We start from the raw sequence: 264,662 nt of genomic DNA on the forward strand, positions 1-264,662 counted from the left end.
TCACATGCTGTTGTGCAAATGGAATAGACAACAGGTGGAAATTATAGGCAATTAGCAAGACACCCCCAATAAAGGAGTGGTTCAGCAGGCAGGGACCACAGACCACTTCTCAGTTCCTATGCTTCCTGGCTGATGTTTTGGTCACTTTTCAATGCTGGCGGTGCTTTCACTCTAGTGGTAGCATGAGACGGAGTCTACAACCCACACAAGTGGCTCAGGTAGTGCAGCTCATCCAGGATGGCACATCAATGCGAGCTATGGCAAGAAGCTTTGCTGTGTCTGTCAGCGTAGTGTCCAGAGCATGGAGGCGCTACCAGGAGACAGGCCAGTACATCAGGAGACGTGGAGGAGGCCGTAGGAGGGCAACAACCCAGCAGCCGGACCGCTACCTCCGCCTTTGTGCAAGGAGGAGCAGGAGAAGCACTGCCAGAGCCCTGCAAAATGACCTCCAGCAGGCCACAAATGTGCATGTGTCTGCTCAAACGGTCAGAAACAGACTCCATGAGGGTGGTATGAGGGCCCGACGTCCACAGGTGGGGGTTGTGCTTACAGCCCAACACCGTGCAGGACGTTTGGCATTTGCCAGAGAACACCAAGATTGGCAAATTCGCCACTGGCGCCCTGTGCTCTTCACAGATGAAAGCAGGTTGACACTGAGCATGTGACAGACGTGACAGAGTCTGGAGATGCCGTGGAGAACGTTCTGCTGCCTGCAACATCCTCCAGCATGACCGGTTTGGCGGTGGGTCAGTCATGGTGTGGGGTGGCATTTCTTTGGGGGGCCGCACAGCCCTCCATGTGCTCGCCAGAGGTAGCCTGACTGCCATTAGGTACCGAGATGAGATCCTCAGACCCCTTGTGAGACCATATGCTGGTGCGGTTGGCCCTGGGTTCCTCCTAATGCAAGACAATGCTAGACCTCATGTGGCTGGAGTGTGTCAGCAGTTCCTGCAAGAGCAAGGCATTGATGCTATGGACTGGCCCGCCCGTTCCCCAGACCTGAATCCAATTGAGCACATCTGGGACATCATGCCTCGCTCCATCCACCAACGTCACGTTGCACCACAGACTGTCCAGGAGTTGGCGGATGCTTTAGTCCAGGTCTGGGAGGAGATCCCTCAGGAGACCATCCGCCACCTCATCAGGAGCATGCCCAGGCGTTGTAGGGAGGTCATACAGGCACGTGGAGGCCACACACACTACTGAGCCTCATTTTGACTTGTTTTAAGGACATTACATCAAAGTTGGATCAGCCTGTAGTGTGGTTTTCCACTTTAATTTTGAGTGTGACTCCAAATCCAGACCTCCATGGGTTGATAAATTGGATTTCCATTGATTATTTTTGTGTGATTTTGTTGTCAGCACATTCAACTATGTAAAGAAAAAAGTATTTCATAAGATTATTTCTTTCATTCAGATCTAGGATGTGTTGTTTAAGTGTTCCCTTTATTTTTTTTAGCAGTATATATTTTGGGGGGGATGGATCAACTTTAATATTCTAGCTTCCATTAATGTAATTGTCTGCCTCATTTCCAATCCCCCATATATATATTTTATTTATCAATATATACAGTACCAGTCAAAAGTTTGGACACACCTACTCATTCTAGGGTTTCCTTTATAAATACAATTATGAAATAACACGTATGGAATCACCTAGTAAACAAAAAAGTGTTAAACAAATCATTTTTTTTCTTAGATTTCAGATTCTTTGAAGTAGCCACGCTTTGCATTGATGACAGCTTTGCACACTCTTAAGAAATCTCACAACCAGCTTCATGAGGTACTCACCTGGAATGCATTTCAATTTGCCTTGTTAAAAGTTAATTTGTGGAATTTCTTTCATCTTAATGCATTTGAGCCAATCCGTTGTGTTGTGACAAGGTATGGGTGGTATACAGAAGATAGCCATATTCAGTAAAAGACCAAGTCCATATTATGAACAGCTCAAAATAATCAAAGAGAAATTAAAGTCCATCATTATTTAAGACATGAAGCTCAGTCAATCTGGATAATTTCGATTGAAAGTTTCTTCAAGTGCAGTTGCAAAAACCATCAAGCGCTATGATGAAACTGGCTCTTATGGGGACAGCCACAGGAAAGGATGACTGCAGAGGAAAAGGTCATTACGGTTAACTGCACCTCAGATTGCAGCCCAAATAAATGCTTCACAGAGTTCAAGTAACAGACACATCTCAACATCAACTGTTCAGAGGATACTGCGTGAATCAGGCCTTCATGGTCGAATTGCTGCAAAGAAACCTCTACTAAAGGAGACCAATAAGAATAAGAGACTTGATTGGGCCAAGACTCACGAGCAATGGATATTTGAGATTTTTGGTTCCAACCGCCGTGTCTTTGTGAGACGCAGAGTAGGTGAACGGATGCTCTCCACATGTATAGTTCCCATCGTGAAGCATGGAGGAGGAGGTGTGATGGTGTGGGGGTGCTTTGCTGATGACACTGTCTGTGATTTATTTAGAATTCAAAGCATACTTAACCAGCATGGCCACAACAGCATTATGCAGCGATACGACATCCCATCTGGTTTGTGCTTTTCAACAGGACAATAACCCAACACACCTCAAACTGTGAGAAAGACAGAGTGCTGCATCAGATGACATGGTCTACACAATCACCCGACCTCAACCCAATTGAGATGGTTTGGGTTGAGTTGAACCGCAGCCAACAAGCGCTCACCATTTTATGTGTGAACTCCTTCAAGACTGTTGGCAAAGCATTCCAGGTGAAGCTGGTGGAGAGAATGCCAAGACTGTGCAAAGATGTCATCAAGGCAAAGGGTGGCAACTTTGAAGAATCTACAATCTAAATATGTTTTGTTTTGGTTACTACATGACTCCATGTGTTATTTCATAGTTTCGATGTCTTCACTATTATTCTACAAAGTAGAAAATAGTAAAAATAAAGGTGTGTCCAAACTTTTGACTGGTACTGTATACAGTTGAAGTTGGAAGTTCACATACGCTTAGGTGAATGATTAAAACTTGTTTTTCAACCACTCCACAAATGTATTGTTAACAAACTATAGTTTTGGCAAGTCGGTTAGGATATCTACTGTGTGCATGACACAAGTGATTTTTCCAATAATTGTTTACAGACAGATTATTTCACTTATAATTCAATGTACCACAATTCCAGTGGGTCAGAAGTTTACATACACTACATTGACTGTGCCTTGAAACAGCTTGGAACATTCCAGAAAATGATGTCATCGCTTTAGAAACGTCTGATAGGCTAATTGACATAATTTGAGTCAATTGGAGGTGTACCTGTGGATGTATTTCAAGACCTATCTTCAAACTCAGTGCCTCTTTCCTTGACATCATGGGAAAATCAAAAGAAATCAGCCAAGACTTCAGAAAGAAATTGTAGACCTCCACAAGTCTGGTTCATCCTTGGGAGCAATTTCCAAACGCCTGAAGGTACCACGTTCATCCGTACAAACAATAGTATGCAACAATAAACACCATGTGACCACGCAGCCGTCATACCGCTCAGGAAGGAGACGCGTTCTGTCTCCTAGAGATGAACGTACTTTGGTGCAAAAAGTGACAATCAATCCCAGAACAACAGCAAAGGACCTTGTGAAGATGCTGGAGGAAACGGGTACAAAAGCATCTATTTCCACAGTAAAACGAGTCCTATATCAACATAACCTGAAAGGCCGCTCAGCAAGGAAGAAGCCACTGCTCCAAAACCGCCATAAAAAACCTATGGGGAAAAATATCTTACTTTTTGGAGAAATGTCCTCTGGTCTGATGAAACAGAAATAGAACTGTTTGGCCATAATGAACATCGTTATGTTTGGAGGAAAAAGGGGGAGGCTTGCAAGCCAAAGAACACCATCCCAACCGTGAAGCACGGGGGTGGCAGCATCATTTTGTGGGGGTGCTTTGCTGCAGGAGCGACTGGTGTGCTTCGCAAAATAGATAGCATCATGAGGTAGGAAAATGATGTCGCTATATTGAAGCAACATTTCAAGACATCAGTCAGGAAGTTAAAGCTTAGTCGCAAATGGGGCTTCCAAACAGACAATGACCCCAAGCATACTTCCAAAGTTGTGGCAAAATGCTTAAGGACAACAAAATCAAGGTATTGGAGTGGCCATCACAAAGCCCTGACCTCAATCCCATAGAACATTTGTGGACAGAACTGAAAAAGCGTGTGTGAGCAAGGAGGCCTACAAACCTGATTCAGTTACACCAGCTCTGCCATGAGGAATGGGCCAAAATTCACCCAACTTATTGTGGGAAGCTTGTGAAAGGAAGCTTGTGAAAGGTTCAACAAGTTAAACAATTTAAAGGCAATACTAAGTGACTGTATGTAAACTTCTGACCCACTGGGAATGTGATGAAAGAAATAAAAGATGAAATAAATTATTCTCTCTACTATTATTCTGACATTTCACATTCTTAAAATAAAGTGGTGATCCTAACTGACCTAAGACAGGGAATCTTTCCTTGGATTAAATGTCAGGAATAGTGAAAAACTAAGTTTAAATGTATTTGGCTAAGGTGTATGTAAACTTACAACTTCAACTGTATGTATATATATATATATATATATATATATATATATATATATATATATATATATCATATATATATATATACACACAGTGCATTCGGGAAGTATTCAGACCTCTTGACTTTTTCCACATTTTGATATGTTAGTCTTAATCTAAAATTGATGAAATAGTTTTTCCCCCTCATAGATCTTCACAATGCCCCATGATGACAAAGCAAAAACATATATATTTTTTGCAAATTAATAACAAGAAGATTTTAAGAAAATATCATGTTTACATATGTATTCAGACCCTTTACTCAGGACTTTGTTGAAGCACCTTTGGCAGCGATATCAGCCTCAAGTCTTCTTGGGTATGACACTGCAAGCTTGGCACACCCGTATTTGGGGAGTTTCTCCCACTCTTCTCTGTATATCCTCTCAAGCTCTATCATGTTGGAAAGTGAACCTTCACCCCAGTCTGAGGTCCTGAGGTCTCTGGAGCAAGTTTTCATGAAGGATCTCTCTGTGCTTTGTCCTGTTCATCTTTCCCTCGATCCTGACTAGTCTCCCTGTCCCTGCCGTTGAAAAACATCCCATCAGCATGATGCTGCCACCACCATGCTTCACTGTAGGGATAATGCCAGGTTCAGTCTTCGTTTGATCAGATCAGAGAATCTTGTTTCTCATGGTCTGAGAGTCTTGAGGTGCCTTTTGGCATACTCCAAGCGGGCTGTCATGTGCCTTTTACTGAGGAGAGGCTTCCACCTGGCCACTCTACCATAAAAGCCTGATTGGTGGAGTGATGCAGAGATAGTTGTCCTTCTGGATGTTTCTCCCATCTCCACAAAAGGAACTTTGTAGATCGTTTGACCATCGGGTTCTTGTTCACCTCCCTGACCAAGGCCCTTCTCCCCCAATTGCCCAGTTTGGTGCTGCGGCCAGCTCTAGGAAGAATCTTGGTGGTTCCAAACTTCTTCCATTTAAGAATGATGGAGGCCATTGTGTTCTTTTGGACCTTCAATGCTGCAGACATTTTTTCTTAACCTTCCCCAGATCTGTGCCTCGACACAATCCTGTCTCTGAGCTCTATGGACAATTCCTTCGACCTCATGGCTTGGTTTTTTCTCTGACATGCACTGTCAACTGTGGGACCTGATATAGACCGGCGTGTGCCTTTTCAAATCATGTCCAATCAATTGACTTTACCACATGTGGACTTCACTCAAGTTGTAGAAACATCTGAAGGGTGATCAATGGAAAGAGGATGCACCTGAGCTCAATTTTGATTCTCATAGCAAAGGGTCTGTAAAGTTATGTAATTAAGGTATTTTTGTTTATTTTTAATACATTTGCAAAAATGGCTAAAAACCTGTTTTCACTGTGTCATTATGGAGTATTGTGTAGATAGATTTTGTAATTTTTTTTAATCCATTTTAGAAAAAGGCTGTAACATAAGAAAATGTGGAAAAAGTCAAGTGGTCTGAATACTTTCCGAATGCACTGTATACTTATGTCTCATCTTTCATCTTTGCCTGGTGTTAGTTAGTTACTGGCTAGCTAGGTCTTCAGCCAGCATTGAACAAAGGGAGGGGGAAGGGTCTTTCAAAATTCTGATGCAGTTGTCATGTCAACACATCAATCAGTGCTGCTGTGAACTGCAGCACAGAGACATGCCAAATGGGAGCTGTATATAACATTTTTTATATATAATTGATGCATTTTCAAGTTGCTTTGTGTTTCACCAAATTTACTTAAAATGATTTCCCTGCAACATTGTTCACTGCATCCAAGTTGCTTGACAAAGGGATTTCAAAGATTGTCAGTCAAGGCGAGCTCATAAATATAAGCTCCCCGCCCACTTCCCCTGTCTTTTCCAACATCCTGGTAGTTAGCTATGAGAGAAAGTACTTTTCAGAATGACTGTCCAGGACCTTTAACCCCACTCAAATCAACACAGATATAGGACACACTTTTTACCTCAACTGCCATTTTAACATCTGCATATTTGCTGTGTGGGTAGCCATGCATGGGTAGCAGTCGCCCCAAACAGCAGATCAGAAGTCAGTTTTATCACCGCCTATGATTAGAAATGCCAGCAAAACTTAACCCCAGGTCTGTGGTTAAGGACAGGTTGGTGGGTAGGATCTGTAAATGTGGAAAGGTGTAGTAGGTTAAAGAGTGCTTTATTAGTAGTTCCTGTCAGTCATAGATAGACCTTGTTGCTTCCCAAATGGCACCCTATTTCCTATTAAGAGGGCTCTATGTATTTTGAGAGATGAGACGTTGAGGATTATAATAAATACCGCTTTGATGTCATACAAGCAAGCCAAACACCAGTCCAAATGTGCACTTCACAATTCCATTACAATGCCTAAGTTTATGATCATGATGTTTTATGTATAGTTTCAAGATGTCACAACGTCATACCTTGGATTGTATTGAACAGAATGAGCCTATGTTTGTCTATTGTGAAGAAAATTTGCTGCGGCACACGCATTGCGTAAACAACAACAGTAATTGCGTTATGGCGGGGATGCAGGGTTTTGTTCCAAACAAAACAACGTACAATGTGTGATTGCTCCAGTTACTCAACGACACACATAGGAGAGCTAAAAAAAAGCCCCTTATAGTTGAATACTCTTCTTTGAGTCATAAAAGTACATTGCAATTACTTTGGAACTGTGCTCACTTTGGAGACGTGTATTTTTATTTGCTTTTATTAAGGATGCCCGTTAGCTGCTGTCAAGGCAGCAGCTATTCTTCCTGGGGTCCAAACAAATGAAGGCAAAACATTTAATTAAATAAAACAGTACATATAATATTATTACACCACAACATATCTAAAATACAACATTTATAATACCACCATACATACGTGTGTGTGTGTGTAGAGTGCATGTGCTGGTGTGTGTCAACATATGCATGTCCTGCTATAGATTACATGTCCTGTCGTACATACGTACGCTACGGTCACAAGACGCAGGCCTCATTATGTCCCTAGAACTTCTAAATAAACAGCTGGTTTCAGGGCTTTCTCCTATAGAGCTACATTTTTATGGAATGGTCTGCCTATCCATGTGAGAGACAGACTTGGTATCGACCTTTAAGTCATTACTGAAGACTCATCTATTCAACCCGTCCTGGCTTGATGCCCAACCTCCCCCGGCAGATGTTAGGAGCTGGGATGTAGCGCACCGGGCTCTCCACGCGTACTGGGGACACCGTGCGCTTTATCGCATAACACGGTGTCTGACCAGTACTGCGCTGCCTCCTGTAAGCATGGGGAGCTGGCTCAGGTCTCCAACCTGACTCTGCCACACTCCCCGTGTGCCCCCCCCAAAACATTTTTGGGGGCTGCCTCTCGGGCTTCCTACCCAGCCGTGTTCCCTCATACCGTTGCCGTTGGTCCTTCCTTCCTGCTGCCTCCACTCTTCTGAGTGCCTCTACCTGTTCCCATGGGAGGCGATCCCTTCCGACCAGGATCTCTTCCCAAGTGTAGGATCCCTTGCCGTCCAGGATGTCCTCCCATGTCCAGTCCTTTCTCTCCCTGGTCCAGGATCCTTGCTCCTTCTGGCGCTGCTCCTTCCTCCGCTGCTTGGTCCTTGTTTGGTGGGTAATTCTGTAATGACTGCCGTGAGAGAGAGTGGACCAAAACGCAGCGGAGTTAGTGTTCATCATATTTAATTCTTAAACGGAACACTATACAATTACAAAACAAGAAACTGAAAGCCAAACAGTCCTGTCAGGTGAAACAAAATAACAGAAACAATTACCCACATAACCCCAACGGAAAAACATGCACTTATGTCACAGGATCCAACGAAAATGGCGCCCCTCCTCGGTCGGGCGGCGGTCGTCGTCGCCGGCCTATTAGCTGCCACCGATCGTTGTTTCTGTGTCGTTTAGTTTTGTCTGTCTGTTCCGCACCTGTTTTGTGTATGTCATTAGTGGGGACTTATTTAATGTGTGTTTTCAGTTGGGATTTTGTGCGGGATTGTTTATTGTCCACATTGTGTGATCGACAGTTTTTTTGTAGAAGGATTTACCGGGCTGCGCTCCTTGCCTTAGGAATAATATTTTGTGCTGTACGGGCGCAGTTAACAAATACTGGAACTTTGTATAGCGCCCTGTGCTTTTCGGCGTGTGTGTGAATAAGGATTATTAAAAGACACTCACCTCCAGCACCTCTGTCTCCTGCACTTGATTCCACCTATCAGCCAGTCCAAGTCCGACGTGACAGAATCCCGCACCAAAACTGATGGAGTCAGCAGGAGCAGAAGCGCCATCCATGGCTGAGCAGGTCTCCCAGCATGCCGGCCTCCTCCACCGCCTAGGCTCGGCCATGGATCAGGTGTTGGCCCGGTTGGAGAGATGGGAGAGAAGGGCCTCCCCAGCAGGACCAGCTCCGGTCCCTCACCCTGCGCCCCTACCCACATCCACTGAAGCGGGTGCCAGCGGGATCCGGATTTCACCTCCCAGGGAGTTCGATGGGACGGCCGCTGGGTGCAAGGGGTTTCTCCACCAACTGGAACTGTACCTGGCGACCGTCCGCCCCCCTCCCTCCGACGAAGAGAGGGTGAGCGTCCTCGTCTCTTGTCTCACGGGTCGAGCCCTGGAATGGGCCAATGCAGTCTGGGATGGTCCAGACTCGGCCCGGGGTGACTACCCTGAGTTCACCCGCCGCTTCCGGGCGGTTTTCGATCATCCCCCGGAGGGCAGGGCGGCGGGTGAGCTACTATTCCATTTGAGACAGGAGACGAGGACCGCTCAGGATTTCGCGTTGGAATTCCGGACTCTCGCCGCTGGATCGGGGTGGAACGAGCGGGCCCTGATAGACCACTATAGGTGCAGCCTTCGCGAGGACGTCCGCCGGGAGCTGGCATGTAGGGACAACACCTCCACTCTGGACCAACTGGTGGATTTGTCCATTAGATTGGACAACCTGCTGGCTGCCCGGGGATGTTCCAGTCGGGGCCTGTTTGTTCCGCCTACCAGTCCTCCCGCTCCACAGCCCATGGAGATAGGGGGGGCTGCACCGAGGAGGACCGGAGGGGGGGGTCTCTCCTGCACCCGATGTGGACGCAGTGGACACACTGTGGACCGGTGCTGGAGAGGTCCCTCCGGGAGTTCGGAGGGCAGGGAGAGCAATGCTTCGGCCCCCCAGGTGAGTCCGCACCAGCCACACCCAGAGCCCCCTGTCGACCACTTGTACACCTCTGTTTGTTTTCCTAATTTTTCCCCTCACTTCCAGTATAAGGCGCTAGTCGATTCAGGTGCAGCTGGGAGTTTTTTGGACCATGGGTTAGCTAAGAGGTTAGGGATTCCCCGGGTTCAGCTGGACCACCCCTTCCCTGTGCACGCCCTAGATAGTCGACCGCTAGGGTCAGGCCAAGTAGAGGAGGTCACCGTGCCACTGGTTATGCAGACGTGGGGGGGTCATGTGGAGCGTATCAGCCTGTTCATCATTGACTCCCCAGCGTTCCCAGTGGTACTGGGAATCCCCTGGCTAGCCACACACAACCCCCAGATTTTGTGGGGGCAGAGGGCCATAACGGGGTGGACGAGGGAGTGCTCAGGTAGGTGCATAGGAGTTTCCATCGGTGCGACTACGGTGGAGAGTCCAGACCAAGTCTCCACCGTGCACATTCCCTCAGAGTATGCCGATTTGGCTATCGCTTTCAGTAAGACGAAGGCGACTCTATTACCACCCCATCGACGAGGGGATTGTGCGATAAACCTCCACGTGACTCCTAGGTTCTTCCTAGGAGTCACGTGTATCCTCTGTCTCAGGAGGAGACAGTGGCTATGGATACATACGTCGCTGAGTCCTTGAGACAGGGATACATTCGGCCCTCTAAATCCCCCGTCTCCTCGAGCTTCTTTTTCGTGAAGAAGAAGGAGGGAGGTCTGACTGTGTGTGCGTGTGTGTGCATGCATGCGTAATTGAATTAGTGAATAAGTAAATGAGAGAGGGAAAGGGTGAGTGAGGGGATGTCGAGGGTTATGACTAAGCTGTTACAGTAACACTAATCTTTTCCTTTTTAAGCCCTCAATTCCGCTTTCATTGAACATCACTGTCCTTCAAAGGATTTAGGACTAAAGAATTAGCTAATATGCATGGCTGGATTTGAACTCCAATATCTCTGTGAGGACAAAAACATAACTTCCCGCAAGCTTTGAGTTTCTGAGGGCATAATTCATGTGTCAAGCCTCAAATAATCTGGGTGTAGTGACCTTTGATGAGGCTTCAATGCATATTTAATTTTTTTATTTAACCTTTATTTAACTAGGCAAGTCAGTTAAAAATAGATCAGATCTTGCTACCATAGAAAGGAAAACACCTGTCTATTTGTGGAAAAATCACCCTGATTAACTCTTTAGTCATATCACAATTTACCTATTTGCTTATGGTTTTGCTACACCTAGTGACCTGCTTTTTAAATTACATGAACAATAATTATTACATTTTTATTTGGAATGGCAAGCCAGACAAAATTAAATGGGCCTATTTATATAACAAATATGAATTCGGAGGGCAGAAATATTAATATTAAAGCATTAGACCTCGCACTAAAGACATCAGTCATTCAAAAGTTATACTTAAATCCGAAATGGTTCTCTAGTAAATTAGTAAGAATGTCTCACCCCATGTTGAAGAATGGCCTTTTTTCCTTTATTCAGATTACAACTGCTCACTTTCAGATTTTTTTAAACAAAATAATCTCCAAATATTGTTATTTTTTAAACAAGCCTTAGAAAGTTGTTTCAATTTCAGTTTAATCCACCTGAAAAGACAGAACAAATAATACAACCAATACTTTGATTAAACTCAAATATACTAATTGATTAAAAAAAGAAATACTTTTCGAAAAGAATTATAATAAAGGTATAATTTTTGTAAATTATATCATAAATAGGACTGGTGGAGTTTTGTCACAATTGCAATTAACACAGACATATGGAAATGTCTGCTCTACCCCAAATTACAACCAACTAATTGCAGCATTACCACAAAAATGGAAGAGGCAAGTGGAAGGGAGAAAAAGTAAGAAACTTGTCTGTCAACCCTGCATTACAGACCAAAAATGGTTAAAGAAAATTGTGATAAATAAAATATATACCAATTTCATTTAAGGACCAAAAAAATGCCAGCAGCTGTGCCATATAAATTGCAAAATAGTTGGGAAGAGATTTTTGATGTACCGATTCCGTGGCACATGATTTATGATTTGACATGTATAACAACATCAGATTCAAAACGTCAAATTATTAAATTTCAATTATTACACAAAATGCCTGCAACCAATAGAATGTTATATATTTGGGGATACAATCTTCCCAGCTCTGCAGATTCTGCTGCGAGGAGGCAGAGTCATTAGATCAATTATTTTGGTACTGTCCATATGTAGCTCATTTTGGTCACAGATCCAGGAATGGCTGAAGAATTGCAACATTTGCCTAGAACTAACGCTGCAGATAGCAATACTGGGTGATTTGAAAAGTCATAGTCAATCGATCAATAATATAATAATTATTTTAGCAAAAATGTTTATCTTTAATTTACAATCTGTAGAAGCTATGAGAATAGAAAGGTTCAGTACTTTTGTGAAGCATCACAGCACAGTTGAAGAATATATGGCAAATAGAAATCCAAAATGGATGGTGTTAAGAGATAGATGGGAGGGGTTGAATGGAGCTGAAGGGTGGGACTAATAACAACAAGATAACCAATGTAAAACATACAGGGTCTGTAAAATGTATATAGGTTCAGACATTTTGTGAAATAGCACAGTTAACAGGATGGACATCAGAAATAGAGGAAGGACTAATAACAAACTAAATATAACTATTGTAAAATAGATTGTGTCTGTAAAATGTGAATAGTATGTATAAACTGAAGGTAGAAGCTTAAGTGTTGTTTTTTATTAGTTTACTCCAATTGGGGGAGGACTGGTAAGGCATGCGGGAAATAATAAAGGTATATTCTAAAAAAAGTGTTTATATGTATGTAGTATATACAGTTGAAGTCAGAAGTTTACATACACTTAGGTTGGAGTCATTAAAACGTGTTTTTCAACCACTCCACACATTTCTTGTCAAGAAACTATAGTTTTCGCAAGTCGGTTAGCACAATAACTTGCATGACACAAGTCATTTTTCCAACAATTGTTTACAGACAGATTATTTCACTTATAATTCATTGTATCACTATTCCAGAAAAATTATGGAAAATTCCAGAAAATTATGTCATGGCTTTAGAAGCTTCTGATAGGCTAATTGACATCATTTGAGTCAAGTGGAGGTGTACCTGTTGATGTATTTCAAGACCTACCTTCAAACTCAGTGCCTCTTTGCTTGACATCATGGGAAAATCAAAAGAAATCAGCCAAGACCTCAGAAAGAAATTTGTAGACCTCCACAAGTCTGATTCATCCTTGGGAGCAATTTCCAAATGCCTGAGGGTACCACGTTCATCTGTACAAACAATAATACGCAAGTATAAACACGATAGGACCACACAGCCGTCATACCACTCAGGAAGGAGACACGTTCTGTCTCCTAGAGATGAACTTACTTTGGTGCGAGAAGTACAAATCAGTCCCAGAACAACAGCAAAGGACCTTGTGAAGATGCTGGAGGAAACAGGCACAAAAATATCTATATCCACAGTAAAACCAGTCCAATATCGACATAACCTGAAAGGCCGCTCAGCAACGAAGAAGCCGCTGCTCCAAAACCGCCATAAAAAAAGACAGACTACGGTTTGCAACTGCACAGGGGACAAAGATCGTACTTTTTGGAGAAATGTCCTCTGGTCGGATGAAACAAAAATAGAACTGTTTGGCCATAATGACCATCGTTATGTTTGGAGGAAAAAGGGGGAGGCTTGCAAGCCGAAGAACACCATCCCAGCCTTGAAGCACGGGGGTGGCAGCATCATGTTGTGAGGGTACTTTGCTGCAGGAGGGACTGATGCACTTCACAAAATAGATGGCATCACGAGGAAGGACATTTATGTGGATATATTGAAGCAACATCTCAAGACATTAGTCAAGAAGTTAAAGCTTGGTCGCAAATGGGTCTTCCAAATGGACAATGACCCCAAGCATACTTCCAATGTTGTGGCAAAATGGCTTAAGGACAACAAAGTCAAGGTGTTGGAGTGGCCATCACAAAGCCCTGACCTTAATCCGATAGAAAATTTGTGGGCAGAACTGAAAAAGCGTGTGCGAGTAAGAAGGCCTACAAACCTGACTCAGTTACACCAGCTCTGTCAGGAGAAATGGGCCAAAATTCACCCAACTTATTGTGGGAAGCTTGTGGAAGGCTACCCAAAACTTTTGACTCAAGTTAAACAATTTTAATGCAATGCTACCAAATACTTATTGAGTTTATGTAAACTTCTGACCCACTGGGAATGTGTTGAATGAAATAAAAGCTGAAATAAATCATTCTCTCTTCTATTATTCTGACATTTCGCTTTCTTAAAATAAAGTGGTGATACTAACTGACCTAAGACAGGGACTTTTTACTAGGATTAAATGTCAGGAATTGTGAAAAACTGAGTTCAAATGTACATAAGGTGTATGTAAACCTTCAACTTCAACTGTATATGGGTATGTGTATGTATGTATGTATGTATGTATGTATGTATGTATGTATGTATGTATGTATGTATGTATGTATGTATGTATGTATGTATGTATGTATGTATGTATGTATGTATGTATGTATGTATGTATGTATGTATGTATGTATGTATGTATGTATGTATGTATGTATGTATGTATGTATGTATGTATGTATGTATGTATATATGAGAATTCTCACTTCCTGGTTAGATTTTTCTCTGGTGTTTGCCTGCCATATGAGTTATGTTATACTCGCAGACATCATTCAAACAGTTTTAGAAACTTCAGACTGTTTTCTATCCGAATCTACTAATAATATGCATATTCTAGTTCCTGGGCCCGAGTTGTAGGCCGTTTAATTTGGGTACGTTTTTCATCCAGCCATGAAAATACTGCCCCCTACCCTAGAGAGGTTAAAGGTCATTTACCACCTTCACAAGTGCAGTCTCAGTGATATGATGGGGTCTAAAACCAGACTGAAGCGTTTTGTATAGATTGTTTGTCTTCAGGAGGGCAGTGAGTTGCTGCGCAACAGCTTTTTCAAAATGTTTTGAGAGGAATGGGAGATTCGATTTAGGCCGATAGTTTTTTATATTTTCTGGGTCAAGGTTTGGCTATTGCAAGAGAGGCTTTATTACTGCCACTTTTAGTGAGTTTGGTACACATCCGGTGGATAGAGAGCCATTTATTATGTTCAGCATATTTATTTAATTTTTTTATTTTACCGTTATTTTACCAGGTAAGTTGACTGAGAACATATTCTCAGTTACAGCAATGACCTGGGGAATAGTTTCAGGGGAGAGGAGGGGGATGCATAGGAGGTCCAAGCACAGGAAGCAGCTCTTTCAGTAGTTTAGTTGGAATAGGGTCCAGTATGCAGCTTGAAGATTTAGAAGCCATGATTATTATTATGTGTCAAGAAATATAATATTGAAAAACTTGAGTGTCTCCCTTGATCCTAGCAGTGTTGTGCAGACTCAGGACAACAGAGCTTTGGAGGAATACACAGATTTAAAGAGGGGTCTGTAATTGGCTTTCTAATTTTATTTAACTAGGCACATCAGTTAAGAACAAATTCTTATTTTCAATGATGGCCTAGGAACAGTGGGTTAACTGTCTTGTTCAAGGGCAGAATGACAGATTTTTACCTTGTCAGCTCTAGTGATTCCATCTTGCAACCTTTCGGTTACTAGTCCAACGCTCTAACCACTAGGCTACCTGCAGCCCCTAATGATCATGATCTTTTCATCAAAGAAGTTCATGAATTTATCACTGCTGAAGTGAAAGCCATCCTCTCATGGGGAATGCTGCTTTTTAGTTAGCTTTATGACAGTATCAAAAATACATTTTGGACTGTTCTTATTTTTCTCAATGAAGTTGGAAAAATAGGATGATCGAGTAGCAGTGAGGGCTCTTCGATACTGCACGGTACTGTCTTTCCAAGCTAGTCGGAAGACTTCCAGTTTGGTGTAGCGCCATTTCCATTCCAATTTTCTGGAAGCTTGCTTCGGAGCTCTGTTTTTTTCTGTATACCAGGGAGCTAGTTTCTTATGACAAATGTTTTTTGTTTTTAGAGGTGCGACTGCAATTAGGGTATTACCCACGGTTAAATTGAGTTCCTTAGGTGGTTAACTGATTTTTGTAGGGTAGGTGGAGGAAGTCTGGAAGGGCATCTAGGAATCTTTGGGTTGTCTGAGAATTTATAGCACGGCTTTTGATGATCCTTGGTTGGGGTCTGAGCAGATTATTTGTTGCGATTGCAAATGTAATAAAATGGTGGTCCGATAGTCCAGGATTATGAGGAAAAACATTAAGATCCACAACATTTCTTCCACAGGACAAAACTAGGTCCAGAATATGACTGTGGCAGTGAGTAGGTCCGGAGACATGTTGGACAAAACCCCAAAGCTTCCTTCAGTACTTCCCACTTGGTAAACAGTTCGACCACATCATTAAAAAACACTGGTACATCTTGAGCACTGATCCACAACTGGAAAAGCTGTTTAAAGAACCCCCGCGGGTAGTCTTCAGACGTGCCCCCAACATCAGTCAAACGGTGATGAGGTTTGATCTTCCACCATTGCCACGCAGTACTTTTCTAGACAATGTGCCGGACAGTAACTATAGACGTGGCGGATGCACCCAGTGTAACTTCACAAACAAATGCACAATGTTCAATCACCCTGTTATGGGCAAGGCCATTAAGATTAAGGGCATCATTACATGTTCCACAAAAAATGTGATATACCTAATCAAATGTATTTGTGTTCTATGCTATGTAGGAAAATCAAAACAAGCTCTGAAAACAAGGATAGCAGAACACATGAGTAATATCAGGACCCTTGACCAGAGAAACCCTGTGGCTGCGCATTTCATGGAGACTCATCACAACATTAGCTCTTTGAGATACATTGGCATGGAACATGTTAAGACTCATAGGAGGGGTGGAGATACTGATAATCTATTATTAAGAGAATTGTATTGGATTCCCCGTTTGTGTACCATGTCTCCTAGAGGTCTAAATCAAGAATTTGATATCAGTCCATTTCTTACCGGAATATGTTACTTTACTTTGAATTGTCTTGCCTTCCAGGTTACCCACTTATTCATTTTTTAAATATATATTATGTTTTGGAACCATTACATGCACTCATCTCATTGTTATTTAATTATTAGAGATATACAAAAGTTTTTTTACCCACCATGCGTCATGTCGGTGTCATGACGTTGGCCTGTGGGTAAGGTTTATGACCCCCCCCCATAAATACCTTTCTCCCTTCCCCTCTCTCTCTGACTCTACTGAAGGCCCCTTGAATAACCTTTGTTAAACATAGCGAGTCTGGGAACATCAAACAAGTGGGGGGAAAGGAACCATATTTCGGTAATAAAACCAGTTGAAAATATGCGTTGGTACTTAATGAATATGGATGTCAGTTCGGTTGTCATCTGAGACATTATGACTGATGACAGGACGACATAAACTGTGTCCGGGAAAGTCTACACATTCTAGTTATCAGATTCACATGGAATTGTTGTGTAATTTAAATGTTTGATATTGAAAATATTTGTGAGAAGTTTAAATTTAATTTTAGCTTCCAAAGGAGAGAATTGGGTTTTCATAAGAAAGAGCCCTGCTCAATCAGTGGCCCGCCCCTGTGAAGAGACATGGGTTATAAACTATGAAACACACTCTTCTCCCCCTCCACTACATAAGCCCTTGACGAAAATGTAACCTTCTGTTCCGGGTACGTGAGGTCTGCAGCCTCTGCGTTAAAAAGGACTAACATGTCAAGTACAGAACTAAGCCAACATCAGCGTGAGCTTTGGTTGTGAATGGTATGAACTTTGAACTCTTATTCACTACAGAAGTGATACCTCCTAGCCGTTGAGTTAGCAGCGGCTGCTGTAAACGTGGGCTAGGAAAGGACGGACGATGTATCCAGTCTAACACACAACGGAGATACTACAACGTATTCAATTTACCACCAGAGACATTCTTCCGAGACACGGCCAGCATCTACGACCAACCTACCGAAGCGCAGCTCAGAGTAAATATTTATTGCATTTTCCTTTTCTAAATGGGCGGTAATTTAGAATGCATAAGATACTGTATTTACGATAGCATAGCTGCTTCCTTTGTTCCTCAGTCTTCCCGCTCTTTCATTCAAGCCCAACCCCCTCTCTTTGTGTAACAAGCCTCATACAGGTTCCGTCCACCAGGGACGTTTTCTGTATGACATAATTTGTATTCTGTGTATATGTAATTCTGTGTGATTAGTTAGGTATTTGGTAAATAAATAATTAAACCCAATTTTTGTATTGCTGTTTCAACATGTTAGCCAGGGTTCGTGAAGATAACCAAGAATTTACAACTTTCAGATGATACTGAATAAGGTGATGATTAATATTGACTGCTATTGATGTCAAATATTACTAGGTCTTTAAGAGTTTATTCAGAAGATAACAGCTCTATAAACACTCTTCCGTGGTGCCCCGACTTTCTAGTTAATTACATTTACATGATTAGCTCAATCAGGTAATATTAAGTACAGAGAAAGGATTTTATAGAATAGCATGTCATATCACTTAATCCGGCATAGCCAAAGACACGACATCGGCAATGGTCATGTGAGGTGAAATGTGTATATTTCGGGATGTGAACACTCAGTGTGTTTGACCTGAGGAAGATCCTTTTCGGATCGAAACATTGTCAATAAAGTGGTGAATTGGGAGCTTTAACAGTGTGCGGGCCTTCTTGTTTTATACTAGCTTTACCATCTATGCCAAAAGCCTGGGCATCTGATGGAGACTGTAGAACTGTCATCAAAGCGTGCTTCAGTATTCCCTCTTCTCTATGAGCATTTGTGTGCCCAAGCCTCATAGGCGTATCGAAAGGGTCCCACCCTGGTCACCAATGTAGCTGACCGATGTAGAGAGAGACAATTGCCTTTGCAGAATGTTTGTGTGGTCTAAAGCTTATGTGGTCCAGAGATGAGAACCCTACCATTTAGGGGGAAAGCCTAGACTACTGACAGGGACAATGGATTTCTCATCACTGAATGTTACAATAATCTTTTTTTTTTACCTGTTAAACAGATTCTGCATTCATTTTAGTCTTTAAGATTTCTCAAACAAGCATGTGAATCTGTAGTTGGTGTTTTTCAACTCTAAAATGCACTAAACGGTGCAAGACAAAACCCATGAAGAAAAGACAACAGGCAAATGCGTACAGTATATGGTCTCATTGTCTAATAGTAACAGCAGGGCTAGTTCAAACTGCAGGACTTGGTGAATAGATCATGGGAGACAAAAGTGAGAGACAATAATGAAGATGTTAAACAAGCATGTGTATCTAAAATGGGTGTTTTTCAACTCTAAAATGCACTTACTGTGTAAGACAAAATCCACAAAGAGACAACACGCAAATGCCTATGTGGTCCCACTGTCTAAATAGAGGCGGCAGGGCTAGTTCACAATGCAGTAGGATGGTTCTCCTCATAGGTGATTGAATCAGCTCATGCTTGATGAGTAGCACTTGGTTGATCGCTGGGAGCAGGATACAGGGGAGCTGAAAAGATCATGCGATACGAAGGTGAGAGACAACAATTAATAAAATAAATCACAGCAAAGGAATGTAGTTTGTGAGCTAGAAAATGAACATCCCAACCGTCTGAGGCAGGGTGCTCTGCAATCATCCTACTCCAACTATTGACAGGAATGTTGAGCATCTCCCAAAACACATACCTCCAGCATTTTCTGCCTGTGCGTACAACATTGTAATTGCTCCTTAAATTGGTCAAGATGGTCAACCATGCCCATTTTCTTGTTGTGATCCATTACAAGCTCTGGAACAGATATAAGTTCCTACCACTTTTAAAAACAACTCTAAAACCTCTGTGGTAAACCGTGGGGTGTTGGGTTGAGCGTGCAGAGATTGACACAGAGACAGCTGGTTGTCTGTATGGCTAGCTGGTGAAAGTGATAGATCAGGTTTACGCTTTGTGAGCGCAGCCCAAATTCACAGGTACACACAACTTTCCTTGCCTGACAGACTAACTAGTTAGCAAGCAGCTTGGGACGTTTCCATATGAATTACATCGGTAAAAACAAGACAAAACAACCAACTAGTTAGCTGACTATATACAAATAAACACTACAACTATTTCCATAATACAGAGAGCAATCATTTGAGCTCAACAGCTGATGTGCTCGACTGTACCAACCAAGTCATCATGACATGACAGGACTTGATAATCTATAAACTATTCCCCAAGTTTCACAGCATCAAACATCGACAACATTAAACATATATGTTTATTTTTTATTTAACCTTTATTTAACTAGGCAATTCAGTTAAGAACAAATTCTTATTTACAATGACGGCCTACCGGGGAACAGTGGGTTAACTGCCTTATCTGCTGTTTACGTATTTCACTCACCTCGACATCATCGCTTTTCAAAGTACAAGGATGTGTGCGAATCCGTATCACCAACTAACATAGATAAAGCCTCTTTCACAGTGAAAAGTTGTTTACTTCGGCGCTGTCATTTTGAGTAATGAAGTAAAAAAAATGTTGAAAAGTCAAATGACAACATACTCTGTTTCTGGTTTCTGGTTGATGACAACAGCCATGTAAATACTACAACAGGTTGTTAGCAAGTAAATGTTGCGATATTGACACAGATAATAATGTTAGAAAAACAGGGATGTTCGCTGTCGCTATTGTAATTTAAAGAAAGGCTGTCGATGGCTGCTATGGGTTCTAAAGGGTTAAATTATTACTTGGAATAAACTGATACCTAAAACACTGCTTGTCCCGGAATTACATGTTAGGTAGTGATTAAAGCTATCTGCTCCTGCTAGCTAGCAACAGATCTACTTGTTGTAACTAGCTAGCTAACTAGCAAGCTAGAGAGATAGAGATCTCAGCAAGCTAGAGAGATAGAGATCTCTCTCAAGCTGTCACCAGCTGTGTTTAGTACCTTAGATCCGGAGAACTTGATTGGCTGACATGATCATCAGAGATGGTACCTGGATAGTACACAAGTTTTGAATGGTTTACAGTTTAGTTCTCAGCGCCGTTTGCCTGTCCAGCTAGCGAACATAAAAATAAGTATTTGGAAAAAAATGGCAAGAATTAACATTGCCAATAAACGGAAAGGTCTTCAGAAGAAATACATATACACAATATGTAAAAAAAAATGCTTCTCCTCAACAGAGATAAATCATCTCGAAAACTAAAGCAGATAGCTTTCTATGGCCCACCACCTATCTGACTTGTTTGGATTCAAAGTCTGAGTTGTTGACCCGTACTGTAAAGTTAACCTCCAATCAGATATCAGACCTTCAGGATGTAAAGAGAACTGCAACTCTGCTTCACAGAGGTGTGACAGAATGAGGAATGTGGAACACAACACAGAGAAGGTTGAATTCATGAGAAGACAATAAAACCGTTCGCATTGAGTGTTGATAAAAGAGAGGCCGGGGTGCGGGCTGACCTGTGATTGGGCCATAGATGTGGTGTTGAAATGTGTGTGTGTCTCTCTCAGTGAAGGCCTGGGTCTAGACTAAATGTGTGTGCCTCGCTCAGTGCAGACCTGGTTCTAGACTGAATGTCTGTGTGTCTCCCTCAGTGCAGACCTGGCTCTAGACCACTTTGCCATGAGAAGGTTTTTCCAACGACAAAGTGTCTTCGTTAATGACTCCCTCGCAGAAACAGTAGGAATCTGGTTGGTTGACCTCGATCTGCAAAAGGTCCTCTGCACAACAGGTCAATATATTTCAAAGGTCAACTCTCAGGTCAACAGTGAGATTCAGATGTTTTCAGGTTGAGGGGTTTCTTATTCTGAAGTTTTACCTGAGATTACACGGTCAGGGGTCAGACTTGGGAGGTCAATCACTTGACATACTTCTTGTCACACGGAGCGGGACAGGTGACCCAAGAGCAGACTCAGACGAGGAGACTGGGATGAGGTAACCAAGGTATTTATTGAAACACAGGGGGAAGATTGATTTCAGGCCAGGGGAAGGTCGGGCGGGTTGCCGGAAACCAAATGCGGAGGCTGAGGCTGGAGCGAGTGGTGTTAGGACAGGGTAAGCAGGTCGGGAGGGGAATCCAAGGGAGCGTAGAGTGGGGAATCCAGGACAGAGTAGCAGGACTGACGAGAAGTCGGACTGGAGACAGGGACCAGAGTCAGAGCGGGCAGATCTGTAGCGGAGAGGAAAACAGCGTCAGGCAAGGGAAAACAGGACAACAGGAACAAACGGCTAGAAACATGGACTGACAGAGCAGAGATTACGATCTGGCAGTGTGGAAGTGGCAGGACTGAGTATTTATAGAGGTCTTGATTATGGAACAGGTTGCAGCTGGTGGGGATCTGCTCTGACTCCAGCACACCTGTCTCTCGTCCACACACACACACACACACACACACACACACACACACACACACACACACACACACACACACACACACACACACACACACACACACACACACACACACACACATACACACACACACACACACACACACACTGGGGGAGCGGCGGCAGGTCAAGTAGACACAGGATGAGCACTAGAGGGCGTGGCAGGAGCAGATGTGACACTTCTTCCCTCTCTCTCTCTCTCTCTGTCCCACTCTCTCTTTCGCTCTTTATCCCCTCCCTCTCTATCCCCTCTTTCTCTCTCTTTCTCCTCTCCCCCTCTCTCTCCCCACATCAAATATGTGTGGATGTTCAGCAGTCCACTAAAAGGAGTGATGAAGAGGAATCCCTCTCTTCCTCATCTGTGTTGTTCTTCAAGGCATGCTCAACATCAAGCCTGAGGGAGGTTAGAAATACTGACAGAAACACCCTACTACACATCTCACATCAAAATTATACACATTGTTCTCAGATATACAATTTATGATGCACTGCTGAATTTGCACTGTATATTTAATTTTTGTGTTGTGTGCAGGATGTCATCTGTTCCTGAGAGTGTACCGGAGCCTGCAGGCTGTCTGCACCTCAGCAGTATAGTGAGATATAATACTTCAGCTATTATACATTTATATTATATACACTGAGTGTACAAAGCACTAGGAACAACCTTCCTAATATTAAGTTGCACCCCCTTTGCCCTAAGAACAGGCTCAATTCGTCGGGACATGGACTCTACAAGGTGTCGAAAGCATTCCATAGAGATGCTGGCCCATGTTGACTCCAATGCTTCCCACAGTTGTGTCAAGTTGGCTGGATGTCTTCTGGGTGGTGGACCGTTCTTGTGGTGGACCGTTCACGCAAAACTGTTGAGTGTGAAAAACCCAGCAGTGCTGCAGTTCTTGACACACTCAAACCGGTGCCCCTGGCACCTAATACCATATCCAGTTCAAAGGCACTTAAATATTTAGTTTTGCCCATTCACCCTCTGAATGGCACACGTACGCAATCCATGTCTCAATTGTCTCAAGGCTTAAAAATCCTTCTTTAACCTGTCTCCTCCCCTTCATCTACACTGATCGAAGTGGATTTAACAGGTGACATCAATTAGGGATCATCAACTTTCACCTGGATTCACAAGGTCAGTGTATGTCATGGAAAGAGCAAGTGTTCCTAATGTTTTGTCCACTAGCATAATGATGTAAAACCAGCAATGGTAATACAATTATATGTGTGTTTACTTTCTCTGTTTATATCTGTCACAGTCACGTGCAACCAGTAAAGACAGACAGGGTTTACTTTGTACTGCAACCAGCTCAACTGCTGAAGGGGGACACAATGGTAAGGTTTTTCCAATTGCATTCATCTCTCTACTCCGCCTGTCTGCCTCGCTCTCTCTGTCTTGAGCTTTCGCGAGTGAACTTGCAACATTGCATCGACTGTGTCCAGCCCAAATGGCGGGTGCATAGTGCACTCTTTGGATGAGTGCAAAGGTTGCAGGTAGCTGTCACGATCGTGTGTAGAGACGGACCAAGGCGCAACGTTCTCTGAGTTCCACATATTTATTATAGTGAAACTTTGAACAAAACAAATAAAGAAACAACGAAACGTGACTAACTGGTGCACATGCACTAACTCAAAGCGCAAAATAATATCCCACAAACACAGGTGGGAAAAATGATACCTAAATATGATCCCCAATTAGAGACAACGATTCCCAGCTGCCTCTAATTGGGAATCATACAAATCACCAACATAGAAATAATAAAGTAGAACCCCACATATTAATAATAAACTAGAATACCCCCCCAGTCACACCCTGACCTACTACACCATAGAGAAACAAGGGCTCTCTATGGTCAGGGCGTGACAGTAGCCTACTTTTTGAAATGATTTGTTTGGCATTTAAATGAAAACTTAATGACTGGTTGTGTTCATGCCACATTAAAAGGAAATACATTTGTACCGTTAAAATACATATTTTACTATTAGGCCTATGAAAATGTTGAAAGAAATGTGCAAATAGGAATTTTTGTGAAAAAAATGTATCCTCCCCAAATGTCACAATACAATTCACATTCTCCCAAAACTTTTGAACTCTGAAATCCTGAAACCCACATGGGACATGTAATGTTGTACAAACATTAGTGGACTGGGATGACTCTATGAACCTGTATAGACAGCTAGGTGAGGTAACTGTCTGTCTCTACTGTCTGTGGTTCAGGTGGAACGCGATGATAAAAATCCTCAGCCAGCCAGCCGAGAGGTCATCTTCAGGCTCCAATTTCACACTGGCATTATCCACAGACAGCCCCTCCTTTTCCCCAAGGTAGACCTTGAAACAGTCAATACAGGTACAGCAGTATGCCTAATGTGAAGCCTAATTAAATTACCTACTCTCCCTCCCGCTCTCACACACACCCACCTCTCTCTCTTTCTTTCTCGGTCTCTCACTTTCTCACACACATACACACCCTCCCTACTCTCTCGCTCTCTCTCTGTAAATATTGTCATGGGCTAACCTTGGTCCAATCACCAGGTGATGAGTACAGGTGTGAAATACACACGGAAGCAAAGACACACACACACACACACACCACACACACACACACACACACACACACACACACACACACACACACACACACACACACACACACACAGATAGAGATAGATTTTCAACTTCCCTCCCTTTTCCAGATCCCAGATTTCCAGACGATGGGAAGGTTGTGTTGATGTTCTCTGAGAGTCCTGAGAAGATGCCGGGTAATTCCCAGCCATCATCGTATTTAGACATAATCCTAAACTCTCAAACCCCCTCAAACCACCATGGTCCAACGAACACGGCTACAGCTGGTGTGGCTGACTAACAGCCCCTACCAACCCCGGTCACCACGCAGTCACACATCCTGTCAGTCGCCGTCTCAGACTGTCAAGATTGTCGTATGAACGAGACCAAGGCGCAGCGTGCGTATCGTTCCACATCTTTATTTATATGTGAAACTATGCAATACATAGAATAAACTATAAAAACAACAAACCGTGACGAAGAGGTACAACATGCACTAACTCAAAATAATCTCCCACAAACACTAGTGGGAAAAACAACAACTTAAATATGATCCCCAATTAGAGACAATGATGACTAGCTGCCTCTAATTGGAAATCATACGAAAACCCCAACGTAAAAAAAAGAACCTAGAACACAACTTAGAAAATGTTAACTAGACAAAAAACCCAACATAGAAAAAATAAACTAGAACCAAACATAGAACTAAATACACTAGACAAAACCCACCCCAGTCACGCACTGACCTACTCTACCATAGACAAATACGAGCTCTCTATGGTCAGGACGTGACAGTACCTCCCCCAAAGGTGCGGACTCCGGCCGCAAAACCTGAAACCAAAAGGAAGGGTTAGGGGGGGTGTCTAGTGTTGGTGACGGCTTCGGTGCAGCACGAAGAATCTTCTCATCCCGCGGATCCTCCCGCATTGGAGGCAGTTCTGGTGCGGGACGAAGAACCCTCTCATCCTGCGAACCCGCCAGCATAGGAGGCGGCTCTGGTGCAGGATGAAGAACCCTCTCATCCTGCGAACCCGCCAGCATCGGTGGAGGCTCCGGGCTGCGGACCGTCGCTGGAGACTCCGGACTGCGGACCATCGCTGGAGGCTCCGGACTGCGGACCGTTGCTGGAGGCTCCGGATTGGGGACCGTCGCTGGAGGCTCCGGGCTGTGGGCCGTCTCAGGAGGCTCCGGGCTGTGGGCCGTCTCAGGAGGCTCCGGGCTGGCCAAGCAGAGCAGAGCAGAGGTAACACACATCATGACTCGGTCACAAATCAAATAATTCCTTCTGGGACCAGTGCATCAGAATTGTTCACCTGTTCAGTCAGAGTCTGAACAGATACACAGGCACGTCTGTTTTCACAATACGTGTGTTTGAGCAGAAATTGTGCATAAAGGTTTGATTTATTCTGGGCCTGCTTGACCAAAGTGAAGAGTCCAGCCTACCTGTGCCTCCTTGCTCTGGCCAGAAGGGGACAGTATTCAGCAGAATGCAGAGCCTGAAACTTTTATTGGTCACATACATGTGTTTAGCAGATGTTATTGCGGGTGTAGCGAAATGCTTGTGCTTCTACCTCTGACAGTGCAGTAATATCTAACAAGTAATATCTAACAGTTTCACAACATACACCCAAAATACACGTAAATCTAAGTATGGAATGGATTAAGAATATATATACATATATGTCAGAGCGGCATTGGACTAAGATACAGTGGCATAGTTTAGAGTACAGTATGTACATATGAGATGGGTGATGCAATATTTACAAACAATTAAAGTGACTAAGATACCATAGAATAGTATAGAGCACAGTTTACACATATGAGATGAGTAATGAAAGATACGGAGACATTATTAAAGTGGCTAGTGTTTCATTTCCTTAAAGTGGCCAGTGATTCCTAATCTATGTCTATAGGCAGCAGCATCTGATGTGCTGGGAGCTAGTATACAGTGCATTTGGAAAGTATTCAGACCCCTTGACTTTGTTACATTACAGCCTTATTCTACAATTGAATATTTTTTTTTTGGGCCAACATCAATCTATACACAATAACCCATAATGACAAAGCAAAAACAAGTTTTAAGAAATTTGTGCAAATGTATAAAAAAAAAAAAATGATATCACATTTACATAAGTATTCAGACCCTTTACTCAGTAAAGGTCAGGTATTCTGCCACTGTGTACTCTCTGTTAAGGGCCAAATAGCATTCTATTATGCTCAGATTTTTTGTAAATTCCTTCCAATGTGTCAAGTAATTATCTTTTTGTTTTCTCATGATTTGGTTAGGTCTAATTGGGTTGCTGTCCTGGGGCTCTGCGGGGTCTGTTTGTGTTTGTGAACAGAGCCCCAGGAACAGCTTGCTTAGGGGGCTCTTCTCCAGGTTAATTTCTCTGTAGGTAATGGCTTTCTTTTGGAAGGTTTGGGAATCACTTCCTTCTAGGTGGTTGTAGAATTTAGCAGCTCTTTTCTGGATGTTGATAATTTGCGGGTATCGGCCTAATTCTGCTCTGCATGCATTATTTGGTGTTTTACATTGTACACAGAGGATATTTCTGGAGAATTCTGCATGCAGAGTCTCAATTTGGTGTTTGTCCCATTTTGTGAATTCTTGATTGGTGAGCAGACCCCGACCTCACAACCGTTAAGGGCAATGGGTTCTATAACGGATTGAAGTATTTTTAGCCAGATCCTAATTGGTATATCGAATTTTATGTTCCTTTTGAAGGCATAGAAGGCCCTTCTTGCCTTGTCTCTCAGATTTCTCACAGCTTTGTGGACATTACCTGTGGTGCTGATGTTTAGGCTGAGGTATGTATAGTTTTTTGTGTGCTCTAAGATTAGTGTCTAGATGGAATTTGTATTCGTGGTCCTGGCAACTGAACCTTTTTTTGGAACACCATTATTTTTGTCTTACTGAGATTAACCTCTCTGGGGTATGTGGGACACTAGCGCCAACAGCCAGTGAAATAGCAGAGCGCCAAATTCAAAACAACAAAAATCTCGTAATTCAAATTTCTCAAACATACAAGTACACCATTTTAAAGATAAACTTCTCGTTAATCCAACCACAGTGTCCGATTTCAAAAAGGCTTTACGGCGAAAGCATACCATTAGATTATGTTAGGACAGCACCTAGACAAGAAAAACCACACAGCCATTTTCCAAGCAAGGAGAGGCGTCACAAAAAACAGAAATACAGCTAAAATGAATCACTAACCATTGACGATCTTCTTCAGATGACACTCCCAGGACTCAGGGTTACACAATACATGTATGTTTTGCTCGAAAAAGTTTATATTTATATCCAAAAACCCCATTTTACATTGGCATGTAATTTTCAGAAATGTTTTGCCTCCAAAACTGCCGGTGAATGAGCCCATCAATTTACAGAAATACTCATCATAAACGTTGATAAAATATACAACTGTTATGCATAGAATTATAGATACACTTCTCCTTAATGCAACCGCTGTGTCAGATTTCAAAAAGATTTACAGCGAAAGCACATTTTGCAATAATCTGAGTACAGCGCTCAGTCACCAAAACAAGCCATACAGATACCCGCCATGTTGTGGAGTCAACAAAAGTCAGAAATAGCATTATAAATATTCACTTACCTTTGATGATCTTCATCGGAATTCACTCCCAGGAATCCCACTTCTACAATAAATGTTCGTTTTGTTTCGATAAAGTACATATTTATGTCCAAATACCTCCTTTTTGTTCACACGTTCAGTTCACTATTCCAAATGAAAAATGCGCGAGCACTAAGTTCAGACAAAAAGTCAAGTTCTATTACAGTTCATAGAAACATGTCAAACGATGTATATAATCAATCTTTAGGATGTTTTTATCATAAATCTTCAATAATATTCCAACCGGACAATTCCTTTGTCTTCAGAAATGAAAGGAACTCAGCTCGCTCTCACGGCTGCGCACGTGACTGAGCTCATGCCATTCTGCTAGACACCTGGTTCAAATAGCTCTTATTCTCTCCCCATTCACAGTAGAAGCCTGAAACAACATTCTAAAGACTGTTGACATCTAGTGGAAGCCTTAGGAAGTGCAATATGACCCCACAGACACTGTATATTGGATAGGCAATCACTTGAAAAACTACAAACCTCATATTTCCCACTTCCTGGTTGGTTTTTCTCAGGTTTTTGCCTGCCATATGAGTTCTGTTATACTCACAGACATCATTTAAACAGTTTTAGAAACTTCAGATTGTTTTCTATCCAAATCTACTAATAATGTGCATATCCTAGCTTCTGGGCCTGAGTAGCATGCAGTTTACTCTGGGCACGCTTTTCATCCGGACATGAAAATACTGCCCCCTACCATAGTGAGGTTAACTATCAGGGCCCAGGTCTGACAGAATCTGTGCAGAAGATATAGCTGCTGCTGTAGGCCCTCCTTGGTTGGGGACAGAAGCACCAGATCATCAGCAAACAGTGGACATTTGACTTCAGATTCTAATAGGGCGAGGCCGGGTGCCGCAGACTGTTCAAGTATATATGATATATATGTTGAAGAGGGTGGGGCTTAAGCTGTATCCCTGTCTCACCCCCCGGCCCTGTGTAAAGCAATGTGTGTGTTTTTAGCCAATTTTAAACGCACACTTGTTGTTTGTGTACATGGATTTCATAATGTCGTATGTTTTCCCCCCAACACCACTTTCCATCACTTTGTATAGCAGTCCCTCATGCCAAATTAAGTCGAAAGCTTTTTTGAAATCAACAAAGCATGAGAAGACTTTGCCTTTGTTTTGCTTTGTTTGTTTGTCAATGAGGGTGTGCAGAGTGAATATGTAGTCGGTCATACAGTAATTTGGTAAAAAGCCAATTTGACATTTGCTCAGTACATTGTTTTCACTGAGGAGTCTGCTGTTAATAATAATGCAGAGGATTTCCCTGATGTTTCTCTACTTTTGTGGATTGGGGTGATCAGTCCTTGGTTCTAAATATTGGGGAATATGCCAGAGCTGAGGATGATGTTAAAGAGTTTAAGTATAGCCAGTTGGAATTTGTGTTCTGTATATTTTATCATTTAACTTAGGATTCCATCAACCCCACAGGCCTTTTTGGGATGAAGGGTTTGTATTTTGTCCTGTAGCTCATTCAAGGTAATTGGAGAATCCAGTGGGTTCTGGTTGTCTTTAATAGTTGATTCTAAGATTTGTATTTGATCATGTATATGTTTTACTCTTTATTCTTTGTTATAGAGACAAAAAGATTGGAGAAGTGGTTTATTCATACATCTCCGTTTTGGATAGATAACTTCGTGTTGTTGTTTGTTTAGAGTTTTCCAATGTACCCAGAAGTGGTTCGATTCTGTGGATTCTTCAATTACAATGAGCTGATTTCTGACGTGCTGTTACTACTTTTTCCGTAGTGTATTTCTGTATTGTTTTAGTGATTCACCATAGGCTCAGGTTCTCTGGGTCTCTATGTTTTTGCTTAGATAGGTTTCTTTCTTCGGTTTTTGCATTTTTAGTCAAACCATTTGTCAATGTTCTTCATTTTCTTAGGTTGTCTGCTTGAAATGTTTAGATTTGATAGGGAAGCTGTGAGGTCAAATATACTGTAGGTTTTCAACTGCCAAGTTTTCACCTTCACTATTACAGTGACACATTTTGTTCAGGAAATTGTCTAGAAGGGATTTAATTTGTTGTTGCCTAATAGTTTTTTTTGTAGATTTCCACACTGCTTTCCTTCTATCTATGGCATTTCTTAATATTATTCACTTCCTGTTGAGATAATTTTCTTCATAATTTCTAGCCAGATGTACAATGTTCCTGTTTTGACCAATTTAATAGAGTGGGTTTGGTCTGCTCTATACCAAATTAGCATAACCCCCTCTCTCTCTCTCACTCACTCCTTCTCTCTCCTCTTGCTCATCCTATTCTTTCCTCTGCTATTCCTAGTCTCTTACTGATTATTGCACTGTACTCCCCGCCTGCTCTGTTGCTCCAAAAGTTTCTGTTTTGCTCCTTTTCTCTCTTCTCTCCTCTCTCCTCTTTCCTCTCTCCTCTCTCCTCTCTCCCTCCATCTCCTGCTCTCTCAGTACCTCCAGACCCAGGTAACAGTGTTGCGTAACTTCATGTGTATCTGTGGTGAAAGGGTGAAGGAGGATCATTCTACTGCTAGCATCCATAAACACACACAAGATTAAGATGTGTATTCTTTACACACACACACTCACTCACACTCATACCAACACACACATGCGCACACACAGAAAACCTTGAGCTGCCCATATATGGAGAGGGGAATGTAAACATGGGGGTGGGGTCTCAAGGGAGTTGTGTGTGTTGGAGAGGGGGGTGGGGGGCAGTGGGTAGATCAACGGATGGAAACCTGCAACCTGAACCTGACAAAGTAGAGAGGGGGGAGAGGAGAGAGAGGGAGAGAAGGGAGAGGTAGAAGGGAAAGGTAGAGAAAAAGAGAGGTGATACGTAGAGAGAAGAAGAGAGGTGAAATGTAGATAGAGAGAGAGAGAGAGAGAGAGAGAGAGAGGATAAGATATAGAGGGAGAAAGAAGAGGGGTTAAAACAGAACCATCTGCGTTTTTTCTTCTCACAGGCTGGCACCCTCATGTCTTTGCGTGAGCGCGTGTTTACCTGTTAATGTACGGTGTGTGTGTGCGTGTGCAAGTGTATGTGTGTGTTTGATTATGTTTGTATAACTGTTTGCATGGTGCTTGGCCACATTGCTTTCCCAACGCGTGGTCTGTCTAAATTACATGGCTGCCCGGCTGTGCCAATTTAGACCTGGTATAAAACAGCTGGAATTCAAACATCAATCACCAGCTATAGTGATTGTTACAGCTGTCTGGGGTTGTGTGTGTGTGTGTGTGTGTGTGTGTGTGTGTGTGTGTGTGTGTGTGTGTGTGTGTGTGTGTGTGTGTGTGTGTGTGTGTGTGTGTGTGTGTGTGTGTGTGTGTGTGTGTGTGTGTGTGTGTGTGTGTGTGTGTGTGTGTGGTGTGTGTGTGTGTGTGTGTGTGTGTGCGTGTGTGCGTGCGTGCGTGCGTTTTGATCCATTCTAAATGAAAAACCTCTCGAAAAAGAAGCAGCTTTAAATACCTTGCTGTGGAATGTCTGACCTCTCTACTACGCCCATCCATTCCCTGGAAACACTAAAGTGCTCATATAACAACAGAACTCCAGCCATTCTTCATATACATCATCATCTCAGTATCGTCAGAAAACAAGAAGTGTATCAACCAAAACAACAAGCAGTCATAGATCAGCCAAAGACAGTAGTGGTCATAGAGTGGTCATAAAGTGGTTATTAGAAGGTCATTGGGTAGATATTGGGGTCAAGGTTAAGGGTTAGATCCAGAGAATTACCAGGGTCTCCCAGAACCCCCTTTCAAACCTAACCTGTGACATCATGTCTAATAATTAAGTGCTATGCAAACAGAGACAAAGAGAGAGGGAGCAGTTACCCAAAAACAATTACATTTCCTTAATATGACTGGCGAGAAGCTGCATACATGCTCTTGCAGTGAGCTGCTTCCTCAAATGCTAACTTTCTCTCTGAATAAGTCTGAATGGGTCATGTTACAATACCTAGTCTATCTGGAGAGATGTCCTCATAGGAGTCCCATCAAACTAGGGGGTCCAAGGTATCATTGTCCAGATGACAGAGGGTCCACTTTGCCAACCAGGACTCAGGGGTAGACATAACATAGTAAGTGAAAATTATTATATGTTAGAGTTTGGTATGTATTAATCTGAGGCTGTCCATAATATATCTGGGATGATATGTTACGAATTCCATTTTTGTGGTTAACGTTTGCAAGGTGGCTAGGTGGCTAATGCTAACATTAGCTAGTTGGCTAACGTTAGCTAGGCTAGGGCTAGGCTAGGTTAGGGGTTAAGTTCAGGGTTAGGGAGGTTGGGTTAAAGGGTTAAGGTTAGGGTTAGGGGAAAGGTTAGCTAACATGCTAAGTACTCATATCATATTAATTTTAGTGTCCTGGATTTTCATTTACTATGTTACGTCTAGCCTATGAGACCAGCCTGGTTTTGCAAGTGGCTGCTGCCTTCACATGACAAGAATCATATAGAGCACATGAGAAAGAGAGACTGAGTAAGACAGAGGCAGTGTCGGTCATGGGTTTGTTTCACAACAGCCCAGCATTGTCAAGGAACACACACATACAGTGCCATGCAAAAGTTTTCATCCCCCTTTGCGTTTTTCCTATTTTGTTGCATTACAATCTGTAATTTAAATTGATTTTTATTTGGATTTCATGCAATGGACATACACGAAATAGTCCAAATTGGTGAAGTGAAATAAAAAAAATTACTTATTACAACAACAACAAAAAAAACGGAAAAGTGGTGCGTGCATATGTAGTCACCCCCTTTGCTATGAAGCCCCTAAAAAAGATCTGGTGCAACCAATTACCTTCAGAAGTCACATAATTAGTTAAATAAAGTCCACCAGTGTGCAATCTAAGTGTCACATGATCTGTCACATGATCTCAGTATATATACACCTGTTCTGAAAAGGCCCCAGAGTCTGCAACACCACTAAGCAAGGGGCACCACCAAGCAAGTGGCACCATGAAGACCAAGGAGCTCTCCAAACAGGTCAGGGACAAAGTTGTGGAGAAGTACGGATCAGGTTTGGGTTATAAAAAAATATCCGAAACTTTGAACATCCCACGGAGCACCATTAAATCCATTATTAAAAAATTGAAAGAATATGGCATCGCAACAAACCTGCCAAGAGAGGGCCGCCCACAAAAACTCACGGACCAGGCAAGGAACCACATTGTCCGATTTCAAAAAGGCTTTATGGCGAAAGCATAACATTAGATTATGTTAGGACAGTGCCTAAACAAGAAAAACCACACAGCCATTTTCCAAGCAAGGAGAGGCGTCACAAAAAACAGAAATACAGCTAAAATGAATCACTAACCTTTGATGATCTTCATCAGATGACACTCCCAGGACTCAATGTTACACAATACATGTATGTTTTGTTCGATAAAGTTATTATTTATATCCATAAACCCCATTTTACATTGGCACGTGATGTTCAGAAAATGTATTGCCTCCAAAACTTCCGGTGAATGAGCACATCAATTTACAAAAATACTCATCATAAACGTTGATAAAATTTACAACAGTTATTGAAAGAATTATAGATACACTTCTCCTTAATGCAACCGCTGTGTCAGATTTCAAAATAGCTTCACGGCGAAAGCACATTGTTCAATATTCTGTGTACAGAGCTCAGCCATCAAAGCAAGCTATACAGTTACCCGCCAAGTTCTGGAGTCAACTAATCTCAGAAATAGTATTATAAATCTTCACTTACTTTTGCTGATCTTCGTCGGAATGCACTCCCAGGACTCCCACTTCCACAAGAAATGTTTGTTTTGTTCGATAAAGTCCATATTTATGTCCAAATACCTCTGTTTTGTTTGCGCGTTCAGATCACTAATCCAAAGGCATAAGCGTGAGCGCAAAACCCAAGACGAAAAGTCAAATAATTCCATTACCGTTCGTAGAAACATGTCAAACATTGTTTACAATCAATCCTTAGGGTCTTTTTAACATAAATCTTCGATAAAATTCCAACCGGACAATAGCGTATTCATTACAGAGGAAAAAGAAGGAACACGCGCCTGCGTGCCCGCGCAGAAAACAACTTGTTGGTCCCAGGCTTGAGACAGCTCTTATTCTCTTCCCAGTATCAATAGAAGCATGAAACAATGTTCTAAAGACTATTGACATCTAGTGGAAGCCTTAGGAAGTGCAAAATGACCCCACAGACACTGTAGTTTGGAAAGGCAATCAGTTGAAAAACTACAAACCACTTCCTGGTTGGATTTTTTCTCAGGTTTTTGCCTGCCATATGAGTTCTGTTATACTCACAGACATCATTCAAACAATCTACTAATAATATGCATATCCTACCTTCTGGGCCCGGGTAGCAGGCAGTTTAATTTGGGCACGTTATTCATCTGAATTTCCGAATAACTAATCTTTGGTGAAATACCAGTGTGCAATCACAGCAGCAAGATTTGTGACCTGTTGCCAGAAGAAAAGGGCAACCAGTGAAGAACAAAACACCATTGTAAATACAACCTATATTTATATTAATTTATTTTCCCTTTCGTACTTTAACTATTTGAACATCATTACAACACTGTATATAGAAATAATATGACATTTGAAATGTCTTTATTCTTTTGGAACTTTTGTGAGTCTGTTAACTGTTAATTTCTTATTGTTTATTTCAGTTTTCTTTATTAACTATTTCACTTGTTTTGGTAATGTAAACATATGTTTCCCATGCCAATAAAGCCCCTTAAATTGACATTGAATTGAGAAGGGAGAGTGAGAGAGAGCAGAGACGGAGAGAGAGAGGGCGTGGGGGGACCCAGGGGGGCAGTTAGCACCTATAGAGTAAGAGAGAAAGAATGTTACTCTCTGCTAGTCATCCTTTAGCTGCCTGGGAGAAAGAGAGACGACAGGAGAGGTGAGGAACTCTGCGCAAAACCTGGTCTGAATGGTTACCACTCTTTTCCTTCTCTTTCCCCTCTCTTTCTCTTCTCTTCTTCCCCTCTCCTTTTAATTTAGTATTTTATTTATCTTTCTTGTTTCACTCATGTGTTTGTCATCTGGGTTCTCTCCTACTCTTGAAGGGACTTGTGGAATAAGGCGTTTCTTGCATGTTGTTTCCAGATGTAGTGATGATGTAAGCTTGTTACAGTGTTACGTTGTTGCTGTAAGTTGTTGTAGTACTGTTTGTATTCGTGAATGCATGTGGCGTTAGTGATGGTAGTGAGTGTTTTTGGTGGGAGAGGAGTTGGTGTAAGTTACAAGGGTATAGTTTTTGTCTGTGTTGCAGCTTTTTCAATATGTGTGCGACATTGATGAGTGGGAAGGGATGTTTGCGTGCTGGTGTGTGTGCTCTGTGGGAGTGGAGTGGAGTGGAGTGGAGTGGAGTGGAGTGGAGTGGAGTGGAGTGGAGTGGAGTGGAGTGGAGTGGAGTGGAGTGGGAGTGGAGTGTAGAGTGTGTGTGTGTGTGTGTGTGTGTGTGTGTGTGTGTGTGTGTGTGTGACATGAGGTTGAGAGAGGCTTTACTATGCCAGTCTGGTTTTGAGTTTCATAGTCTCGCTGGACTGAGGAGGCTACACTGGGTATTTATCATTCCGTGTGTATGCGTGCGTGTTTGTGTGCGCGCATGTATGTGTGTGTTTTTGCATTTGTGCGTGTGTATGTAGCTTTGTTATGATGGATTTTTGTCCATCTGGATAACATATTGGGTTCGAAATCAGCATTACGGAAAAACACATGAATTTCATAGGAATCTGATCTTGCATGATCTCATGTGACCACGTGTGATTTTGTGTAAAGTTCATGTGATAGCATGCGACAACATGTGAGTACATGTGAAAACATGATCTCATGTGAAATAAATGTGACAACATTGGGATTCAAAATGTCAACGTGATAACTTGGAACTACACGTGATAACATGATCTGCTACACCACCAGAATACATTCCTGCACTTTGCTAAAAGCTGCCTAGATTCAAGTCAATAATGGTCCAATTATCACCACTAACGTTACAGCAACATAAAACTAGCAGTGCTCAAGGGTACTTGACATAGAGTATACATGAGTGCTTCGAGGATTTGAACTTGCAACCTCTTGAGTGCATCAATGTTTCTGCAGTGCCACCAGGTTCATACTTTTTCAGAATGGTGTAAGTGCAGACCACAATTAAAGGTGTTTTCTGGTAGAGGCGTTTCTTGATATGAAGTTACACCCATTGATGCTTGCCATTGGTCCGTGGCAGGTTCATTCGCGTCTGGAACAACAGTTGTTGACAACTGTTGCAATGTAGCTAAGCCTAACCCTAATCCTTTTCCTAAACTTAACCTCAGTCTATTATCCTGCCATGCTAATTCACCAAACCTGACAAGGCAGCAGCTACTCTTCCTGGGGTCCAGAAAAACTAAGGCAGTTATATATAATTAAAAACACTACATTACATTCCACAACAGATTTCACAACACATTAAGTGTGTGCCCTCCCTTATATGACCTAGATAGTTTGTGTGTATGCATTGGTATGTAGGCTACATGTGCCTTTTTAAAAATGTATGTAGTTCTGTCCTTGAGCTGTTGTCTAATTATGTTCTGTATTATGTCATTCTGTATTATGTTTCATGTTTTGTGTGGACCACAGGAAGAATAGCTGCTGCTTTTGCAACAGCTAATGGTGTTACGTTCGTCAATGGAAGGATCGGACCAAGGTGCAGCGTGGTAAGCGTACATCTTTCTTTTATTAGATGAACACCGACAAAGAAAATACAAAACGAATGTAAAGTTCTGCAGGCTTCACAACAGCTATACAAAAGCAGGATCCCATAAACAAAGGTGGGAAAAGGGCTGCCTAAGTATGATCCCCAATCAGAGACAACAATAAACAGCTGCCTCTGATTGGGAACCATACTAGGCCAACAAAGAAATAGAAACATAGATATGCCCACCCAAGTCACACCCTGACCCAACCAAATAGAGAATAAAAAAGGCTCTCTAAGGTCAAGGCGTGACAGTACCCCCCCCCCCCCCCCCCCCCAAAAGGTGCGGACCCCGGCCGCAAACCTGAACCTATAGGGGAGGATCCGGGTGGGCATCTTCTCTCGGTGGAGGCTCTGGTGCGGGACGCAGACCCCGCTCCGCTTGAGGCTCCCCCCACTTCCGTGGAACCGGACCGTGGATCGTCGCCGGAGGCTCCGGACCGCGCATCGTCGCCGAAGGCTCCGGACCGCAGACCCTCGCCGGAGGCTCTGGACCGCAGACCCTCGCTGGAGGCTGTGGACTGCAGACCGCCGCTGGACGCTCTGGACTGCAGACCGTCGCTGGAGGCTCTGGACTGCAGACCGTTGCTGAAGGCTCTGAACTGCAGACCGTTGCTGGAAGCTCTGGACTGCAGACCGTCTCTATAGGCTTCGGGCCATGGATCCTCACAGGAGACTTCGTGCCATGGATCATCACTGGAGGCTTCGTGCCATGGATCATCACTGCAGGCATCGTGCCATGGATCATCAATGCAGGCTTCGGGCCATGGATCATCACTGGAGGCTTCGTGCCATGGATCATCACTGGAGGCTTCGTGCCATGGATCATCACTGGAGGCTTCGGGCCTTGGACCGTCTCAGGAGGTTCCGGACCATGGGCCATCATAGGAAGTTCCAGACTGTGGGCCGTCTCAGGAGGTTCCGGACCGTGGGCCGTCTCAGGAGGTTCCGGACCGTGGGCCGTCTCTGGAGGTTCCGGACCGTGGACCGTCTCTGGAGGTTCCGGACCGTGGACCGTCTCTGGAGGTTCCGGACCGTGGAGCGTCTCTGGAGGTTCCGGACCGTGGACCGTCTCTGGAGGTTCCGGACCGCGGACCCTCGCCAGAGGCTCTGGACCGCAGACCCTCGCCGGAGGCTCTGGACTGCAGACCCTCGCTGGAGGCTCTGGACTGCAGACCGCCGCTGCAGGCTCTGAACTGCAGACCGTCGCTGGAGGCTCTGGACTGCAGACCGTTGCTGAAGGCTCTGAACTGCAGACCGTTGCTGGAAGCTCTGGACTGCAGACTGTCTCTATAGGCTTCGGGCCATGGATCCTCACAGGAGACTTCGTGCCATGGATCATCACTGGAGGCTTCGTGCCATGGATCATCACTGCAGGCATCGTGCCATGGATCATCAATGCAGGCTTCGGGCCATGGATCATCAATGCAGGCTTCGGGCCATGGATCATCACTGGAGGCTTCGTGCCATGGATCATCACTGGAGGCTTCGTGCCTTGGACCGTCTCAGGAGGTTCCGGACCATGGGCCATCATAGGAAGTTCCGGACCGTGGGCCATCTCAGGAGGTTCCGGACCGTGGGCCGTCTCAGGAGGTTCCGGACCGTGGGCCGTCTCAGGAGGTTCCGGACCGTGGGCCGTCTCTGGAGGTTCCGGACCGTGGGCCGTCTCTGGAGGTTCCGGACCGTGGGCCGTCTCTGGAGGTTCCGGACCGTGGGCCGTCTCTGGAGGTTCCGGACCGTGGGCCGTCTCTGGAGGTTCCGGACCGTGGACCGTGTCTGGAGGTTCCGGACCGTGGACCGTGTCTGGAGGTTCCGGACCGTGGACCGTCTCTGGAGGTTCCGGACCGTGAAACGTCTCTGGAGGTTCCGGACCGTGAAACGTCTCAGGAGGTTCCGGACCGTGAAACGTCGCTGGAAGCTCTGGACTGGGAACTGTCGCCGGAAGTTCTGGACTGGGAACTGTCGCCGGAAGCTCTGGACTGGGAACTGTCGCCGGAAGCTCTGGACTGGGAACTGTCGCCGGAAGCTCTGGACTGGGAAGGCGCACTGGAGGCCTGGTGCGTGGAGCCGGGACAGGTGGCACCAGACTGGTGACACACATCTCAGGGCGAGTGTGGGGAGCAGGCACAGGACGTACCTGACTGGGGACACGCACTTCAGGAAGAGGGCGAGGAGCAGGCACAGGATGTACTGGGCTGTGGAGGCGCACTGGAGACCTGGTGCGTAGAACCAGTGCAGGATATACTGGACCATGGAGGCACACTGGAGGTCTGGAGCGTAAAGCTGGCACAACCCGTCCTGGCTGGATACTCACTTTAGCCCGGCAAGTGCGGGGCGCTGGCATAGGACGCACTGGGCTGTGAAGGCGCACTGGCGACACAGTGCGTAGAGCTGGCGCAGGATATCCTGGACTGAGGAGGCGTAATGGAGACCAGGAGCGCTGAGCCGGCACAACCCGACCTGTCTGAATGCTCACTTTCGCACGGCAAGTGCGAGGAGCACCGGGCTGTGGATGCGCACTGGAGACACATTGGTATCTCCGCAACGGTCACATGCTCCTTAAAGCGAGTGCGGGGAGTTGGCTCTGGTCTGAAACCTGGCTCTGCCAACCACACCGTGTGCCCCCGCCAAAATGTTTTTTGGGGCTGCCTCTTGGGCTTCCGTCGTGGTCGTGAACTTCGGAGTCGCTGTTGATCCTCCCTCGCTGCCTCCGTCTGCTCCCATGGAAGGCGATCCATTCCTGCTTGGATCTCTTCCCACGTCCAGGAACCCTTTCCGTCCAATATATCCTCCCATGTCCAGGATGTCTGCTCCTCCTGGCCACGCTGCTTGGTCCGTTTGTGGTGGGATCTTCTGTTACGTTTTTTGATGGAAGGATCGAACCAAGGTGCAGCGTGGTAAGCATACATCTTTCTTTTATTAGATGAACACCGACAAAACAAAGAAAATACAAAACGAACGTAAAGTTCTGCAGGCTTCACAGCAGCTATACAAAAACAAGATCCCACAAACAAAGGTGGGAAGAATGCTGCCTAAGTATGATCCCCAATCAGAGACAACGATAAACAGCTGCCTCTGATTGGGAACCATACTAGGCCAACAAAGAAATAGAAACATAGATATGCCCACCCAAGTCACACCCTGACCCAACCAAATAGAGAATAAAAAAGGCACTCTAAGGTCAGGGCGTGACAAATGGGGATCCTAATAAAATACCAAATTCCAAATACACTCAGGCTACTTGTCATGACTTCCGCCGAAGTCGGTCCCTCTCCTTGTTCGGGCGACGTTCGGAGGTTGACGTCACCAGCCTTCTAGCCATCGCCGATCCACTTTTCATTTTCCATTTGTTTTGTCCTTGTCTTACACACCTGGTTTCACTCCCCAAATTACTTGTTCATTATTTAACCCTCTGTTCCCCCATGTTTGTTTGTGAGTGATTGTTTGTTTGTAATACGGTCCGTTATTGTGGGCTAGATTATTGCGTTATATTATTGATTCTTTGAGTAAATTACGTTTATTACTCATATCTGCTGTCCTGCACCTGACTCCTCTACACCAGCTACACACAGGCTTATTACACTACTGCTCTACTCCCACATATCTACAACACAACATTCATGTGTATGTGTTTGTATAGTGCATATGTTATCATGTGTGTGTATGTGTGTGTCTTTACTTGTGTGTGTGTGTCTCATCACAGTCCCCGCTGTTCCATAAGGTGTATTTTTAAGTCCAATTTCACTGATTGCATGATGGTGCAATGTTTCTGCTGGTATGATGGTGCATTGATCAGGCATACAGTTTAAAGACATTATTTTAGCAGTGCACAAATGTATTCTTGCCAATAAATTCATAGCCGATCTCTATCATGGTCACAGACCTGGTGGTGTAGCAGGAAATTCAGATTGCTGGCATCACCCTTACGGAAAAAAAGTACATTATATCACGGGACATTTCACATGTGAAAACATGATCACGTGATTTTCATGTGTTTTTTCTGTAAAGGTGAGAACCATGTTAGGATGTTTGTAAGAGTTTGTCACGCTCTGACCTAGGAGAGCTGTGTTTTCTCTGTTTAGCTAGGCCAGGGTGTGATAGGTGGGTGGGCATTCTATGTTTTTGTTTCTATGTTTTGGCCGGGTATGGTTTCCAATCAGAGGCAGCTGTCTATCGTTGTCTCTGATTGGAAGCCATACTTAGGCAGCCTGTTTTTCCCTGTGTTTTCGTGGGATCTTGTTTTTGTGCAGCTGTGTTTGTGCAGCCCCAGAACGTCACGTTTGTTTCAGTTTCACCTGTTTATTGTTTTGTTCGGGTTCACTAATAAAATATGTGGAACTACGCTGTTCCTTGGCTAATTTATGACAGGGAATTCGAAGACAGCACTCGTGACAGAGTTTCTCAAGACATTTGTTTTACCAGTCATCAGGACATCACATGATGGTCCAATATGGTTTTAAACCATCCCAAACCCTTATAAATTACTGTAATGAAATGGTAGTTTTAAAGTCAGTGGTACGCTGTTCAGCCTAAGTATGACTCCACCTGGGATTTGAACTCACCACTTTTGGGGTGCACCAATTTTTTGTGCTGTGCCACAAAGTCTGTAGCATTCCCATACACATTCATTACCTATAATACATCTCTGCACTTAGCAAAAGACTGCCATCTGCATTGCTTTTTGAGTTATCAATTATTGTGACTATTCTCTCATTATTATTTCATTGACTTATTTTAGCAATTTGAGGGTTTTCTGTATAGTTCAATGTTACTCCTGAATCACTACGATAAATATAATAGTTTTTCATGAGTTTACTTTTAACAAAGATGAGATTAACACCTAAGAAAGAGCACAGGTGAAATCAGTTATTAACACAGGCGTAGGGGCGTAGAAGAAAGATCAGAATGCCATGAACCAAGAGGTTGTGTGTTTAAATCCCTGGTGACAACATGTTGAAAAGTAATTACTGAAAAAAGAAACATACACAATGTAGTCATGTATGTGAAAGTGTGTCAAATATGTAAGTTGAAAACATTATGTTAAAAGCACTGTGTGTATCATAACAACACATTCTTGTTTTCACATGTGCAGTGTTCCAGAACCACATGTTTCCACATGTGAAATGTTAAGTGAAGTGTTCCAAAACCACATGTTTTCACATGTGAAATTTCATGTGAAATCATGTGATTTTCCACGTGAAATCAAGTGGTTTTTCTATAAGGGGCACCCACACAATGTTTCAGGTTAGTGTGTCATACTGGTAGCTATATGAATCTATAATATGTTTATTTTACTGCTCTGTGGGTTCAGCAGTCTGTCTGCTGAGACTGTTTTATGAATGAGACAAGATGTGCGCAATATAGTGTCCCATATGGCTCTGGTCAAAAGTAATGCATTATATACGGAATAGGGTGTCATTTGGAATGCACACACTGTTTCATTTATGAAAAGTCTGGATGGAAGGAGAACCCAGATGTTCTACATTTACATTTACATTTACGTCATTTAGCAGACGCTCTTATCCAGAGCGACTTACAAATTGGCGCATTCACCTTATGATATCCAGTGGAACAACCACTTTGCAATAGTACATCTATATCTTTATTTGGGGGGGGGGGGGGGGGTAGGGGTGGGGGGGGGGGGGGGTTAGAAGGATTACTTTATCCTATCCCAGGTATTCCTTAAAGAGGTGGGGTTTCAGGTGTCTCCGGAAGGTGGTGATTGACTCTGCTGTCCTGGCGTCGTGAGGGAGCTTGTTCCACCATTGGGGTGCCAGAGCAGCGAACAGTTTTGACTGGGCTGAGTGGGAACTGTGCTTCCGCAGAGGTAGGGAGGCGAGCAGGCCAGAGGTGGATGAACGCGGTGCCCTTCTTTGGGTGTAGAGACTGATCAGAGCCTGAAGGTATGGAGGTGCCGTTCCCCTCACAGCTCCGTAGGCAATCACCATGGTCTTGTAGCAGATGCGAGCTTCAACTGGAAGCCAGTGGAGTGTGCGGAGGAATGGGGTGACGTGAGAAAAGTTGGGAAGGTTGAACACCAGACGGGCTGCGGCGTTCTGGATGAGTTGTAAGGGTTTAATGGCACAGGCAGGGAGCCCCGCCAGCAGCGAGTTGCAGTAATCCAGACGGGAGATGGCAAGTGCCTGGATTAGGACCTGCGCCGCTTCCTGTGTAAGGCAGGGTTGTACTCTGCTAATGTTGTAGAGCATGAACCTACAGGATCGGGTCACCGCCTTGATGTTAGCGGAGAACGACAGGGTGTTGTCCAGGGTCACGCCAAGGCTCTTAGCACTCTGGGAGGAGGACACAATGGAGTTGTCAACCGTGATGGCGAGATCATGGAACGGGCAGTCCTTCCCCGGGAGGAAGAGCAGCTTCGTCTTGCCGAGGTTCAGCTTGAGGTGGTGATCCGTCATCCACATTGATATGTCTGCCAGACATGCAGAGATGTGATTAGCCACCTGGTTATCAGAAGGGGGAAAGGAGAAGATTAATTGTGTGTCGTCTGCGTAGCAATGATAGGAGAGACCATGTGAGGATATGACAGAGCCAGGTTATTTGGTGTATAGTGAGAATTGGAGAGGGCCTAGAACTGAGCCCTGGGGGACAGCAGTGGTGAGAGCACGTGGTGCGTAGACGGATTCTCGCCACGCCACCTGGTAGGAGCGACCTGTCAGGTAGGACGCAATCCAAGAGTGAGCCGCGCCGGAGATGCCCAACTCGGAGAGGGTGGAGAGGAGGATCTGATGGTTCACAGTATCAAAGGCAGCAGATAGGTCTAGAAGGATGAGAGCAGAGGAGAGAGAGTTTGCTTTTGCAGTCCGGAGAGCCTCCGTGACACAGAGAAGAGCAGTCTCAGTTGAATGACCAGTCTTTAAACCTGACTGATCTGGATCAAGAAGGTCATTCTGAGAGAGATAGCAAGAGAGCTGGCCAAGGACGGCACGCTCAAGAGTTTTGGAGAGAAAAGAAAGAAAAGATACTGGTCTGTAGTTGTTGACATCGGAGGGATCGAGTGTAGGTTTTTTGAGAAGGGGTGCAACTCTCGCTCTCTTGAAGACGGAAGGGACGTAGCCAGCGGTCAAGGATGAGTTGATGAGCGAGGTGAGGTAGGGGAGAAGGTCTCCGGAAATGTTCTGGAGAAGAGAGGAGGGGATAGGGTCAAGCGGGCAGGTTGTTGGGCGGCCGGCCGTCACAAGTCGCAAGATTTCATCTGGAGAGAGAGGGGAGAAAGAGGTCAAAGCAATGTGAGCAGGACCAGCGGTGTCGTTTGACTTAACAAACGAGGATCGGATGTCGTCAAGCTTCTTTTCAAAATGGTTGACGAAGTCATCCGCAGAGAGGGATGTCTTTAGCTAAGATGTCTTTAGGGAATGTGATACCTAATATCAACATCTAGTGCAATTTTGTGGCACAAACTTTATGGTTACGGTAGCTATATACTGTGTATGTTATGCATGCATTGTTACAGTGAGTATGTTATTATTGCTCTTCAAGATGAAAATGTCTGTCTAAACCGCTTCCATCAGATAGAGGAATTTGTGTGTTATCTAATATCAACATCTGGTGCAATTATTGTAGTTTTGTAGAACAGAGTGGCTAGTCAGCTGGAACCACTCTCTAGTTCATTCTACAATCCTTTTTGTCTTTCCTGGTTTAATCTGATATTAGAGGTCACTTTGTGTGTGGTGTGCATGTGTGTGTGTGTGAGAGAGAACAAATCAGTTGGAGGGGCCTTTGATTTCCATAAGTGGGCACGTTTTTTCATGGGACCTTCAATTTTTTTAACGGGTGTAATAGTAAAAACATAGGAAGCTTGTGAGTTTCAAGTTTGGGGAAGCTTACGATTTATCCTACCATTTATACTGATCTGCATGCCAATTATGATTATTTTTAAATGTGCATTTTCATGGAACAGCTCCATTTCAATAATAATCATTGTCAGATGGTTAATCATAAAAATCTGAAGTAAAATTATAAAAATCTTAAAGTAAAAATTCAACTATGGCAAGAGGACCAGCCTCTGCCATATGGACACATTGGTAAACTGTGATCCATTGGCGGCTAAAGAAATGAGAGCATAGAACTCTGAGATAGCCTTTAGGCCAATTCAGAAGTAGGCCTTTAACTTCCATCGTCAACTAAGTAAAATACATATGTCTAAAGCCAACAAATAAAACAGTAGAAAACATTCCGGTTCTCTCTACTCTGCCTCCCTTTCTATCTGTCTTGACTTGATCTGTTGCTAGTGAAGTGCAACATTGTATCAAATCATCACTGGTTCCGGCCTGAAGCAGTAGCTAGCGAACTTACAACATTGTATCAACTGGCCTATTCCGGGCCCTCAGAGTTTCCTGCTCCAGTGATGTTTCTACAAGATATATGGGATCACCAGATCATGACATTTGGCTCTTTCACACCGAAGCGTTGGTGATTATCGAGGATGGGAGTGTTGAAAATATTTTTTAAGTACTGAGGAACTATTATTTGCAATGGATGTTAAAAAACAGACTTTGTTGACTTGTGTGAGATGAACAAAAAATAACTGAGAAGCTCAGCTTATTAGTTGTGTACGCGGTTAAGAAATCAGACAGATGGGCACTTTCATACAGTTGAGGTCGGAAGTTTACATACACCTTAGACAAATACATTTAAATTCAGTTTTTCACAATTTCTGACATTTAATCCATGTAAAAATTCCCTGTCTTAGGTCAGTTAGGATAACCACTTTATTTTAAGAATGTGAAATGTCAGAATAATAGTAGAGAGAATGATTTATTTCAGCTTTTATTTCTTTCATCACATTCCCAGTGGGTCAGAAGTTTACATACACTCAATTAGTATTTGGTAGCATTGCATTTAAATTGTTTAACTTGGGTTAAACGTTTTGGGTAGCCTTCCACAAGCTTCCCACAATAAGTTGGGTGAATTTTGTCCCATTCCTCCTGACAGAGCTGGTGTAACTGAGTCAGGTTTGTAGGCCTTCTTACTCGCACACACTTTTTCAGTTCTGCCCACAAATGTTCTATAGGGTTGAGGTCAGGGCATTATGATGGCCACTCCAATACCTTGACTTTGTTGTCCTTAGTCCATTTTGCCACAACTTTGGAAGTATGCTTGGGGTCATTTTCCATTTGGAAGACCCATTTGCGACCAAGCTGAATATAATTGAATATATCCACATAATTTTCTATCCTCATGATGCCATCTATTTTGTGAAGTGCACCAGTCCCTCCTGCAGCAAAGCACCCCCACAAAATGAGGCTGCCACCCCCGTGCTTCACGGTTGGGATGGTGTTCTTCAGCTTGCAAGCATCCCCCTTTTTCCTCCAAACATAACGATGGTCATTATGGCCAAACAGTTCTATTTTTGTTTCATCATACCATAGGACATTTCTCCAAAAAGTACGATCTTTGTCCCCATGTGCAGTTGCAAACCACATTCAGGCTTTTTTTATGGCGGTTTTGGAGCAGTGGCTTCTTCCTTGCTGAGCGGCCTTTCAGATTATGTCGATATAGGACTCGTTTTACCTTAGATATAGATACTTTTGTACCTGTTTCCTCCAGCATCTTCACAAGGTCCTTTGCTGTTGTTCTGGGATTGATTTGCACTTTTCACACCAAAGTACGTTAATCTCTAGGAGAAAGAACGTGACTCCTTCCTGAGCGGTATGAAGGCTGCGTGGTCCCATGGTGTTTATACTTGCGTACTATTGTTTGGACTGATGAACGTGGTACCTTCAGGCATTTGGAAATTGCTCCCAAGGATGAACCAGACTTGTGGAGGTCTACAATTCTTTTCTGTTGTCTTGGCTGATTTCTTTTGATTTTCCCATGATGTCAAGCAAAGAGGCACTGAGTTTGAAGGTAGGCCTTGAAATACATCCACAGGTACACCTCCAATTGACTCAAATTATGTCAATTAGCCTATAAAAAAAAGCCATGACATCATTTTCTGGAATTCTCCAAGCTGTTTAAAAGCACAGTCAACTTAGTGTATGTAAACTTCTGACCCACTGGAATAGTGATACAGTGGGTTATAAGTGAAATAATCTGTCTGTAAACAATTGTTGGAAAAATGACTTGTGTCATGCACGAAGTAGATGTCCTAACCGACTTGCCAAAACTATAGTTTGTTAACAAGAAATAAGTGGATTGGTTGAAAAACGAGATTTAATGACTCCAACCTAAGTGTATGTAAACTTCCGACTTCAACTGTACATATGCATGCATTCTGGAGAGAGACGCACCATGTGTTCGCCACACACCCCTCCCCTTCTTCATGACGCAACATTTTAAGTGATACTTAAGACACATTCTCTTCACAAATATTTTTGATGCTTTTCACTGACAGACACAACTCAATCAGCTAGAACTATTCTGCACTTCCAAGTAAAAAGGCAGTAACTGCTCATTTGGTCAAAAATGAGTTAATATCATTTTTTTGCTACATTAAATACATGCTTAATCATGTGTACAAGTATCCTGCCTCTATTGTATTGTGTTTTGGAGAAAATGGGGGTCATGTTAGCAGTAACTGCATAAAGTTACTGTGAAACCAAGGTAAATATAAGAAATTTCTCCCAGTTTCACGCTATGAGCAGTTACTACCTTTATGCTTGGTAGGGCAGTATTGCTAGGTGCACTACCCAAATTGCAGGCTTCCCAAATAGGTATAGGCCTACACACTTGTGTGTCACGGCTGTCAAAAGGATCGGACCAAAATGCAGCGTGTTCGTAGTTCCACATATTTTATTTAACGTGAAACTGAAATGCAATACACTAATACTTGAAACACAAAAACAACAAACCGTGACACAGAGAGAAAACACACTACTCAAAATATAATCACCCACAACCACAGGTGGGACAAACATCAACATAAATATGACCTCCAATTAGAGGTAACGAGGATCAGCTGCCTCCAATTGGAGATCAACCCAAACAACACCAACATAGAAATACAAAACTAGAAACTGAACATAGAAATACAAAAACAGACAAACACCCCCTGTCATGCCCTGACCTACTCTACCATAGAAAATAACTTCTTACTATGGTCAGGACGTGACATTGTGATTAAGTGATAATGCCCGAAAAGCTGGTGACTGGAGCATATATTGCACGGGTGATGTTAGGGCCGAGACTATGTTGAGGGCCGGCAAACTGTGCCAATATATCCTCAAAACACTGGCTTTGAGGGAATTATCACTTTTATACAACGGGTTACCAACATATTCAAATAATTATTGACATATTTTAATTCAAAACATTATTTTTATGAATTTATTCATACTATGTAATCCTTCCACGAGATATAGTCCTGACACAAATCGATGATTTGCTACCCAAGCTGGCTGGTCGTTAGTTCTATCGGTTCGGTTGCCGGAGACGTGACCCAGTCATTAAGTCTTTTTGTTCTAAATCTATGGATATTCAAATAGAACAGTCGTTCATTCTAAATGGCCATTAGCATGATGGCTGTGAATGTTCTTATCCCTTGCTTGCTAGTCTTAAGGATCGGTGTCCCGCTAACGGGACAACTTCCTGTGAAACTGGAGGGCGCACAATTCAACTAAATAATCATAAATATTATGGATTTTAAACATTTAGGTACATATAAATGTCTTATATCGTCTGAAAGCTTACATTCTTTTTAATCTAACTGCACTGTCTGATTTACAGTAGCTATTACAGTGAAAACATGCCATGAGATTGTTTGAGGATGGCGCCCCACATCAAAATATTTTTCCACCGGCACAGGTTTCATACTTTCACATATAACGATTAAATATTCACTTACTTTTAAAAAATGTTCCTCTGATTTGTCATCCAAAGGGTCCCAGCTATAACATGTAGTGTCGTTTTGTTAGATAAAATCCTTCTTTATATAACAAAAAGTCTGTTTACTTGGTGCCATCGATTTGAGTAATCCACTCGTTCAGCTTGCAGAGAAAGGAATCCGAAAATCTACCCCTTAACTTTGTTTCAACACGTCAAAATACATTTCTATTTACTCCTCAGATACCCTAAAATGTAATCAACCTATAATATGAAATATACGGAGCTGTGAAGGGAACGGCACCTCCATACCTTCAGGCTCTGATCAGGCCCTACACCCAAACAAGGGCACTGTGTTCATCCACCTCTGGCCTGCTGGCCCCCCTACCTCTGAGGAAGCACAGTTCCCGCTCAGCCCAGTCAAAACTGTTCGCTGCTCTGGCACCCCAATGGTGGAACAAGCTCCCTCACGACGCCAGGACAGCGGAGTCAATCATCACCTTCCGGAGACACCTGAAACCCCACCTCTTTAAGGAATACCTAGGATAGGATAAAGTAATCCTTCTAACCCCCCCCCCCCCCTTAAAAGATTTAGATTAACTATTGTAAAGTGGTTGTTCCACTGGATATCATAAGGTGAATGCACCAATTTGTAAGTCGCTCTGGATAAGAGCGTCTGCTAAATGACTTAAATGTAAATGTAAATGTAAATATTTATTTCAGAAAGAAGTATGTTCAATAGGAAACCTATTTTAGCAGTAATTTCTTCATGGCGCACGCAAACACAAATTTCCAAGACTGTCTTTCTACTAAAACTGTTATTTCTTATTCTTTTTTTAAAAGTTAAAAGCCTGAAACCTTGAACATAGACTGCTGCCACCCTGTGGAGGCCATAGGAATTGCATCCAGCGAGCTAATTTCAATATGACATTTCTCTTGCATTTAAGTGTTTTCTTTACAATGGTACCTGTCAAGGGGCACTCAAGGAAGCAGGAGGGGTGAAGTCAGGCGCAGGAGACAAATGTCCGTGAACACACGTTTAATTGACACAAACCTCAAACAGCCAAAAAACAGGCAAGGCATGGCAACAATACAAAATAGACAGAATGAACCCTAAAACAAAGTAGGGGCGCAGCTCAAAACTCGCAGCCTTACTAATACACAGGCAGAGGGAAAACACCTAACCCCAGCCTAACAAACCTGACGAAAACAATCACGTACAAACAAAACCCTACACAGAAAGACTAAATAACCCCCCCACTAATGAACTAACACAACACAGGTGCAACCTAAACTAGACCTAACAAAAAGAAAATTAACAGAGAATCGGTGGCAGCTAGTAGGCCGGCGACGACGACCGCCGAGCACCGCCCGAACGGGGAGAGGCGCCACCTTCAGTCGACGTTGTGACAGTACCCCCCCCCCCGACGCGCGTCTCCCGCAGTGCGCCGACGCCGGCCTCGAGGACGACACGGAGGGCGAGGCGCAGGGCGATCTGGATGGAGGCTGTGGAACTCCCGCATCAGTGATGGGTCCAAGATGTCCTCCACCGGTACCCAGCACCTCTCCTCCGGACCGTAGCCCTCCCAGTCCACGAGGTACTGCAGGCCCCTTACCCGGCGCCTGGAGTCCAAGATGGACCGGACTGTGTACGCCGGGGCCCCCCCTATGTCCAGGGGGGGCGGAGGGACCTCCTGTACCTCAGCGTCCTGCAGTGGACCAGCTACCACCGGCCTGAGGAGAGACACATGAAACGAGGGGTTAATACGATAATAAGAGGGAAGCTGTAACCTGTAACACACCTCGTTTATTCTCCTCAGGATTTTAAATGGCCTCACAAACCGAGGACCCAGTTTCTGGCAGGGCAGGCGTAGAGGCAGGTTCCGGGTTGAGAGCCAGACTCTCTCCCCCGGGGTAAACACGGGGGCCTCACTGGGGCAGCGGTCAGCGCTCTCCTTTTGTTGTCCCCTGGCCCATTCCAGGGATTCCTGAACGGCACTCCAGGTCTCCTTATAGCGCTGGCCCCAGTCCTCCACCGCAGGGGCCTCCGTCTGGCTCTGATGCCAGGGCACCAGGACCGGCTAGTAACCCAAAACACACTGGAAAGGCGACAGGTTGGTAGAGGAGTGGTGGAGAGAGTTCTGCACCATCTCGGCCTATGGCACGAACCTCGCCCACTCCCCTGGCCGGTCCCGGCAATACAACCACAGAAACCTGCCCACCTCCTGATTAATCCTCTCTACCTGCCCATTACTCTCGGGGTGAAAACCTGAGGTCAAACTGACCGAAACCCCCAGCTGCTCCATAAATGCCCGCCACACCCGGGACGTGAACTGGGGGCCTCGATCAGAGACTATGTCCTCAGGCACCCCGTAGTGCCGAAAGACGTGGGTGAACAGGGCCTCCGCGGTCTGCAGGGCCGTAGGAAGATCAGGTAAAGAGAGCAGACGTCAGGACTTAGACAACCGATCCACAACGACCAGGATCGTGGTGTTCCCCTGAGACGGCGGGAGGTCTGTGAAATCCACCGACAGGTGGGACCATGGTCGCTGTGGAACGGGGAGGGGCTGTAATTTCCCTCTAGGCAGGTGCCTAGGAGCCTTACACTGGGTGCACACCGAACAGGAGGAGACATAGCACCTCACGTCCTTCACCAAGGTGGGCCACCAGTATTTCCCACTAAGACCCTGCACCGTCCGCTCAATCCCTGGATGACCCGAGGAGGGTCTAATTTCAATATGACATTTCTCTTGCATTTAAGTGTTTTCTTTACAATGGTACCTGTCAAGGGGCACTCAAGGAAGCAGGAGGGGTGAAGTCAGGCGCAGGAGACAAATGACCGTGAACACACGTTTAATTAGCACAATCCTCAAACAGCCAAAAAACAGGCAAGGCAGGGCAACAATACAAAATAGACAGAATGAGCCCGAAAACAAAGTAGGGGTGCAGCCCAGAACTCACAGCCTTACTAATACACAGGCAGAGGGAAAACACCTAACCCCAGCCTAACCAACCTGACAAAAACAATCATGTACAAACAAAACCCTACACAGAAAGACTAAATAACCCCCCCCCCACTAATGAACTAACACAACACAGGTGCAACCTAAACTAGACCTAACAAAAAGAAAATTAACAGAGGATCGGTGGCAGCTAGCAGGCCGGCGACAACGACCGCCGAGGGCCGCCCGAACGGGGAGAGGCGCCACCTTCAGTCGACGTTGTGACAGTGCCAATTATATGCATATCCTGGCTTCAGGGCCAGAGCTACATGCAGTTTACTTTGGGCACGTCATTCAGACAGGAAATGTTGCAAATCTCGGAGAGACAGCAAGGTTATTACAAATCTCCGCTGTGGAAAACCAAATGCTAGTCTAAAAGAAATGGGGGATAATGTCTAAATGCTTTTTACAGTGTAGATCTAGTATATAAATGACCTGGCTGTGCTGATGAGACAATGGATTGAGGAGTCAGATGGAACAGAGTAAATAGGCATTTGAACGTCATAGATTTGGTGGTAACTTGTGGAATAGACACCGGCTCAAATGCAGTTTTAACCAATCAACATCCACGATTAGAACTAATGATCCTCTGTGGCTAAGTCATGCTCCCTGGTGAAGTATTTTAATTATTTTATTTAGACAGGAGTAATTATATAATTTTGCCAAAATATCAATTTACTTTAGGGCATCCTAACAGTGCACTGTGCACCCGCCAACTTTCCTTTCCTATTTGCAACATGCTGAACCCAGAGATCTGATATAATGATGAGATGCTCATGTCTCCGCCCTAACAATGGGAGTCTTTGTCCCAAAGATGGGAAGGCAGGTGACAAGCTTAGGTCTGCATATTATTCCCATAGAAACACATTGGGCTTATAATGGACAGATTTTGGCGAGTGAACCCTCTCGCTTAGCCTCTTCCTCTCTGCTGAAACTACACTGACTGCACAAAACATTAAGGACACTCTTTCCATGATATAGACTGACTAGGTGAATCCATATGAAAGCTATGATCCCTTATTGACATCACTTGCTAAATCCACTTCAATTCATGTAGATGAGACATGAGACAATTGAGACATGGATTGTATATGAGTGCCATTCAGACGGTGAAGGGCAAGACAAAATATGTAAGTGCCTTTGACCAGGGTATGGTAGTAGGTGCCAGGCACACCGGTTTGTGTCAAGAACTGCACCACTGATGGGTTTTTCAAGCTCAACAGTTTCCCGTGGGTATCAAGAATGGTCCACCACCCAAAGGACATTCAGGCAACTTGACACAACTGTGGGAAGCATTTGGAGTCAACATGGGCCAGTATCCCTGTGGAACTTTTTCCACACCTTGTAGAGTCCATGCCTTGACGAATTGAGGCTGTTCTGAGGGCAAAGGGGAGGGGAGGTTCAACTGAGATTGAAATGTAATAACAATAACGAGGCTATACACAGGGGGTACAAGTACTGAGTCAATAGGCAGAGGTTAATTGAGGTAATTCAGGTAATATGTACATGTAGGTAGGGGTAAAGTAGCTATGCATAGATAATAAACAGCGAGTAAGAGCAGCATAAAAAAAAGGTGGGGTCAATGCAAGGCCTGGGGGTAGAAGCTGTTAAGAAGCCTTTTGGACCTACACTTGGCACTGTGCGTGTGTGTGTGTCCAGTGCACCAGGCCTCTGTGTGTGTGTCGAAGGATGATTAAAAGAGATTGAGGGTTCTAAGTTGTTAAGCGTGTCATACTTTTTGTCTCTGTGTGTCTAAGTGTTATCGCTGTCTGTTTTACACATCTTCTCTGCCTCTTCCTCAGCTCTGCCTCATAGCCCTGGCCCTGCCGATGGCAGCCTCTACGCCAGAGTGAGGAAGAGAGTAGTGACAAAGGAGGTGATGTTTCCCCTGACAAGCAGCGGCCCTATCCCCAGTGACCTCGCCCTGTCAGCCAACAGCGATTCAGGCCTCTCTATTGCCTCCCATTGGACAGGGGTTATTACTGCAGTGAGCCCCGGGAGAGGGCCCAGTGAGGACGAAGGTAACCAGCAAAGGAGGCTTCTATCTGGGGTTGGGCTGGAGAAGGCTCAGCCTCCTCTGGAAAACATGACAAAGCTCCCAGACTCCAGTAATGGAGAGGGGAAGTTGGACGGGGACAAGGAAGGCTTAGGGCAGCCTGTCAATGGGGAGGCCTTGCCCAGCGAGAGGGAGATAGACATCCTGGATGATGACGAGGTTATCCCTGAGGCTAGCCCCACCTTGGACAGGCATAGCTCGGCTAGCATTGGCTCATTGTCCTCTGAGAGCCTGCCTGAAGCCCAGCAACTGGTCCAGAGTGGAAGTGGATACTCCACACCATCCACCCACAACACCCAATCATGGGTGCAGCAGCAGCAGATGGTCGACGCCCCAGAGGGGGAGGAACAAACAGACAGGGGGTGGGACAGCCCTGTGGATACACCTCATCTGATTGGTCCAGACACCCTGTCAGTTCCAGACATGCCCAATACGGGGACCAGCAGAAGAGAGGCGGTGCAGAGACGAGTGGAGGAAGGGGTAGGGGTTGAGAGGTTGCCTGTGCAGATGGACAGTGACAAACATTCCACACACACCACATATGCCACACACACCACACATGTCCAACACACTACACATGCCACACACCACACACACACACCCTCACCCTCAGGGGAACCCTGTGGGCAGGAGGAGCTTGCCTCGTTAGCAACAGACATGGATGAGTCCATCGATCAGCTCAACCAGTTGATCCTAGACCTGGACCCCACCTTCATACCAGTCCCCACACGACATCCCGCCCTCCCCCTGTCCCGCTCCGCCTCCCTCCACACCAATGGGATAAGTCAAACGACAACCGAAGCCAACACCAGCCAATCAGGTGAGAACATGTTAACCAGAGCGGGGTACCATCCTTCTCATTCAAATAACATCATACTGACGAGCTAGCAATGACTTCAAATTGAACATCTGTTTGTCTAATTTGAGATACAGTAGAATCACAATAGAATCACAAGGAAAGGCGCTGTCCCTCTGTTACGTTATAATATTTCAATATTCATCTTAAAAATGTATATTAAAAAGTGATTTTATTCATTTTACTTTCAAAATTCTTACAAGTAAAACATTCAATCAGTTACAATGAGAATCAATCACTCAATCGATCGTCAATAAAAAAATTCAAAAGAATAAACAATTCAAACAATAACCAAATGGTCATCCAATCAAAAAATAAATAAAATAAAAGCGATCAAAAAAGAATCAGAAGAATTAGTCTGTCAATCTGTCAGTTAATCCACAAAGTGTCTGTGTGTTGGGGGAGGGGTGGGGTCTGGGCTGGCAATTGCTGGATGGAGGCGACAGTTGTGGTTATATCCTCTGCCGTCTATGGATGAATTCCCTAGTGGGGAGGCAACCATGAACAGCCATCTGGAGTGTGTATTTCTGTTCTGATGGTAATGTCAGGGTCATGGTTTCTGGGATGACTTGGGTGGTGGTGGGGGCTGTTTCTGGGACGTTTTGGGTGGTGGGTTGGGCGTTGCATGTGGAAAGTTCTGGGTTCTGGGACTGGTTCTGGCTTCTTCATTGTTGTTGTCTGGTGGATGGGGTAGGGGTTAGTGGGGTTGGGTTTTTTGGCTCTTACCCTGCCTGTGTGGGAACTGGGGCAGGTTCTGAAGAAGTGGCTGCCGTTCCTGCACAGGTTACAGGGTGCAGTCCAAAGTGGGAAGGTTGTCTTTACAGCTCTGGCTGTGCAGGCTGCGGCCAGATGGCCTAGTTGGCTACAGTTCATGCACAGTTTGGGCATTTATACACAGTACCAGTCAAAAGATTGGACACTCATTCAAGGGTTTTTCTTCATTTGTACTATTTTCTACATTGCATAATAGTGAAGACATCGAAACTATGAAATAACACATATGGAATTAAGAAGTAACCAAAAAAGTTTGAAACAAATCAAAATAAATTGTATATTTGTGATTCTTCAAAGTAGCCACACTTTGCCTTGATGACAGCTTTGCATACACTTGGCATTCTCTCAACCAACTTCATCAGCTAGTCACCTGGAATGCATTTCAATTAACAGGTGTGCCTTGTTAAAAGTTAATTTGTGGAATTTCTTTCCTTCATAATCCATTTTAGCCAATCAGTTGTGTTGTGACAAGGTAGGGGTGGTTTACAGAAGATAGCCCTATTTGGTAAAAGACCAAGTCCATATTATGTCAAGAACAGCTCAAATAAGCAAAGAGAATTTCAAGAACTTTTAAAGTTTCTTCAAGTGCAGTCGCAAAAATCGTCTCTCATGAGGACTGCCACAGGAAAGAAGACCCAGAGTTACCTCTTCTGCAGAGGATAAGTTCATTAGAGTTACCAGTCTCAGAAATTGCATCCCAAATAAATGCTTCACAGAGTTCAAGTAACAGACATTTCTCAACATCAATTGTTGAGAGCAGACTATGTGAATCAAATTCTAATCAAATCTAATTTTATTTGTCACATGTGCCGAATACAACAGGTGTAGACCTTACCGTGAAATGTTTACTTAAAGCCCTTAACTAACAACGCAGTTCAAGAAATAGAGTTAAGAAAATATTTACAAAATAAATAAAATCAAAAAGTAACACAAGAAAAATACATAACAATAACGAGGCTACTGTATATACAGGGGTTACCAGTCCAAAGTCAATGTGCGGGGGTACAGGTTAGTTGAGGTAATTTGTAAAGTGACTATGCATGGATAATAAACAGTGAGTAGCAGCAGTGTAAAAACAAAGGGGGTGTCAATGTAAATAGTCCGGATCAATTAATTGTTCATCAGTCTTATGGCTTGGGGCCAGAAGCTATTAAGGGGTCTTCTGGTCCTAGACTGGGCGCTCTGGTACAGCTTGCCATGCGGTAGCAGATAGAACAGTCTATGACTTGGGTGACTGGATGTAGTCTTTGACCTATTTTTGGGCCTTCCTCTGACCCCTCCTAGTACATAGGTCCTGGATGTCAGGAAGCTTGGCCCCAGTGATGTACTGGGCCGCACGCACTACCCACTGTAGCGCCTTATGGTCAGATGCCGAGCAGTTTCCATACCAGGCTGTCATGCATCCGGGCAGGATGCTCTTGATGGTGCAGCTGTAGAACTTTTTGAGGATTTCAGGACCCATGCCAAATCCTTTCAGTCTCATGAGGGGGAAAAGGTTTTGTTGTGCACTCTTCACAACTGTCTTGGTGTGTTTAGACCATGATAGTTCATATGTGATGTGGACACCAAGGAACTTGAAACCCTCGAACCACTCCACTTCAGCCCCGTCGATGTTAATTGGGGCTTGTTCGGCCCGCCTTTTCCTATAGTCCACAATCAGCTCCTTTGTCTTGATCACATTGAGGGAGATGTTGTTGTCCTGGCACCACACTGCCAGGTTTCTGACCTCTTCCCTATAGTCTCATCATTGTCGGTGATCAGGCCTACCACTGTTGTGTCGTCAGCAAACTTAATGATGGTGTTGGAGTCATGCTTTGCCACACAGTCATTAGTGAACAGGGGACTAAACACACACCCCTGAGGGGCCCCAGTGTTGAGGATCAGCGTGGCAGATGTGTTGTTGCCTACCCTCACCACCTGGGGACAGCCCACCAGGCAGTCCAGGATCCAGTTTCAGAGGGAGGTGTGTAGACTCAGGGTCCTTAGCTTAGTGATGAGCACTGTGGGCACTATGGTGTTGAATGCTGAGCTGTAGTCAATGAACAACAGTCTCATGTAGGAATTCCTTTTGTCCAGGTGGGAAAGGGCAGTGTGGAGTGCGACTGAGATTGCATCACCTGTGGATCTGTTGGGGTGGTATGCGAATTGGAGTGGGTCTAGGGTTTCCTGCATTATGGTGTTGATGTGAGCCATGACCAGCCTTTCAAAGCACTTCATGGCTACCGATGTGAGTGCTTCGGGGCGGTAATCATTTAGGCAGGTTACCTTCACTTTCTTGGGCACAGGGACTATGGTTGTCTGTTTGAAACATGTAGGAATTACAGATTCGGTCAGGGAGAGGTTGAAAATGTCAGTGAAGACACTTGCCAGTTGGTCCACGCATGCTTTGAGTACACGTCCTGGTAATTCGTCTGGCTCCGCGGCTTTGTAAATGTTGACCTGTTTAAAAGTCTTGCTCACATCGGCTATGGAGAGCGTAAGCACACAGTCGTCCGGAACATCTGGTGCTCTCGTGCATGCCTCAGTGTTGCTTGCCTCGAAGCGAGGATAAAAGGCATTTAGCTCATCTGGTAGGCCTTCATGGTCCAATTGCTGAAAATAAACCACCACTAACGGACACCAATAATAAGAAGAGACTTGCTTGGGCCAAGAAATACGAGCAATGGACATTAGATCGGTGGAAATCTGTCCTTTGGTGTTGATGAGTCCAAATTTGATATTTTTGGTTTCAACCGCCGTGTCTTTCTGAGATGCAGAGTAGGTGAACGGATGATCTCTGCATGTGTGGTTCCCACCGTGAAGCATGTATGAGGAGGGTGCTTATCTGGTGACACTATCTATGATTTATTTAGTATTCAAGGTGCACTTAACCAGCATGGCTACCTCAGCATTCTACAATGACACTCCATCCCATCTGGTTTGCGCTTAGTGGGTCTATCATTTGTTTTTCAACAGGACAATGACCCAACACACCTCCAGGCTGTGTAAACGCTTTTTGACCAAGGAGAGTGATGGAGTGCTTTATTAGACAATCTGGCCTCTTCAATCACCAGACCTCTGCCCAATTGAGATGGTTTGGGATGAGTTAGACCGTAGAATGAAGGAAAAGCAGCCAACAAGTGCTCAGCATATGTGGGAACTCCTTCTTGACTGTTGTAAAATCATTCCTCATGAAGCTGGTTGAGAAAAGGCCAAGAGTGTGCAAAGCTGTCATCAACTCAAAGAGTGGCTATCTTCAGTATACCACCCCTACCTTATCACAATTGATTGGCTCAATCTGATTAAGAAGGAAAGAGATTCCACAAATGTACTTTTAAGGCACACCTGTTAATTGAAATGCATTCTAGGTGACTACCTCATGAAGCTGGTTGAGAGAATGCCAAGAGTGTGCAAAGGGTGGCTAATTTGAAGAATTTCAAATATAAAATACATTTTGGTTTGTTTAACACTTTATTGGTTACTACATGATTCCATATGTGTTATTTCATTGTTTTGATGTCTTCACTATTATTCTTCAATGTATAAAAAAGTACAAATTAAGAAAAACCCTGGAATGAGTAGGTGTGTCCAAACTTTTGACTGGTATTGTATATGGCACATCTGTCAATTTTTTGGTCCTTAAATGAAACTGGTATATTTTTTATTCATCACAAATTTCTTTAACGTATTTTGGTCTTTAACGCAAGGCCGACAGACAAGTTCCTTACTTTTCCCCCCTTACACTTGCCTCTTCCATTTTTATGTTAATGCTGCAATAAATTGTTTGTAATTTTGGGTAGAGCAGTCATTTCCATATATTTTTGTTAGCTGCATGTGTGACATAACTCCACCAGTCCTATTTATGATATAATTTACAAAGATTATACCTTTTTTAAACAAAATGCTTCCTTATGGGCCCTTCCCATCAATAAAGAGAGAAATAGAAAACATTTTCACATAAATGAGCTATATAGATATTAATATTAAGTGATATCCGTATCGCCCTTAGACAACACCACTGCTGTTGTCCTTGCGTCCAAGTGTTTATTCAAATTGGATATATAATCTTTGGATGCCGATAACAGTCACACCGTTGGAAGACATAGCTTGGACTGTTGCCTACAAAAACCTATTCCTGCTCGTTTCCCACGATCCAGCCAACGCATTTGGTGTGTCATCGTAGTGGTCTCTGACTTGTGTTCAGACACGCTCAGGCGGAACAAACTTAAATTTAAACTGTTTTCAATGCTGATTTGAATGTCATTGAGAAAACAGAATTGTGTCCCCAAATTTTTTTCTCAAACATCCTTTTTTAATTTATAAGTAATCCTAGATGTGTTCATCTAGTTTTTCAATAGTATCTGTAATCAAATTACTATATTTTTTCTGGTAACGTAACGGATTACAGTTACAGTTTTATGTAACAGATTACATGTAATCCGTTACTCCCCAACCCTGACAGTACAGCTCCTCAGTTACAGTACATATTTACATTGGAATCCCTCAGAAACATACTGTACAACAGTCCTCTGTCTGTCTGTCTGGCATGAGGACTCAGTGACATGATGCCAGAGGCCAGTCTAAAGAAAATAAAGCTGTGCCAGCTTTCAGCTTTTTAGACAGAGAGCTGAACCGCAGGTAGTTGAGTTAATCATAGTTTGGTTTGGTTTGGGTATGTTCTCCTAGCAGAGTTCTTTGCTTCCAACACAGACACGCTTTATTCACCTTTGTCCGCTATGTTTGCTGAGTGGGTGCAAAAGTTTGGAACTTTTATATAAGCACTGTAAAATCAGGTCCTCATAGGTACAGTACAGTAACTGACTTAAACGTATCTTTTGAAGTGACTGGAAGAAATGTCTTCACAGCTAGGATTATATGTAGCAGTGCCTAAGCAAACATAGCTGTATTCGTTGCAGTTGGAACTGTACTTTATATATCCGGACAGGGGGATAATGTGACAAACAAACTGGTGTAATGACAATTAACTAGATGTGAACGTAGTGTGTGTGTGTGTGTGTGTGTGTGTGTGTGTGTGTGTGTTTACTGTATGTGTGTTTGTGCGTGCGTGCATGTGTGTGTATATGAAGATACCAGAATTTTGCAACCCTACTTTGCAGGCCTTTTTCTGGCCACTGTATTAGGGTAAAGCTAGGCATCAAAATAAGGCCTTATGAGACATGTAATGTATTGTCATAAATAGTTTGTCATTTGTTTTTTCCAAAAATCTTTACAGGTAAAATGTAAAATAAGTTAATATTCAGTCATCATTCATTTCAAATTCTAAATAATAAATCCAAACAATAAGCAATCAATTCAAATTAGGCAAACCAAATGGTCATCCAATCAAACAAAAGCAAAAACAAAAGCAGTCAATCAAACACAAAATAATCGGGAGAATCAGTCCATCAGTCAATCAGCACATCACTCAGTCCACAATGTTTATTTGTGTTGGAGGAGGGGAAGGGGTGGAGTCTGAGCTGGCAGTTGCTGGATGAAGGGGACATTTGTGGTTGGCCGGTGCTGTGTCCAGGGTTGGTGCTGGTGTTGGGGCTGGGACTGGAAGTTGTGTTGGTGCTGATGGAGTTAAATGAGTGAAAAAGGAAAATGGTTGCAAAAGCCAGAGCCAATTTGTGTCTGCAGGAAGGAGTTGTGACAGAGAGTTTTACATTTTGTATAGATATGTGATATACATTTAAAAATAAATTCCAAATATAGTTTACATATTTCTTGTCCTCATGATAGAATAATCCCCAACCCTATATCCTAGACACCCACACACTAAGAAGGAGTCCTTATCTGTTTTATAGGCCTACTGCAAGTAGCCTATATGCAGGCAAGACAGAAAGATAAACACGATCAGAGACCCACTAAAGCAGCACTGCCCACTCAAGTGTCTGAGCCTGCCTGGCAGGGTTTGTCCTATAAAGCCAAAGCCCCCAGATGGGTGAGCATAATATCGCTCAAAGCTACTAATGAGAACCTTGATCACCTCGTACCTAGCCGGTGGGGATTCTGGTGGAGTACCCCCACCCAGGTAGTGGCAGTGCTGGCAACACTACAGTAGCTGCAGTAACCCTTGGGGATGAGGTCACACTCGAACAACTAGAGAGGGGGCAAATTATTGCGGCCCTGGTGTCACAAAATCATAGAATGGTCTGACTGCACTGAGGTGCTTGGAAAAATGGTCACAACGGGGGACCAGTGTGAGTGTTTGTCGGGGGAAAGGGGTGTGTCCGAGTTCCATAAGCTAGGACTAGACATTGGTTAACCAAATCTCCCATTTCTTGCTCAATTTGGCATGCCTTCTCAAACAGCTACAATGGTATACGCATTCACACATCAAGTCTCCTCTTGAGTTGGGCTTGGGGTTGGAACAACTGTTGAACATCTGAGCTTGTGGTTGTTTGTGGGGGAGGGGTGGAGAGAGTGCGTATGTATCCCACATATGTTGCTATGGGGTAATGATCTTAGGGACAGGGTAGGATGAATCACAATAATTGTTTTTGCAAAATAATAATTGCTTGCCGAAAATGTAATTTTTTGTAATGTCAGTCCTTGTAATGTCAGTCCTGGTAACAATCCTTCATAGGAAGGGCCTACATTATTACACATACTATTCGTTAATTGTGGAAACAAATTAAGATATGCAATCATTTTTTACATAATATATATATCATTTTTATAAGTACATACAGCATAATAGAGGTGTGGGCATTGGAAATGCTTTTGGCTGTTGATCTGCTTCTTTTCTCTACGTTGCATAGTGTGCTCTTTTCAAAGGATGGGTCCCAGTCTCTGGGGGCCCCTGGTATCCAGGTGGGCAGGGGTGGTCTGCCAGTCAATGGGACAACAACCCAACTTGGGATGGGGGGAGGTTTTAGCGGGTAGTGGAGAAGAATTGGAGGTTTACTCAGTCGCAGTGAAAATATAGCTATAGGGACACTCAATCATCATGGTACTTTTTAATGATAAGTTTACAGACATATGTTATGATAAATGGAATTGAAACTTGTATTTCATTATGGCAAATGGTGAAATTAGTATAATCAGTTATAATTGTAATGGCTTAGCAGATAATAAGAAAACACAATCAGTATTTACCTGGCTAAAAGAGAAGGAATATAGTATCTACTCCAACGGGCAAAGAAACTCAAAAGGGGTGATGATATTAGTTAACGATAATTTTATCCGAATGTGTAAGTGTACTACATCACTTATTGGATGACAAGAAAAGACAACTTTTACATTACCATGTAGTTTACCAATAAAATGGTCTGACTGTCACAATTGTCGTAGTGATGAGACCAAAACGCGGCAGGGAAATGTATACTCATCTTCTTTATTATAAGGAAAGAAGGCAAACCCAAAATAAACACGTATACAAAAAAGAAACACACCGACAATAAACAGTTCTGTAAGGCTTGACACTATACACGGAACAATCTCCCACAAATGACAAACACAAACACACCCTAATATATGGGACTCTCAATCAAAGGCAAATAGACAACACCTGCCTTCAACTGAGAGTCCCAACCCCAATTAACCAAACATAGAAACAGACACACTAGACTAACCATAGAATACATGAAAATCAAACAGTGCCCAAAAACCCCGGAATACTTAAATCAAATGCCCCTTCAACAAACACACCACCCCGAACCACATAAAACGAATACCCTCTGCCACGTCCTAACCAAACTACAATGACAATTAACCCTTATACTGGCCAGGACGTGACACTGACGGTGAAGTGGACTTAATTTATTTCTTTAGGATATAAATACCTATTATCTCACTACAATACATTTGAATAGAAAGTTACCAAAAATAGATAACATCTTGACCATGGAAAGGAAAATACCTGTATGTTTGTGGAAAAATCACCCTGATTAACTCTTTAGCCATATACTAGTTTACCTAGTTGCTTATGGCCCTGCCTACACCTAACAACTTGTTTTTTAAATTATATGACAGCTGTGCATTGCAGGTTGCAAAATAGTTGGGAAGAGATTTTCATTGTACCAATTCTATGACACATGGTTTATGAACTGAAAAATAAAATGACGCTGGATTGAAAGCTTGGAGTTTTTCAATTTAAATTATTATACAAAATTATTCAAACAAATATAATGTCAAATATATCCATATATATATACATGCGACCAAAAATAAACTACATATGGGCAGTACCAAAACAAGTGATCTAATGATTCCGTCCCTTCGAATAAAAAATCTGCAGAGCTGGGATGGTTGTATCCTGTGATTTTTTATTCGAAGGGACGGAATCATTAGATCACTTGTTTTGGTACTGCCCATATGTAGTTTATTTTTGGTCGCATGTTCAGGAATGGTTGAAGAATTGTAACATTTACTTGGAGCTAAGTCTGCAAATAGCACTGCTGGGTGATTTGGAAAGTCATAGTCAATCGAGAAATAATATAATAATACTCTTAGCAAAAAAAATATTTTATTTACAATCTATAGATACTATGAGAATATACATTTTTTGAACTTTTGTGAAACATCACAACAGAATTGAACAATATATGGGGGAAAAAAATCGAACAAAAAACAAGATAATTGATGTAAATATTACTGTAAATAAAATGTATACAGTATGTATAAGCCTGAAGCAGAAGCCTAAGTAGTGTTGTCAATTAATTCACTCCAATCAGAGAGGGATGATAGGGTTGGGAAAAAAATAAAGAAGGAAATACATAAAAAATATATGCAATACCAGTCAAAAGTTGGGACACACCTATTCATTCATATTTTTATTATACATTGTAGAATAATAGTGAAGACATCAAAACTATGAAATAAAAAATATGGAATCATGTAGTAACAAAAAGTGTTAAACAAATCCAAATATATTTTTGATTTTAGAATTTTCAAAGTAGCCACCCTTTGCCTTGATGACAGCTTTGCATACTCTTGTCATTCTCTCAACCAGCTTCACCTGGAATGCTTTTCCAAAAGTCTTGAAGGAGTTCCCACATATGCTGAGCACTTATTGGCTGCTTTTCCTTCACTCTGCAGTCCAACTCATCTCAAACCATCTCAATTGGGTTGAGATCGGGTGATTGTGGAGGCCAGGTCATCTAATGCAGAAATCCATCACTCTCCTTCTTGGTCAAATAGCCCTTACACAGCCTGGAGGTGTGTTGGGTCATTGTCCTGTTGAAAAAAAATTATAGTCCCACTAAGCGCAAACCATATAGGACCAAACCATATCGCTGCAGAATGCTGTAGTAGCCATGCCGGTTAAGTGTGCCTTGAATTCTAAATAAATCACTGACAGTGTCACCAGCAAAGCACCCCCAGACCATCGTACTTCCTCCTCCATGCTTCACGGTGGGAACCACACATGCGGAGATCATCTGTTCACTTACATGGCGGTTGGAACCATAAATCTCAAATTTGGACTCATCAGACCAAAGGACCCATTTCCACCGGTCTAATGTCCATTGCTCGTGTTTCTTGGCCCAAGCAAGTCTATTTTTCTGATTGGTGTCCTTTAGTAGTGTTTTTTTTGCAGCAATTCGACCATGAAGGCCTGATTCATGCAGTCTCCTCTGAACAGTTGATGTTGAGATGTGTCTGTTACTTGAACTCTGTGAAGCATTTACTTGGGATGCAATTTCTGAGGCTGGTGACTCTAATGAACTTGTCCTCTGCAGCAGAGATAACTCTGGGTTTTCCTTTCCTGTGGCGGTCCTCATGAGAGCCAGTTTCATCATAGCGCTTGATGGTTTTTGCGACTGCACTTGAAGAAACTTTAAAAGTTCTAGAAATGTTCGATATTGACTGACCTTCATGTCTTAAAGTAATGATGGACTGTCGTTTCTCTTTGCTTATTTGAGCTGTTCTTGCCATAATATGGACTTGGTCTTTTACCAAATAGGTCTATTTTCTGTAAACCACCCCTACCTTGTCACAACACAACTGATTGGCTCAAACGCGTTAAGAAGAAAATAAATTCCACAAATTAACTTTTAGCAAGGCACACCTGTTAATTGAAAAGCATTTTAGGTGACTACCTCATGAAGCTGGTTGAGAGAATGCCAAGAGTGTGCAAAGCTGTCAACAAGGCCAAGGGTGGCTATAAAGAATCTCAAATCTAAAATATATTTTGATTTGTTTAACACATTTTTGGTTACTACATGATTCCATATGTGTTATTTCATAGTTTTGATGTCTTCACTATTATTCTACAATGTAGAAAATTGTACAAATTAAGAAAAACCCTGGAATGTTAGGTGTTTCCAAACTTTTTATTGGTACTGTATGTGACAATATGCTTCGCATATTCTACAGTGGTGTCATGGCGAGTGTAGTGAGCTATGCCATTGTGTGCTTTAAAGGGAATTTATCCAAGGAGGACTTAAACAAGCTTGACAAAATCATCAAGAAAGCCTGTGCTACAATTGTCTGCAGCCTGGAGTTAATGCAGGACATGTTCATAAAAGGCTGCAAGCAAACACACATGATCTGTTCTCTCTGTCTCTCTCTCTCTCTCTGTGTCTCTGTCTCTATCTTTTCTGTCTTGTCTTTCTGTCTTCAGGCTGGAAGCACAGACAGGCCAGTGATGTCACAGATTCCCCATGGTTCCATAGTCCAGGTTGGAGCGGAGCCCAGACGTTCCAAAACTCTCTGATCTTCAGGCCCAACCTCTTTCCCTCCCAGGTACACACACACACAACACCTCAACTTACCGACCTCCCAGTTAAACACACCACCCCCTACTGGTTACACACCTGTTATACACCATTATACACCTTGGTCATGATTATGCGGTTAGTAAAAACACCTGTCTATGTCCATGGTTAATCTATGTTGAATTCCATTTAAACATCAGTAGTTCATGTTTGTGTTGGTGTGAAGCAGAAGAACTGTGGTGGTCAGGCTGTTTTGTCTGAATTGCTGAGATTCCTGGTCTGTGTCCCAAATGGCACCCTATTCCACATAAAGTGCGCTATTTTAACCAGCAGGCCCTGGGAAAAGTAGTGCACTATAATGGGAATAAGGTGCCATTTGGGATGCAACTCTCACACCTATTCTCATGGCAGGACAGCATGAATAGCAAGAACAGCCACACACACATATCACAGTCTGCCCGGCATGTGTGTGTGTTCACAGCGTGGCCGTCTCTACAGGATGGACAGTGTGGACTATAAAGGACAGACTCCAGTGACGGGGAGCTGTGACATAGTCCCACCCACACCAGCATTTCCTGTTTCTCCTCCAACGCCCTATGGTAAGAGACAGTGAATAAAAAAATAAGATGTGTGTGTGTTCTTCTATCATATCTGATCAGACATCTTCTCTCTTCCCCAGTGAAAAGTTTTCCAGCCATCTCTTACCTGAGGCATAGCAAGGGACAGTGGGAGATGAGCAGAACATCACAAGGTACATTTATACTCTGTTACTATGTGTGTGTATTTGAATGCTTTTTGTGTGTGTCTATGTGAGAGAGAGAGAGAGAGAGAGAGAGAGAGAGAGAGAGAGAGAGAGAGAGAGAGAGAGAGAGAGAGAGAGAGAGAGAGGAGAGAGAGAGAGAGAGAGAGAGAGAGAGAGAGAGAGAGAGAGAGAGAGAGAGAGAGAGAGAGAGAGAGAGAGAGAGAGAGAGAGAGAGAGAGAGAGAGAGAGAGAGAGAGAGGAGAGAGAGAGAGAGAGAGAGAGAGAGAGAGAGAGAGAGAGAGAGAGAGAGAGAGAGAGAGAGAGAGAGAGAGATGTTCCTGCTTGGTTGGAAAGAACACCCAGCGTGAACCCAAACCTTTGAGCTGTGATTAGTGCTGGACAAGGTTCAGAGGCAGGGTGGAATCCTTAAGTGGTACGCATAAGCCATTATACTTTCACTATTATGCCCCCACTTTGCCCTCTGAACCTGGCCTCTCCACTGCTGATGTGCACATGGTTGCATTTTGTAATACCGAATGATGGGCATGAGGGATTTGTCTAGGGTCACTAACCTGTGGGGCGGCAGGTAGCCTAGCGGTTAAGAGCGTTGGGTCAGTACACAAAAGGTTGCTGGTTTGACTCCCCTGTTTAGGATATTTTAGTCTGGGACAAACCGGAGGTAACGGGGAAATAAAGACATCATTCTCATTCTATCCCATTGACAGAAGCCAGTTCAGCTGATACTGTAAATAATGATATAATTAGCCCACTGTACAGAGATGAAGTGACTTCTGTTGGCAGGATGCCCACATACAAAAAAACTACAGTTGAGTGGCCACACAACTACAACATCATTAAGTTTGCCGACGGCACAACGGTGGTGGGCCTGATCACTGACAACAATTAGACATCCTGTAGGGAGGAGGTCAGAGACCTGGCATTGTGGTACCAGGACAACAACCTCTCCCTCAATGTTGGTAAGACTAAGGAGCTGATCTTGCACCACAGGAAACAGAGGGCCGAGCACGGCTGTAGTGGAGCGGTTCGACATTTTGAAGGTCCTTCACTAAGGATCAATCACATCCAAACACATCAACACAATTGTGAAGATGGCACAACAAAGCCTCTTCCCCCTCAGCAGGCTGAAAAGACAAAAAAAGTTAAACAGCTGCACCATCGAGTGCATCTTGACTGGCTACATAACTGCTTGGTATGACAACTGCTTGGTATGACAACTGCTTGGCATCTGACCGCAAGGCGCTACAGAGTATAGTACGTACAGCCCAGTACATCACTGGGACCGAGCTCCCTGCCATCCAGGACCTCTATACCAGGCGGTGTCAGAGGATGGACCAAAAAATTGTCAAAGACTCCAGCCACCCAATCCACAGACTGTTCTCTCTGCCACACACACACACACACACACACACACACACACACACACACACACACACACACACACACACACACACACACACACACACACACACACACACACACACCACATATGCTGCTGCTAGTCAGTTTAACCCTACCTATATGTACAGTACAGTACGTAGCTACCTCAATGACCTCGTACCCCTGCACATCGACTCGATACTTGTACTCCCTGTCTATAGCCATGTTATTTTCTGCTCCCTATATACAGCCTTGTTATTTTACTCTTCATTTGTATTCATTATTCATAGAACCCTTAGCTGGACCCCCTCCATAGCCATAAAAGTAAATATGCGACCCCTGACCTTCAAGAATGCCTTTTGATTGGAGGAAACAGATTGCAGAGGCTCTGTAGAAGACAATGCAGAGTGGTCAGTGAGAGGAAGGGGAAGGCAGGGGGCCTACCCTATATAGACAGAGGGAATACTCTCTCTCTCTCTCTCTCTCTCTCTCTCTCTCTCCCCCTCTATAAAATGCATACTTAAGCAGTGTCACAACAAGTCAGTAGCGAACAAAGAACTATTTTCCAATAAGGAATGGAGTGGAGTGGAGTAGAGTGCAGTGTAGCATAGGAATGGGAAATGGTTAGTCTTTGTGTTCTGTTCCAGTTCCTAAATGACTTCACTCACGACCACAGAAGTTTAACCAGAGCACACACTGCTGCCTTACAACAGAGTAAATAGACAGAGAGATGGAATATAGAGGAGAGAGTGAGTGAAAGGGGACAGAGGGGCAGTGAGAGAGTAAAAGTGGGAGAAGAGGGAGAGAACAGACAGTTCTCTCATTTTAATTACTCCCTTATTTGTGCCGGGAGGCAGACATTCTTCAGCCCCATGGAAAAGACCAGCTGAGCCAGGAGAGACAGAAAGGAAAAGAGTGATAGAGGATTCAGTAAAAAGAAAAAGAGAAAAGTTCCGAGTTTTAGAAAGAGAAAGCAGCAGAGGAGAGAGGGGAGAGAGAGGAGTGAGAGCAAGAGAGAGGAGATCTGTTTAGCTGACAGAGCTGTGGAAGTGGCAGTGTGCAGCTCCAGTTTCCTCCAGATAGACACAGTGGGATAGTCCTCTGAACGTCTCTCCATCATGACTGCTTCTCTCGGTATGTACTGTTACTGGACACATAGCTTGTGTGTGTGTGTGTGTGTGTGTGTGTGTGTGTGTGTGTGTGTGTGTGTGTGTGTGTGTGTGTGTGTGTGTGTGTGTGTGTGTGTGTGTGTGTGTGTGTGTGTGTGTGTGTGTGTGTGTGTGTGTGTGTGTGTGTATTTGTTTTTATTATGGATCCCTGTTAGCTGCCAAGGCAGCAGCTTCACCTCCTGGGGTCTGGCAAAATTAAGGCAGTTAATTTAAGGCAGAGCTGTGGCAGTGTGCAGCTCCAGTTTCCTCCAGATAGACACAGTGGGATAGTCCTCTGAACGTCTCTCCATCATGACTGCTTCTCTCGGTATGTACTGTTACTGGACACATAGCTTGTGCGTGTGGGCGTGTGTGTGTGTTATTTGTTTTTATTATGGATCCCTGTTAGCTGCCAAGGCAGCAGCTTCACCTCCTGGGGTCTGGCAAAATTAAGGCAGTTATATACAATAAAAAAACATTATATTACAATTCACAACAGATTTCACAATACGCGAAGTGTGTGCCCTCAGGCAACTACTCTACTACCACATACACTACATGACAAAAAGTATGTGGACACCTGCTCGTCGAACACTTCATTCCAAAATCATGGGCATTAATATGGGTTTGGTGCACCCTTTGCTGCTATAACAGCCTCCATTCTTCTGTGAAGGCTTTCCACTATATGTTGGAACATTGCAGCGGGGACTTCTACCATTCAGCAACAAGAGCATTAGTGAGGTCGGGCACTGATGTTGGGCGATTAGGCCTGGCTCGCAGTCAACGTTCCAGTTCATCCCAAAGGTTTTCGATGGGGTTGAGGTCAGGGCTCTGTGCAGGCCAGTCAAGTTCTTCCACACTGATCTTGACAAACCATTTTTGTATGGACCTTTCTTTGTGCACGGGGGCATTGTCATGCTGAAACAGGAAAGGGCCTTCCCCAAACTGTTGCCACAAAGACTCTCTCCAGATATACTGTCCCCATCCATACAGCCAGCTGGGTTCTCGGTACATCACGCAGACAGGAATAAACTCTCCTGGAAAAAGAAAGGTGGTAGTGTATGTTTCATGATTAACTACTCATGGTTTGATTCTATTAACGTACAAGTCATTTTGTTCACCCAACCTAGAATACCTCATAATCAAATGCCTACCGTATAACTTATAGTAGTAGTCACAGTTACATATATTGCCCCTCAAGCCGATACCATGACAGTCCTCAAGGAACTACACTGGACTTTGTGCAAACTGGAAAACACATATCCTGAGGCCGCATTTATTGAAGCTGGGGATTTTAACAAAGCAAATTTGAGGAAAACGCTACTGAAGTTCAACCAACACATTGACTGTAGTTCTTGAGCTGCTAAAATGCTCAACCACTGTTACTCCCTCTTCCAGGATGCCTACAAGGCCCTCCCCCGCCCTCCCTTTGGCAAATCAAATCCCGACTCTGATAGGCAGAATCTCAAACAGGAAGTACCCGTGCTAAGATCTATTCAATGCTGGTCTGACCAATCGGAATCCAAGCTTCAAGATTATTTCGATCACGCGGACTGGGATATGTTCCGGGTAACCTCTAAGAATAACATGGACGTATACACAGACACAGTGACTGAGTTCATCAGGAAGTGTATAGGAGATGGTGTTCCCGCTGTGAATATTAAAACCTACCCAAACCAGAAACCGCGGATAGATGGCAGCATTTGTGCAAAACTGAAAGCTCGAACAACAGCATTTAACCATGGCAAGGTGACTGGGATTATGGATGAATACAAACAGTGTAGTTATTCCTCCGTAAGGCAATCAAACAGGCAAACCATCAGTACAGAGACAAAGGGGAGTCGCAATTCAGTGGCTCAGACACGAGACGTATGTGGCAGGGTCTACAGACATCCACAGATTACAAAGGGAAAACCAGCCATGTCGTGAACACTGATGTCTTCCTCCCAGACAAGCTAAACACCTTCTTTTCACGCTTTGAGGATAACACAGTGCCCCTAACGCAGCTCGCTCACAAGGACTGTGGGCTCTCGTTCTCCGTGGCTGACGTGAGTAAGACATTTAAGCGTCACCTCTATCTCTACCTTACCTGACACCCTAGACACACTTCAACTTGCTTACCGACCCAATAGATCCACAGACGATGCATTCGCCATTGCACTGCACAGTGGCCTATCCCATCTGGACAAGAGGAATACCTATGTAAGAATGCTGTTCATTGACTATCGCTCAGCCTTCAACAGCAGAGTACACTTCAAGCTCATCATTAAGCTCGGGGCCCTGGGTCTGAAACCCGCCCTGTGCAACTGGGTCCTGGACTTTCTGACGGGCTGCCTCAGGTGGTGACGGTAGGAAACAACACCTCTACTTAGTTTATTCTCAACACAGGGGCCCCACAAGGGTGCGTGCTCAACCCCCTCCTGTACTCCCAGTTCACCCATGACTGCGTGGCCTTGCACGCCTCCAACTCAATCATCAAATTTGCAGACGACTCAATAGTAGTAGGCCTGATTACCAACAATGACAAGACAGCCTACAGTGAGGAGGTGAGGGCCCTGGGGGAGTGGTGCCATGAAAATAAACTCAACGTCAACTAAACAAAGGAGCTGACTGTGGACAGCAGAGGGAGCATGCCCCTATCCACATTGATGGGTGTCACGAGATCCCTCTGGGTTCTCTATGGTGTATAGGTCAGAGCGTGACTCAGGGGGTGTTTTAGTCATTATATTTCTATGTTGGTGTTTTAGTATGGTTCCCAATTAGAGGCAGCTGTTTCTCGTTGTCTCTAATTGGGGATCATACTTAAGTTGTCATTTGTTCCCACCTGCTTTATGGGATATTGTTTTGTGTGAGCGCATTCAGCACCACGTAGTTCACGTTCGTTGTATGTTTATTGTTTTTTGTTTAAGTTTTCACTGCAAATAAAGATGTGGAACTCAACACACGCTGCTCCTTGGTCCGTCCATTATCACGACCGTGACAATGGGGCCGCAGTGGAGAAGATAAAAAGCTTCAAGTTTCTCGGCGTACACGTCATTGTCAGTCTGAAATGGTCCACCCACACAGATAGCGGGTAAAAATGTGCAACAGCGCCTCTTCAAACTCAGGAGGCTGAAGAAATATGGCTTGGCCCCTAAGACCCCCATAAACTTTTACAGATGCACAATTGAGAGCATCCTATTGGGCTGTATCGCCGCCTGGTATGGTACCTGCACCGCCCGCAACCATAGGGCTCTCCAGAGGGTGGTGCAGTCTGCACAATGCATCACCGGGGGCACAATGTCTGCCCTCCAGGACACCTACAGCACCCGATGTCACAGGAAGGCCAAAAAGATAATCAAGGACATGAACCACCCGAGCCACTGCCTGTTCCCTCTTCTACCATCCAGAATGCAAAGGTCAGTACAGGTGCATCAAAGCTGGGACAGAGAAACTGAAAAACATCTTCTATCTCAAGGCCATCAGACTGTTAAACAGCCATGACTAACATAGAGAGGATGCTGCCAACATACAGACTCAAATCTCTGGCCACTTTAATAAATACACTTAATAAAGGTATCACTAGTCACTTTAAATAACGGCACTTTAATAATGTTTACATATCCTACATTACTCATCTCACATGTATATACTGTATTCTATACCATCTACTGCATCTTGCCTATGCCGCACGGCCATCCCTCATCCATATATTTATATGTACATATTCTTATTCATCCGTTTACATTTGTGTGTATAAGGTAGTTGTTGTGAATTTGTTAGATTACTTGTTAGATATTATTGCATTGTCGGAACTAGAAGCACAAGCATTTCGCTACACTCGCATTAAAATCTGCTAACCATGTGTATGTGACCAATCAAATTTGATTTGATTTGGATGTCAAGAAGCTTGGCCCCAGTGATGCACTGGGCCGTACGCACTAAAAATCGAATCAAATACATTTGTATTTGTCACGTCCTGGCCAGTATAAGGGTTAATTGTTATTGTAGTTTGGTCAGGACATGGCAGAGGATATTTGTTTTATGTGGTCCGGGGTGGTGTTTTGGTAAAAGGGTGTTTGATTTAGTATTTCCGGGTTTTTGTTTTATGGTCTATGTTTATGTATTTCTATGTGTAGTCTAGTAAGTGTGTTTCTATGTAGAGTTAATTGGGGTGGACTTCCAATTGAAGGCAGCTGTGTGGTGTTGCCTTTGATTGGAAGTCCTATATTAGTTGGGTGTGTTTGTCTGTGTGGTTGTGGGAGATTGTTCTGTGTTTAGCCTTGTGCCTTGCCAGACTGTCTGTATATCGTTCGTTCACTTGTTTTGTTATTTTGGTGTTCATTTTGGAAAGTTAATAAACGTCAAGATGAGCATACACATACCTGCTGCGTTTTGGTCCTCCATTACCGACGAAAACCGTGACAGTATTTGTCACATGCGCCGAATACAACAGGTGTAGACCTTTCAGTGAAATGCTTACTTACAAGGCCTTAACCAACAATGCAGTTAAAATTTTAAAAAATACCTAAAAAAATAAGAATAATAAATAAAAGTAACAAATAATTAAATAGCAGCAGTAAAATACCAATAGCGAAACATAAGTTATTACAATTTTTAATGTTCTGTTGGTAGTTTAATCTTGCTCGTAGGTTATCGATTTTATTATTCAATGAGTGCACATTGGCCAATAGAACGGATGGCAGTGGGGGTATACTTACTCGCCTACGAATTCTCAGAAGGCAGCCCGACCTCCGCCCCTTTTTCTCTTCACGCAAATTACGGGGATTTGGGCCTGGTCCCGGGAAAGCAGTATATCCTTCACGTCGGACTCGTCGGCGGTCATGAGAGACGGTAGCAGCAACATTATGTACAAAATAGGTGATAAAATAAGTTACAAACAACGCAAAAAACTCCGTAGCGACGTTCAGTCAGATGCCAAGCAGTTGCCATACCAGGCGGTGGTGCAACCGGTCAGGATGGTCTCGGTGGTGCAGTCATACAACTTTTTGAGGATCTGCTGACCCATGCAAAATCTTTTCAGTCTCCTGAGAGGGAAAAGGTGCTGTCGTGCCCTCTTTTCAACTGTCTTGGAGTTTTTGGACCATGATATTTCGTTGGATATGTGGACACCAAGGAACTTCAAACTCTCGACGCGCTCCACTTCAGCCCTGTCAATGTTAATGGGGGCCTGTTCAGCCTTCCTTTTCCTATAGTCCATGATTAGCTCCTCTGTCTTGCTCACATTGAGGGAGAGGTTGTTTTCCTGGCACCACACTGCCAGGTCTCTGACCTCCTCCCAAACTTAGTGATTGCCACACAGTCGTGGGTGAACATTGAGTACAGGAGAGGACTAAGCACGCACTCCTGAAGGGAACCAGTGTTGAGGATCACCGTTGCAGATGTGTTGTTGCCTACCCTTACCACCAGGGGGCGGCCCATCAGGAAGTCCAGGATCCAGTTGCAGAGGGAGGTGTTTAGTCCCAGGGTCCTTAGCTTAGTGATGAGCTTTGTCGGTACTGTGGTGTTGAACGCTGAGCTGCGTTCTCACATAGGTGTTCCTTTTGTCCAGGTGTGAAAGGGCAGTGTGGAGGGGAGTTGAGATTGCTTCATCCGTGGATCTGTTGAGGCGGTATGCAAATTTAAGTGGGTCTAGGGTTTCCGGGTTGACGGGGTTGATGTGAGCCATGACCAAACTTTTAAACACTTCATGGCTACCAACGTGAGTACTACGGGTTGGTAGATATTTAGTCAGGTTACCTTCGCTTTCTTGGGCACAGGGACTATGGTGGTCTGCTTGAAACATGTAGGTATTACAGACTCAGTCAGGGAGAGGTTGAAAATGTTTGTGATGACACTTGCCAGTTGGTCCACGCATGCTTTGAGCACACGTCCTGGTAATCCATCTGGCCCCACGGCTTTGTGAATGTTGACCTGTTTAATGTGATTAGCATGACGTTGTAAGTAACAAAAAAAAATCCCAAGACATAGACATATTTTATATGGGCAGAAAGCTTAAATTCTTGTTAAAGAACACCCTCTCTGTGCTGTTGGACAGGTAACTCTCGATCCACAACATAGCAGGGAATGTAAAGTCCTAACACAAGTTTTTCCAGCAGCAGATTGTGATCGAAAATGTCAAAAGCTACACTGAAGTCTAACAAAACTGCTCCAATAATCTTTTTATTATCAATTTCTCTCAGCTAGTCATCAGTCATTTGTGCAAGTATTGTCCGTTCATGTTGAATACCCTTCCCTATAAGCGTACAGAAAATCTGTTGTTAATTTGTTTACTGTAAAAGAGCTTTACTAAGGGTCGGTAACAACCTGATTGGTCGGCTGTTTGAGCCAGTAAAGAGTGTTGGCTATTCTTAGGTAGCAGGAATGAGTTTTGTTTCCGTCCAGGAACACACTTTCCTCTAGGCTTAGATTAAAGAGATAATAGGAGTGGCAATATCGTCCGCTATCATCCATAGTAATTTCCCATCCAATTTGTCAGACCTAGATGGCTTATCATTGTTGATAGACAACAACAATTTGTTCATCTTTTCCACACTCCTTTTATGGAATTCAAAATTACAATGCTTGTCTTTCATAATTTGGTCAGTTATGCATGGAGGTGAAGGTACATAATTTGTTGTTGGCATGTCATGCCTAAATTTACTAATCTTGCCAATGAAAAAATCATTAAATTAGTTGGCAATAGCAGTGGGTTTTGTGATGAATGAGGCATGTGATTCAATGAATGATGGTGTCGAGTTTGTCTTTTTTGCCCAAAACTTCATTTAATGTGCTCCAAAGCTTTTTACTATCATGCTTTATAGAATTTATATTGGTTTCATAGTATAGTTTCTTCTGTACGGGTGGGTGTTGCTATGGTGACCAGTGAGCTGAGATAAGGTGGGGCTTTAGTTAGAAAAGACTTATAGATGACCTGGAGCCAGTGGGTTTGGCAACAGATATGTAGTGAGGGTCAGCCAACAAGAGCATACAGGTCGCAGTGGTGGGTAGTATATGGGGCTTTGGTGACAAAACAGATGGCACTGTGATAGACTACATCCAGTTAGCTGAGTTCAGTGTTGGGGCTATTTTGTAAATGACATCGCCAAAGTCAAGGATCGGTAGGATAGTCAGTTTTACGAAGGTATGTTTGGCGGAATGATTGAAGGAGGCTTTGTTGCGAAATAGGACGCCGATTCTAGATTTAATTTTGGATTGGAGATGCTTAAAATGTGAGTCTGGAAGGAGAGTTTACAGTCTAACCAGGCACCTAGGTATTTGTAGTTGTCCACTGTCACGTCCTGGCCAGTATAAGGTTAATTGTTTTTGTAGTTTGGTCAGGACGTGGCAGAGGGTATTTGTTTTATGTGGTTCGGGGTGTTGTGTTTGTGTAAAGGGTGTTTGATTTAGTATTTCCGGGTTTTGGTTTATGTTTAGTTAATTCTATGGTTAGTCTAGTGTGTGTGTTTCTATGTTTGGTTGATTGGGGTTGGGACTCTCAGTTGAAGGCAGGTGTTGTCTATCTGCCTTTGATTGAGAGTCCCATATATTAGGGTGTGTTTGTATGTGTTATTTGTGGGTGATTGTTCTGTGTTGAGCTTTGCTTTGCCAGACTGTTTGTTAGTTGTTCGTTTTTCGGTTTTGTTATTTTGTATGTTCATTTTTGAAGATAATTAAAAATCAAGATGAGCATTCACGTACCTGCTGCGTTTTGGTCCTCATTCACCGACGACAACCGTGACAGAATCACCCACCACTCAAGGACCAAGCAGCAGAAGAAGGAGCAGAGGGAATTCGAGTTGGACTGGCGGGAGAAATGGACCTGGGAGGAAGTTCTGGACGGGGCCGGACCTTGGCACCAGGCTGGGGATTATCGACGCCCGCAGTGGGAAATTGAGGCAGCCAAGGCGGAGAGGCGGTGGTACGAGGCCAAGTACGCGCTGAAGGAGAAGCACGAGAGGCACCCCCAAGAAAATTTTGGGGGGGGGCACACGGGTAGTTTGGCTAGGCGTAAGAAGAGCCGGAAGCCAGCTACCCGTGGTTATATGGAGGAGCGTATGGGGTGGAGAGCGCTATGTTTCGCTGAGGAGCGCACTATCTCACCCATACGCACGCACAGTCCGGTGCGCGTTATTCCAGCCCCTCGCAGGTGCCGTGCTAGAGCGGGCATCCAGCCTGGTAGGAGGATGCCTGCGCAGCGCATCTGGTCGCCGGTACGCCTCCGAGGACCAGGCTACCCAACTCCCGCTCTACGCACGGCTACCATCAGGCCCCTGCACAGCCCAGTCTGCCCTGTACGGGCACCCCGCTCGTACAGGGCTACTAGTTCCATCCAGCCAAGACGGGTTGTGCATTTCGGTAAGATCGAGACCGACTGTGCGCCTCCATAGCCCTGGGTTTCCAGCTCCTGTCTCTCGTGCGGACCCGGAAGTGCGTCAACCCAGTCCGACTCGTCCTGTTCCCGCTCCCCGCACTAGCCTGGAGGTGCGTGTACATAATCTGGTAAGCCCAGTACCAGCACCACGCACCAGGCTACAAGTGCGTCAACCCAGCCTCGCCAGTCAACAGTCTTCATCAGAGCTGCCCGCCAGTCAACAGTCTTCATCAGAGCTGCCCGCCAGTCAACAGTCATCATCAGAGCTGCCCGCCAGTCAACAGTCATCGTCAGAGCTGCCCGCCAGTCAACAGTCATCGTCAGAGCTGCCCGCCAGTCAACAATCATCGTCAGAGCTGCCCGCCAGTCAACAGTCATCGTCAGAGCTGCCCGCCAGTCAACAGTCATCGTCAGAGCTGCCCGCCAGTCAACAGTCATCGTCAGAGCGGTCAGACTGCGCTGAACTGCCGGAGTGGCCAGACTGCGCTGAACTGCCGGAGTGGCCAGACTGCCCTGAACTGCCGGAGTGGCCAGACTGCCCTGAACTGCCGGAGTGGCCAGACTGCCCTGAACTGCCGGAGTGGCCAGACTGCCCTGAACTGCCGGAGTGGCCAGACTGCCCTGAACTGCCGGAGTGGCCAGACTGCCCTGAACTGCCGGAGTGGCCAGACTGCCCTGAACTGCCGGAGTGGCCAGACTGCCCTGAACTGCCGGAGTGGCCAGACTGCCCTGAACTGCCGGAGTGGCCAGACTGCCCAGACTGTCCCGAATTGCCAGACTGCCCAGACTGTCCCGAATTGCCAGACTGCCCAGACTCTCCCGAATTGCCAGACTGCCCCGACTGCCCCCCGGCGATGCCAGACTGGCCCGACTGCCCCTCGGCGATGCCAGAGTGGCCCGACAGCCTGGAACGGCCGGAACCAGAGCCACCTCCAGAAATAGGTGGGTTGGGGAGGGGGGGTGTAGCACAGTGCCGTCGTTGACGGCAGCCACCCTCCCTTCCCTCCCTTTAGAAAAGGGGAATTTTTTTTTTTGGTGTTGCTTGGGGTTATTTTTTAAGGTGCTTCTGGGGTAGCACCTTTAAGGGGGGGGGGGGTACTGTCACGTCCTGGCCAGTATAAGGTTAATTGTTTTTGTAGTTTGGTCAGGACGTGGCAGAGGGTATTTGTTTTATGTGGTTCGGGGTGTTGTGTTTGTGTAAAGGGTGTTTGATTTAGTATTTCCGGGTTTTGGGTTATGTTTAGTTAATTCTATGGTTAGTCTAGTGTGTGTGTTTCTATGTTTGGTTGATTGGGGTTGGGACTCTCAGTTGAAGGCAGGTGTTGTCTATCTGCCTTTGATTGAGAGTCCCATATATTAGGGTGTGTTTGTATGTGTTATTTGTGGGTGATTGTTCTGTGTTGAGCTTTGCTTTGCCAGACTGTTTGTTAGTTGTTCGTTTTTCGGTTTTGTTATTTTGTATGTTCATTTTTGAAGATAATTAAAAATCAAGATGAGCATTCACGTACCTGCTGCGTTTTGGTCCTCATTCACCGACGACAACCGTGACATCCACATATGTCACGTCGTGACCAGCAGGTGGAGTAGGTGTACAAGTGTTGGTCAGGGCGTGGCAGAAGAAGTTGGGTTTTCTTTGTTCTGTCTAGGTTGGGTGTTTCTATGTAGAGGTAATTGGGGTGGACTTCCAATTGAAGGCAGCTGTGTGGTGTTGCCTTTGATTGGAAGTCCTATATTAGTTGGGTGTGTTTGTCTGTGTGTTGGTGGGGAATTGTTGTGTGCACTGCTTTTTTGGTTTAGCCTGCTGCACTGTCATCTCATGAGTACTGTTCATGGTTTTGTTTTTGTTTTTCCAGTGGATACTTTACTTGTTTTGTTGATTAAAGAAACATGAGTGTCCACAATCCCGCTGCGCCTTGGTCCTCTTCTCTACATGACAACTCCTGTGACAACATATTCTAGGTCAGAACCGTCCAGAGTAGTGATGCTAGTCGTGCAAGAGGGTGTGGGCAGCAATCGGTTGAAGAGCACGCACATAGTTTTACTAGCATTTAAAAGCAGTTGGAGGCCACGGAAGGAGCGTTGTATGGCGCACAGTGTCCAAAGAAGTGCCAGATGTATACAGAATGGTGTCGTCTGCGTAGAGGTGGATCAGAGAATCACCAGCAGCTAGAGCAACATTATTGATATATACAGAGAAAAGAGTTGGCCCGAGAATTGAACCCCGTGGCACCCCCATAGAGACTGTCAGAGGTCCGGACAATAGACCCTCCGATTTGACACACTGAACTCTATCTGAGAGGTAGTTGGTGAACCAGACGAGGCAGTCATTTGAGAAGCCAAAGCTATTGAGTCTGCCGATAAGAATGCGGTGATTGACAGAGTCGAAAGCCTTGGCCAGGTCGATGAAGACAGCTGCACAGTACGTTCTTTTATCGATGACGGTTATGATATTGTTTAGGACCTTGAGCGGGGCTGAAGTGCACCCATGAACAGCTCAGAAACCAGATTGCATAGTGGAGAAGGTACGGTGGGATTCTAAATGGTCGGTGATCTGTTTATTAACTTGGCTTTCAAAGATTTTAGAAAGGCAGGGCAGGATGGATATAGGTCTATAACAGTTTGGGTCTAGGGTGTCTTCCCCTTTGAAGAGGGGGATGACCACGGCAGCTTTCCAATCTTTGGGGATCTCAGACGATACTAAAGAGAGGTTGAATAGGCTAGTAATAGGGGTTGCAACAATTTTGGCTGATCATTTTAGAAAGAGAGGGTCCAGATTGTCTAGCCCAGCTGATTTGTAGGGATCCAGATTTTGCAGTTCTTTCAGAACATCAGCTGTCTGGATTTGGGTGAAGGAGAAGCGGGGGAGGGGAGTTTAGGAAAGTTACTGGAGGTGGCTGAGATGTTGGCCAGGGTAGGGGAGCCAGGTGGAAAGCATGGCCAGCCGTGGAAAAATGCTTATTGAAATGATCGATTATCATTTATTTATCGGTGAGGACAGTGTTGCTGTCCTCAGTGCAGTGGGCAGCTGGGAGGAGGTGCTCTTATTCTCCATGGACTTTACAGTGTCCCAAAACGTTTTGGAATTAGTGCTACAGGAAGCAAATTTCTGTTTGAAAAAGCTAGCCTTAGCTTTCCTAACTGACTGAGTGTATTGGTTCCTGACTACCCTGAAAAGTTGCATATTGCGGGGGCTGTTTGATGCTAACGTAGAATGCCACAGGATGTTTTCGTGCTGGTCAAGGGCAGTCAAGTGTGGGGTGAACCAAGGGCTATATCTGTTCTTAGTTCTACATTTTTTGAATGGGGCACGTTTATTTAATATGTAGAGGAAAGCACTTTTGAAGAGCAACCAGGCATCCTCTATTGACGGGATGAGGTCAATATCCTTCCAGGATACCTGGGGCAGGTCGATTAGAAAGGCCTGCTCGCTGAAGTGTTTTAGGGAGCGTTTGATAGTGATGAGGGGTGGTCGTTTGACCGCGGACACAGTACGCACACAGGCAATGAGGCAGTGATCGCTGAGATCCTGGTTGAAGACAGCAGAGGTGTATTTAGAGGGCAAGTTGGTCAGGATGATATGTAAGAGTGTGCCCATGGTTACGGATTTAGGGTTGTACCTGGTAGGTTCCTTGATGATGTGTGTGAGATTGAGGGCATCTAGCTTAGAATTTAGGACGGCCGGGGTGTTAAGCATGTCCCAGTTTAGGTCACCTAACAGTATGATCTCTGAAGATAGATATGGGTGAACAATTCACATATGGTGTCCAGGGTACAACTGGGGGCTGAGGGGGGTCTATAATAAGCGGCAACAGTGAGAGACTTGTTTCTGGAAAGGTGGATTTTTAAAAGTAGAATCTCTAATTGTTTGGGCACAGACCTGGATAATATGACAAAACTCTGCAGGCTATCTCTGCAGTAGATTGCAACTCCACCCCCTTGGCAGTTCTATCTTGTCAGAAAATGTTTTTGTTAGGGATGGACATCTCAGGATTTTTGGTCGCCTTCCTAAGCCAGGATTCAGACACGGCTAGGACATCCGGGTTGGCGGAGTGTGCTAAAGCAGTGAATAAAATAAACTTAGGGAGGAGGCTTCTAATGTTAACATGCATGAAACCAATGCTTTTATGTTACAAAAGTCAACAAATGAGAGCGCCTAGGGAATGGGAGTGATGCTGGGGGCTGCAGGGCCTGGGTTAACCTCTACATCACCAGAGGAACAAAAGAGGAGTAGGCTAAGAGTATGGGTAAAGGCTAAAATAACTGGTTGTCTAGTGAGTTCGGAATAGAGAGTAAAAGGAGCAGGTTTCGGGGCGCGGAAGAATAGATTCAAGGCATAATGTACAGACAAGGGTATGGTAGGATGTGAGTACAGTGGAGGTAAGCCTAGGCATTGAGTGACGATGAGAGAGGTTTTGTCTCTAGAGGCACCATTTAAGCCAGGTGCGGTCACCGCATGTGTGGGGGATGGAACATAAGAGCTAGCTAAGGCATATTAAATAGGACTGGAGGCTCTACAGTGAAATAAGAGAAAAATGACTTACCAAAACAGCAATAGACAAGGCATATTGACATTAGAGAGAGGCATATGTAGCCGAGTGATCATAGGGTCCAGTGAGTAGCTAGGTGAGCTGGAGGCATGGCGATTCAGACAGCTAGCAGGCCGGGGCTAGAAGTAGGCTAGCAGATGGGCCTCAGGGGGACATCGCAACAGGAGAGTCTGTTGAAACCCCCTCGGACGGTTACGTCGGCAGACCAGTTGTGATGGATCGGCGGGGCTGCGTGTCGGCGGCAAAGGGTCTAGGCCAATTGGCAGAAGAGGTATTAAAGCCCAGGAATTATCTGATGGAATTCTTCGGCTAGCCAGGATAAGGGCCTAGCTCGAGGCTAGCTCCAGGTTAACTGGTGCTTGCTTTGGGACAGAAACCCCCTCGGACGGTTACGTCGGTAGACCATTCGTGATGGATCGGCTTGGCTCCGTGTCGGCAGCAAGGGTCCAGGCAGATTGGCAAAAGAGTTAATTGAAGCCCAGGGATTGCTTGATGGAATCTCTTCGGCTAGCCGGGAGATGGGCCTAGTTCAAGGCTAGCTCCAGGCTAACTACTAGTTAGTTGCTAGTTAGCTGGCTAGCTGCTGAAGGGGGTTCCAGTTCAAAAGTGTAAAAATAGCAGATCCATACCACATTGGGTGAGGCGGGTTGGACGAGAGTATGTTCAGTCCGTAGATGGAAAATGAGATAAAAAAACGAATACAAATATATACGAAGAAAACCAATATATACAAGGGATGGGACAAGACAATCAAAACAGACATCACCACTGCTACGCTATCTTGGAAGAGGGTGTAGTGGTTTCTTTGCAGCAATTCGACCATGAAGGCCTGATTCACGCATTCTCCTGAACAGTTGATGTTGAGATGTGTCTGTTACTTGAACTCTGTGAAGAATTTATTCGGGCTGCAATTTCTGAAGCTGGTAACCCTAATGAACATACGCTGCACAGAGGTAACTCTGGATCTTCCTTTCCTGTGGCAGTCCTCATGAGAGCCAGTTTCATCATAGCGCTTGATGATTTTTGCGACTGCACTTGAAAAAAACTTTCAAAGTTCTTCACATTTTTCGGATTGACTGACCTTCATGTCTTAAAGTAATGATGGACTGTTTTTTCTCTTTGCTTATTTGAGCTATTCTTGCTATTAATGCTCATATGCATTAAGAAGGAAAGAAATTCCACAAATACTTTTTTTAACAAGGCACACCTGTTAATTGAAATGCATTCAAGGTGACTGGTGTGGCAGGTAGCCTTGCAGGTAGGAGTGTTGTGCCAGTAACCGAAGGTTTGTTGGATCGAATCTCTGACCCAACCTGACAAGGTAAAAATCTGTCCTTCTGCCCCTGAGCAAGGAAGTTAACCCACTGTTCCCCGGGCACCGATGATGTGGATGTCGATTAAGGTAGCCCCCCGCACCTCTCTGAAGAATCGCAAATATACAGTGTATTTTAATTTGTTTAACACATTTTTTGGTTACTACATGATTCCATATGTGTTATTTCATAGTTTTGATGTCTTCACTATTATTCTACAATGTAGAACATAGTAAAAATAAAGAAAAACCCTGGAATGAGTAGGTGTGTCCAAACTTTTGACTGGTATTGTATGTTTGAGCTGATAGTGCAGGGTGAGCTGCACACAGACTTCCTACTGGGCCAAACCACCTCAGTGCCAACAGTATATCTCAGGTGTGTGTGTGTGTGTGTGTGTGTGTGTGTGTGTGTGTGTGTGTGTGCATGCATGCATGCACGCACATACTCTTCAGTCTGCCCATAACTCTCTCTGGTCTCTCCCATTCCAGTGAGTAGGTAAAGCTTTCTGGCCAAATAAAACAGAGAGGGGGACAGGGGAAGCTGATTTAAAACACAGCAGAGAAGAGGATAGGGGGAGTTGATTTAAAGAGACGCACCTGCTAGTTTGTCTTCTGTGCAGGTGAATGCTTTAGAGTCTAGCTAGCCCCTGAGAGGTCCAGAGAGGAACAATGGGGGCGGAGGTGCTATAGGAGGTAGTGTGCACTATTAATTTTGATGAATAACTTCCAGATAGGATGAGAATAATAAGGTGTTTCCAGATAGAATCCTTGTGGAAAGGGTTCTAAATGGAACCCAAAAGGGCTCTTGGTGATGTGAATTATTGGTTACTTGCAGTTGGCGATATGATTGGTTGTTGAAACCAGAATTTTTTTGACACCATTGTCAGGGGGAGCTATCCGGGCTCTGCAATGCTGCATCTCTCTCTCGCTCTCTCTCTCTCTCTCTCTCTCTCTCTCTCTCTGATCCAGTGAATATCTGTCAGACTGGGCCTCTCAGTGTGTGTGTGTGTGTAGGGGAGCGAGCGAGAGCACATTCCTGTGGTCAATAGGGAGTTTGTGGATGCCAGGGCCTTCGTTCCTGCGTAGTGTGAGTGTATGTTTGAGAGAGGGAGAGAGAGACAGCGAGAGAGAGGTATGTGTGAATGTTTGCTTGCTTTTTAGCATGCGTGTGTGTATGTATGCTTGCCTGAATATGTGTGTATGCGTGCAGGAATGTGTATACATACGTGTGTGTGTGTGTGTGTGTGTGTGTGTGTGTGTGTGTGTGTGTGTTTGTGGTTCGGCAAGAATCATGCCCATGTTTCGTTGCCATCTGGAAGTGGTACTACATGGTTCTGTCCTAACTGACGAGTCTTTGTCCTCTTGAATACACCAATGGTAACATCTTACTATCTTACCTAGCTTAAATAAGTACCGCCTTGTAACCAATATTACAGACGGCGGGTTCATGGAAGGGAGTGGTTTACAGGCCCCCAGTGTCTGGTCTGGAGATTGAAGTCACAAGCTCTGCTGGAAAAAGTTCTGGTCTGCCCTAGAAAGCCTATGTACAACAACATTTTTGGACGTTTGGGCTCTAAAATGTGTTTAGTATGATCAAGTTCAATCCCCACAGTGAATTCTTTTAAAGTTTACTACAAATAAACATATTTAATTAAATAGTGATCTATTCTGACTACTATGTTGGTCGTTTGTCTGTCCAGCAGGCTAGGATCGGAGGTTCCCTGTTGACTCTCTTAGGCAGGTGTCACGACTTCCGCCGAAGTCGGCTCCTCTCCTTGTTCGGGCGGCGTTCGGTGGTCGACGTCACCGGCTTTCTAGCCATTGCTGCTCCATTTTTTATGTATCCATTTGTTTTGTCTTGTTCCCTGCAAACCTGGTTTTCATTCCCCAATCAATCTACATGTATTTATTCTTCTGTTCCCCATCATGTCTTTGTGTAGGATTGTTTGTGTTACGTGTTTGTTGTTGACGCGCCAGACTGGTTTGTTTTTTTTCCGTGGTATTTCACAAAGACGTTTATTGTTAAACATAATTCTTGTGACTGTTATGCGCGTTTTGCACTTTTGCCTCAATAAAGTGTGCACCTGTTCACAAATCTCTGCTCTCCTGCACCTGACTTTGCTACCAGTACGCACACACCTGACAGAATCCTACACCTACCATGGAGTCAGCAGGAGCAGGTACCCCGGTCAGAGGAGTCGAGGAACACATCCAGGAACACATGGCAATGCTACATCATCTCGGTGCCATGATGGATCACGTTGTCCAGACCATGGACCACTGGGAAAGACAGGAAGTCTCTCCAGCGCCTCGACCAGCGCAACCGGGGTTACCTCTACTCGTCCCGTCCGGATCCAGCTCCAGTGGGATGCATCTCTATGATGGGACAGGTGCACAGTGCCAGGGGTTCCTTTTACAACTGGACCTATACCTGGCCACCGTTCACCCAGCTCCCTCAGGAAGGGAGAGAGTATCCGCCCTCATCTCATGCCTCTCGGGGAGAGCTCTGGAGTGGGCATACACCGTGTGGGGAGAGGAAGACGCGGCGTTGGACCACTTCGAGGAGTTCACCCGCCGCTTCTGGGCCGACTCTTCCATTTGAGGCAGGGGACGATTTTGCGCTGGAGTTTAGGACCTTGGCCGCCGGAGCAGGCTGGAACGACAGGGCCCTCATCGACCACTATCGATGCAGCCTACGTGAAGACGTCCGATGGGAGTTGGCCTGCAAGGATGGCCACCATCACCTTTGACCAACTGGTGGATCTGTCCATCCAGTCTATCCACCTTTCCCGGTGGATAGACCTTTCCCGGTTCATGCTCTGGATAGTCGACCATTAGGGTCCAGGCTAATCAGGGAAGCCACCATCTCCCTGGCTATGGAGACGCAAGGGGGTCACGAGGAGAGAATAAGTCTCTTTCTCATTGACTCTCCTGCGTTTCCCATGGTACTAGGCCTTCCTTGGTTGGCTCGTCATAACCCCACCATTTCCTGGCAACAGAGGGCTCTCACGTGGTGGTCGCGAGAGTGCTCGGGGAGGTGTGTAGGGGTTTCCGTTGGTGCTACCACGGTGGAAAGTCCAGACCAGCATTCCCCCAGAATATGCCGATTTGGCTCTCGCCTTCTGTAAAAAGAAGGCGACTCAATTACCACCCCATCGACGCGGGGATTTTTCGATAAATCTCCTGGTAGACGCTGCACTTCCCAGGAGTCACATGTATCCCCTGTCGCAAGCGAGACAGTGGCTATGGAGACATATGTCTCTGAATCCCTGCGTCAGGGGTACATTCGGTCCTCCACTCACCCGCCTCCTCGAGTTTCTTTTTTATGAAGAAGAAGGATGGAATTCTGCGCCCGTGCATTGACTATAGAGGTCTCAATCAAATCACGGTGAGGTACAGTTACCCGCTACCTCTTATCACCACGGCGATTGAGTCAATGCACGGGGCGCGCTTCTTCACTAAACTGGATCTCAGGAGTGTGTACAATCTGGCGCGTATCCGGGAGGGAGACGAGTGGAAGACGGCGTTTAGTACCACCTCAGGCTATTATGAGTACCTCGTCATGCCGTACGGGTGGATGAATGCTCCATCAGTCTTCCAATCCTTCGTAGACGAGATTTTCAGGGACCTGCACGGGCAGGGTGTAGTGGTGTATATCGATGACATTCTGATATACTCCACTACATGCGCTGAGCATGTGTCCTTGGTGCGCAAGGTACTTGGACGACTGTTGGAGCATGACCTGAACGTCAAGGCTGAGAAATGCCTGTTCTTTCAACAGGCTGTCTCCTTCCTAGGGTATCGCATTTCCACATTGGGGTGGAGATGGAGAGTGACCGCATAGCAGCCGTGCGTAATTGGTCGGCTCCCACCACGGTAAAGGAGGTGCAGCAATTTTTAGGGTTTGCCAATTACTACCGGAGATTTATCCGGGGTTTTGGCCAGGTGGCTGCTCCCTCCTCACTGCTGAAGGGGGGTCCTGTAGGTCTGCAGTGGTTGGTTGAGGTGGACAGAGCTTTTGGGCACCTAAGAGCTCTGTTTACCTCGGCTCCCGTGCTGGCCCATCTGGATCCTTCTTTGGCATTCATAGTGGAGCTGGACGTGTCCGAGGCTGGGATTGGAGCCGTGCTTTCTCAGCGCTGTGCTTTCTTTTCGAAGAAGCTCAGCCCAGCGGAGCGAAACTATGATGTGGGGGACCGGGAGCTGTTGGCTATGGTTAAGGCTTTGAAGGCATGGAGACATTGGCTTCAGGGGGCTAAACACCCTTTCCTCATCTGGACTGACCACCGCAACCTGGAGTACATCCAGGCAGCTAGGAGACTGAATCCTCGTCAGGCAAGGTGGGCCATGTTCTTTACCCGTTTTGTGTTTACCCTGTCCTACCGACCAGGTTCCCAGAATGTGAAGGCAGATGCACTGTCCCGGCTATAGTCCCGGCTATATGACACAGAGGAGCGGCCCATGGCTCAGACTCCCATTCTCCGGCCTCCTGCCTGGTAGCGCAGGCTGTGTGGGAGCTGGACACGGAAATTGAGCAGGCGTTGCGTACAGAGCCCGCTCCACTCCACTGTCCAGTCGGGCGTCAGTACGTTCCGTCTGGTGTCCGTGACCAGTTGATCTATTGGGCCCACACATCACCCTCTTCTTGTCATCTGGGGATCGGTCGGACGGTGCACTGTCTGTCTGGGAGGTACTGGTGGCCCACCTTGGCTCGGGACGTGAGGGTTTATGTTTCCTCCTGCTCAGTATGCGCCCAGTGTAAGGCTCCTAGACACCTGCCCAGAGATAAGATACATCCCTTACTCGTTCCACAACGGCCTTGGTCACACCTGTCGGTGGATTTTCTAACGGATCTTCCTCCCTCACAGGAAAACACCATGATCCTGGTCGTTGTGGATCGTTTCTCTAAGTCCTGTCGTCTCCTCCCTCTGCCCGGTCTCCCTACAGCCCTACAAACTGCAAAGGCCCTGTTTACACACATCTTCAGGCACTACGGGGTGCCTGAGGATATAGTGTCTGATCGAGGTCCCCAGTTCACTTCGAGAGTCTGGAGGGCGTTCATGGAACCTTTGGGGGTCTCGATCAGCCTCACCTCGGGTTTCCACCCCAAGAGTAACGGGCAGGTGGAGAGAGTGAACCAGGATGTGGGCAGGTTTCTGCGGTCCTATTGCCAGGACCGGGCGGGGGAGTGGGCGGCGTTTGTGCCCTGGGCAGAGATGGCGCAGAACTTGCTCCGCTACTCCTCCACTAACCTCTCCCCCTTTCCATGTGTATTGGGGGACCAGCCGGTTCTGGCACCGTGGCATCAGTCAGACCGAGGCTCCTGCGGTGGACGATCGGTTCAGACGTGTGGAGGAGACCTGGGAAGCCACCCATGGTCACCTCCAGCAGACCGCACTACGCCAAAAGACCAGCGCGGACCGTCACCGCAGTGAGGCCCCGGTGATCGCACCGGGGGACAGGGACTGGCTCTCGACCCTAAACCTGCCCCTCCACCTGCCCTGCCGGAAGCTGGACCCGTGGTTTGTGGTGCCATTCAAAGTCCTGAGGAGAGTGAACGAGGTATGTGACAGGTTACAGCTTCCCCCCGATTACCATATTAACCCCTCATTCCAGGTGTCTCTCCTCAGGCCGGTGGTGGCTGGTCCGCTCCAGGATTCTGAGGTACGGGAAGTTCCTCCGCCCTCTCTGGACATTGAGGGGGCCCCGGCGTACTCCGTCCGTTCCATCCTGGACTCGAGGTGTCGGGCAAGGGGCCTTCAGTACTTCCTGGAGTGGGAGGGGTACGGTCCGGAGGAGAGGTCCTGGGTTCCGGTGGCTGATGTATTGGACCCTGAACTGCTGCGTGAGTTCCACCATTGCCGGCCGGATCGCCCTGCGCCTCGCCCTCCGGGTCATCCCCGAGGCCAGCATCGATGCACCGCTGGAGCCGTGCGTCAGGGGGGGGTACTGTCATGACTTCCGCCAAAGTCGGCTCCTCTCCTTGTTCGGGCGGCGTTCGGCAGTTGACGTCACCGGCTTTCTAGCCATCGCCACTCCATTTTTTATGTATCCATCTGTTTTGTCTTGTTCCATGCACACCTGGTTTTCATTCCCCAATCAATCTACATGTATTTATTCTTCTGTTCCCCATCATGTCTTTGTGTAGGATTGTTTGTGCTTTGTGTTAGTTGTTGACGCGCCAGACTGGCTTGTTTTTTCTGTGGTATTTCACGAAGATGTTTATTGTTAAACATAATTCTTGTGACTGTTTTGCGAGTTTTGCACTTTTGCCTCAATAAAGTGCGCCTGTTCACAAATCTCTGCTCTCCTGCACCTGACTTCGCTACCAGTATGCACACACCTGACAGCAGGATGAAAGCGACTACATTGACCGTAATCCTTTCACCATAATCCTTAGCAATCTTTTGGTGCCATTCAGCCCCATTCACCAATATCGCGTGCTTCAAATTCAAATGCTTCTGGCTTCATGCGCCATCTGGAATTTTCTGTGGATTACGGCAGCGCTATAACTATCTACTGGTGATAGCTAGTAACTGGCTAGCTACAATGTAAAAAATGTCCTGTAATTTTTGGGGTAAATTACTGGCAGCACAGTAAATTACTGTAGAGTTTCAGGACCTTTACTATAACACACATTTACAGCTTATTACTTAAACACCTAACTACAGTAACATGCTGAATTTACAATGCATTACTGGAAGGACATTGGTTAGTAAACTGTTGCAGATTTACAGTCGTCAGGATGTCATGTGATGGTCCCAGATAGTCCTAAACCTTCCCAAACCATTAAATGTAAAACCCACCCCACTGTGTAGCACAGAGCAACACTTTAAGGGGCATTGCACTAATAATGGCACTGACTAGGGAAACGTTCCCGCTGTTCTTAGTGCCGGTCTGCATGTTCAAACTTACATTTTGTAACTAATAATGGCGTGAAAAATGCCTCTTTGATATTAATTCGAAGGGCAGATATTATTAAATATTAAAACATTAGACCTCTCACTAAAGGCGTCAGTCAAAAGTTATACTTGAATCCAAACTGGATTTAACAAACAATTACATGAAAAGCACACATTTATAAATCCCAAACTCTAAACGTAATTGGAAAGGTAGATACAAATTATGATGTAAACACTATGCTGTGTAATGAAGGTGCACATGGATCAGATTCAAACTTTGAAGACCGATATCGAGTCATTGAAGGCAGACCAGCAGAAAAATAAACATTATCTGAGGGCAGCGTTACCTGCGACAGCTGATGCATTGGTCCAGAGCCAGGCGGCATTGGCAGAGAGTCAGGCGGAGAATGACGCGTTGAAGAGGGCGAGTTACGAGATGGAGTCACAATCCATGCCAGGCACACCTGTGAGCTCTGGAACTCCACCTCCGACAGGCAGATTCAGCATACCTGGCAAGTTCGTCAGGTCGTCGGTTCACCCTGACATTTCCATTCCTCTTCTGACAACAGAACTTGACCAACTGCTCACCAGGCACAGCAAGAGCCATCCTGCCCGTTATGCTGTTTTGCTAGTAACCGAAGAGAGATAGCACGAGTGGGCACAGAATACCAACTGGGATGGATCCAGAGGAAAATGTGGCTTACTAGTGAACCTCCGTGTGTTCATCATTAATACTGTGTCTCAGAAGTTTCTGTCCATGACTGACACAACCCAAAAATTGTCTTTCAAACACACACGGTCACGTTGTACAGAGCCATTATGGCTATTAGCAGGTAGCTGGACAATAGGCTTGCCAAGAAGGAGGGTAGTGGGAGAATTCTATTGACAAATGTATTTCTTAGTTAGGTTGGCTGTGTCACAACTGGCCATGATTGGTTGCAATTTCAGTTTAATACACCAGAAAAGACAAAACAAATAATAGAACAAAAATTATTATTACTTTAATGTATCACATCCGACCGTGATTGGGAGTCCCATAGGGTGGCGCACAATTGGCCCAGTGTCTCTCTCCCTCTAAAAACATAAATAAATGTTTTGGCCTTTTGGCCCTCCAAAATATCATTGTATATTATCAATTTGTTGGCATAGTCATATAGCCTGGCACCTACATAAAACTGAATGACTCACTCATTCATGGCTTTGGATTAAAAAAAATAAGTACCAACATTCTTTCTGATAGTCTTTAACAAAGAAATGTTTTGGTTATCCTGACCTGGACGCCATGTACAGTGTTATAATAGCCCATAATGGGCTGTTAGCAGGACAATACCTTTACCAACACCTCTCTGTATTTTGATACTTTGTGGATGGGGCCTCCAGATTGGTGCAGCGGTCAAAGACACTGCATCGCAGTGCAAAATGCGTTGCTACAGATGCAGGTTCGATACGCCCACCGGGAGAACCATATGTAATTATTGGCGGTCATGTTGAAAAAAATATTTTCTGATATACCGTAGGCGACATGAGTCTCACTAGTGTTCAGTAATGTGCTGTTAAAAGTGGTGTAGGTCTTATTTATTTAAAGAGCATAATGAAGTTAGAAGCAATAGGATTTGAAGCAATAGCCTAAACGACCTGGTCAACTATTTTAGCACCGTTTTGCGCTGTTCTAAGAAAAGCATGGGGACTGGTCTTGATAAATCAATGAGATTTTATTTTCACTGAATCTCTGTTTGGGTATTGACTACAATTAGGGTGTGGAAATGTTATGCTCTTAGTACTGTAGCAAACTCCCAACCATCATGTTGTACAGCGCCATATTTTACGTTCCATCCTAACGGAAACCCTGAGGGTTTTTCGTTTTTCTTGGAATAGAAACACCATAATATTAATCAAATGAATTAAGCAAAATTTTTTAAAATCAGTCCCTTATACTATGTTCTTACAGAAAAAGGTTATAATTTCTCTAGTACAGCCATTATTGAAGGCTATCAAATGCTTCTCAAAGATGCCCTCTGGTGGTCAAACTAGCACTAACTAACGTTAATGGTTACACTGGCTGACACTTAAATAACCTGCCATAGAATTCTGAGGCACAATTCAAGCTGTGCTGCCGTAAGCTGCAACTTTAAAAGGACGAACCACTGTAGTTGCTGTGAAAAAGTGATACTTTCTGTATTAATAGTACTGTTTTTGCTCATGTTTGGGTTACCTGTGTTGCCAACCTGGAATGTGGGCTAATGCTAGATATATGGTAGCCTAATCCTTGGAATTTTGTAATAATTTACATTATTTATAGTCAAGGGGTGTTGTGCTTGTTTCGGGCGCAGAGGAAGCCGCTCGCTCTAGTGGTTGCTTAACGCTCTATCACGCTCTGATTGCTCTCGCTCTAGCCTGCCTAGTCAGTGAGTCAGTTGAATGAGAGAGCCAAGCCAACTCGAAACTGAAGAGACCAAGGAACTCCCCTGTGCCTAAGAGTTCTGCTTTACGCTCCCTACCCAGGCCAACACCCCTCTCTCTGGGCATCACGCATCACCGCATCTCAGCCAGGGCTCAGCCACCTCCACAACCTCGCCCACCAGGCGAACCGGGGCACCTGCACTTAAGTACCTCTCTCCCGGCCACTAAGACCTATATAGCCCCGCTGTCAGCAACCACCAGCACCTGATGACCCAAACGCACTCTGTGCACCTGGTAACCTCTAACAGACTCTGTGCACCCTACACGCTGAAGGAGACTGCAAAGTGAAACATCTGTGTATGCTATCCCTGCTATTCCTGGATGCAGTGATTATTTTTATTTATTAAGCTTTATGCGACAACTTTTGAGTGTGGACCCATCAGACTTTTTTATTCACCTGGTAACCTATAACAGACTCTGTGCACCTGGTAACCTGCTTGCTTTCCCCACTCTATGCTCCTGCTTTGCAGCTGCCACCCTATCTCCGGAACCAGAGCCCCAGAGTGCTATGTTTGTTATGTTTTTTTCCTCGCTTCCTGTAATGTCTCGGCGTCACCCTAGCACTGGGAACAAACACACGACCCTCAGAGCCGGCACTTGCTGCTTACGCCCATCCACCAAAACCCAAGCTTTCTTGATGGTAATAATGTCAGGGGGACGCACTACTGCTCACCGTAGGTCCACCACTGCGCTCCATTTGCTTACTATTGCTTACCAGAGTCCCAGCTCTCTCGTCCCACCACCACTCCGCTGCATCGGCCGCTCCGACAATTGATCACTCTCGCTTACCGGCGGTATCCCAGCGCTCGCCATCGGCACCGGCCACATCCCACCACCACTCTGCTGCATCTGCCGCTTCCCGCCACCACCACCACCACCACTCTGCTGCATAGGCTGCTCCGGTCGGACTTCAAGATGTGGGGAGATTACATCAAACCTGCCACTAGGGGCAACGCTGAGCATTATTACCATCAAGAAAGCTTGGGTTTTGCTAGGGTTTTGACAGGGATGGTGGATGGGCGTAAGCAGCAAGCGCCGGCTCTGAGGGTCGTGTGTTTGTTCCCAGTGCTAGGCACTTGTTTTAATTTTTTGGGTTTTAACCCTATCCCAAACCTTAACCCTTATCTTAACCATTCAGAATGAATGCCTAAACCTAACCTTAAACATCGGACATGTATGGACTAAAGTCAGATTCTGCAGTGAGACTCTGAGAGCTTATTGATGTGTGTGTGTGTTAGAGCCCTGCACGGGCATGACTTTTAAGCCCTACCTATACCCACAATGTTCAAGTCCTACCCTATCCATAGCAAGGGCTTCGCTTGGGCTGCTTTGCTCAATGAAGAGACATGAAAGAGCAGTTAGCTGTTAGTTACTTTTCAACACTAAAACCTCCAGGAACATTATTGTTTTCTGTGAAATAATATCTCCTGTTTTATATTTGAGGTTACATGAGGTTGAAGCACTTCTGACTCCATGTTAGGATCTTAGTCAGATATGACTGTACTGCGCGACAGAGCACGCGCAAATGGCTCAGCTTCAAAATGTTAGTGATCAATTTAGTGATACCCAAGCCTTGCCCGTACCCTAGTTAATGTTGAAAAAATAGGCCCCACCCTGCCCTAACCCTATGTATAATGTCAGGGTGCGTCGGGCTCGTGTCAGGTAGCAGAGATCTAGTGTGTGTGTATGTGCCTATGTGTGTGTGCGCGTGTGTGTGACTGCATCATGGAATGTGATTGCTGTAATTAGAGAACGGCAGTGACATCAGCTCCTCTTGACTATTGACCTTTAACCTCTAAAGTTTAAGGCCTGTGTCTGATCCTCTTCAACCTCAGAGGGATCAGCACGGGGTCAACGGTCTACACAAGGCTAAGGGCCGAAACGTGTTGCTCTTACTTTTAACAATAACGAAGCACTTTTATCAACTTCCACTGCCCTCCAAGAGTTGTTGTAATTCCTTTTCACTTCAAATTGTTCCTTAATTAATGCAGTTTGGTTGGAAAGTGTGGTAGCGGCAATGTTTCCTTCACCAAGACTCCAGACAAAAAGAGGGGATATAGGTAGAGAGATAGATGGATGTGATATTAGGTTGTATCGACAGTTGTGCTTATCTCGACAGAAGTTCTCCTTTAACATGTTAACCATCTTAGGAATACGTGGGACACACAGATATACACACACACGCACCCATGGACATCCAGTTGAAGTCAGAAGTTTACATACACTTCGGTTGGGGTAATTAAAACTTGTTTTTCAACCACTCCACATATTTCTTGACACAAGCGATTTTTCCAACAATTGTTTACAGACAGATTATTTCACTTACAATTCACTGTTTCACAATTCCAGTGGGTCAGACGTTTACATACAATAAGTTGACTGTGCCTTTAAACAGCTTGGAAAATTCCAGAAAATTATGTCATGGCTTCAGAAACTTCTGATAGGCTAATTGACATCATTTGAGTCAATTGGAGGTGTATTTCAAGGCCTACCTTCAAACTCAGTGCCTCTTTGCTTGACATCATGGGAAAATCAAAAGAAATCAGCCAATACCTCCACAAGTCTGGTTCATACTTGGGAGTAATTTCCAAATGCCTGAATGTACCACGCTCATCTGTACAAACAATAGTACGCAAGTATAAACACCATAGGACCATGCAGCCGTCATACCGCTCAGTAAGGCGATGCGTTCTGTCTCCTAGAGATGAACGTACTTTGGTGCAAAAAGTGCAAATCAGTCCTAGAACAACAGCAAAGGACCTCAGCAAAGAAGAAGCCACAGCTCCAAAACCGCCATATAAAAGACAAACTACGGTTTGCAACTGCACATGGGGATAAAGATCATACTTGTTGGAGGAATGTCCTCTGTTCTGATGAAACAAAAATAGAACTGTTTGGCCATAATGACCATCGTTATGTTTGGAGGAAAAAGGGGGAGGCTTGCAAGCCGAAGAACAGCATCCTAACCATGAAGCACGGGGGTAGCAGCATCATGCTGTGGGGGTGCTTTGCCGCAGGAGGGACTGGTGCACTTCATAAAATAGATGGCATCATGAGGTAGGAAAATTTGGTGGATATATTGAAGCAACATCTCAAAACATCAGTCTGGAAGTTAAAGCTTGGTCGCAAATGGGTCTTCAAAATGGACAATGACCCCAAGCAAATTTCCAAAGTTGTGGAAAAAAAGGGCTTACGGACCACAAAGTCAAGGTATTGGAGTGGCCATCACAAAGCCCTGACCTCAATCCTATAGAATATATGTGGGCAGAACTGAAAATGCATGTGCGAGCAAGGATGCCCCCAAACCTGACCAGCTCTGTCAGGAGGAATGGGCCAAAATTCACCCAACTTATTGTGGGAAGCTTGTGGAAGGCTACCCAAAACATTTGGCCCAAGTTAAACAATTTAAAGGCAATGCTACCAAATACTAATTGAGTGAATGTATACTTCTGACCCACTAGGAATGTGATGAAAGAAATGAAAGCTGAAATAAATACTTCTCTCTGCTATTATTCTGACATTTCACATTCTTAAAATAAAGTGGTGATCCTAACTGACCTAAGACAGGGGATTTTACTTGGATTAAATGTCAGGAATTCTGAAAAACTGAGTTTATTAAATGTATTTGGCTAAGGTGTATGTAAACTTCCGACTTCAACTGTACATGCACTCTCTCATACACACAGTCGGACCTCCCCAGGCCAGATTGGCACCAGCTTTTTGTTTACATTGAAGATCGAGGGTAAGGTCACCATAAACATATAGAAAGTTTGCATCCCAAATGTCCTCCTATTCCCTATATAGTGCACTACTTTTGACCAGGGTGTGTGTGTGTGTGTGTGTGTGTGTGTGTGTGTGTGTGTGTGTGTGTGTGTGTGTGTGTGTGTGTGTGTGTGTGGTGTGTGTGTGTGTGTGTGTGTGTGTGTGTGTGTCCGTGTTATGTAATCTAGTACTGGAGATGACAAGAGGGGGTTCAATTCAGCCTAAATTCCTCAACATCAAGTCAATGGAGAAGAGGGAGAGAGAGAGGGATGAAAGAATAGGAGAGAAGGAATAACAAGAGAGAGAGCGCAAGAGAGAGAGAGAAAGAGAGGAGAGAGAGGTGGGGAGAGTGGGAGGGGGCTGTAGTTGATACAAGGAGGTCTTTATGGTGGCTACATTTTTTCTTCATTACTCATCATTACTCACACTGCTTCTCCTGCCTGAAGGGGCTTGTTTGTGGGATCTTTGGGGAATGACATCAAATGTTCAGTTTTTATATGAAATAGGTTACCTTGCACCATGACAGTCCCAGTCTTGTAGAGGTTGATTGTTATCATGGTGCTGTCAGGGTTGTCTGTCTCTTTTACTTTCACCCATAGTGTGAGCAGACTGCTGAGCGCCATACATTTGGCTGGTCAGTGAGAAAGATGAAATTACTCACATCACCGTATTTGTACAGGTCTGTGTAAAGGGTTTCTGGCCTCCCCTTTAGTAGTTTCTGTTTAAAAGCTTTCCTTGTTGTGTAATTTTTTGGCTACTGGAGAGAATGTACTCAGTGCTGAGGGAACACATGGTGCCTGTGGGCACTGCTGCTGCTGCTCTGTTCAGCTGCTACTGCACCATTGCCATGGCAACCGTTTTTGTTTGCTTATGTTGCTAGCTTACTCTAATTTTGCTAAAAGAAATCTTCAAAAAAATCTTTACACACACAAAAAAATATATGTTTAAGGTTAGAGTCTGTGCTGCTTTTTGGTTTATTCACTCAGTTTGGTCGTTTGATGTAGTTGTGTTAACTACACTTGCTAGGTTTGTTCTAGCTCAATTTTTAACTTGCTGGCTAGGTTTTTGTTGTGTAGCTAGTTAAGGAGAGTAAAAAACTACTTCATTTGAGGAGCAAAGTAAAAAAAATTATATTCAGATTGAATAGAGTTGTTGTTCATCATATCTTGTCTTGAATTATTTTTAGATTGGAGATGTTCATCTCATTTTAAAAACAAAAAACATATGAATCAGGTGCTCATGCTGAGCATGTCTGTAGCTCTCGCTCTCTCGACAGAACATATGGAGCACAGAGCTAATACACAGGATTTGGTGAGAACTCACAAAGAGCAGTGTGTAAGAAAACATCTCATGGACTGTTAATCTGAGACTTGCTACAGTAAAATAAATTAGAAGCAAACGTATTTTGGAAGTGGGGAACTGAACAGATTATGTTAAAGGATCACCTTCATACAAACCTCCAGTCACATACTGCACTGTATGCACCATAGAGTTGGATACAGGGCGCATTTGATCCAAAGCATGTTTTTGCATGGGCAGCTATTCAGCGTCTCAAAGATAAGAGATGAGCTCTCTAGTAGCCTAATATGCACCTACCTGTAATGTTAAAGGGGAAGCCATGCCACAGTCTTAAAGGGTTGCTGTTATTTTTATTTTCTTGCAGATTCCCGAAGTTTCCTGGACAGTAGTATGAACCAAACTCCAGCCTCGTCGAATGGAGAGCTTTTCTGCTCGGAAGTGTCCTTCACTCCCGCCACCTGTCAGAGAATGTTCGGATCCATGCACTCTGTATCGTCAAGGAGCACCCTCCCACACACAAACAGGTACTGCCTTTCTTTCACACTGCAGTGTTTTTGTGAGTGTGTTTACTGTAGCTACATTTTGTCACGCCTGCTCCCGCTCCCCCTTTCTGTTGCTCGAGGACGCCAGGTTGCCCATCATTATGCACACCTGTCAACATCATTACGCGCATCAGCGCTTCATTGGACTCACCTGGACTCCGTCACTTCGTTGATTGCCCCTTCTATATCTGTCTGTTCCTCAGTTTGATCCCCGTGTCAGCATTATTGTTGTCATGTTTCCCTTGTTCAGACGCTGTCCTTGTTTGTTTCATGTCCGTTTATGCATTAAATATTCACTCCCAGTACTTGCTTCTCGTCTCCCAGCTGCTGTTCTTACATATTTGTACTTATACTTGATCATCCCCTTCTCTCTCTCTCCTCAGCCAAACCCCACCTCCAGTGTGGCTGGACAGGACTCCTATGTCCCTGTCCTCCCCATTCCTCCCCCCTTCCTCTTCCTCTCTTTCTCCCCTCAGCCTCCTCAATGCGCACAGATCTCCCCTGGGGGCACAGAGGGACCTGGAGGGGTCTGGGGGCCAGAGCCGGGGTGAGAGGAACCAGGGTGCCCAAAGCCAGGGGGATTTAGTCTCTCTGCTGCTGGGGAATGGACATCTTGGTCTGGAGGACAGCCTGTTGGAAGCTGTGGAGGGGCTGGGGGCCCTGGATCTAGGCCTGGGGCTTGGAGAGGGTGGACTGACAGGACTGCCACCCGTGCTGCCTGAGAAGAGGGTACCAGGGCTGGCTGGGTCCCGGTCCCCCTCTCTCAGTGGATTATCCAGCCCCCACAGTGGTAGTAGTCTCAGCATCCCCTTCCCCTCAGCCATGACCCCAGCCCCTTTCAGAGGACTCAGCCCTGGTGTTGGTGGAGCCCCTTTGCCTGGATCAGGTACACATGCACGCAGACACACACACACACAGGCAGACACACACACACCATCATTCCTGTTCCCAAAAAACTCTAAGGCATCCTGCTATGATTACTACCGACCTGTAATAATGAAGTGCTTTGAAAGGCTGGTCATCGCACACATCAATTCCATCATCCCAGACACCTTCGACCCACTCCAATTTGCATACCTCCCCAACAGATCCACAGATGACGCGTTCTCTATTCCACTACACACTGCCCTCTTCAACCTGATCACCAACGCCTGACTATGAGACAGTCTACAGGGAGGAAGTCAGAGACCTAGCAGTGCGGTACTAGGACAACAGTCTCTCCCTCAACTTCAGCAAGACCAAGGAGCTGACTACAGAAAACAAGGGTGGGTGCACACCCCCATCCACATCGATTGGGCCATAGTGGAGAGGGTCCAGAGATTCAAGTTCCTTGGTGTCCACATCACTAAGGACTTGACATGGTCCTCTCACACAGCCACAGTTGTGAAGTAGGCATGATTTGGCATAGACCCTCAGATCCTTAGGAACTTATAGCTGCAGCATTGAGAGCATCCTGACTGGCTGTATCACTGTCTGGTATGGCAACTGCACCGCCCTTGAACAAAAGGCCCTACAGAGGGTGATATGGACGGCCCAGCACATCACTCGGGGTGAGCTCTCAGTCAATCCAAGATGTACATGCCAGGCAGTGTCTGAGAAAGGCCAGAAAAATTGCTGAAGACTACAGCCATGCTGCTGTCCGGCAGGCGGTACCAGTGCATCAAGGCTCAGACCAACAGACTCCTAAACAGCTTCTATCCCCTGGCTATAAGACTGTTAAATGGCTAACAACTACTGCTCTCCCTCTCCCATAGATACCCACACTGACTCTATGCCCATCCACAGGACTCCACCCGCTCAGACTGTCTTACTTACACACACAGTGGTTTGGTGGGCATTGCTTATACTCAGTTCTTAATCCCGATTGATACTTATCAAAGTAATGTATTGGAGGTATGTGCCGTATCAATTAATAGGGCTGATGGAACAGATTGGAATGTTTATATTAAAATGCAGATCAACTATTATTTCTTCGCATTTTAGGCACAGCAAAATACACACGGCAGTAGGCCTATGCGTGAATGTTGCAAAAATGTGTAGCCCTACTATTAACCTACTGCACAGTACAGCTTGGATAGCCTGAATGTGAAAGACCAATATGGGATTCATTATTTTAGGTCATTCAGCGTGTATGTCACTGTTTCTCATAGAATCTTTCACACAGGGCGCCACTCCGTAGCTGGGAGGGCCGTTTGGAAACATTTTGGCAAAATTCGAGTATACCCACTTCTCCAGGCACCACATGCTCACTCACACACTCATTATTGACGCCATACACTTACACCTAATGGCACACATGACCTCACAACTACGCTGCTGCTAAAATTATTATTGATTATATGTATTACTATCACTACGCTGCTGTTAATTGATTATTGATTGCCATTACCATTAGTATCTATGTATTTATCCTGCTATTACTCCTGTTTACATGTACACTATATATACAAAACTATGTGGACACAATTTTAAATTTTTGGATTCAGCTATTTCAGTTGCTGACAGGTGTATAAAATCGAGCATACAGCCATGCAATCTCCATAGGAAAACATTGTCTGAAGAATTGCCTTTCTGAAGAGCTCGGTGACTTCCAACGTGGCATAGGATGCCACCTTTCCAACAAGTCAGTTAGTAAAATGTCTGCCCTACTAGAGCTGCCCCGGGCAACTGTAAGGGCTGTTATTGTGAAGTGGAAACATCTAGTTACAACAACGGCTCAGCAGTGAAGTGGTAGGGCACATAAGCTCACTAAACGGGACCGCCGAGTGCTGAAAAGCGTAGCGCGTAAAAATCGTCTGTCCTCTGTTACTGGCTTTGGTTTTCCATTTATGTTTTGAGGATGGACTTTAGCACATATAGCTTGTTAGCACATAGGGTGCACTGATTGGTGTCACCTCGTCAGTCAGTGTGTGTTACACCTGTGCTGGTTGCCAACTCATTAGTGGGAAGGTGTTTAACCTGTGTTGGCCCAGGTGCTATTTAGGAGTGGCTGTCCCAGTGCTCCAGTGGACCTTTAGAGATGTTGGGGAGAGCTACACTTTACCTCAGCTGTGGTGCCATTTTGAGCTCAACCTGTTTGTGGTTTTGGTGTTTCCCCTGTTTGTTTTGCTCCATCTTTTTACTCCCTATCCTAAGCTGTTGTGGATTTTTCTTTTATTTTGTCTTTTTGGGGGCAAACCTAGTGGGCATCCATGGTGGGTGTATTTTAGGACCCCTTACTAGTGGCTTTGCCAACTTTCAGTGGACACCCACATGGTGCTTTTCAGAACCCCTTTTGAACCCCTTTCTGTTTTGTTTGGCTGTCAGTGATTTTCTTTGTTAGTTCCCTTTGTTGTGAGAGACATTTGAGTTTGTCTTGTGTGAACGTAACAAAATGGGAGCTCTTCCGGGATTTAGTGTCCCATGAGTATGGTAGTCGCTCTAATCACCTACTCTGAAGCTCTTCTGTGCCCAGATATTTGAGTGTTCAAAATACACTTTTGGGTAGAGTTTCTGTCACAGACATCAACCTTGCGGGTTCTAAGATTTGTGGAATCATTTTGAAAGTCCCACAAACACACAGGCTAATAAAAAAGCCATGGATGTTAAGTTGGAAACATTTGTGAAAAACCCTACATGGGAGATGCTAGATAAATGTATCTGGCGAATCTGCTCATCACTGCAAAGCATTATGACATCAAGGTAGTGTCTGGCCATCCAAAATCAGTAGTCAAAGAGTTGATCGGTGCTGCTCTGGTGGAGGAAGAAATCCTTCCGTATAGGGATGTTGGTGAAAAGGGTCCTATGGGTAGTAGGTGAATTCCCAAAGACTTGTAACTGGGGGAGATAGAACTAATGGCAAAATAGGAACAACAGAAATTAGAGGTGGAGCACAGGGAAAGACAAGATGAGCATGCAGCCAGACTAGAACAAGAATGTGCACATGCCTAAAATGGCCGTGAGATATTTGGTCACAGGTCCTCCAAAGTGTTCTTGTGGGAAAGGCTCAGAAGGTGTATGCCGCTTTTTCTCTTTATCTCTGTTAAAGCTGCTATCCTTTGGGCATACGAGTTGGTCCCAGAGGCATACCCACAACAAATTACGAAAGACAGAATCGCAAAGCCACGTTGAGTTCGCAAGGGAACAACCATGTCGTTTTGATCGGTGGTGTGGTTCTCAAGAGATCAAGGACCTTGAGGATTTAATTAAAGACTCTCATACTTCTCAAGCAGTTCAAAAATTGCCTTCACGAAAGGGTTGCAACCTACATTTATGAGCACAAGGATCTCACTCTTGAGAAAGCTGCAGTTCTTGCAGATGAGTTTGTGTTGACACATAAAACTACATTCACAAACAAAGCACCCAGTAGTTATCCCTATGCAAAAAGCAATCCAGAGAAGTCACCTCCTACTACAAGGTTTCCGTCCATTTGTACAGTGCCCAAAGATAAAGATCGGCAGGAAACTGCTTTTTCGTATCCACCTGCCGTGAGAAAGGGCACATTGCCTCTGTGTCCTAAATTGAAACAGAAAATGAGAGAGAGCGAGAGAGAGAAAGACAGTTCTTGTTGTGGGAGCACATTAAGTCTCCTGGGTATCTCTTAAGATTTTGGATCAGATGTATGTGAACCCTTTGTTTCTGACAGGTTCGTGTTTCTGCAGAGTGGCGATGCTTTTAAGCAGCCGGTGAAAATACTGCGGGACACGGGGGCAGCCTAATCCTTCATTTTGGAATGGGTTACTTTGAAAGAGATTGTGTTCTAATGATGAAATTACGTTCTTGCACCACTTCTGAACAAGAGATACTGAGGTTGGCTCACGATGGTAGTATGGCAGGCCATCTTGGGGTCAACAAGATGTATGAAAGACTGGGATGAAGTTGTACCTCTTGTGCTGTTAGCGTCACGGGCGGTTATTCAGGTTGTAGTCTGAATGAACTTGTGTTTGGACATCATGTCAGAGGTCATTTGAGACCTCTCAAAAACAGAAGAAAATCTGTTAGAGCATGTTAGAGCTTTTTGATACAGATTACATCGAGCCTGTGAGTTTGCCAGTGAGAATTTGGAGAAGGCTCAAATGAAAATTAAAGTTTGATATGATCGAAAGGCTCGAAGCCGCACTTTCTTTTTGTTTTGTTACACGTTCTGGGGACACCGTTGCAGGCTCGCTTTTCAGGTCCTTACCGCTTAGTGAAAACATTTGGTAGGAAAGTTACTAGGGATATCAAATCAAATCAAATTGTCAACACAGGTACAAGCCCTAACCAACAATGCAGTTAAAAAAAAAAAAAAAAAGAATAATAAATAATTAAAGAGCAGCAGTAAAATAACAAAAGCAATAACAAAGGCTGTATTTAGGGGATACCGGTACGGAGTCAATGTGCGGGGGCACCCGGTTAGTCGAGGTAATTGAGGTAATATGTTCATGTAGGTAGAGTTATTAAAGTGTCTATGCATTGATAATAACAGAGAGTAGCAGCAGTGTAAAAGGGGGGCAATGCAAATAGTCTGGGTAGCCATTTGATTAGATGTTGCAGGAGTTTTCCCTTGAAATCTGACACGTCCGTGGTAGGGACAACTTGGTTGCTGATTGTCTTTCAAGGGTGGGCAGTTAATACATTTAGATTTTTGTGTTTAGCCCTGCCCTTGCTAAAAAAATACATTTTTATTGAACGTTTCGTCGTTTTGGAGATTAGTTTATTTTTACACCATCCCATCGGGTTTGCTCTTGGTGGGACTATCATTTGTTTTTCAACAGGACAATGACCCAACACACCTCCAGGCTGTGTAAGGGCTATTTGACCAAGAAGGAGAGTGATGGGAGGGCTGCATCAGATGACCTGGCCTCCACAATCACCCGACCTCAACCCAATTGAGATGGTTTGGGATGAGCTGGAATACAGAGTGAAGGAAAAACAGCCAACAAGTGCTCTGCATATGTGGTAACTCCTTCAAGACTGATGGAAAAGCATTCCCCATGAAGCTGATTTAGAGAATGCCAAGAGTGTGCAAAGCTGTCATCAAGGCAAAGGGTGGCTGATTTGAAGAATATATTTTGATTTGTTTAACACATTTTTTTTACAGTTTTGATGTCTTAACTATTTTTCAAAATTTGGAAAATAGTAAAAATAAAGAAAAACCCTGGAATGAGTAGGTGTGTCCAAACATTTGATTGGTACTCACCTATATGAGAATGCTATTCATTGACTACAAATCAGCGTTCAACACCATAGTGCCCTCAAAGCTCATCACTAAGCTAAGGACCCTGGGACTAAACACCTCCCTCTGCAACTGGATCCTGGACTTCCTGACGGGCTGCCCCCAGGTGGTAAAGGTAGGTAACAACACATCCGCCACGCTGATCCTCAACACGGGGTCTCCTCAGGGGTGCGTGCCCAGTAACATCCCGTACTCCCTGTTCACTCATGACTGCATGGCCAGGCACGGCTTCAACACCATCATTACGTTTGCTGATGACACAACAGTGGTAGGCCTGATCACCAACAACGATGAGACAGCCTATAGGGAGCAGGTCAGAGACCTGACCGTGTGGTGCAAGGACAACAACCTTTCCCTCAACATGATCAAGACAAAGTAGATGATTGTGGACTACGGGAAAAGGAGGATCTAGCACGCCCCATTCTCATCGACAAGGCTGTAGTGGAGCAGGTTGACAGCTTCAAGTTCCTTGGCGTCCACATCACCAACAAACTAACATGGTCCAAGCACACCAAGACAGTCGTGAAGAGGGCATGACAAAACCTATTCCCCCTCAGGAGACTGAAAAGATTTGGCATGGGTCCTCAGATCCTTAAAAGGTTTTACAGCTTCACCATCGAGAGCATCCTGATGGGTTGCATCACTGCCTGGTATGGCAACTGCTCGGCCTCTGACCGCAAGATACTACAGAGGGTTGGGCGTATGGCCTAGTACATCACCGGGGCCAAGCTTCCTGCCTTCCAGGACCTCTATACCTCTACACCAGAGGAAAGCCCTAAAAGTTGTCAAAGGCTTCAGCCACCCTAGTCATAGACTGTTCTCTCTGCTACCACATGGCAAGCGGTACCAGAGCGCCAAGTCTAGGTGGAAGAGGCTTCTAAACAGCTTCTACCCCCAAGCCATAAGACTCCTGAACATCTAATCAAATGGCTACCCAGACTATTTGCATTGCCCCCTGTCACGTCCTGACCAGTAAAGGGGTTATTTGTTATTGTAGTTTGGTCAGGACGTGGCAGGGGGTGTTTGTTTTATGTGGTTTGGGGTTTGTTGGGATATGTATTTATGTAAGAGGGGTGTTTGTTTTATGTATTCCGGGGTTTTTGGGTATTGTTCTATGTTTTGTATTTCTATGGTTTTTCTATGTTGTGTATTTCTTTGTTGGCCTGGTATGGCTCTCAATCAGGAACAGCTATATATCGTTGTTGCTGATTGGGAGTCACACTTAGGTAGCCCTTTTTTCACCTGTCTTTTGTGGGAACTTGTTTTTGCACTGCTAGGGTTAGCCTGCAAAACTGTTTAGCTGTCATTCGTTTTCTTGTTTTTGTTACGTGTTCAAGTTTATTAAAATAAACGTTAAAATGAGCACTCAACCCGCTGCGCCTTGGTCTACTCCCTTTGACGGCCATTACACCCCCCCTCCCCCTCTTCTTCGCTGCTGCTACTCTATGTTATTATCTATGCGTAGTCACTTTAGTAACTGCACCTACATGTACATATCACTTCAATTACCTTGACACCGGTGCCCCCGCACATTGACTCTGTACCGGTACCCCCTGTATATATCCCCGCTATTGTTATTTTACTGCTGCTCTTTAATATATATATTTTTTTGTATTTTCTTAAAACTGCATTGTTGGTTAAAACCTCTTACATCTAGATGTGCCGCTAGCGGAACGCCTCGCCAATATCCAATGATAGAGCATGGCTCGAATTACAAACACCTCAAAAATCCCAAAACTTCAATTTTTCAAACATATGACTATTTTACACCATTTTAAAGACAAGACTCTCCTTTATCTAACCACATTGTCCGATTTCAAAAAGGCTTTACAACGAAAGCAAAACATTAGATTATGTCAGGAGAGTACCCAGCCATAAATAATCACACACCCATTTTTCAAGCTAGCATATAATGTCACAAAAACCAAAACCACAGCTAAATGCAGCACTAACCTTTGACGATCTTCATCAGATGACACTCCTAGGACATTATCTTATACAATACATGCATGTTTTGTTCAATCGGGTTCATATTTATATCAAAAACCAGCTTTTTACATTAGCATGTGACGTTCAGAACTAGCATACCCACCAAAAACTTCCGGTGAATTTACTAAATTACTCACGATAAACATTCACAAAAAAACATAACAATTATTTTAAGAATTATAGATACAGAACTCCTTTATGCAATCGCTATGTCCGATTTTAAAATAGATTTTCGGTGAAAGCACATTTTGCAATATTCTGAGTAGATAGCCTGGCCATCATGGCTAGCTATTTTGACACCCACCAAGTTTGGCACTCACCAAACTCAGATTTACTATAAGAAAAATTTGATTACCTTTGCTGTTCTTCATCAGAATGCACTCCCAGGACTTCTACTTCAGCACCCAATGTTGTTTTGGTTCCAAATAATCCATAGTTATATCCAAATAGCTGCGTTTTGTTCTTGCGTTCAAGACACTATCCGAAGGGTGACGCGCCGGCGCGTATCGTGACAAAAAAATTCAAAATATTCCATTACCGTACTTCGAAGCATGTCAAACGCTGTTAAAAATCAATTTTTATGCGATTTTTCTCGTAAAATAGTGATAATATTCCAACCGGGAGACCTTGTTTTCGTTCAAACACTGAAAATAGAAAATGGAGTCTTCACATGCACGCGCACACCAGTGTCATTGTGCTCAGAACGACCACTTTCCAAAAGCCCTACTGTTTTTTGCCCAGGGACTGCAGAGTCATCATTCCCCGTTCTAGGCGCCTTCTGAGAGCCTATGGGAGCCTTAGAAAATGTCACGTTACAGCAGAGATCCTCTATTTTCGATAAAGAGGCTATAGAAGGCCAAGAAATGGTCAGAGAGGGCACTTCCTGTATGGAATCTTCTCAGGTTTTGGCCTGCCATATGAGTTCTGTTATACTCACAGACACCATTCAAACAGTTTTAGAAACTTTAGGGTGTTTCCTATCCAAATCAAATAATTATATGCATATTGTAGTTTCTGGGCAGGAGTAATAACCAGATTAAATCGGGTACGTTTTTTATCCGGCCGTGAAAATACTGCCCCCTATCCTAAACAGGTTAAGGGCTTGTAAGTAAATATTTCACTGTAATGTTGTTGTATTCGGCGCATGAGACAAATAAAATGTGCTTTGATTTGTTTTATTCTGTATATTACCATTACTATATAACCATAAGTATTTCTGCTACCAGTCACTTTTCATCCCTGTTTATATGTACATCTGCCAATCACGCCTACACGGACACTCTGGCCCACACTTTTACGTTTACATACACACATTCACCACCATGCACACATCAACCCACCACTTATGCTACTGCCATATTGTTTAATATTATTATTATTATTTTGCTTCCTACCAGTCACTTTCTCCTAATCACTGCCTACATGTACATATCTACTTCAAATACTCCACTATCCCTCCCTATTGCACATTTGGTGCTGGTACTGACCCTGTATATACAGTACCTGACATTTATCTGAAATGTAGTTGTTTTTTCCTCACTTATTTGGTGTGTTTTTGTTATTGTTGTGTAGTTTATTAGTTATAATATTTTGCTACTCAAAATCGCACTGTTGGGTAGGGCTTGGAAGTTAAGCATTTCACTGTGCTTGTGCATGTGAAAAATGAAACCTCATTACACAGTCTGTCCCATGTTGTAAACATGTATAGACAGCTATACGTTGACTCTCACCTGTACATACAAAGACAATGGCATGCCTGAATTCACACTCAATCATACTGTCGTACACGATTTTCACTGTGTCTCAAAAATATGTTTATATACTATAGTGCTCTATTTCTCTCTTTCTCTCTCTTCACACCAAATGGTTGTCTCTGTCTGTGTGTTGTGTTGCAGACCCGTTTTCCAGTAAGCAGGACAGTGTGAAGTTTGTTCAGGACACGTCCAAATTCTGGTACAAGCCTGACATCTCCAGAGATCAAGGTAAATATTGTTTCCAGATATTAGACGGGTGCTGCAAGAACTCTTTCTCTGTGTGTGTGTGTGTGTGTGTGTGTGTGTGTTGGCTTGGATATTTTATTTTCACACTGTGCTTTCCAGCACAGTTCCAGCCATTATGCTAGATGTGCATTACACATTGTGCAACCAGGCCAGAGCAGTACAGTTTGGCTTGGCTTGGCTCTGTTTGTCTCAGAAGTCTGAAAAGGGCATCAAGGTCACTACTGACTATGACATGGGTGTTGTGACTGTGTTAAACTTTATTTTTTGACTCCTGTGGTGATCTGTAGCCATCGGTGTGCTGAAGGACAGAGAACCAGGATCCTTCATCGTCAGGGACAGTCACTCATTCCAAGGAGCCTACGGATTGGCTATGAAGGTGGCCACACCCCCTCCCTCTGTCCTGACACAGAGCAAGAAAGGTGGATGTGATAGGCTACAAATTACTGCGTTCCGAAATGGCATGATATTCCCTATAAAGTGCACTTCATTTGACCAGAGCCCTATGGGAATAGGATGCCATTTGGGATGCAGGCTGAGAGAGGTCCATAAGTTCCAACATGGTCTCATTAGAATATGTCATAACATTTTACCATTGTAGTTATATGTCACTTCTGACTTTCTTCTAATGAGATATTTCTGTCAGTCCACGGCGGTGTAGGATGAAGTTGCCGCTAGATGCTGATCCTGTGTCAGTTTAGCATTTTTTCCACTAATGGTAAAGGTTAGGATTAGGGGAGGGGAAGCTGATCCTAGATCTGTACCTAGGGCATTTGCTAGTTCCCCAATCCGCTCTGATGTCACTTCCTATCTCCATAGTGGGTGGCGACCTATCCAATGAGCTGGTGAGGCACTTCCTGATTGAGTGCACACAGAAAGGGGTGCAGCTTAAGGGCTGTCCCAATGAACCCTACTTTGGTGAGGACATATTCCTGTGTGTTGTGCTATGTGCTTATGTATGTGTGTTCTGTTCTGTTCTTTTGTGCTGTTTTGTGTTGTAATCTGTGCATATGTGTACTGTATGGGTGCATATGTTCAGTTTTGTGAAGTAATACAATGTATTCCTCTGGTGGACATACGCAGTAGTGCATCTTAACAGGTCCACAAAATCTGGTCCAAAAAATATTCTTGGTTGACCAATGACTTGATGGAAAGGTATATGAAAGCATCTGAGACAGTGTTTTCTGTTCTTCACAGGAAGTCTGACTGCGTTGGTCTGTCAACATTCCATTACCCCCTTGGCCCTGCCCTGCAAACTCATCATCCCCGAAAGAGGTAAGAATGTGTGTGTGTGTCTTTCCTTGTGTTTTTATAAATACAATTATATCAGTTCCCACTAAACTTCCCTTTTCTTCCTGTGTTGTCAGACCCTCTAGAAGAGACAAGTGATCCATCAACACAGTCCGTAACCAACTCTGCTGCTGAGCTACTCAAACAGGGAGCAGGTACTTTATAGTCTCAGCTCTCCTCTTCTCTGACATTCGGTGTGTGATCGTGTGTGTGTGTGTGTGTGTCAACTTTCATTGTGTAACATGTATGCTTCTCCGTGTAGTTCATGGGCTCAGTAGAGCTGCAGTCTCTGACTGGGTACCAGGCTGTATGTGTGTTACAGTGTATAACGTGTGTGTGTTACAATGTGTAATGGGTGTGTGTCTCTCTCCCTAGCTTGCAATGTGTGGTTCCTGGGCTCAGTAGAGCTGGAGTCTTTGACAGGGTACCAGGCTGTGCAAAAGACAGCCAGTCTGACTCTGGCCATGGACCCTCCTCCAACCTCCACTGTGGTTAATTTCAAAGTCTCAGCACAGGGCATCACTCTCACCGACAATCAGAGGAAGTGAGTCATACACACACTTGCATGATCACACATGCACGCGGCATGCCATGCATTCATGTGAGCACACACACACACACACACACACACACACACACACACACACACACACACACACACACACACACACACACACACACACACACTTGAGCATGCATATGTATGCATGCACACACATATAATATAAAGAACCTCCTACAAAATAAGGGTATGGTATTGTTCCCTGGGGAACACAAATATCTAAATACAGATAATGTACCTTCAGAGGTACACATAATGATATCCCATGGTATTGTTCGTTATCCTTTTGGTACATGTGCGAATAAAGAGTATGAGGGTCCATTTTTGTACCCAATATTTTAAATATTAAGGCAATCATCACACTCTAGTTCTCGACGTACGGTGAAGGTACATTTCTGTGTCCCAATACATTGCAGAAAAGCAATGTATTGAAGGAAGGTACATATTTGTACCCACCATAAGGCGCAATGATTAATTTATGCCACTTAAAAGGAACTAACGGCTCTGTCACTGGGGTGGTACACTAAAAAGGCACATTTGTACCGTCTTTTACATTTTAGTCATTTAGCAGACGCTCTTATCCAGAGCGACTTACAGTATTGAATGCATACATTTCATACATTCATTATTTTTTTTCCCTGTGCTGGCCCCCCGTGGGAATCGAACCCACAACCCTGGCGTTGCAAACACAATGCTCTACCAACTGAGCTACAGTGAACAAGCTACAGGGCCTTCATTATCATCAGTGGTGTAAAGTACTTAAGTAGTTTTTGAGGGTATCTGTACTTTACTATTTATATTTTTGTCAACTTTTACTTTTACTTCACTACATTCCAAAATAAAATAATGTCCTTTTAACTCAAATCAAATGTTATTGGTCACATACACGTGTTTAGCAGATGTTATTGCGGGATTAGCAAAATGCTTGAACTCCATACGTTTTCCCTGACACCCAAAAGTACTCGTTACATTTTGAATTTACATTTACATTTACATTTAAGTCATTTAGCAGACGCTCTTATCCAGAGCGACTTACAAAATGGTGCATTCACCTTATGATATCCAGTGGAACAACCACTTTACAATAGTGCATCTAAATCTTTTAAGGGGGGGGGGGGGGGGGTTAGAAGGATTACTTTATCCTATCCTAGGTATTCCTTAAAGAGGTGGGGTTTCAGGTGTCTCCGGAAGGTGGTGATTGACTCCGCTGTCCTGGCGTCGTGAGGGAGCTTGTTCCACCATTGGGGTGCCAGAGCAGCGAACAGTTTTGACTGGGCTGAGCGGGAACTGTGCTTCCTCAGAGGTAGGGGGGCCAGCAGGCCAGTGGTGGATGAACGCAGTGCCCTTGTTTGGGTGTAGGGCCTGATCAGAGCCTGAAGGTATGGAGGTGCCGTTCCCTTCACAGCTCCGTAGGCAATCACCATGGTCTTGTAGCGGATGCGAGCTTCAACTGGAAGCCAGTGGAGTGAGCGGAGGAGCGGGGTGACGTGAGAGAACTTGGGAAGGTTGAACACCAGACGGGCTGCGGCGTTCTGGATGAGTTGTAGGGGTTTAATGGCACAGGCAGGGAGCCCAGCCAACAGCGAGTTGCAGTAATCCAGACGGGAGATGACAAGTGCCTGGATTAGGACCTGCGCCGCTTCCTGTGTGAGGCAGGGTCGTACTCTGCGAATGTTGTAGAGCATGAACCTACAGGATCGGGTCACCGCCTTGATGTTAGTGGAGAACGACAGGGTGTTGTCCAGGATCACGCCAAGGTTCTTAGCACTCTGGGAGGAGGACACAAGGGAGTTGTCAACCGTGATGGCGAGATCATGGAACGGGCAGTCCTTCCCCGGGAGGAAGAGCAGCTCCGTCTTGCCGAGGTTCAGCTTGAGCTGGTGATCCGTCATCCACACTGATATGTCTGACAGACATGCAGAGATGCGATTCGCCGCCTGGTTATCAGAAGGGGGAAAGGAGAAGATTAATTGTGTGTCGTCTGCATAGCAATGATAGGAGAGACCATGTGAGGATATGACAGAGCCAAGTGACTTGGTGTATAGCGAGAATAGGAGAGGGCCTAGAACAGAGCCCTGGGGGACACCAGTGGTGAGAGCGCATGGTGCGGAAACAGATTCTCGCCACGCCACCTGGTAGGAGCGACCTGTCAGGTAGGACGCAATCCAAGCGTGGGCCGTGCCGGAGATGCCCAACTCGGAGAGGGTGGAGAGGAGGATCTGATGGTTCACAGTATCAAAGGCAGCAGATAGGTCTAGAAGGATGAGAGCAGAGGAGAGAGAGTTAGCTTTAGCAGTGCGGAGAGCCTCCGTGACACAGAGAAGAGCAGTCTCAAATAAAAATAAATAATAAAAAAAGTCTTGAATTCTTAGCAGGACAGGAAAATGGCCAAATTCATGCACTTATCAAGAAAACATCCCTACTGCCTCTGATCTGGCGGACTCACTAAACACAAATGCTCTGTTTGTAAATATGTATGTGTTGGAGCGTGCCCCTGGCTATCCATAAAAAAAGAAAATGGTGCCGTCTGGTTTGCTTAATATGAGGTATTTGAAATGATTTATACTTTTACTTTTGATGCTTAAGGAAATTTTAGCAAATACATTTACTTTTGATACATAAGTATATTTAAAACCAAATACTTTTAGACTTTTACTCAAGTAGTATTTTACTGGTTGACTTTCACTTTTACTTGTCATTTTCTATTAAGGAATCTTTACTTTTACTCAAGTATGACAATTGGGTACTTTTTCCACCACTGATTATCATATTTCCTTGCAATTCCCCCACGGGTTCAAGTCCGAGCTCTTGCTGGGCCACTCAAGGACATTCAAAAACTTGTCCCGAAGCCACTTCTGCGTTGTCTTGGCTGTGTACTTAGGGGGCCGTTGGGGTGGGCCCTGGAGCCTGGGCCTTGCTCTGTTCATCTTCCTTTGATCCTTACTAGTCTCCCAGTCCCTGCTGCTGAAAAACATCTCCACAGCATGATGCTGCCACCCCCATGCTTCACCGTAGGGATGGTGTCAGGTTTCCTCCAGACATGACGCTTGGTATTCAGGCCAAAGAGTTAAATCTTGGTTTCATCAGACCAGAGAATCCTGTTTCACATGGTCTGAGAGTCTTTAGGTGCCTTTTGGCAAACTTCAAGTGGGCTGTCATGTGCCTTTTACTGAGGAGTTGCTTCTGTCTGGCCACTCTACCATAAAGGCCTGATTGATGGAGTGCTGCAGAAATGGTTGTCCGTCTGGAATGTTCTCCCATCGCTGCAGAGGAACTCTGGAGCTCTGTCAGAGTGACCATTGGGTTCTTGGTCACCTCCCTGACCATGGCCCTTCTCCCCCGATTGCTCAGTTTGGCCGGGCTGCCAGCTCTAGGAAGAGTCTTCGTGGTTCCAAACTTCTTCCATTTAAGAATGATTGTGGCCATTGTGTTCTTGGGGACCTTCAATGCTGCAGACATTTTTTGGTACCCTTCCCCAGATCTTTTCCTCGACACAATCCTGTCTCGGAGCTCTACAGGCAATTCCTTTGACCTCATGGCTAGTTTTTTTCTCTGACAATCAATGTCAACTGTGAGACCTTATATAGACTGGTGTGTGCCTTTCCAAATCATGTCCAATCAATTGAATTTCTCACAGGTGGACTCCAATCAAGTTGTAGAAACATCTCAAAGATGATTAATGGAAACAGGGTGCAATTTTGAGTCTCATAGCAAAGGGACTGAATACTTATGTAAATAAGGTATTTAAATGTTTTATTTTTAATACATTCGCAAAAAAAATCTAAAAACCTGTTTTCACTTTGTCATTATGGGCTATTTTTATTCAATCCATTTTAGAATAAGGCTGTAACGTAGCAAAATGTCAAAAAAGCCAATGGGTCTGAATACTTTCCAAATGCAATGTATCTCATGAGGCCTTATTCTGAGGCCTAATTTTACCCTAATACAGTATGCCACAGAGACTTTGAATACCGTATGTGAAAATGTAAATGTGACAAACTTTCCAGTTTTATGTATTGCATGTAGTATATTGTGTTGTGATTGTGTATTTGTATGCTGGCGTCACAAAATGAATTTCCATGGAAAATTTAAGTATATCGTATTGTATCTGAAGTATGAACTGGGGTAGAATTATGCACCTGTAACTAAAGGTTCAAAGGACTACCTTACATGGTACCACCCCATTAACAAGCATTGGTACCCATTTAGGAACATATCTAAACCTTTTTTCCAATAGTGTAGTTACGACAGATATTGTATACTTACATTACAATGTACTCACCCCTCACTGTCTCTCTCTGTCTGTAGGCTGTTCTTCAGGAGACACTACACCGTCAATATCGTCATATTCTGTGCCCTTGACCCACAGGACCGCAAGTGAGTACTGAGCACTCCTGTGTGGGTGTGTGTGTCTCAGATAATCATGCATGGTAACTAACTATTCTCTGCTCACAAGGTGGACAAGAGATGGCTGCTCCTCTGCTAAGTAAGTCATTCCCTCACTTCAGCTCCTGTCATTATTTTTCTCTCTCTTACTCATTGTCTTTCTCTGTCTTTCTCTCGATCCCCCTTTCTCATTGTGTTTCACAATGTGTCTTTCTATCTTTACATATCTCTCTCTATCCCACAGAGAGATATAACTTGTTTTTTCTGAAGTATTTGCTGAATAGCAACAGAAAATGTTTTGCAACTAAAACAATACTTATTTTTAGAAAAATTCTGGTAGGTCCCTCTCCATTTTGGCCCATATGTTTCTGTTGCATTCCTAGTGAATATGACCCTCGATTCTCCTGTTTGGCTGTTGAAGCTGAACGCTTACTGAGCTTCTCTGCTGTTTCTCCTCCTGTCAGGATCTTTGGTTTTGTGGCGAGGAAGTCGATGAGTGGGACGGAGAATGTGTGTCACCTGTTTGCTGAACACGACCCCGAACAACCTGCCAGTGCCATCGTCAACTTCGTTTCCAAGGTGATGATTGGATCACTGAAGAAATAAGACTTGTATATACACACACACACACACACAAACACCACACACCACACACACACACACACACACACACACACACACACACACACACACACACACACACACACACACACACACACACACACACACACACACACACACACACACACAGAGAGAGAGAGAGTTTGTCCTGCTGGTACATACTGCACTTAAATGCTGACGTAGAGAAGACTAACGTGTTGCATTATGGCAAACTACCAGCAGAGGGCAGCACAGTAGCAACATCTTTACCCTGCCACCAGGGGTGTAGGGTGACATTTCCCCTAGACGCTGATCTTGAGTCAGTTTTTGCATTTCCCCCACTTATGGTTAAGATTAGGTGAGGGGAAATCTGAACTGATCATAGGTCTGTTCCTAAAGGAAACTTGACCCTGAAGTGCATCGAGGACTTAACCTTCTCAAGAAAACCAATGCTTATATTAATGAAGTCTGCTTATCAGAGGAGGCTGATGGGCAGAGATCATTGTAATGGCTGGAATGTACGGTATCAAACACATGGTTACAATGGTCCCGCCCTCCTATATTGACGCCCACCAGCCACCACTGATATATATCTATATGATCTGGATGTCATTGTAAAGGGAGGGAATCTGTCATGTACGTTAGTATTTTTAGGACATTTTTTCAAGAACTTTATTTGTTTAACTGTAATCTATATGATATTACCCTATAATCTCACGGCATTACTAGTCTGGCTTTACCTGCCATGCCGAGTAAAAGGCTTTCAACAATGAAAAGGGTCACTTTCAATCACTTCAGCCAATCCTTTTTAACTCATATCATCAGTGAAACATAGGATACTCTACAATCCAGTGCTTGACTTGGGCCGGAACACACCAATATAAACTGTACCGGCACCCAAAATGAGTACCGACACCCAAAAGGATTTCAGTCAAGCACTGCTACAATCGACTGGGTTTGTTTAGCATCAACTTAATAGTTAAGCCCCACCATGGAGTAGCACCATATCATAGAGTTTAAGATTAAAGCTAGAGCACTGATGTCTTAGACAAATCAGACCACACTGATCAGTTCAAATTAGCGAGTGACCATTCTATTGTATATGACAACAGAGTATCGTCTGCTATTTTTTATTCATCTCCTGACAATACTACATGTTGAATCGTCTCCGTTCGTCGACACCCAGCAGGTATCTTCTGCGTACAGCCCACGTTTGTTATATTAGACTAAAGCCTATATCTGGTGTCCCTTTCAACAGATATTAACAGATTTTAAAAGATGTGGTTTTATACATTGGCTGAAATATTTATAATTGATGTGCATATGTTTTTATAACTACTTATGTCTTTGATAACATAATTGTCTGTATTTTTAACATTATACATTATTTTTGAAAGATGAATAACTCTGAGGAGATATGAAACATATTGTTGTAAGGAATGTTGTTGTAAGGAATACTATGATTACTGTCTTGTTCTTGACAATGGCATGGTGTAGCACTGGTAACTGTGTGAGGAAATTTGGGTCCCAAATGGCATATGTAGTGCACTGAAGTAGTGCTGGTCTGGTCAAAAGTAGTGCACTATATTGGAAATAAGCTCCCATTTGGGATGTACCCGAAGTCTCTTCCTTGTCACATTGTTGGAGAGTTGATGGGCTTAGGGAACTGTTTTCCATACTCACATGTTTCTGTGATCCATGTCTCCTACTTCTGTGTTTTCCTGAGTTTTCTAGCCCAAGAGCATAACTTGAGTACTCTATTGCACATGAAGTTGGTGGCACCTTTTAATTGGGGAGGACAGGCTACTGGTAATGGCTGGAGTGGAATTGTATCAAATACATCAAACACATGGTTTCCATGTGTTTGATGCCATTCTGTTTACTTCATTTCAGCCATTACTGCCAGGCTGTCCTCCCCTCAGCAGCCTCCACTGCTCTATTGTAAGAATTTGGAAATTCATGTTACTTCACTCACACATGGAAAATAGAATCTGATGAATCTACATAAATAAACCACCTCCACCCTGTGTTCTATTGGCGAACGTACAATCACTGGAGAAAAAACTGTTCCGTTGGAGTTCCGTTGGAGACTATCCTATCAACGGGACCTGAAGAACTGTAATACCTTGTGTTTCTTGGAGTCCTGGTGAAACAAGAACATGGATAATATAGTGCCTTCGGAAAGTATTCAGACCTCTTGACTTTTTCCCCCAAAAATTACGTCACAGCCTTATTCTAAAATCGATTTAAAAAAAACACACACACAATACCCCACAATGACAAAGCGAAAACCGTTTTTTACGTTTTTTTGATATTGTATTAAAAACACAAACAGAAATACCTTATTTACATAAGTATTAAGACTCTTTGCTCTGAGACACGAAACATTTTGTCCAGGTGCATCCTGTTTCCATTGATCATCCTTGAGATGTTTCTACAACTTGATTGGAGTCCACCTGTGGTAAATTCAATTTATTGGACATGATTTGGAAAGGCACACACCTGTCTATATAAGGTCCCACAGTTGACAAAGCATTTCAGAGCAAAAACCAAGCCTTGAGGTCAAAGGAATTGTCCGTAGAGCTACGAGACAGGATTGTGTCAAGGCACAGATCGGGGGAAGGGTACCAAAAAATGTCTGCAGCGCTGAAGGTCCCCAAGAACACAGTGGCAACCATCATTCTTAAATGGAAGAAGTTTGGAACCACCAAGACTCATCCTAGAGCTGACCACCTGGGCCAAACTGAGCAATCAGGGGAGAAGGGCCTTGGTCAGGGAGGGGACCACGAACCCGATGGTCACTCTGACAGAGCTATAGAGTTCATCTGGGGAGATGGGAGAACCTACCAGAAGGACAACCATCTCTGCATCCCTCCACCAATCAGGCCTTTATGGTAGAGTGGCCAGACGGAATCCACTCCTCAGTAAAAAGGCACATGAAGCCTGCTTGGAGTTTGCCAAAAGGCACCTAAAGACTCTCAGATCATGAAACCAAGAATGAACTATTTGTCCTGAATGCCAAGTGCCACGTCTAGAGGAAACCTGGCACCATCCCTACGGTGAAGCATGGTGGTGGCAGCATCATGCTGTTGGGGTGTATTTCAGCGGCAGGGACTGGGAGACTAGTCAGGATTGAGGATAAAGTACAGAGAGATCCTTGATGAAAACCTGCTCCAGAGCCATCAGGACATTAGACTGGGGCAAAGGTTCACCTTCCAACAGCACACAGCCAAGACAACGCAGGAGTGGCTTCGGGATAGGACTCAATGTCCTTGAGTGGCCCAGCCAGAGCCCGGACTTGAACCCGATCAAACAACTCTGGAGAGACCTGAAAATAGCTGTGCAGCAATGCTCCCCATCCAAGAGAAGAATGAGAGAAACTCCCCAAAAGCTTGTAGTGTCATACCCAAGAAGACTCTAGGCTGTAATCGCTGCCAAAAGTGCTTCAACAATTTACTGAGTAAAGGGTCTGAACACCTATGTAAATGTGATATTTCCGTTTTTGTATTGTTTATAAATTCGCAAAATTTTCTGAAAAACAGTTTTGTCTTTGTCATTATGGGGTATTGTGTGTAGATTGATGAGTGGAAAAACAATTTAATACATTTTAGAATAAGGCTGTTACATTACAAAATGTGGAAAAAGTCAAGGGGTCTGAATACTTTCTGAAGGTACTAGCGGATTTTTCCATGCATCGGCAGGACAGAGCAGCAGCTTCGGGTAAGCTCAAGGTTAGAATACCTAATTATAAGCTTTAGACCATATTATTTACCAAGAGAGTTTATCTATACAAAGTTAACATATTGAATATACGAAAGCTCAGGAAATATTTCTTGTTTTTATATGCATATTTAACCCCTTATTTTTGTTGGCACAAAACTACCTGCATACTTCCATTTGTTGCAATGGGTTACTTTCAGACGAGTTCCGTGACACTTATGGGGGTGGTAGAGCAAAACAGAGAACACCATCGTGTTGATGAGTCTCCCTTTCCATAGTGGTAGGCCAAACCGGTTGGACGCTACAGACGTTTTAGTGAGAAGACCGATTTTCGAGAAGTCTTATGGTCTAACAAACACCACTGTAGCTCGGCCACCTTCCCCGGCAGATGTGGAAGTCCGACATAGGCGGATGTGGTGGATTGAGACGCAGCCTATGCAAAAAAAAATGATATCTGAAGCTAAAACTGATGGATTTTGATGAGGATTTTTTCAATGATGTTACTTAGATTGACACACAGGTGATGAATTTACTATTTAGCAGTCTGGCTATTTAGCAGTCTTATGGATTTGGGGTAGAAGCTGTCTCTGAGAGCCAATGCTCCGGTACCATTTGCCGGATGGTGGCAGAGTGAACAGTCTATTACTTGGGTGACTGGAGTCTTTGGCAATTCTTCGGGCCTTCCTCTGACACCCCTTGATATACAGGTCCTGCATGGAAGCGACCTCGGCCCCAGTTATGTACTGGTATTCCATCTGGCCTGGCAGCCTTATGATTGTTAACCTGTTTAATAATTTTGCTCACATCGGCAACGAAGAGCGAGATCACACAATCATCCTGAAAAACAGTCTGTCTTAATAGCCAGACCTCTCACATGACCCAGCTCCTCTGTAAGCTCAGTGTAGGCCAACGCCAGGTTCAAACTGCACAGGAGGAACAATAGTTGATAATCTTTCAATGTTAGGGTAGCATTCTAAATGGAACCCTATTCCTTAGACGGGGTGTCAGTGTAGACATCTTTGATAGGCACCAGTAAAGGTAACTATGTCCGCAATGATTCCCCTACGATGTATAAACGCTTGCCCTCGCATTCAGGTGCTACACAAACAAACCACGCACTATTCTCCTTTCTATCTTTCCTGTAATAAAGCTTACGATTTCTAGAGTAGTCCACCAGTACATTAAAGTTTCACTCTTTCTGTTCTGAAAAATGTTAGCGTGGTCGTCTATCAGATTGTGCCATATAACCAACTCCTATGAATAGCCAACTTCTATGGTAACGTGGAATGAAAATACAATAGGAGTTGGCAAGACAGCATAATCAGATCTGGCACCAGGCTAGCCAAATGTTGATTCTCTGCCAGTCAATGTTCACCTGCCGGTCATGTGTATATATTAGTGTGTGTCCTGTTACCCTGCCTTATCATATTGTGCTCACCTGGGCTGTGAGGGTGTGTCCTTTGAAGGTGTATTTGTCCCTCAGCCCTTTCTGCAGCCTCAGGAGCATGTTGTCCAGTCTTTTCAATCCTTGCCTGTGTCTTTCCAGTCCTTGCCTGCATCTACACCATGGGGACAGCGACCTCATGAAGGTCTGAGAGCCGACAGTCCACCACACTCTCCTACAGACAGAGAGAGAGATAAAGACTTACATTTACATTTAAGTCATTTAGCAGACGCTCTTATCCAGAGCGACTTACAAATTGGTGCATTCACCTTATGATATCCAGTGGAACAACCACTTACAATAGTGCATCTAAATCTTTTAAGGGGGGGGGGGGGGGTTAGAAGGATTACTTTATCCTATCCTAGGTATTCCTTAAAGAGGTGGGGTTTCAGGTGTCTCCGGAAGGTGGTGATTGACTCCGCTGTCCTGGCGTCGTGAGGGAGCTTGTTCCACCATTGGGGTGCCAGAGCAGCGAACAGTTTTGACTGGGCTGAGCGGGAACTGTGCTTCCGCAGAGGTAGGGGGGCCAGCAGGCCAGAGGTGGATGAACGCAGTGCCCTTGTTTGGGTGTAGGGCCTGATCAGAGCCTGAAGGTATGGAGGTGCCGTTCCCTTCACAGCTCCGTAGGCAATCACCATGGTCTTGTAGCGGATGCGAGCATCAACTGGAAGCCAGTGGAGAGAGCGGAGGAGCGGGGTGACGTGAGAGAACTTGGGAAGGTTGAACAGCAGACGGGCTGCGGCGTTCTGGATGAGTTGTAGGGGTTTAATGGCACAGGCAGGAAGCCCACTCAACAGCGAGTTGCAGTAATCCAGACGGGAGATGACAAGTGCCTGGATTAGGACCTGCGCCACTTCCTGTGTGAGGCAGGGTCGTACTCTGCGAATGTTGTAGAGCATGAACCTACAGGATCGGGTCACCGCCTTGATGGTAGTGGAGAACGACAGGGTGTTGTCCAGGATCACGCCAAGGTTCTTAGCACTCTGGGAGGAGGACACAAGGGAGTTGTCAACCGTGGTGGCGAGATCATGGAACGGGCAGTCCTTCCCCGGGAGGAAGAGCAGCTCCGTCTTGCCGAGGTTCAGCTTGAGGTGGTGATCCGTCATCCACACTGATATGTCTGACAGACATGCAGAGATGCGATTCGCCGCCTGGTTATCAGAAGGGGGAAAGGAGAAGATTAATTGTGTGTCGTCTGCATAGCAATGATAGGAGAGACCATGTGAGGATATGACAGAGCCAAGTGACTTAGTGTATAGCGAGAATAGGAGAGGGCCTAGAACAGAGCCCTGGGGGACACCAGTGGTGAGAGCGCATGGTGCGGAAACAGATTCTCGCCACGCCACCTGGTAGGAGCGACCTGTCAGGTAGGACGCAATCCAAGCGTGGGCCGTGCCGGAGATGCCCAACTCGGAGAGGGTGGAGAGGAGGATCTGATGGTTCACAGTATCAAAGGCAGCAGATAGGTCTAGAAGGATGAGAGCAGAGGAGAGAGAGTTAGCTTTAGCAGTGCGGAGAGCCTCCGTGACACAGAGAAGAGCAGTCTCAGTTGAATGCCCAGTCTTGAAACCTGACTGATTAGGATCAAGAAGGTCATTCTGAGAGAGATAGCAGGAGAGCTGGCCAAGGACGGCACGTTCAAGAGTTTTGGAGAGAAAAGAAAGAAGGGATACTGGTCTGTAGTTGTTGACATCGGAGGGATCGAGTGTAGGTTTTTTCAGAAGGGGTGCAACTCTCGCTCTCTTGAAGACGGAAGGGACGTAGCCAGCGGTCAAGGATGAGTTGATGAGCGAGGTGAGGTAGGGGAGAAGGTCTCCGGAAATGGTCTGGAGAAGAGAGGAGGGGATAGGGTCAAGTGGGCAGGTTGTTGGGCGGCCGGCCGTCACAAGACGCGAGATTTCATCTGGAGAGAGACGGGAGAAAGAGGTCAAAGCACAGGGTAGGGCAGTGTGAGCAGGACCAGTGGTGTCGTTTGACTTAGCAAACGAGGATCGGATATCGTCAACCTTCTTTTCAAAATGGTTGACGAAGTCATCCGCAGAGAGGGAGGAGGGGGGGGGGAGGAGGGATTCAGGAGGGAGGAGAAGGTAGCAAAGAGCTTCCTAGGGTTAGAGGCAGATGCTTGGAATTTAGAGTGGTAGAAAGTGGCTTTAGCAGCAGAGACAGAAGAGGAGAATGTAGAGAGGAGGGAGTGAAAGGATGCCAGGTCCGCAGGGAGGCGAGTTTTCCTCCATTTCCGCTCGGCTGCCCGGAGCCCTGTTCTGTGAGCTCGTAGTGAGTCGTCGAGCCACGGAGCAGGAGGGGAGGACCGAGCCGGCCTGGAGGATAGGGGACAGAGAAAATCAAAGGATGCAGAAAGGCAGGAGAGGAGGGTTGAGGAGGCAGAATCAGGAGATAGGTTGGAGAAGGTTTGAGCAGAGGGAAGAGATGATAGGATGGAAGAGGAGAGAGTAGCGGGAGAGAGAGAGCGAAGGTTGGGACGGCGCAATACCATCCGAGTAGGGGCAGAGTGAGAAGTGTTGGATGAGAGCAAGAGGGAAAAGGATACAAGGTAGTGGTCGGAGATTTGGAGGGGAGTTGCAATGAGATTAGTGGAAGAACAGCATCTAGTAAAGATGAGGTCAAGCGTATTGCCTGCCTTGTGAGTAGGGGGGGAAGGTGAGAGGGTGAGGTCAAAAGAGGAGAGGAGTGGAAAGAAGGAGGCAGAGAGGAATGAGTCAAAGGTAGACGTGGGGAGGTTAAAGTCACCCAGAACTGTGAGAGGTGAGCCATCTTCAGGAAAGGAACTTATCAAGGCGTCAAGCTCATTGATGAACTCTCCAAGGGAACCTGGAGGGCGATAAATGATAAGGATGTTAAGCTTGAAAGTGCTGGTAACTGTGACAGCATGGAATTCAAATGAGGAGATAGACAGATGGGTCAGGGGAGAAAGAGAGAATGTCCACTTGGGAGAGATGAGGATTCCAGTGCCACCACCCCGCTGGCTCGATGCTCTAGGGGTATGCGAGAACACGTGGGCAGACGAAGAGAGAGCAGTAGGAGTAGCAGTGCTATCTGTGGTAATCCATGTTTCCGTCAGCGCCAGGAAGTCTAGGGACTGGAGGGTAGCATAGGCTGAGATGAACTCAGCCTTGTTGGCTGCAGACCGGCAGTTCCAGAGGCTGCCGGAGACCTGGAACTCCACGTGGGTCGTGCACGCTGGGACCACCAGGTTAGAGTGGCAGCGGCCACGCGGTGTGAAGCGTTTGTATGGCCTGTGCAGAGGGGAGAGAACAGGGATAGACAGACACATAGTTGACAAGCTACAGAAGTGTTGTTTCTTGTATTATTGTCTCTTGTGTCTTTAGAGAACTGTTTCACTTTGATATCCTTTTTCTTCTGTCCTGATTTTCTCTTTCTTTTCTTCTGTTAACTAGATATTCTTTGTTGTTCTTCGTTAGCTAGCTAGCTTCTTCCAAAAGAGTCCCTAGCAACTGCTTAGCAACTGGTAAACAATTCAGCTAGCTAAGATAACTACAATTTTATGAAAAATAGTTATTTTTCAAAAGCCTATCTTCTTTGTTTGTTGCTTGTTTTTTCTCCTCTTCAGTCTTGCAGTTTTCTTTTGCTTTTTTCCGATGTACTTCACTCTAAAAACCATGTAAATTTCAATATTTGTAGGAGCTAATTTTTCAGCTGCTGCTGCTCAAATTGGAGTTCCGGGACTTGAGCACCACCCTCTTTAACATATATATCAATGAATTGTCAAGGACACTAGAACAGTCTGCAGCAACCGGCCTCACCATATTGGACTCTGAAGTCAAATGTCTACTTGTCGCTGATGATCTGGTGCTTCTGTTCCCAACCAAGGAGGGCCTACAGCAGCACCTACTGTAGATCTTCTGCCCAGATTCTGTCAGACTTGGGCCTTGACAGTGAATCTCAGTAAGACAAAAATAATGGTGTTCCACAAATGGTCCAGTAGCCAAGACAACAAATACAAATTCAAGACACTGTTTCCCTAGAGCACACAAATAATTATACCTACCTCGGCCTAAACGTCAACACCACAGGTAACTTCCACAAGGCTGTAAACATAGAGACAAGGCAAGAAGGGCCTTCTACGCCATCAAAAGGAACATAAAACTCAACATCCTGATTAGGATCTGGCTAAAAACTTAAATCAGTTATCAAACTCATTGCCCTCTATCATTGTGATGTCTGGGGTCCCCTCACCAACCAAAAATTCACAAAATGGGACAAACACCCAATTGAGACTCTGCACAAACACCCAAATGAGACTATGTACACAAAATATACTTTCTGTACAATGCAAAACCCCAAAATGATGGGGAAGCTGAGGTACACTTCCTAACCTCCTGTGTAACGTATGACCAGATTAGAGAGACATATTTCCCACAGATCACACAGACCCACAAAGAATTTGAAAACAAATCAAACGTGTCACGTCCTGACCAGTAAAAGGGGTCATTTGTCATTGTAGTATGGCCAGGGCGTGGTAGGGGGTGTTGTTTTTGTGTGTTTTGGGGTTGGTTTGTTTCATGGGGATTTGTTCAAGTTTTCATTTTCTATGTTAATTTTCTATGTGTGGCCGAGTATGGTTTCTAATCAGAGGCAGGTGGCTTTTGTTGTCTCTGATTGGAAGCCATACTTAGGCAGCCTGTTTTTTCCTGTGGGTTGTGGGTGGTTGTTTTTCGTATAGTCTATGTTACCTTACGGAACTGTCGTGTGTTGTTTTGTTATTTTTTGTTTAAGTGTTCACTTTACTTTAATAAAAAGAAGATGAGCACTCAACACGCTGGGCTTTGGTCCAATCCTTCCGACAGATGTGACACATTGATAAACTTCCATATCTGTTAGAAATAACACAGTGTGCAATCACAGCAGCAATGTTTGTGGCCTGTTGCCTGTGGAGCACAAACAACATTGTAAATACAACCTATATTTATCTGTTTATGTATTTTCCCTGTCATACTTCAACTATTTGCACATTGTTTATTGTCTATTCAATTTGCTTTGGCAATGTAAAGATATGTTTCCCATTCCACTATATCCCTTTGAATTTACACCTTTAGACCCCAATAGAATTCTACAATGCTGCTGTAGATTACAGAGAAATTTCAAGATTAAGCTCATTTTCTCACACATTTGAAACAAACAGACATAGCTCATAATCAAAGAACAAATTACAATTGCAAGTTAAATTACTTTTAAAGAGCACAACCACCATTTTTGAATATGACACCACATGCATGTCAATAGGAATAACACTCATTTTGTCTTCCATTGTCTAAAAACACGCAATATCACACCCTAGAGAATTTAAATTGTAGTAAATTTGACTAAATTACTGACTCGAATTGTACCAAGGATATTTATAAATATTATTTACATATAAATAAATACAATTATCAAATGTGACCAGAGGAAAAATATTCTGAAAGTATTTCAAAATCCACACAAAAAAAGCTAACAGTACCAGTTAAACGTTTGGACACACCTACTCATTCAAGGGTTTTTCTTTGTTTTTACTATTTTCTACAATACTATGAAATAACACATATGGAATCATGTAGTAACCAAAACAACTTTGCACACTTGGCATTCTCTCAACTAGCTTCACTTAGAATGCTTTTCCAACAGTCTTGACGGAGTTTCCACACATGCTGAGCACTTGTTGGCTGCTTATCCTTCACTCTGCAGTCCAACTCATCCCAAACATTCTCAATTGGGTTGAGGTCAGGTGATTGTGGAGGCCAGATCATCTGATGCAGCACTCCATCACTCTCCTTCTTGGTCAAATAGCCCCTACACAGCCTGGAGGTGTGTTGGGTCAATGTTCTGTTGAAAAACAAATGATAGTCCCACTAAGCGTAAACCAGGTGGGATGGCATATAGCTGCAGAATGCTGTGGTAGCCATGCTGGTTAAGCGTGCCTTGAATTCTAAATACATTGCTGACAGTGTCAGTGTCACCAGCAAAGTACACCCTCACCATCACACCTCCTCCTCCTCCATGCTTCACGGTAGATGGTTCACGGTGGGAACCACATATGCGGAGATCATCCGTTCACCTACTCTGCGTCTCACAAAGACATGGCGGTTGGATCCAAAAATCTCACATTTGGACTCATCAGACCAAAGGACAGATTTCCACCAGTCTAATATCCATTGCTTGTGTTTCTAGGCCCAAGCAAGTCTCTTCTCTTATTTTTGTAGGTGTCCTTTAGAACTGGTTTCTTTGCAGAAATTAGACCATGAAGGCCTGATTCACGCAGTCTCCTCTGAACAGTTGTTGAGATGTGTCTGTTACCTGAACTCTGTGAAGCATTTATTTGGGCTGCCATTTCTGAGGCTGGCAAATCTAATGAAATTATCCTCTGCATCAGAGGTAACTCTGTTTCTTCCTTTCCTGTGGCGGTCCTCATGAGAGCTAGTTTCAAAATAGCTCTTGATCATTTTTGCGACTGCACTTGAAGAAACTTTCAAAGTTCGTGACATTTTCTGGATTGCCTGACTTTCATGTCTTAAATTAATGATGTACTGTTGTTTCTCTTTGCTTATTTGAGCTGTTCTTGCCATAATATGGACTTATTAGTCTTATACCAAATAGGGCTATCTTCTGTATAGCACCCCTACCTTGTCACAACACAACTGATTGGCTCAAACACATTAAGAAGGAAATAAGTACCACAAATTAACTTTTAGCAAGGCACATCTGTTAATAGAAATGCATTCCAGGTGACTACCTCACGAAGCTGGTTGAGAGAATACCAAGAGTGTCCAAAGCTGTCATCAAGGCAAAGGGTGGCTACTTTGAAGAATCTCAAATATAAATATATTTTGATGTGTTTAACACTTATTTGGTTACTACAAGATTCCATGTGTGTTATTTCATAGTTTTGATGTCATCAATATTATTTTACTTTGTAGAAAATAAAAAAAATAAAGAGAAACCCTTGAATGAGTATGTGTGTCCAAACTTTTGACTGGTAATGCATGTAAAAATGCAACAAAAACTATTCAGAGACTGTTTCAGAATATAGATAACTTCTTTCAATAAGATTTAGTACAGACCAGCCCTGACACAAAAGGTAGAATAGTAGCCCACTTTGACAACAAATCAGTGAATGCAACAAGTATTAGATAGAGGCAGGTAAAGAGAGAAGATACAAAACACAACAACTGTTCAGAGAAAATCAAAGATTTGTACAACAAATTAATATTTCACACTGTCACTTTAGTGTTAGCATTTAGCCTACAACGTATGGAATTTCTGGAAGCACAGCCCCATCCTGCAAAGTTTCACAGCACACGTAGAGCACCTAAAGGAGGTTTCTAGACATCTCCCACTCTTTGCCCTGCGTCCACTCTGGATGGACACCACACACCCTCTCTTGCGCCCCCCAAATTAGTTAAAACTTGGTCCACATGCCCTGGTGCCACAGTCTTGGCTCTCCTCTTCCTGCCATTGTAGCCATATCACAAAGTGAATGCACAAGCCGCATGTTGAATGTCTTCAGGGACCAGCATTTGTGGTTTCTGGGAAGGGGCCTGTGCAGGGTCCCCCACACAATGTATGCATTTATGATGGAAATGTTGAGCATATCAAGACTCAGGATAAGACCCAGATGCAGACTGTTCGAATCACAGATGTTTACAAACAAATGACAGGTCAAGACAGGCAGAGGTCAGTAATCCAGGGCAGTGTCATAAAGGTACAGCACGGCAGGCAGGGTCGGGGTCAGGGCAGGCAGAATGGTCAAATATAGTGAGACAAAGGGCTGTGAGACAGGGGTTTAATTCTAGATGCATGGAAAGTGTGATGTATATGGAGAGTGCGGGGCAACAGAAGGTGAACAGCAGAGGGGACTAAGGACCTTAGAGATGGAGAAAGGGCCAATAAAACAGGGGGAAAGTTTGCTGGACTCCACCCTGAGGGGCAGATCCCGAGTGGACAGCCATACCCTCTGCCTGAGACGATAGCAGGGAGCAGGGGTCCAGTGGTGGTCCGCCTGTCGCCGATAGCTGGAGGGGGTCTTGAGGAGGGTGGACCATGCTCTCTTCCAGGTACGGCAACAGTGGCATACGAACATCTGGGCCGAGGGTATGTTGACCTCTTCCTCGTGCTCAGGGAAGAGTGGAGGTTGATAACCCATTGAACACTTGAACGACGAGAGACCAGTGGCCGAGCAGGTATGGTGTTGTGGTCGTATTCCACCCACACGAGTTGCTGGCTCCAGGTGGTGGGGTTGGCATAGACGAGGCAACGAAGAGTCATCTCCAGGTCCTGATTGTCTTGCTCCAACTGGCCGTTAGATTGGGGGTGAAAACCGAAGGACAGGCTGGCCGATGCCCTATTGGGGGTGCAGAACACATTCCAGAACCGGGACAAGAACTGAGGACCGCGGTCGGAGACCATGTCCACCGGAAGTCCATGGATCCGGAAGACGTGCTGCACCATGAGCTGGGCTGTTTCCTTGGCTGAGGGTAACTTGCGAAGGGAAATGAAATGGACGGTTTTGGAAAACCTATCCACTGCCGTGAGGATAGTGGTGTTGCCATCTGATGGAGGGAGACCCATGATGAAGTCCAGGGATATATGGGATCAGGAGCACTGAAGAATGGGAAGAGGTTGAAGGAGGCCAGCCCGAGCTTGCCGCAGAGTTTTATTCTGAGCACACACGGTGCAGGCGGCGAAGAAACACGGAGAAGTCTGGGTCCGATGGTGTTGCAGCGGGGCCATAGAGGCATGAAAGCGCATCCGGCTTCACATTTTTGGAACTCGGGTGGTAGGAGATGGTGAAGTTGAGGCGCTTGGGGGTGGGGAGATATTCCAAGTGGTCTTTCCATAATATGAATGGGTGTTCTGCCCGCTCTAACCAGTGCCTCCACTCCTCCAACGTCATCTTCACCACGAGTAGTTCTCAGTTACCCACGTCATAATTCCTTTATGTGGTGTTGAGTCAATGAGAGAGGAAAGTGCAGGGATGCAGATTTTGGTCTTGGACAGGACAGACCCCACTCTGACGTCCAAGGCATCGGCCTCCACCACCAACTGCCGGGACGGATCCAGATGGATTATGAAGGGGGGCGGTAATGAATTGGTGCGTGAGGTTCAAGAACGCCCGGTCTGCAGCTGGAGACAATGTGAATGGGACCTTGGGAGAGGTAAGTGTTGAAAGAAAGGAAGCCAGAGTGTTGTAACCCCAGATGAACCGGCGGTAGAAATTGGCAAACCCCAGGAAGCATGTCAGCTGCACTCTGGAGATGGGATGCGGCCAATCCACCACCGCTCTCACCTTTCCAGGATCGATCTGTATGTTGACTGCAGCTATGATGTGTCCAAGGAAGGAGATGGTGGAGCAATGGCATTCACATTTCTCTGCTTTGATGAATAGCTGTTTTTCCAGAAGACGCTCGAGGACTTGTCGGACACGGAAGACATGTTCTTGAGCCGAGCAGGAAAAAACGAGGATGTCATCGAGGTAGATGAACACGAACTGGTTTAACATGTCACTGAGACCATCATTAACCAGAGCCTGGAACACAGCAGGATTGTTGGTCAGTCCGAATGGCATCGCCAGGTATGCGTAGTGCCCGCTAGCCGTGTCAAATGCCGTCTTCCACTCGTCCCCTTCCCGTATCCATACCAGATGGTAGGCGTTCTGGAGGTCCAACTTAGAGAAGATGGTAGCACCCTGGAGAGGCTCGAAAGCCAAGGCGATAAGTGGAAGCGAGTAACAGTTTTGAACCGTGATGTCATTCAGGCCCCGGTATTCGATACACGGGCGCAGGGTTCTCCTTCATTTCCACAAAGAAGAACCCTGCACTGGCGGGGGAGGCAGAAGGACAAATATCCATCTCAATGTACGTCTCCATCGCCTTGGTCTCCGGACCCGACAGGGAATAAAGCCACCCCCGAGGCGGTATAGTGCCCGGGAGAAGGTCGAAGGTGTAGTCATAGGGCCGGTGCGGAGGAAGTGAGGTGGAATGAGCCTTGCTGAAAACCTCCCAGAGGTCCTGGTATTACGCGGGAATGGCAGAGAGGTCTGGGGCTTTTACGAAGCCCGCAGGAAGACATGCCGGGGCAGGCTGCGCCGGCTTCAGGCAATAGGCGTGGCAGAACGGGATCCAACCCTTGATCGAACCCACAGTCCAGTCAACTAGGGTATTGTGTCTCTGGAGCCATGCAAACCCCAACACAATGGGTACCTGAGGGGATTCGATAAGTATAAACTGGATCAACTTGTTGTGGTTGCCTGACACTCGCAGATTGGTAGGAACTGTGTTGTGGGGGACTCTGCCAATTGAATGCCCATCCAGCGCTCTGACATCCATGGGAATGGAGAGGGGTTGTCCCAGCTCAGACACCAGGGTAGCGTCCATAAAACTCTCATCAGATTCAATGAGTACCCGAAGAGATTTGGGAGAGTCACCCCACAGCAGGATGGCATGGAGAGGGGAATGAGTAAGGAGAGATTGGACATTTTCTGTAATTCCCACCAGTGTACTCATACCTCCTGATGAGCTGGGTCTTTTTACAGGAAAGGTAGAAATGTAATGACCTGTAGTCCCACAATACAGACAGCTCTTGGTGTTCAGTTTGTGTAACCGTTCAGCAAGAGACAATCTAGCCAAGTTGCATAGGCAAGTCGGCAGACCTCTGTGATTCCCGGGGGAACTCGGGTAACCTCGAACTCTCGCCAATGTAGATGATAGTCTGGCACACTATGGGAGTCTTGGCGTAGCTGGAGTAGCTTCCGAGCAAAGGAGAATCAAACACTTTTTTCACCTCCGCAATGTACTCCTCTAGACTGAAACACGCAGTGGCATGTTGCTCCCACACTGCTGTAGCCCAGGCGAGAGCCCTCCCGGACATCAGTGTTATAAGGTACTGATGTAGCTATGAGGGAGCACTGAGAGAGAAACGCCCGACAGGTCCCTGAATCTCCTGCAAAGCGTTCCGGAGGAGGTAAGCTGAGTTCTCGGGAAGCCGGGGTGGACTGGGGTTACTGCTGATAGCAGGGTTACTGAGAGGCTGGGAGATTATGGTAGTGGCTGGCTGTCTATCTAATAGACAATCCACATACTTGCTCCAGCAATGTATGGAAAGCACAGTTGTGGCATTCCGCCAAGGTCTGGAATCCTTCCATAAGGTTGTGAAGTAACTCCTCGTGTCTTCCAATGGTGGCTCCGTGGTAGAAGATGGCGTCGCAGAGCTGGTCCGAGTCTGCTGGGTCAGTCATGACCAGTTCGTACTTTCAGGACTCAGGATAAGACCCAGATGCAGACAATTCAAATCACAGGTTTTTCTTTACAAAACAAGGCAGCAGAGTTCAGTAATCCAGTGCAGTGCTGTGTCTGTAAGGTACAGAACAGCACGCAGGCTCAGGGCAGGCAGAATGGTCAAAACCGCGAGGACTAGAAAACAGCAACTATAGAAACTCAAAAGTGGGACAACATGCTGGTAGGACTTGACGGGACAAGACGGACTAGCAACAGACAATGCAGGTATAAATACACAGAAGATAATGGGGACAAATGGGAAACACCTTGTGGGGGGTGGAGACAAGCACAAGGCAGGTGAAACAGATCAAGGTGTGACAGAGCATCGCCCAAAACACATTCTTCCACCATTTTCTGCCTGTGTCCAACATTGTAATAGCTCCTCAATTGGTCAAGATGGTCAACCCTGGCCATTTTCATGTTGTAATCCATTACAAGCTCTGGAACAGATATAAGTTCCTACCACTTTTAAAAACAATTCCAAAACCCCTGCCATTGTCACTTTAGACCCAGGCTGTGTGGTACAGTACAATTGTGAATGGTGGGACTTGGGGCAGACACACTCAGGTGTGCTCTCCCTCTTCCCCTCTTCCTCCTCCTCTCTCTCTCATTCTACTTTGTACTCTCTCTCTGTTTCGTCCTCTTCCTCCTCCTCTCCATCCTCCTCCTCTCCCTCTTCCTCCTCTTCTCCATGTTCCTCGCCCTCCTCTTCACTCTCATCTTCCTTCCTTCAGTCTCCTCTCCTTCAATCCCCTCTTTCTCTATCCCTCTACTCTCCCTCCTCTTCACTCTCCTCTTCCTCTCCCTCTACTTTCCTCTCCCTCTACTTTCCTCTCCCTCCACTCCTCCCACCTTGCTCCACATCTCTATCCCTCCAATCATCTCTAACTCCACTTCTTCCATGCTTTTTGCTTCTAAGCCTTGACTCTCCACATCACTTCCCTCACTTTCTAGAGAAACAGATTAACAGAGTAACAGAGGGAGAGGAGCAACAAATAGGATACAATTGTGGTCAGGAACATAATCTTTCTCTCTCCCTCTGACACGGTCTTTCTCTTCCTTCCTATTTATTCTTCTCAACCATACACATACTCTCTTCCTAATAAGGGGTTTCCATAATAAATTGTGTGATACAGTTACACGCCTCCCATTCCACACACACACACTCTCTCCTCTAATCATCTCTTGCTTTCTTGCCTGACAGACTACATTTACATTTACATTTAAGTCATTTAGCAGACGCTCTTATCCAGAGCGACTTACAAAATGGTGCATTCACCTTATGATATCCAGTGGAACAACCACTTTACAATAGTGCATCTAAATCTTTTAAGGGGGGGGGGGGGGGGGGTTAGAAGGATTACTTTATCCTATCCTAGGTATTCCTTAAAGAGGTGGGGTTTCAGGTGTCTCCGGAAGGTGGTGATTGACTCCGCTGTCCTGGCGTCGTGAGGGAGCTTGTTCCACCATTGGGGTGCCAGAGCAGCGAACAGTTTTGACTGGGCTGAGCGGGAACTGTGCTTCCTCAGAGGTAGGGGGGCCAGCAGGCCAGGGGTGGATGAACGCAGTGCCCTTGTTTGGGTGTAGGGCCTGATCAGAGCCTGAAGGTATGGAGGTGCCGTTCCCTTCACAGCTCCGTAGGCAATCACCATGGTCTTGTAGCGGATGCGAGCTTCAACTGGAAGCCAGTGGAGAGAGCGGAGGAGCGGGGTGACGTGAGAGAACTTGGGAAGGTTGAACACCAGACGGGCTGCGGCGTTCTGGATGAGTTGTAGGGGTTTAATGGCACAGGCAGGGAGCCCAGCCAACAGCGAGTTGCAGTAATCCAGACGGGAGATGACAAGTGCCTGGATTAGGACCTGCGCCGCTTCCTGTGTGAGGCAGGGTCGTACTCTGCGAATGTTGTAGAGCATGAACCTACAGGATCGGGTCACCGCCTTGATGTTAGTGGAGAACGACAGGGTGTTGTCCAGGATCAGGCCAAGGTTCTTAGCACTCTGGGAGGAGGACACAAGGGAGTTGTCAACCGTGATGGCGAGATCATGGAACGGGCAGTCCTTCCCCGGGAGGAAGAGCAGCTCCGTCTTGCCGAGGTTCAGCTTGAGCTGGTGATCCGTCATCCACACTGATATGTCTGACAGACATGCAGAGATGCGATTCGCCGCCTGGTTATCAGAAGGGGGAAAGGAGAAGATTAATTGTACTAGCTACAGAGTTTGCCAATGTTAGCTAATTAGTTACAAAGCTGGGACAGTTTCCAAATGAATTGCATCGGTAGAAACAGGACAACACAAGCAACTTGTTAGCTGGCCATGTAAACAACTATCCAACTCATCATATGAGCTTCACTGAGCAGACATCTACTACCCTAACATGACAGCTAAAAACAATGTAGGCAATGTATAGCCTATGAATATCTGCACCTAGCAAACATGACAAACCATAACCTAAGCCCAAAAGATAAAAATAAATGACTCTAGCCTTCATTTCAGTTGCTAGTTAAAACAGCTGGTTGTCAGTATGGCTGGCAAGTGAAAGTAACAACTGAGATTGATGCTTCGTGAGTGCAGCCCTAATTTACTGCTACACACAAGTTTTCTTGCTTGACAGACTAACTAGTTAGCTAGCTAGCTATAGCAAGCAGCTTGGGAATTTTTCATATTAATTACATCGGTAGATCAAGACAAAACAACCAACTAGTAAACTGACTATATACATCTAAACACTGCAACTATGTCCATGAGACAGAGAGCAATCCACTCCTTTTTTCCAAGATGGCGTAGCAGTGCAGACGTGGTTTGTCGTCTTCTCGTGTACTTTTTGTAATTTCATCTTTTTTTTGTATATATTTAAATTTATTTTCAATCTCTTTTCCATTTTTAAATTAAATATACCTTCCGGTAACCCGCCTCACCCAATGTGACACGGATCCCCAATTTTTTTAGACCTTATTGCCAGAACCTCTATCAGAAGCTAGCCATCAGAAGCTAACCAGCTAATTAGCTACTAGCTATTTAGTCATTGTTAGCCACTGCTAGCGGCCTTTACACAGACACTTGCCGTTTTTTTTTTATGTATTTTTTTTGCATGGATAATACTTGCCAGCCTGCCAGTATCGAACTGTTTTCTCCACTACAACACCGGATTCCTGCCGTAAACCCTGGACCATTACTCCTGATCATCACAGCTAGCTAGCTGCCACCGAGTGACCCAGCCCCGAAGCTAGCCCTGAGCCAGGCCCACCTCCCGACCTACTCTGTGATCACTCGGCTACACAGCCAATGCCTCCCGGACTCTACCCCAACACGGCTAGTATCCACTACTCCACCGGATATTTGCCATAAGCTCTGGACCTTTGCATCGGATCATCACTGCTAGCTAGCTGCTACCGAGTGGCTATAGTGGCTAACGCCCCTGCTCCGAAGCTATCACCAGTTAGCAGTGAGCCAGGCCGATTTCCCGACTAGCAAACGAAATTACTACAACTACAATACCTCTTTCGCCATCTGGCCTGGACCCTTTGTCGACACGATGCCCCGCCGTACCACCACGATCGGTCCGCCGACGTAACTCCATCTGCTGTGCCCTCAACCGGCCTTTGCCGGACGTCGAAGCAGACGCTTCTACTTACCCCGGCTTGCTAACTTTATACGCCATGTCTCCCGCATGCTAGCGTAGTTTACGACTACCCCGCGGCTTCCCTGTTTCATCTATTGCTGTTCACTGGACCCTATGATCACTTGGCTACATAGCCCAACCAGAAACCGTGGATTGATGGCAGCATTCGTGCAAAACTGAAAGCGCGAACCACTGCTTTTAATCAGGGCAAGGTGACCGGAAACATGACCGAATACAAACAGTGTAGCTATTCCCTCCGCAAGGCAATCAAACAAGCTAAGCATCAGTATAAAGACAAAGTAGAGTCGGAATTCAATGGCTCAGACACGAGAGGTATGTGGCAGGGTCTACAGTCAATCACGGACTACAAAAGGAAAACCAGCCCCGTCACGGACCACGATGTCTTGCTCCCAGACAAGCTAAATAACTTCTTTGCTCGCTTTGAGGACAACACAGAGCCATTCACATGGCCCACTGTGTTAACCCTTGCAAGGCTGCCGGCCCAGATGGCATCCCCAGCCGCGTCCTCAGAGCATTCGCAGACCAGCTGGCTGGTGTGTTTATGGACATATTCAATCAATCCTTATCCCAGTCTGCTGTTCCCACATGCTTCAAGAGGGCCACCATTGTTCCTGTTCCCAAGAAAGCGAAGGTACCTGAGCTAAATGACTACCGCCCCGTAGCACTCACTTCCGTCATCATGAAGTGCTTTGAGAGACTAGTCAAGGACCATATCACCTCCACCCTACCTGACACCCTAGACCCACTCCAATTTGCTTACCGCCCCAATAGGTCCACAGACGATGCAATTGCAATCACACTGCACACTGCCCTAACCCATCTGGACAGGAGGAATACCTATGTAAGAATGCTGTTCATCGACTACAGCTCAGCATTTAACACCATAGTACCCTCCAAACTCGTCATTAAGCTCGAGACCCTGGGTCTCGACCCCACCTTGTGCAACTGGGTCCTGGACTTCTTGACGGCTGCCCCCAGGTGGTGAGGGTAGGTAACAACATCTCCACCCCGCTGATCCTCAACACTGGGGCCCCACAAGGGTGCGTTCTCAGCCCTCTCCTGTACTCCCTGTTCACCCATGACTCTCAGCCCTCTCCTGACTCTCAGCCCTCTCCTTGAGGCGTGCAAACTCAAACATGCACGCCTCAAACTCAATCATCAAGTTTGCAGACGACACTACAGTGGTAGGCTTGATTACCAACAACGACGAGACGGCCTACAGGGAGGAGGTGAGGGCCCTTGGAGTGTGGTGTCAGGAAAATAACCTCACACTCAATGTCAACAAAACAAAGGAGATGATCGTGGACTTCAGGAAACAGCAGAGGGAGCAGCCCCCTATCAATATCGACGGGACAGTAGTGGAGAAGGTGAAAAGTTTTAAGTTCCTCGGTGTACACATCACGGACAAACTGAAATGGTCCACCCACACAGACAGCGTGGTGAAGAAGGCGCAGCAGCGTAAGAAGCAACAAGTAATAAGAAGTGCTTGTTTCCCCAATAGCCTGCTGGAATAGGCTACTGAGGATGGGGTCATAATTTTAATCACTGAATCAAATATTAATAATATGTATATGAACTGAATATGCTTAAACAACAGCCAGTGGGTTTTTTTAATGTGTTTTACGTGTAGCCTAATCTGACTACTGTTACCATCAATCGAATGCGTTCATAATAACACAAGGCTACAACAACAATAAACTGAAGTTATAGGCTATTTATTCAATTGGTTTGCCAGCTCCAGGTAGGCTGCACAAGTGGCCCAAATGAATTTGCAATGACTCTAGTGATATCGTAATGTAAACATATTTATTGTATCAAATGGTAGCATACAATGGCATTTACATTAATAGGCTACTTGATGGCCAACAGAGGCAAATGTATTATTCTCCACATTTATCCTAATGTCAGTTTATTGAGGACTTTTCCCCATACAAAAATAACCACGCAAAGGAGTTCCATAACTTCCATTTCAAATTTCCACTCCAGCAGCCCCCAAGACCCAAGAACTGAGCACACAAAAAACTTCGCTTGATACCGATTTCTTTAAGCATTCAACATTAGAATGCAATTTAAACCATCTCAGAGCGGATTTATGTAATGCGCACTAGTGTGCCCAAAGTTGTTTTCCAGTGCTTTGTCTCCATTACTTCTTGATGTGCATCAGTTCTAGAGTATTAATATGTTTCATGGAAAAAGGTTTGGAAATAGGTGTCTCCATAAGGACAATCTAAATAGCCTTCCTACAACTGGTAAACAGTTGACAACGTGCGAACATGCTGCTTCTCTCACTCTCTCTCTCTCTCTCACACACACACACACACACACACACACACACACACACACACACACACACACACACACACACACACACACACACACACACACACTCCTCCGGCCCTCCCCACTACTCACTCAGCAACAGACTGTCTCACTGCCTGACAGTCAGGAGCAGGTCACATGGAAATATATATATATTTAGGAGTAATGCCTTGGCGGCCGCCTTGCATCTTAGTAATAGCCCGAAAACCCACAACCCGCGACTAATACAGTTTCCCCCGTGACATAATTTTCAAAGTAGCCCAATTTTTGCAGGAAAACCACGAACATGGCAGCACTGATCAATCTGTCTTTGCAAACTTCCTGGTATTGGCCACAAGAAAAAGTGTGTTCACTCAAAATCTGAGCATTTCTATACCCCCTAAACCATATGAGTGATATTTAAGTCACTTAACAAGCAATTTTACAAGGAAATCTTAATTACTGTTCAATATGTTTAACTAATAAGACTACCTATGCCATGTAAACTGGACTAACACCTCAGTAATGGGTGTAATAAATCCAACCCCTTACTGATTGGATTAGTTTAGAAAAATGTAAGTTATTTATCTTTGTATAGTATAAGATCAATTAATCAGTCAATGTGCATGAGAAAAAAACAGATATTAAATCAAACTATTCTAATAATTCCACCTGCAAAAAAAGCCTGTTGGGAAATATAATGGTGCACCTCCCCATCTTTTTCACTTTGAAAGACATAACGGAAATGAACTCAACACAGTCAAGTAACAACAACACCATGATTGAAAATATTTATTGAATCAAATGTCCTTCACTTGTGCTGAAATGTATGTAAGCTGACAGACATTCCTAACACTGATCTGAATAAAAGGCATGGAAAGTCACATCAATTTCTAATGACTAAATGCACTCTAAACAGGACAATGTGTAAATAAACATAAATAAACACTTAGGAGTTATAGGTTATAGGAGCCTGTGTGTCGATGTCTGTGGTACCTCGGGATCTGGGCTCTCCGTTTACATTATTCATACGAAGGGTGTGACTTGATGGCTGTTTTTTTTTCAGCCTGTATAAAACAACAAGTTCGCGTAAAATAAAATAGATGGAGAAGGCTATCCGGCACTCTTTGACACGAAGAGTCCCCTTAAGCCTAGTTGACAACTCGCATACTGTCCCTTTGTGACCAGCTTTTCGGCAGAATGCCCGGTCTATGCTTGTTTTGTCTCACTGCTGTGCTCGCTGCATTCACCCGGTTCGCGGAGACCGTGGGAACGGTGGTCCGATGCGAGCCGTGTGACACCGTGGCTCTCATGCAGTGCAAGCCTCTGGCAAAAGACTGCGCCGACAGCGTACGGGAGCCTGGCTGTGGGTGCTGTCTGACGTGCGCCCTTGCGGAGGGTCAGGCGTGTGGAGTGTACACCGGGCGCTGTGGCTCCGGGCTGACTTGTCAGCACCAACCCGGGGAGACCCGACCACTACAAGCCCTGCTAGAGGGACGGGGAGCGTGCTCCAGCGTCGCGTCCAAAAAACTCAGCACCATTCTGCTCCCCACACAGAAACAAGGTAAGCCCCGTCTTGTGTCTCTCTTTCTGTGAAGGGACTGAGCTGGGTGCCTGGGTTGGTGTGTTTCCCTTACTGTATCCCTATAGGACTATAGCCTGCAGTTTGGTGTTGGTGCATATAGCAGGGCACTTCTTTCTATCAACATTCGCACACTTAAGTTACATGACCTATTAATTCATGGCAATCGGTAGTATCTAGCAACTCAGCGGACTGTGACTGCCTTGTGACCTGCTTTCTATGAGTGCTGGGCAGTAGCCCTGCACCCCCTCTCTCAGGTTCGGGTGACTGTTGCAAATTGCAACGCATGGTTCAATTCACTCAATACTAAGAAGGTGTTCTTAATATTCTGTATACTAAGTCTAAATTTGTAAGTAGACCGCTCAACTACAACATTCTCGGTAATGGTAACATCCTCTTTTTACTTGCTATGACTGTGGTATATTATTGTTTACCTTAGTTTAATACACTGACTGTAAGTCGCTCTGGATACAAGCGTCTGCTAAATGATCAAAATGTAAATGTAAAAATGAACACTTGTAAAACACACTGCTGGTTATTATTCTAATGACCTTAATCCCCAAACAAGGGCACATTTGATCAGAATACAAATAGTTTGAGGAAGGAGCTCATTAGAATAATACCCAGCAGTGTGCTTTGCAAGTTTTCGTTAGACATTTACATTTTGATCATTTAGCAGATGCTTTTGTCCAGAGCATAGTCAGTGCATTCAGCTAAGGTTGATAAAAAAACACATATCACAGTCATACCAAGTAGTAGCTGTCTAAGTATCTGTAACCGTTACAGGGAATGTTGTTGTAGTTAAGCATACATTGGTCTTCATAATAGCTTTAATTTTTGGTAAAATACCTTTTGAATGTAATTATGTAATGAGTTAGTTAGTGTAAAGTATGTCTCTATAATGTTCATAGTAACTTGCCACCTACTTCTTTGAGGTTACTGGAAAATGCAGTGCAATGACACAGAACAATACTTTAAAGTTAGCTGTATGTTTTGTATGAAAGTAAATGCTGCTGACAGCGTGCTGGTATATTACAGTATATTAGTCTAATTAGATTGTATTAGCGCAAGCAGGTTGGCTGCTAGGTATTTGTATATAGTGCCTTCGGAAAGTATTCAGACTCCTTTACTTTATCCACATTTTCTGACGTTACAGCCTCAAAATTGAGGTCAGGTGCATCCTGTTTCCATTGATCATCCTTGAGATGTTTCTACAACTTGATTGGAGTCTACCTGTGGTAAATTCAATTGATGGGACATGATTTGGAAAGGCACACACCTGCCTATATAAGGTCCCACAGTTGACAGTGCATGTCAGAGCAAAAACAAAGCCATGAGGTCGAAGGAATTGTCTGTAGGGCTCTGAGACAGGATTGTGTCGAGGCACAGATCTGGGGAAAGGTGCACAACAACTGTCTGCAGCATTGAAGGTCCCCAAGAACACAGTGGCCTCCATAAGTCTTAAATGGAAGAAGTTTGGAACCACCAAGACTCTTCCTAGAGCTGGCCGCCCGGCCAAACTGAGCAATCGGGGGAGAAAGGCCTTGGTCAGGGAGTTGACCAATAACCCTATGGTCACTCTGATAGAGCTCTAGAGTTCCTCTGTGGAGATGGGAGAAGCTTCCAAAAGGACAACCATCTCTGCAGCACTCCACCAATCAGGACATTATGGTAGAGTGGCAAAACGGAAGCCACTCCTCAGTAAAAGTTAGTGTTGGCTGTTGGCAACCAGTCCCCTCTCCTTGGAGTTGCACAAAAGGCACCTAAAGGACTCTCAGACCATGTGAAACAAGATTCTCTGGTCTGATGAAACCAAGATGAATCTCTTTGGCCTGAATGCCAAGCGTCACGTCCGGAGGAAAGCAGGCACCATCAAATCAAAGTTTATTTGTCACGTCCACCGAATACAGCAGGTGTAGACCTTACAGTGAAATGCTTACTTACAGGCTCTAATCAACAGTGCAATTTTTAAGTAAAAAAAAAAGGTATTAGGTGAACAATACATAAGTAAAGAAATAAAAACAACAGTAAAAAAGACAGTGTCGGGCTGATTGAGGTAGTACATGTAGGTATGGTTAAAGTGACTAAGCGTATATGATAAACAGAGAGTAGCAGTAGCTTAAAAGAGGGGTTGGCGGGTGGTGGGTGGTGGGTGGCGGGACACAATGCAGATAGTCCGGGTAGCCAATGTGCGGGGGCACCGGTTAGTCGGGCTAACTGAGGTAGTATGTACATTAATATATAGTTAAAGTGTCTATGCATATATGATAAACAGAGAGTAGCAGCAGCGTAAAAGAGGGGTTTGGAGGGGCACACAATGCAAATAGTCCGGGTAGCCATTTGATTACCTGATCAGGAGTCTTCAGGATGCTTCCCTACAGTGAAGCATGGTGGTGGCATCATCATGCTGTGGGGATTTTTTTCAGGGACTGGGAGACTAGTCAGGATTGAGACAAAGATGAACAGAGCTAAGTACAGAGAGATCCTTGATGAAAATCTGCGCCAGAGTGCTCAGGACCACAGACTGGGGCGAAGGTTCACCTTCTAACAGGACGACAAACCTAAGCACACAGCCAAGACAACGCAAGAGTGGCTTTGGGACAAGACTCTGAATGTCCATGAGTGGCCCAGCCAGAGCTCAGACTTGAACCCGATTGAACATCTCTGGAGAGAACTGAAAATAGCTGTGCAGCAACGCTCCCTATCCAACCTAACAGAGCTTGAGAGGATCTGCAAAGAATGGGAGGAACTCCCCAAATACAGGTGTGCCAAGCTTGTAGCATCAATAAGACTCAATCCTGTCTTTGCTGCCAAAGGTGCTTCAACAAAGTACTGCCTAAAGGGTCTGAATACTTATCATCGTCATGATCAGGCCTACCACCGTCGTGTCGGGGGAGTACAGGATGGGACTTAGCACACACCACTGTGGGGCCCCCGTGTTAAGGTTCAGCGTGGCGGAGGTAATATTTCCTACCCTCACCACCTGGAGTTGGCCTTTCAGGAAGTCCAGGGTCCAGTTGCAAAGGGAGTTGTTCAGTCCCAGGATCCTAAGCTTGGTGAGGAGCTTGGAGGGGACAATGGTGTTGAATGCTGATCTGTAGTCAATGAATAGCATTCTCACATAGGCATTCCTTTTATCTAGCTGAGTGAGGGCAGTGTAGAGTGTAGTTGAGATTGCGTCGTCTATGGATCTGTTTGGGCGGTATGAAAATTGGAGTGGGTCTAGGGTAGGGTCTCCAACAGGTCGATTGCGAGCTACCAGTAGCTTGCAGACCACCTATGAGTAGCTCGCCAAACAATTCTGAAAGTAGGCCTACATGCAATTTTCATGTGTTCCACCACAAACTGTCATAAACAAATCTCACAAGTATAAGACACCGCAAGGTCCCAGCTACTATATCTAACCAACTCTACATTGACATTATCCCCACTGGTTAGTCACTATTGGCTGAAAGGCCAAACCGAACACAGGATCTGCCAATTCATTTCCAGCAATATTGACCCTTGTGGTCTGGGTTTGTCTATCACTCTGTGTGTAGCCAGTAATGATTGGTCTTTCGCGAACGAACAGCTCTTTTTGAACAGCTCTTTTGGTGAACGTCGGGAACCGAATCGCATATGTGAAAGAGCTGTTCATTTGCCTCCCGGATTTGTATATTGTTACTATTGCTTTTTTAGCTCCAGACATCAATTATCTGCAGATAAATTCTAAAAACATTCTCTGAAGATGGTCATTTCAATTTACTTAGTTCAATTTCTAAGCATTAATGAACGAAGACCCGGCTCACAGAAAAGACTTGGAATGCCCATCACTAGCAGTTGATCACTAGCACATTAGAGGCTGCTGCCTATATACTGCCTATATACTGTATATACTGTACTGTACATAGACTTAAAATCACTGGCCACTTTAATAAATGGAACACTAGTCACTTTAATAATGTTTACATATTTTGCATTACTCATATGTACAGTATACACTGTATTCTATTCCACTGTATCTTAGTCTATGCCGCTCGGACATTGCTCGTCCATATATTTATACATTCTTAATTCCATTCCTTTACTTAGAGTTGTGTGTATTGGGTATATGTTGTGAAATTGTTAGATATTACTTGTTAGATATTACTGCGCTGTCGGAGCTAGAAACACAAGCATTTCGCTACACACGCAATAACATCTGCTAAACACGTGTATGTGACCAATAGAAAAATATAAAACATCATCTGGGGAGAAAAATCACAGATTTTATAGGGCCCCCTTAGAGTTTTTATGAAGCATTATTTTAACAGGTATATTGACAGAAGACATAGTGCACTACATTATCTTGTACCTGGAGAAGAGTTGCAGGTGAGCGGAGAAGAGAAGAATGTGCCTATTCGACAGCTAGGAAACAATTTGTAGCTTGTGACATGTTTCATTTAAAAAAAGTAGCTTGTCACATTATAAAAGGTTGGAGACCCCTCGTCTAGGGTGTCTAGAATGATGGAGTTGGTGTGTGCCATAACCAGCCTTTCAAAGCACTTCACAGATGTGAGTGCTACAGGGCGGTAGTTATTGTGGCATAAAAAGTTCTTCTTAATGATGCGGTGTGAACCGGGGAGGGATGACGGGAGCGCGCGGTTATTAGCAGCAGAACAAGGCGGTAGGAACCAGGGAGGGTGGGAACCCATGCAGAAGGCTTAGGGGCCATATAGTAGCTGACACACACACATACTAATATAGACTTGGCACACATATCACATCCATGTGAACCAATACTTTCTCCACCTTGCATTATCATGAGGAAAAGGGTATATTTGCCAAGTAAAAAAAAAAAGGTGAAATAAAATAAAAGGATGGATCCCAAATAGCACCCTATTCCCTATACAGTGCACCTTGGTCAAAAGTACTGCACTGTGTAGGGAATAGGGTGTCATTTGGGACACGCATTAGTCATAACATTAGTCATTATGTAACAAACTCAGAGCAGGGAAGCAGTGGGTTGGTCTGTCCAGTGTTGACTGCAAGCTATAGCCCATTGTCCATGACTATAACAATTACGGCCCAAACTGACCCCAGAACAGCCTCTAGGCCAGCGTACCTGTCTCTATCTTCCTGTTGTACTTTGTGTTTATCATGGTTGAGATGGGTAAAGTGTTAAGGTGTGACTGGAAATGGGTCCCAAATGGGTCCCTTATTCCATATAAAGTGCTTTACTCTGGTCAAAAGTAGAACACTATATGGGCAATAGGATACCATCAGGGACACATTGGCTGCATTTAAACAGGCAGCCCAATTCTGATACTTTTGACCAATCAGATCAGCTCTGAAAAATATCTGATGTGAAAAGATCTGATGTCATTGGCCAAAAGACCAATAAGTGGGAATAAGATCAGAATTGGGCTGCCTGTCTTATGTATATATATATATATATATATATATATATATATATATATATATATATATATATATATATAAATATATACTGCTCAAAAAAATAAAGGGAACACTTAAACAACACATCCTAGATCTGAATGAAAGAAATAATCTTATGAAATACTTTTTTCTTTACATAGTTGAATGTGCTGACAACAAAATCACACAAAAATAATCAATGGAAATCCAATTTATCAACCCATGGAGGTCTGGATTTGGAGTCACACTCAAAATTAAAGTGGAAAACCACACTACAGGCTGATCCAACTTTGATGTAATGTCCTTAAAACAAGTCAAAATGAGGCTCAGTAGTGTGTGTGGCCTCCACGTGCCTGTATGACCTCCCTACAACGCCTGGGCATGCTCCTGATGAGGTGGCGGATGGTCTCCTGAGGGATCTCCTCCCAGACCTGGACTAAAGCATCCGCCAACTCCTGGACAGTCTGTGGTGCAACGTGGCGTTGGTGGATGGAGCGAGACATGATGTCCCAGATGTGCTCAATTGGATTCAGGTCTGGGGAACAGGCGGGCCAGTCCATAGCATCAATGCCTTCCTCTTGCAGGAACTGCTGACACACTCCAGCCACATGAGGTCTAGCATTGTCTTGCATTAGGAGGAACCTAGGGCCAACCGCACCAGCATATGGTCTCACAAGGGGTCTGAGGATCTCATCTCGGTACCTAATGGCAGTCAGGCTACCTCTGGCGAGCACATGGAGGGCTGTGCGGCCCCCCAAAGAAATGCCACCCCACACCATGACTGACACACCGCCAAACCGGTCATGCTGGAGGATGTTGCAGGCAGCAGAACGTTCTCCACGGCGTCTCCAGACTCTGTCACGTCTGTCACATGCTCAGTGTGAACCTGCTTTCATCTGTGAAGAGCACAGGGCGCCAGTGGCGAATTTGCCAATCTTGGTGTTCTCTGGCAAATGCCAAACGTCCTGCACGGTGTTGGGCTGTAAGCACAACCCCCACCTGTGGACGTCGGGCCCTCATACCACCCTCATGGAGTCTGTTTCTGACCGTTTGAGCAGACACATGCACATTTGTGGCCTGCTGGAGGTCATTTTGCAGGGCTCTGGCAGTGCTCCTCCTGCTCCTCCTTGCACAAAGGCGGAGGTAGCGGTCCTGCTGCTGGGTTGTTGCCCTCCTACGGCCTCCTCCACGTCTCCTGATGTACTGGCCTGTCTCCTGGTAGCGCCTCCATGCTCTGGACACTACGCTGACAGACACAGCAAACCTTCTTGCCACAGCTCGCATTGATGTGCCATCCTGGATGAGCTGCACTACCTGAGCCTCTTGTGTGGGTTGTAGACTCTGTCTCATGCTACCACTAGAGTGAAAGCACCGCCAGCATTCAAAAGTGACCAAAACATCAGCCAGGAAGCATAGGACCTGAGAAGTGGTCTGTGGTCCCCACCTGCAGAACCACTCCTTTATTGGGGGTGTCTTGCTAATTGCCTATAATTTCCACCTGTTGTCTATTCCATTTGCACAACAGCATGTGACATTTATTGTCAATCACTGTTGCTTCCTAAGTGGACAGTTTGATTTCAAAGAAGTGTGATTGACTTGGAGTTGCATTGTGTTGTTTAAGTGTTCCCTTTATTTTTTTGAGCAGTGTATATATATATTGTACCTTTATGTAACTAGGCAAGTCAGTTAAGAACAAATTCTTATTTACAATGACAGCTTACCAAAAGGCAAAAGGCCTCCTGTGGGGATGGGGTCTGGGATTAAAAATACAAATAAATTAAAGAAAAATATAGGACACACATCACGACAAGAGAGACAACACAACACTACATAAAGAGAGACCTAAGACAACAACATAGCATGGCAGCAACACATGACAACAACATGGTAGCAACATAACATGGCAGCAGCACAACATGGTAGCAGCACAAAACAGGTTACAAACATTATTGGGCAGAGACAACAGCAGAAAGGGCAAGAAGGTAGAGACAACAAAACATCATTCAATCCAGCCACAACTGTCAGTATGAGTGTCTTTTAATGAAAAGATTGAGATAAAACTGTCCAGTTTGAGTGTTTGTTGCAGCTCATTCCAGTCGCTAGCTGCAGCGAACTGAAAAGAGGAGCGACCCAGGGATGTATGTGCTTTGGGGAGCTTTAACAGAATGTGACTGGCGGAACAGGTGTTGTATGTGGAGGATGAGGGCTGCAGTAGATATCACAGATAGGGGAGGAGTGAGGCCTAAGAGGGTTTTATAAATAAGCATCAACCAGTGGGTCTTGCGACGGGTATACAGAGATGACCAGTTCAAGAAAGAGTATAGAGTGCAGTGATGTGTCCTATAAGGAGCATTGGTGGCAAATCTGATAGCCAAATGGTAAAGAACATCTTGCCGCTCGAGAGCACCCTGACCTGCCGATCTATAAATTACGTCTCGATAATCTAGCATGGGCAGGATGGTCATCTGAATCAGGGTTAGTTTGGCAGCTGGGGTGAAAGAGGAATAATTACGAGCCATTATGTGTTACTGCATGTGAAGGTTACAGATTCAGATCATTCTATAGCCAAAATGATAATGTAAAGGCAGCCATGATTGGGATCTCTTCCTCTGAGGGGTAAAGTGTTCAGGTGTGTTTGCTGACAGGCAATATAGATGAAATGCCTGTTGAATAGAGGTATATGCCCATGCTGTATGCTTGAATCCCAAATGGCACCCTATTCCCTATATAGTGCACTACTTTGACCAGAGCACACAGAACTGAAATACAATAGAATGTCATTTGGGACGGAGATTACGACTCTCTCTCTCTCTCTCTCTCTCTCTCAGCTGTTTACCCACTGCCATTGGAAAAACTAATTGCGTAAGATGTTTATCAGAAAAAATTTGCAGTAGAGGTTTACATTGCATATAAATATTGATGTTCTTCAGAAATCCAAAAATAGACTGGTCTCTCCCCTTGGATCCTTTACACTTTTTTCAGTGTTTTTTTTTAGGAGTTAGTCGAAGCGATTTGCCTAATTTCTGGGTGAAGGTGACGGACGAAGCATCTATATCTATTCTGTGGACATGTTGTTTTTTATGTTGTTGTCGCCATGGCGTTATTAACAGTTACGTTGATGTGGGAAACAATTTGACCCATGTGGGAGCGTGTGCTGCCTGGTTACCATGGTTACCAATTGATCAAGTTGTCAGGGTGGGGTGGGGTGCCACCTGCCCCTCCCTGTTCACGGCTCTGCAACACAACATCTGGTTCTACTTAATCCTTACAACATGTGTGTGTGTTTGTGTGTGCATGTGTGTGAATTTGTATGCGTAACTATGTGTGTGTGTGTGTGTGTGTGTGTGTGTGTGTGTGTGTGTGTGTGTGTGTGTGTGTGTGTGTGTGTGTGTGTGTGTGTGTGTGTGTGTGTGCCCTTTTGTGGTCGTGTGTGTATTTGAATACGTGACTGCTTGTATGTGTGTGTGTTTGTTTGTTTGTTTGTGTAGGTGCATGCATGCGTACTGTATGTGTGTGTGCACGTAGTATGTGCAGGGTTGGGTAAGTGAATTTGTAAATGTAATCTGTAACAGTTACTACACTTTTAGGTTATTTGGTAACCCAGCACTGGGTAAATATTGGACTGAAAACACACTGGGTTATTTTGACCAAGCCAGTTGGGTTGGGTGAATAACCGAACATGCTGTGTTGTAATTTAACCATCAATTGGGTTATATTGACGTTCATGCTGGGTTGAACCAACAGCTGTGTCTTTTTTAATGTAGGTTATATTCAGGAGATTTGGCTTACTACGGGTGTGGCTTTCAGATAGTTCATTTTTGCTGATAAGTTGGTACAATGCAAATATAAATGTGCAATAAATAGGTTTGTACATTACATGTTTTAATATAATATTAATAACATTAGTATTTACATATTGTAGTAATGTGGTAAGCATCCCAACTTTGGGATTTGCATAGGCTCATAAGGATCTCATACAGTTGTCTCATTATAGCTACAAATATAGTCTGGACCTCAATTCCACTGCATATTTTCAGTGTTCCTTTCTAATGAGGAACTGATTTAAGTCTGGGACACTAGGTGGATGCAATTAATTATCAAGTAGAACAGAAAACCAGCGGGCTCCGGATGTTATATGCTAAGTGTTGAATACCCCTGCTCTAGAGTCTTTCCATAGAGGGATCATATGTGTAGTCCAAACCGTTTGGACACGACAGATGGAAGTTGGCCGATCAGCGTTACTGAATTCAGATGAGTCCCGTGACGCTTGTCGGGGTCATAGAGAAAAACGACTGACATATGCAGTATCAGTCAAACGTTTGGACACACATACTCATTCAAGGGTTTTTCTTTATTTTTACTATTTTGTCACCAAAGCCCCATATACTACCCACCACTGCGACCTGTACGCTCTCATTGGCTGGCCCTCGCTTCATACTCATCGCCAAACCCACTGGCTCCAGGTCATCTACAAGACCCTGCTAGGTAAAGTCCCCCCTTATCTCAGCTCGCTGGTCACCGTAGCAGCACCCACCTGTAGCACGCGCTCTAGCAGGTATATCTCACTGGTCACCCCCAAAGCTAATTCCTCCCATTGTCCGCCTCTCCTTCCAGTTCTCTGCTGCCAATGACTGGAACGAACTACAAAAATCTCTGAAACTGGAAACACTTATCTCCCTCACTAGATTTAAGCACCAGCTGTCAGAGCAGCTCACAGAGTACTGCACCTGTACATAGCCCATCTATAATTTAGCCCAAACAACTATCTCTTCCCCTACTGTATTTATTTATTTTGCTCCTTTGCACCATATTATTTATATTTTATCTCTGAACTTTCTTCAAACTACAAATCTACCATTCCAGTGTTTTTCTTGCTATACTTTATTTACTTTGCCACCATGGCATTTTTTTGCCTTTACCTCCCTTATCTCACATCATTTGCTCACATTGTATATAGTCTTATTTAAAAAAAAAAAATTCTACTGCATCATTGATTGTATGTTGTTTTACTCCATGTGTAACTCTGTGTTTTTGTATGTTGTCGAACTGCTTTGCTTTATCTTGGCCAGGTCGCAATTGTAAATGAGAACTTGTTCTCAACTTGCCTACCTGGTTAAATAAAGGTGAAATAAATAAATAAATAAAAATATCTGAACATTTGTGATGTGATACGCAATTTTCGGGGACCACTTTTGGCTCGTGAGTGCTACTTTCGGAACTACTGGCAAAAATGTATACAAAAGTACCGGAGAATATCTTCAATGCAGTCATTTGGTTGTAATTGTGTCTTTCACTTGTATGTAACAATTGCAAATACTTTGTATTTGTATACTGTAAATCCTATGGATGTTCCTGCTCTATTGAAGTTGAAATCAAATCAAATTGTATTGGTCACATACACATGGTTAGCAGATGTTGATGCGAGTGTAGCGAAATGCTTGTGATTCTAGTTCCGACAATAATGTCTAACAAGTAATCTAACAATTTCCCAACAACTATCTAATACACACAAATCTAAAGGGGTGAATGAGAATATGTACGAATAAATATATGGATGAGCGGTGGCCGAGCAGCATAGGCAACGTGCAATAGATGGTATAACATTACATATGATATGAGTAATGTAAGATATGTAAACATTATTAAAGTGGCATTATTTAAAGTGGCATTGTTTAAAGTGACTAGTGATTCATTTATTAAAGCGGCCAGTGATTGGGTCTCTATGTAGGCAGCAGCCTCTCTGATTTAGTGATTGCTGTTTAGCAGTCTGATGACCTTGAGATAGACACTGTTTTTCAGTCTCTCGGTCCCAGATTTGATGCACCTGTACTGACCTCGCTTTCTGGATGGTAGCGGTGTGAACAGGCAGTGGCTCGGGTGGTTGTTGCCCTTGATGATATTTTTGGCCTTTCTGTGACATCGGGTGCTGTAGGTGACATGGAGGGCAGGTAGTTTTCCCCCGTTGATGCGTTGTGCAGACCGCACCACCCTGTGGAGAGCTTTGCGGTTGAGGGCGGAGCAGTTGTTGTACCAGGCTGCGATACAGCCCGACAGGAGGCTCTCGATTGTGTATCTGTAAAAGTTTGTCAGGGTTTTGAGTGACAAGCCACATTTCTTCAGCCTCCTGAGGTTGAAGAGGCACTGTTGCGCCTTCTTCACCACACTGGCTGTGTGGGTGGACCATTTCAGTATGTCTGTGATGTGTACGCCGAGGAACGTAAAACTTTCCACCTTCTCCGCTGCTGTCTCTTCAATGTGGACAGGGTGGTGCTCCCTCTGCTATTTCCCGAAGTCCAAGATCATCTCCTTTGTTTTGTTGGCATTGAGTGAGAGGTTGTTTTCCTGACACCACACTTCGAGTGCCCTCACGTCTTCCCTGTAGGCTGTCTCGTTGTTGTTGGTAATCAAGCCACTACTGTTGTTTCGTCTGCAAACTTGATGACTGAGTTGAAGGCGTGCATGGCCATGCAGTCGAGGGTGAAGTAGGAGTACAGGAGGAGGCTGAGAACGCACCCTTGTGGGGCCCCAGTGTTGAGGGTCAGCGAAGTGGAGATGTTGTTTCCTACCTTCACCACCTGGGGGTGGCCAGTCAGAAAGTCCAGGACCCAATTGCACAGGGCCTCCAGCTTGATGATGAGCTTGGAGTGTATTATGATGTTGAATACTGAGCTGTAGTCAATGAACAGCATTCTTACATAGGTACTCCTCTTGGCCAGATGGGATAGGGCAGTGTGCAGTGTGATGGCGATTGCATCGTATGTGGACCTGTTGGGGTGGTATGCAAACTGAAGTGGGTCTAGGGTAGCCGTTAAGGTGGAGGTGATATGATCCTTGACTAGTCTCTCAAAGCCCTTCATGATGACAGAAGTGAGTGCTACGGGGCGGTAGTAATTTTGTTCAATTATCTTTGCCCTCTTGAGTACAGGAACAATGGTGGCCATCTTGAAGCATGTATAGGGACCACAGATTGAGATAGAGAAAGGTTGAACATGTCCGTAAACACACCAGCCAGCTGGTCTGCGCATGCTCTGAGGACGCGGTTAGGGATACCGTCACTTCCAGCCTTGCGAGGGTTAACACATTTAAATGTTTTACTCATGTCGGCCACAGAGAAGGAGGGAGGGGGAGAACGCAGTCCTTGATAGCAGGCCGCGACGGTGGCGATGTATTATCCTCAAAGCGGGCAAAGAAGGTTTTTAGTTTGTCTGGAAGCATGACATCGGTGTCCGTGACGTGGCTGGTTTTCTTTTTTTAGTCCATGAGTTCCTGTAGACCCTGCCACATGCGTCTTGTGTCTGAGCTGCTGAATTGCAACTCCACTTTGTCCCTGTACCGGCATTTCGCTTGTTTGATTGCCTTGCGGAGGGAATAACTACACTGTTTATATTCAGCCATATTCCCAGACCTCTTTCAATGGTTAAATACGGTGGCTGAGTGTGCGAATGCTGCCATCCATCCACAGTTTCTGGTTAGGGTAGGTTTTAATAGTCACAGTGGGTACAACATCTCCAATGCACATCCTTATAAACTCACTCACTGAGTCAGCGTATAGATCGATGTTGATTTCTGAGGCTGACCGGAACATATCCCAGTCCGTGTGATCAAAACACTCTTGAAGCATGGATTCCGATTGGTCAGACCAGTGTTGAATGGTTCTATTCACTGGTACATCCTGTTTGAGTTTCTCCCTATAAAACGGTAGGAGCAAGATGGAGTCGTGGTCAGATTTGCCGAAGGGAGGGCGGGGGAGGGTTTTGTATGCATCACGGAAGTTAGAGTAGCAGTGAGCGAGTGTATTATCCCCGCGAGTACTGTAATCAATATACTGCTAGAATTTAGGTGGCTATGTTCTGAAATTTGTTTTGTTAAAATCCCCAGCTACAATAAATGCAACCTCAGGATATACAATATGGTTTCCAGTTTACATAGAGTCCAGTGAGGTTCCTTGAGGGCCGTCGTGGTGTCTGCTTGAGGGGGAATGTACACAGCTCTGACGATAATTAACGAGAATTCTCTCGGGTGGTAATATGGCAGGCATTTGATTACACCATGAGTCGTTAATCATGAAGCATACACCCACGCCATTCCTCTTCCCAGAGAGGTGTTTATCTCTCATTGCGCGATGCATGGATAAGCGCGGTGGCTGAACCAATTCCGACAACATATCTTGAGAGAGCCATGTTTCCGTGAAACCATTGGCGAAAATCTGATATCAACTTTTGAGGGGACAATTACATGAAATTTTCTCAAGAGCAATTCCTGAGGGGGACACCAAAAGTAGTGCTGTAACACATAGCCTACATTGTAATATGGTAAATGTATATTGAGGAACCAAAGAAATAAGGTGTTTGCCATACTCCTAACTACCGGTACCCAAAACTACACAACTAATCACAACAGCAATACCATTGCCTTTAACAAATCTTAGTTCAGTCACCAGTTTAAGTTGAGAGTGGGGGTATCCATGGCATTTTCCAATTATGTTCCTATTTTACAAGTCAAAAAAATTGAGAACCTTTCATAATGTTGCCAAACAAAGACTCAACAAACTTACCTGAGACTCCCTGTCTCTGCCAGTCTGTCCCTGCATATCTGTCCCCAACTCTGCTGTCTGTGTGACATCTGTTGCCTGCTCTGCCTAATGACATCATTGTGAAACATTTCCATTAGAATTTCATTTCTTTCTTATGAACATTTTATCAACTAGTCTTTGAGATATTAGGCAACTAGGGTTCGTACTATGCGTTTTGGTGTATTGAAAAATACTCTGATGTCCGTCTTTTATTTTTCTGCCATTTTTCTACCTGGCTGGCTGGCTACACACACACACACAGTGTGTAGGTTATTTACAGTAGGAGATGGGCTTCTATCATCTTCAATCATTCTATTTGGGCTTCGATCTAAAAGGTAGCTAGCAAATGTGAAACGGATTAAAATGACAAGAGTTGACAGCTGTATGAGTTCACCATTTACACAACATATGCTGCAACCTTTTGTAATTTTAATAGTTTGTTTCATATTGGCTGGCTTCCAACAATAGCTGAATTTGCAAAGCTAGCGAGCACCAATTCAGTTTCAGTGGTGTTTGCTATAATCTTTGCTACCCGGGTTAAATAAAGGTGAAATAAAATAAATAAATAAAAGTTCACTTGCGACAATTTAGCTTTTGCAACGAGACCATTAAATATATTTAAGACAATGGTAGAAGAGAGTGTAGTTCTGTTCAGTTTGGATTTCAGTTTATCGCTAACCTTATCACAGGGACTTTGAAGCACTAACTTACATCATCTGCATGGGTTAGGGTCTTTGACGACGCCACATAAATGGAATAGGTACTAGCTAGCTTAATATTTAATATTTGCGTGCTAGCTCTGCATATTCAGCTAGGGTGTGTGCGTGATTGACTGGATTAACCTCACGTCAGTTACGTAGCAAGCTAAGGAACTGGCAGTGAATCAAACCATTGTGAGGCAAAGGGTGGGGGGGTTGCAATCTTTTGAAACTTAAAAACGCGCTATTAAGTGTCTATAATCAGCACAATTGCTTTCATTGCGTATTATTAATATTATTTAAATGACATAGTTATGTTTCAGTGATATATTGGGGGGGACAAATCATATTTTTCCCAGGATGGGGGGGTCGGTGTCCCCCCCGTCCCCCCCGGGATTTCCGCCCCTGCGTGAAACAAAATGTTACAATCTCTGATGTCTCTCTGGAAGGCAACCCTAGCTTGAATGTTGTCTTCCTTGTTGTCAAGAGACTGGACATTGGCAAGTAGTATACTCGGGAGCGGTGGGCGATGTGCACCTCTACGGAGCCTGACCAGGAGGCCGCTCTCTCTGCCCCTTCTGCGGCGCCGTTGTTTTGGGTCGGCTTCTGGGATTAGATCCATTGTCCTGGGTGGTGGTCCAAACAGAGGATCCGCTTCGGGGAAAGTCGTATTCTTTTTCGTCATGTTGTTAAGTTGACGTCGTTGATTTTTTTCCGTACTGGTCTCCCGTGGGAATCGAACCCACAACCCTGGCGTTGCAAACACCATAAATGCAGGCCCCTTGTGGAAATTAGGTGATTTGTATCACTTAGCCTGAATTCAACCAACTTTCCCCCTCCCCTCCCCCAATCCTTACAATAGATTCCAGTACCAGTAATGGTAATGTCAATGGATTACAGTAATTGTATTGTTACTGTAAAACTGTCTTGTTGCTTTCGAGGGACCGGAATGAATCCTAGAAATGTGCTTTTGAGGAAAGAGGGTTGAAGGAAGTTGTTAAGATGGCGGACAAGGAAGAAAGTAGTAGAACATATTATGAATAAATATTGAGTGGGGAATTGTAAAATCCTTCTGGAAGATCAAGTAAAGGAGAAGATGATAGATAAGGAAAGAAGGAGAAAAGTGGAATAAGTTATGATGGAATATGGAATGGAGGATCGCACAGAATTTAGAGAATGAATGAATGTGACGAGGGTGAGGGTGAAGTAATTGTGGTGGCAGGTGCAGTGATGACCGCCGAGAAGGAGCTGAGTGTAGAGTGAAGCGATGTGGTGAGGAGTGTCATGACGTTGGCCTGATGGGGGAGGTTTATGACCCCCATAAATACCTTTCCCCTTTTTCCTCTCTCTACACTACCGATGTGACTATTGAAAATCCCTTTGTTAACATGGAGAGTCTGGTAATCCAACCAGTTAAAATATGCGTTGGTACTTAATGAATATGATGTCAGATCAGTTGGCGTCTGAGACATTATTACTGATGATAGGATAACATACACTGTATCTTGGAAAGTCTACACATTCTAGTTATCAGATTCACATGGAAATTGTTGTGCAATTTAAATGTTTAAATATGAAACTATTTGTGAAAAGATGAAATGTAATTTTAGCTCCTAAATGAGAGAATTGGTTTTCATGAGTGAACTATGGTCAACTCAGTGGCCCCGCCCATGTGAACAGACACTCGTTGTCAACTATGGCCCTCTCTCCCAACCCTATATAAGCCCCTTTACGAAAATGTAACTTCCTGTTCCGAGGAGGTTAGGGCGACAGTCCTACGTTAAAAGGGCTCAGATAATAACCTAACAAAATTAGCATCGAATTTCAACGTGAAGATGATGGTTAACACACTGAAAGGACGAATTTTGACTATACCAGCCAGAATATAGCATGAGCTTAACCTGTTGAGGACAGACGTTCCGCTGACGGAACCCCGTTCCGCCTGAGGAACCCCTAGCCAACAGCCAATGGAATCGCACGGCACGAAATACAAAACCAACTAAAATACCACAATTCAGTTTTCTCAAACAATCAACTATTTTACACCATTTTAAAGATAAGACTCTCGTTAATCTAACCACATTGTCCGATTTCAAAAAGGCTTTACAGCGAAAGCAAAACATTAGATTATGTTAGCATAGTACATAGACACAAATAATCACACAGCCATTTTCCAAGCAAGCATATATGTCACATAAACCCAAACCACAGCTAAATGCAGCACTAACCTTTGATGATCTTCATCAGATGACACTCCTAGGACATTATGTTATACAATACATGCATGTTTTGTTCAATCAAGTTCATATTTATATAAAAAACCTAGCTTTTTACATTAGCATGTGATGTTCAGAACTAGCATACCCACCGAAAACTTCCGGTGAATTTACTAAATTACTCATGATAAACGTTGACAAAATACATAACAATTGTTTTAAGAATTATAGATACAGAACTCCTTTATGCAATCGCTATGTCCGATTTTAAAATAGCTTTTCGGCGAAAGCACATTTTGCAGTATTCTGAGTACATAGCTCGGCCATCACGGCTAGCTATTTTGACATCCGCCAACTTCGGGGTCACCTAAACTCAGAATTACTATTAGAAAAATTGGATTACCTTTGCTGTTCTTCGTCAGAATGCACTCCCAGGACTTCTACTTCAACAACAAATGTTGTTTTGGTTCCAAATAATCCATAGTTATATCCAAATACCTCCGTTTTGTTCGTCCGTTCAGGTCACTATCCGAAGGGTAACGCGCGAGCGCATTTCGTGACAAAATATTTCAAAACATTCCATTACTGTACTTAGAAGCATGTCAAACGCTGTTTAAAATCAATTGTTATGCAATTTTTCTCGTAAAATAGCGATAATATTCCAACCGGGCAACGTTGTATTCATTCAAACACTGAAAGAAAAACATGGCGAGTTCTCGTGAACACGCATCTCCAGTCTCACTGTCCCCAGGCTGACCACTTACAAACTCTGCTGCTGTACTTTGCCCAGAGACAGCAGACACCCCATTCCACTTTCTGGCGGCTTTAGAGAGCCAATGGAAGCCTTAGAAAGTGTCACGTTACAGCACAGATGCTGTAATGTTGATAGAGATGCAACAGAAGGACAACAAATTGCCAGACAGGGCACTTCCTGTATGGAATCTTCTCAGGTTTTGGCCTGCCATATGAGTTCTGTTATACTCACAGACACCATTCAAACAGTTTTAGAAACTTTAGAGTCTTTTCTATCCAATAGTAACCAGATTAAATCGGGTACGTTTTTTATCCAGCCATGAAAATACTGCCCCCTATCCCAAAGAAGTTAAAATTATGGCAACTTGGTATGAACTTTGAACTCTTATTCACTCCAGAAGTGATACCTCCTAGCCATTGAGTTAGCAGCAGTCGCTGTAAACGTGGGCTAGGAAAGGACAGACGATGTAACCAGTCTAACACACAACGATACTACAACGTATCCAGTTTACCACCAGAGACATTCTTTAGAGGACCAGAGATCCATGCTGGACCAACTCGCCTTCTATCAACGACCAATCTACCGAAGCGCAGCTCAGAGTAAATATTTATTGCATTCTCCTTTTTTCAAATGGGCGGTTATTTAGAATGCATAGGATACTGTATTTACGATAGCATAGCTGCCTACGGCCCGATAGAGACACAAAACCTTTTTTGCTCCTCAGTCTTCCCGCTCTTTCACTCAAACCCAACCCCCTTTCTTTGTGTAACCAGCTGTCATATCTGTTCCGTCCGCTAGGGACGCTTTCCTTTATGACATAATTTGTAATCAATGTATGATCCATTCTGTGTAGATGTAATTCTGTGTGATTATTTAGGTATTTAGAAAATGAATAATTAAACCAAATTTTCTATTGCTGATTCAACTTGTTAGCCAGGGTTCGTGAAGATAACCAAGAATTTACAACTTTCAGATGAGACTAAATAAGGCGAGGATTAAATATTGACTGCTATTGATGTAAAAGATTAATAGGTCTTTATGAGTATATTCGGAAGATAACAGCTCTATGAACATTCTTTCATGGTGCCCCGACTTTGTAGTTAATTACATTGACATGATTAGCTTAATCAGGGAATATTAATTACAGAGAAATTATTTTATAGAATAGCATGTCATATCACTTAATCCGGCATAGCCAAAGACACGACAGGAGGGTTGGCAAAAAGAGGTATACACTATATATACAAAAGTATGTGGACAGAACTTCAAATGAGTAGATTGGGATTTTTCAGCCACAACCGTTGCTGACAGGTTTATGAAATAGAGTACACGGCTATGCAATCTCAACAGACAAACATTGGCAGTAGAATGGATTTACTGAACAGCTCAGTGACTTTCAGTGTGGCACGGTCATAGGATGCCACCTTTCCAACAGGTTAGTTCGCTGCTAGAGCTCCCCAGTCAACTGTAAGTGCTGTTATTGTGAAGTGGAAACGTCTAGGAGCAGCAGCGGCTCAGCCATGAAGTGGTAGGCCACACAATCTCACAGAACAGGACCGCCGAGTGCTGAAGCGCGTAGCACTTATCTGATATTTGTTTTCACCTACCCTATCCGGGCCGCCCTCAGGAGGTGAAGATAGGAAACAACTGCTTCTCAACTTCGCTGACACGAAACACTGGGGCCCCACAAGGGTGCGTGCTCAGCCCCCTCCTGTACTCCCTGTTCACCCACGACTGTGTGGCCATGCACGCCTCCAACTCAATCATCAAGTTTGCAGACGACACAACAGTAGTGGGCTTGATTACCAACAACAACGAGACAGCCTACAGGGAGGAGGTGAGGGCACTCAGAGTGTGATGTCAGGAAAACAACCTCTCACTCAACATCAACAAAACAAAGGAGATGATTGTATACTTCAAGAAACAGCAGAGGGAGCACCCCCCATCCACATTGAAAGGACAGCAGTGGAGAAGTTGGAAAGTTTTGTGTTCCTCGGTGTACACGTCACAGACAAGCTGCAATGGTGAAGAAGGCACAACAGCGTCTCTTCAACCTCAGGAGGCTGAAGAAATTTGGCTTGTCACTCAAAACCCTGACAAACTTTTACAGATGCACAATCGAGAGCATCCTGTCGGGCTGTATCACAGCCTGGTAAGGCAACTGCACCACCCTCAACCGCAAAGCTCTCCACAGGGTAAATAAACCCACCGAAATCAACTAATTTATTTTGTATTTATTTTTATTTCACCTTTAATTAACCAGGTAGGCTAGTTGAGAACAAGTTCTCATTTGCAACTGCGACCTGGCCAAGATAATGCGTAGCAATTCGACACATACAACAACACAGAGTTACACATGGAATAAACAAAACATACAGTCAATAATACAGTAGAACAAAAGAAAACAAAAAGTATATATACAGAGTGCAAATGAGGTAAGTTGAGGCAATAAATAGGCCATGGGGGCGAAGTAATTACAATATAGCAATTAAACACTGGAGTGGTAGATGTGCAGAAGATGAATGTGCAAGTATAGATACTGGGGTGCAAAGGAGCAAGATAGATAAATAAATAAATACAGTATGGTGATGAGGTAGGTAGATAGATGGGCTGTTTACAGATGAGCTATGTACAGGTGCAGTGATCTGTGAGCTGCTCTGACAGCTGGTGCTTAAAGCTAGTGAGGGAGATATGAGTCTCCAGCTTCAGGGATTTTTGCAGTTCGTTCCAGTCATTGGCAGCAGAGAACTGGAAGGAAATGTGGCCAAAGGAGGAATTGGCTTTGGGGGTGACTAGTGAGATATACCTGCTGGAGCGCATGCTACGAGTGGGTGCTGCTATGGTGACCAGTGAGCTGAGATAAGGCGAGGCTTTACCTAGCAGAGACTTGTAGATAACCTGTAGCCAGTGGGTTTGGCGACGAGTATGAAGCGAGGGCCAACCAACGAGAGCGTACAGGTTGCAATGGTGGTTAGTGTATGGGGCTTTGCTGACAAAACGGATGGCACTGTGATAGACTGCATCCAGTTTGTTGAGTTCAGTGTTGGAGGCTATTTTATAGATGACATCACCGAAGTCGAGGATCGGTAGAATGGTCAGTTTTACGAGGGTGTGTTTGGCAGCATGAGTGAAGGATGCTTTGTTGCGATATAGGAAGCCGATTCTAGATTTAATTTTGGATTGGAGATGCTTAATGTGAGTCTGGATGGAGAGTTTACAGTCTAACCAGACACCCAGGTATTTGTAGTTGTCCACGTATTCTAAGTCAGAGCCGTCCAGAGTAGAATTGAACCCTGTGGAACACCCATAGAGACTGCCAGAGGTCCGGACAACAAGCCCTCCTTTTTGACACACTGAACTCTATCAGAGAAGTAGTTGGTGAACCAGGCGAGGCAATCATTTGAGAAACCAAGGCTATAAGACACAGGTGTGAACAAAACAGACAGACACAAACGAAAAGGAAAAATGGATCGGTGGCAGCTAGTAGGCCGGCGACGACGACCGCCGAGCACCGCCCGAACAGGGAGACGAGCCACCTTCAGTGGAAGTCGTGACACAGGTTTGTAGGCCTCCTTGCTCGCACACACTTTTTCAGTTCTGCCCACAAATTTTCTACAGGATTGAGGTCAGGGCTTTGTGATGTCCACTCCAATACCTTAACTTTGTTGTCCTTAAGCCATTTTGCCACAACTTTGGAAGTATGCTTGGGGTCATTGTCCATTTGGAAGACCCATTTGCGACTAAGCTTTAACTTCCTGACTGATGTCTTGAGATGTTGCTTCAATATATCCACATCATTTTCCCGCCTCATGATGCCATCTATTTGGTGAAGTGCACCAGTCCCTCCTGCAGCAAAGCACCCCCACAACATGATGCTGCCACCCCGTGCTTCACAGTTGGAATGGGGTTCTTCGGCTTGCAAGCCTCCCCCTTTTTCCTCCAAACATAACGATGGTTATTATGGCCAAACAGTTCTATTTTTGTTTCATCAGACCAGAGGACATTTCTCCAAAAAGTACAATCTTTGTCCCCATGTGCAGTTGCAAACCGTAGTCTGGCTTTTTTATGGCAGTTTTGGAGCAGTGGCTTCTTCCTTGCTGAGCAGCCTTTCAGTTTATGTTGATATAGGACTTGTTTTACGGTGGATATAGATCATTTTGTTTCCTCCAGCATCTTCACAAGGTCCTTTACTGTTGTTCTGGGATTGATTTGCACCGAAGTACATTCATCTCTAGGAGACAGAACACATCTAGTTCCTGAGCAATATTTTATTTTATCTTTATTTAACTAGGCAAGTCAGTTAAGAACAAATTCTTATTTTCAATGACAGCCTAGGAACAGTGGGTTAACTGCCTTTTTCAGGAGCAGAACGACAGATTTTATCTTGTCAGGTCAGGCATTTGATCTTGCAATCTTTCGGTTACTAGTCCAACGCTCTAACCACTAGGCTACCTGCCACCCTGGCTACGTGGTCCCATGGTGTTTATACTTGCATACTATTGTTATTGCTCCCAAGGGTGAACCAGACTTGTGGAGGTCTACAATTTTTTTTTCTGAGCTCTTGGCTGATTTCTTTAGATTTCCCATGTGTCAAGCAAAGAGGCACTCAAATGTCAATTAGCCTATCAGACGCTTCTAAATCCATGACATCATTTTCTGGAATTTCCCAAGCTGTTTAAAGGCACAGTCAACTTAGTGTATGTAAACTTCTGACCCAATGCAATTGTGATACAGTGAATTATAAGTGAAATAATCTGTCTGTAAGCAATTATTGTAAAGTTACTTGTGTCATGCAGTGGTTGTGGTTGAAAAAGTGGTTGAAAAACGAGTTTTAATGATTCCAACCTAAGTGTATGTATACTTCCGACTTCAACTTTATATGTGAAAACTCTGATAGCATCTGAAAGCACCATAATGTCAGTAAAACTTTTCCTAAGGCTAATATAATAGTGTTCTGTCTCCTTACCAGTACAAAGGTCATACTCTATGACAAATCTAACAACACACATTATCCCTCAAGCTTTTTGGACTTCATTTTGAAACCATGATATAATTTTCTGTTGTTTTGACAGAGAACGCAGGCAGGGAGAAGGTGGTGACGGGGGAAGAGTGGCGTACCAATGCCACCGTGATGACGACCATGGCGGTGGGTGTGGTTGTTGTTGAAGGCGGAGGCGGCGAACACCGAGTGGCGTTAGAGGCCAAACCGCCGCTGCACACCAAGCTGGATGTGATCAAGAAGGAGCAGAATAAGAAGAGCCAGAGCTACAAGATGGAGTCAGGATCTGGGGGAGTCAAAACCAACATTCCCAGGTTTTCTCTGGAGGACAAGAGGGAGACCGAGTATGTAAGTAATGACTCCGTCTAGCACCATGGACATAGATACTTAACTAATACCTACCACCCCTATTTCTCACATACCGTACAAACGACCATACCCAACACATACAGAGACCCACCTGTTTACTGACACACACAGACCCACCCCCTCCCCTCATCTGTTTACTGACACACACTCATACTTTACTGAAACACACTCATGTTAGTACTGTGTTAGTACTGTGTTTCTACAGTGTTAGTACTGTGTTGCTACATTGTTGCTACAGTGTTGCTACAGTGTTAGTACAGTTTTAGTAAAGTGTTTGTATTGTGTTAGTACTGTGTTAGTACTGTGTTAGTACTGTGTTGCTACAGTGTTAGCACTGTGTTCTTACTGCGTTAGTACTGCGTTAGTACTGTGTTAGTACTGTGTTGCTACGGTGTTAGTACTGTGTTAGTACTATGTTAGTAATGTGTTAGTACTGTGTTGCTACAGTGTTCGTGCTGCATTAGTACGGCGTTAGTACTGCATTAGTACAGTGTTAGTACTGTGTTAGTACTGTGTTGCTACAGTGTTAGTACAGTGTTAATACAGTTTTATAGAGGTGTTATGTGCTGTTAGTACAGTGTTAGTACAGTTTTAAAGAGGTGTTATGTGCTGTTAGTATAGTGTTAGTACGGTGTTAGTACGGTGTTAGTATGGTGTTAGTACAGTTCTATTGAGGTGTTGTGTGCTGTGTATGCAGGACCCATGCAGGAGAGAGATGGAGAGCATTCTGAACAGTCTTAAAATCTCCAGTGTGCTCATCCCCAGAGGTGTCCGCATCCCCAACTGTGACAAAAAAGGCTTCTACAAGAAAAAACAAGTGAGTCTCGCTCTGCTTTAGGTATTATATATACACACACAAATACATACACGACCACAAAAGGGCCCCCACACACACACACACACACACACACACACACACACACACACACACACACACACACACACACACACACACACACACACACACACACACACACACACACACACACACACACACACTCATTATACAGGCTTTGAAAAGAAACCTCGCCCAGGCCCCCCAATGCATTCTTTGACATTACCTTGACAGAAACAGCATTATCAACATAAATAATAACCAGGTATTACAGCGACAACTGCACTCTGCTGACTCACTACACTCTTACCAATTCTGGGTTTAAAAACATCTTATTATTTGGTAACCTAGCACTAAATATTGGCCAGAACACACACTGGGGTGAACACACACTTGAGTGAATAACCCAACAAATTGGGATTACCCAAACATGGGTGATTTAACCATCAGTTGATGTTTTTTTACTGTTATGCTGGGTTGCCTTAGCAGCGGGTTATACACATTTGATCTTAATATGTGATGACTATACAGCAGAACAGCTTAACAGGAATGACATTTACGCTCATGGGTGGCTAAAAATAACTATCTGAAGGCCACGCCCCAACTAAACTACGCCTCCAGTCTTTAGATCTGACCCATTGGATCATATCTCAATAACCCAGCACCAATAATCCAAACGTTTTTAAAGAAAACAACCCAACAGCTAATGACCCAACGCCTGCAACCCAGCAGTTGGGTCAACCAAACAACCCAGCATTTTTGAGAGTGTAGGAACAGAAAATTAATTTGTTAAAGAACATTTTCAAAAATGTCAACTTGATATCTATTGTCTTCAGCACCACCCCAACATCAACATAATATGTGAAAATGGCACTATTCTATGTTTTGTAGTAAAAAGATACAGGAAGATGTGTTTCCAATGACATCATCGGTATGCATCGTGATTTTAATTAATTATGAGTAGGCGTTGCCTACTAATTGTCTACTAATTGTTTGATGATGTCATTGGGAACACTTATCTTCCTCCATCTTTTTTTACTACAAAACATAGAAACCATTTCTCACATATAGTATGTTGATGTTGGGCTGGTGCTGAGATGATGAATATTAGGTAGAACATTCTAGAAATGTCCCTTTAAGTGAGTGTGTGTTTGAGAGAGAGGATGTGAGTGTGGTCTGAGCGTGTGTGTGACACTAGATGTGGTGGAGGAGGAGTGTGTCTGGCATGCATCTGGTGGAGAGCAAAGAAAGCAAGTATTTTGGTGAGGGCGATGGGAGGTCTCACTAGAGAAAACACAGAGACTACCACTGGTGTTGTTCTTAATGTCTGTGGCGGGACAGACGTCGGCCACCCATGGTCTATACACTGACGGAGAACAGAGGGAGTAGAAAATACATCCGATATTTGCAGAAGGCTGGGTTTGTGTTGGGCATACAATATGCTTCATATCAATTGTAAATACATTACATTTAATGACAATACATATTATTACATAATGTGTTATCCATATGGAGAGGATATGATGCAACAGCCTACTGGACGGATGGAGGGGGGTGGTCCACACACACACACCATCCAACCCAGTAAATACCCCTATCATCCCACTTCCCAGTGGCAGAAGGTCTGAGAAATGGTCTCTGACGATTCTGAGAAATGGAATGAGTCATATTATAACCCCCCTTTAACATCACCGTGGCTCAGAGACAATTGGAACCCACCACACGCACACGCACATACAGTCATGGCCAAAAGTTTTGAGAATGACACAAATATTAATTTTCACAAAGTCTGCTACCTCAGTGTCTTTAGATATTTTTCTCAGATGTTACTATGGAATACTGAAGTTAATTACAAGTATTTCATACACAAACACACACACACACACACACTGTACATGCAGTGACAGTTGGATATGTGAATTGATTTCGACGCTCAGTATAAGTCTGGTTTGGTTGGAGAGAGTGTAGTTAGATTGGGGCTGTAGCCACTATGGCAGTAACCTACTAGTCAGGGCTCCATGATGATTTTTTTTACAAGGAGCATGCGTTCCTAAATTGAAAAAGTAAGGAGCACACAAAGAAATTTAGGAGCACAATGAAAGTGTTTGAGGAAGACTGCTCAATATACTAAATATTTGAGTCACTTAGGTGAGACAAAAATGTTTAGCTGCCCCTTTAATGGGCGGGCAGTTACCATTGTAACGGTGGGACTCGCATGTCTGTCTGTTAGTGATGGGAAGTTTGACTCTTTTTACTGACTCGTTCAGTTTTCGACTCGTTTAGTCAAAAGAACAAACCTTTCGACTCATTTCGTTCATTTGAGTTAGTAATGCCCAGAGCACGCAGGACCCCCTATCAGCGAACGATGAACTGAAAACTCTAAAGAGTCATGATTCTACAAGCCTCTCCTTCACGTTGTTCATTATAGGGGGCTTTTTGGAGCTGTCATTTCTGACTGAGACAAGTGTAAAAGTGTGCTTTAAACAATGTAGGCCACATTTGTTGATTGCTAGGATTACAAATGCGATTATTTCTTGATACATTTGAAAGGAGGTCTAGTTGTGGCCGCAACCGGACTAGATTGAGAATGACTGTTGGAGGAATGCATTGCTTGACTGCTATGAGGGTGATAAGCAAAATATAGTTCACTAACTTTAGCCCCCCAAATTATTTGTTCTTAAGTTCGAGTTTATTGAGCAGAGGCTGTGTATGTTTTGGTTATACAAAGTTGTGTCCATCTTAACATTAAATAATCAATGAATTGCATTCATTCTTGCACCATGAGATCAATTATCAGTTCTAAACATGAATTGTTCTTCTCTATGCTGCCTGCAGCATGATCTATTTTCCTGCGGGCATACATGACAGACAGCTGTTTTGTTCGGAGCACGTCTCTGGAGCTGCTGAGCCAGAGGAGCATGTATCAATCCTGCTGTACAACTAAAATAAACGAGTCACTTAGAAAAACTAATCATGAGTCACTAGTCAGTAAAAATAGTCATTAAAAAGAACAAATCGTTCACGAACTTCACATCACTACTGACTGTGAGAGATGAGATTCTCCAATGTCTGTCTTCGTTAGCAGTTGAGCAAGCTCAAACTAACATTGAAAAACCACCTAGCGTGTTAACAAAACAATGTAAATAGTCAAGAGGACAAAGTCAAACTTGAGTAGACTTTCGGGTAAATTCTATGCCTGTGCGCTTCTAAAAATGTATCTTTCAGCACTTCACTCACAGTGCGCAAAGCCCCCCAGGAACTGTTGCTGCTCGAGGTGGGATAGCTATATTGGAATCGTAGTTCTTTGTGTGAGTAGCTAACACCTATGAAACAAAATGGCAGAAATACTTTGAAAATAGCTACGGCAGCAATTGTTTTTCCTATAAATCACAACTCGCACATGTGCTCAAACTTTACTTTCTCAGTTCAAACACATCTATTTTAGGTGCATAGGCGTGTAAAATGGTCTCACTGTAGAGCCCTGCTACGAATACTATGTGGCCTGGTCTCTCTCTGTCTCTCATTGTCTCTCTGTAGCTTCTATAGCCTGGCCTCTCTGTCTGTTAACCTTTGTCCTACTAAGATGTTCTCTTAGAAACATGTGTCCCTCAGATGACTGGGTGGGAGTTTATATGAATCTGTAAATGTTAAGTCGTGCTCCAGCTCCTGCCCCCCTCGGTGTGGATAGATAGAGGGGAGTAGGGCGCAGGGGAATAGGGGGTAGTGCTAGAGGTACGGGCGAGCCGGCAGGGGTGTTGTGGTATACCAATCGAGGGGAATGTGCGGTCATGGTGTGTTCCAGACGTTTAAGACCGGAAAACACAGTGAAGAGGAGACCGTGTGAACAGTCTAGACTTGAGTGACATTACTGAGAAAAGGAGAAAGGAGGGGGGGATTAGAAAGAATGGGAAGAGAGGAATGGAAAGAAGGAAGGAGGGAGGGAGTAGAGTCATGGAATTGTGTGTGTGTGTGTGTGTGTGTGTGTGTGTGTGTGTGTGTGTGTGTGTGTGTGTGTGTGTGTGTGTGTGTGTGTGTGTGTGTGTGTGTGTGTGTGTGTGTGTGTGTGTGTGTGTGTGTGTGTGTGTGTGTGTTAGTGGTGTGAGGGTCAGCTGTTTGTTCACCAGCACCCGACCGCAATTGCTAATAACCCATCTGCAACCACCTGACTATACAGTGCATTCGGAAAGTATTCAGACACCTTTACTTTTTCCACATTTTCTTACATTACAGCCTTATTTTAATATTGATGAAATAAGTATTTTTCCTCATCAATCTACTCATACTGTAATACCCCATAATGACACAGCGAAAACACGTTCCTAGACATTTTTTATTTCTAAAAAACACAAAACAGAAATACCCTATTTACATACACTACCGTTCAAAAGTTTGGGGTCACTTAGAAATGTCCTTGTTTTTGAAAGAAAAGCAAATTTTTTTTGTCCATTAAAATAACATAAAATAGATCAGAAATACAGTGTAGACATCAATAATGTTGTAAATGACTATTGTAGCAGAAAACGGATGATTTTTAATGAAATATCTAAATAGGAATAAAGAGGCCCATTAACAGCAACCATCACTCTTGTGTTCCAATGGAATGTTGTGTTAGCTAATCCAAGTTGATCATTTTAAAAGGCTAATTGATCATTAGAAAACCCTTTTGCAATTATGTAAGCACAGCTGAAAACTGTTGTTCTGATTAAAGAAGCAATAAAACTGGCCTTCCTTAGACTAGTTGAGTATCTGGAGCATCAGCATTTGTGGGTTCGATTTCAGGCTCAAAATGTCCAGAAACAAAGACCTTTCTTCTGAAACTCGTCAGAACAGAGAATCTTGTTTCTCATGGTCTGAGAGTCTTTAGGTGCCTTTTGGCAAACTCCAAGCGGGCTGTCATGTGCCTTTTAATGAGGAGTGGCTTCCGTCTGGCCACTCTACCATAAAGGCCTGGTTGGTGGAGTGCTGCAGAGCTGGTTGTCCTTCTGGAAGGTTCTCCCATCTCCACAGATGAACTCTGGAGGTCTGTCAGAGTGACCATCAGGTTCTTTGTAACCTCCCTAACCAAGGCCCTTCCTCACAATTGCTCAGTTTGGTCGGGCGGTCAGCTTTAGGAAGAGTCTAGGAAGAGTCTGGTTCCAAACTTCTCCATTTAAGAATGATGGAGGCCAATGTGTTCTTGGGGATCTTTAATGCTGCAGAAATGATTTGGTAGCCTTCCCCAGATCTGTGCCTCGATACAATCTTGTCTCTGAGCTCCACGTACAGTTCCTTCGACCTCATGGATTGTTTTTTGCTCTGACCTGCATTGTCAACTGTGAGACCTTATATAGACAGTTGTGTGCATTTCCAAATCATGTCCAATCAATTGAATTTACAACAGGTGGATTCCAATTAAGTTGTAGGAACATCTCAATGATGATCAATGGAAACAAGATGCACCTGAGCTCAATTTCGAGTCTCATAGCAAAGGGTCTGAATACTTTTACTACTGTTCAAAGTTTGGGGTCACTTAGAAATGTAGAAAAACACAGAAAAACTCATTTTTTGTCCATTTTTGTCCATTTTTTGGCCTGAATGCCAAGCATCACATCTGGAGGAAACCTGGCACCATCCCTACGGTGAAGCATAGAGTCATGCTGTGGGGATGTTTTTCATGGACTAGGAGACTAGGCAGGATCGAGGGAAAGATGAACGGAGCAATGTACAGAGAGATCCTTGATGAAAACCTGATTCAGAGTGATCAGGACCTCAGACTGGGGCGAAGGTTCACCTTCCAACAGGACAATGACCCTAAGCACACAGCATGGACAACGCAAAACTGGCTCCGGGACAAGTCTCTGAATGTCCTTGACATTCAGACCTCGAACTTGAACGCGATCGAACATCTCTGGAGAGACCTGAAAATAGCTGTGCAGCGATGCTCCCCATCCAACCTGACAGCGCTTGAGTGGATCTGCAGAGAATAATGGGAGAAACTCCCCAAATACAGGTGTGCCAAGCTTGTAGCATCATACGCAAGAACACTCAAGTCTGTAATCGCTGCCAAAGGTGCTTCGACAAAGTACTGAATAAAGGGTCTGAATACTTATGTAAATGTGATATTTCAGGTTTTTATTTGTAATAAACTTGCAAAAAAACTGTTTTTTCTTTGTCATTATGGGGTATTGTGTGTAAATTGATGAGGGAAAAACCCCCAATTTAATCCATTTTAGAATACGGCTGTAACATAACAATATGTGGAAAAGTCTAGTTGTCTGAATACTTTCCAAATGCACAGTATGTGATGAAGTGAAAATCTGATGCCCGCACCCAACCCTAACCCGCTAATACAGAAAATGTGCAGTAGGGTACAGTCAAAGACAGCGGAACAATTTTTTGACAGGGGGTGCAGGATTTATTTTGCCGGATTTAGTTTCTGCTTATAATTTTCAAAATTTTTGTAGGCTATTTGTTAGTCAACTTGTCTATAATTACATACGTGCCGCTTCTCTTCTGTCATTATATGTTGCCCTAGAAGACTAAATAAACCCTTGCTCACCAGATGAATAGAATGAATGCTTCAATGTAGTTGACATCAGTTAAGTTTCTCTGTTATCTTCTTTCGCGGAGCAGATGTTTGGGACCTGGGAGAAAATGCAATAACAACAAAAAAAACGTCAAAGATTTTCTCTGAAAAATGTCCAAGAGTTGTAAGGAAATAGAAAGCTGTGAAAATGACCCAACATGTTTCTGATAAGATTGCAGTTTGGCTTGGATGCTTATTTTAAGTGGTTGAAATATAATCAGCGTTTATGATGCTGATAAGATAGCACCTCTACAGACGGTATCTAACTGAGCGTTCACATTCTCTCAAGATACTGAAAGAAATAAATCATATCTTTCCACTTCTGTTCTCTAGTCAACATTTTGCTAACATTTGGCATATCATTTTACTGCAAGAAATGCTTAATTCTGTAGGAGTTAATATTAAGTCTATGTGAGAGGTTATAGACCTACAGTCAGATTTCACTTTCCATTTAACCCATATGAACAGAAGGCTACAGTTCCCTTGAACGTCCCTATTTGAAGACCAAGTGTTGTGACTGTCGAATTTGTATAGCATTCATCATATAACATTCATCACACATAACATAGCCGACACTGCCATCATCCTCTTTTACCACTTCACCAAATCTTTCCTGAACATTACTTTTCTGGAATTACTTTTCTCCCTTCGCTTTATTTTCAACTCTCCGTTTCACAGCTTTTCTCTTATTGAATTATACTCTGACGTTATCCTTTTTGCCTACGTGAATGACGCTAACATTTTCTGCCTGCTCACAAAAGCATTTGGCGATTGGTGTGTAGGCTATTTGGCGCGTGTATAGTTAGGCCCTTAAGCTTACACACTAATGCCAGAAAGCCTAAAATACCTCAATGTAGTCTATAGATATAAATTGCACAAGAATGAAACACTATATATACAAAAGTATGTGGACACCCCTTCAAATTAGTGGATTCAGCTATTTCAGTCACACCCTTTGGTGACAGGTGTATAAAATCGAGCACACAGCCATGCAATCTCCATAGACAAACAATGGCAGTAGAATGTCCTTACTGATGATGTCAATGACTTTCAAAGTGGCACCTGTCGTAGGATGCCACCTTTCCAACAAGTCAGATTGTAACATTTCTGCCCTGCTAGAGCTGCCCCGGTCAACTGTACATTATTAACCTGGATCTCCCTGCCTCTCCATATTAGAACCTCACAATCCATACACATATTCAAGTCCACACTAAAGACACACCTCTTCACACAGGCTTACCCAGATTTGCTGTTGTCTTAGCTTATCCTCTGTGTAGTTCTCTTCCTTGGTTAGTCTGTCATCATGTTTTTTGATCTCCGTGGTTAGCCTGTCATCATGTTTAGTGGTCTCCATGGTTAGCCTACCATCCTGTTTAGTGGTCTCCATGGTTAGTCTGTCACGTTCTGACCAGTAAAGGGATTATTTGTTATTGTAGTTTGGTCAGAATGTGGCAGGGGGGTATTTGTTTTATGTGGTTCGGGGTGTGTGTTTATGTAGAGTGGTGTTTGGTTAGTGTTTTCTGGGGTTTTTGGGTTATGTTCTATGTTAGTATATTTCTATGTTCTAGTCTAGTCTTTGTAGTTCTATGTTTAGTTTATTGATTTGGCCTTCAATTGGAGGCAGCTGCTCCACGTTGCCTCTGATTGAATGTCCTATATAGAGGGGTGTGTTTTGTTTGGGGTTTGTGGGAAGTTGTTCTTTGCACTGCTGTGTGTTGCCTGCAAGACTGTTTGTAGTCTGTTCATTGTTTTCGTGTTTTATTTTGTAAAATAAACATGAGCATTCACGTACCCGCTGCGCCTTGGTCCATTCACTACGACGACCATTACATAGTCTGTCCTTATGTTTAGTGGTCTCCATGGTTAGCCTGTCATCCTGTTTAGTGGTCTCCATGGTTAGTCTGTCCTTATGTTTAGTGGTCTCCATGGTTAGCCTGTCATCCTGTTTAGTGGTCTCCATGGTCAGTCTGTCCTTATGTTTAGTGGTCTCCATGGTTAGCCTGTCATCCTGTTTAGTGGTCTCCATGGTTAGTCTGTCCTTATGTTTAGTGGTCTCCATGGTTAGCCTGTCATCCTGTTTAGTGGTCTCCATGGTCAGTCTGTCCTTATGTTTAGTGGTCTCCATGGTTAGCCTGTCATCCTGTTTAGTGGTCTCCATGGTTAGTCTGTCCTTATGTTTAGTGGTCTCCATGGTTAGCCTGTCATCCTGTTTAGTGGTCTCCATGGTTAGCCTGTCATCGTGTTTTGTGGTCTCCATGGTTAGCCTGTCATCGTGTTTTGTGGTCTCCATGGTTAGCCTGTCATCATGTGTAGTGGTCTACTTGGTTAGTCTGACGTCACGTGTAGTGGTCTCCTTGGTTAGTCTGTACTTATGTTTAGTGTACTTTTGTATAGTTACTTTTTTAATGTGTGATTGTATTGCTTTTCATCCTACTGATTTTCTTCTGTATGTAAAGTGACATGAAAAGCGCTTAAATAAAATCTATTATTATGATTACAATTAACAGAGAGAGAGATAGAGAGAGCTGCTACCCCTAGGCCATGCATTCTGATGCACAGGGAATCATTCAACAAGTGGGGTTAGAAAGGACCTGGAGAAAAAAGCAACTGTATTTGTGATAGAGATGCATAGCAAAAGGATATCGACAGATTGCAAAATATGTGAGAGAAACAGGTAACGATTTTGTTTGACAGCATATCCATAGCACATTTATTACACATCTGTAAGCATTTCACGAATGTGTTATAACAGGTCCCAACTGCATTATTAAAGATTAACTAAATATATCCATAGCATATCTATAGCACATTAATGTCATGTTATACAAGTGCTCATATTTAGGTATCTTATTAATGGATGCATCCTTACAATGACAGCTGTGTCATCATTATGACTGTTCTCAAAAGTGTGCTTCTGTCATACCAGTGTTAGTGAATATGGCAAAAGGCCAAAACACGTTTAGAAAATGATACTGAAATATACAGTGCATTCGGAAAGTATTCAGACCCCTTGACTTTTTCTAAATGTTTTTACGTTACAGCCTTATTCTAAAATTGATTAAATTGGGTTTTTTTCTTCATCAATCTACACACAATACCCCGTAATGACAAAGGAAAAACAGTTTTTTAGAAATGTTAGCAAATTTATATCAACAAAAAAAAGCGGAAATAATATAATTTACATAAGTATTCAGACCCTTTACTCAGCACTTTGTTGAAGCACCTTCAGTAGCGATTAAAGCCTTGAGTCTTCTTTGGTATGACGCTACAAGCTTGGCACATCTGTATTTGGGGAGTTTATCCCATTCTTCTCTGCAGATCCTCTCAAGGTCTGTCAGGTTGGATGGGGAGCGTTGCTACACAGCTATTGTCTGGTCTCTCCAGAGATGTTTGATCGAATTCAAGTCCGGTCTCTGGCTGGGCCACTCAAGGACATTCAGAGACATGTCCCGAAGCCACTCCTGTGTTGTCTTGGCTGTGTGCTTAGGGTTGTTGTCCTGTTGGAAGGTGAACCTTCACCCATGTGGACTCCATCAAGTTGTAGAAACATCTCAAGGATGATCAATGGAAACAGGATGCATCTGAGCTCAATTTTGTGTCTCATAGCAAAAGGTCTGAATACTTATGTAAGTAAGGTATTTCTGTTTTCTCAAAACCTGTTTTTGCTTTGTCATTATGGGGTATTGTGTGTAGATTGATGACAACATTTTTTTAATGTAATACATTTTAGAGTAAGGCTGTAACGTAACAAAATGTGTAAAATGGTAAGGGGTCTGAATACTTTCCGAATGCGCTTTAGCATACTAGCCCCATTTCCCCCATTGCCTGAAATAAGCCTGTGACTTACTTTCTCCTTCTCACTGAGGTCAATGGTGCATGAAGATCTCCACAGGGTCGAATTCTCAGGGTAAATTTTACCTATCAAATTGTGTAGTTGAGGGTCATATCCTAATTCTTTAGGAAATCATTAACAGCCCTCCTCCACATACCAATTAGGGGTAAATTGGTCATACTGGTCTATAACGCACACATGAAGGGTCTATGTATGAATTATATGCAGTCAAAGTAAAGTCTAATATATTTTCCCATTCATAAAGCATTTAAAGCTAAGTACTTTAATTAACTGTGCAGTTTGCCATGTGTATTTACATTGGCACGTTAGAAACCTTTTAAAACACAACAAATTAACAGACAGAAACGAGTTGCTTTCATTTTGACTGCAGAGAAGAGGTGAGAGGTTAGTGTGACATCACTTCTGGGTGACAGCCAAGTGTTCTTCTGGCTTCTTATTAGCTATTTGTGTTATTTTACATGTGCAAACGTGCAATGTCAGTCATGAAATAGCGAACAAAAAGGTTAACTAAATGTTTAATTCGTCACTAAGCTAAGGAACCTGGGACTAAACACCTCCCTCTGCAACTGGATCCTGGCCTTCCTGATGGGCTGCCCCCAGGTGGTGAGGGTAGGTAGCAACACATCTGCCACGCTGCTCTACCTTACCCGGACTATTTGCATTGTGCCCCCCCCCCCACCCCCCCACTCTTATTTTCAAATGTCTTTTTACTGTTGCGTTATTTCTTTACTTACCTACACACACACACACACACACACACACACACACACACACATACCTTTTTTTTCACACTATTGGTTAGAGCATGTACAGTGCCTTGCAAAAGTATTCGGCCCCCTTGAACTTTTCGACCTTTTGCCACATTTCAGGCTTCAAACATAAAGATATAAAACTGTAATTTTTTGTGAAGAATCAACAACAAGTGGGACACAATCATGAAGTGGAACGAAATTTATTGGATATTTCAAACTTTTTTAACAAATAAAAAACTGAAAAATTGGGCTTGCAAAATTATTCAGCCCCCTTAAGTTAATACTTTGTAGCGCCACCTTTTGCTGCGATTACAGCTGTAAGTCGCTTGGGGTATGTCTCTATCAGTTTTGCACATCGAGAGACTGAAATTTTTGCCCATTCCTCCTTGCAAAACAGCTCGAGCTCAGTGAGGTTGGATGGAGAGCGTTTGTGAACAGCAGTTTTCAGTTCTTTCCACAGATTCTCGATTGGATTCAGGTCTGGACTTTGACTTGGCCATTCTAACACCTGGATATGTTTATTTGTGAACCATTCCATTGTAGATTTTGCTTTATGTTTTGGATCATTGTCTTGTTGGAAGACAAATCTCCGTCCCAGTCTCAGGTCTTTTGCAGACTCCATCAGGTTTTCTTCCAGAATGGTCCTGTATTTGGCTCCATCCATCTTCCCATCAATTTTAACCATCTTCCCTGCCCCTGCTGAAGAAAAGCAGGCCCAAACCATGATGCTGCCACCACCATGTTTGACAGTGGGGATGGTGTGTTCAGGGTGATGAGCTGTGTTGCTTTTACGCCAAACATAACGTTTTGCATTGTTGCCAAAAAGTTTGATTTTGGTTTCATCTGACCAGAGCACCTTCTTCCACATGTTTGGTGTGTCTCCCAGGTGGCTAGTGGCAAACTTTAAACAACACTTTTTATGGATATCTTTAAGAAATGGCTTTCTTCTTGCCACTCTTCCATAAAGGCCAGATTTGTGCAGTATACGACTGACTGTTGTCCTATGGACAGAGTCTCCCACCTCAGCTGTAGATCTCTGCAGTTCATCCAGAGTGATCATGGGCCTCTTGGCTGCATCTCTGATCAGTCTTCTCCTTGTATGAGCTGAAAGTTTAGAGGGACGGCCGGGTCTTCGTAGATTTGCAGTGGTCTGATACTCCTTCCATTTTAATATTATCGCTTGCACAGTGCTCCTTGGGATGTTTAAAGCTTGGGAAATCTTTTTGTATCCAAATCCGGCTTTAAACTTCTCCACAACAGTATCTCGGACCTGCCTGGTGTGTTCCTTGTTCTTCATGATGCTCTCTGCGCTTTAAACGGACCTCTGAGACTATCACACAGCAGGTGCATTTATACGGAGACTTGATTACACACAGGTGGATTCTATTTATCATCATTAGTCATTTAGGTCTAGATTGGATCATTCAGAGATCCTCACTGAACTTCTGGAGAGAGTTTGCTGCACTGAAATTAAAGGTGCTGAATAATTTTGCAAGCCCAATTTTTCAGTTTTTTATTTGTTAAAAAAGTTTGAAATATCCAATAAATTTCGTTCCACTTCATAATTGTGTCCCATTTGTTGTTGATTCTTCACAAAAAATTACAGTTTTATATCTTTATGTTTGAAGCCTGAAATGTGGCAAAAGGTCGAAAAGTTCAAGGGGGCCGAATACTTTCGCAAGGCACTGTAAGTAAGCATTTCACTGTAAGGTCTACACCTGTTGTATTCGGCACACGTGACAAATACATTTTCATTTGATTTGACTCCAACACCATCATCAAGTTTGCAGATGACACAACGGTGGTAGGCCTGATCACCGACAGCGATGAGACCTGGGAGGAAGTCAGGGAGGAAGTCAGAGACCTGGCAGTGTAGTGTAACACGCCCACATACTCATCAACGGGGCTATAGAGGAGCAGGTCGAGAGCCTCAAGTTTCTTGGTGTCCAAATCACCAACAAAGTATCATGTCCAAACACACCAAGACAGTCATGAAGAGGGCATGACAATGCCTCTTCTCCCTCAGGAGACTGAAAAGATTTGGTATGGGTCCTCAGATCCTCAAAAAGGTCTACAGCTGCATCATCGAGAGCATCCTGACTGGTTGTATCTCCGCCTGGTATGGCAACTGCTCGGCATCCGACTGCAAGGCGCAACAGAGGGTAGTGTGTACGGCCCAGTATCACCGGGGCCAAGCTTCCTGGCATCCTGGACCTCTATACCAAGCGGTGTCAGAGGAAGTCCCTAAAAATTTCCAAAATGCCAAGTCTAGCTCCAAAAGCCTCCTTAAAAGCTTTTACCCCCAAGCCATAAGACTGCTGAACAGCCAATCAAATGGCTACCCCGACTATTTACATTGACCCCACCTTTTTTTATGCTGCTGCTACTCACTGTTTATTATCTATGCATAGTCACTTGACATCAACCTGCATACACAGTACCAGCCAAAAGTTTGGACACACCTAATTATTCAAGGGTTTTTCTTTATTTTTATTGTTTGCTACATTATAGTAATAGTGAAGCCATCAAAACTATGAAGCAGCACATATGGAATCATGTAGAAACCATGAACCAGTAGCCACCCTTTGCCTTGAAGACAGCTTTGCACACTCTTGGCATTCTCTCAGCCAGCTTCACCTGGAATGCTTTTCCAACAGTCTTGAAGGAGTTCCGACATATGCTGAGCACTTGTTGGCTGCTTTTCCTTCACTCTGCGGTCCAACTCATCCCAAACCATCTCAATTGGGTTGAGGTCGGGTAATTGTGGAGGCCAGGTCATCTGATGCAGCACTCCATCACTCTCCTTCTTGGTCAAATAGCCCTTACACAGCCTGGAGGTGTGTTGGGTATTTGTCCTGTTGAAAAATAAATTATAGTCCCACTAAGCGCAAACCAGATGGGATGGCGTATCACTGCAGAATGCTGTGGTAGCCACGCTGGTTAAGTGTGCCTAGATTTCTTAAATAAATCACAGGCAGTGTCACCAGCAAAGTATTTTTCTTTATTTGAACTATTTTCTACATTATGGAATAATGTGAAGACATCAAAACTATGAAATAACACATACGGAATCATGTAGTAACTAAAAAAGTGTTTAAAAAAATCTAAATATGATTTTAGATTTTAGATTCTTCGAAGTAGCCACCCTTTGCCTTGATGACAGCTTTCCACACTCTTAGCATTCTCTCAACCAGCTTCAACTGGAATGCTTTTCCAACAGTCTTGAAGGAGTTCCTACATATGCTGAGCACATGTTGGCTGCTTTTCCTTCACTCTGCAGTCCAACTCATCCCAAACCATCTCAATTGGGTTGAGGTCGGGTGATTGTGGAGGCCAGTTCAAATTTGGACTCATCAGACCAAAGAACAGATTTCCACCGGTCTAATGTAAATTGTTTCTTGGCTCAAGCAAGAATCTTCTTCTTATTGGTGTCCTTTAGTAGTGGTTTCTTTGCAGCAATTCAACCATGAAGGTCTGATTCACGCAGTCTCCTCTGAACAGCGAATGTTGAGATGTGTCTGTTACTTGAACTCTGTGAAGCATTTATTTGGGCTGCAATTACTGAGGTTGGTAATTCTAATGAACTTATCCTCTGCAGCAGAAGTAACTCTGGGTCTTCCTTTCCTGTGGTGGTCCTCATGAGAGCCAGTTTCATCATAGCGCTTGATGGTTTTTGCGACTGCACCTGAAGAAACTTTCAAAGTTCGTGACATTTTCTGGATTGACTGACCTTCATGTCTAAAAGTAATGATGGACTGTCGTTTCCCTTTGCTTATTTGAGCTGTTCTTGCCATAATATGGACTTGGCCTTTTACCAAATTCGGCTATCTTCTGTATACCCCCCCTATCTTGTCACAACACAACTGATTGGCTCAAACGCATTATGGAAAGAAATTCCACAAATTAACTTTTAACAAGGCATACCTGTTAATTGAAATGCATTCCAGGTGACTACCTCGTGAAGCTGGTTGAGAGAATGCCAAGGGTGTGCAAAGCTATCATCAAGGCAAAGGTTGTGTACTTTGAACAATCTCAAATATAAAATATATTTTGATTTGTTTAAAACTTTTTTGGTTACTACATGATTCCATGTGTGTTATTTTGTTGTTTGATGTCTAAAAAAATCCCTGGAATGAGTAGCTGTGTCCAAACTTTTGACTGCTAATGTATATATTACCTCTATTACCTCTACTAACTTGTACCTCAGCACACTTGGTACCTGTACCCCATGTATACAGTGCCTTCGGAAAGTATTCAGACACCTTGACTTTTTCCACATTTTGTTACGTTACAGCCTTATTCTAAAATGGATTTTAAAAAATTATCCTCAGCAATTTACACGCAATACCCCTTAATGAAAAAGTAAAAACAGTGTTTTAGAATTTTTAATTTGAAAATAAAAAACGGAATTACCTCATTTACATAAGTATTCCGACCCTTTGCTATGAGACTTGAAATTGAGCTCAGGTGCATCCTGTTTACATTTATAATCGTTGAGATGTTTTTACGACTTGATTTGAGTCCACCTGTGGTAAAATTATTTGATTGGACATGATTTGGAAAGGCACACACCTGTCAATATAAGGTCCCATAGTTGACAGTACATGTCAAAGCAAAAACCAAGCCATGAGGTCAAAGGATTTGTCCATAGAGCTCCGAGACAGGATTGTGTCGAGGCACAGATCTGGGGAAGGGTACCAAAAAATGTCTGCAGCATTGAAAGTCCCCAAGAACAAACTGGCCTCCATCATTCTTAAATGGAAGAAGTTTGGAACCACCAAGACTCTTCCTAGCGCTGTCCGCCCGGCCAAACTGAGCAAATGGGAGGAAGGGCCTTGGTCAGGGAGGTTACAAAGAACCTGATGGTCACTCTGACAGAGCTCTAGAGTTCCTCTTTGGAGATGGGAGAAACTTCCAAAAGGACAACCAGCTCTGCAGCACTCCACCAATCAGGCCTTTATGGTAGAGTGGCCAGACTGAAGCCACTCCTCAGTAAAAGGCACATGACAGCCCACTTGAAGTTTGCCAAAAGGCACCTAAAGACTCTCAGACCATGAAAAACAAGATTATCTGGTCTGATGAAACCAAGACTGAACTCTTAGGCCTGATTTCCAAGTGTTACTTCTGGATGAAACCTGGCACCATCCCTACAGTGAATCAGGGTGGTGGCAGCATCATCCTGTGGGGATATTTTTCAGCGGCAGGGACTGGGAGACTAGTAAGGATCGAGGGAAAGATGAACGGAGCAAAGAACAGAGAAATCCTTGATGAAAACCTGCTCCAGAGCCCTTAGAACCTCAGACTGGGGCGAAGTTTCACCTTCCAACTGGAAAATGACCCTAAGCACACAGCCAAGACCACGCAGGAGTGGCTTCGGGCAAGTCTCTGAATGTACTTGAGTGGCCCATCCAGATCCCGGACTTGAACCTGATCGAACATCTCTGGAGAGACCTGAAAATGTCTAACCAGTAACGCTCCCCATCCAACCTGATAGAGCTTGAGAAGATATGCTGAGAAGAATGGGAGAAACTCCCCAAATACAGGTGTGCCAAGCTTGTAGCTTCATACCCATGAAGACTCGATGCTGTAGTCGCTGCCAAAGGAGCTTCAACAAAGTACTGATTAAAGGGTCTGAATACTTATGTAAATGTGATATTTAATTTTTATTAATTTTCTTAATTTTTTAATTCGAAAAACCTCTTTTTGCTTTGTCATTATGGGGTATTGTGTGTAGATTGATGAGGAAATAAATCCAATTGAATCAATTTTAGAAAAAGGCTGTAACCTACCAAAATGTGGAAAAAGTCAAGGGGTCTGAAAACTTTCAGAATGCACTTATCATTGTTATTTTATTGTGTTACTATTTTATATTTTTTTACTTTAGTTTATTTAGTAAATATTTTCTTAACTCTTATTTTTCTCAAAACTGCATTGTTGGTTAAGGCCTTGTAAGTAAGCATTTCACTGTAAGGTCTACACCGGTTGTATTCGTTACAAATAACATTTGATTTGGTTTGACTTGATTTAGAAACTGAAGAATATCTGCACAAAAACTTTCACTGGAACTAAGGGGCCTAGCCTGAACCATGAATAATAGCCCCAAACCATTATTCCTCCCACACCAAACTTTACAGTTGGCATTATGCATTGGGGCAGGTAGCGTTCTCCTGGACTGCTAGATGGTGAAGCGTGATTCATCACTCCAGAGAATGCGTTTTCACTGCTCCGGAGTCCAATGGCAGCGAGCTTTACACCACTCCAGCCGATCCTTGGCATTTTGCATGGTGATCTTAGGCTTTCATTAAGCTCATTAAGCTCCCGACAAACAGTTCTTGTGCTGATGTTGCTTCCAGAGGGAGTTTGGAACTTGATAGTGAGTGTTGCAACCAGATGTTGCAAATAGATTATTTTTACGCGCTACGCGCTTCAGCACTCGGCGGTCCCGTTCTGTGAGCTTGTGTGGCCTACCACTTCATGGCTGAGCCATTGTTGCTCCTAGAAATTTCCACTTCACAATAACAGCACTTACAGTATGTGGACACCAGTCCATTGAGTGCTTTGTAGGTAAGCATGAACAATTTGAAGATGATCCTGTATTGAGCCAGTGGAGTTTGATGCAGTTAGGGGTGATGTGGTTCCAAGGTCTGGTGTGTGTGATTTGCACAGCTGAATTTTGAATATGTTGAAGTCTGTCCAGTGTTTTTCCGGGGAGTCTGTAGAGAATGGCATTGCAGTAGTCCAGGCGTGATAAAACAAAGGCGTAAATGAGGGTTTCAGCAGTGGGTCAGTGAGATAGGGTCTGAGTTGTGAGATGTTTTTGAGGTGGAAGAAAGCTGACTTGGTGACATTCTAGATGTGGGGTTCAAATGAAAGAGTGGGGTCAAACGTAACACCAAGGTTCCTGACTGCGGACTTGGAGTGGATGGTGCAGTCGTCGACTGTCATGTTGAGGGAGTTGGGACCCATGAGCATGATCTCTGTTTTGTCATCTATTAATTTTAAAAAGTTATTGCTCATCCAAGTTTTCACTTCACGGAGACAGTCAACAACAGAGGGGGATGGCAGAGTGGAGTTGGGTTTTGTGTGGATCTAGATTTGTGTGTCATCTGCAAAACAGGGAAATTTGAGTCCAAATTGATGGAGGCTCTGACCAAGGGGTAGCATGTAAATACTAAACAGTAATGGACCTAACACTGAGCCGTGTGTGATACCTGGGGCAGACCTGCAGTTGCCAAGGGAGACAAACTTATTTCTATCAGATAGATAGGAGTGGAACCAGACAAGGGGTGATCCGGAAACTCCAAGAAGCCTCTCCATGCGGTCAGTTAAAATCTGACGACGATGTCAAATGCTGCAGACAGGTCCAGGAAGATGAGGATGGAGATGTTCCTAGCATCAGCAGTATAGAGAAGGTCGTTCACTGCCTTTAACAAGACAGTTTCAGTGCCATGCATAGCCCTGAAGCCCGACTCAAGGGATTAAAAAAGTTTATGAGAGGCCATGTGTTGTTGGATTTGTGATGCTACCACTCGCTCAAGCACTTTGGCGAGGAAGAGGAAGTTTGAGATATGCTGGTAGTTGTTGAGGATCTCAGGGTCCAGGCCCTGTTTTTTAAGGATGGGAGTTATAGCCTCTGTTTTCAGAGTAGGAACAATGCCAGATGTGAGGGATGCATTTACAGTCTTGGCCACCAGGGGGCAGAGAACAGGGCGGCATGTCTTAACTAAGGCAGAGGGCATGGGGTCAAGGGAGCAGGTTGTGGTTTTGGATTTAGAAAAGAGTTTAGTAATGGTGGTTTCATTGACAAGGGAGAATGCATTAAGTATTTTCACAGGTAGTGAGTCAGGTAGTCCTGTCGGGGGGAGCAGATGAAGGGGCAGACTGTTGCAGCTGTTGGTAGATAGCCTCCACTTTGTTTTGAAGGAAGGCCAGAAAACTGTCACAGAGGTCGGTGGTGATTGTGAGAGAGGGGTTGTCCAATAGGCGGAGAAGTTTGCTGATGGTTGAGAAGAGCACTCTTGGGTTTCCTTGTTCATTCCTTATGATGTTGGAGAAATAGGTAGATCTGGTTGTGGCAAGTGAGTCCTTTACTTGTGAATGTACGCCTGTGCTCTGTGCTCATTTCAGAGTAGCTGCACTGAGGCTCTCATTAGCCCAGCTTTATTTAGAAAAGCAATATCCTGCAGCCATTTGCAGGCCAGGGAGTTACTCCGACACACACACACACATATATATACACACACCCACACATACACACACAAACACACACACATGTTTTACGAGCCTGTGTTTACCCTGTGGTCAGCCAGGCTCTTTTTAATGTCCGTGACGCTCGGTGGCGCTACTATTAGCCCAAAAAGGGCATTATAAGTGCACACACTCATATACGCACACAACACACTCACACACCCATAAAGGAAGCATTATGAGCACTCACACACGCATGCACACACACACCTATAAATGCAGCATTATGAATGTGTGGGGTGGATGAAGTGTGCTCTGTTAGCATCGGCCATGTGGACACCGTTAGGGCTCAGGGGCTAAGGCTCAGTGGCTAGGGCTCAAGGGAGTAGAGTTTAGCATTTAGGGTTTAAGGGCTCAAGGGCTATGGTTTAGCATTTAGGGCTTAGGTGCTAGGGTTTAGGGTCTATGAATCCCCACTCAGGGTCAGACTCAAGATGTGGAAAGGAGGGAGACAGGCAGACTCTTTCACAGACAGTGCCAATAAATAAGTTTAGTCTTTAGGCTGAAGAACCGAAACATGCCAGCATCTCTCCTCCAAGGGAAAATAAAGTGATTCCTTTTTTGGCTTTTTCGTTGTTAAAGTTCCTCCTCTTCCCTCAGTCTGTTTCATATAGGGAGTTTGTCCCAAATGGAAACATATTCCCTATATAGTACACTACTTTTGGTCAGATCCCTATTGGCCCTGGTCAAAAGTAGTTCACTTAATAGGGAATAGGGTACCATTTGGGATCAGGCCGGGCTAGGGAGGTTTAGATAGAAGATGCAAAGAAAGAGAGAGAGAAAGACTACATGGTAGCTAGTGGAGATGACACTGCTAATAGTTCACAGATAAAACAGAGACTGAACGGAACTCACAGGTAGCCAAGAAAGTAGGGAATGCACACATGTACACTTGCTTACTGTCGCTCTCTCTCCGTCTCTCTCTTTCCCACATACTGAGCCACATGAACGAATACTACAGTACTTACCATAGAATTCTGTGGTAAACTGTTGTATACCGTAGAATACTATAGTACTGTAAGTAAGTCTGTGTGTAGCTGGTGTATAGGAGTCAGGCGCAGGACAGCCGATATGAGTAAATAACCGTATTTTACTCAACATATAATAAATGCAATACAAAACATAGCCCACAATAACAGACCTTCCTACACAGAAACAATCACTCACAAACAAACATGGGGGAACAGAGGGTAAATAATGAACAGGTAATTGGGGGATTGAAACCAGGTGTGTAAGACAAAGACAAAACAAATGGAAAATGAAAAGTAAATCGGCGATGGCTAGAAGGCCGGCGACGTCGACCGCCGAACACCGCCCGAACAAGGAGAGGGACTGACTTCGGCGGAAGTCGTGACAACTACACACTGTATTATCCCTCGAGCATGTGTAGTACTTGCAATATAATGTTTACTATACTGCAAAAAAACACTGTAGTAAATACAACAGTAATATCAGCAAAACACTACAGTCCGCAAAAACAATCTTCCCCCTTCACATACATGCACGCATGCACACACAGAAACGCACTCACACACATACACACCTACACACACACAAGCATGCACACGCACGCACGCATGCACACGCACGCACGCATGCACACACACATTCCCAGGACTCCATCATCATTAACCATCTCAGGAACACAATGTTAAGCTCTCTTCCCCTGTCTCGTCCGCTGGTCATAGAAGAAATAGAACCTGCCCCAGAGGAGAGGAGAGGAGCAAGGCAGGGAAGAAGGGAAGGAGGAGCTGTGGTGAAAGAGAAAAAGAGGAAAAGGAATGATGGGAAGGAAGGTCATTCTGTGGGCCAAGATGACAGTACTGTGAGAATGGGGTTACCCTATTCCCTTTATAGTGCCTTGGTCTAAAGTAGTGCACGATATAGGGCATAGGGTGCAATTTCAGAAGCAGACAGAGTCCTGCAGTTGGTGCAGGTATTTTAATTTGTTTTCCTCTCCATAAAGCAGTCTTTGATCCTAGTACTCAGCTGGCTGGCTGGCAGGCTGGCTGGTGTCTGACTCACTGTCTGACTGGCTGGCTTGCTGACTGGATGGCTGGATGAATGGATGGTGGGTGGGTGGGTGGGTGGGTCTCTGGCTGGTAGCTGACTGACCGGGTAGGTGGGTGGCTGGGTGGGAGGCTGGCTGGCTGGATGAATGGATGGTGGGTGGCTGCTGGCTGGCAGTTGACTGACTGACTGGCTGGCTGGCTGACTGGTTTGCTGGCTGGATCGCTGGATGGCTGACTGGCTGACTAGTTTGCTGGCTAGCAGGTTTTCTGAATGGCTGGCTGGCTGACTGGTAGGCTGGCTGGCTAAGTACCTGTGTCTGTGTGGGTGTGTGTGTTTGTGTGGGGGGGCCATAATCAGCTCCAGATGATTTTGAGCGTGTGCCAGATGCCCAAAATAGCAGTGCTCCTTTCCCAACGGCCCTCCAACTGGCCCTGACAAACATTATAGCAACTCCATGTTTACCATCACACTATTTCACTCTCACTCGCTCACGCCGTATCCTCTCCTCGCTCTATATGTCCGCTCAATCGAAAATGACTTTTACATTTGTATCGCAGAATCTGCCACTCTTCAGCTTTACAGATTGAATAGAACCCTTACTGTAGCACCCTGCAAGCCTGATACACAGATCCTTTCAGAGAGAAATAGAGACACGCGCACACATGTACACACACATTTTTATCCGTGAACGTGATGTTTGAGTTCTGCTGAAGCCTGGCTTGCACACGATTTTGAATAACATCCAAGTTGAGAAAGGCAAGAAAGAGAGAAAATAAGGGTGGGTGGAGAGGAGAGAGATAAATTGAGGTCAGCAAACAGGGGAAGAAAGGAGTGGAGCAATAGGACACACACAGTCTGGCAGGTGGCTGTGGAGAAAAGGTGTTATTATTACATTAGGGACGGATCGCAATTTACTGGGGGGGAGGGGTGGTCCAAAATAGGGAGGGTTGTCAAACTTTTTGTTTTGCTTTGGGGAGGGTTGTGTGTTTTTTTCATTGGGCACAGGGGAGGGTTGTGTGTTTTTTCCCTGGTTAATTTCTTCCATCCTAGCCAAATTTCCTCATCAGCTTGCATGCTCCTCTCCTATATCAATGTGTTTTGGTACTTCCCTTATGTACTACGCTTTTCAATGTGCTAACTTTTACTATACCACAGGTCAATACAGTCTACCAGTGGTCTATCCTGCCCTCATAGTGACAATAGTGGTAGGTGGATTGTTTGTCCAGATCTGCAATAGACTAACTAGCAGTCATACCACACATACAAATATTCAAAGCTGCATACATTTTTTTATATGAATCAACAAGAACAAATAGGAATAGCTGATAGGCCGCGGACACGCCAGGTGCATCATTATGCATGAATGTACAGAGAAGACATTAAATACACAGTTCAAAAAGCTCTCCTATTGATCTTGTTTAGGAACAATACAACAGCAAAATGCAATGAATAATTGCATTATTGTTTTCATGTGAGTACAAAATTCTAGGCTGCAGTGAAAATGTAATTTGAATAACGACGCAAAAGCTTTTGGATTTGAATGTTTCAGTCGATTTGGATCAGTCGTGGGTCTACTCTCTACAGTTTATAAGGTCTAGATAGGCGCAATAGCAGGACAGTCTGGCTGTATTTTTACTTCTGATACTGAATGTTGCAAGTCATCATTCTCCCAAGTCGACCTACAATAATGGGGCCACATATCCTCCCAGCAGGCCCAGTTATTCAGGAAAGCTTAACACACGCTCTCAAACCAAATCAAATCAACTGTATTTGTCACATGCGCCGAATACAACAGGTGTAGACCTTACCGTGAAATGCTTACTTACAAGCCCTTAACCAACAATGCAGTTCAAGACAGAGTTAACTTCTACGGGATCGGTGTCCCTAAACCAGGACAGTTGTTGCTCAATATGCGATAATGAAATCGAATCACATTTTTATTAGTCACATGCGCCGAATACAACAGATGTAGACCTTACAGTATAATTGCAAGCCCCTAACCAACAATGCAGTTTAAAAAAATATGGATTAGAATAAGAAATACAAGTCACAAGTAATTCAAGAGCAGCTGTAAAATAACAAAAGCGAGACTATAAACAGACAATTTTTAGGGCTTTCCTCTGACACCGCCTGGAAAGAGGTACTGGATGGCAGGAAGCTTGACCCCAGTGATGTACTGGGCCATTCGCATTACCCTCTGTAGTGCCTTGTGGTCGGAGGCTGAGCAGTTGCCATACCAGACAGTGATGCAACCAGTCAGGATGCTCTCAATGGTGCAGCTGTAGAACCTTCCCTCCTGAGGGGGAATAAGTTTTGTCATGCCCCTCCTCTGTCTTGGTGTGCTTGGACCATGTTAGTTTTGTTGGTGATGTGGACACCAAAGAACTTAAAGCTCTCAACCTGCCCCACTGCAGCCCGGTCGATGAGAATGGGGGCGTGCTCGGTCCTCTTTTTCCTGTTGTCCACAATCATCTCCTTTTCTTGATCACATTGAGGGAGAGGTTGTTGTCCTGGCACCACATGGCCAGGTCTCTGACCTGCTCTCTATAGGCTGTCTCGTCGTTGTCGGTGATCAGGCCTACCAATGTTGTGTCATCAGAAAACTTAATGATCGTGTTGGAGTCGCGCTTGGCCACGCAGTCATGGGTGAACAGGGAGTACAGGAGGGGCCCCGTGTTGAGGATCAGCGTGGCAGATGTGTTGTTGCTTAACCTTACCACCTGGGGTTGGCCCATCAGGAAGTCCAGGATCCAGTTGCAGAAGGAGGTGTTTAGTCCCAGGGTCCTTAGCTTAGTGATGAGCGTTGTAGGAACTATGGTGTTGAACTCTGAGCTGTAGTCAATGAACAGCATTCTCCCATAAGTGTTCCTTTTGTCCAGGTGGGAAAGGGCAGTGTGGAGAGCGATTGAGATTGTGTCGTCTGTTGGAGTGGGTCTAGGGTATCCGGGATGATGCTGTTGATGTGAGCCACGACCAGCGTTTCAAAGAACTTCATGGCTACCAATGTGAGTGCTACAGGCAGTAATCATTTATGCAGGTTACCTTTGCTTCCTTGGGCACAGGGACTATGGTGGTCTGCTTGAAACATGTAGGAATTACAGATTCAGTCAGGGAGAGGTTGAAAATGTCAGTGAAGACACTTGCCAGTCGGTCCGCGTATGCTTTGAGTAGACATCCTGGTAATCCGTCTGGCGCCACTGCTTTGTGAATGTTGACCTCTTTAAAGATCTTGCGCACATCGGCTACCGAGAGCGTTATCACACAGTCGTCCAGAACAATCCGAGCAGCTGTTCCTCATGCACCTAGAATCTACCGCTACAATATAGCCTAAATATTTAGCATAAATGGGTTTTTTTTATGACTTTTTTTTAAATTACCTTTTATGTGTGGCATACACATGCTTTAATCTGATCAGGCTACTTCAAAAGTCTCATGTAGGCATGCGCACGTTCGTCCAAAATATAATTCCAGCATTCTCAAAATGGCTTGACATTAACCAGGTTTCCATCCAACCTTTTCATGCGAGTAAAGTAGCCTACATGTCTGGTAAAATGTATCACCACATCATGGGAAAGCATGCAGTTTATTAGGCTACAGATTAAGTTATGATGAACTTCACAGGGTGGTGAAAGTGCACAGTGATGAGGGTGATGCTCCTTTCAATAAATATCAAGGGTCTTATTGTGGTGACATGATGATCGATGCTTGGCTGCCATTTGACAATAAAGTAGGTCTGCTCATAAGTAGGTCTGCTCAGCCGCGAAGTGGTAGGCCACACAAGCTCATAGAACAGGACCGCAGAGTGCTGAAGCGCGTAGCGAGTAAAAATTGTCTGTCCTCGGTTGCAACACTCACCACCAAGTTCCAAACTGCCTCTGGAAACAACATCCGCACAATAACTGTTAGTCGGGAGCTTCATGAAATGGGTTTCAATGGCCGAACAGCCACACACAAGCCTAAGATCACCATGCTCAATGCCAAGCATCAGCTGGAGTGGTGTAAAGCTTGTTGCTATTTAACTCTGGAGCAGTGGAAACGTGTTCTCTAGAGTGGTGAATCACGCTTCACCATCTGGGAGTCCGACGGGCGAATCTGGGTTTGGGAGAACGTTACCTTCCCAAATCCATAGTGCCCGAATGCATAGTGCCAACTGCAAAATTTGGTGGAGGAGGAATAATGGTCTGGGGCTGTTTTTCATGGTTTGCACTAGGCCCCTTAGTTCCAGTGTAGGGACATCTTAATGCTACAGCATACAATGACTTTGTAGACTATTCTGTGCTTCCAACCTTGTGGCAACAGTTTGGGGAAGGCCCTTTTCTGTTTCAGCATGACAATTCCCCCGTGCACAAATCGAGGTCATTACTGAAATGGTTTGTCAAGATCAGTGTGGAAGAACTTGATTGGCCTGCACAGAGCCCTGACCTCAAACCCATCGAACACCTTTGGGATGTTAGGGGCCTAATCCCCCAACATCAGTGACCAACCACAATAATGCTCTTGTGGCTGAATGGAAGCAAGTACCCGCAGCAATGTACCAACATCGAGTGGAAAGCCTTTCCAGAAGAGCAGAGGCTGTTATAGCAGCAAAGTGGTGATTAACTCCATAGTAATGCCCAGGATTTTGTAATGAGATGTTCCACGAGCAGGTGTCCACATGGTCATGTGGTCAGTGGCGGCTGCTGAGGGGAGAACGTCTCATAATAATGGCAGTAACGGAGAAAATGGAATGGAAACCATGTGTTTGATGTATTTGATACCATTCCAATCCAGTCATTACCATGAGCACGTTCTCCCCAATTAAGGTGCCACCAACCTCCTGTGCATGTAGTGTTTTTTAACTGACAAATAAATCAATCAATCCAAACTATGCAGAGGCAATTTGATGAATGGAAAGAGACATCTGTTACAAAACAGCAAAAAGTTGAATGACATTCATAGATTGTCAAGCCAAGCTTTCAGTACCGGGTAATCCTACAGAGTAGGGAGGGATGTGTTTTCTGTTTGTCCAGATTGATAGTCTATTTATTGTGGTGTTGAAAATGCAAACCATGTCTGTATGTTTTGTTTATTGGTTGTTTGGTGCATTGGCACAGAAACCTGTTGGTGGAAAATTGATTGCATATATTTCCTATATTTATAATTATAATTTCCCCCTAGCTGATCATTGTCAGCAACCGGAAGAGTGTGTTAAATGTAAAATATTTTTTACGTTGGGGAGGGGGGTGCATCATTTTTTTCTGACACCTTGAGTTGGATCAACAATTTATATGCTCTCCGTGAAAACGCTAATCTGTTTCAAATCGATGTCCTTTCCCCTCTATCATCTTTCCCCTTTATGTCCTCTTACCTCAACCCCTCTCTGTCCTCTTTCCCCTCTTTGTCTTCACCCCCTCTCTGTCCTCTTACCCTCTCTCTCTGTCCTCACCCCCTTTGTGTCCTCACCCCCTTTACTTCGTCCCTCTCTACCCTATCCCCTGTGTCTTTCTACCCTTTACCCTGTCGGCCGGTCTCCCCCTCTGTAAAAGCTCTCTCTCTCTCAATTCAATTCAAGGGATTTATTGGCATGGGAAACACATGTCAACACTGCCAAAGCAAGTGAAATAGATAATAAACAATAAAAATGAACAGTAAACATTACACTCACAGAAGTTCCAAAAGAATAAAGACATTTCAAATGTCATATTATGTCTATACAGTGTTGTAGCGATGTGCAAATGGTTAAGGTACAAAAGGGAAAATAAATAAACATAAATATGGGTGGTATTACAATGGTGTTTGTTCTTCACTGGTTGCCCTTTTCTTGTGGCAACAGGTCACAAATCTTGCTGCTGTGATGGCACACTGTGGTATTTCACCCAGTAGATATGGGAGTTTGTCAAAGTTGGGTTTGTTTTCGAATTCTTTGTGGATTTGTGTAATCTGAGGGAAATATGTCTCTCTAATATGGCCATACATTTGGCAGGAGGTTACTCTGTCTCTCTCTCTCTATCCCTCTCTCCTCTTTCACTCTCTGAGTGTTTCTAGGCTGCCAGGGCTAGTTGAATGGTGTTAGTGTGTTAGTCCTTCCCATACTGGTGTTACCTGCCTATGAGATACAGCTTGGTGAAGGCTGCACACGTCTGACAGAAAAAACTCCCTTTCTAGTTTGTCAAAGTTGAAAAGCGTTTTATATGATAGATGGTTGGTTGTTTTATTGAATTAAATGTAACTCTATCTTTCTTTATTTCTCACTCTCTTTCTGTCTCTCTCTCTGCAGTGCCGTCCATCCAAAGGGAGGAAGCGAGGTTACTGCTGGTGTGTGGATAAGTACGGTCAGCCTCTCTCCAGCTACGATGGAAAGGAGAGAGGAGAATCCCAGTGCAACAACCTGGAGAACAAATGAGAAGCAGAGAGAATGGATGGATGGATGGATGGAGAGAAAGAACAAAGGAAGGAGGAGAGAGGAATAGGAGGGAGACTTTTTTTCACTCCGGCACTTCACAAAGCACAGTCAAAAGAGCGCCAGACTGTTGACCTCAGGTCACATGACTGCCGGGTAGGGAAGGGAGGGGGACAAAGGGGGGAGGGAGGGAGAAGACTGGGGGAGCACAGCCTATAGGCCAAGCCTTCTGTCCATCATCTACAGTTATCTGCTCTGTGCTATGGGAACCTTCTCACCTTGTATGAAAACAAGAGAGAGAGAAACTAATCATCTGCACTATTCTTTTAGAGAGAGACGAAGGAGGGACTTTTCCACTGTATTTAAAGTGTGAGTGACTGTGACCCAACTCAATGTGTGTATGTGTGTTTGTGTGTGTATGCGTGTGTAAATGCTGTTTTTCACTAAGATCAGTTTAGAGATGTTAGAACACCCAAACCCAAATTCAGCCCCCTTCCATCCTGTCATGCAGAAACTCCTCCTCTTTCTCAGGGTCCATCATTATGAAGTGAAGGCTTATGGTTTGGCCAGCCTCTGATCTCTTTCATGCCATCTTGGACAACACTGGCCTTCCCCACTGTCTCCAAAGCAACCAGCTTGTCCAACCCGATGTGCTGCGTCACATTTACTGGTTTAGGGGGGAACGAATGGAGACAGTGCCCAATAAAGGCGCCTTAAAACCCCACACTGCCCCCCTCACCCTCTCCGCCCTCTCTCCCCCCATCCCTAACCCCTATCCCTCCCTTTCCCATAGTCCTGTTTTTTATACAAGTGTGTATTATACACGTGAAATTGGAAATGTGTTTTTTGCATATCCCTACTCCACCTGAGACACCCTCGGAGAGTGAGGTCAATGCCATGTCTTCCATTATCAATGGCAACCCTGGATCAATTAGAGTTAAGTGCCTTGTTTACATCAACAGATTTTTCACCTTGTCAGCTTGGAGATTCAAGCTACCAACCTTTCGGACTAGCACAAAGCTCTAACCGCTAGACTACCTGCCTCCCATAGCATAGCAATAATTCTGTACCTTTTCCATAGTGGCAACATTTGACAAGGTTTATAGCACTCTAGAACAAAACAACAAGAACTACAATCAACAACAACAAAATATATATATATGCTACACCAGGACTTCAGACAGTGAACTTACTCAGCCGAGTAAACAAACAGCACTCCTCAGAATTTACATTCAATGCAAAGTGTGTTTGCTTTTCGTTTATACTGTTCTTGGAGATGCTTGTATGATCTTATTCCAACAACTCCACAAGATGGACACAGCACCAAATATGCACTCAAGATGCAGACGGGGGTCTGAGGAAAGGGGTGTGGTTCTCCTAGAGGTGCTTCCTGCTTCCTCTATGACACTTTCACATATCCTGTGTCCAAAATGGCACCATATTTGGATAATGTTTCAGATGCAGACTTTAACAGTGGAGAGTGCACAAGAAGGAATGCTAGCCCAGTAGCTTGGTTACACTGAATCAGTTACAAAGTAACTTAAAAAAAAAAAATTCAAACCAACCAACCCGCTGGTACTATATGACATTTTGTTAGCGCACTTCATTTACGGCGAGTTGCATAAAAGTATGTTTAAGCTATTGCCCTGTCCCCTTCCCTGTTATTTGTGTGTCTTCGTAATTATTATAATTTTTTTCCTGGAAGCTATGTGTCTGAATAGACATACAGGGCCTTCAGAAAGTATTCAGACCCCTTAACTTTTTCAAAATTTTGTTAGGTTACAGCCTCATCCTAAAATTGATTAAATCGTTTTTTTTCCCTCATCAATCTACACACAATACCCCATAATGACAAAGCAAAAATAGGTTTTTAGAACATTTTGCAAAAAACCCCAGAAATATCACATTTACATAAGTATTCAGACCCTTTACTCAGTACTTTGTTGAAGCACCTTTGGCAGCAATTACAGCCTTGAGTCTTCTTGGGTATGACGCTACAAGCTTGGCACACCTGTATTTAGGGAGTTTCACCCATTCTCTGCAGATCCTCTCAGGCTCTTTCAGGTCGGATGGGGAGCATTGCTGCACAGCTATTTTCAGTTCTCCAGATATGTTCCATCGGGTTCAAGTCCGGGCTCAGGCTAGGCCACTCAAGGACATTCAGAGACTTGTCCCGAAGCCACTCCTGCGTTGTCTTGGCTGTGTGCTTAGGGTTGTTGTCCTGTTGGAAGGTGAACCTTAACCGCAGTCTGAGGTTCTGAGCGCTCTGGAGCAGGTTTTCATCAAGGATCTCTCTGTACTTTGCTCCGTTCATCTTTGTCTCAATCTTGACTAGTCTCCCAGTCTTTGCCGCAGAAAATCACCCCCACAGCATGATGCTGCCACCACTGTGCTTCACCGTAGGGATGGTGCCAGGTTTCCTCCAGACGTGATGCTTGCCATTCTGGCCAAAGATTTGAATCTTGGATTCATCAGACCAGAGAATCTTGTTTCTCATGGTCTGAGAATCTTTAGGTGCCTTTTGACAAACTCCAAGCGGGCTGTCATGTGCATTTTACTGAGGAGTGGCATCCGTCTGGCCACTCTACCATAAAGGCCTGAATAGTGGAGTGCTGCAGAAATGGTTGTCCTTCTGGAAGGTTCTCCCATCTCCACAGAGGAACTCTAGAGCTCTGTCAGAGTGACCATCAGGTTCTTGGTCACTTCCCTGACCAAGGCCCTTCTCACTTGATTGCTCAGTTTAGCCGGGCGGCCAGCTCTAGGAAGAGTCTTGGCGGTTCCAAACTTCTTCCATTTAAGAATAATGGAGGCCACTGTGTTCTTGGGGACCTTCAATGCTGCAGAAATTTCTTGGTACCCTTCCCCAGATCTGTGCCTTGACACAATCCTGTCTCGGAGCTCTACGGACAATTCCTTCGACCTCATGGCTTGGTTTTTGCTCTGACATGCACTGTCAACTGTGGGATCTTACATAGACAGGTGTGTGCCTTTCCAAATCATGTCCAATCAATGTAATTTACCACAGGTGGACTCCAATCAAGTTGTAGAAACATCTCACGGCTGATCAATGGAAACAGGATGCATCTGAGCTCAATTTCGAGTCTCATAGCAAAGGTTCTGAATACTTAAGTACATTTATTTTTAAAACATTAGCTACAATTCTAAAAACCTTGTTTCGCTTTGTCATTATTGGGTATTGTGTGTAGATTTCTGAAAAAATAGTTGTATTTAATCCATTTTAGAATAAGGCTATAACGTAACAAAATGTGGAAGCAGTCAAGGGATCTGAATCCTTTCCGAAGGCACTGTATGTACTGTACATAAAACGAAGTAAATAAAGAAGTAATTTATCTAAGAAATAATTGAAAGCTGATCCAAACTACGTTTTATTTTCTTATAAAGGATTCAGTGACTTTCCAATAGTAGGGGAGATTGGGGTAAGTCTAGGCAATATACACAAAATTAATAATTTGAACAAATATTTAGGAAGAGGTAATCATTTCATGGAGTCTGTGAAGGAAGAAACCACATGGAAAAAGTGGTGAGCAAGTTACGTCCAAAAAACAGATTTTCACCAAGTCAAATGAATTTATTGAGCTAAACGTTTTATGATGCTTGTATCTAAACCAAAGTACATACTTTTAAGATTGTTCTATACATAATTTGGGGTCTCTATAAGCTTCAATATGAGGTCTTTAACCTAGCATAAAAGTGTGTCCTTGTAGCTGTGTTGGCTAATATAGTAAAAATTTTGCCTTGGGGTAAGTTGAGCCAATGGCAAGTTGAGGATATTGAAGTGTAAGGTGTAATGCAAGGCATTATCGCCGGAATAAGAGGCAACAACAGGGCCTATGTTAAAAAAGTACAAAGTGTTTGTTAGAGGTTAAACCTGTGGTTAAAAGACAAAAAAGGGATTGTGTTGATTTGTTTTTGGGAAATAAAGATAGATGTGGTTTTAAAGAAGTTGTGGAAATATTTAATTCAGTACAGAAATTTGCAGGAGGCTTAACTTACCCTGTCCTGCGGCTCAATTTACCTCAGTAAGTTGTGCCAAAGACCACTATTTTTGGAGAAGCTATGTTTTCAAAGCTGTAATGTTTACATGAATTATGATTATTTCTGTGGACACACAACATCCTGAAATATATGTAGATATCTTTGTAAGATATAATACTATATATTTCCCTTAATGTGTGATTACATTCAAGTGATGTTGAATGTAAAACATGTCTCAACTTACCCCACTCTCCCCTACAACCAAGTGTAAGTTATATAATATAATTACTAATTAATGTTTATATTTGAATTAACACTCTTTCTTCTGTTTCTCAGCAGTGTCATTATTTTGTAAACTCCATACATCTCCGGGTCTGTTGCCCATGGTAACTATCAGTCAGTCACTCAGGTCACTGGTCTGTCTAATAGGTGTATAACAGATTTGGGGTCATTATTGTTTCAATGCACTCAATACAGTATTCTGAAATTCTTAATGAGGAAAATGTTAATTTCAAAATGTTAACTTCCTGAATTGACAATGTGGCTAAACCCAATCCTGTTGTGTTTTCCTATGGGTCTGTCATCCAGTGGAACTCTCTGTCAGTCAGTCGGTCACTACTCCACTACTCTCTCTCTGTGCACGCCAACGTGCACGCCAAGCCAGCGTGCACGCCATGCCATTCTGTCTCAGTCTGGGTCCACTGGTCACATAAGAATCTCTCTGTTGGTTCACGGGTAATTGTACTTTTTTTTAAATGTATTTATTTATTCAAATTGTATCATTTAAAGAGCTTTGATTCTTTAAAGAATAAAAGCTTTTCATGTTACTAAACTAGAAAATCACACAGCTATTCTTTCCTTTGAGAATGGAAAAATTATTTTGTTCAAATATAATGTATATTGAACGTATTTTTTAAATAAAAAATAAACACAATTTGTATTTACTGTTGAACGGCTTGAGGGCGTTTTTACGAGTCAGGCTATATTACCTCAGAGAGCTGAGTAGTACATTCAGCACTCAATACTGTCTAATTCAGAGTTATAGTAAGTAGGCCTACATTCAATAAACTGTTTACATCAAATGTTCGAGCAGATGGGGAGACAGTTGGCAACCAAAAAGATGACCAGAGGAATTTTTTGGGATAGTTGATGAAAAGGTTCAGAGGTTCTGTTTTTCTCATCTCTCTCTCTCTCTCTCTCTCTCTCTCTCTCTCTCTCTCTCTCTCTCTCTCTCTCTCTCTCTCTCTCTCTCTCTCTCTCTCTCTCTCTCTCTCTCTCTCTCTCTCTCTCTCTCTCTCTCTCTCTCTCTCTCTCTCTCTCTCTCTCTCTCTCTCTCTCTCTCTCTCTCTCTCTCTCTCTCTCTCTCTCTCTCTCTCTCTCTCTCTCTCTCTCTCTCTCTCTCTCTCTCTCTCTCTCTCTCTCTCTCTCTCTCTCTCTCTCTCTCTCTCTCTCTCTCTCTCTCTCTCTCTCTCTCTCTCTCTCTCTCTCTCTCTCTCTCTCTTCTCTCTCTCTCTCTCTCTCTCTCTCTCTCTCTCTCTCTCTCTCTCTCTCTCTCTCTCTCTCTCTCTCTCTCTCTCTCTCTCTCTCTCTCTCTCTCTCTCTCTCTCTCTCTCTCTCTCTCTCTCTCTCTCTCTCTCTCTCTCTCTCTCTCAGCCAGCCAGCCAGCCAGCCAGCCAGCCAGCCAGCCCTGGAATGTTACAAAGATGATAGATAAAACGATAGGTCAATTTGTAAAAAACTCAAATGAATGTGGTGGTGCCAGGCAGGCTGGCAGTGGGCACATTGAGGGAAATACCTGCATTCAACCAATACAAACAGAGCGGGTCAAAAGGCAGAGAGAGAGAGCGGAGGGCAGGGCTGAGCTATGACTCTCTCTAGCCCTATTTATACCTGATTCAAGCATGTAGCCTTTTTTACGGATCTTGTCCACACTCTGATTGTGTCCTCATTTTTGTCAGTAGACAATTAAAAGATGCACTGTGATCTGATTGTGATCAGATCTTAGAAGTGTAAACAGACAAGATTATGTCAAGATCGGGACAAAATCAGGAAGAAGGACGCATGTTAACGGCAGGTATAAACAGGGCTTCTGGTAAGGGAGCATAAAGACTGATTGATTTATTGATTGAATGTATTTGATCATTAAAAATAGTACGCTGCTCCAGCCAAAGCCAACATTACATACATTAATGATTGAGGATAAAAACAGAAAGCCAGAAGGCTTATTTTCAATGTAGTCTTGTTTGGCAACACGATGACCAAGATAACATATTTGGGGTTAAACGTTTTAATTAAATACATCTTCTTCTTTTTTTACAACACATCTCAATTACAAAAGTGTACATACATGAGTGAGCAGTCAGTCACTTTGGAATAATCTCTCCCTCTCTCTCATAATGCGTTCATGTTATATAAAGAACAGTAAAGAGAGGTAGGTCAAGGTAGACACCCGTCAGAACAAGGGACAATGCAGGAGCATTACCCATCATGCAATTCTGCAAAACCCACATTGAGTTTCTTGAAAGGTAAGAATGTCCAAATTAGTCGTTTTCTGCATTCACTGATGTAGCCAAGTGTCATCATGTATGAATCATATCAGAAATAAAAACAAACAAAACCATGTCAGTGAACATGAAAAACAATTAAAAGTCACATAAGATTTAGAAAACCTTCTAAAAATGAATTTGGGTCACACAGTGCTTTTGTTTTTGTTTGGTTCGTTTCAAAAGTAAACCACCAGACAAACTCCTAAAGACCTGGACCCAGTTTCCCGATAGCGATGGAATTTAGGCTTATGAGTGTTTTAAGGATGCATCTTTCCTGCAACGGCCAAGGTCATTATAATTATTACACAATACTGACAACGGATCAGCTCCTAGAGAGATAGTATCACCTATGGCTGCAAATATTGAAGTGGCTTATTCTAATTACCCTATAAAGTAACCGAAAGGTTGTTGGGTCAAATCCCCGAGCTGACATGGTAAAAATCTGTCGTTCTGCCCCTGAGAAAGGCAGTTAACCCACTGTTCCCCAGGCGCCGAAGACGTGAATGTCGATTAAGGCAGCCCCCCGCACCTCTCTGGTTCAGAGGGGTTGGGTTAAATGTGGAAGACACATTTCAGTTGAATGCATTCAGTTGTACAACTGATTCACTATTCCCCTTTCCCGTTCCCTTAATAATGCACTGTCAAGATTTGGCAGATCACATGTTAGGCTACATATCATGAGATATATTGAGTCAAAATGTACCAAATAGCAAAGCAAAACTCAATTGAATGAACATGAAATAGATTTCAATATCATTGAAATATAGGCCTTTGTAGAATATACTGTAGGAAGGCTATCTTTTCATGCAGTCATCTGCAACTTTCTATTTGTAGTCAACTTCGTTGTGACGTTATCGGCGGTCACAGAGAGACAGATAAACATCTTGATTCTATGTTTAGCAGAGATCTTCTGTGTATAAAGTGAAAAACACATCTAATGACACAGCTGTTCTATGAGTGGTCTGAGGCAGTTGGTAAATAATGAGTGTTTTCAAGTGCAACTTTAGTAATGATAGTTTTGGGAAACAGTTCGGAGATTTAACGATGCTCCTATGAATGTTCTAAAGATGAACTTAGCCTTAAGACGCTTTTGGAAAACCGGGCCCAGAGCAACATGGAGTAACTCAGGGCGTCGATACATATACACACTTTACACACTGATAATAATGCACAAAAAATAATAATGATAATAATAATGAAAATAAGGCTAAATTATATAAATATTAAAATACAATTACAAATGAATACATACAGTACATAATGTGAAATAAGTAAGGCTGTAGAGTTTAAGAAAATACATTAAAATATAAAAATCTCCTTTTCAGAAAAAAATGGATTTTCTCTTTGGTGGGGAGGGACGGGGTCAGGATTCAGGGATTGAGGGTCAGGGGTCAGGGGACATCAGTCCCACAGTGATAGTGTGTACCTGAATATCAAACACCACCATGGACAATTAATAAATAACACGTATCAAAAGAAAATCAGTGGTTTACTGTGTGTGTGTGTGTGTGTGGGTGTGTGTGTGTGTGTGTGTGTGTGTGTGTGTGTGTGTGTGTGTGTGTGTGTGTGTGTGTGTGTGTGTGTGTGTGTGTGTGTGTGTGTGTGTGTGTGTGTGTGTGTGTGTGTGTGTGTGTGTGTGTGTGTGTGTTAGTGTGGGTGTGTTCTGCATCAGTGGTTGATCTCTTAAGAACAGTCTGCATCTACAGACAGAGCAGTGGATCCTGGAATCTTCTTTCCATTCCAGGAGGACACACACCAACACCTGCCTCTCTGTCCATCAAGAGATGACTCACACTGGTGAGAGAAAAGGAAAAAGAGAGAGAGAGAGAGAGAGAGAGAGAGAGAGAGAGAGAGAGAGAGAGAGAGAGAGAGAGAGAGAGAGAGAGAGAGAGAGAGAGAGAGAGAGAGAGAGAGAGAGAGAGAGAGAGAGATTAGAATCCCTGGGTCTTTTTTACACAACTTAACACACCTCCACCTAACCACCTTTTCAGATATGCTATGACCCTCATCTGTGTGCAGCCGCAACCTACAGTACGAGGTAAACACACACCAACTCCAAGACACGAATGTACGGGAGCACACACAGAAAGGCATACGCGTGTATAGTCACACTGCGCCAAGGCGATGACATCAAAGTGAATATAGCTGAATGTGCTCAAAGGTGTAAACATTGCTATACAAATCTCTGCCTGAATACACATTATTCTTCATGGAGCTGTAGTTGGCACAATATTGGCTGCACACACACACACACACACACACACACACACACACACACACACACACACACACACACACACACACACACACACACACACACACACAATCAGGTGAGATTATTTCACACTGACAGGGATCATGAATTGGGCACCAATGCCAAGTGCACACACACAGATAAGGTAATAATGTTAATAATACCTGTTTGGCTTTGTAGAGCCCGTGTTTGTCACAGTTTGGCAGGTAGAACCTGGTCAGTTTGTCTCCTAGCTTCTGCTGTGATTTAGCGATCTTCTCCAGAGCTCTTTGCAACTCCATTTGACAGGGAGCCTGGGAGGAGAGAGAAGGGGGTCACTTACTTGAGATGGGGACTTTCTGTATATTTGGGGACTTTCTGTTTATTTTAAGTGTTTTATCTATGTTCATTCGCATCTAAATGCGTCTCACTAGTCATCTAGAGCTGCTGTTCTATCCTATCAACCCACACAGTCAAGGCCTGTTGTGGCAAAACACTGGTAGCCTATTTAGTCAAATAGTTCCATGATAGGTCATAGGTAGGCTAAAGAACACACATACGCACGCGCGCGCGCACACACACGAACTTCAAAGGCACTCGAACGCCCCCTTGCGGTATGACGCTTAATACCCACCAACCAAACATCCTTTGGTTTTAAGCATGTTAAATTATAGTTGCAAAACGGCTAGTAAATGTTCCATGACCGCTGACCTGCTCCACCAGTTTCTTCCTAATTGCGCTGACTTTGGCTTTCATGCTCTCCTGCGCGTCCGCGGCAGACGGGGGATCGAAGGACTTGTTGTGGCCAGGAAGGTAGATCGTGAAGCAGGGGTCTGACACTCTGGCAAAGTTATATGTCTCGGCAGCGTCCACCTCTCCTTGATCTGGAGAAAAGAGGGAATGAGAGTGTCAAGAAGGGGAAAAGCAGAAATCACAGTATTGCACTTCTGCACAAATACATTTGTAAATTATGAATAATATACCATCTAATTATTATTAGCCTATCATTATCAATCAGCTATTAAAACGATAAAAACACATTGGCTACTATTATCATAGGTCTATTACAGATATATGACATATATGCAATGTATAAGATATCTATAGGCAAAGCATTCTGCAATATGGGGTTGAATACCTGGGTTTGGGGGTTTAGCGCTCCTTTCGGGCTCGGGGTTCGCCATGCACACCGCCTGACTGCGAATAAGGGAGTGCAGCGGCTGGAGGTCGCCGGGTATTGGGGTGCACCTCAGTCCATACCCACATGGCGCCGTGTAGATTCCGCACAGTTCCCCCGTCATCAGGGCGCAGACAAGGCAGCATCCGCAACCCGGCTCACTCAGAACCTCCACACAGCCGTGCGCCACCACTGGACACTCGCTCAGCTTCTCCGGCGCGCACGGGGCGCATCGGATCGGCTCTTGAGCTAACACTGGGGACCCCAGTGCCGCCGTGACCAGCACCGAGCAACATACTGCTGCTGCCACCAATATATTTTTCAGAAATAATCCACTCATTGTAAACGGAGAGTCTGGTAGACTAAATATGGAACAAGGAATAAAAGTAGTTATCAAAGGTTAGGTAAAGGACACATAAGCAGGACTCGTTTCTGTTCCTTAGTTTCTATCCTTTTATTTTGGAAAAATGACTAACTACTCCAGCCATATTTATACCAGGGTCCTCGTAAAAACGTTTGACGCATCGGCGTTATGAATGATTTCTGAAAAGAAGGTGTACTGATCTGAGGGCTTCTGATTGGCCCTCGTTCGTCCGATCAGCGAGCTTATTTCTATACAACAACACTTCAATATTTATATTGGAACAGACCGTGGCCACATGTCGCGCTCTATGTACACTGAAAAAAAATAAAGGTAGTTAAATGGTTCTTCTTCAGCCTTAAGGATCGGACCCTTTTTTAAAAAATGTTCGCCTAAAATGACCTACCCAAATCTAACTGCCTGTAGCTCAGGACCTGAAGTAAGGATATGCATATTCTTGATACCATTTGAAAAGAAACACTTTGAAGTTTGTGGAAATGTGAAATTAATGTAGGAGAATATAACACAATAGATCTGGTTAAAGATAACACAAAGAAAAAAACATGCTTTTTTTTTCATCAGCTTTGAAATGCAAGAGAAAGGCCACAATGTATTATTCCAGTTTAGGCGCAATTTAGAGTTTGGCCACTATATGGCAGTAGTGTATGTGTAAAGTTTAACCTTTGCATTACTGTTCAACATGTTGTATCAAGTCTGCGGAAATATGCCTAATTGGTTTATTGATACATTTTCAAGTACATAACTGTGCGCTTTCCTCAAACAATAGCATGGTATTTTTCACTGTAATAGCTACTGTAAATTGGACAGTGCAGTTAGATTAACAAGAATGTCAGCATTAGATTAACTGCAGTTAGATTAACAGGAATGTCACAATTTCCTGGGAAATGTTCTTGTTACTTACAGCGTCATGCTAATCACGTTAGCGCATTTTAGCTCAACCATCCCACGGGGGACACACCGATCCTGTAGAAGTTTTAAGGAGCCTTGGATAGCTTTTCCTGATAAAGAACATTTGAGATAAGTGTGGGGTTCTTGACATGACATCTATGGTGCTTCAGATTTTTGAAATGTTATTGAAATGTATAAAGCCTGCAGATGTGTCACTTTCATAGCACACAGAAAATTGGCCAGTGTTAACTAGTTTTGATTTTTCAGTGTCACATTTCTAGTGTTGAGTCAAGAGTTAAATTAACACTGTAGTTAAATTAATACTCAGTGGTGTAAAAGAACCCCAGTGTTAATACAATAGTTCAACCAAAACCATGCCCATCATTATCATATTTCCCAGCATGCTCTACTACAGGTTGAGTTTTAGAATTGTTTGTTCCAATATCTATGTTCTATATATAAATGGCATACATTTTCCTAAACTATTTCAATCTGTGACTTGGATTTATTGCCCTCGTTACAGAAATGGTTATTCCAGATGATTTGTTTAAGGTAGTCTCGTACCTTAGTCCTTCTAACCCTGGCAGTCCTTCTGAATGCAGGTTGATGGTGAATAAAAAATCCAAATGGTGGATATCCTCACATCACTTCGCAAACCAGCATAATGAGACTTGCAGGTCTGATGTAGCTTGTAAACTATGAGTTTCAGGTCTCTGTGTTACAATGAAACCTGTTCCTAACAACAACAAAAAACTTGTGAAATGTATATTTTAATAATTTAAAGACTTTAATGAGAAGATATTCACTTAAAATCTCATTTGCTCCAGGGCCACAGAACTGTTTATGAATGAATGCAACAACAACATCTCTGTCACTAGCAAACACAGTCACAGGTGACACTGGTAACTCTAAAATTCACTCAAAAGGCACCCTGGGAAATATATAAATAAGGCTTGAAACCTTACATCAGGGCTATTCAATTTTGATCCTGGAGGGGCCAGAACATTTCTGGTTTGGGATTTTTCTATGGTTCTTCAAAGAACCGTCCCATTTATGGTTCTTCAGAGACCCTTAAATGGTTCCCTTATGGCATTGCACTCAATAACCTTATTTGGTTTTCGATTTGACTTTTAAGAGTGTAGGCACAACATCAACCAGTGAAGCTGTTTGATGTTGCAAGTGGGAAAAGCAATTCTGTTTTCTCACGCTATTGCCAAAATAACCAGCCTGATCTCATAAACTAGACATAATGTAGTAAAAGTGAATCCGAGACACTCAAATGTGAATCGTTTCAGTAAACTAGTTGTACTTCACACATCACTTCTTCAAAAATCAAATCAAACTTTATTTGTCACGTGCCGAATACAACAAGTGTAGACCTTACCTTGAAATACTTACAGTACTTACAAGCCCTTAACCAACAGTGTAGTTCAAGAAGAGTTAAGAAAATATTTATCAAATAAACAAATGTAAAAAATAATACAAAGTAACACAATAACATAACAATAACGAGGCTATACTGTATACATGGGGTACCGGTACCGAGTCTGTGTGTGGGGGTACAGGTTAGAGGTCATTTGTACATGTAGGTAGGGGTGAAGTGACTATCGATAGATAATAAACAGCGAGTAGCAGCAGTGTCAAAACAAATGGAGTGGGTGGGGGTCAATGTAATAGTCCGGTGACCATTTGATTAATTGTTCAGCAGTCTTATGGCTTGGGGTTAGAAGTTGTTAAGGAGCCTTTTGGTCCTAGACTTGGCGCTCCTGTACCGCATGACATGCGGTAGCAAAGAAAACAGTCTATGACTTGGGTGACTGGAGTCTCTGACAATTTTATGGGCTTTCCTATGACACCGCCTATTATATAGGTACTGGATTGCAGGAAGCTTGGCCCCAGTGATGTACTGGGCCGTACGCACTACCCTCTGTAGCGCCTTACGGACAGATGCTGAGCAGTTGCCATTCCAGGCGGTGTTGCAACCGGTCAGGAAGCTCTCAATGGTACAGCTGTAGATCTTTTTGAGGATCGGGGGACCCATGCCAAATATTTTCAGTCTCCTGAGGGGGAAAAGGTTTTGTCGTTCCCTCTTCACCACAGTCGTGGTGTGTTTGGACCATGATAGGTCGTTGGTGATGTGGACACCAAGGAACTTGAAACTCTCGACCCGCTCCACTACAGCCCTGTCGATGTTAATGGGGGCCTGTTCGGCACGCCTTTTCCTGTAGTCCACAACCACCTCCTATGTCTTGATCACATTGAGTGAGAGGTTGTTGTCCTGGCACCACACTGCCAGTTCTGTGACCTCCTCCCTATAAGCTGTCTTATCGTTGTCGGTGATCAGGCCTACCACTGTTGTGTTGTCAGCAAATTTAATGATGGTGTTGGAGTCATGTTTGGCCACGCAGTCGTGGGTGAACAGAGAGAACAGGAGGGGACTAAGTACACACCCCTGAGGGGACCCAGTGTTGAGTATCAGCGTGGCAGACGTGTTGTTGCCTACCCTTACTACCTGGGGGCGGCCCGTCAGGTAGTCCAGGATCCAGTTGCAGAGGGAGGTGTGTAGTCCCAGGGTCCTTTGCTTAGTGATGAGCTTTGAGGGCACTATGATGTTGAATGCTGAGCTCTAGTCAATGAACAGCATTCTCATATAGGTGTTCCTTTTGTCCAGGTGGGAAAGGGCAGTGTGGAGTGCGATTGAGATTGCGTCATCTGTGGATCTGTTGGGGTGGTATGCAAATTGGAGTGGGTCTAGGGTATCCAGGGGAATACTGTTGATGTGAGCCATGACCAGCCTTTAAAAGCACTTCATGGCTACTGACGTGAGTGCTACGGGGCGGTAATAATTTAGGCAGGTTACCTTCGCTTCCTTGGGCACAGGGACTTTGGTGGTCTGCTTGAAACATGTATGTACAGTATTACAGACTCAGTCAGGGAGAGGTTGAAAATGTCAGTGAAGACACTTGCCACTTGGTTCGCGCATGCTTTGAGTACACGTCTTGGTAATCCATCTGGCCCCACGGCTTTGTGAATGGTGACCTGTTTATTTTTTTTATTTCATTTTTATTTCACCTTTATTTAACCAGGTAGGCTAGTTGAGAACAAGTTCTCATTTGCAACTGCGACCTGGCCAAGATAAAGCAAAGCAGTTTGACACATACAACAACACAGAGTTACACATGAAATAAACAAACATACAGTCAATAATACAGTAGAAAAAGTCTATATACAGTATGTGCAAATGAGGTAAGATAAGGGAGGTAAGGGTAAGAAAATGATGTCATGGCTTTAGAAGCTTCTGATAGGCTAATTGACATCATTTGAGTCAATTGGAGGTGTACCTGGGGATGTATTTCAAGGCCTACCTTCAAACTCAGTGCCTCTTTGCTTGACATCATGGGATCATCAAAAGAAATCAGCCAAGGGCTCAGAAAAACAATTGTAGACCTCCACAAGTCTGGTTCATCCTTGGGAGCAATTTCCAAATGCCTGAAGGTACCATGTTCATCTGTACAAACAATAGTACGCAAGTATAAACACCATGGGACCAAGCAGCCGTCATACTGCTGAGGAAGGAGACGCGTTCTGTCTCCTAGAGATGAATGTACTTTGGTGCAAAAAGTGCGAATCAATCCGAGAACAACAGCAAAGAACCTTGTGAAGATGATGGAGGAAACAGGTACAAAAGTATCTATATCCACAGTAAAATGAGTCCTATATCGACATAACCTGAAAGGCCGCTTAGCAAGGAAGAAGCCACTGCTCCAAAACCGCCATAAAAAAGCCAGACAACGGTTTGCAACTGCACATGGGGACAAAGATCGTGCTTTTTGGAGAAATGTCCTTTGGTATGATGAAACAAAAATAGAACTGTTTGGCCATAATGACCATCGTTATGTTTGGAGGAAAAAGGGGGAGGCTTGCAAGCCGAAGAACACCATCCCAACCGTGAAGCACGGGGGTGGCAGCATCATTTTGTGGGGGTGCTTTGCTACAGGAGGGACTGGTGCACTTCACAAAATAGATGGAATCATGAGGATAGAAAATTATGTGGATATATTCAATCATCTCAAGACATCAGTCAGGAAGTTAAAGCTTGGTCGCAAATGGGTCTTCCAAATGGAAAATGACCCCAAGTATACTTCCGAAGTTGTGGCAAAATGGCCTAAGGACAACAAAGTCAAGGTATTGGAGTGGCCATCACAAAGCCCTGACCTCAATCCTATAGAAAATCTATGGGCAGAACTGAAAAAGCGTGTGCGAGTAAGAAGGCCTACAAACCTGACTCAGTTAGGAGGAATGGGCCTAAATTCACCCAACTTATTGTGGGAAGCTTGTGGAAGGCTACCCAAAACGTTTAACCCAAGTTAAACAATTTAAAGGCAATGCTACCAAATACTAATTGAGTGTATGTAAACTTCTGACCCACTGGGAATGTGATGAATGAAATAAAAGCTGAAATAAATAATTATCTCCACTATTATTCTGACATTTCACATTCTGAAAATAAAGTCATGCATGGTAGTAATGTTATGAGTCAGGATTATGGTTCTGTGTTTAGCTAGCTAGCTATGCAAGTAACCATTTCACTGTACCTTTTACACCGTCTATATTCTTTGCATGTGACAAATAAACATTGCTTTTATTTGATATTGTGTGAGTTTACCAGAGACAGTAATGCAAAGAACAACATGCCCTGCATCAAAGTCAAATTAGGATATACCTTTAGGCCAATGAGACAGTTTCGAAGTTCTAAATTTCTCCGGTAGAATGCCCTGCTTTTATTTTGTCACACCCACAACCGTAAGCTATTGTCTGTAATTGGCTCGTCATTAACTTGGAAATAATGATCTTGTTGTGAGTTTATTTTCCTGTAATAATGAATACAAATTTGCAAAACGAATGACGTTGTCAGCTGTGATATGGTCATTATTTGAACTAGCTAGCTAGCTAACAATGTTAGTTTGTAGCTAACAAGCTAGAAACGAACAAAACATTGTTCAGAAAGTTGCTTTTAGTTGCATGGTTTGCTAGATTGACATATCCTAAATTCCTTTTTAAACTGATGGGTGTGTTAGCGTTAAAATACACCAGTTATGCTATTTTTTACCACCAGGCTGCTGATGTCAGGCAGTCTTTTATTTTTGTGTTTATACTTTTTCAAAAGGACAATGACAAGATTGATGTCTGACGACGATAAAATGTTAATGATGTCACTGCGGCAACTGTCTACAGAGATATCAATAGTATAAACCAGCCTCACGTGAATCCTTAACCTCTTAATAACTTCTTTGGGATCAGTGCCCCTTCCACGGGATGGTTGAGCTAATCTAGGCGAATCCTTAAGAGGTTTAATGGATCCGCCCCTTTTAAAAAATTGTTTTGCCTAAAATGACATACCCAAATCTAACTGCCTGTAGCTCAGGCACTGAAGCAAGGATATGCATATACTTGATATCATTTGAAATGAAACTCTTTGAAGTTTGTGGAAATGTGAAATTAATGTAGGAGAATATAACACAATAGATCTGGAAAAAGATAATACAAAGAAAAAAACAACTATTCTTTTGTATTTTTTTTAACATCATCTTTGAAATGCAAGAGAAAGGCCATAATGTATTATTCCAGCCCAGGTTTATTCCAGCCCACTAGATGGCAGCAGTGTATGTGCAAAGTTTTAGACTGATCCAATGAACCATTGCATTTCTTTTCAAAATGTTGTATCAAGACTGCCCAAATGTGTCTAATTTGTTTATTAATAACTTTTCATGTGCAAAATTGTGCACTCTCCTCAAACAATAGTATGGTATTCTTTCACTGTAATAGCTACTGTAAAATGGACAGTGTAGTTATATTAACATTAGAATGTCTAGTTTGAGAAACAGATGCCTCCCAAGTCCTCAACTGGCAGCTTCATTAAACATTGCCCGCAAAACACCAGTCATATATATCGTTCACTATTCTATATATATATATATATATATATATATATACACACACACAACATGACCAAAAGTATGTGGACACCTGCTCGTCGAACATCTCATTCCGAAATCATATGCATTATTATGGAGTTAGTCCCCTCTTTGCTGCTGTAGCAGCCTCCAATCTTCTGGGAAGACTTTCCACTAGATTTTGGAACATTGCTGTGGGGACTTGCTTCCATTCAGCCACAAGAGCATTAGTGAGGTCGGGCACGGATGTTGTGCGATTTGGCCTGGCTCACAGTCGGCATTCCAATTCATCCCAAAGTTGTTCGATGGGGTTGAGGTCAGGGCTCTGTGCAGGCCAGTCAAGTTCTTCCACACAGATGTCGACAAACCATTTCTGTATGTACCTCGCTTTGTGCACAGGGGCATTGGGGAGGCAGGTAGCCTAGTGGTTAGAGCATTGGGCCAGTAACCAAAAGGTTGCTGGATCAAATCCCCGAGCTGACAAGGTAAACATCTGTTGTTCTACCACTGAACAAGGCAGTTAACCCACTCTTCCTAGGCCATCATTGTAAATAAGAATTTGTTCTTAACTGCCTTGCTATATAAATATAAAAAATGGTCATTCTGAAACAGGAAAAAGCCTTCCCCAAACTTCCCACAAAGTTGGAAGCACAGAATAGTCTAGAATGTCATTGTATGCTGTAGCGTTTAGATTTCCTTTCACTGGAAATAAGGGGCCTAGCCTGAACCATGAAAAACTGCCCCAGACCATTATTCCTCCTCCACCAAATTTTACAGTTGGCGCTATGCATTGTGACAGGTAGCATTCTCCTAGCATCTACCAAACCCAGATTCGTCTGTCAAACTGCCAAATGGTGAAACGTGATTAATCACTCCAGAGAATGCGTTTCCACTGCTCCAGAGTCCAATGGTGGTGAGCTATCTATCTATCCATCTATCCATCTATCCATCCATCCATCTGTCTATCTATCTAATCGGTCACACATTATTTGGATAGTCCGAAAAGCCATCTGTAGATGCTGTTCAGATAGTATGACCATCAACAAACCATCTGTTGATAAGCCACTGCTTATCATCTGATGCAGCACTCCATCACTCTCCTTCCTGGTCAAATAGCCCTTACACAACCTGGAGGTGTGTTGGGTCATTGTCCTGTTGTAAAATAAATGACAGTCCCACTAAGCGCAAACGAGATGGGATGGCATATCACTGCAGAATGCTGTGGTAGCCATGCGGGTTAAGTGTGCCTTGAATTTTAAATAAATCACAGACAGTGTCACCAACAAAGCACACCCACACCATCACACCTCCTCCTCCATGCTTCACATGCAGAGCTCATCTGTTCACCTACTCTGCGTCTCACAAAGACACAGCGGTTGGAACCAAATATCTCAAATTTGGACTCATCAGAACAAAGGACAGATTTCCACCCGTCTGATGTTCATTGCTCATGTTTCTTGGCTGAAGCAAGTCTCTTCTTCTTATTGGTGTCCTTTAGTAGTGGTTTCTTTCCAGCAATTCAACCATGCAGTCTCCTCTGAACAGCTGATGCTGAGATGTGTCTGTTACAGTGCCTTGCAAAGGTTTTCACCCCCTTGGTGTTTTTCCTATATTGTTGCATTACAACCTGTAGTTTAAATTTATTTTTATTTGGATTTCATGTCATTGACATAAACAAAATAGTCCAAATTGGTAAAGTGAAATGAAAAACATTACTTGTTTTAAAAAATTCAACAACAAAAAATGGAATAGTGGTGCATGCATATGTATTCACCCCTTTGCTATGAAACCCCTAAATAAGACCTGGTGCAACCAATTACCTTCAGAAGTCACATAATTAGTTAAATAAAGTCCACCTGTGTGCAATCTAAGTGTCACATGATCTGTCACATGATCTCAGTATATATACACCTGTTCTGAAATGCCCCAGAGTCTGCAACACCACTAAGCAAGGGGCAAAACCAAGCAAGCGGCACCATGAAGACCAAGGAGCTATCCAAATAGGTCAGGGACAAAGTTGTGGAGAAGTACAGATCAGGGTTGGGTTGTGAAAAAATATATGAAACTTTGAACATCCCATAGAGCGCTATTAAATCCATTATTAAAAAATTGAAAAAATATTGCAACACAACAAACCTGTCAAGAGAGGGCCGTCCACCAAAACTCACGGACCAGACAAGGAGGGCATTAATCAGAGAGGCAACAAGACACCAAAGATAACCCTGAAAGAGCTGTAAAACTCCATAGCGGAGATTGGAGTATATGTTCATAGGACCATTTTAAGCCATACACGGAAGAGTGGCCAGAAAAAAAAGCCATTGCTTAAAGAAAAAAATAAGCAAACATGTTTGGTGTTCGCCAAAAAGCATGTGGGAGACTCCCCAAACGTATGGAAGAAGATACTCTGGTCAGATGAGACTAAAATGTAGCTTTTTGGCCAGGAAAACGCAATGTCTGGTGCAAACCCAACACCTCTCGTCACCCCGAGAACATCATCCCCACAGTGAAAGCATGGTGGTGGCAGCATAATGCTGTGGGGATATTTTTCATCGGCAGGGACTGGGAAACTGGTCAGAATTGAAGGAATGATGGATGGCGCTAAATACACTGACATTTTTTAGGGAAACCTGTTTCAGTCTTCCAGAGATTTGAGACTGGGACAGAGGTTCACCTTCCAGCAGGACAATGACCCTAAGCATACTGCTAAAGCAACACTTGAATGTTTTAAGGGGAAACATTTAAATGTCTTGGAATGGCCTAGTCAAAGCCCAGACCTCAATCCAAATGAGAATCTGTGATATGATTGTTGTACACCAGCGGAACCCATCCAACTTGAAGGAGCTGGAGCAGTTTTGTCTTGAAGAATTGGCAAAAATCCCAGTGGCTAGATGTGCCAAGCTTATAGAGACATACCCCAAGATACTTGCAGCTTTAATTGCTGCAAAAGGTGACTCTACAAAGTATTGACTTTGGGAGGGTTGCATAGTTATGCATGCTCAAGTTTTCAGTTTTTTTGTCTTATTTCTTGTTATTTCTCAATTTGCAAGATGCTCAATGTATCTCACTCGGAAAAAGCATCCAAGCGAGCGAAACAGAGCCCTTCTGTCTCTGTATGTGTAGGCCATCTATCTGATGCTGTCTGGTCCAAAAGAGTATGACATTGTTGCCGTCAAATCCAGCGAGCATTTGGCCTCTATTAAAAACGTTTGAAATAATAACCAATCAGCATTGAGCTAAACTGAGTGAGCTCAACTGTGAATGGTCCCCGTGCACCAAAAAAAGTGTTGCGTGTCAAGGAAAGCCAGTTTGTATTTTGTTCTCACTCCTATCAAATAACATGGAGAGCATAAGTCATTGACAGAAACAACTTGAATTGTTGCATCTTGTTGTGTTGTCCTCCGGAGGCTAGATAGCCAGAAAAAATTGGCGCCTTCCTAAATTAGCCATGGATGAAGAAAGGGAATTTAACTTGTCGTTTTAATTAATTCTATGAACTGATCAATGATTACAACAGCCATTAATTCATACATTGTTCCCCTGGCCTGAGAGGATGGAAGTTAAATATGTAGCTAGATGTAGAAGGTTAATGTTAACTAGCTAATGCTGCCCATCAATGGAAGTTAGGCTAGCGAGCAAGCATTTTTGCCAGGTAGCCTAGGACAGCAAAAAAATAAAAGCGTGTACTGTATGACAGAGTGATAGAATGTTTCGTCAACATGAAAGAGAGGAGGATGGTGTTGCCGTTACTCTGCAAGTATGAGTCAACATGTTTTTTCTACTTACACACACAAATCAGAACCATGGACAGCCATATCATATTTAGCTTACGTTGATTGGACTAAATAGTTTTTGGTAACTTTTAGTTGTCACTGTAATAGACTCAGCATAGGTGATTTGATGGTGTTTAAATTTTGAAGTTTAAATGGTGCTGGAATAGTGGAGGCAGCTCCTGTTTTCTTCGCGACTTGTGGTAACTCTGTGGTTCGAAATCAATAGTTGTTTAGTGGTACAAAAATGTCGGAAACATTAACTTCCTTGACCATACTGTAGATCATGTAACTGTTTGGACAGAGGTTGCTCTCCGGTTTTGTGATGAAACAAAGGTGTGGTTGAATGTATTCTGCAACAGTACTTTCTTATTGTCTCGGGCTTTAGGCTTATATACTGTGTCACGGTCCCAAGGCATATGAGAACTAACAGGTTATAGAGCAAACAACGCAATTATGACAACCCATAGTTTGTAATACGGCTTCTTTTTCTGGCATCCCTAGTGATTTTACCCACGCACCGCCACCAATGTCAGACACATCAACTGCAAGGAGAATCAAAGTTCTAGTTATGGAGTTTTTTTGGACAGACTGAAGGTGCGGAAGTGATGTCACTTGCTTTGGACGAGGCAATTCTGACATTGCAGTTGTTTATTTGTGAAATGGATTGGTGGAGAGTGCTTTCGGTAGGACGTTATCACGCCTGCTCCTGCTGTTCCCCCATGCATCACGCACTCCTGCCATCATCTATTACGCACACCTGCCTTCCCTCGTCACGTGCATCAGCGATATTGGACTCACCTGGACTCACTCATCACCTGTTAATTACCTCTCCTATATTTGTCAGTTCCCCAGCTCTGATCTCCGCTGCTGCATTCTGTCAAGGGATGACGCTAGAGAGGCGAAGCAGGTATGGGGAGACAAACATTTAATATGGAACGGACATAAAACGAGACAGGAACAGCGTCAGCACACGGTAACACAGACAAATTACAATTAATGCAGCAGCATTAATTTTTTACCTAAATTAAAAAATTAAATAAAAAGTAACAAAATAACAATAACAAAACTACATACAGGGGGTATCGGTACCGAGTCAACGTGCAGGTGTACAGGTTAGTTGAGGTAATTTGTACATGTAGGTAGGGGTAAAGTGACTATGCATAGATAATAAACAGTGAGTAGCTGCCGTGTAAAAACTGGGGGCGGTGTCAATATAAATAGACCTGGTGGCCATTTTATTAATTGTTCAGCAGTCTTCTGGCTTGGGGGTAGAAGCTGTTAACGAGCTTTTTGGACCTAGACTTGGCGCTCCTCTGACACCGCCTAGTATATAGGTCCTGGATGGCAGGAAGCTTGGCCCGAGTGATGAACTGGGCCGTACGCACTCCCCTCTGTAGCGCCTTATGGTCGGATGGTGAGCAGTTGCCATACCAGGCAGTGATGCAACCAGTCAGGATGCACTCGATGGCGTAGCTGTAGAATTTTTTGAGGATCTTGGGACCAATGTCAAATCTTTTCAGTCTCCTGAGGGGGAAAAGGCATTGTCGTGACCTCTTCATGACAGTCTCGTGTTTGGACCATGATAGTTTGGACCAAGGAACTTGAATTTCTCGACCCGCTCCTCTACAGCCCCGTCGATGTTAATGGGGGCCTGTTCGGCCCTCCTTTTTCTGTAGTCCACGATCAGCTTCTTCGTCTTGCTCACATTGAGGGAGAGTTTGTTGTCTTGGCACCACACTGCCAGATCTCTGACCTCCTCCCTATAGGCTTTCTCATCATTGTCAGTGATCAAGCCTACCACTGTTGTATCGTCAGCAAACGTAATAATGGTGTTGGAGTTGTGCTAGGCCACGCAGTCGTGGGTGAACAGGGAGTGCAGGAGGGGACTGAGCATGCACCCCTGAGGGGCCCCAGTGTTGAGGATCAGCATGGCAGATGTGTTGTTGCTCACCCTTACCACCTGGGGGCAGCCCGTCAGGAAGTCCAGGATCCAGTTGCAGAGGGAGGTGTTTAGTCCCATGAATCTTAGCTTAGTGATGAGCTTTGTGGGCACTATGGTGTTGAACGCTGAGCTGCATTCTCACATAGGTGTTACTTTTGTCCAGGTGGGAAAGGGCAGATGTGGAGTGGAGTTGAGATTCCTTCATCTGTGGATCTGTTGGGGCGGAATACAAATTGGAGTGGGTCTAGGGTTTCCGGGATGATGGTGTTGATGTGTGCCATGACCAGCCTTTTAAAACACTTCATGGCCACTGACGTGAGTGCTATGGTGCAGTAGTCATTTAGTCAGGTTACCTTCGCTTTCTTGGGCACAGGGACTGTGGTGGTCTGCTTGAAACATGTAGGTATTACAGACTTGGTCAGGGAGAAGTTGAAAATGTCAGTGAAAACACTTGCCAGTTGGTTCGCGCTTGTTCTGCGTAAACATCCTGATGATCCGTCTGGCCCCACGGCCTTGTGAATGTTGACCTATTTAAAAGGTCTTGCTCACATCGGTTACGGAGAGCGTTATCACACAGTCGTCTGGAACAGCCGATGCTCTCATGTATTTTTCAGTGTTGCTTGCCTCGAAGCGAGCATAAAAGGCCTTTAGCTCATCTGGTAGGCTTGCATCACTGGGCAGCTCACAGCTGGGTTTCCCTTTGTAGTCTTTAATAGTTTGCAAGCCCTGCCACATCTGACGAGCCGGTGTAGTGGGATTCAATCGTAGTCCTGTATTGACCCTTTGCCTGTTTGATGGTTCGTCGGAGGGCATAGCGGGTTTTCTTATAAGCGTCCGGATTAGTGTCCCGCTCCCTGAAAGCGGCAGCTCTAGCCCTTCGCTCGGTGCGGATGTTGACTGTAATTCATGGCTTCTGGGTGGGATATGTACGTACAGTCACTATGGGGTCAACATCGTCAATGCACTTATTGAAAAAGCCGGTGACTGAGGTGGTATACTCCTCAATGCCATTGTATGAATCCTGGAACATATTCCAGTCTGTGCTAGCAAAACAGTCCTGTAGCGTAGCATCCTCATCATCTGACCACTTCTGTGTTGAGCGAGACACCAGTATTTCCTGCTTTAGTTTTGCTTGTAAGCAGGAATCAGGAGGATAGAATTATGGTCAGATTTGCCAAATGGAGGGCGAGGGAGAGCTTTGTATGCATCTCTGTGTGTGGGGTTAAGGTGGTCTATAATTCTTTTCCCCTGTGGTTGCACGTAACATTCTGGTTTAAATTAGGTATTTAAGTTTGCCTGCATTAAAGTCCCCGGGCCACTAGCAGTGCCAGTTCTGGATGAGAATTTTCTTGTTTGCTTATGGCCTTATACAGCTCGTTGAGTGCGGTCCTAGTTCCAGCATCGGTTTGTGGTGGTAAATAGATGGCTACGAATAATAGGGATGAGAACTCTTTTGGTAGATAGTGTGGTCTACACCTTATCATCAGGTACTCTACCTCAGACAAGCAATACCTCGAGACTTCTTTAATATTAGACATAGGCAAATAGACAAAGACACACACCCCCGCCCCTTGTCTTGCCAGACGTAGCTGCTTTGTCGTGCCTATGCACGGAAAATCCACCTAGCTCTATATTATCCGTGTTGTCATTGAGCCATGACTCGGTGAAACACAAGATATTACGGTTTTTAATGTCCCGTTGATAGGATAGTCTTTATCATAGATCATCCAGTTTATTTTCCAGTGATTACACATTGGATGGAGACGGAGGGTAGTAGTGGTTTACCCACTGGCTGATGAATTCTCACAAGGCCCCCTGACCTCCGCCCTCAGTATCTCCATCTTTTCTTCTTTAGTCCTGGTCTCGCATAAGCAGTATATCCTTTGCATCGGCGTCATTAAATAAATAAGCTTTGTCCAGTGTGAGGTGAGAAATTGCTGTTCTGATGTCCAGAAGCTATTTTCGGTCATAAGAGATGGTAGAAGCAACATTATGTACAAAATAAGTTACAAACAATGCAGATTTATTTTCTTCTAAATCCAATAACTAAATGATAATCTTAAAACAATTCCATATGTTAGCTTAGTACCCACCCAATGGCTTAGAGGTTCATAACGCTATTTTACATTCTGGGAATTTCTTTCCAGTCCCACAAAAAAATGCAACAAGGTACCTATGTAAGCATTAACTGTCACTGTCACGGTTGTCGTAGGGTTGAGCCATCTCACTCGGTTCCTGACTGTAGGCCGTCTCACTCGGTTCCTGACTGTAGACCGTCTCACTCGGTTCCTGACTGTAGGCCGTCTCACTCGGTTCCTGACTGTAGGCCGTCTCACTCGGTTCCTGACTGTAGGCCGTCTCACTCGGTTCCTGACTGTAGGCCGTCTCACTCGGTTCCTGACTGTAGGCCGTCTCACTCGGTTCTGGACTGTAGGCCGTCTCACTCGGTTCTGGACTGTAGGCCGTCTCACTCGGTTCTGGACTGTAGGCCGTCTCATTCGGTTCCGGACTGTAGGCCGTCTCATTCGGTTCCGGACTGTAGGCCGTCTCATTCGGTTCCGGACTGTAGGCCGTCTCATTCGGTTCCGGACTGTAGGCTGTCTCACTCGGTTCCGGACTATACACTGTTGCCGGATACTCTGGACGGGGTACTGTCGCCGGACACTCTGTACGGGGCACTGTCGCCGGACACTCTGTACAGGGCACTGTCGTCGGACACCCTGGATGGGGCACTGTCTTCGGACACTCTGGACGGGGCACTGTCGTCGGACACTCTGGACGGAGTACTGTCGTCAGAAGCTCGGGACTGAGCTGACGCACTGGAAGCCTAGTGCATGGGGCTGGTAGTGGAGGTACCAGACTGGAGACATGCAGTTTAAGGCTCGTGCGAGGAGCGGGAACAGGCTGAATAGGACTGGGCTGACGCATTGGAGGCCTGGTGCGCGGTGCTAGTACTGGATATACCGGGCCGTGGAGGCGCACTGGTGGTCTCGATCTCACCTCCTGCACAACCCGTCCTGGCTGGATGGAACTAGTAGCCCTGCACGAGCGAAGTGCTGGCACAGGGCAAACTGGGCTGTGCAGGGGCCTGATGGTTGCCGTGCGTAGAGCAGGCGTAGGGTAGCCTGGACCTAGGAGGCGCACCGGTGGCCAGATGCGCTGCGCAGGCATCCTCCTTCCAGGCTGGATGCCCACTCTAGCACGGCACTTGCGAGGGGCTGGGATCACTCGCACCGGACTGTGTGTGCGCATGGGCGAGATCGTGCGCACTTCCGCATACCTCGGCGCTCTCCACTCCATACGTTCCCCATAATAAGCACGGGGAGCTGGCTTAGGTCTACTGCCTGGCCTAGCCAAACTACCCGTGTGCCCCCCCAAAGAAATTATTGGGTCTGCCTCTCCGGTTTAGACGCCAGTCGTGTTCCCGGTCTTCGCTCCACTTTCGCCGTTCCTCCCTCTCTATTTCCACCTGTCTCCATGGGAGGTGATCCCTTCCAGCCTGGATCTCCTCCCATGTGTAGGAGCCTTTTCCCTCCAAGATTTCCTCCCAAGTCCATTTCCCCTGATAGTCCACCTGTTGCTCCTTCCTTCGCTGCTTGGTCCGTGTTTGGTGGGAGATTCTGTCACGGTTGTCGTAGGGTTGAGACCAAGACGCAGCGGGAAAATGTACACTCATCTTCTTTTATTTATGTGAAGAAGGAAAAACACCAAAAACGTGCACAAAACACAAAACGAACTTGACAGTCTTGTCAGGCACACATAGCTAAACAAGAACAATCTCCCACAAAATACTAACACAAACACATACCTATTTATAGGACCCTCAATCAGAGGCAACTAGAAAACACCTGCCTCCAATTGAGAGTCCAACCCCCAAAACCCGGAATAATAAATCAAACACCCAACTACTAACACAACCAGCCCGAACCACATAAAACAAATACCCCCTGCCACGTCCTGACCAAACTACAATAACAAATAACCCCTTTTACTGGTCAGGACGTGACAGTCACTCAGAAACATATTCCAGTGTCTGCCTGCATGCCAGCTGAAAGTCTTTGCCAGTGTGTAGGCTACCTGCCCCTCCCCCTCTCTCTGAAGCATGTATATTCTACTGATGTTACAGGCGTGATTCAGAAATTAGGGAAATCTATTTTTTATTAGAAAACAATGGATTAACTTTTTCAATGCTAGTTAAGGATACTATAGTTATCATGTTTCACATTGGATTTATTAAGTACAAAAGGGTAAGACAAGTTTTTATTTAAATTCTGGTGCCGCTCTGCACATACAAGTTTGTTAGCTAGCTTGTTAGCTAGCTCTGGTCTACCTCTCAAACTCTAGGCGCCATTATGTGTAATGTATTGGATCTTAGTCATGATCAAGGGATAGCTCTGGTCAAATGTTAGTTAAGCCAACTCTCTGAAGTTCAAAGACATTCAAAGTGCCTTCATAGAAGCTGCTCCTCCATAGGTATAAGTCTGTGGGCCTAATTCAGATAGTGTCATTACAACAACATGCCCAGCTCTTCATGCCCAGCTCTTCTCACCCGCAAAATTGAATAACTTTCCCGCTCCATACCATGCTGCTCTATCCATTGGTGAAGTAATGTAATAACTTTTCTGGCGTTCAACCCTGTCAAGAACTTTATTTTGCTGGTCGGAACAGTGGAACGAAATGAACAACAATAATGGTTCTGTTCAGAACTAAACGATTGGAAAATGATTTAGGTTCCAACCACTGCCACTATGCTTGTGGGGGAGAACCAGCACAAAAGTAACACTTTTAGCTTTTTTCCTAATTACTCAGAAATTTATAGAGCTAGAGACACCCTATTTTATGAGAAACTACTTGCAGTATATGTGTTCTCAACAATTAACGACTATAATTACATTTCTAGGGTAAATGAGTTGAAATGAAATAGACCATGAACAGAACTCCGGCAAAGTTACTTTTGTACCTGCCGGCGGGTAACACTGCCTTGGGACAGAAGTAACAACTGGCGAGAAGGGCACAATATCTGTCTTATCGCCATGCTTCTGGTTTGTAATGCTCGTTACTTTCAACAAATGTGCTATCAGCCATAATTTCATGTTTGTGTCGATTTGAATAATTAATGCTATAGGTTTGATATTTATGGAAATGAACCATGCGTCAAACATTGCAATGTTGCGCAACCACAATATTTTGCCTTACAATATTAATTTGACTAAAATGGATCATATAATAGCTATATTAACCATAATTTTCTCACCTCACTTTAATGAGAATGTAGTAGGAGTGTTTTTCACCATTTTGAATGACTATTCATGCATAGGCCATACCGATCATGGGCCCATGTCATTCATGCTCCTCGTGTCTTGATAGAATAAACATCTTTATTCTCTCCACAAACGGCAAACTCATCATGCTTATCACATTTCCATGGGTTGACATAAGGTAATTGACCCCCAGAATCATAAAGATATATTTTTAACCACAAACCTGCCGATAAAAGCTTATGTGAGAAGCTGATCGATCAAGTCAATTGATTAAGGCATAATTCTAATTTTGTCATATATAATTTTCAAACATTCAGTCACTTGTTGATATTTTGCTAAAATTATAAAAGCAATAGGAAGTACAAGACACAATGACATGTGCTTAAACTTTATTTTATTCCAAGTCATTAGTTTACATTGGTGGGATGAAAGTAACACAATCTCTCCTGTAACTTCTCCCAGGCTAACACCCAAGACTATCTAGCATGATACTTGAAACCTATGCTGTCAGTTATTTGATTGTTTTTGTACCTGTAACCCCCCTCCGAAAAAGAAAAATGACAAAACGAAATAAAAAGATGCACTGTAACGCAAAACTGTACATTTCTGTATACGGTAAATGTTTTGATTATCAACAGTAAAGTATGTTTTACTGCAGAATATTGTACATTATGGTGCACTGTGTGAAAATGTTGTGGGTGGGTAAATAATTGCTGTATTTCAAATAGTACTGTAAATACCCCCCACAGAATTTGTCTCTTTTGGTCTGTTCTGCCCTGTAGTAGCTGCTAATTTGGAAGGCTTTGTAAAGGCCTCTAAAACTACAAGTGATATAAAACAACAAATATCCATTCATATGCTGTAATGTTTGTGAACACTTTGCCTAGCAGCCAACCTGCTTGCACCAATCCCTTGTAATTACAGTAAAATAATGTCCCCTTCCCTCATCAAATTTCATTCATCCATTCATTAATTAATTCTGTTTATGGTAGCATGTACTTTTTTACAGTATAATTCTGTCAATTTTATGCTATTGTACTGTGTCATTACACAGTACTTTCTTTGATACCATATTTATATTACAGTAGGTGTACTATAATATGAAATACTGAATTTTACTTGCCACGAGCTGCCTGTAAGCTACTGTCAAATTCACGGTTTCCAGTGTATATTTATTTCTGCATTATCTAATTTCGATTGGAGTGCCATTAAAAGTGCAATTTTTTTACAATACAAGATTACAGTAATATAAAGACAACATATGTCAACATCAATGCGTAAAGATCAACACTGTCCAGACCTGTTTGGATAGATGCTTTGCACCATTCGGAGATGGACTGTAGCCTACCTACTCCGCAACTTAACCTGTTTCTGTTTCTATTGTGTGCATTAGGGCCTAAGTGTAATTTTTATTTATAATGTGCATCCATTTTTTTTGTACACACATCCAGATATTCTCATTTGTGTGGTGACTTTTTTTATGGATGAGATTCGCTGAATATTGATTTGTACAGCTGTGGACATGTTGAGGTTACTGGGACAGTATTACGACCAGTCTTAAATCGTTGGATAACAAAACTAGGCTGTAATGATGAAAGTATAAAATTATTGACTATGAAAGTGCACTGTTTTATGTGGACTATAGTTTGTCATAAGGGGAGGTCCAAGGCAGGTAGGATTAATTAGCATACAGTACATGGAGGAACCAGGGAATCTGGTCACAATGCGGACGCAGTGGCCAGATAAGAGACACATTTAATTATCATGTGTAGACGCAACAAATCTGTCACGCTCTGACCTAGAGAGCTGTTTTTTCTCTGTTTAGTTAGGTCAGGGTGTGATAGAGGGTGGGCATTCTATGTTTGTATTTCTATGTTTTGGCCGGGTATGGTTTCCAATCGGAGGCAGCTGTCTATCATTGTCTCTGATTGGAACCCATACTTAGGCAGCCTTTTTTCCTTTAGTTTTCATGGGTAGTTGTTCTCCGTTTAGTTGTATGTTGCCTGACGGAACAGTTTGCTGTCGTTTTGTTTCTTTTGTATAAGTGTTAGTTTTTCATTAAAATATACTGCTCAAAAAAATAAAGGGAACACTTAAACAACACATCCTAGATCTGAATGAAAGAAATAATCTTATTAAATACTTTTTTCTTTACATAGTTGAATGTGCTGACAACAAAATCACACAAAAATAATCAATGGAAATCCAATGTATCAACCCATGGAGGTCTGGATTTGGAGTCACACTCAAAATTAAAGTGGAAAACCACACTACAGGCTGATCCAACTTTGATGTAATGTCCTTAAAACAAGTCAAAATGAGGCCCAGAAGTGTGTGTGGCCTCCACGTGCCTGTATGACCTCCCTACAATGCCTGGGCATGCTCCTGATGAGGTGGCGGATGGTCTCCTGAGGGATCTCCTCCCAGACCTGGACTAAAGCATCCGCCAACTCCTGGACAGTCTGTGGTGCAACGTGGCGTTGGTGGATGGAGCGAGACATGATGTCCCAGATGTGCTCAATTGGATTCAGGTCTGGGGAACGGGCGGGCCAGTCCATAGCATCAATGCCTTCCTCTTGCAGGAACTGCTGACACACTCCAGCCACATGAGGTCTAGCATTGTCTTGCATTAGGAGGAACCCAGGGCCAACCGCACCAGCATATGGTCTCACAAGGGGTCTGAGGATCTCATCTCGGTACCTAATGGCAGTCAGGCTACCTCTGGCGAGCACATGGAGGGCTGTGCGGCCCCCAAAGAAATGACACAACACACCATGACTGACCCACCGCCAAACCGGTCATGCTGGAGGATGTTGCAGGCAGCAGAACGTTCTCCACGGTGTCTCCAGACTCTGTCACATCTGTCACGTGCTCAGTGTGAACCTGCTTTCATCTGTGAAGAGCACAGGGTGCCAGTGGCGAATTTACCAATCTTGGTGTTCTCTGGCAAATGCCAAACGTCCTGCACGGTGTTGGGCTGTAAGCACAACCCCCACCTGTGGACGTCGGGCCCTCATACCACCCTCATGGTGTCTGTTTCTGACCGTTTGAGCAGACACATGCACATTTGTGGCCTGCTGGAGGTCATTTTGCAGGGCTCTGGCAGTGCTCCTCCTGCTCCTCCTTGCACAAAGGCGGAGGTAGCGGTCCTGCTGCTGGGTTGTTGCCCTCCTATGGCCTCCTCCACGTCTCCTGATGTACTGGCCTGTCTCCTGGTAGCGCCTCCATGCTCTGGACACTACGCTGACAGACACAGTAAACCTTCTTGCCACAGCTCGCATTGATGTGCCATCCTGGATGAGCTGCACTACCTGAGCCACTTGTGTGGGTTGTAGACTCCGTCTCATGCTACCACTAGAGTAAAAGCACCGCCAGCATTCAAAAGTGACCAAAACATCAGCCAGGAAGCATAGGAACTGAGAAGTGATCTGTGGTCCCCACCTGCAGAACCACTCCTTTATTGGGGGTGTCTTGCTAATTGCCTATCATTTCCACCTGTTGTCTATTCCATTTGCACAACAGCATGTGAAATGTATTGTCAATCAGTGTTGCTTCCTAAGTGGACAGTTTGATTTCACAGAAGTGTGATTGACTTGGAGTTACATTGTGTTGTTTAAGTGTTCCCTTTATTTTTTTGAGCAGTGTATATTAAGAGCACGCAACACGCTGCGCCTTGGTCTCCTCTATACGACGCTTGTGACAAAATCTCTATCAAATAGTGATTGGATCATCTTGATCGGAAGTTGACAACAGTCTCTCTGTGACTGTCGAAAATGTCATAGTTGAATATAAATAGCCTAAAAAGTTTGCAATGTTATTAACAAGCGAAGCAAGAAAACCTTTTTTTTGTTAAGAAAACTGAGATAGCCTAATAATCTAGCTATTATATAATTTGTTAAATGTTGCCATCACTTTCATGTATGTGCAATCGATAGACCTACGTACTGTAGTATTAAGCCATCCGAGCCGCTTCAATATTCGTACCCATTTGGCCAATAGGCTACTATTATCTAAAAGCCCACACATTTCACTGTAGCCTAACCAATAACCTAAAGGTCAACATATTAGATCTATGGCAATGTCGTTTAACTTGCTACTTAATGTTTAATTATTTTTAAAAAGTCATTGTAGAACATCTGTAGGTCTACTTGAAGCTCCATTCTTGCCTGCCATTAGGCTACAATGATTTGTTGAGCTTCTTTTTTTGAACTTTTTTTAAAAATTTATTTTGGGAGGGGGTGTGGATGACCACACACCATAGAAGTAATCTTTTTTGTTACAGAATATTTTACATCATCTCTTAAATAATTATGAATAGATCCAGCATTGAGCACAAAAACAACACTTGTTATAGAATATTTTACATAGAAATAACATCTGTCAGACAAACCAATAAGAACAAATTCTTATTTTCAATGACGACCTAGGAACAGTGGGTTAACTGCCTCGTTCAGGGGCAGAACAACAGATTTGTACCTTGTCAGCTCGGGGATTTGAACTTGCAACCTTTCGGTTACTAGCTCAACGCTCTAACCACTAGGCTACCCTGCCACCCCAGTTAAGAAACCATTGTCATCATTGATATTCTCTATAGCGACGACGAGGGAACCAGCGATTTTGAATTTGGCTTTATTCATTCTTGCTCACAGTTTACACAAACTGAAGAAATGCAGAATTTACATAATCAAGCAAAATAGCACTAGAAAACGCTTAGAATACACAAACATAATACATAATAAGCTACAGAACATTTATTCTCTTGATGGAAAAATGTGTTTTAAAACAATAGATGACTTTGAATAGCCGTAAGTTATTTAAGAGCTACAGTGAGCTCTAGCCCAGTGGTTCTCAAACCTCTCCTTGGGGACCCCCAGACGTTTCACAGTTGTAGCCCTGAACTAACTCACCTGATTCACCTAGTCAAGGGCTTGATGACTAGTTAGTAATTTGAATCAGATGTGCTAGCCGTGGAATAGTTAAAATGCTATATATGTAACGGCTGGGGGTCCCGAGGAGAGGTTTGGGAACCCCTGCTCTAGCCTATATTCTGGAATCATTATCAGCATGGGACAGCTCTTGTAACGATACAGTTAAGTTTCACTTTGCAACGAGTGCACTGTGTGGTGTTTTCTAAAACGGGTGTGACATCTTTGGCTGTAATTTTTTCCAATACATTGCCGAAACACTCCTAAGCCTAAATTCCTTCGCAACCGGGCCCAGACCCAGAGCATAGTAACCTGAGCAAAGTGACCTGGTAGACCCCGGCTCCCAGTCAGTATCAGATAGAACGTCACAGCCCACCCGCGTTGTGGGAAAACAATCCTGGCTTACAGCAATAACTTGACCTTTTTCAAAAATCATTTTCTTGTTGAATGCTTGGGCCATGCACGACAGGATGAAATGCCTTTTTTTTGTTGCATCTACCTATCAATTTGAGATTTGTGGTATTTTCGTCCATTATTATTAGTACTTTCAAAAAGTGAACATAATGTCAAACACTTCAACACATCAACATTTCAATGAATTTTAACCACGTTAAAATGGACATACATCAATAGTTTCAAAGCTGGTTACATTAAATGACACATAATTTAATAGTCAATTTCATAGAGTGTTACAAACTGGACTATATTCACTAACTCACTTTGAAGAGATGGTGATTGGGTCTAAATAGGCATTTGGCATTAGGTAGTCTTAATTCGGTGTAGTGTCATTTCGTGACCTTGGGACTATTAGGTCATATCTGCGCCAAGCATAGTTCTGAGATATTGAGCATCAATGTTTTCACATACCAGATCTCAGAACTGTTTTGTAAAGAATTTATCTTTCATAGCCCATTAAGGTCCTCACGTTAAACAAACCTAAAGTGCAGAGTATGAAAATCCCGAAACATTTGTCAATCAGTTTTTCTAAAGGGGGAGCAATCACAGATAGAAACTTCTGGCTCTGAAATGTCAATCTGGGTTCAGCCAAAATATTCTAGCTGACATTTCTGAATTAGACATGTTCTGTTTTTAAGAAAACTGTAGATATGTGAATACATAAATGATAGAACAACACAATTTTACCAAGATAGTCAGAACACATCATCAAATACATTAAGAAATATATTATAAACATCAGACAAATTCCTGTCATGATGTGACATGATTTACTTTACGGTTTCTGACAGCGTTTGTTTTTTTGCTTGTGTACCATTATCGCTGGCTAGAATAGCCTACACCATACTTAGAGGGAGATGGCAAAGACATTTTCTGATTGGTCCATCTGTATTTGTTCAGGTTTGTGATTGGATTTCAGATAGAACCTTATAGCACAAAGTTCAAACGGGTTTATGAAGATTGAACTTTGTAGTAAAAATATATTTTTTTATATTCTATTTTTCTAATCTAACTTCATAGACATGTGAAGAACCATCTAAAGATCAATTATATGTGAGTAAATCATTTTTGATTAAGGTCTCGATTTATAATTTCTCTCCATCTTGAAGGATAAATATCTCTTTCTCTCTTCTCAGTCTATCTCTATCATTCTCTCATTATTGTCAAAAGACTCCAGTCACCCAAGTCATAGACTGTTCTCTCTGCTTCTGCACGGCAAGCGGTAACGGAGCGCAAAGTCTAGGACCAAAAGGCTCCTAGAAGCCATAAGAATGCTGAACAATTCATCAAATGGCCACCTGGACTATTTACTATTTACATTACTTTTAGAATTATTATTATTCGTTTTTTTACTTGACTTTATTTAGTAAATATTTTCTTAATTATATTTCTTGACCTGCATTGTTGGTTAAGGGCTTGTAAGTAAGCGTTTCGCAGTAAGGTCTACACCTGTTGTATTCGGTGCATGTGACAAATACATTTTTGATTTGATTAGAGCTGTTGCAGAGAGAGGCAGAGAGAGGGAGAGAGGAAACCAAACACATGCTGGAGCATGGGAGCCTTGATTTTCCGGTTTTCCCACACACGAGTGTACAATCACACATAAGGGCACACACACACACATCTATACATACACATTTAAGTGCACAATTCACTATGCAAGACCTTTGGGGTTAGGGTCAAGAGTTTGGGTTAGGGATTAAGGTTAGAGTCAGGGTTAGTGTGTGTGACTGTGTGTGTGTGTGCCCATGTTCGTATGTGTGCATGTTTTTGTGTGCGTTGATGTTAGATCATCAGTTTTTTTCTGGGTGGTTGTCATCAGATACCCTCGCTACTACATCATACACAAGCAAAAACTTTACCTTACCATAAATGGAAACTAATCCTTTAGTGACAGGTGTGTTTGTGTGTGTGGCTGTGTGTGTGTGTGACATCAGTCCTGTTTCGCATTAACTCTTCTCTGTAGTTAACACAATCCAGTTTGATAATGTTCAATGTCACTTTGACCTTTATTTCTGATCAGGGCCGTAGCTACATATGAAGACACCGAGGTCCGGACCTTGTGTCCTCTTCTTATTCACATGTTAGGGTGGCGCCTTTAAAAAAAAAAAAATCTACTTATTTCCTAATTCATATGTTACTGATGTTTACTTTGTGTTTTTTTCACTTATTTCCCCTTTCATCACACTGTTCACCTGTGTATTACATTGTTTTACATTGCACTATTTTCCGAAACAAATATCTATGTATTTGTCTGGTTATTTGTACTTGTGGCATAAAATATTACTGTTCTGAATCAGTCACTCAGTAGTACTGCTTTGTACATGAGCTATGTAGATGATGTGACGTGGTGAGGTTGGACCCAGGTGCAGAGAAGAGACTAGATAAGGAATCAGTGGTTACGGATAAACATAATACTTTACAGAAAAATGGTAGCCACAGGATCACAGTACACTTGAAAAACAACAAAGACTAAGTCTCGGCACCTTACTCATGGACCAACCGCACATGGTAACCAATTCAAGCTTCTGCAAAGGACAACAGAAAACACATACTCTTTTAACAAGGAAATCATAACGAGTAAATAGGACACACCTGAGTGTCGTTAATGTCTCTAAGACGGTCTCTGCTGCCCTCTGGTGACCGGTGGAACCATGAAAGATGAGGTTAATATCTTGGGGGTCTATCTTTAATGTCTACAACTGGAAACTCATTTTTACCCATGTACCAAAGCAGGAAGGGCTCTATTGAAAGGTCACTTCACATGACCATGTACAACCTTGTGTTATGTTGATTAGGTAAATGACTTGAGCGTCTAACCTTGTTGTCTACAGTTGAACAGCCATTCTCACCCATGTACCATTGCAGGAAAGGCCTCTTTGAAAGGTCACTACACAACACAAGGTTAGGTAAAGGATAAATGACAAACTAAAACAACAAGGATGAAGTGACAGTCATTATGGTAGACTTTATTGTGATTTGTAAAGTGTGAATAAGAAAAACAGCAAAACCAAGTGTAGAACACAACATGATGACATACAAACCAACAGCAACCAGAAGAGAACATATGTGCGCACGTTTTCCAAATCACATGTCAACATTTACTGCAGGGTGCCACGCGTAATAGCAGCATCCATGAAAGATACAAGTAGTCCTTAAGGTTGTTGCGCACATCTATAGCAACTCTGGTTGCCCTGTCTGCCGACATGTTTCTTGGGTCCAGGAAGCTGGTGTCCTCTTGTACCACCTGTCTCCTCTCTCCTGGATGCTGCCTCCCAGTGGGTGTGGAGTGGTCAACAAACGTGGGGTGGATATATTATGTTGATGACGCTGTGTTGTCAGTGTCTGTAGTGCAAAGGTAATTGTAGAGGGCCACACAGGCCCTCACAATGGTCCTAGCTTTCTCTGGGGCAAACTCAAGGGCTTGTCCCAAGATCCTCCATCTTGCTGCAAGGATCCCAAAGCAGTTCCCTGGCTCTTGAGTGTTGGTAGTTGTAGATTTTCTTGGCGTCACCAAGGCCAGAAGAACCTTGATGATGCCTTTATTGAACGGGAAAATGAAGGCTATCAAATGTGTACTGTAAGGCTTTGGACATACTGTAGGCCCCCATCCTCTTACTGGGATGCCATATCACTTTTGTGTGACGCATATAATTATGACATCTACATGTGTATAATTTTCACATCATATGTATAGTCACAGGTATTTAGCGTATCTTACCTCGATATGGTCGCATCATTTTTACCATCAGAGGGAATTCCTTCCCATCTCTCACAAAGACATACAGTACCAGTCAAAAATTTGGACACTGACTCATTCCAGGTTTTTTCTTTATTTTCACTATTTTCTACATTGCAGAATAATAGTGTTAAACAAATCAAAATATATTTTAGCTATAGTTGAAGTCGGAAGTTTACATAGATCTAGGTTGGAGTCATTAAAACTTGTTTTTCAACCACTCCACAAATTTCTTGTTAACAAACTATAGTTTTTGCAAGTCGGTTAGGACATCTACTTTGTGCTTGACACAAGTAATGTTGACAACAATTGTTTACAGACAGATTATTTCACTTATAATTCATTGTATCACAATTCCAGTGGGTCAGAAGTTGAAATACACTAAGTTGACTGTGCCTTTAAACAGCTTGGAAAATTCCAGAAAATGATGTCATTGCTTTAGAAGCTTCTGATAGGCTAATTGACATCATTTGAGTCAATTGGAGGTGTACCTGTGGATGTATTTCAAGGCCTACCTTCAAACTCAGTGCCTCTTTGCTTGACATCATGGGAAAATCAAAAGAAATCAGCCAAGTATTGTAGACCTCCACAAGTCTGGTTCATCCTTGGGAGCAATTTCCAAACGCCTGAAGGTACCACATTCATCTGTACAAAAAATTGTACGCAAGTATAAACACCATGGGACCACGCAGCCGTCATACTGCTCAGGAAGGAGACGTGTTCTGTCTCCTAGAGACGAACGTACTTTGGTGCGAAAAGTTCAAATCAATCCCAGAACAACAGCAACGGACCTTGTGAAGATGTTGGAAGAAACAGGTACAAAAGTATCTATTTCCACAGTAAAATGAGTCCTATATCGACATAACCTGAAAGGCCGCTAAGCAAGGAAGAAGCCACTGCTCCAAAACCGCCATAAAAAAGCCAGACTATGGTTTGCAACTGCAGATGGGGAAATGGAGAAATGTCCTCTGGTCTGATGAAACAAAAATATAACTATTTGGCCATAATGACCAACGTTAAGTTTGGAGGAAAAAGGGGGAGGCTTGCAAGTCAAAGAAAACCATCCCAACCGTGAAGCACGGGGGTGGCAGCATCATGTTGTGGGGGTGCTCTGCTGCAGGAGGGACTGGTGCACTTCACAAAATAGATGGCATCATGAGGATGGAAAATTATGTGCATATATTGAAGCAACATCTAGACATCAGTCTGGAAGTTCAAGTTTGGTCGCAAATGGGTCTTCCAAATGAACAATGACCCCCACGCATACTTCCAAAGTTGTGGCAAAATGGCTTAAGGACAACAAAGTCAAGGTATTGGAGTGGCCATCACAAAGCGCTGATCTCAAACCTGTAGAAAATTTGTGGGCAGAACTGAAAAAGCATGTGTGAGCAAGGAGGCCTACAAACCTGACTCAGTTACACCAGCTCTGTTAGGAGGAATGGGCCAAAATTCACCAACTTATTGTGGGAAGCTTGTGGAAGACTACCCAAAACGTTTGACCCAAGTTAAACAATTTAAAGGCAATGCTACCAAATACTAATTGAGTGTATGTAAACTTCTGACCCACTGGGAATATGATAAAGGAAATGAAAGCTGAAATAAATCACCCTTTACTATTTTTCTGACATTTCACATTCTTAAAATAAAGTGGTGATCCTAAATTACCTAAAACAGGGAATTTCTGCTAGGATTAAATGTCAGGAATTATGAAAAATGGAGTTTAAATGTATTTGGCTTAAGCGTATGTAAACTTCCGACCTTCAACTGTATGAGATTCTTCAAAGTAGCCACCCTTAGCCTTGATGACAGCTTTACATTCTCTCAAACCAGCTTCATGAGGTAGTCACCTGGAATGCATTTCAATTGACAGGTGTGCCTTGTTGAAAGTTAATTTGTGGAATTTCTTTCCTTCTTGATGTGTTTGAGCAAATCAGTTGTGTTGTGACAAGGTAGGTGTGGTATACAAAAGATAGCCCTATTTGGTAAAAGACCAAGTCCATATTATGGCAAGAATAGCTCAAATATGCAAAGAGAAATGACAGTCCATTTCTTTAAGATATGAAGGTCAGTCAATGCAGAACATTTCAAGACCTTTGAAAGTTTCTTCAAGTAAAGTTGCAAAAACCACAACTTTTGGCAGGGAAAAAACTAATTTGAATAAATGTCTGTTTTGACATTCTTATGTAGGTGTCATAACCAGACATAAAATAACGCTGGGTGTCAAGTAAAGTGTTACCAAAATGTGTGTGTCTGTGTTTGTGCATGTCTGCATGCATGTTCTTGAAATGTTATTTATTATTGTAATGGATCACAGACCCCATCCCTTGGTGCAAACCATGGTCAATGGGAACTCATATAATGTTGTTAATAATTGTCCCAAATTGCACATTATTTCTTATGTAGTGCACTACTTTTAATCATGTATGCACTAAATAGGGAATAGGGTGCCATTTGGAACACATCCATTGACTCTGAATAACAAAACCCTGATATCAGGTCAGGTCGTGTCACTATGACAACCACCTGCCATGTCACTCAGGTCTGTGCATCCTCAGAGATAAAGCAGGGGTGAATTGGGGATAATGTATCAAGGTGGAGGAGCTACAGTGCCTTGCAAAAGTATTCATCCACTTGGCGTTTTTCATATTTTGTTGCATACCAACCTGTAATATAAATGGATTATTATTTTGATTTAATTTAATGGACATAAACAAAATAGTCAAAATTGGTGAAGTGAAAAAAAATCAAGAATCGTTCAAAAAAATCTAAAAAAGAAAAAACGGAAAAAGGATGCGTGCATATGTATTCACCCCCTTTGCTATGAAGCCCTTAAAAAGATCTGGTGCAACCAATTACCTTAAAGTCACATAATTAGTTAAATGAAGTCCACCTGTTTGTAATCTAAGTGTCAGATTATCTGTCACATGATCTCAGTGTATATATACACACACCTGTTCTGAAAGGCCCCCGAGTCTGCAACACCACTAAGCAAGGGGCACCACCAAGGAAGCGACACCATCGAAGACCAAGGAGCTCTCCAAATAGGTCAGGGACAAAGTTGTGGAGAAGTACAGATCAGGAATGGGTTATAAATAAATATCTGAAACTCTGAACATCCCACGGAGCATCATTAAATCCATTATTAAAAAATTGAAAGAATATGGCACCACAACAAACCTGCCAAGAGAGGGCCACCCACCAAAACTCACAGACCAGGCAAGGAGGGCATTAATCAGAGAGGCAACAAAGAGACCAAAGATAACCCTGAGAGCTGCAAAGCTCCACAGCGGAGATTGGAGTATCTGTCCATAGGACCACTAAGCCGTACTCTCCACAGAGCTGGGCTATACAGAAGAGTGTCCAGAAAAAAAAATATTGCGTAAAGAAATAAATAAGCAAACATGTTTGGTGTTCGCCAAAGGGCATCTGGGAGACTCCCCAAACATTTGGAAGAAGGTACTCTGGTCAGATGAGACTAAAATTTAGCTTTTTGGCCAGCAAGGAAAACGCTATGTCTGGCGCAAACCCAACACCTCTCATCACCCCAAGAACACCATCCCCACAGTGAAGCATGGTGGTGGCAGCATCATGCTGTGGGGATGTTTTTCATCTGCAGGGTCTGGGAAACTGGTCAGAATTGAACTATGGCGCTAAATACAGGGAAATTCTTGAGGGAAACCTGTTTCAGACTTTGAGATTTGAGACTGGGATGGAGGTTCACCTTCCAGCAGGACAATGACCCTAAGCATACTTCTAAAGCAACACTTGAGTGGTTTATGGGGAAACATTTAAATGTCTTGGAATGGCCTAGTCAAAGCCCAGACCTCAATCCAATTGAGAATCTGTGGTATGACTTAAATATTGTTGTACACCAGCGGAACCCATCCAACTTGAAGGAGCTGGAACTATTTTGCCATGAAGAATGGACAAAAATCCGTGGCTAGATGTGCCAAGCTTACAGAGACATACCCCAAGAGACTTGCAGCTCTAATTGCTGCAAACGGTGGCTCTACAAAGTATTGACTTTGGGGGGGTGAATAGTTATGCACGCCCAAGTTCAGTTTTTTTGTCTTATTTCTTGTCTTCAAAGTGGTAGGCATGTTGTGTAAATCAAATGATACAAACCCCCAACAAATCTATTTTCATTCCAGGTTGTAAGGCAACAAAATAGGAAAATGCCAAGGGGGGTGAATGCTTTCGCAAGCCAATGTAGGTGGAGGGATAATGTAGGTGGAGGAGTTATAGGTGGAGGGATAATGTTGGTGAAGTAGGAAAAATGTAGGTGAAGGAAGGACCTAATTCTGTTCAATTCCGACTGTTGAATGGAAATACAAAACACGCACAGCAAGTGTAACATTCCCAATCTGTGCTGGATGTTTGGAGGGAGCCTCTTCCTGTAGCAGGACTTAAAAACATCCCCTCAGCTCTCTTCATACACATGCACATGCACACATTAACTGGAACACTTTGTTGGCACCATTCACACACTCCTAACCACACAAGCTGCTGGCTCTGCCCCACATACGGGAAGTGTACGTGCATGTGAAAGAGAGAGACAGAGTGTGGGTTTGAGTGTTTGTAAGAGAAATGGAGAATGTGTGTGTCTCTATGTGTTTTGTTTATCCCCATATTTGCAGATCTCTTGGCAATTCTGCCCTTGAGTGGCATAAATAGTATGGTGTGAGAATGGAGATTCATGCTATGCTAATGGAGATCAGTGACATCAGTGACATTTCTCTCTTCTCTGGACAAGATTCCTGTTATGTTGTCAGTGTTTGTCCCATTTGAAGTCCACCGACTGTTACAACACAACCAACCACAACACAGGGAGAGAGGCCTCCTATGACCTATAGCCTCAGACCCCATGTTGTGTTGTTTTCCCCCTCTCTCTCCTTAAATATATTTTTCTCTTCTGCTGGGCTGAGCATTATGTAACTTTATGTGTTATGAGTTGAGTAACCTCTCCATATGCAACTACTCTGGTTTCCTCACACACATGGACACACACACACAGGGTAGAGGAGACTGACGCAAGATCTTGTGTCGATTAGTATTTCATATTACATCAACATCATCATAGCTGTGAAAACACTTATAGTGTAAAAGTTTCTCCAAAAGAAATGTACATTCACATAAAACATATCAATCAATATTATTTATTTTCCAAAATAAATATTGAACATTGAAAATATTTGATCATCATTCAGGTGTGTATGTAATGTCTCCACATAGTCAGTAACACCTAAACATATCACAATATTTCAACCTGTATCATATATGAAAATATCAATATCTAATTAACAGGAAATATAGAACACCTGTCCATCAACGTCACTGGCTGTCAAAAGCAAAGGTATATCAAATATGTTCGTTTTTTCTCTCAGAAACTGTTATGATGATATGAAGATATATTAAATCTGATAGAGAAAGACAGTTTTGAACGTTCCCCTAAGGATACACTCTTAGAATTAGCGGATCCGCAAGGGACCCCTGCAGTTCCTCAAGGGACCATTGCTAGTCAATGGTTCATATTTGCACATTTGGTTAGTTGAAGAGTTCTTAGAGAAAGGGGAACTGCACCCGCTGATTTGGACACGTTTTTTTGGCTCGTTCCTCAAGAAATGCTTGCGGCCATGACCGAAGCCAAACATGAGTTGGTTTGGGGGTATGGTTTGATGTGGGTGATTCTCAGGTGTGTCTTTACCACCACCAAGTCACACCAATCTGTCAGAACCTTGCCCGCAGCTGTTTCCCCCCACTCATTCACATGAAACAATGCTCCTGCAGGTTGAGTTCAATAATTACAGGCACATATATGGTGAGATGCCAGAAGTCCATGTTGAATAAACAACCCTTAACATAATATCATAGAAGCAGTGTTCTGCTAATATAACAATGTACACATTTAATATTTCATTGTAATTCCTAGCCGATACAGATACTGTGCCTATCGGAATTTTGTCTGGTGGTAATGGAGCTACCTTGGAAAACATGTCAGAGTGGTCATACCTTCCTGCGGACAGCAGTTAGAGCGTTGGGCCAGTAAAACGAAATGTCACTGGTTTGAAAACTTGAGCCAACAAGGTAAAACAAAACTGTTGATGTGCTCTTGAGCAAGTCACTTAATACTAGTTTGCTCCAGGGGTAACAAACTACTATTCCTGACCCTGTAAAACAGCACGTTTCACTGCACCTATCTGTTGTAAGTGACAAAAAAAAAACGAAATATATATTTTTTTGTATTGTCCAATATATAACAGGAGGTCCCTGATCCTGGTGCAGAAAAAAAGGGATTCTTCCTCCCAATATCGACTGTTACCATTCAATAATAAAAACAACAAAACAAGTAAAGGTCGTGTCTAGTGAAATTTTACTTCCGAGTGCCAGGTCTCTCCTTATTCAGAGACATCAGTATCAATCACGTGTCAGTACACACATCTTGCCAGTCTCCTTGTGCTGGCTCCAAATACAAATTCTTATTTACAATGACGGCCTACCCTGGCCACACCCAGACGGGCCAATTGTGTGCCGCTCTATGGGACTCCCAACCACGGCCAATTGTGATGTAGCCTGGATTCGAACCAGGTACTGCAGTGATGCCTCTTGCACTGAGTTGCAGTGTCTTAGACCACTGCGCCAAGCTGAAGACCATTTTTATTCTAAAATTGATTAAATATGTTTGTTTTTCTCATCAATCTACACACAATAACCCATAATGACACAGCGAAAACAGGTTAAGACATTTTTGCAAATGTATAAAAAATTCAAAACAGAAGTGCCTTACTTACATTAGCATTTAGACCCTTTGCTATGTGACTCGAAATTGAGCTCTGGTACATCCTGTTTCCATTTATCATCCTTGAGATGTTTCTACAACTTGATTGGAGTTGACCTGTGGTAAATTCAATGGATTGGACATGATTTGGAAAGGCACACACACCTGTCTTTTATATTTCACCTTTATTTAACCAGGTAGGCCAGGTTCTCATTTACAACTGCAACCTGGCCAAGATAAAGCTAAGCAGTGCGACAAAAACAACAACACAGAGTTACACATGGGATAAACAAACACAGTCAATAACACAATAGAAAAATCTATGAACAGTGTGTGCAAATTTAGTAAGGTGGTAAGGCAATAAATAGGCTATAGTGGCGAAGTAATTACGATTTAGCAATTAACACTGGAGTGATAGATGTGCAGATGAGGATGTGCAAGTAGAAATACTGGTGTGCAAAAGAGCAGAAAAACTAAAACAAATATTGGGATGAGGTAGGTAGTTGGATGGGCTATGTACAGCTGCAGCGATCGGTAAGCTGATCTGACAGCAGTTAGTGAGGGAGATATACGTAAAAGTGATTTATTCTCGGGATGGAACATTTGTCAAATACCGGGAAAATATGAAACCCTAATTCCTAGGTATGGAACAGTCAGCCACATGTTGGCAAGTATTCAGCCAGCAACCTTCACCTCTCAGCGGCAACAGCTTTCACAGGCTCCTCATTTTATACAAATACAGAAGCTTCATTACGTTGATACATTTGATAACCCAAATGTAAGACATAATTTATATAAACTGACATTATTTGTTGCTTATTTTCTACTTCCTAGATGCCTATAATGTCCAGGGTATAACCTGACTTGGTGGAACCAGCCCGATTGCTGTGGTGACCATTCTATTTCACTTCACATTTTATATCTGAAGTGAAATCGAAAGGTGAACGCAGCGATCAGGTTGGTTTCACAAGGCTAATCATAACCACCATTGATAATGTAATCAGTGATCTGTGTGTGTGTGTGTGTGTGTGTGTGTGTGACCGGCCAGTATCTTTGATAAGGGGCCAGGAGCTGATCTACACTGCTATGCCCACTGGGCGCTGGCAAAGACCTTACCTCCATCCTCAACTCTTGCCTGCTCACCAACGATGGGGAGACCAGAATTAGGTAGGTTTTATCTGACCTGTTCAAACTTCCACATAATATTTGTTTGTTTGTCAGATATCACCTATCCTAACTGCCATTGGTAATAGAAAAGTGATTATGTGTGTATGTGTTCAGAGAGACATGTATGGAGCCAGCACCTGGAGACTTGCAAGACTATGAAGTCCAGACTGACATACGGGCTTGAGAGAGATGGAGCGAGACCTAGCACTCTGCATAACATTTTTACTAGACACAACTTTTACTTGTATTGTCTTGTTTTATTATTGAACTGAATGGTATCAGTCAATATGGGGAGTGAGAAAGCCTGTGTAATCTGCACCAGGATCAGGGAACCCCTGTTGTAGATGGGACACCACACAGGAAGGTATGACCACTCTAGCTCCATTACAACCAGACAAAATGCCGATAGGCACTGTATCTGTATCAGCTGAGAATGATGATGGCGCCAACAGAGATTGTTGCCTCGCTTCGAGTTCTTAGGAAACTATGCAGTATTTTGTTTTTTATGTATTATTTCTTACATTGTTAGCCCATAAAATCTTAAGTGATAGTACATACAGCTGAGAAGAACCATTGGATATAAGAGTGACGTCAACTTACCAACATTACGACCAGGAATACGACTTTCCCGAAGCGGATCCTTTTTTCGGGCCAAATCAAAGTTTATTTGTCACATGCGCCGAAAACAACAGGTGTAGACCTTACAGTGAAATGCTTACTTACAGGCTCTAACCAATAGTGCAAAAAAGGTATTAGGTGAACAATAGGTAAGTAAAGAAATAAAACAGTAAAAAGACAGGCTATAAAAGTAGCGAGGCTATAAAAGTAGCGAGGCTACATACAGACAACGATTTGTCAGGCTGATTGAGGTAGTATGTACATGTAGATATGGTTAAAGTGATTATGTATATATGATGATCAGAGAGTAGCAGTAGGATAAAAGAGAGGGGTTGGCGGGTGATGGGTGGCGGGTGGCGGGACACAATGCAGATAGCCCAGTTAGCAAATGTGCGGGAGCACTGGTTGGTCACCTCAATTGAGGTAGTATGTACATGAATGTATAGTTAAAGTGACTTTGCATATATGATAAACAGAGAATAGCAGCAGCATAAAAAGGGCGGTTGGGGGGGATTGGGGGGGCACACAATGCAAATAGTCCGGGTAGCCATTTAATTACCTGCTCAGGAGTCTTAAGGCTTGGGGGTAAAAACTGTTGAGAAGCCTTTTTGTCCTAGACTTGGCACTCCGGTACCGCTTGCCATGCCGGAGGTATAGAGAACAGTCTATGACTGGGGTGGCTGGGGTCTTTGACAATTTTTAGGGCCTTCCTCTGACACCGCCTGGTGTAGAGTTCCTGGATGGCAGGCAGCTTAGCCCCAGTGATGTACTGAGCCGTACGCACTACCCTCTGTAGTGCCTTGTGGTCAGAGGCCAAGCAATTGCCGTACCAGGCAGTGATGCAACCAGTCAGGATGCACTCGATGTTGCAACTGTAGAACCTTTTGAGAATCTCAGGACCCATGCCAAATCTTTGTAGTTTCCTGAGGGGGAATAGGCTTTGTCGTGCCCTCTTCACAACGGTCTTGGTGTGTTTGGACCATTCTAGTTTGTTGTTGATGTGGACACCAAGGAACTTGAAGCTCTCAACCTGCTCCACTACAGCCCTGTCGATGAGAATGGGGGTGTGCTCGGTCCTCCTTTTCCTGTAGTCCACAATCATCTGCTTAGTCTTGGTTACATTGAGGGATAGGTTGTTATTCTGGCACCACCTGGCACAACCACTCCTCCCTATAGGCTGTCTTGTCGTTGTCGGGGATCAGGCCTACCACTGTTGTGTCATCTGCAAACGTAATGATGGTGTTGGAGTCATGCCTGGCAATGCAGTTGTGGGTGAACAGGGAGTACAGAAGGGGACTGAGCATGCACCCCTGGGGAGCTCCAGTGTGGAGGATCAGCGTGGCAGATGTGTTGTTACCTACCCTTACCACCTGTGGGCAGCCCGTCAGGAAGTCCAGGATCCAGTTGCAGAGGGAGGTGTTTAGTCCCAGGATCCTTAGCTTAGTGATGAGCTTTGAGGGTACTATGGTGTTGAACGCTGAGCTGTAGTCAATGAACAGCATTCTCACATAAGTGTTCATTTTGTCCAGGTGGGAAAGGGAAGTGTGGAGTGCAATAGAGATTGTATAATCTGTGGATCTGTTTGGGCGGTACGCAAATTGGAGTGGGTCTAGGTTTTCTGGCATAATGGTGTTGATGTGAGCCATTACCAACCTATCAAAGCACTTCATGGCTACAGACGTGAGTGCTACGGGTCTGTAGTCATTTAGGCAGGTTGCCTTTGTGTTCTTGGGCACAGGGACTATGGTGGTCTGCTTGAAACACGTTGGTATTACAGACTCAATCAGGAACATGTTGAAAATGTCAGTGAAGACACGTGCCAGTTGGTGAGCACATGCCCGGAGCACACATCCTGGCAATCCGTCTGGCCCCGCAGCCTTGTGTATGTTGACCTGTTTAAAGAGCTTACTCACGTTGGCTACGGGTAGCGTGATCACACAGTCGTCAGGACTAGCTGATTCTCTCATGCATGCCTCAGTGTTGCTTGCCTCGAAGTGAGCATAGAAGTGATTTAGCTCATCTGGTAGGCTCGTGTCACTGGGCAGCTCGCGGCTGCGATTCCCTTTGTAGTCTGTAATAGTTTGCAAGCCCTGCCACATAAGACGAGAGTCGGAGCTGGTGTTGTATGATTCGATCTTAGCCCTGTATTGATGCTTTGCCTGTTTGATGGTTCGTTGCAGGGCATAGCAGGATTTCTTGTAAGCTTCTGGGTTAGAGTCTCGCACCTTGAAAGCGGCAGCTCTACCCTTTAGCTCAGTGCGAATGGTGCCTGTAATCCATGGCTTCTGGTTGGGGTATGTACATACAGTCACTGTGAGGACGACGTCCTCGATGCACTTATTGATAAAGCCAGTGACAGATGTGGTGTACTCCTCAATGCCATCGGAAGAATCCCGGAACATGTTCCAGTCTGTGATAGCAAAACAGTCCTGTAGTTTAGCATCTGCTTCATCTGACCACTTTTTTATAGACCGAGTCACTGGTGCTTCCTGCTTTAATTTTTGCTTGTAAGCAGGAATCAGGAGGATAGAGTTGTGTTCGGATTTACCAAATGGAGGGTGAGGGAGAGCACAAGTGATCTAGAATTTTTTTCCCTCTGGTTCCACATTTAACATGTTGATAGAAATTTAGTAGAACTGATTTATGTTTCCCTGCATTAAAGTCTCCGGCCACTAGGAGCGCCACCTCTGGGTGAGTGGTTACCTGTTTGCTTATTTCCTTATACAGCTGACTGAGTGCGGTCTTAGTGCCAGCATCTGTCTGTGGTGGTAAATAAACAGTCACGAAAAGTATAGCTGAAAACTCTCTAGGCAAGTAGTGTGGCCTGCAATTTATCACAATATACTCTACTTCAGGCGAGCAAAATCTTGAGACTTCCTTAGATTTCGTGCACCAGCTGTTGTTTACAAATATGCACAGACCCCCGTCCGTCCTACCAGAGTGTGCTGTTCTATCTTGCCGGTGCAGGGTATATCCCGCTAGCTGAATATCCATGTCGTCATTCAGCCACTATTCCGTGAAACATAGCATATTACAGTTTTTGATGTCCCGTTGGTAGGATATTCATGATCGTACCTCGTCTAATTTATTGTCCAATGATTGCACGTTGGCAAGTAGTATTGACAGTAACGGCAGCTTTTGAGTCATTTAGCAGACGCTCTCATCCAGAGCGACTTACAGTAGTGAATGCATACATTTCATAAATGTTTTCTCCGTACTGGTACCCCGTGGGAATCGAACCCACAACCCTGGCGTTGCAAACACCATGCTCTACCAACTGAGCCACACGGGACAGTAGGGGGGAAGGTGTAAAGTTTTAAGTTCCTCGGCGTACATATCATAGACAAACTGAAATGGTCCACCCACACAGAAAGTGTGGTGAAGAAGGCGCAACAGCTCAGGAGGCTGAAGAAATTTGGCTTGTCACCTAAAACCCTGACAAACTGTTACAGATGCACAATCGAGAGCATCCTGTCGGGCCTGGTACGGCAACTGCAACACCCTCAACTGCAAGGCTCTCCAGAGGGTGGTGCGGTCTGCACAACGCATCACTGGGGGCAAACTATCTGCCCTCCAAGACACCTACAGCACCTGATGTCACAGGAAGGCCAAAAAGATCATCAAGGACAATAACCACCCGAGCCACTGCCTGTTCATCCTGCTACCATCCAGAAGGCGAGGTCAGTACAGGTGCATCAAAGCTGGGACCGAGAGACTGAAAAACAGCTTCTATCTCAAGGCCATCAGACTGCTAAACAGAAATCACTAACTCAGAGAGGCTGCTGCCTACATAGAGATTCAAATCACTGGCCACTTTAATAAATGGATCACGCGTCACTTTAAACAATGCCACTTTAATAATGTTAACATATCTTACATTACTCATCTCATATGTATATACTGTACCTTACAAGATCTATTGCACTTTGCCTATGCCGCTCGGCCATCGCTCATCCATATATTTATGTTGGTCATATTCTTATTCCATCCCTTTAGATTTGTGTGTATTAGGTAGTTGTTGGAGAATTGTTAGATTACTATAATGTGATTTGCTTTGATACACTAACCCCTCAACACAAACATACACTTTTTTGCACTGACTGTCCTGCACTGATTCTATGCACACACACACTGGACTCTACCCACACACACATAACACAAGCATACTGACGCCCCCCCCCCCCCCCCCCTCACACACACACACACTTCAACACTCACTGTTTCTTAGTCACTTTACCCCTACCTCTATGTACATGGCTACCTCAATTACCTCGTAGTCCTGCACATCAACTCGGTACTGGTACTCCCTGTATATAGCCATGTTATTTGTCCTTGTTATTGTTATTCACTGTGTATTTATTCCTTATGTCACTATTTCATCTTCAACTCTGCATTGTTGAAAAATGACCTGTAATTAAGTCTCCACCTGTTGTTTTACGAAGCATGTGATAAATACAATTTGATTTGTTATATTAGCAGAACGCTGCTTCTATGGTATTATCTAATGGGTTGTTTATTCTACATGGACTTGTTACTACATTTGAAAGATATCAAAACACTTTGTTTAGAATATCTACATAAATATGTACATATTCTTCTCATAATAATCTGTAGGCTACTGACCTATTCAAAGTTTCCTCTGCCATCTCACCATACATCTGCCTGTAGTTATTGAACTCTTGGTGGTGTGTCTTGGTGGTGGCAGGTAGCCTAGTGGTTAAGAGCGTTGTGCCAATAACCAAAACATCACTGGTTTGAATCCTGAGCCGACAAGGTGAAAAATCTTTTGATGTGCCCTTGAGCAAGGCACTTAACCCTAATTACTTCTGTAAGTCACTCTGGATAAGAGCGTCTGCTAAATGATTAAAATGTTTAAAAAAGCCAACTGCCTTTGGTAATGGCTGCCAGAATTTCTTGAGGAGCAAGCCAAAAAAGCAAGACCAAGGCAGCAGTCCAAACACTTTAAAGACCCACCCTATCCCCTCAGCCCTCAAATTAAGTGGACACTTCTGATGACGTATCATGACGTCTGACGAGTATACTCTTGCAGGGCAAGGGAGGAAGGAATGATTTTTAAATGGACCGCCTTTGCCCGGAAATTCGTCACTCGTTCATCTCGCTATGATTGTGTTTTTAGCCACCGGTAGCTTGTGGGTGCCTTATATGCGCTACAGTCAATTATGATTATATATTTAATGTAAGTAGACATGCAATTATTAATATACGCCTACTGTATGATAGCTAGAAAATTAATTTGCTAAATAACATTAGCCTGCCTAGCTGGAACTTCTGAAGAAGGAAAATGTTTTATTTCTACAATTTCCAAAAGCTAACCAATCAAAAACATGACTTTTATGAGACGTGCATGTCCCGTCATGTGCATTAGTAACACAATTTCTAACTTATTACATTTGTTTTTACTTACACTTGTATGGTGACTCCATATATTGACGTTGAGGTTTACATTTTTGGCGGATTTTTCTTAGCGCATGTACAATCGTCGCAAATTGAATAATGGGGAGTTTCAGTACATAATTGTATACTCGCAAACTCAACTACAAACTTCCCTTGCTTAGCTAATCATTTGGACCGCCGTCCAAGATGGTAACAGGTGTTTCTTTTATGAGTTTGAACCACAGCCCAACTCAGCAGGTGCAGTTCTGATTTACCATGATGAAGAGGAACGTTATTTACTCTAATGGGTGGTGAGAAATAACAATCTGAAAGCCATGCCTCCAATAAGCCACACCTCCAATCTTCTGATAGGCTGCCAACAATATATTATTAGCACAAAAAGGTTCCTGTTAGAGCCCTTACACAGGGGTTTCTCAAGGAACCTTTTTGAACTGGAAAGTGCACTCAGATATACTGTGTACTCAGGTGTACTGGTTGATATGATATGCAGAATTACTTTAATGTTAATAAAATACATGTATTATTGATCGTGCTACAGTGTTCTACATACTTGTTTTTCTCTTTTGAGTTACAAAAGCACTGAGAGCTCCTTTAAATAAATGACAAATAAAAACAGTAAAATTGCAGACGTTTATCAAACAGAGAAAGTTATCAGTGAAACCCCATAGCCACAGGTCTGGGTGCTACAGATGAGCACTGAATGGGACCATGCCAAATGCCACCCAACTCCCTATACACTGTAAACCCCAATGTGCTGTCTCTACTCAACTTTTGAGGAAACCTGTTGTATTTAATATATCTGAGTACAGATACTTAAAGTGATTTTGTAGTCATTACCCAAACCGGTAAGAGTCACTATGACCCTGTATGGCAGGGATAGGCAACTCCAGTCATCGGGGCCTGGAGTGATGTCACGCTTTTTCCCCATCCCTAGCAAACACAGCTGATTAAACTATACTGAACAAAAATATAAACGCAACATAAAAAGTTTTGGTCCTATCTTTCATGAGCTTAAATAAAATATCCCAGAAATGTTCCACATGCAAAAAAGCTTATTTTGCAAAAAATGTGGCCACAAATTTGTTTACATCCCTGTTAGTGAGCATTTCTCCATTTCCAAGATAATCCATACACATGACAGGTGTGGCATATCAAGAAGCTGATTAAACAGGTAATCATTACACAGGTGCATCTTGTGCTTGGGAAAATAAAAGGCCACTCTAACATATGCAGGTTTGTCACACAACACAATGCCACAGATGTCTCAAGTTTGAGGGAGCGTGCAATTGGCATCCTGACTGCAGGAACGTCCACCCGAGCTGTTGCCAGAGAATTGAATGTTCATTGTTTTATGAGCTGAAATAAAAGATCCCAGAAATGTTCCATACACACAAAAGCTTATTTTGCAAAAAATTGGGCACAAATTTGTTTACATCCGTGTTTGTGAGCATTTCTCCTTTTCCAAGATAATCCATCCACCCGACAGGTGTGGCATATCAAAAAGCTGATTAAACAGCATAAAACTGCCACCAACTTTTTTGAGAATTTTGCAGTATGTCCAACTGGCCTCACAACCACAGACCACATGTAACCACATCAGCCCAGGACCTCCACATCCGGATTCTTCACCTGCAGGATCGTCTGAGACCAGCCACCTGGACAGCTGATGAAACTGAGGAATATTTCTGTCTGTAATAAAACCCTTTTGTGGGGAAAAAACTCATTTTGCCTGCCTCCCCCTAGATTAGGGCCTAATGACATTATTTCAATTGACTGATTTCCTTATATGAACTGTAACTCAGTAAAATTGTTGAAATTGTTGCATGTTGGGTTTATATTTTGTTCAGTATAATTGCATTCTAAACTGAAGATCATGATTAGTTGATTATTGGAGTCAAGTGTATTAGCTCGGGCAAAAGTGTGACACCAATCAGGCTCCCTAGGACTGGAGTTGCCCAAAAAAATGTATTTTGGTGTAGCACAAGTTCAATCACTCAATGGACATGCAAAAACACAGCTATTAAAAACATGTATTTTTATTTTTTAAATCTACCTGCAGTAGAACATGCTGGATAAAAAGTTAATTTAGCTGATGTGACTTTTTATTTAGTTTTGAGTCAGGACCACAAACATTTTAAGTAATAATTACTTTTCATTGACTGAGTTCAACTTTCTAAAAGCATTTGAGTTAAAAATGCCTTGGGGTTTACAATGTATAGTGAACTACTTTTGACCAAAACGTTATATGGAATTGGGTGCCATTTGAGACACTGCCAATATGTTTGATATGTTTATGACAATAGGTTGGCATATTGATTCATCACCTACTCCATATCATCATGACCAAACTCTCACCCTCCTCCCATCTTGTAATGTTCCAGTTAGATCCAACATGATCTCACAAACTTAAGTCAATTTCAAACGTTTGTTCAACTCCCGCAAACATCAAATTGTAGATCATATGACCACACCACTGTACAACGCACCCAAAATAAGTCACAGGCCCAAAAGCGCAATAGATTCAAGAGCACTGCTTTCCTTAGCTTAGTTTGTGCATGCATGTGGACTGAAGTAGTAAGGAATATAGCGTCTGTCTGTTGTGTCTGTTGGTCTATCTGTGTTGATGTGTCTTCACCTCATACAGACGAGATGGACACCAGGCTTGTTTTCATAAAAAATATCACTCAAAAAACAAACTGAAAAAAAAAACTTTATGATATAAACTGACAAAGAACTGAAACCTCACCACATTCAACACAAATCACGACCTGACTGATGGAAACAGGAAATGCCGGTACAATTTAATAAATTGGGACAGACAATGTTTGTTTGACATGGTGGGATAATTTTGTGTTTGTAAAATTAATTATGCAAGAAATAGTGGTGGAAACGCCTTTAAGCGCAAATATTGATATAATAACCATCATATCAAAGTAAACTTGGAGTCACGCGATGATATGTTGTGTGGTCCTCCCACTACGACTCAGGAAGGCATGCAGTTTATCAGGCTACAGATGAAATAAGTTTTGATGAACTTCACAGGGTGGTGAATGTGCAAGGTGATGAGCTTGATGCTCCTGTCCAATAAATATCGAGGGTCTTATTTTGGTGACCGATGATCGATACTTGGTTGCCGTTTGACAAATAAAAATCATGTTGCTCTTATCTATAATAATCTCATAATGTAGGTAGCCTATCTGCACTGGATCTGCAAGATGTTAGCTAGAGCGCACATATCAAGAACAGAGTGGACACATTTGCTATATAACGCAAACATTTTTGTCACAAATCCATCAGTAGAGTTAAAAATGCGATGGAAACCCATTTAACTTGTATTTTTATTCGGTACATGGGAATTTAACCTCAAAAGTAATTTTTATGTGCACTACGTCATCACGCACAGCCTTTTATCTGCAATAGATCAGTTTGATGGAAACACATCTCTGGTGGGAAAATGGGCATATTGTTTCATGCATATTTTAGAATATTTGCATGAAAATCTGTCACAAATTGGATGGAAACCTAGCTTATGCCATGTTTTCAGTTTTGCACAGAAATACAGACTTGGTTTATTGGCAATCCATGCTCTTACACGTTAACAGCACTATCCAATCAGGATGATCCAGTTAACAGCACTATCCAATCAGGATGATCCAGTTAACAGCACTATCCAATCAGGAATCAGGATGCTCTAACAGTTAACGTCACTTTCCATTCAAGAATATCCAATAAGGATGTTCTTTAACAGCGCTATCCAATCAAGGATGCTCATACAACAAACAGGTCTCCAATCAGGATGCTCTTACAGTTAACAGCACATTGAGCCAGCTGACGTTGCGGCAACGTCCACATTTAATCTAAGGACTTCTAGCAACAAATCAAAGAACCAACAGTGATGCTCACTCAAAAACAGTTGTCAACACTGCTACTGCATGCAGACAGGGCAGGGAAGGGGACGTTCTGTTTCAGAACACAAGCTGTGTTATTGCTAATGTATGAACTTTTATTTAGAAGTAGCTACAGAAACGCCTTGGCCGCCCGGAAGTATAGTTTTTTTCGATCAGTCCACTTTCCTCTGTGGCATTGTTTAGCATCCCTTTTGATGTTACTGTTTTTTATTTTTTACCGGAGTGACGGAAGGAAGATTCTGGAAGTTATAAGCATCAGTTATCCACTCTAATATAAAACACACAGCAAACTGGACACTAATATGTCATCATGCATCCAACAATACTGGTGAGCATCGCTGAATCCCAACTGATACAAGGCAATTCCCCATCTCTATGAGAATAGCTGTCCTTCTCAAAATTCAAAGTCTTGTACATTTAAGAAGCTGTAATAAAGGCTCCTTTACTTTGCAATAGACAATGTGGTTTGGCAGTTTCTTTTGGAGAAATATATGGTCTAGGAAATGCCCTGTCTGTGACATGCATACACGTAGATGCAATCTACATCTGATCTGAAAGGCAATATAATTACAAAGCTTTCAGTAAACTCGGCCTGTAGAGTGGCCCGTCGCTAAGGCAACAGCTCTGATATAAGATGCATAAGAGGGAATGAAGGTTAGGTAAGGCAAACTAATGGTTAGGTTAGGTAACAGGCTGGCTTTTACTGGTTTTACTCTGGAATTGTGTGTTGCATATAGCACGGTAGAAGCTGTAATTAGTTGAATGATAGTTAAATGTAGTTAAACGTAATGCTCTCTGTTGCTTTTGTTGTCATCTTGGTTGTGGATTAGGGTGGGAGGGTCTGCTGTGAAAACATTGACTGTGCAGTACAGTACAATACATGACAGTACATCCGTGGCCTCGCTATTTAGAAGAGAACAGCCAGGTTACATCGAGCGATCTGTTAATGTAGTAACCCTGTAGTTAGCTAGTTAAACTTAAACAGTTAGTTAGAAGGAGAAGATTGGGACATGCAGATCCAGTCCACACCCGGTGGGACAGATCCATCCCATTCTCAGATCCAGTCAGACCAGGTGTGGAAGTCTTCCTGAGGCCCAGAGGTCCACACACAGACAAAAAGCTGTAGTGTTATAGTAATAACATACAGAAGAACCCTTCACTCAACTACTGTATCCACCCCTCCTCAGGGATGGAAATTCAGCTACAATGAGGTTAGTACTTTTCAGACTGGGCTAGTAGAAAATGTGTCAAAATAGCCCGCCAGCGAGTAAAATTTGCATGGTACGGATTTTGGATCCTTGTCTAGTAGAAATGGTTGTCTACCACCCAGCTGGGTAGTGGCCAAACTCCTTAAGTTCCATCTCCTCCTCACAGAGAGAAAGAGGACAGGATCCAGGGCTATATCTCTAGCAGTCTGCACTGTGGAACCACATTCTCTCTGAGGGGGACCTAGTGATAGTCCAGTAAAAGTGGAACCCACTTCCTCCCTCTCTCCCTCTCACCCATATTTCACTTTTAGTCACTTCCTATCTACTCCACTCTCTATCTCTATCTTCTCTCCTTGTCAAGGAGAGTTCCTTGGTCACCTTGGAGACAGTCTCGAAGTCACGCACTCGCCTTGGGATCAGCCACAGATGGCAGGTAAAGGATGGTGCTGTTGGTGGAGATGGTTGCTGCGGGGACTGTGCCGGGGTTCCGCATAGTGGCATAGGCGGTCACGGCGGGGGCGGGGCTCAGTTTGGTGTGGATGTTGCTATTGGCTGAACGGTTATACCGAATGGTCCGGGAACAATCCAGGTTCCGCCCCTCCAATAAATAGGTGAGCATCTGTCCTTTGCCCTTAACACTGACCTTACCGCGGCACACAAAGTCATAGTGACCCCTGATGATGCAGTGCACGTCTTCTGTCACCTGGGGGTGATGTAGGACACATGATAAACAACAACTGAATGCTCACCTGTATAGTGTGTGTGTGTGTGTGTGTGTGTGTGTGTGTGTGTGTGTGTGTGTGTGTGTGTGTGTGCGCGCGCGCGCGCGTGTTCGTTCGTCTGTGTCCGTGCGCGACTGCGTGAATACGTTCATGTGTGTGAGTATTTGGGGTAGTGAACCTGTATCTTGCCCGGTAGTCCGGTGGTGTCCATCCTGCTGGCCACGTTGACTGTGTTCCCCCAGATATCATACTGAGGCCTCCGCGCTCCGATGACTCCTGCTACCACTGGACCCACGTTAACACCTACACCACACATGCCAGAACAGATACACAACATGACCAAATGTATGTGGACACCTGCTTGTCGAACATCTCATTCCAAAATCATGGGCATTAATATGGAGTTGGTCCCCCCTTTGCTGCTTTAACAGACTCCCCTCTTCTGGGAAGGCTTTCCACTAGATGTTGGAACATTGCTGTGGGGACTTGCTTCCATTTAGCCACAAGAGCATCATTAGCAATCTCCCGACAAACAGTTCTTGTGCTGACGTTGCTTCCAGAGACAGTTTGGAACTCGGTTGTGAGAGCTGCAACCAAGGACAGCGGATTTCAGTTTTCCTGTATTAATGTCACTGGCCACTAGGAGTGCCGCCTCTGTGTGAGCATTTTCTTGTTTGCTTATGGCCCTATACAGCTTGTTGAGTGCGGTCTTAGTTCCAGCATCGGTTTGTGGTTGTAAATCGAGAGCTACAAAAAATATATATGATACACTCTTGGTAGATAGTGTGGTCTACAGCTTATCATGAGGTATTCTAACTCATGTGAGCAGAATCTCGAGACTTCCTTAATGTTAGAGATCACGCACCAGTTATTGTTAACAAAGAGACACACTCTTCTGACCTTCCCTAATGCAGCCGTTCTGTCCTGCCGATGTATAGAAAAAACAGCTAGATTTATATTTACCATGTTCTTGTTCAGCCATGACTCTGAGAAACATATTACAGTTCTTCAGATCACGTTGATAGGATAGTCTCGAACGGAGCTCATCCATTTTATTCTCCAGTGAATAGAAAGGAGGGTAAAGGTGATTTATCCACTCTCCGACGTAGTCTCGTCAGGTATTCCGCACTTCGGCCTCTATAGCGACATCTCCTCCTTCTTCGAGTGTCTGGGATGTGGTTTATTCCGCATCCCAGTATCTCAATATGTCTTTCATCTCCGACTCATTGAGTTAGTGATAGATGTTCTGATGTCCAGAAGTTATTTTCGGTCACAGGAAATTATGGCGGAAATATTATGTACAAAAAAAGTTAAGATCAGTGCCAAAAAATACACCAAATAGCACAATTGGACAGGAGCCCGTAAAACGGCCTGCCATTCCCTCTGGCTCCATTATATTATCAGAACTGTGTGGTCCTGTGTGTGTGTGTCAGTGTGCGTGCATGTGTAGCGTGCGTGTGTTTTCACTCACCGACTCTCAAGACAAAGTCATTGTAAGACTGATAGTTGATGGCATCCAGTACATCAAACATCTCAATAGCAAAATCTGCCACTGTGCATAAGTGTGAGGAGGTGGACTTCTTAGCCTCGGAATCACAAGACAAAAAGAGAGAAATAAGTCAAAAATTAGTTAACACAGAAGTTATTTAATGCAGCTGATGCAGTCAACACCATAAGGATTTAAAAGTCATGCTGGCTCACGAACTGTGAGGTTCGCGTAAAGCTTGCACATCCTGTAAGTTTTAAAATGGCTGTTTTGTTTGAGCACCTTAGAGGGTTTAACGTGAAGCCAGAAGTTTGTTTTATAAAAGGCAGATATGCTGACACCACAGTAACAGTTAACTCTCGCTCATTTGCTCTCTCGCTCTCTTCACGTTCTCTCTCTCTCTGCTCTCATGGAGAATTTTGAGAGTGGAAATGTGACAGCATGCAAATAAAAAGGTATCTGAAGACCCTTAGAATTGGGACTCATAAAGTAGTCTATATTGAGGTAACAATACATTTTTAGACATGCACATACAGTGAGGTCCATAATTAATGGGACCCTTGATAATGATGAGCAAAAAAGACTAAGTAAATAATACAAATTCTGAGCTATATTGTATGCAAAAAAAAAATGTGAAGATTATATTATTTTATACTTATATACTATACTAATTGCTCAGAGAAAGAGATTTTGTTTAACAAGTAATAAAAAAAATCTCAAAAAGATTTAGAGCGTTAGACCAGTAACTGAAAGGTCGCTGGTTTGAATCCCTGAACCAGCAAGGTGGATTAAAAAAGACTGCTGTTCTGCCCTTAAGCAAGGCAGTTTACCCCAAACAACAACTGCTCCCCAGGTGCTGATGCCATGGATGTTGATTAAGTCAGTCCCCTGCCTCTCTCTGATTCGGAGAGGTTGGATTAAATGAGGAAGACACATTTTGGTTGAATGAATTCAACTTATTAGTTATACACGTTTCCCTAGTCAGTTGCACAACTGAATGTATGCAACCGAAATGTGTCTTTTGCATTTAATGCAAGCCCTCTAAATCAGAGACGTGTGGGGGGGCTGCCTTAAAACCTGTTGGGGCTCGGGGGCAGTATTGAGAAATTTTGAAAAAAATATGTGCCCATTTTTAACTGCCTCCTACACCAACTCAGAAGCTAGGATATGCATATTATTAACACATTCGGATAGAAAACACTCTGAATTTTCTAAAACAGTTTGAATGGTGTCTGTAAGTATAACAAAACTCATATTGCAGGCAAAAACCTGTGAAAAATAGATTTAAAAAAAATGTGAATTTTGTGACTGTAGTATTTAGTGTCATTGTTTTATAGATACCATACTGAAAAAGGATTCATTTCGCAACACCTACGGCTTCCACTAGATGTCAACGATCTTTATAAAGTTGTTTGAAGCGTCTATGATAAACAGAGAGCAAATTAGAATGCAAGGAAGTTGACATGTCGTCACTTCATTCTTTTGCGCCTGCGCATAAATCTGAGAAGCGTGAGTTTGTCATTATTGTTTATCTAGACATAGGATAGGTTGTGTGAAAATATTACTGATGTTTAATGTTAAAAATGGACCAAAAGATTAATGCTAAACAACGTTTGACATGTTTGAACGAACGTAAATAGATTATTTACTAGGTTTTTTTAGCTTTTCGGCGTGATTTTACACCCCCACCACCACGTTTTGTGGGAGCATAATGAACGCTAACTACTTGGTGTTATTTGGACATAAATTATGAACTTTGTCAAAAGAAACCACATTTGTTCCGGACCTGGGATTCCTGGCAGTGCCTTCTGATGGAGATAATCAAAGGTAAGGGGATATTTACAATGTTATTATCGATATTAGATGATGCTAACTGTATAGCATAGCTTATTGTTCTTAGCATAGCACCCCGTTTATTGCAAAATGTGATTTCCCAGTAAAGTTATTTTGAGATCTGGCCATTCGGTAGCAATTACGAGATGATAATATATTATTCTTTGAATGACAATATTATAATTTACCAATGTTTTCGAATAGTAATTTTGTTATGTTCACCGGAAGCATTTCAGAGAAGAAAAAAATCTGAATTTCACGCTACTGTAAAATGCTGTTTTTGGATATAAATATGAACTTGATGGAACAAAAAATGCATGTATTGTATAACATAATGTCCTAGGAGTGTCATCTGATGGAGATTGACAAAGGTTAGTGCATAATTCTAGCTGGTTTCTGCTTTTGGTGACGCCTGACCTTGAATTGAAAATGGATGTTTGTACTTTTGTGGCTATGTACTGTCCTAACATAATCTAACTTTATGCTTTTGCCGTAAAGCCTCTTTGAAAATCGAACAATGTGGTTAGATTAAGGAGATGTTTATCTTTTAAATTGTGTAAAATAGTTGATTGTTTGAGAAATTGAAATTATTAGATTTTTGATGTTTTGAATTTCCAGCCTTGTTAGCAATCCCGACTCGGGGTTCATTGCTAACCTGTAGCCCCAACAGGTTAATCGACTTCCACGTCATCGGCACCCGGGGAGCAGTTGTTGGGGGTTAACTGCCTTGCTCAAGGGCAGAACGGCAGATCTTTCCACCTTGCTGTCTCAGTTATTCAAACCACCGACTTTTCGGTTACTGGCCCAACACTCTTAATCACTAGGCTACTTGCTAGGCTATCAAGGTTGCCAATATTTATGGACCCCACTGTATGTAAACACGCACGCACACTCACATGCTTGTGCAAACACACACGTTATGCCATGCTGTAGTTTAGTGCACCTTGGAGCCAGTTGTAGGTACTAGGCCTACTGCAGCCATGTATGTGCTGCCGATGGTTTTGATCTTCTCAATGTCTCTGTAGCACTCTTTATCCATCAGCTACAGACAGACAGACAGAGAGAGAGAGAAAATTAGATATACAGCACCAGTGAAAGGTTTGGACACACTGACTCATTCAATGGTTTTTCTTTATTTATACTATTTTCTACATTGTAGAATAATAGTGAAGACATCAAAACTATGAAATAACACATACGGAATCATGTAGTAACCAAAAAAGTCTTAAACAAATCAAAATATATTTTATATTTGAGATTCTTCAAAGTAGCCACCCTTTGCCTTGATGACAGCTTTGCACACTCTTGGCATTCTCTCAACCAGCTTCATGAGGTAGTCACCTGGAACGCATTTCAATTAACAGGTGTGCCTTGTTAAAAGTACATTTCTGTAATTTCTTTCCTTCTTGATGCGTTTGAGCCAATCAGGTGTGGTGTGACAAGGTATACAGAAGATAGACCTATTTGGTAAAATACTAAGTCCATATTATGGCAAGAACAGCTCAAATAAGCAAAGAGAAATGACAGTCCATCATTACTTTAAGACATGAAGGTCAGTCAGTATGGAAAATGTAAAGACCTTTGAAAGTTTCTTCAAATGACGTTGCAAAAACCATCAAGCGCTATGATGAAACTAGCTCTCAAGAGGATCTCTACAGGAATGGAAGACTATAGTTACCTCTGCTGCAGAGGATAAATTCATTAGAGTAACCAGCCTCAGAAATTGCAGCCCAAATAAATGCTTCAGAGAGTTCAAGTAACAGACATCTCAACATCATCTGTTCTGAGGAGGCTGCATGAATCAGGCCTTCATGGTCGAATTACTGCATAGAAACCACAACTAAAGTACACCAATAAGAACAAGAGACTTGTTTGGGCAAAGAAACACGAGCAATGTACATTAGACCGGTGGAAATCTGTCCTTTGGCCTGATTGAGATGTTTGGTTCCAACCGCCGTGTCTTTTTGAGACGCAGAATAGGTGAACGGATGATCTCCACATGTGGGGTTCCAACCGTGAAGTATGGAGGAGAAGGTTTGATGGTGTGGGGGTGTTTTGCCGGTGACACTGACTGTGATTTATTTAGAATTGAATGCACACTTAACCAGCATGGCTACCACAGCATTCTGCAGCGATACGCCATCCCATCTGGTTTGCGCTTAGTGTGACTATCATTTGTTTTTCAACAGGACAATGACCCAACACACCTCCAGGCTATGTAAGGGCTATTTGACCAAGAAGAAGAGTGATGGAGTGCTGCATCAGATAACCGGGCCTCCACAATCACCTGACCTTAACCGAATTGTGATGGTTTGGGATGAGTTGGACCGCAGAGTGAAGGAAAAGCAGCCAACAAGTGCTCATCATATGTAGGAACTCCTTCAAGACTGTTGGAAAAGCATTCCAGGTGAAGCTGGTTGAGAGAATACCAAGAGTGTGCAAAGCTGTCTTCAAGGCAAAGGGCGGCTACGTTGAAGAAAATATATTTTGATTTGTTTAACACTTTTTTAGTTACTACATGATTCCATATGTGCTGTTTTATAGTTTTGATGGCTTCACTATTACTATTATGTAGCAAACAGTAAAAATAAAGAAAAACCCTTGAATGAGTTGGACCGCAAAGTGAAGGAAAAACAGCCAACAATTACTCAGCATATGTGGGAACTCCTTCAAGATTGTTGGAAAAGCATTCCAGGTGAAGCTAGGTTGAGATTAACTTTAGGATCACACCACCACTCTGATCTCTGACCAGCTAACACTGTCAGTACACATGGAACAGTAAAAGGTGAACTTTGATGAGGTGTTGGGCCACTGATTGCATCCCATTTGGCACCATATTCCCAATATAATATATTACTTTTGACCAGCACCCATAGGACTTTGGTCAAAAGTAATGAACTACAAAGGAAATAAGATGCCATAGACTTGGTCAAAGGTAGTGGACTATATAGGGAAAAGGCTACAATTTGGACAGTGGTCAACAGTAGTGCACTAGAAAATAGGGTGCCATTTGGGACACACCTCATCGAAGTCTGCAATGATCTTGTTGAGAAGCCTGAGACACTCCACTCCCATGTTGTTGCCGTCCAGCTCGATGTAGAAGTCGTTGAAGTTAGCAATGGAAGCAAACAGCACTCCTACCTGACAATACGACTGATAGTACAGGTCCTGAAACAAATTCAGACAGGGAACCTAAGATGAAAGGAATATTACACAAGTATTAACAGGTATTAACAAGTCCCTGGGACAGTTGTGCCCTCAAAGCTCATCACTAAGTTAAGGACCCTGGGACTAAACACCTCCCTCTGCAACTGGATTCTGGACTTCCTGACAGGCCGCCCCCAGGTGGTAAGGGTACGTAAAACATCTGCCACGCTGATCCTCAACACAGGGCCCCTCAGGAGTGCGTGCTCGGTCCCCTCCTGTACTCCCTGTTCACCCATGACTGCATGGCCAAGCACGACTCCAACACCATCATTAAGTTTGCCGATGACACAACAGTGGTAGGCCTGATCACCGACAAAAGATGAGACAGCCTATAAGTAGGAGGTCAGAGACCTGGCAGTGTGATGTTAGGATAACAACCTCTCCCTCAATGTGATCAAGACAAAGGAGATGATTGTGGACTACAGAAAAGGGAGGACCGAGCACGCCCCCATTCTCATCGACAGGGCTGTAGTGGAGCAGGTTGAGAGCTTCAAGTTTCTTGGTGTCCACATCACCAACAAACTATCATGGTCCAAACACACCAAGACAGTCGTGAAGAGGGCACGACAATGCCTATTCCCCTTCAGGACTGAAAAGATTTGGCATGGGTCCTCAGATCCTCAAAAAGTTCTACAGCTGCACCACCGAGAGCATCCTGACTGGTTGCATCACCACCTGGTATGGCAACTGCTCGGCCTCCGACCGCAAGGTACTACAGAGGGTAGTGCGTACAGCCACCCTAGTCAGACTCTTCTCTCTGCTACCGCATGGCAATCGGTACCGGAGCGCTAAGTTTAGGTCCAAATGGCTTCTTAACAGTTTCTACCCCCAAGCCATAAGACTCCTGAACAGCTAATCAAATGACTACCCAGACTATTTGCATTGTCCCCACCCCCCATTTTTACGCTGGTGCTACTCTCTGTTTATTATCCATGCATAGTCACTTTACCTCTACCTACAGTGCATGTACATATTACCTCAATTACCTCGACTAACCGGTGCCTCCGCACATTGACTCTGTACCGGTACCCCCTGTATATACCCTCGCTATTGTTATTTTATTGTTGCACCTTAATTATTTGTTATTTTTCAATTTTTTATTTATTACTTCAGTTTATTTTAGTAAATACTTTAATACTGTTTTTCTTAAATCTGCATTGTTGGTTAAGGGCTTGTAAGTAAGCATTTCACTGTAAGGTCTACTACACATCTACTACAAATTCTATTTGGCCCATGTGACAAATAGAATTTGATTTGATTTGTTACAAAGGGTTGAGGAGGAAGTTCTGGATTTTACAACTTCATGTTAGATGGTTCATCACCCTGAAAAGAACAGTTATTACAGATTTAACGGTACCTGTCCTAGATCAGTGGGGTTCAGTTATTACATAGGGTTAACAGTACTGGTCCTAGAACAGAGGCAGAGGTAGACAGGGAACTAGGAGTTAAATAGGGCTAATACACATGTCATGGGACAGTTACAGAGGGTTAACAGTACATGTTCAAGAATAGAGGTAGACAATGAACTAGTAGTTAGATAGGGCTAATACACAGGTCTAGGAACAGTTGATACAGGGCACAGTTTCCTTGAGCAGAGAGGCAGAGAGTGTATGTAAGTTAGATACGGCTAACATACTGGTCCTGGGACAGTTGTTTAAGGCTACCAGTACATATTCTAGGACATTGGACTGATGTGGCCTTCTTGTGCATTTCTCTGCACTGTGTACCTTATATTTGCAACAATGTATCATCTACAGCACCCTGCCATATTAGTACAGTGCACTGATGGACATAGGGATACATGGGATCCTACAACATTCCAGGGTCTTAGGGTCATCACTGTTTCCGGAAAGACACTTCCTGGTTCCACTGTTTACAAAACAATCCTGTTCTTGTAACAGGAATACACATTTCCTGGTTGGGAAGTCTCCAGGATGTTTGATTTCATAATTTCCTGTTCCTGAGAAGAGGGGGGGCAGACATCAGTAAGATGGATATTGATCAATCAATGGACACAGCAACAGAGAACAACCAAACATCAACCACACCCGCAACCACTGTACGACCTTGGAGGTCAAAGAAGCAATTCTTAACACCCTGTTCAAAACATGACCACGTCATGATGCGGTCCGATCACAATACAACCCAAACACGACCTCAAAACAATCCAACTACACCAGCTACTCTAGTGCACCGCTACACAAACATGAGATGACCCAGTCCTGCTGGTGGACCCATTCGGGAACAGGGGAGAGGGGGGACGGGGTGAGACTCACCATGTTGCGGGGGTTGGACATAAGGAAGTGCTGGGCTACGTGTGCAGGTAGGAGATTGAACAGGATCCTCTTGTTGTCCAGCTTGACTTTCTCCATGTCGCCTTTCTCCTCCTCTGCCTGCACAAAATACACAGAGTGAAAACTAAGATAGCCCCACATCTCTATTGCTCTGATGCAATGTATTAGTTTGCATACCAAATAGCACCCTATTTCCTAAATAGTGCACTACTTTTGACCAGAACCCCTAACTGACCAGGACCCCCTATAGGGTTCTGGGAAAAAAAATAGTGCACTACATAGGGAATAGGGTGCCATTTGGAACTGCGAGCTTCCTTCATCAGGGTTTCTGCTAAGAATAAACCAATAAATAACCAACACATCTGGATACAGACAGAATAACAGAGTGATAGTCCTTTAAGTTTGTACAGATTTCCATAAATGGGGCTTCGTTTTCACTTGGAGCTCTGAGAGGACTTTTCAATTATTCTATTTCAGCTGTAATAGCTTTTCCTCATCACTAGAGGGGGGTAATGACTCACACACAATAAGTTAGAGGACAAACTAAAAGCAATGGAGGAACTTAAAGAAAGATCAAGTGTAGTCTATTATAAAAATAAAGTGAACTGGATGGAATATGTCTTCAACATAGAAATTATACTAAAAATATTTTACTGAAACTTGTTACAAATCACAGTCACCTACAATTCACCAAACCATATTTTGAAAGAGGTAGCAAAGTACATTAAGCATATGTTTTTGTTTCAGTCTCCTCCATCTCCACTAACCAAAGATAATTGTATGGATTTTTTTTCTGTTAATAATGTAAAATGAACAGCTGTACAGAAAGAGTCATGTGAAGGCCAAATTACTGAGGAGAAACTTCTTGATGCAATTAAAGCCCTTAAGTTTGTGAAAACTCCAGGGATGGCTAGCATACCAGTTGAGGTATAGCAAACCTTTTTTGATGTACTTAGAGGACCTTTATTAGTATGTTTTAACCAGTCCTATAAATCCTCTTAAGGATCCACCCCTTTTTTAAATTTTCGCCTAAAATGACATACCCAAATCTAACTGCATGTAGCTCAGGACCTGAAGCAAGGATATGCATATTCTTGATACCATTTGAAAGGAAACGATTTGAAGTTTGTGGAAATGTTAAATTAATGTAGGAGCATATAACACATTAGATCTAGTAAAAGATAATACAAAGAAAAAAAACATGTTTTTTTGGGGGGGGGGGGGCATCATCTTTGAAATGCAAGAGAAAGGCCAAAACGTATTATGCCAGCCCAGGCACAATTTAGATTTTGGCCACTAGATGGGAGCAGTGTATGTGCAACGCTTTAGACTGATCCAACAAACCATTGCATTTCTGTTCAAAATGTTGTATCAAGACTGTCCAAATGTGCCTAATTGGTTTATTAATACACTTTGAAGTTCATAACTGTGCACTCTCCTCAAACAATAGCATGGTATTCGTTCACTGTAATAGCTACTCTAAATTGGACAGTCCAGTTAGATTAACAAGAATGTAAGCTTTCTGCCAATATCAGATATGTCTATGTCCTGGGAAATGTTCTTGTTACTTACAACCTCATGCTAATCACAGCCTACGTTAGCTCAACCGTTCCATAGGAGACCCACCGATCCTGTAGAGGTCCTATAAAAAGGCTAGATTATCAGATACTCAACAAGAAGGTCTGATTTCATTACTACTGAAACAGGCCGGACCCAAGAGGTAAATATAAAGATCCAGTCCATTTAAAACATTTGAGGCCCCTTACACTTCAGTGTTGTGATGCAAAATGCATAGTGCATAGAATTAAAAAAGGTATTGTTGGATATTATTCATCCTAATCAGCCATGTTTCTTACATGGACGATACATTGGAGATAATATAAGACAAGTACTGGAAACAATAGAACACTATGAAAAATCTGGGAAACCAGGCCTGGTATTCATAGCTGACTTTGAAAAGGCTTTTGATAAAGTATGACAAACTTCTATATAAATGCAAGGAATATTTCCATTTTGGAGAATCACTTAGGTGTAAAATAACCCTAGGTGTAAAATATTCAATAATGGCTACTTCTCAGAAAGTATTACAGTTTTTCCCAATTGTTTACACACTAAAATTGGAACTTGAAACGCAATCACCGAAACCTGAAACTCATGTACCAAATCCCTAAACCAAGTCTGCAAAATTTCAAGCACAATTCCGGCTTTACACTCAGTTTTCAATTCTATATCACACTTTTTGCAAAACACTACACACAGTTCTCTACATTAGGCACAACATTCAAAATTAAAATCTCTGTAGTCCCTTTGGAAAGCAACGCCAATCACAATGCCAAGCTCTACACACCAATTGGCAACACCCACTCCTCACAGGTGTAAACACTAGTTGCTGAATTGTTCACTTAGAAATCCGAGCTTTAGCACTATAAAAGGCCACAGATGAGCTCTCCTGTTTTGGAGAAAAATGGAAGCAAGAGCTAGAGGTGAAGGAGTGAGAGTAATAGGAGGAAGAGGAGGACGAGGAAGGACAGTTGTCTCAGATGAGATCAGGGCCACATTGGTTGACCATGTGCTCAACCATGGATTGAGTATGAGGGAGGCTGGGCAGAGAGTTCAGCCCAACCTGAGCCGCTACACGGTTGCATCCATCATCCGTACATTCAGAAATGACAACTGGTAAGTTACCTACCATCTACACTATGCTCTTTATGTATGTATAATGTAGTATACTGCAGTCCGACATATCAGTAGGCCTATGTTACTCAGTGATTGTTGGCCAATGTTACAGTAATGTAATTTCATATTGAAAGAAAATAGATTATTTTAGCTTAGTGTAATCAATCATATATTTGTGGATCTTCTGCAGAACTGAGACACCGGCTGGTCACACCAGAACAGGATACTGCTATTGTGAACACGGTGGTGGCAAACAATACCATTAGACAACGAGAAATCCAGAACCACATAATTGCAGACAACCCAATATTCAATAACATTCACCAGCTGGGCATGTCTACATTGGATCGTGTATTACAGTGCAACCAAATCCGGATGAAACAGGTTTACAGGGTGCCATTTGAGCGAAACTCAGAGAGGGTTAAAGAACAGCGCTATGAATATGTGCAAGTAAATACTATACTGTGAATTTACTATCATATCAGCACTGTATAGACACATTACAGTACTGTAATCCAGTGTATTGTGCCTCACCATATTGACTGCTCTAGGTCTATGTCACATATTGTCTTGTTGTCTGTTTCAGAGAGTCTTGGAGCTGGATGCCGCTGCAATTCAGCACGTTTATATTTACATTGATGAGGCTGGCTTCAACCTAGCCAAAATATGGGGATGGAACATTATTGGCCACCATGCCATTGTGAATGTCCATGGACAGCGTGAAGGGAATATCACTATGTGCACAGCCGTTAGCGAGCAAGGCGTCCTCCATCACCATGCCAACCTTGGTCCCTACAACACCGCCCTTTTCATCACATTCCTGGACACACATGGCATCCTCATTCCAGCCAAGCAGAGGGGTGGACCAGAGCAGCCCAGGTATGTTGTCATCTGGGACAACGTGAGTTTCCACCAGGATTCTATGTTCCGCAACTGGTTCAACAACCACCCACAATTTATTGTTCTATACCTCCCACCATATTCCCCATTCCTAAACCCAATTGAAGAGTTTTTTTTCCGGAATGGCGATGGAAGGTGTATGACCACCATCCCCTCGCACGCATGCCTCTTCTCCAGGCAATGGAAGATGCATGTTGTGAAGTTGATGTGGGGGCTTTCGGCGGCTGGATCCGTCACTCCAGAAGATTCTGCTGTTTAGCCAGGGAGAACATCGCCAGACGAAAATATGAGGCAGGATGCAGCCTAATGTCTTTTTTCTTACATTTTGTATGTGTTTTTTGCATTTTGTGTTTACAGTTTTGAAAGAATGAGACACTTTCATATTTGTTTTTTGTACAGAAAACACTTTATCTTACTGTTTGTTTTTCCTGATTTTCTCCTGTTGGGTATGGAAAGTGTTACATACAAAACACAAGTGTTCAAAAATACTGCATTTTGTGTGTTTATTTATGTATATTTGAGTAGGTATACATTACTGTAACAATCTTTTACAACCGGCTACAGCAGGTGTGCCCAACCTTCTTTGACGTGAGATCTACTTTTTCATTTGCCAGCATGATGAGATCTACCAGTCTCTAAATCTAAACTAACCAACACAATGTATGAAACGCAACAAACCACTGAGTATGGACCTGCCGCTATGACATCCAAATATGTGGACCAATAACATGTTTTCCACAAATAAGTGCAACTAATTTCATTTCCTACCTTAGTGTGACTTTTTGCATTGGGTGGAGGCAAGTAGTTTTTCCATAGTCAGGGCTGTAGCAGCTTGTTGCAAGTCTCATGCAGGCCACAAGGTGGTCATCAGTCATAGTAGATCTATACTTGGACTTTATTATCTTCATATGAGAAAGTGCAGACTCACAGACGTTGGTTGATCCAAAAAGGGCTGATAAGTTGAGAGCACATTTTCTTATGTTGGGATACTTCTCCTCTAGCAGTAGCTCCCAGAACACTTCCTTCATCTCAGTGGTTGCCTTGGATTTCAGCTGAATGTCATTTTGAAGGGTGAGAATTTCATTTTCTGCTATAGTTGTGTTCAACTGAAAAAGTGATCCCATTTTGGAGGCAATGACTTCCACATTTATGTCTGTGCCAAACGGAAAGCACATATAAGTGGCAATAGGCTCAAGTGATGCAAAGTCAGTGAAACGACTGTCAAACTCAGATAAGATGCTCTGGACTTGCTCCACGTAACGTGCACTGTCAAGCTGTGCTGTATCCTTGCCCTGGCGTTCATGTTCTGAATGCATGTGTTGAAAGAAGTGCAGGTCCTTACGTTGCAGCTTTCTTGTGAGCAGTTGTAGTTTGCATTTAAAAGTGTTCACAGAGCTGATCATGTCGATTACGTTTGCCTTTTCCTTGCAGCTCTACATTCAATTCATTAAGCATGTGATAAGGGAATGTATATGTTTAAAGTAATGATAAGAGAATCTGAATGACATTAATTGTAATGACTAAAGTATTTCACCCTAATAGTTACAGACGCTTAGACAATGTGTTTAGACATAATACTAGAATATTGTGAGACAGTGGGAACATTGTGTTTGTGTGTGATAAAGAGGAACGTACAACAGACATGTTTTGGTACTGTGTGACCAAGGACAGGAGATAAAGTTCCTCCACCCAGGGAGGAACAGATGCGCTTGTAGACTTGTAGGCGCTTGTAGGAGTTATATAAAAGGCTGTGCGCATTATATGATTTTTAGAACATTCTCTGAATAAACCTTACGGACCTTTTGCAGAAGCTGAGTCTTTGCCTAATTATTATTAAACCCAGGGTCTTACAAACCTCGGGGATTGGACAAAGCTTAAATAATTGTTAGTTATCATCATTGGGATTGAAAATTCTCATGACAGCATGTAAATTAGATCAGTGAGAAAAGCTAATCCAGGAGCCACTGTGTGTCCTCTAGCTGTGCATAGTCTGCATGTTTGGAGACCTTGAGAAACTCCTCGATTTCAGGCAACAACTCACTGAATCTCTCTAAAAAGTTCCCTCGGCTCAGCCACCGCACATCTGTGTGCAGCAGCAGGTCTGTGTGCTCCGCTTCAGTCTCTTCTGATTGAGCGTGAAATAACCTCCGCTGTAGGCTTCTTGCGCGAATAGAACACACAATCTTCATCGCAACATCCATCACCTCTTTCATGTTTAACATCTCCCTGCACAAAGCTTGCTGATGAATTACGCAGTGATAACTAAGAAAGTCCGGGAAAGAATCATCTTGTTTGCACAATACAATGAACCCACTAACGCGGCCTACCATAGCGGGTGCACCATCGGTAGTAATGGAGACAAGCTTACAAAAGGGCAGTTGGAATTACTTAGCAAACTCCATAAAAGCTTGAAAAATATCTTCGCCCCTTGTATGTCATTTCAGTGGCAAAATGGTGAGTAGTTCGTCCTTTGTACTCATGTTGTCAAATACCATTCTGATGAAAGTGCATAACTATGCCACATCTACCATATCTGTGGACTCGTCAAACTGGAGGGAATAACACTCGCAGTTGTCGATATCCTTCTTCAGTTGATCCTTGAGGTTCTCCGCTATTCCCTCACATCTTCTTGTCACCGTATTTCTGGACAACTGAATGTCATTGATGGCAGCCATAATTTCAGTCTTATTCTTAAAATCTCCAAACAGCAAGTCGGCAGCCTCAATAAATGCTTCCTTGATCCAACTCCCCATCTTTTTATGCTTAGCAAGAACGTGACTCACACGATAAGATGCTATGGTTGCCGCCACCCCTTTGGTCACAGGCCTTGTGAAAATTGCGCTGCAAGTAGATTTTTTAATTCTTGTACCTTTCTTCTTCGTAATTCAGTCTTTGCTGGAAAATCTATTTTCTGGGTTTTGTGTGTGGTTTTAAAATGTTGTTCTTTTACCTTCCTTTGGGATAGCGATGCTATTATGGCAGATGAGGCAAACACATTTTGAGTTTGACATGACAAAAATAGAATCCACCTCCCATTCCTTGTGGAAATGATACGTTTTCTGTTTTTTTGTATCCTTTCCTTCACTCATTATTGCTGCTGTTGACCACACAACTTAAGAACGAATATGGCTACAAAGTTAGCTAGCTAGCTACCTGCCTGGCATCACCGTGACCTCGACCTGGAGTTGGCGGGTGGCATCTGACCGCACTAACTAGGCATACGTCAATAAGTGGGCAGGGAATGGTCATATTTTATGTAAATCACATGACTTTTCAGACATTGCTGTGAATGGAGGACTGTCGATTATAGGCATTGATTTGTGTGGCTGAATTTTAGTGGATGTATAATTATATATATATATATATTAAATAAATAAAAATCTCACGATCGACTGGCAAGCACTCCGCGATCAACCAGTAGATCGTGATTGTTGTTGGTTGGTAGACAGATCTATTCATATGACGCGTGTCATTTTGATGCAAAAAAAAAACATTTGGAAGAGATAAAACAGTTTTGACAGTTGTACAGTTTAGCATTTTGTGTTTGCGGTTTTGTGTTTAGAATTTTGGGAAAATGGCCCAAAGATTCAGCAAACGTGTCTAAACGATTGTGGAAAAATGTAAACTGTCAAGAGGAGTAAATTAAAGTTGTCCACAATCGGCATATCTATTTATTATGGCCATCGGAATAAAATCAGATCCAACAATAATATCAAGGGGCTAGAAATCCAGGGCATTGTACTCTGATGATTCATGTTTTCTTTTAAATCCACAATTTGGATCCCTCCACATCCTCGTAGAGGATTTAGATAATTTTGTTGTAATCCATAGAGGTTAGAAAAAGTATGATAAGTGTAATATATTACATATTGGATCACAAAAAAAACTTTTACATTACCACTTGGTTTACCAACAAAATGGTCTGACAGTGATGTGGACATACTCATATCCCGAAAGAAAGAAATTATCTCACTACAATA

General features: G+C 43.7%; 4 protein-coding genes across 4 annotated transcripts in view; 2 read left to right on the plus strand and 2 right to left on the minus strand.

Annotated features, from left to right (window-relative positions):
* The first annotated feature begins 35,092 nt into the window (after nt 1–35,092).
* On the plus strand, nt 35,093–117,613 carry LOC106584067 (tensin-3). The gene is made up of 16 exons (XM_045706329.2): nt 35,093–35,157; nt 53,576–54,649; nt 66,006–66,127; nt 66,581–66,698; nt 66,779–66,850; nt 98,387–98,546; nt 98,948–99,450; nt 108,645–108,731; nt 109,037–109,168; nt 109,566–109,664; nt 109,944–110,021; nt 110,114–110,191; nt 110,412–110,580; nt 114,907–114,975; nt 115,055–115,084; nt 115,449–117,613. Exons 2-16 carry the CDS (start codon nt 53,653–53,655, stop codon nt 115,588–115,590), a joined length of 2,856 nt encoding a protein of 951 aa, XP_045562285.2. The 5' UTR covers nt 35,093–35,157; nt 53,576–53,652; the 3' UTR covers nt 115,591–117,613.
* A 21,560-nt stretch (nt 117,614–139,173) lies between these two features.
* On the plus strand, nt 139,174–191,207 carry igfbp-3a2 (insulin-like growth factor binding protein 3 paralog A2). The gene is given in 4 exon segments (NM_001279157.1): nt 139,174–139,537; nt 162,265–162,539; nt 163,258–163,377; nt 191,082–191,207. Coding segments are annotated over 4 exon segments (885 nt in total).
* Nucleotides 191,208–199,376: 8,169 nt separating this feature from the next.
* Nucleotides 199,377–201,618, minus strand: igfbp-1a2 (insulin-like growth factor binding protein 1 paralog A2). Its single transcript, NM_001279137.3, has 4 exons — nt 201,118–201,618; nt 200,691–200,863; nt 200,165–200,293; nt 199,377–199,540 (listed from the first exon to the last, which is right to left on the minus strand). The coding sequence occupies exons 1-4, from the start codon at nt 201,494–201,496 to the stop codon at nt 199,430–199,432; spliced, it is 792 nt and encodes a 263-aa protein (NP_001266066.3). The 5' UTR covers nt 201,497–201,618; the 3' UTR covers nt 199,377–199,429.
* Nucleotides 201,619–245,145: 43,527 nt separating this feature from the next.
* Nucleotides 245,146–264,662, minus strand: part of LOC106584068 (adenylate cyclase type 1) — a 79,519-nt gene continuing 60,002 nt past the window's right edge. Inside the window, exons 15-20 of the mRNA XM_082967918.1 lie at nt 257,089–257,205; nt 254,627–254,773; nt 252,549–252,647; nt 249,758–249,872; nt 248,465–248,589; nt 245,146–248,267 (exon numbers count right to left, since the gene is read on the minus strand). Of these exons, the coding sequence (XP_082824044.1) occupies nt 247,962–248,267; nt 248,465–248,589; nt 249,758–249,872; nt 252,549–252,647; nt 254,627–254,773; nt 257,089–257,205 (909 nt within the window). The 3' untranslated portion in view covers nt 245,146–247,961. The remainder of the gene's footprint in view (nt 248,268–248,464; nt 248,590–249,757; nt 249,873–252,548; nt 252,648–254,626; nt 254,774–257,088; nt 257,206–264,662) is intronic.

The sequence above is a fragment of the Salmo salar genome, chromosome 23 (genome assembly GCF_965601325.2).
Source record: "Salmo salar chromosome 23, fSalSal1, whole genome shotgun sequence".
Taxonomy (NCBI): domain Eukaryota; kingdom Metazoa; phylum Chordata; class Actinopteri; order Salmoniformes; family Salmonidae; genus Salmo; species Salmo salar.

What these genes read in the sequence shown, in the direction of transcription:
- igfbp-1a2 (NM_001279137.3), bottom strand. Translation starts at nt 201,496, where the DNA reads ATGAGTGGATTATTTCTGAAAAATATATTGGTGGCAGCAGCAGTATGT. An exon ending in CGCTAAACCCCCAAACCCAG is followed by an intron (nt 200,864 to 201,117) that starts GTATTCAACCCC and finishes TCTTTTCTCCAG; the next exon opens with ATCAAGGAGAGGTGGACGCT. An exon ending in GGAAGAAACTGGTGGAGCAG is followed by an intron (nt 200,294 to 200,690) that starts GTCAGCGGTCAT and finishes CTCTCCTCCCAG; the next exon opens with GCTCCCTGTCAAATGGAGTT.
- LOC106584067 (XM_045706329.2), top strand. Translation starts at nt 53,653, where the DNA reads ATGTTTCCCCTGACAAGCAGCGGCCCTATCCCCAGTGACCTCGCCCTG. An exon ending in TTCTCCTCCAACGCCCTATG is followed by an intron (nt 66,699 to 66,778) that starts GTAAGAGACAGT and finishes TCTCTTCCCCAG; the next exon opens with TGAAAAGTTTTCCAGCCATC. An exon ending in AGCCCCTTTGCCTGGATCAG is followed by an intron (nt 99,451 to 108,644) that starts GTACACATGCAC and finishes GTTGTGTTGCAG; the next exon opens with ACCCGTTTTCCAGTAAGCAG.